At 35.7% G+C, this 288,358-nt stretch overlaps 7 protein-coding genes across 18 annotated transcripts; 3 read left to right on the top strand and 4 right to left on the bottom strand.

The window, feature by feature from the left end:
• Positions 1–3,883: 3,883 nt before the first annotated feature.
• LOC128547994 (uncharacterized) lies at positions 3,884–11,862 on the bottom strand. The gene is made up of 2 exons (XM_053522171.1): positions 11,283–11,862; positions 3,884–4,534 (listed from the first exon to the last, which is right to left on the bottom strand). The coding sequence occupies exons 1-2, from the start codon at positions 11,706–11,708 to the stop codon at positions 4,421–4,423; spliced, it is 540 nt and encodes a 179-aa protein (XP_053378146.1). The 5' UTR covers positions 11,709–11,862; the 3' UTR covers positions 3,884–4,420.
• Positions 11,797–25,772, bottom strand: LOC128547780 (proprotein convertase subtilisin/kexin type 5-like). The gene is made up of 3 exons (XM_053520960.1): positions 25,647–25,772; positions 11,909–13,826; positions 11,797–11,819 (listed from the first exon to the last, which is right to left on the bottom strand). Exons 1-3 carry the CDS (start codon positions 25,692–25,694, stop codon positions 11,797–11,799), a joined length of 1,989 nt encoding a protein of 662 aa, XP_053376935.1. The 5' UTR covers positions 25,695–25,772.
• A 1,664-nt stretch (positions 25,773–27,436) lies between these two features.
• On the top strand, positions 27,437–39,615 carry LOC128547993 (uncharacterized). Of its 2 annotated transcripts, XM_053522168.1 has the most exons (8): positions 27,439–28,065; positions 29,892–29,915; positions 31,037–31,167; positions 31,605–31,934; positions 32,618–32,707; positions 33,089–33,127; positions 33,245–33,316; positions 36,099–39,614. In XM_053522168.1, the coding sequence occupies exons 1-8, from the start codon at positions 27,537–27,539 to the stop codon at positions 36,258–36,260; spliced, it is 1,377 nt and encodes a 458-aa protein (XP_053378143.1). In that variant the 5' UTR covers positions 27,439–27,536; the 3' UTR covers positions 36,261–39,614. The 2 variants fall into 2 exon arrangements, with proteins under 2 accessions (XP_053378144.1, XP_053378143.1); XM_053522169.1 differs by lacking the exon at positions 29,892–29,915 and having other exon boundaries at positions 27,437–28,065; positions 36,099–39,615.
• Positions 39,616–49,659: 10,044 nt separating this feature from the next.
• Positions 49,660–90,542, bottom strand: LOC123528889 (serine-rich adhesin for platelets-like). Of its 2 annotated transcripts, XR_008366846.1 has the most exons (12): positions 90,422–90,542; positions 90,191–90,256; positions 89,707–89,811; positions 80,413–81,795; positions 80,068–80,150; positions 70,954–71,303; positions 69,020–69,155; positions 67,388–67,524; positions 64,358–65,354; positions 63,940–64,003; positions 58,209–63,349; positions 49,660–57,709 (listed from the first exon to the last, which is right to left on the bottom strand). XR_008366846.1 is itself a non-coding variant. In XM_045308956.2 (11 exons), exons 1-11 carry the CDS (start codon positions 90,507–90,509, stop codon positions 62,880–62,882), a joined length of 3,879 nt encoding a protein of 1,292 aa, XP_045164891.2. In that variant the 5' UTR covers positions 90,510–90,542; the 3' UTR covers positions 49,660–62,879. The 2 variants fall into 2 exon arrangements, 1 of the variants encoding a protein (XP_045164891.2); XM_045308956.2 differs by having other exon boundaries at positions 49,660–63,349.
• Positions 90,543–90,640: 98 nt separating this feature from the next.
• LOC123528721 (THO complex subunit 7 homolog) lies at positions 90,641–108,979 on the top strand. Its single transcript, XM_045308674.2, has 8 exons — positions 90,641–90,792; positions 97,321–97,447; positions 98,553–98,680; positions 99,512–99,598; positions 101,191–101,248; positions 104,635–104,701; positions 105,478–105,547; positions 107,713–108,979. Exons 1-8 carry the CDS (start codon positions 90,774–90,776, stop codon positions 107,766–107,768), a joined length of 612 nt encoding a protein of 203 aa, XP_045164609.1. The 5' UTR covers positions 90,641–90,773; the 3' UTR covers positions 107,769–108,979.
• Positions 108,980–111,194: 2,215 nt separating this feature from the next.
• LOC123529262 (uncharacterized) lies at positions 111,195–196,568 on the bottom strand. Of its 2 annotated transcripts, XM_053522172.1 has the most exons (25): positions 196,457–196,568; positions 193,009–193,231; positions 189,989–190,218; positions 181,333–181,353; positions 174,005–174,248; positions 172,935–173,080; positions 171,810–171,965; positions 171,003–171,135; positions 169,887–170,077; positions 166,647–166,799; positions 164,347–164,536; positions 146,843–146,955; positions 145,717–145,878; positions 135,710–135,925; positions 134,966–135,096; positions 133,954–134,114; positions 129,323–129,465; positions 128,591–128,772; positions 127,527–127,644; positions 124,423–124,607; positions 123,825–123,983; positions 123,175–123,390; positions 118,144–118,397; positions 117,135–117,485; positions 111,195–115,616 (listed from the first exon to the last, which is right to left on the bottom strand). In XM_053522172.1, exons 2-25 carry the CDS (start codon positions 193,194–193,196, stop codon positions 115,268–115,270), a joined length of 4,392 nt encoding a protein of 1,463 aa, XP_053378147.1. In that variant the 5' UTR covers positions 193,197–193,231; positions 196,457–196,568; the 3' UTR covers positions 111,195–115,267. The 2 variants fall into 2 exon arrangements, with proteins under 2 accessions (XP_053378147.1, XP_053378149.1); XM_053522174.1 differs by lacking the exon at positions 181,333–181,353.
• A 4,684-nt stretch (positions 196,569–201,252) lies between these two features.
• LOC123528561 (kinesin-like protein klp-3) lies at positions 201,253–275,781 on the top strand. 9 transcript variants are annotated; one of them, XM_053522178.1, is made up of 23 exons: positions 205,363–205,957; positions 207,337–207,662; positions 213,928–213,969; positions 225,339–225,440; positions 225,800–226,405; positions 231,198–231,305; positions 238,377–238,454; positions 241,807–241,971; positions 247,578–247,691; positions 248,985–249,093; positions 251,421–251,515; positions 251,844–251,894; positions 253,180–253,353; positions 254,760–254,909; positions 255,489–255,605; positions 255,868–256,038; positions 264,636–264,772; positions 265,543–265,606; positions 266,091–266,296; positions 267,213–267,399; positions 268,555–268,650; positions 269,227–269,388; positions 269,422–275,781. In XM_053522178.1, exons 2-22 carry the CDS (start codon positions 207,363–207,365, stop codon positions 269,359–269,361), a joined length of 3,207 nt encoding a protein of 1,068 aa, XP_053378153.1. In that variant the 5' UTR covers positions 205,363–205,957; positions 207,337–207,362; the 3' UTR covers positions 269,362–269,388; positions 269,422–275,781. The 9 variants fall into 9 exon arrangements, with proteins under 9 accessions (XP_053378152.1, XP_053378151.1, XP_053378153.1 ...); XM_053522177.1 differs by lacking the exon at positions 205,363–205,957 and adding an exon at positions 201,253–201,380 and having other exon boundaries at positions 269,227–275,781; XM_053522176.1 differs by lacking the exon at positions 205,363–205,957 and adding an exon at positions 205,191–205,308 and having other exon boundaries at positions 269,227–275,781.
• The last annotated feature ends 12,577 nt before the right edge of the window (positions 275,782–288,358 follow it).

The raw sequence follows: 288,358 nt of genomic DNA on the forward strand, positions 1-288,358 counted from the left end.
GTCAGCCCTCTGTTCACAACGAAACATACCGACTGCACAACAATGAGGATTTTAGAGCACGAACATCACAATACTATGACGCTTTTCTTCCTTCAACTACTAGAGTCTTTTTTTTTATATAATTTATTTTTTCTCTTTTATGACATACATCATACAAACACGTTACACTTGTTTTGTACAATTCTGCAGACCTACTAAATAATAATAAAACAGAAATAATATCTTTGAGATACATGAAACAATTGCAATTATTTCCCCTTCAGTTTTGTTTATAAAATCGTTTTGTATGTCAAAAAAGATAAATAAATGTATCCACTTTGCATGATAAGACGCTTAAATTGAGAAGAAAGTTAACACTGTATAAAATAAAAGTAGAGAAAAAAAAAATATAAAGTATACCCATGTGCGCTCTTGATTACCTTTGAAATAGATTATTTCAAATATTTTTTTTTCTTTTTTCATTTTTTTTCATGTGTCTCAGTGATGTACGTGGTAAGGATGCATATTAAAGATTCAAGAAAGACCATTTCTTTAAATGATAATCAATTTTGTTTTGCATTATTGCTATTTCTTTTTCTAGACAAATTCTGATATTTAAATAGGATAAAAACTGATTGAATACGGGAACCTTTTGTCTATTTTTCATTTGAAAAATAAAATATTTCATCAAAAAAATCATGAAATTTATGGTATTGCTTTTTAACCCCGTTTGCACAGTGCCAAAACTTATACATTCTAGATTGAACAGGCACGATATTCCCTTTTCTGCAAGAAAGTTACTTAGTCTATTCCACAAAAATTGAACATGATTACATTCCCAAAATAGATGTTCTATACTTTCCACTTGCATGTTACAAAAATCACATAAGTTTGTTCTAGACAATTTCATTTTGTACAAGTATTTATTTGTTGGAACTATTCGCATTAAAAATTTATACTGGAAGTTTCTAATTTTTGTGTCTATCGTTGCTTTAAAAATTTGTCCATAAATTTTATTCCATTTTATGTTATTGTTTTCAACAGTAGATCCCCATTTCTTTTCTGATTTTATTTCTGGTTTAAGTTTTACATTTAATTGTTTGGTGTATAGTAATTTGTTTAGTGCTTTTGCTGCTTGAATTTTATTAAGCAGGTTGTCTGTAGTATTGTAAATAATGTTTTCTTTTTTAAGTGATTCTTTTAGATCCGGCTTAATGCTGGTGATAATTTGATAAAATTTTAGGAATTCATTATCTTCTAGACTGTATAAATACTTGAATTGTTCAAAAGAGTAAAAATCTTTTTTCCTGTAATCAAATAAGTGTTCTAAATATTTTATTCCTTTTTCATACCATTCTTTGTAATACAATGTTTTATTCCCATTCCTTATGTCAGAGTTGTTCCAGATTATCTGTTTTCCACTTATGTCATTTAATTCAACCTTCTTAATGGTATGCCATGCAATAAGAACATCTTTGAGAAATGTGTTGTTTTTACATATGTTTTCAATGTCTTTATCATTTAAATTACATTCAAATACTAACTTCCCCCTGCTGGTTTTAGAATTGTATTATAGAAAGTACCCCAAATTATACTTTCACTGTTACACATAAATCGTTTTATCCAACAGGCTTTTATCAAGTTCAAAAAACACTTAATATTTATCATTTTTAGTCCTCCTTTCTCGTAATCAAGTTGTAGTACATCTCTTTTGATTTTTTCAGGTTTATTGTTCCATATAAAATTATACATTATCTTTATTATTTCCTTTAATTTTTCTTCAGACGGACTTGGTAAAACTGTAAAGGGATATATAAGCTTCGGTAACGCAAAGGTTTTTATCACTGTAATTTTTCCTAGTAATGTTAGTTTTCTGTGCTCCCATTGTTTCAAACAGTTTTTAAAGCTGTTTAATTTTGGGTCTAGATTAAGGTCTACATTTTTATTAATATTGTTCGAGAATGTCATACCAAGTGTTTTTGCCGATTCAGATGCCCAATTAAATTTTTTATCATTACACAGTTTCATATTTGTATTTACTAAAGATCCCGCTCTTAAAATTGTTGATTTGTTGAAGTTAAGTTTTAGTCCTGATATGTTTCCGAAATTAGTGATGACATCAATAAGTTTTTCGAATGAGTTTCTTTGTCCGTTGTTTAAGAAGGTTGCATCATCTGCAAAAAGTGTTTGTTTAATTTCTTTACCATTGATCGTCACTCCTTTAATAGAATTATCGGTGTTGATATAATTTGCTAAAAATTCAATGCATATTATGAAAAGCAGAGATGACAATGGACATCCTTGTCTTACACCCCTCTTTATTGGAAAGGATTCGGACAAGTTTCCGTTATTTATAACTACGCTACTTATATCGTTGTAAAATAATTTTACCCAATCAATAAAAGAGACACCAAAATTCAAGTGGTGTAAGCACTGAAACATGAAAGTATGATCGATGCTGTCAAAAGCTTTTTCAAAATCTGTAAACAGTAGTAGGCCGGGTTGTTCATTTTTAGTTTGTAAATATTCCATAGTTTCAAATAGTAACCTAATATTTTCACCGATGTATCTGTTTTTCAAAAATCCTGTTTGAGCTTTATCTATTATGGAATTTATAACTTTTTTAAGACGATTCGCTATTGATTTAGTTGCAATTTTATAATCAACATTTAAGAGACTTATAGGGCGCCAGTTTGATAAAGATAATGTATCTTTTCCCTCTTTTGGTAGTAATGTAATAATTCCTTGCTTTTGTAGGTCTGTTAGTTGTTTTGTTCTATAGGAATAGTTAATTGCTTTAACGTAGTGTGTTTTAATTGTTTCCCAAAAAACTTTATAAAATTCACTAGTAATCCCGTCTGAACCAGGACTCTTTTGGTTTTTCATTTCTTTTAAAGCTTCTAAACACTCATATTCAGTTAAATACCCTTCACATGTTTCCTTTTCATTTTCATTTAGTTTTTTTATATGCTGATTGAAGAAGTCATAATCTGTTTTTATTTTTGATCGTTTTGAATACAATTTTCATAAAATGATTTTTCAGCTTTAAGAATTTCGACTTGATCATTTATTTCAGCATCTCCAATTTTTATTTTGAATATGTTTTTCCTCTCAGCATTTTTCTTTTCTAAACTTGCGAAATATCTAGAATTTTTTCATTCCCTTCAATGCTTATTGCTTTGCTTCTAACTAAAAGTCCATTTATTCTTGAATCGTTCAGTTTTTCAAGTTCTTGTTTTTTTATTTCTAAACTGATTTTATTGTTTTCTGTGTCATCAGTCACATTAACTACTTTATCTTCTAGGTCTTCTATTTCTTTCGTAAGTTTTTCTTCTTTTTCCTTGTCTATTTTTTTCTACTAGAGTCTTTAATGATCTTACAATATCACTTCGTAACGCGCTAACTCTTTCCTCCTTTAAAAGACAACTCTTTATGCCAGTCAACAATGTGCCATCATATTTCTCTTTTCAGGTACAAATTGTAGCTCACTTGCTGATGACCTCTTCTCAAAAAATATGATTCCATCGCCTCTGCGCACTTGCGGAGAGCGGGAAACAACAACACATTTCTTTTTCCACTGCAGAAAATATGATACAATCAGAGTACCACTAATTAACTCCGTTAGCGTACAGTGTACTGCCTCTCTAAAGACTTTGCTGTTTGGAAATACATCTTTATCGGACAACTCTAATGAAAATATGTTCCACGCTGTCCGCACATACATAGAGAAATCAAAACGTTTTGACTGAAGTTTTGTAAATCTCAGTTATATCACCGACCTTCTAATATCGCTCCTCTAACAACCTCACTTACTTCTAGATGTTCTAATCTTTTCCTTAGACTGTTTCGTGTCAATACTTACGCTTCGTTTTTATTATAACAATCATAGTAATCAACGGACATATTCAACTTTGGTCGAGATTTATTATTATAATCAATTTTAACCGCCATAACCTTGTACCGATACTTATTATGTAGTAGAGAGAATTACTATAAGCTCTAGCAGCTTTCAATTCAGTTTACTTGTCTTGATATTTGTATTGTATGAATGTTATATGTATGTATGTTATAGGTAATATATATCTTGATAAATACATATGTTTAAACCAAGAAAAGATATTAGTCAGAGTAAGAAGAAAAACATTAGTTCAATAATAAAACATACAGACCAGTGTCTGTTTTATCTTGTCGTATTCTCCGCGCAAATATAAATTCTGGGACCATCTAAAGAATATATTCAATTTCTTGTAAACAGTAATAGCGCTTCATATCGTCCTGGACAGTTATCTTGATATAACTAAGTCAAAATGATCCTATCTGGGTTACGTCGATGGTGATCGAGGACAAAAGAAATGTCAAACACACAACGGCATTATATCCATTTAAATCCAAGTCAAACTTTGCAATCGAAAATCTATTCAGTTTATTAAATCTGTTAAAACTAAGTTTCTTCATTTTCATCCAACTCTATCAGCAAAGGTTGTTCGTCTTCATTTTGGTTCTCAAATCCCTCCTCATCGCTCTCAGCACTGTCAATCGTGCAACGCGCATCTGTCTGAAAAGGCGATAATTCAAGTTATGGTTAAATAACAGTTACTGTACGTATTCACTAATCAACTATGACATAAGATTCAATGTAAGTTAAAAGCATACAATAAGAATTTCTAGACAACATAAATCACATGTCCGATCATTTAACTTTTTTTATTTTTTTTAAAGGCTGACTGCACTTTGCAGTTCAAACAAATTATTGATAAAGATAAAAGTTTTAGTCTTATCTATATAAAATAGTTTATGCATTCATTATCTTTTGGAGTCCATGCTATAATTTTAAATCAACATACATATCCCGTTTGTTTTTTCACTTTTGAAAGAGGGTAATAATGTGTCGATCTCTGGGATATTATTCTGAATTTCTTATCTTGGCTTTAATGAGATCATTTCTTTAATTTCTTATGTGTACTGTCTAGTAAAACTCCTCTAATTGCGTCCATGATGCAACAGTAAACTACAAGTACGAAAGTTGCTGCAAGATGCAACAAAAGGAAACTCCGCGCCAAGGCAGGTCAAAAACTATGAAACGTTCGTTGTCCGATCTAGGAATTTCATACTTACAGAATTATGATAATATCAGTATTGTTCAAATAAATGCTGTAATACAAAGAATATTTTTTTCGTATTTTCTGATTTTCAAGGGCAGATAATTCAAGATCAAGCCTGGGTACATATGATATTCTCAGTCAGTGCACAAAGTTTAAAGAAATTCTGCTCGTAGGAAAATGTTTGCCTATATACAAATAGGCAACTGTCCCATTTCCCCTTAACAGGATTTTATGGAAAATGCTAAGAGTACCTGTAACGATTTACTATTTTATTTGTGTGTTACTATTTCAGTTTTAAATGTTAAACTTTAAAAGCATTAAACAGTTAAGGATAATAAGTGTTTATAAAATACATCTGGGATGCCGATAAATGTATTTATTGTAGGTTAAGAGTTATGAGTATCCGATTTATTGAAGTGTATCAGAACTTGCGCACGATATTTTCGTGCGCATTACCCGTCAAATGTTTAATTGATTGAAAGGCGTGTAGATTCGTCACTCGAGGGCTTCGCATTGTACCCGTGAGTTGTCTATAGTCTCAGATTTTTGTTCTGATTTAAGATGGTCACTCATTATCAGCTGTACATGTGTATATTACATGACTGTCAATTCAGTTTCTGTTGGATAAAAACAACCAAGTTTTGCCCTTGGTTTAAATTGATAATATTTCATTTCTTTATCTTTCAAGTAATAAATCAAAGCTAATGAGCCATGGCAGGTTTTTCTACCATTGGGCAGATCTTAAATTTGTTGTTATCAGTATAGATAGAGACTTAGTTGTGTATCTAATCGAAATGATAGTTTATTTCACAGGCTGAGAATTCTCGAGGTCATTTGTGGACAGAGGACTCCGCTTATTATGCACTGAGCAAGAATGTGATAATTTTGTATTTCGCTTAGTATATTTAGCAGAAATATTGATATATCTTAAAATGATAAGTAAGTTTAATAAATATAATAAAAAACCTGTTCAAATACCAACATAATATTATATAGCTGAATACGTCTGTGTATTACATGAATAAGGGTGTGATTAGCCGATCGATTTTAAAGTCTTCTAGGAAGAGAAGTGTTTTCCAGACCACTGCTGTAATTATTCGGCGTAAAAGAATCAAAACAAAATTGCACCCCTACGAAACCTTTGTGAAAAAATAAAAGAGAACCATTTAAATTGTTAATGTGTCGTGTTTAGTTTTGCTATTTGCTAGAATATCACAAATGATATGAAAATCGCATAAACTTCTTGTCTTATTTCAATTCGCCGACCATCTTTTTTAAAGATAGTTTTTGTTATCACTATACAATTTTATATGAAAGGCCCTCTTATGAAAGTTTGTCGGAAGATAAAATCGGTATGTCTTTAACGCAGACTGATTTACCAAACGCGCAACCTTGTGCGTTTAACGAATGTAAGGTTGCCCGATTTTACCAATCGTTGTGCTAATCGCAAATGGTTACTGTTTGCCCTTTGCGATTTACAAAACGCGCAAATTGGTTATTTGAGCGTAACATTTGCGCAGCAACTGCCAATATTATTACGCAAACGGTAATTATTGCAACACAACAAAATATAAGAATATGCTTACATTTAAAATAATATTGGTAAGCCATATGTGCTTGAGAAATGCACATTCACATGTTTTAGAGTTTATGGGAAAAAAAACACGCTCATTCAAACGTTTTCTTTCTGGAGCATTCATCAAACATCAAACTGAGACGAATATGAATTTTCCATGTGATGTCCGACAAAAATTGCTTTCTTTTCTGCTTTGATTTCTTTCCTGCTCTTATGAAACTTATTTTTCTCGTTTGTGGTTTTAAAGTTGATGCAATTATTATGGGCCAGACCAGAGATTAGAAATAAAAAATTTTGCAAATGGAAACTTCGGGACAAAATCGTCATTTACGACATACATTGCACCCATAAAAAGCCATCACAAATACTCCTCGTCTGCGAGCACGGGTATAATTCCAGATTGAACAGTATGATCATATATTAGTAAAATTCTTCATATTGTTGCATGAACAACATAATATCACACATCGTTTAAAACTACTTTGTTGGTTATGGTATGTTAAACATCATGATTCTGTACTTAATTTTCTTTTCCAATCAGCGATTCGCATTTGCAAAAAGTGACCGAACAATACATTGTATATTTCTGTATTAGATACAATATACATTCAAACTTTGACATGAATTCCTATCTCAACTAAACAATAAAAGTATCCGCATTGAATTTAAGTCGCACTGTTCTGCGTGTAGTCACGGTTCTATTATAAACGGCTTTTTCACCAAAAAATGAAGGTTGAATAAAAAGATTGTTCATCATTTTCAGTTCAGCACTGATATTATATTTTAAACTTGTACCTGGCGGAATAATCTATATATACCATTTAAATATTTCGAAAGTAAATTTTACCACCTACAGGTGTAATGTTACATATGGAAGTTTGATGTCAGGTTACTCTCCCTGATTAATTGGCAGTTTCATTGGATATTGGCTACACACGTGTGGCACCGTTAAATGTCGCAACCACCGCTAAATGTCGTAAATTCATCTGCCGCTATATGTCGCACATTAAACGCTAAGTGTCGCAAGAATTTGCCCACCGTTATATGTCGAAACACCAGCGCTATATGTCGCACATCCTATCAAAACTAAGACATATATTTACAATTCTTTGTGTATTTCATTTAAATTTGATTTTATGTAATAAACTTGAATTTTCAATAGTAAAATAATGTGATGTTAGCCTTAAGCCCGACAGAAGTCATTCTCATACATTCTTAAATACTCTTTTTAGGGCCTGCAGCACACTTAACATGTTAATGTTATACAAATAATTATTTTTATGCTAATTACTGGTACATATAGAATCAATATAATACATTTTGTAGCAGCTTTTACTGAAATGAGCCAGACTGGACGTTCAACCTTTGATCCTCGTTTTTTAATCCCCCGCCGTGGCGGAGGGATTATAGGAATGGTCTGCGTCCGTCCTTCCGTCCGTCCGTCCTTCCGTCTTTCCGTCCTTCCGTCCGTAACAAAATCGTGTCTGGTCCATATCTCCAAAACCCCTTGAAGGACTTTCATGAAACTTTGGTCAAATGATCACGTCATCAAGACGATGTGCAGAACCCATGAGTCAGCCTTGTCGGTTCAAGGTCAAGGTCACAACTCAAGGTCGAAGGTTTGAGCCTGCCATTTTGTGTCCGCTTTATATCTCCTAAACCCCTTGAAGGAATTTTATAAAACTTGGGTCAAATGATCACCTCATCAAGACGATGTGCAGAATCCATAAGTCAGCCATGCCGGCTCAAGGTCAAGGTCACAACTCAAGGTCAAAAGTTTGAGCCTTCCATTTTGTGTCCGCTCTATATCTCTTAAACCCCTTGAAGGAATTTTATAAAACTTGGGTCAAATGATCACCTCATCAAGACGAGGTGCAGAAGCCATGAGTCAGTCATGCCGGCTCAAGGTCAAGGTCACAACTTAGGGTCAAAGGTTTGAACCTTCCATTTTGTGTCCGCTCTATATCTCCTAAACACCTTGAAGGATTTTCATCAAACTTGGGTCAAACGATCACCTCATCAAGGCGATGTGCAGAACTTATGAGTCAGCCATGTCGGCTCAAGGTCAAGGTCACAACTGAAGGTCAAATGTTTGAGCCTTCCATTTCGTGTCCGCTCTATATCTCCTAAACCCCTTGAAGGAATTTTATAAAGCTTGGGTCAAATGATTACCTCATCAGAACGATGTGCAGTAATTATGAGTCAACCATGCCAGCTGAAGGTCAAGGTCACAACTAAGGGTCGAAGGTCTGAGCCTTCCATTTGGTGTTCATTCTGTATCTCCTTAACCCCTTGAAGGATTTTCATCAAACTTGGGTCAAATGATCACCTCATCAAGAACTCATGAGTCAGCCATGTCAACTCAAGATCAAGGTCACAACTGAAGGTCAAAGGTTTCAGCTCTGTATCTCCTAAACCCCTTGAAGGATTTTCATGAAACTTTGGTCAAATGATCACCTCATCAAGACGTTGTGCAGAATTCATGAGTCAGCCATGTCAGTTCAAGGTCAAGGTCACAGCTAAAATCAAAGGTTTTACCCTTTCACTATCCATAGCAGTGGCGGGGGATTTAGCTGTCTTTCAGACTGCCTTGTTATATTTGGTATCGTGTGGGAAAATTTTCTGAAAATGGCATGTTTAGGAAACACTATTACGTTCTGATTAGATTATCTCGACAGGCGAAATATAAGATGTCGTGCGATCAAAATAAGATGTAGTGAGCTCGAGATAAGATGTCGGGCGCTCGAGACAAGATGTCGTGCGATCGAGATAAGAAATCAGGCACTCTAGATAAGAAGCCGTACGCTTGAGGTAAAATGATGTCGTGCGCCCGAGATAGAAATCGTGCACTCGAGATAAGATGTCGTGTTCGAAATAAGATGTCATGCGCACGAGATGAGATGTCGCGCACTTGAGATAAGATATCGTGCTCTCCAGATAGGATGTCATGCGATCAAAATAAAATGTCGTGCACTCAAGATAAGATGTTCTGCTTTCAGTTGTGTGTTAACTGTCTATTCTTCTAGGCTGACGCACGACATGTGATACAACACGCGACAAAACGACGCGCGACACGACGCTCGACACATGATATGACGGGCGAAACGGCGCGCGACATATAAATGTCACATGAGCTAAACAGGACTCTGTAGGATTTCATAGTTTAGACTTGAAATAATTAAAGTACTGTGGCGAGTACCGCGTCGAAGATCAAAGTTTTAAATATCAAATCAATAACGTATGTATGACGCCATTGAAAAGCAAACATGCAGTTCAGAACAGTATGTCTTTTCTAAGCCTTTCTCGTAATCCACACATACTCACGCATGATCGCACGCAGTTATCTAATCCTAACTCGGGTGCAAAATCATTTCAAGTAATATCTAAGTTGTAAAGACTATTGAACTTACCTTAGTTATATATTTTCATTTGCTGTGCGACATTTAACGTTGCTGTTGCGACACATATCGGTTGAAAAATTCTAGCGACATTTTGCGTTAAAGGTACGACAACTAGCGGCTATGAATTTGAGACATTTAGCAGCGATTGCGATATTTAACGTCAACCTTGCGACGTTTAACAGTGGTTGCGATATTTAGCGGTGCCACATAAATATAAATGCATTAAGGATTTTTCTACAGTTAAGAATTTTTTCATACTCCGTGAGCTTGAAGAAAATTAGTTTCTGAGACAAATAAGAGCAGAAATAGCACAGATCACCGCACTCATTTTTATTTTATAGGGCATTTTCTTCACCAACCGTTTAAGCATTTCTGGAATTAAGTAAAATTGAAATATGGGGAGGAGGGGGGGGGGGGGTACTTTACGAAACATATAATATCTCACTTGCTGTAATATAGATTTCAGGTCTTACAGGTTACTATGAATACAAGATGATATCAGTATTATATAAGCATAAATGTCACTAACAAATCTCTTTTTTCAATGGAAAAAAAACATGTTTAAATTTACAAAAAATAATTTTCTGTAAAATTTTAATAATATTTTACTGTTAAAATGACACATAAAATGCTTTAAAATGGAAAGAAGAAATGTTGGGGTCACCGTACATCCTAGATATACATTTAGAGAAAAAAACTTTAAAAACTGGTGAGTTTTGACGAGTTTAGTTTTTTGTTTTTATTTTTTGCTTGATTCATACTTCCAAGCTAATAAAAAGTAGGTGTAGCTTATGATTATATATAACATTCAGAAAAAATATCAGAGCCAAATTTAGGTATTTGAAATTACCGACACCTGCCCCATTGTACATCTTACATCAATTTTAGGCAAATGACAGCTAAAAAATAAGGGTGAAAAAAATCCGCAACAATCAAAATCTGGTTGGTTAATTATTAGCCATATTTCAATTATTTAGCATTAATTTTGTAACAAAGAAATATTCGAGGAAACATAATTCAAAACGCTCGTACATCCTTAACACGATTTAGCAATGGTGACTTATGACATATTGTGCATCCAATTGACAACAATTTTATAAATTGTTTCCTAATAGTTTCTGTGAAGTCCTAGTTGTTGGTATAAATTATGTTATAGAATATTCCATAAAATATTGTCGCAAGCTCTTTCAAACAAGACAATAGAATATCGCAAGAAAATTTTACCTTAAAAAGTATCATTGAGAGTACAATGAAATGCTCTATCAACGCTGTTCGAGACCATACTACCAAAACAGTTAATATACTTGAAAGAACGATGGTAACTGTTTCGGGGTACTCACGCCATCTCTTGAAACATCCATTGAACCAGTAATAGCCTTCTGGGCATGACTTTATGCACGTTTTCTCAAAAGCAAAGTACGGTTCTTTACACTCTGTGTCAAAAATGCACCGCCCGGTTTTGAATAGTTCGTAGCTTTTGCAACTACTAATGCAGCGCCAGTTTCCGCTTGTTAGTCCGAAAGGCTGCGAGAATGGACATTCAAATACACATTTAGAATTATTAAAATTGTATGTATTTTTCGGACATACTGGAACACATGTTTTATTAAAACGAAATCTTTTAGACGGACAGTTTTCGATGCATTCCATTCCTTGCGCAATTTCATTTGATAGTTTTCCTTCAGGACAATCTGCGTTACAAACATTTAGATGTATGTATCTTGTTATGTTTGGGCATTTATCCACACATGAATAGTGTGTCTTGTCAAGAAGATAACGTGGATAAGTACATTGTTTAACACAAACATTGAAATATTGTACATCTGTCGTCAGCACTTGTTTATCTTTACCATCTACTTGTTGGTGAAACGGGTGCGACGGTGGACATATTGTTACACATGTCCAGTTGAAAACAAAATGTGATGTTGGGCATATATCTAAACACAGGTCTTTGTGTATATATAATGTTTCCGGACATCTTACTTTACATTCGTTGTAACTAATTATTTTCTGACAGTTCTTTTGTTCATAACCACATTGTACTTTGCGAGTTTGATTCGCTATGAAGGCATGACTTTTCGGACATGTTTGCACACATGTATCATTAACGACGTAGAAAGGGCACTGTTCAACACAAACATTGTTATTGCTTAATCCGTATTTTGTGCAGTCCTCTGTGCAAATCATCACAGTAGATGTATTGTACATGTACTTTGTTTCGCATGTATCTAAATGGCACGTTTTATTTGTTATGAAGACATTATCTGGACACACTTTCACGCACGTGTTATTGTAAATAAAGAATTCATCCTCACATGAGTCTGTACATATCATGTTTGAAGAGTCATTATACATATATTTCGTTGTACATGCGTTTATTCGACATGTTCCATTCTCGATATAACGGTAATTATACGGGCACTCATAGACACATGTAGAATTCAAAATCACCATGCCTTTACGACAATCAGAAACGCATTCCAGGATTTGGTCCGTTTGAATAGTTGTTTTCCAGTCCGAATAGCAATAGAAACATCGTGTCCATGTGTTATATGAAATAGTTCTATTTTGAATAAGAGGATTGCCTTTCGGACATTCGGGTACACATTCTTGTTCGGATACTAGATAGGATATCGGACATTTTGCTACACAGGAATTTTCAAAAATGAAAGTGTTCTTCGGACAGCTAGACATACATATTTTTTGTGATAATGCATTTGGACTAGGACCATCTCCGTTGCATTTCCCACCTTTTCCTATTAAGCAAATGTAAGGAAAATTTTCCGGGCATTTGTTTACGCATTTATTGTTAATCAAAAAAGTGTCTCCAGGACAATATTTGACACAGGTTCGGTTGTAAATAAACTCATCCTTAGAACAAGACGCAACACAGCTTCCTACAAAATAGTATTCGTACTTTTGAAAAAGGTAATTCGAGGGACATTCCTCTACACACGTTTGATTAAGGTAAAATAGATAGAAATCTCTTTTGCCATCATCCGCGCATGAATTTAAGCAAGTGTTTTTATACGTATATTCTCCAGTCTGACACTTTTGTTCACAGAAAACGATTCCGCTACGGATAGTGAGATAAAAATCCTGGGGACATGTCTTAGTGCAAGTTTTATTCGTATAAAAGGGTTTTTCATTTGTGCAATTTCTAAAGCACACGTTATTTTCTATGTACACTGTAGTAACTGGGCATGTACTAACACAAACTTTATCTGAAATCAGAGGATATTTTTCTGAACACTTGTCTACACAAGTGGAATTTAATACAAATTTGTCATCGCCGCATTTATCTGTGCAGTAAATGTCATCGACAAAATGTGGACATTGCCCAACACATTCATGGTATGTAATTGAATTGATTGAAAAATTTGATAGCAAATAGTTATCGTTTGTACAATGAGAGCTACATACGCGGTTGTTTATATAAATATTGCTCAAAGGACATGCCCGAACACAAGTATTTTCAAATAAATATTCTGTACTGTTACATGACGAAGTGCAGTATTTTTCCATATACACTAGTCCATCGACTAATTTAAGTGTTTCTCTCGCGTGCCATTTATCAGGACACTGCCGTAAGCAAAGCCGATCTTTTACAAACCAGTCGCCACATGTTGACACACAAATTGTCCCATTGACATAAAATGACTGCGGACATTCAAACACACACCCAGCCTCTGAACAAAATGGCTTATTTTGAGGACAAATGTCATACTCACTGCAATGCTCGTTACAAGAAATACGTCGAATAAAAACCTGAAAGTAAATATATATATATATGATATAGATGAAACCGGTCGGTAGACAAAAATATATAAAGAGGAAAACCCATTGGATGTTTTTCTTTTTTATTTATTATATACTTGTCCAGGAGTAACTTTTAATATTTTAATATATATATATTTATCCTGGTTATTCATTTACTAAATCATTTTCTTATATATATAAGATATAAGTAGTAAAGCATGATGATAACCATCCAGGGTACCAGATCACCATCCAGGTACCGGATCATCATGGCGCTTGTTGCTAGGTACCAGATCATCATTCAGGCCATGCGTTGCTAGGGGCCAGATCACCATTTAGGGTAATATAAAAAATTACCAGTAGACAATAAGAAAAGGTACTTTCTTTTCGTAAAAGAAATGGAGTTGCCCTGAAAAGGGCCGTTGTGTTTTTGAGTAGCATCTCTACTCAGTGATGCTATCAGCAGGGGCCCTTTGGACATAGGGGTGAACCCTAACAACCCTGACGTAGCGCCGACCCATGTATCTCTCCTCCATTTTCTGCCTTTCTGCCGGTCTCCACTGTTCTCTATCTCTTAAGGATCGGATGATCTTTAACGCCTCATTCGTTCTTCGTTGGGTGTCCCTCCACCTCTCTTCTTCCCTCCTTAGCGTATTGAATGTTGTTTTGAAGAACAGCAGCTCTAGCTTCGAGTTGTTGCAGCTCCTCAATTTGCTCGGCAATGGACTCCGTTGTGAACGAATGTTGGAATGTAGGCCAATGTACTTGCTTATATGGGGATCGCGCGGACCGGATAGAGAATCAATATATTAGCCAATGAGATTTGATCTACATGGCTAAGTTGAAAAAAGACCAGGACCTCTGGTCTTTTTGAGGGATGGGTTTATGGCACCTTTACTACAACCCCTAGATAGGGAAAACTAACAAAACAAGAATATTTTGTGTACACATTATTTTATTGAACAAGTAACTGTATTAACAAAGAACATCAAGGTACAAATAATCATAATCTATCACAATTTAAACAAGCTAAAGCAAGTTTATCAGATTGATCTGCTGTACAACACTGACTATGTTCAGGTTTAGCTAGTGATTTAGCTTTTGCATACAAGAGTCCATAGAATTGTTTAAACCAAGTTCCAACATCTTTGTCATTGAGATTCCAATATCTTGGCTCTAAACGAAATTTGGTAGTCAATATAGTCTCTAAATCATATCCTCTGGCTAAAGCGTCCAAAGCAAATCAGGTAGATGCTCCTTGGGGCACACTTCTCCCTTGAGTGTTCTCAATATAAACGATTTATCCAAGATGTATTGAAGTTCATGGGTATTCATGATTCCAGGCGTCTTTCACTCGTTCTGCCCATATACTCATCCAGCTTTCCCGTGGATCTGATTGATAACTTCTCCCTTATATCTACCCACATATGTAGAGCTTGTACTTTCTCACTGCCATGCATTGGATATCACTTTTCCATGACATTGTAGAGATTAGGTTGATTAAGAGCTTTTTCAATGTACAACTCCACCCACTCGTCCGTAGATGTGAACAAACACAGTTGGTGCTGTATTTGACTGGGATGATCCACTTGACATCCAAAACAGTTCTTATCCACTTCATCGGAGATGAGTGTTTGAAGTTCTGCCACAACACAATCGTTTAAGGTGCTTCGCATATTCTGCAGTTTTCTTTTAAATATCGGTTCGTGATATTTCACTTTCTCAGCATCTTCTCTGAGTTTTCTGGCATAGGTATGACCATCCATGTTTAATAATCTGTGACGACTTCTCTCAACCCGTTGATTTTAATTTGAGTATCAAATTCTGCGTACACTATCACGTTCACGACGCTAGGACGTTTTTGTGCAAACTGAAGATCTATCCTCAGGTTCTCCGTTTTTATAGGGTGAAGTTGACCTTCCTCGCAACCTTGATCTGCGGTGAGATAGAATCCCCAGAGAGTGTAACCACTTTTATATTCTGTCATAGTCAATCCAATCGACCGATTGAGTCCAAGAGCTCCTGTTGCCTGGTAGAGTGACTTGTAGATGTAGGATCGCAAACATTCTCCATTTTCAAAATCTGGTCGACACTGTCCCATCGATACTGACTTCTAGTTAGACAAATGGAAATGTCTGAAATCAAACGGATTGGTGCTGTGGTCTCCATTCATATCTGCATTTCTCACCATACCAATGATGAGTCGTTTTGGAAGTTGTCCAAGAAACAAGTGATCATCAAGTTTAGATTTCTGTCCATCGGGGATCGTAAATGTTTTCACTACAGCGCGTCGTATCGGGATCTTCATGTTATGCTGACTAATGGCCTGATTCAAATCGTTGACCACCACAGGAAGTAATTCAACCGTTCTCACGTTGAATCTTACTTGCTGGATATCAACATTTCCTTCGGCGGTACCCATGAGACAGAAGTTTGCGGAGGTTCTGTTCAACTTGAGGCGTATTTCAGTTCCATTGAGGGTATTTCTCTTGTAGGAATAAATCCAGATGTAATCTTCCAATGACTTCACAGGATTTGCTTTCGGCAATACGAGTTCTGCGTCGTTTCCATCCATCATTAGCTTCAGCTCGTGTATTATCCTGCATATGAGTAGCTGTATCTTTATCCCAGAGTCCAAAAGCTCGCAGTTGTATGTCTTTACATTCTTTACATTCTTTGTTGTAGGACAGGAGGTTTTCAATGTAGGCTCTGTACGGATAGGTGTGCGAGTTGCTCGAAATCAGTTTATTGTTCAGATATAGATCAATGCTACTGAACATACTGTGGAAAAAAATATTGACCACAGAAGTTTCAGTGGCAGCCTCCAGATCTGTTCCATCAGCCTTGAACACTTTGAATTTGATGTACAAATATGACTGATTCAGCCTGCCCGCTTAGCTCAATAGGTAAAAGTGTTGGTCTACGGATCTCGGGGTCGCTAGTTCGATCCTCGGGCGGGGCATATGTTCTCCGTGACTATTTGATAAACGACATTGTGTCTGATATCATTAGTCCTCCACCTCTGATTCATGTGGGGAAGTTGGCAGTTACTTGCGGAGAACAGGTTTGTACTGGTACAGAATCCAGGAACACTGGTTAGGTTAACTGCCCGCCGTTACATGACTGAAATACTGTTGAAAAACGGCGTTAAACCCAAATCAAACAAACAAATCAAATGACTGATTCAGATCAGTCCATTTTTCTGTTTGTGGAGGAATAATAAATTCGATGGGAGCTGAATTACTAGTATTCAAAGCCGAAATCGGGTAATGTTCCGTCCATTGTCCATCTTGCATGGCTGACGTGGTTGGAGGTACAGTTACACAGGTACCGTGTTGCATCATATTTTTAGTCGAAAATATCAAGAGGTCTAGAATGTCTGAACCTTCTGTGACTACGTCTTAACGTCCTTCTTCGACGAGGTTTAGATAAAGACTGACGACGAGACTTTAGTTTTGAACCTTTTATACTTTTGATCAAAGATTCTCCCAAGGATAAAGCTGTTGCTTTTCCAATAGACTTTAATGTCTTCTCTCCACGAGACGTTAACACTTGTTTTGGACTTCTCCCTAACATGATATCCTTGCCTGCACCCAGGCCTTCATGTTTGAGGGCATTAATTGCTGATTTAACCATGGGTTTTACAAAAGGAGAAGTTGTTTTGATAGCAGGTTTGAAGATAGACCCAAGTCCATGACCATATTGGCGTGGAACACCACGATACACGGGATACATCGTGATTTCTTTCGGAATTGCAACTTCACCATAGACTTGCCACCAACAAACTGAACGGTTTGTCCAGTGTCACCCCTTATACATGTATTTATACCTATTTCATCAAAACTGGATTTGGAGATTGGGACGTAATGCAAATTAGCAAAATCTTCGTGAACATGATTTGAATCTTTCTTGCTCGGTTCAAATGGAACCACACGAAGTATTGGTGCCTCAATACCTCCAAGAAAAGTAATATCTGCCAGATCAGAATAAATGAATAAATGATTAGTGCCAACATTCAAATCCACACCGTAAGGAAATGGAATTTCATCCCCTGGATAAACATCTCCCAGATGGTGACTTTCTCCCCCTAGCTTAAGTAATAATCTAGGATGGAAATGTACACCCATCGAATTGAATTGAATTTGATACATCTCTTTGGTTTGGAATAACCAATATGAAACACCATGGACAGTTTATGGAGAGTGTCATCAAGTTCTTTTTGAACGGCATTGTCGATTTCATTCATGAGATGCTCTGGGGAAGAATATGCAGCAATGAAAGGTGTACCGATCATTGATTTTCTTAGACATGTCCGAAGGAAGTTTATTAAATTCCTTGCCAAGTTTAACATGGGTTGTAACAATTTGAAATTGAGATTCCTCCTTTGTCACATTGACAATTTGTGAAGGAGTGAGGAGTTCGACCAAAGCCATTTGATAATCATCTTTATTGACATGAAAGGGTTTGGTAATTTTGTCCTGAATTCACTCTAGGTATTGTTAGAAAACATGCCCATAGAGCTGTTACTAAGCACCGTTATGTAAAACGAATTCATCGCTGCTGACCAATAGATAGATTTTGCAACGTAGGTTGTTTTATGAATTTTAAACCTGGGGTGGGTAAAATGTAACCAAGTGTGCTACTGAGCAGAATTAACCAAATCCTATCTTCAGATTTCAGACAGAGTTGAATGATGGAAAGCACCAACACAAAATAAATGGCAAAAATCTGTGACATGTAAGTTAGACGATTTTTTGGCTCACGAGTTTTAGAAAGCGTCGTAGTATTGTTTTTCACCTCCACGCTAGCCGAATCTGACTGAGACATCCTGTCAAAATGTAGAGTCTTTTATACCAAATGACCTTCTAGAATCCAACTGTCAAATTTCTTTGGATAACCTTCCCAATGAACTTTAATTTCTTTGATCTTTTTCCACCCACTTTCCTTGTGCGACGAGCAAGGACTGATTCAATTTCGTAAATGTCTTTGTCTTTTATAGTCTGAATTTCAGGCAAATAAAAGGATCCTTCAATTTTTTCCCCACCCAAATCTTCTAACTGAACAGTTGGTGGTAAGAACGGTGAATGTGAATGACCTTGAATAATTCTTTGGTCCAGTTTGGGAGATACCATTTGTCAAAAGTTCGCTTTGTTTTGTTGATGCGAACTAAATCACCCACTTTGACCGAGATAGGTTTTGATTTTGTTTTTGATCCATACAAGTATTGTGATACTTCAGGTTTTGTTTTTTCAGTGACCAATGCGGGTGTTGTTTGAATACTCTGATGAATACTATGATTGTAGGCATCAACCAAATCATCTAAAATATCAATGTAATGTCGCGTTTTTTCATGTGTGAAATACTTCCACACGCGACTTTTCAAACTTCTTTGAAATCTTTCAACAATACTCGCTTTAGTTTCAGGATTTTCTGTGGTGAAAACATGAATATGTTTGGACTTTAAAAACTTTTGAAAGTCTTTATTTTTAAAGTCTGACCCTTTGTCAGTTTGCAAGGACTTTGGGGATCGACATGAAGTTTTTAAAATAGACTCAAACACTTGAATCAAAGTTTGACCTGTTTTATTATAAATTGGAACAACCCAAGCATATTTTGAAAACACATCAATGACACACAACAAATAACGAAACTGATCATTGTCTTTTATTAATCTTTGTAAGTCTGCTAAATCCGCCTGCCACTGATGATCAATACCTCCCACCTTTGTTTGACGTCTTTTAAATTTTCGACGAATAGGTTTATGCAACGTGTAAGTTTTCTGTTCCTGCAACCATGATTTGACTTGATCTAAAGATCAAGATTTGATCTGTTTTCGAGCTGACCGATACAGTTTTGTACACCCGAAACTCCTGCAGGATGTTTAGGATCGTAGTAAATTTTATGAAGCACTACCTCTTTTTACTGTCCATGTTAATAAGCCTCCCAAGACTGGGACGTTGAAGCTCTGGATTCACGTTTTATAGACTTAGGTGGTGTAGGTAGTAAGTAGGAACTGGTCTCAAAAAATTCATCCCCATCATCTTCATCCTCGGACCCGTCTCTCTGCATCCATAACCAGCGCTGTCTGTTGCCAACATATTCCTGAGGGACATTAGATTCTCTCAGACCTCGAGAAAATTCTTGCCATCCTCTTTGGTTGGATCCTTTACGTAGTCGGAGGACATCGTTGACTAAATCAATCATATTAGATCCAGGAATAGGTTTTCCGTTGCCTTCTAAATTTCGCTGAGCATTCCAACTCATGCTCGGATGGTCTTCCAGCATTTGAAGAAGACGTTTGGCTTTACGACGCATGATTACTGGCACACTATCAATAATACGATCGTGCAAAGTCTCAGGCTTCGTCTCTGTTGGTACAGTTTGCTGTTGTTGTTGCTGAAATTTTGATGACGGTTGCACTGCCTTTTTATGAGCCAGTTGAAATTTCTGTAACGTTTGCGCGTATAATTGAGCTTTTTCACTTTCAGACAAATCCTCTCGATGAAGTACAGACTCCATGTCTTTCTGCAGCTCTGATGTTTGTGTGATGTTAGGATTTGGTGGTAATCTTGGACGTTGTTGTTGCTCTGTTTTCCAATGATTCATCTCTTCCAGCATTTTAAAAGGAACAATGGCCATCTTCGTCATATTTTTATCAATCTTGCAAGATTGTTGTTGACCACAGGTGCTAACGCTAAAGCTAACAGTGGTAAAAATCCTCCTTTCTGATTTAAAATTTGTTTTTTCTTCTGGATCGGAATCTTTTTGTTTGCCAAGTCCCGAAGTTGTTGACGCTTTGGATGCTACTGTCGCTTCTGAGCCTCTGATAGAGATACATTCCCTTTTAAAACATTTTGACAGCACTCTCCCACACAGTTGATTAGATCTTTAGGCGCTTCCTGGATTAGTTTTTTCCTAAACTGAGGTTGTGCCTTGCCTAAAGCTTACATCATTGCCCCATGTTTCTTGATCAATGGTGTTTTACGTTTTGCCATTCTTTTGCATGCCATCTTCATGACTGTCCCAACAACAAAGGATGTTGTTTCTGTGAAAACTTGGGCTTTTAAAGGCGACAGGGCATCAAAGGCTGTTTTTGCTGCATCATTGATCGAACCAGACCTAAGCGTAGATACTTGTCGATTCAGTGGTGAAAATCGGGCCAACATTCCTATCGGATACCCTGTAAATGAGGAAGAAGGCGAGCTTGCCCAAGATGGAGTTCCAGACGAAGTACTGGACAAAAATGATCTTGGGGTTGAGTTTCGGGACGGAGACGAGAACGAAGTTTTTCCCGGTGTTAATTTGCTTACAGTCCATTTACCGTTTGGAGTCAAATAGGTTAAACCATCATGTTGATGCACCACCGCGTTATCAAATCTTGACTTGGGAGTATTTAGAACAGAATGTGGGGTGGTACTCTTGGATCTCGATTTCATGGGACTTGGAGTTTGAAATCCAGACATGATACTGATAGGTGAGAGAGGAGATCTGACTGGTGCTGTCTGATCAATCACATCAGAGACTCGACTGAGTGGTCTCAAAGGCGAGTCTTGTCTTGGTGAAGATTTATGTCTTACAGTCACAAACCGATCATCGAGTTTCCTCATGGGTGCTGGAAGTGTACTCCCTGTGGTCTTGTCCGATTTCTTGATTTGTATTTTTACTTTCAACAGTGATTTGCGTTTCTTGGCTGGTGTTTTGACAGATCTCTTTTTGCGTTTCTTGGCTGATGGCGTTTTGACAGATCTCTTCTTGGCAGGCTTGTCAAATTTTCTCAAAGTCTTTTGGCCGTCCCAAGGAAGTAGACTTCGAATCATAACACCTCTAAGAAACACACTAGAAACTCGTACACGGTGTTGGTCTCTGCATTGTACCCATCAACAGAATAGGGACCTATACGGACTTCCCCACCGTTTAATGCATGACGAATGGGCTTTCCTGTGATAGTTGCCTCAGCCTGTAACCATCTTACACCTTTAATAGAATAACGGGTCTTGTTTGGATATCCTGCATCTGAAATGATACCCAAACTCTTTTCTGGCAATGTATTTTTGCGGTGGGCACAATAACAGACTTGAGCCAAGTGACATATTCGGTAAAAGGATGGCCATTAACTGATGTTGAAATTCACCGCAACCCCTCCTTAAAAGATCTACATCTGATCGACAATACTTTTCCATCTCCTTTGGAAAATCAAAGATGGAACCTCTTTTGACCTTTTCCTGATGCCATTCTAAAAAGGCTTCACGGGCTTCGGGTTTCATGCCGCCAGGATGATAGTACTCTGAGTCTAAGTAAAATCCCACATAGTTCTGGAATTCAGCTTTGTTTGCCCAGTGTGGAAAATATCCTTTAGCCATTTCGGTTAGACCAAACGTTTTGGGAAAGGCTGACAATGGCATACTGAGAAAGCTCAAGGAATCAATCATTCTGAGTCCATTACATTTGAGGGAAATAAGCTTGCTTCTATTCATGATGATATCGGGTTTGGTTGTGGTATGACTGACAATATACCGCAAGATAAACTGCCCGTCATACCCTTGAAAATTGTGAGCGAGCTATGCCCGTGAATCCTTCGTGGGTGGGTTTAAATAACCAAGTACAAAATTCAGCCACGGTATTATCGCCCCAAAACAACATTTCCCTGGGTTCAGTGGTCTCACGGTTCCGTTATGTCTTTACTGACACATTCATCGCAAAAACGTTGAGCACAACAAAAATTTGGTATGTGCTCACTTGTATCGAACCGGCTCTCAAAATCAAATAAGATGTAATCTGAAGGACCTTCAGATTCAGGCGAAACATATTTTGGTATGTGACAATCATGATTAGGTCCAACAATTTCCTCACAATACCTACATTTCTTAGACCCTAAACGAACATGACATACTATGACATGTTTGACATTGCCATACAGATTCACAAATACTCTTCTTTTTGCAACCTGTGATTTGTTTATGCTTTTGATAACATTCAACACTTTTAAAGGTAATCCTACAGTCACTACAACTCACCTGTCTGCCAGGTTCATACAGTTCCGTTGAATAACACTGACAAATGTTTTTACACTTGTGCTGTTCTAGATTGTTATAGCCAATGTCACAGTATTCACAATAATAACCATGTCCATAGAATTCCTTGATTGAAGTGATGGTGTCATAATGTCCTCCGTAGTGGTATACGTGTATCACTTTACTCCCTTTTCTCATGGTGCGTGTGTGTGTGTGTGTGTGTGTGTGTGTTCGGGTTTACGTCTTTTTCAACAATTTTTCAGTCATATAAACGACAATGTCTACTTGTAGCAGTGAGCACAATGCCCAACTTTATAGTGCTGCCTCACTGGAATATCACGCCGTAGGCACGTGACATGATACCCCACCCAGTCACATTATGCTGACACCGGGCTGACCAGTTCTAGCACTATCCTCTTAATGCTGAGCGCCAAGCGAGGAAGCTACTAGTACCATTTTTACGTCTTTGGTATGACGCGGCCGGTTATTTATCTCTTGGCTTGGTCTGGCAGTCCTCTTTCATCTTGTCTACCATAGCATTGAATAGTTCGTAGGTAAAATCATACGGCTGGTCATAGGGTTTGAATGTAACATCGTACGAACACTTTACTTGACGGTCTTGAATTTTCTTGATTTTCGCTCCATTCTGGGTGTAATGTTAAAGTAGTTGCTTGCCAGATCGTGTCGTTTCTCATCGTGTTGATATTGCCTTGCTTGTTTACGTTTTTCTTCTAAACCCTCACGCCGTTCTTTTCTAGTAGCTAATATTTGTTTCTTTTTAGTTAATGAAAAACGATGCTTCTTTAGTTCTTCTTCATCATCTTCACTGCTACTCGAATTATCTGAGTAAGGTACTAATTTACGTGGTGCTGCCGTAGTTTGCTTTGGCAGAAATAATACAAGACAAGACCCTTGATGACTGTCTTTTTCTAATGACAGAAACCAAGCTGGCATGGTGACCTTGAAAAAATCCTATAAATACGGCCACTGTCAGTACATCGACATCAGTTGATATTTAAAATCTGAAGAGACAAGATGAAAAGCAAAACACCGATATTTGTGTTTTGTTTTGTTTTCTTCAAAATACCAAGTAGATTTAAATTGTATTTAGAATTTGTAGTTTCGACCAAAGCTACGGTGCATTAAATTAATTTATTAAAGATTAAGAAAATTATCACTGATAAATGTCTTTTATTATTGGATATTTTTACACTACAGTACATACAAAATATGTACATGTGTGTACTCGATTTCACGTCAAACAAAATGAAAGTATAGGAAACTCCTGTTTGGTGCTGTATAAATTTATGAGTTTTTTTACTGTAAAAAATGAATATGGATTAAATACTGAAGGTATATATCATTTTATGTCGGTGAATGACATTTCTTTTCGTCTGGATAAGTGCATGTGTAGCAGAGAAAATACACCAATTTTAAATTTACACGCTTCAAAACATGACACAGCATTTCTCGACAAGTGCCGTCAGATCGTAAAACTTTCAGGCCTCGTATTGTGTTTATGCTAAGGCGAAAAAATACATCCTCACAAAACAAAGATAGCCTATCTCAATACGTAATAAATGCAAGTTTAAATTTTGTTTAACATGATTTTGTAAACCTTCTAATTTGAAACTGAAAATAAAGACAAAAATGGCTGAAAAATAGTTCAAAAATGAGCAACTTTCAGGGTTTAATAATTTATTCACTTGAAAGTAGAATTTTTTGTTCTATGTCTCATTCAATAGTATAGGTCATTCTTGTTTTGGGGCAGAATTTACAATCGTAGGAAAAGAGGTTTTATTTGGGTAAGACTTGGTTCAGTATCGTTTTTTCAATACAAGCCTCTATTCCACGGCTTATTGATGGTTTTATGACTGTTCTCAGTTGGTATATGTACAAGAGATATCAACAACTTATTGTAAAAAATCATTTAGCTTCCGAACGAGACTTTTCTCTTTCTTAGCTAAGTGTTGCTTTCTTTACGATACTAGAAAATCCAGCGCTATTTCAAGCTATCATTTTCCGAAAACCTCATGTCAAGAACTGGGACGTTAGATTTTCTGAAAATTTCCCTACACGAAGGTCATCACTCCATTTTCTCTTTTACGAACTTATTGTCTACTGGTAAAAAAAACATATGCCACCGTACTGGATGGTGATCTGGCACCCTGGATGGTGATCTGGCACCCTGGTCATTTGACTAAAAATTAGATTAGAGGGGCCTAAGGCGCCCGAATGGTAATCTAGCCCCAGGATGATGATCTAGAACCCTCCAGGATGGTGATCTTATACCCTGGATGGTAATATGGCCCCTAGCAACAAGCGGGATGATGATCTGGCACCTAGCAACGCATGGCCTGGATAATGATCTGGTACCTAGCAACAAGCGCCATGATGATCCGGTACCTGGATGGTGATCTGGTACCCTGGATGGTAATATGGCCCTTAGCAACAAGCGGGATAATGATCTGGCACCTAGCAACCAAAGCCATACTGATATAGTAAATGAACAACCAGGACTAACGTCAAAATGAATTGAAACTATTCCAGTTTTCCAATTACAAAAACATGGTCTAGAAAACCAAATATCTAATGTAAGAAAATTTATTATTATTCAAAACGACGATTATTCTACAATAACTAAAGGATTTTATGAACATCGTTTTAACTGTGTCCTTTCAGGCGTGTTTCGATTTTTTCCGAGCCAGGCTTAAAACGTCAGAAAAATTCAGGCATCTTGCAATAATAGAATTGTAAGTTTTCAATGTTGCAATGCGAAAAATGTTTTTTATCTAAAAAGAACAAAAAATTAACTCACCGTTAAGCACACGATTGATTTTATCTGCAGAAACAGTTTCCAATTCATACTTGAATAACGGATTAGAACGTTATCAGTGTCACTGTTAATTTAGTTTTTGCTCGTTTCTGTCTGCATTTTCACGACCTTGCAAAGGCACGCTTAGAGATGTGGGTCTCACGAAGATATGATTTTTGAGGAGAATCGGTAACAGATCTGAGGGCAAAATTACAGGGATATCAGGACGAAATGTTTCGTATTTGTGAAGAGTTTTTTCTTTATTTCTGTAAGATAACTCTTGCGATTATAATGATATTGTATTTTGAACATAATGATATGAAGTATTACTATTACAGCATTATGGTCTAACGACAAACAGTATGTATATATCCCAGAACGAAATAAATCATGTTTAGATCTACAACTTAACTTGAAAATACAGGTCTGAAGTGCATTATATTAGTAGAAATGGTATCATAAAACTAGTAGTAAATAGGTTTAACGATTTTACGTCATCAGCAAGCTATCCGTTTTCCTTAAACTGTATTGAGAGATATTTGCTCTTCTGTTCCCTATTGTAACATGTCTAGCTGCGCTCGGACATAGGTTCATTAGTTGTACTTAATACAAGAAACGCTTTTGCTCTGTTAATCGACCTGCATATATAAAAAGTATATCTATCTTTGAGAGGAACTACAAAACGATCAGTTCATCCCCTTCCTTTGTTTACATTTCTAGAATAGTTCCGCTTATTAGCGCCACCTCTAAAGCCAGCTGGATGGCTTCTTTACATGAAGAATTCAACGCCCGAGTGAAATAAATAAATATACTTTGCAGTCCAATCTTGAGTAATTTTTACTTTCGAAAACATGTATACAATGCTTTCATCGGCCTGTGAACACTCCCTCTCTTTATGGAGGTGAGTTGAAAAAAACCAATGATACTTTAGGAAGGTTGGTGGTTCTACCCAGGTTCCCGCTCGTGATGAAATAATGCACGAAGGGGCATCTGGGGTCTTCCTATAATTGTGTCGGTGTGACGTTAAACCCAACAAAAAATAATAACTTGTTTTTGGAAGGTTATTTTGATGTAGATCGAATGCATGTAATAAGCCATTTATTTTTGTACGTTGTAAAAGTCAGTCAAAGAGATAACGTTTACGTTAAGCGTTTTACTAGAGAAGAGGAAAAGTTTGGTATGTTTGGCTGTCACTTTTTCATACAAAGTCCATCCAATTCATGGACAGTTTAAAAGCTGCTAGTATGATGACAGATTAAGTACCTACGGATTTGAAACAAGAAAGAGAAGCATTCAACTTTGACTATCCATATGTAAAACGTTTTCGTTTTCGCGACGTAAAAATGCGCCATAACCAAAACACAATCATTTACTTATACATGTCTAGTATATCACAGGGAAGTGTCCAAATTACCCATATTTCTACTCCAAACAATGTTGTCATAAATCTATCCACCTTTAATCGAATTATGTGACATAGAAAAATGGCTCGTCTTGAAACCTGTGACACTTAAGAAAAGGTAGCATTACAGCTATTTTTCTATCTACCTAATCTGTTCAGTCATTTATTTAGGCAAAATAACTCTAGATTATAACAAATTAGTTAGATTTTGAACATTCATGTCAGTTCTGTGAAATGCCAACCTACTTCCGTTTTCGATGACGGCAAATAATACAGAATTCGTCCTGAAACCCGTAACATTGTTCACAAATTCGTAACCGAGGCTCATCGGAAAACATTTGTTCGTGTGACCGACATCCCTAGGCGTGACAAAGAAGTACACACTGATAACAAAGTTGTACAGTATATTGATTATACGGTTTATCATGTGTTTATCGAATGCTAACCACCATACTTCCCGAATTCATTTTGTCATTCCGCGATAAGGATAAATGGCGGACGGAAATGATTTAATTGAATTCACTTCTGTCAATGTTGACAGAGGCAGTGCTACTGAATTAACACATTTGAAACGTCGGACTGACAACTTCGAAGAGGTTAGGAATATTCCAAACTTGCCGCATGATAAGGATTACCACATGTTTATATGTTACACCCAAGACAATGCGGAGGATGTGAGAATTATTGTTAAAAATCTGGAAAGAGAAGGGATAAAGTGCTGCTATCATGAACGGGATTTTTTACCTGGGCAACAGGTAATCAGAAACATACACGACTCGATAAATAGGAGTATGAGCATATTAGTGGTACTCTCGGAGAAATTTGTTCAAAGTGGGTACGGTAAGCACGAAATAGAACAAGCATTACATGCCAGTATCGACCAAGAGTACACCATTATCCCAATTAAGATAGAACAATGTGATGTTCCCAAGCTTTTAAAACATTTCACATACATAGACGCTACAAGCGTTGAAGCAACTGAAAGGCATTTGAAAATTCTTGATGCTTTTATATGGAACGGTAAGTCTCTTATTATTTCACGCTTAAGGCGGAGAGATTTCAGTCAGATCTTAGGAACACTAGAGTTTTGATTCTTAATACTTAAATGATATTTAACATACCAAACCACAAGGAAACAAGGATAATGGCCACATTCCAAGACCGAAAGCAGCCCTCTCAAGTTGAAACCATATAGCAGTGTATGTATGGATGTGTACATGTTAACATATACACTAACATAGATAGACGGAATAAAATAGAAAGACAACGCTGACAAAACGAATACATATGGAATGGTCTGGGAAGTTTAAACCAGTTAGTGATGCACCAGTCTTGTATTATAATCCCCACCATGTTCAAAAGTTATAAAAATTATCCACACCAGGTCCTTACAAGCGCAACGATTACAGAAATCAGTTCAATTTCTGCTCAATATCTCAGTTAAAAATGTGATATTGCGACCAAACTTGATACTTATTTAACTGTCTGCGTTCTATTCCATGACTAGAATCTGGAGCAATGATCTTCCCAGCTAGATTCAAGGTCGATCTTTTAGTTACTAAAATGGACGAAATGGTTTCTCTTCGATACTTAAGTTAGAAAAAGGGAATTGGTATTAAGGTAGCTTGTGTAGAGACCAAGGTTTCGATGCATTTTAGGCAAAGAGTCACCGTTTTTGAAACTATACTCAGTAACTTTAGTTAAGAATAAGATAAATTGGTACATAGCTAGCTTACATGGAAAACAAGGTTGCATTTTGGTACTTTATGTCATTCAATGTTCCTAAATATAGAACAATGTCTTTTTCTCAATAACTAAGTTAAGAATCAGGTAATGTCTTCCAGTTAGGTATATAAACTTATTCCACATTGTGAAGACAAAGAATGGTTTTATACTAGTAAGTGCTAACCTTAAATCAATTTGGATACCAAATCGTTGAATCATGTCTTTGGTCCGGAGATGTTGTTCTATGATGCTTATTTTTATATCTCAAAACCATGCCATGGCATCTTCTAAACATTTTAATGATACTTCACGGCAATGAACTGTACGACGTATAATTCCGCATATTGTCAGCATATTCCGGTTCGATGATTTCTCCATTCACGATTTTATGAAAACTTGTCTGCGCATCTTCCGGTAAACCGCTGGTCAGATATTTTTGTTACTTCACAAGAATTTGATTTTTATGGAGTTGAGCTCTGTATAGCTTCGCAATGATTTCGACAGAGGTGTTGCCCTTTAAGATTTTTTAAATAAAAACATTGCAGGGCATAACCTCCTACACGGCTGGTCATTATTCAATATAACTCCACTGCAGTACTTGGTATGAAATGAAGTTGCGCATTTTCCGTCTGAGTTTTAATCATGAACATTCAAGCTCATCTTCTAAACTGCTAGTTTGATTGTGATGAAACTTAACGGTAAAATCATGTTTCATATGTCGCCGTCATGTTCCTGTCGGATGATTTTTCATTGGCCTGCGGGTTGGATTAGGATAAAACTTCACAACACAGTTTGAACAATAATTGTTAATATCAGCTACTAAGGTTTATAATCACACTTCCCCTGTCACGATTTCCCGTATACTTGTCTCTGTTACTTCTACATTCTGTTTTCTAAAAACGCTGTAATATCCAGAATATATGCGTGTGTGCTTGTGTGCGTACGTGCGTGTGTGCGTGTTGAAACATGCGTTTATTTGAAGCTACCCTTCTAGTTTAATTATGTCATGTCTTCATAAATTAACATTATTAGAATAACTGTTCAGACTAGTTAAGTGTCTTAATATATCTTTTTTGTAATAAATATAAAGGTTAAATGAACACCTTTCTCTACCATTTCAGTTTGGCACAGAGATCAAAATGTCGGTACGTTTTAATTTATTATGGCGATGTCCGTCTGATAAACATCAAACAGGATTACACACATAGGTTATCATTATGTAAATAGTACCGTAAATTTGTTATTTTTTCTTGTAAGTAGTTTTCTTATTTTGCCTTTTATAATATACAGTCGAGTCCACTTAATACGAACTCGCTTGATACGAATTTTCGGATTCAACGAACAATGTCCGAATTCCCCGGCCGAGTTCTTCTATTTTCTTTGTAAAATTATTTCGGTAATAGCGAACTCGCTTGATACGAATAATCGGTAGATACGAACACAATAAGCTTAAATATTATACTTTTCCATCTTTTGATACGAATTAATTTTAGAAGTCGGGGCCGTTATAAAATATGTTGAAAATAATAATAATGTCAAGCTTGTGCCGCTTGGTAATTGGACAATGGAGTAGTTCACACCTATTCACAAACAAACACTCTGTCCTTTGTGACTATCATGTCAACATAAAATAATTTAATCAATTAACAGGTCAAGATTTAAAGAGGTGTAAATAATTTTAAAAACATTATTGACGTTCTAGTGTCGATACAGGTAGGCTGTGTCTTCCAAAATATACAAACTTTCATACCTCTTAGAATGCTTGTTATATAGTACAAGCTTCAATGTTGGCGGTGGATATAATTTGGCGCTCTTGACCTCGACCGCACATTAATTTTTAAATTAAAACAGTTTTACCTGTTTTAGTATGACTTTTCTTGAGTAATTTCAATGTTATCTGAATGAATTAACTTAGTCAGTTTAAAACTATTAACTACTTTCATGTATCATAATATTGGAATCTATTCACCATTGATACCGGTGATACTGCCCAAATTGCTCGGACAAATTATCTGGTCATACATTCATTAATACGAATTTCGTTTGATACGAACATATTTCTTAGGTCCGGATGAGTTCGTATAAAGCGAGTTTGACTGTAATATGCTATTTGTTTATCTTTTTAGTTGAGCTAATTTTGCTGTTACAACAATGAAATGAATAGTTTTGATGGACCCCTATTATCATTTATTAATAGTACAATATTAAACATTTGTTTTACAGATACATTATTTCAATGACACTTTACCGATTTTATTTCTTTAAGAAAGCAATGGCTTTACCCTTGAATTTCCACTGAGCAGATGCGAGACTTGTTGTAGATGGTTTTCATTATCACGGATAAAATTTTTGTTTGATGAAGCGAGCCGTCGTAGAATAAGGAAACACGACTTTGAGGTGATCTTTTTATTAATTTTATAGCGTCAATCAACGGCAGTAAAACGATTATTAATTGCTTGGATTTTTATCTGTCGTTGTACAATTACATATTTTAGTAAGAGGAAGAAGGACCGTGACCGAAAGGTACAGGCATCTGACTACGGATCGTTCGGAGTTTGTACGCAGGTGTCTGTCTGTGCCTGAAATAATGAACACAGGGACACCGAGGGATTTTTCCATCATTTGGTTGCCATATGATCTGAACTCCAAACCCAGCAAAGAAACACACAAACTAAAGTAAATGATGCACTGAACCCCGTGCTCATACATTTTATAGCTTGCTAAATATGTTACAATTAAATTGAACAATTTTGACACACTATGTAAAGGTGGTGTATATATAGGACTGAAATTTAGCATCTAATTGAAACTGAAAATGTCTGTTTTTATTGTAGATTTCAGACGAACTTTTGGATGAAATTCAAACGATTGTAAGCGACTCCGTCTACATAAAGTATGCACACATAGTCAACAAATTTACCCGATTGACAACGTTCGTCTTCCTCTTGATGATTCTGCTATTCATCGTTGTGTTGATTACGATATTTCAGTATACATTAGAACCTACAATGAACAAAAAGAAAGTCGCAACTGTAGGCGAAGTTTTTGGTTACGGCTTCTTGTCTCTTTTCATTTTGTGGCTGTGTGTTATTATTGTACACAACTGTGGATCGATCGGAAACTTTAAAAGATGGAAAGGAATGACAAGGGGATTAAAAGAAAGAGTAATTGAATTACATCAGTTTTTCTCTTGTTTAAATTATCCATATGGCCTTGCATTAAGTCAGTTGATAACCTTATACACAAAATAAGATGTAAGAAATATAAGCAGTCAAACTAGATTGCCGTATCTACCTTATAAAAAGTAATAAAACTTACATGCACTGCAATTTACACTATATTCCTTTTTTACGGTGGCTGATTCAGGACATTTCGTTACGTCAAGTTGGTGTGATCGAGGTTTCTGTAGCACATATCGTTTTGTCGCGCTGACGCGTGCACCAAAGCCACAATCTAAACTTCTAAGATTTTGTTATGGCGCTTTAACACCCACGCCAAGGCGATACAACGAAAGCCGCGACATAATGAAATGTCTTAAATCGGCCAACATACTTCTACATATTCTTCCTACCATCAAAAGCAAAATGGAGGTCATGCTTGATGCAATATGAAGTAAAACATTTGAAATACATTACTATTATCAGTTTTATCTGCCTTGCACATCAGCAGTATTCGCGGTACATTATTTTTTTATGTATAATAGATGGATGATTAGGAAATTTATCCGCCAAGCGCGCAGAAATTCGATTATGTCCTTAAATTCGTACAAAGAAATTTTATTTTCGTTCAGGATCTTTACTCAGTTTATTTACACATTCAACTTCTTGATGTATTGTCTTTCATCCAGTCAAGAGCTAATCTAAAATGGACGTTATGGAAGAAAATCAACAGCAAATTTGCAGAGTCAAAAAGACTGGTCATAATTTTCAGAGATACGGTAAACTTCATTTTCATAGAAATTTTACGTCTTGAAACTTCCGAAAACGTTTGTCTGATTCTATTGAGATTAAAGTTATGATAATCATATTTAATTAAAGTTAATGATTCAGGATACTTCTACATTGAACCCCTGTAGGACCGCACGAAGTATTAAATAATACATAGGCTTGACCAAGGACATATTGAGGAATAGTGATAAGAAGAATTGGATGGAACTGAATCAAACTATGCGGCTAAAAGATCATGTCGTTGAGTCATCAAGAATCATTTCAATTCCTTTTGAAAATACGAACAAGAAATTTTTGTTTTGACTCCTATTATGTCAGAAGGAAGTTTGGACATGTTTTAAAGAACAATATTATATATATTTACTTTTCAGACAGTGCTCATAATGAGATATGACTTCAAACCGTGCCAGGTAAGAAATTTTCTTCTGTTTTTTTCATTTGTTTGTTTGTTTTCAAAGTATAGAAACTGTGAATTTATGTAAGTAATGGAAATCATAGACATCTATATTTTATTTATGCTTTTACAGGACTTATTCATGCATAGATGTAATATCAACGAAAGTCTTAAAAAGAAAATGCTACCAACAGAATCGTTGCGGGTATGCACATTATTATTTTATATTCCATGTCACATTTGTTTCCTACAAAATCACATCAAAATCACACTGCTGTGACCTGGTATTAATTACTACTCGTACTGAAAATGAGTTTTACTTCAATAAATACAGCCTTTGTTTCCTTTTTTTCTACCAAAATGTCAAAAATAGATCCACAGTAAATTTTACACAAAAGCTGACCTTAATATATACTTCAGTGGCCATCCCCAAGTAAAGAAAATAGTGTAGTCAGTAGGAAAACCAAACTGATGCAGAGTATCAATGAACAGATAAGTGTAGATATCGACCGGAAGCGGTCAAAATATCGATTTCTTTTCAACCGAATCGTCCAAACCCGATATTACAATTTGCTAAATGTATAAAATACATTAACAAACTATTTTAAGGGTCATTTTAAATTTTAAAGCGACGATACATTATCAACATCTTATTTAAACTTGTTCAGTAGATACATATACAGGCTTTAAATACTTTAATTACCACCCTTTTATCAACTTGATTCCGCAAATAAAGTACAATACCTTAGTAAAATTAGTGTATGCTCCAGGAATACATCCTGGACACAGGAGGTTTGATAAAATCAGAAAGATTGGACAGGAATGAATAAAAACAATGAAAGCGGAGATCGTTATGTTTTATTCTATCATGCATTTTCAGGGGGCATGTGTCATACAATTTTTGCATCAGTATTGTTAACATTGCTATTAATGAGCTTCCTCATCATTTAACATTTTGTCCTATATAAGCGAATCCAAGTCATAATCAGTATATAAAAATGTAAAATTCTTCATGTGGTCACGTGATATCTTCCTCTACCATCAAGAGCTGGACCAGTTGCCATGTGATCTAATTTGAATCGATGTAACTCTGAACACAACAAAACAAACAAAGCTTTAAAAGTGAGAGGAATATCCTTGTCTCCATAATGGCATTATATCACACACAATCTGGGACTAAGGTAGATGTGTGCCATATTGATCGCTTTCTGAAAAGAAAAAATATATTCCTTGTGGAGTTTCGAAACCGCGACGGTGAGGATCAGTGACCTTTACCAGCCGGCCACGGAGACTCCACTTTTATTAGACAGTGTCATATTTCTTGCAAAATGCATTTTGCTTGTTGTCAGTCATGTATCAATATGTATAATGTTATTGAATTAAGCTAAGTACATGTACTTACAAGGTCATGAGAATGTTTAAGTATAGAAATGGGAAATAAATCAATCATATGTATTTACTAAGATAAAGTTACCGTATGACCACATTGACTGCCATCAGTATTCCAAGTTTCATTCCTATTATTAATTATAACTCGAAGAACTAAAAATTCACAAACCTGTATAACCTAATAATAAGCTTCAGTTCACTGAACATAATAAATTCATTTCTTTGACTTAGGGCCAAATTCATTCGGGACTTTCAAAGGAATTATCCGGACAAGATTTTTAGTGTAATACTACTATATCAGATAATGCACGTGTATATCCTAATAATATGAGCAAGTCATTTCGAAATGAAAAATGCCAATAAGCTTCCGACAGTTTCTGAAAACTGTAAGACGATTTATCCCGATAAACATTAATGTGCAATATAAAGCATTCTATTAAGATTTTATTCATGTATATCTACTTAGCTGGGCATAGTAAATATAATTTTTATGGTCTGACTATATGTACAAGTTCATGCTGTAGTGATTTATGGCAGTCATGAAACCTGTAAGAAGTACTTTTAAGCAGCATTAGTAATACAATAACCAAAGTACTGATAGTACAGTACTGATGGAAGGTCATTTATGTTAGTACGTTTATGAAAAGAATCCATTCCAAAAATGGCACAAGCGCTAACAGCGCTTTGACAGTTAGAAACGCAATACATATAAGAATTGATTCGACTAACCATAACATATAATTATATCATCAATATGATAGTGCGCTTGGTGATATGTAAAAAACCCTGTAAATTAAAAAGATGTGAAGTAAAAGGTATGCAGCTGATAGTTATTCATAGTAAATTACTGCGCCATTAGTATATATTCAAAGTATGTTGAACTATATTTTATTTGGCATATGTACTTGTAAGTTCGTGATCAAGTCCATGCCTGCCTCAAAGGTGGGTATAGAGGAGGCCAAATTTTCCGGTCTGTTACTATAAAAAAAGTCAGAGGTGGTAAATAGTATTCCGCATCGAACTACATTGAACAGCGGATAGATACGAAATAGTTGTGATACAGTCTATTCCTGATTAAATTCTGCGCGGTTACATAAATCACCTTCCAAAACCTGCAGGTATAAAGTGCAATGAAGTGTTCCCAGTGTCAGTCGCAAACATTCCTATCTTATAATATAAAGAGAATTGATGGTGAAAGATGCTGATATTGTAACGAAACATGTTCTATGATTTCCACCTATGCTCAGCTCTTTTAAAATAATAAAAGATACTGGCTAATAGTTGGCAGAGGCGGAGACCCCAAGTGTCTATAGTATAGGTGTGCTCATTTGAAAACTATTGAAAGAGATTGTTATTCTTCTTCAAAATATACAGAATTAACTATAACTCCTAAACCGGTACATAGCATAATATCACTTTTTAATTAAACATATCTGATAATTTGGGTGGCTTAGAAATAAAAGCTTTATATAAATAGGAATACTATATTAAAAGTTATTTTGTACTTTAATCGGTTTGTTCTTGACTAGTTGAACAAAGAAAAGAAAGCAAAAAACATATTTTCCCATACCACTGTTGTTATTGTTTTTTTTTTTCAGGCATATGCGAATCGATTATTTAGAAACTACATGAAAGAGAATATAGAAATGTTGTCTGTGAAAAGTGAAACATTTGGGCGGCATACAATGGAAAACGGAGCAAAGTGCCTATGTGAGCTGGTAGAACACTCGATTTTGCTGCAGGAAAATATAGATCCATAACATCACTTGAAAATGACTGCAAGGTCGTAAAAATGTGCTTTACTCTCAAGTTTACATGTTTTGTCGTAAATAACTATCATGCTGTAATGGGAAACAGGAATAAATCATGCATATATTTACCATATATATCCTTAGGACGGCCAGCACATATTTATGCAATCTCGCCAGGCATATGTATGTTTTTGACAACACAGAAAATGACGTCACTCGACCTTCAGCTATTTCCGGAAGTAAATAAAATGAAAGTAGAAATGCTAAACTTGAAAACGAAAGCCACATTTTGATTCGTAGATAGTCAGGGGTCACGCGCAGGGGTCACCCCGTCTATATGTATGCGCGTGGACTTATTCTTTTTTTTTTTTGCTATTGGGGAGCCAATTTTCAGCACTTTATTACGAATTGAAATTACCTGGGCTTTAGTACAGCATGTCAACTTTTAATCTATGAACTGGATAAACACAAATCCCACAGGGGTCCGTAAAGGACCAAGGGTACATTGATAATTTTGGAACATCATCAAATCGCTCAAAATGTCATTTTTGATGTTGTCTGAGAGTGTCAGTATATGCCTCAGATGTAAGATATAACCGTATTTGAGAGCTGCAGACCTAGACATTTCAGAAATATTTTCAAAATAAGTTTCGTGTAGGCTAATAAATGTTGTTTCTACGGAAGCGTAAAAGGGCCATCAGACGCTAATACGTTTTAGTACGTTAAGGCTGCGGAAAGGATATAGGCTGTGTTTTCCTCTATTCTTCGAGTGTTTTTACAGCTTATTATTATATAAAAATACAAGAGTGGCAAACTGTCACAATATACGCTCGTCATTGCAAATTATTTCTAACTTTTAAAATACTACTAGTAGCTCTACTCTACTAACTAAGCAGACTAGTCGTCGGTTTTCTTAATATCGACTAATTAGAGGACTCTAACACCTGAGCAGAAAAGACTACTTGGCTGGTTATCGAACTTGACCAAGATAATACACCCATAAACATTCTGATTAGTTTAAGAAGTGCTCAAGTTATTAAGTGGACACAGTCAATGTTCGAAATTTAAGTGATTCTAGGGACCAAACTAAAGAGAAACTGAAAGTATCCGACCGTAGTTTTCAAACTCGTCCGACATATTACACCCATAAACATTGTGACCAAGTTTGGTGAACATTGGATAAGAACTTGTTGAGTTACAGAGCGGAGCTGCCGTAGGTGATAACATTGTATACATACATTGGCCGTAATACTGTAAACATATTCAATGCTGTTCTTAAAAGTACACGAACAAGCCATAATGGAAATATTGACCTTTACCATATTTGCGTCTCGCGTATCCCAAGACGTGTTTTACCCAGAGCCATGAAACATTATAGCATTGTTGTTCCATCATGTGAACTTGTAAACTTGAGCTTTTGTTTCGGATTTCACTCAGCAGGACCAGACTCATGGCCCTTGACTTAGTCAAAAGCGTGTATAAATGCTCTAAAAATGTGTGTCGTATGTATCTCAAACTGAAGTATTTTACCTAGAGTCATGAAACATTAGAGGATCATTATTCAGCATGTGGATAAAATATGTGAAAAGATCCTTTGGAAGCATAGAACGCAACAAATCGACATAATAGCAGACTCGGTTTGATTGAGTCAGTTCATGAGATGTAATGCATGAAGTTTGCGCCGGGGGTTTTGTTTGGGATTTTACTCCGCCAAACCAGAGTTATGGTCATTGTCTTGGTAAAAGATATGATAGAGGGCTTAAAAGCTTGCGTCGCATAAATGTCAAAACTTATTTGACCTACAGTCACGAAACCATGTAGGAATGATATGCAGTATGTGAAGTTGTGCACCACAGGTTTGGTTTTGTATTTCAGTCTGCATCACCAGTGTTATGATCATTGACTGAGTCAAAAATATGAATTAAATAGCTAAAAGAATGTGTTGCAAGTTTGTTTTACCTTTCACAATCTCTTATTTTTGTTTCTGGATGATGTCTTGTAGTATCTTTTGACATACACAAATGTTTAATGACATTATTAACATTTGTTTTTATCGCTTTAGTGCGCAATGCACCCTTACGAAATAATAGTAAAAAGATGGATTGATAAAACATGTAAGCATGTTCGCACAAGGCAGACATTTACATTAAAGAGTCTGTATTAGCAATAAAATATGATAAAACCAAAATTTATGTGTCACATTTGTCTTCGGGGTTATAAAACAAGGTGATAGCATCGAGTCCCATAACTCTGACCTGCATTTTGGCCAAATTATGCCCCCTTTTGGACTTAGAAAAGTCTGGTTAAAGTTTTGCGTGCAAGTACATACAGCTATTACTTAAAGGCATATAGATTTGAAACTTATTTTTTATTTTTCTAGATCAATTACCAACCTCACTGGGCCAAGTTCCATAACTCTTGACATGTATTTTGGGCAAATTATGCCCCCCTTTGGAATTCTGGTTAAAGTTTTGCGTGCAAGTTACTATCTGCAGAACAAATGCAGGTATTAAATTGAAACTTTACATGTGCCTGGGTTATAAAACTAGTTGATTGCATCAAGTCCCATAACTCTGACATGCATTTTGGTCAAATTATGTCCCCTTTTGAACTTAAACCTTCTGGTTAAAGTTACCAGTTACTCTCTCCAAAACTAATGCAGACTCTATAGATATTTTAACATTTATGTTAATATTTTCCTGCTTCTGGGACAATAATTCGAATAGTCGAGCATTGGCTGTCTTACGGACAGCTTTTGTTATGCAAATACTGAATAGCTTAAATCTATTCACATGTGTGTGTAATCAGTAGTTGTATAAAAATGATTAAAAACACAGATTTACTGGAAAAATATTTATCAAGGGCGTTTCTTCCCTACTTTTCATATTTTTCACAAATGGCGGCCATTTTGAATGATTTTGGCCATTTCGATTTTTTCACTGCCTTTCACTTTTGAATTTAAGATACCATATTCTCACTTTCTTCTAAGTTTTATGCTTTTTCCACAAATAGCACGATTTTTATCCATATGCATGCACTATATTGACAGACTTAATTAACATAGAAAGATATTTTAGAGGTGGTCAATCACATTAAAGCAACATTTAATGACATTTAGTACATTCTGTTGAGAGATTTCTTATATGAACAGAAAGACCCATTACAATTAGATTCCTAACAGAAATTTAAGTTTTATTTTCTTTTATGAAATTTTGTAATTATTTCCCCTTAAATTAATATGAAAGTAATCAAGAAGTGGGCTTTTTTTTCAATTTCAGTATAATTTCTAGTTTGATATTAGCATTTCAACATTTAGAACCAAAAGGCAATGTTTGTACTAGTGTGGAAGTTCTGAATTCAGTTATTTCAAATCTATCCTGGTTGCACAACCAAGATAGGTAGAGGGAGGTAATGATAATTCAACAAACTTGCAATTCTGATGAATTCTTGCAAACAATGTATTTGCCAATGTAAATCTTTGACAGATATAATTGTTTTTGTTGTTTTTTCGTATCATTCCTTACACAATTAATAAAGTAAATTTATTAACTTTATACATATGCTTTTACAAGTAACTCTACCTTGGTTAGGCAGTCAGGGTAGGAAAATAAAGTTTTAAAAACAGCTAGCTGTCTGTTGACAGCGCGCTCCACTATTCTAAGAATTGATCTAAGTATGGGGTCTGATGTAAGTATGGGGTCAAATGGTTACCACAGAATTTCAGACAAAAGAAGAAAAATAGATAAGACAAACAATGAACCTGTATTTATGGAACTCGATAAGCATTGCACTATATGGCAACGTGTGAGCATGATGGTAATCAAGTATTCAAAGTTTCAAAGCCACCATCCAACAGTTTAGACAAACTATGGCATGGTAAGCGAAACCTTAACTAATTTCTATGTCAAAAAAGGGTCATAACTGAAACAAAGTCCTCGTCCTAGTTATGTAGTCTTGCCTACATATGTAGACTTTGATGGTAAACAAATGGTCAAAGTTTCAAAGCCATATGACAAACAGGTGAGACAAAACATGGATTGGAACGAAAAATTTAACTGATTTTCAAGTCCAAAAAAAAGCCATAATTCAGCCAAAATAGTTGACAGAGTTATGTACTCTTGCCTACAGATGGGAATCATGACGATAAACAAGTGTTCAAAGTTTCAAAGCCACATGTCAAATAGTTTTGACAAAACATGGACTTGTATGAAAACTGAACCAATTTCCAAGTCCAAAGAGGGCCATAATTCAGCCAAAATAGTTGACAGAATTATGTCCTCTTGCCTAAAGATGGAGATCTTGAGGATAAGCAAGTGTTCAAAGTTTCAATAGTTTTGATAAAATTTGGATTTGCATGAAAACTGAACTGATACCGAAGTCCAACAAGAGCTCGTAGAACACAAAATGCCCCCTTGATGCATTCAGTAATTGCACAAGGAACAGAAATTATATTGTCACTGTGCACTGTATGTTTGACGTACTGACCTCTAATCAATAATTATGGGTCATTTACCAGTAATAAGTAAATTCCATATAAAATGTGATCTAAGACAAAAGCATTATCTAGTTATTTGGCAAAAAAAGTTCTACTGTTCTGGGTCAATATGACCTTGACCTTTGACCTACTGATTTAAAAATCAATAAGGTCATCTGCTGGTCATGATCCACATCCCTATTAAGTTTCATGATCTTAGGCCCAAGGATTCTCAAGTTATCATGCGGAAACGGGTTTTACTGTTTTGGGTCACTGTGACCTTGACCTTTGACCTACTGACCTCAAAATCAACAGAGGTCATCATCAACATCCCTATTAAGTTTCTTGAATCCAAGGCCCAAACGTTCTCAAGTTATCATATGGAAATGGTTTATTTGTTCAGGCTTACTGTGACCTTGACCTTTTACCTCAAAATCAAAAGGGGTCATCTGCTGGTCATGGCCAACCTCCCTATCGATATCATGATCCTAGGCCCAAGAGTTCTCAAGTTATCGTCCGGAAATGGTTTAACTGTTCAAGGTCACTGTGACCTTGACCTTTGACCTACTGACATCAAAATCAATAGAGATCATCTGCTAGTCACGATCAACCTCCCTCTTAAGTTTCGTGATCCTAGGCCCAAGCTTTCTCCAGTTATTGTCCAAAAATGGTTTAACTGTTCTGGATCACTGTGACCTTGACCTTTGACCTACTGACCTCAAAATCAATAGGGGTCATCTGCTGGTCATGACCAGCGTCCCTATCAAGTTTCATGATCCTAAGCTTAAGCGTTCTTGAGTTATCATCCAGAAACCAATTGGTCTACAGACCAACCAACATACCGACCAACATACCGACCGACCGACACCTGCAAAACAATATACTCCACCTTCTTCGAAGGGAGGCATAATACAAAGGACTATAATTTAGCCAAAACAGTTGACAGAATTATGTACTTCTGCCTACAGATAGAAACTGTTATAATGAACAAGGGATAAAAGTTTCAAAGCCATATGTAAACAGTTTACATAAAATATGAACTGGTACTAAAAACTTAACCAAGGTTTGTAAAAGGGGTCATAATTCAGACAAAATCCTTGATAGAGTTATGTACTCTTGCCTAAACCTGACAATAACCGCCTCGATGGCCTAGTGGTAGAGCATCCGCTTCGAGTGCGGGAGGTCGTTGGTTCGATCCTCGGCGCGCCATACCAAAGAAGTGAAAAATGGTACCAGTAGCACCCTTGCTTGGCGCTCTGCATTTAAAGGGAAACTGGCCTCTTCTCTCATACCCTCGTGGCGATGGATTCAATCAGGAATGAGGTGTCGAGAGTGATTAATATAAGTTGTAGAACTTCCTTCAAAATCGGCCTAAAATAAATTATGTATAAACTAAACCTGACAATGATGATGGTACACAAGTGTTGAAAGTTACAAAGCTTTATCTCCAAAGGTTTTCTCAAAATATGTACTGGTACGAAAAACTTAACGAAGGTTTGACGCCGACGCCGTGGTGAGTAGGATAGCTCTACTTATTCTTTGAAAAGTCGAGCTAAAACTACATCCTGTGAAAATCTAACATTAATTAACACTCAGTAGACACAATTAAGTGTAAATATTTACATTCACCCTATTCTTTTCCATTGAAAATCATGATGTTCATTTCCTATAAACAGCAGAAGGAAAGGCGCACAAGTTACATCAACACTGCTGGGTGATAACAGGCCACTGCTTTGACGAAGTCCGTGTATAGTCAGGGAGAACATTCCTTAGATGACGTCGCAGTTGTTCCGTCCAGTGAACAGAATGGTCAGGAAGCTGATTTTAAGGCGAAATGCAGTAAATATAAGAAATGAAACTTATTTTTTGGTGTTCATACCGAAAAAAAAATTCATTTCTTAAATGATTAACCTGCGAACAAATTGGTTACTTGATTAAAATCTGATTAACCACCTTTAATGATATTGTTCCGGTTATACAGCTCCATAAGGCAGGGGAGAAGAACCACTTGGTGAGAATGATTTTGACTAAGTTTGGAGAAGATTCATCCAATGGTTTAATTAGCACTTTTTAGCTCACCTGTCACAAAGTGACAAGGTGAGCTTTTGTGATTGCGTGGCGTCCGTGCGTCAGTGCGTGCGTGCGTAAACTTTTGCTTGTGACCACTCTAGAGGTCACATTTTTCATGGGATCTTTATGAAAATTGGTCAGAATGTTCATCTTGATGATATCTAGGTCAAGTTCGAAACTGGGTTACGTGCGGTCAAAAACTAGGTCAGTAGATTTAAAAATAGAAAAACCTTGTGACCTCTCTAGAGGCCATATTTTTCAGGAGATCTTCATGAAAATTAGTCAGAAGGTTCACCTTGATGATATCTAGGTCAAGTTTGAAACTGGGTCACGTGGGATACAAAACTAGGTCAGTAGGTCTAAAAATAGAAAAACCTTCTGACCTCTCTAGAGGCCATATTTCTCAATGGATCTTCATGAAAATTGGTCAGAATGTTTACCTTGATGATATCTGGGTCAAGTTTGAAACTGGGTCACGTGGGGTCAAAAACTAGGTCAGTAGGCTTGAAAATAGAAAAACTTTGTGACCTCTCTAGAGGCCATATTTTTCATGGGATCTTTTTGAAAATTAGTCAGAATGTTCACCTTCATGATATCTAGGTCAAGTTTGAAACTTGGTCACGTGCGGTCAATAACTAGGTCAGTAGGTCTAATAAGAGGACCATGATGGTCCTGAATCGCTCACCTCTTCCCACATGACCCAGTTTTGAGTATGACGTCGTTTTTTCTATTATTTGACATAGTGACCTAATTTTTCAGCTCATGTGACCCAGTTTCGAACTTGACCTTGATATTATCAAGATAAAAATTCTGACTAATTTTCATGAAGATCCATTGAAAAATATGGTCTATAGAGAGGTCACAAGGTTTTTCTATTACTTGACCTATTGACCTAGTTTTCGAAGGTACGTGACCCTGTTCTGATCTTTACCTAGAAATCATCAAGGTGAACATTCTCACTAATTTTCATGAAGATCTCATGAAAAATATGGCCTCTAGAGAGGTCACAAGGTTTTTCTATTTTTATACCTACTGGCCTAGTTTTTGACCGCACGTGACCCAGTATCGAAACTGACCTAGATATCATCAAGGTGAATATTCAGATCAATTTTCATGAAGATCCATTGAAAAATATGGCCTCTAGAGAGGTCAAAAGATTTTAATAATTTAAGACCTACTGACCTAGTTTTTGACCGCAGTTGACCCAGTTTCAAAATTGATCTAGATATGATCAAGATGAACATTCAGATCAACTTTCATACAGATCCCATGAAAAGTATGGCCTCTAGAGAGGTCACAAGGTTTTTTTATTATTTGACCTACTGACCTAGTTTTTTATGGCACGTGACCCAGTTTCAAACTTGACTTAGATATCATCAAGGTGAACATTCTGACCAATTTTTATGGAGATCCATTCACAAGTATGGCCTCTAGAGAGGTCACAAGGTTTTTCTATTTTTTGACCTACTGACCTAGTTTTTGACCGCACATGACCCTGTTTCGAACTTGACCTAGATATCATCAAGATGAACATTCAGACCAATTTTCATATAGATCCCATGAAAAATATGGCCTCTAGAGAGGTCACAAGGTTTTTCTATTATTTGACCTACTGACCTAGTTTTTGACGGCACGTGACCCACTTTTGAACTTTACCTAGATATCATCAAGATGAACATTCAGACCAGCTTTTATACAGATCCCATGAAAAATATGGCCTCTAGAGAGGTCACAAGGTTTTTCTATAATTTGACCTACTGTCCTAGTTTTTGACCGCACGTGACCCACTTTCAAATTTGACCTAGATATCATCAAGGTGAATGTTCTGACCAATTTTCATGAAGATCTCATGAAATATATGGCCTCTAGAGAGGTCACAAGGTTTTTCTATTTTTAGACCTACTGACCTAGTTTTTGACCGCACGGGAGCCAGTTTCGAACTTGATCTAGATATTATCAAGATGAACATTCAGACCAACTTTCATACAGATCCCATGAAAGATATGGCCTTTAGAGAGGTCACAAGGTTTTTTCTATTATTTGACCTACTGACCTAGTTTTTGACGGCACGTGACCCAGTTTCGAACTTGACCTAGATATCATCAAGGTGAATGTTCTGACCAATTTTCATGAAGATCTTGTGAAAAATATGGCCTCTAGAGAGGTCACAAGGTTTTTCTATTTTTAGACCTACTGACCTAGTTTTTGATGGCACGTGACCCAGTTTCGAACCTGACCTAGATATCATCAAGGTGAACATTCTTGCCAATTTTCATGAAGATCTTGTGAAATATATGGCCTCTACAGAGGTCACAAGGTTTTTCTATTTTTAGACTTACTGACCTAGTTTTTGAGGGCACATGACCCAGTTTCGAACTTGACCTAGATATTATCAAGATGAACATTTTGACCAACTTTCATAAAGATCCCATGAAAAATGTGACCTCTAGAGTGGTCACAAGCAAAAGTTTACGCACGCACGGACGAACGCACGCACGGACGACGGACACCGCACGATCACAAAAGCTCACCTTGTCACTTTGTTATCTAGATGATATCTAGATCAAGTTCGAAACTGGGTCATGTGCGGTCAAAAACTAGGTCAGTAGGTCAAACAAGAGGACCATGATGGTCCTGAATCGCTCACCTATCTCCTCAACTGAGTATGACATCGTTATTTCTATTATTTGACATAGTGACCTAGTTTTTGAGCACATGTGACCTAGATATCATCAAGATAAAAAATTCTGACCAATTTTCATGAAGATCCATTGAAAAATATGGCTTCTAGAGAGGTCACAAGGTTTTTCTATTATTTGACCTAATGACCTAGTTTTTGAAGGCACGTGACCCACTTTTAAACTTGACCTAGATGTCATCAAGGTGAACATTCTCACCAATTTTCATGAAGATCTCGTGAAAAATATGGCCTCTAGAGAGGTCACAAGGTTTTTCTATTTTTCGACCTACTGACCTAGTTTTTGACCGCACATGACCCAGTTTCAAACTTGACCTAGATATCATCAAGCTGAACATTCTCACCAATTTTCATGAAGATCCATTGAGAAATATGGCCTCTAGAGAGGTCACAAGGTTTTTCTGTTTTTAGACCTACTGACCTAGTTTTTGACCACACGTGACCCAGTTTCGAATCTGACTTAGATATTATCAAGATGAACATTCTGACCAATATTCATGAAGATCTCATGAAAAATATGGCCTCTAGAGAGGTCACAAGGTTTTTCTATTTTTAGATCTACTGACCTAGTTTTTAACCCCACATGACCCAGTTTCGAACTTGACCTAGATATCTTCAAGGTAAACATTCTGACCAATTTTCATGAAGATTCATTGAAAAATATCGCCTCTAGAGGGGTCACAAGGTTTTCCTATTTTTAGACCTACTGACCTAGTTTTTGACCGCACATGACCCAGTTTCGAACTTGACCTAGATATCATCAAGGTGAACATTCTGACCAATTTTCATGAAGATCCATTGAGAAATATGGCCACTAGAGAGGTCACAAGGTTTTTCTATTTTTAGGTCTACTGACCTAGTTTTTGACCCCACATGACCCAGTTTCGAACTTGACCTAGATATCATCAAGGTGAACATTCTGACCAATTTTCATGAAGATCTCATGAAAAATATGGCCTCTAGAGAGGTCACAAGGTTTTTCTATTTTTAGTTCTACTGACCTAGTTTTTAACCCCACGTGACCCAGTTTCGAACTTGACCTAGATATTATCAAGATGAACATTCTGACCAATTTTCATGAAGATGCATTGAGAAATATGGCCTCTAGAGAGGTCACAAGGTTTTTCTATTTTTAGACCTAGATATCATCAAGATAAACATTCTGACCAATATTCATGAAGATCTCATGAAAAATATGGCCTCTAGAGAGGTCACAAGGTTTTTCTATTTTTAGACCTACTGACCTAGTTTTTGACCCCACATGACCCAGTTTCGAACTTGACCTAGATATCATCAAGGTGAACATTCTGACCAATTTTCATGAAGATCTTGTGAAATATATGGCCTCTAGAGAGGTCACAAGGTTTTTCTATTTTTAGACCTACTGACCTAGTTTTTGATGGCACGTGACCCAGTTTCGAACTTGACCTAGATATCATCAAGATGAACATTCTGACCAACTTTCATAAAGATCCCATGAAAAATGTGACCTCTAGAGTGGTCACAAGCAAAAGTTTACGGACGCACGGACGCACAGACGGACGACGGACACCGGGCGATCACAAAAGCTCACCTTGTCACTTTGTGACAGGTGAGCTAAAAATAGAAAAACCTTGTGATGTCTCTAGAGGCCATATTTCTCAATGGATCTTCATGAAAATTGGTGAGAATGTTCAGCTTGATGATATCTAGGTCAAGTTTGTAACTGGGTCATGTGCAGTCAAAAACTAGGTCAGTAGGTTGAAAAATAGAAAAACCTTGTGACCTCTCTAGGGCATATTTTTCAAGAGATCTTCATGAAAATTGGTGAGAATGTTCACCTTGATGATATCTACGTCAGGTTTAAAAGTGGGTCACATGCCTTCAAAAACTAGGTCAGTAGGTCAAATAATATAAAAACCTTTTGACCTCTCTAGAGGTCATATTTTTCAATTGATCTTCATGAAATTGGTCAGAATTTTTTTATCTTGATGATATCTAGGTCACATGTGCTCAAAAACTAGGTCACTTTGTCAAATAATGGAAATAACGACGTCATACTCAGTTCAACACTGGGTCATGTGGGGTTAGGTGAGCGATTCAGGACCATCATGGTCCTCTTGTTTAATTTTCACTCTGAACTCTTTTGAAAAGTGAAGGGATACTGATGAAACAAACCTTGAGAACAGTTGGCATGAAAGTATTAGAGATGAGATTTAATACATGTTCACTCATTGGATTCCAAAAACTTAACTGTCAACAAGAGGACCATGATGGTCCTGAATCGCTCACCTCTTCCCACATGACCCAGTTTTGAGTATGAAGTCATTTTTTCTATTATCTGACATAGTGACCTAGTTTTTGAGCTCATGTGACCCAGTTTTGAACTTGACCTAGATATTATCAAGATAAAAATTCTGACCAATTTTCAAGAAGATCCATTGAAAAATATGGTCTCTAGAGAGGTCACAAGGTTTTTCTATTATTTGACCTATTGACCTAGTTTTCGAAGGTATGTGACCCTGTTTTGAATTTTACCTAGATATCATCAAGGTGAACATTCTCACTAATTTTCATGAAGATCTCATGAAAAATATGGCCTCTAGAGAGGTCACAAGGTTTTTCTATTTTTATACCTACTGGCCTAGTTTTTGACCGCACATGACCCAGTTTCGAAACTGACCTAGATATCATCAAGGTGAACATTCAGATCAATTTTCATGAAGATCCATTGAAAAATATGGCCTCTAGAGAGGTCAAAAGAGTTTTCTAATTTTAGACCTACTGACCTAGTTTTTGACCGCAGTTGACCCAGTTTCAAACTTGACCTAGATATCATCAAGATGAACATTCAGACCAACTTTCATACAGATCCCATGAAAAGTATGGCCTCTAGAGAGGTCACAAGGTTTTTTTATTATTTGACCTACTGACCTAGTTTTTTAAGGCACGTGACCCAGTTTCAAACTTGACCTAGATATCATCAAGGTGAACATTCTGACCAATTTTTATGGAGATCCATTCACAAGTATGGCCTCTAGAGAGGTCACAAGGTTTTTCTATTTTTAGACCTACTGACCTAGTTTTTGACCGCACATGACCCTGTTTTCGAACTTGACCTAGATATCATCAAGATGAACATTCAGACCAACTTTCATACAGATCCCATGAAAAATATGGCCTTTAGAGAGGTCACAAGGTTTTTCTATTATTTGACCTACTGACCTAGTTTTTGACGGCACGTGACCCACTTTCGAAAATGACCTAGATATCATAAAGATGAACATTCAGACCAACTTTCATACAGATCCCATGAAAAATATGGCCTCTAGAGAGGTCACAAAATTTTTCTATTATTTGACCTACTGACCTAGTTTTTGAGGGCACGTGACCCAGTTTCAAACTTGACCTAGATATCATCAAGGTAAACATTCTGACCAATTTTCATGAAGTTCTCATGAAATATATGGCCTCTAGAGAGGTCACAAGGTTTTTCTATTTTTAGACCTACTGACCTAGTTTTTGACTGCACGTGACCCAGTTTCGAACTAGCCCTAGATATCATCAAGATGAACATTCAGATCAACTTTCATACAGATCCCATGAAAAATGTGGCCTTTAGAGAGGTCACAAGGTTTTTCTTTTATTTGACCTACTGACCTAGTTTTTGAAGGCACGTGACCCAGTTTCGAACTTGACCTAGATATCATCAAGATGAACGTTCAGACCAATTTTCATGAAGATCTTGTGAAATATATGGCCTCTAGAGAGGTCACAAGGTTTTTCTATTTTTAGACCTACTGACCTAGTTTTTGACGGCACGTGACCGAGTTTCGAACTTGACCTAGACATCATCAAGGTGAACATTCTGACCAATTTTCATGAAGATCTTGTGAAATATATGGCCTCTAGAGAGGTCACAAGGTTTTTCTATTTTTAGACCTACTGACCTAGTTTTTGAAGGCACGTGACCCAGTTTCGAACTTGACCTAGATATCATCAAGATGAACATTCTGACCAACTTTCATAAAGATCCCATGAAAAATGTGACCTCTAGAGGGGTCACAAGCAAAAAGTTTACGGACGGACGGACGGACGCACGCACGCACGGACGACGGACACCGCGCGATCACAAAAGCTCACCTTGTCACTTTGTGACAGGTGAGCTAAAAACAATAAAAACAATATTTTGTTTAGGAAAATGTTTTCTTTATTTTTACATTTTTCATACTTTAGTATAAATTTAATTTAACAAGAGTATCTTTCTACAAAACAAAGGTCAAAGACATCCAACAATTCAAACTAATTTACATGTTTTAATAAATGCATAACAAAGTGCATGGGTGTATAGCCATTTAATGACCAGTATCATTATATTATGAAGAAACAATGTGCAACAATTTAAAGACAGAAGAATAATTATGACCAATCCATGCTGAAAAATTACCCATAAATAACTTCACTAGGTCAAAAATAAGATTTTTTGTTTCCCATTTCAAACAATGTGTGCTCAAATGTCTGCGGAAAAGTTCATCTGTCTGGTCAGTCAATGACCCCTCCCCCACACCACAGACTTTGTGTTGGTTGGTGATCATTTATTTTCTATTGCACACCATTTTTTTTTTATAAGTCACTTATATTGGCACAAAACATATAAGAAATGGGAGGCAAAAACTCCTATTTGCCAAGTACTATATAATCATTTAAAATATTACAGGTTTCTGTTGCCTTACTACCAAATTCATATCAGAATTGTCAAACAATATAATCTTTTCATTAAAGAATTCTCCTTTCTGTTGATGAGAAAATGTCCCTATAAATACAAAACAGAAAGGATCAAAGTACTTTGGGTTTACTACCAGGATGCCAAGGACCTGATTTGTTTCAAAGGACTTACAAAATAAATTGATGCTTTCCAATTCTGTTTGGTGCAATTGTTTTCCTATTTCAGAGCCACATATCACAGTAACTTTTCTAGTAGAAAAACAAAATCAGTTCCTTTTAAAAAAAAAAAGTTCTATGTGAATGTTTTTAATGAGTTGTCTTTCCTTAAAAAATATCACAGAATGACCCGACTGTCAATTATGCATGTATATTGGCAGTTTCCGAAGACAGGACTTTTCACATGTTCAACTAAAGTTGGCACTTCTTGCCAGAAAAAACAGTGACACCACAGATCACTTACTTAACTTCTGACATGCCTATTTGCAAAAAAATCAGTTTTCGACAATATTTACAGACAACATGATACAAGTGGGTGGGTCATCACTGCATTACAATGTAGAATGGTAATGAACAGCTTATGTTATTGAAAGTACATGTGTTCTAGGATATAAATAGCTCAATATGAATTAAACTGCCATTAAAAACAGCTGGTTTCTGTAAGTTCACATGTTTTTTATAATTATCTTTTGACATTACCTTGAAATCATTAATATTTATTCATGGCATGATGGGGGACTAATTTCCGTGGATTTTGTGGTAAAGTGTATCCAAGAAAATTAATCTTAAAGAAAAAACAAAATTCCTAATTACTGTATCTTTGAAACTAGAAATCAACAAACTTGTGTCCAAACAAAATAACCATTTTTGCTTAAACCATGAAAATTTATGCCCATGAAATAAAACGATTTCAAAATATTTCGCATTTCAAGGATAAGCTACTATAAACTTTGTTCATATAAAACATTAAATCTATCATCACTGTTATGTTTCTTTGTATACTACATGTATTTATATAATTTTTATGGTACTCTATCACCAAATGGCAACAAATTTTGATTGAAAATGTTTGCATGTCAACATTTATTAAATATGACTGAATTCTGTATAGATGCACACCTAAAAGATCTATTACAAAAGGATTAATATTGCTTTCATTAATACAAAATTCTTAAATAACTGCAAATAAAGAGGGCTATGTGCATGCAATAAAAAAATATAAAGGTTTTATCATATTATTTGATTTGCTAGACTGAAATATCACCTAAAATATAGCAGTAAATGCCTTGGATGTATTAAAAAGTCAGCATTTCTTCTTTAAATTTCATATATATCCAGTATATTTCAGATTGCTCACATGTAAGTTTTAAGAAACCATACATAAAAACTGGCACTGCATCCCAAACGGAGACAAAAATACTGTTTCTTTAAATGTAACAGCAAGTCTGCTCAGCTCTGCCAGTTTAGTTATTATACTGTTTAGTGTATTAATAGAAATCCATAAATACAAACTAGAAACATACTATAAAAAATACAAACATACATAAAAATATCACATTTTGCTAAGGTAAATGATATACCACAATTTATATGTCTTTGAAACATCATATTATAATCGCAATATGCATTTGCAATTACCACTGATATACTGTCACTCTGTATTTTCTATATAATTTTAAAATGTTGGATACCAGTCTGAGAACTCTAGCATCTGATTGGCTGATTCCGAACTCAGTCTTAAAATTGACCAATCACATAGCTTCATTCTGAGACTGGTCTCCAAACTCTATTTCAAAACCTCATGTAAATGTGCTTAATATCTGCAATGGAGTAAGTCTTAACCCTAATTAATGCCCCCCTCACCACCTCCCCCACCACTTTATTTACTAAAATTGTGTTTTTACTATGTATGAAGAAAACTTTAGCCTTATTTGGTAAAAACTGTTAAAATTCATTTATTAGTTGTTTTATTGTAGCTATATTCACTTTCAAATTACTTTTTTTAATTTGACCTCTAAATAAACACCCCACTTTTGCAAAATGCAACATCCTTGTGAGCATTTATTCCATTGTACATGGTAATTTGCTAAATGGTTAAAAAATTATTGAAAGACATATTTTCGTTATGACATACCACTGCTGAATGAAATATTCCGCTTAACTCTTATCTGAGAAACACATTTCTCTGTAAGAACTGTTAAAATTATGCATATATATATGACAAATTATGCCAAATAATGGCTGTTATATTCCAAGACATTTGATACTTCTTTCAAAACTTTTCATGGTAAGTCTTTTTCTTGAAGGGGAAAGGCATGTGATTTTTAAATGAAAAGTAGAAAACTTACAGAGAATTCACTCTTTACAGAGTAAAGCACATTACAAACAAGACCCGTCACTAATGGTGACAAATGCCCCCGCAGCTCCTTGACCTTAGACCTGTGACCCCAAAGTCAATAGGGGTCGTGTACTCAATAAGTACTATCAGCATGTGAAGTTTGAAGGTCCTGGGTGCAGTGGTTCGTGAGTAAAGTGCCTTCATGCAAAAAGTCAACATTGGCCCCTGTGACCTTGACCTTTGACCTGGTGACCCCAAAGTCAGTAGGGGTTTTGTACTCAATAAGTACTATCAGCATGTGAAGTTTGAAGGTCCTGGGTGCAGTGGTTCGTGAGTAAAGTGCCTTCATGCAAAAAGTTAACATTGGCCCGTGACCTTGACCTTTGACCTGGTGACCCCAAGGTCAGTAGGGGTCGTGTACTCAAGAAGTACTATCAGCATGTGAAGTTTGAAGGTCCTGGGTGCAGTGGTTCGCAAGTAAAGTGCCTTCATGCAAAAAGTTAATATTGGCCCCTGTGGCCTTGACCTTTGACCTGGTGACCCCAAAGTCATTAGGGGTCGTGTACTCAATAAGTACTATTAGCATGTGGAATTTGAAGGTCCTGGGTGCAATGGTTCGCGAGTAAAGAGCCTTCATGCAAAAAGTTAACGTTGTAACGAACGAAAGAACAGATGGACAGTTGAAAACTAATATGCCTCCCTTCGGGGCATAACAAAAGGTGTACAAGCACAGACATACAAAAATCTCAGACATAATTCTAAAATCTTTACCCTCCCAAACACTTTTCATCAATATGAGCATACTAAATGGTAAACAAGCCGATGTACAACTTAATTCATTGTTTTTTTTTCTTTCAAGAACAAATTCAAAAAAAAATTAACACCTTAAACCTGTGACAAACTTAAGAAATTTTATGTGGCTTTAAACCTATTGGATTTTTTTTTTGCTTCGTGGGGGCTGGGGGGATTTTACTCAAAAGTAATCAAAGAGTAAGTTTTTACATTCAAATGTCTTTTAAAGTATTCATTGCTTTCAAGGTTTGTTTACTATGAATGAGAAAATGCAGCCATTAGAAAGACCTGGTCAGTAATAAAGTTCATTAATTTATAGTCAACTCACTTTTAGAGTCAGTTATAAACATTGATGTAAACACCTGGCCATAATTAAACTGTTCTGGAACTAGAAGCTTATAATTTGTAAAATACATTTATTTATCTGTTAAATCCCCCCTCCCCAGATCTCTTTTTTGTCTAACTCCCTAAAAACTGTTACACAAGTTAACCAGATAGCAAAATATTGCATTTTGTAAAACTTCATATCTTTTCCCTTGAATAATGTAAGTGAAGTTATCTGGACAAACCTCATAAGTATTTGCATATTGCAAAATTTTCTAAGGGCCACAACTTTACCAAACATAGCAAAAGTATGTCCTGACAATATGCCCAAGTTTACTACACATTGCTATATTTTTGTAAGTGTTGGCCAAATTGCTTGTAAATTGTGGAAATACAAACAGACAAGATATCAACTGTATACACCCACCCCCTACCCTGGAAAAAATTTAGGAAGGCATAATAATACAGACTGTCTCCTGTTTTATTCATATCAAATTGTGACTTGAAAATAATTTTACAAAAACTGTTCAATACTGCAAGCAGACATGTAAATACTCGTCAAAAATGTCCCTGAAACTGAAACAGCATCACAGTGGTATATTCTGAAATAAATCTAACATTAAATAATTTCCATATTTCAACACTGTAATGTATACATTAAACTGGAATTTGCCATTAATTAAAGTCTGAAAATTTACTGACTGAATAGCAAACAGTGCAGACCATGATCAGTGCTGATCATGGTCTTCACTGGTCGCAGAGGCAGTATCACTAACCGCCAGCAGGCTAAAGGTTAAAAGCATTTTCCCAATTAAGCATCTTAAACAATTTCAGTCTGTTTTTATTTCTCTTTTTTTCTGATAATCAGGTGTGAGCATCTACAGTAACTGTTTATGGGTAAAAAAATATGTTAGCATAATTAGTTTTCAAAATTTGGATTTCAATTAGAATCTAGTTTATAATATCAGGCAATATGGTATCACTTCTACTTTAATAATATCAGTTGGAGTATGTACATTTACCATAATCATAGCATTGTTAACACATTATTATTTCTAACAATATCCCACAGCTAGCACAAGATTAAACAGGAGGGCCATAATGACCCTATATCACTGTACAAGTTAGTTATGAACGGTTTTACTATATGTACTCTAAAATGAAAACTACCGATGTTAAATAAATCAAGGGCCGTAACTCCTTGTGTTATTTAAATAACCTTGCCCATTTTTGAACTTATCTGTAATAATGTAGCCTTAAACATTCTGCTGAAGCCTAAAAGATTTGCTTAGAAATGAGGATTTTAATGAGTTAACAATGGGCAGAACTACAGTTTTGTTTTATTCAAGGGTGACAACTCTCTGAAATTGAAAGAAGGAATAATTTACATGGTTGATACATCAAGAGTACCAATAGTGGGACAAGGTCCGGGTGTTCAGTTTTGCACAGTGAAAACTTCCTGACTTATTGAGGCAACACATCAAGATGCGCTACACTCAGCCTAAGAATTTTTTTCCCATTCTTATGACAAATATAAAATCTGTTTCAATACAATTTGGTAATACTATAAAATATTGTTTCCATTGTGTGAATAAGAGCAAGCAGAAGCCTATGAACATTCTAGTATTCAAAATATTTTCAGTTTTACCAGATTTTATTTTTTATATATTTTCCATTCGATACACAGTTTTCCAGTACCTCATCAGAATTAAAGTCCTTGTAGGAAATGATAAGTTCATGCTCTCTGTTTCATATTACCTTCATAGAAATCTGTATATCTTTAACCTTTATCCTGCTAAATTTCTAAAATGGACTGTTCCATCATTCAATTTAGGCAGTACCACTTATTATTCAAAGGGGTGTTCACTGAAAATTTACTGACTGAACAGCGAACAGTGTAGACGAACAGTGTAGACGATGATTAGCCTGCATGGACGTGCAAACAAATCTTGGTCTGCACTGGTCGCAAAGGCAGAATCACTTGCCGCAAGCAGGCTTAAGGTTAATAAAATCTATTTATTAGATAAAGATAATTAATTTGGCAATTCATTTCACAATTTTTAAAAGCTAAATTACTGAGAGATGTCATCTCTCGAACCTCTAAACTTTACTTCTTTCAAAATTTTTATTTTATCATTCATTTCATTAATACAAGAATTGTATATCATTTCACATGCAAAAGTTTCATCTAAAACAGTAGTGAGTCTGATCATTTAGAAACAATAAGTAGTTCGAGAATATGCACACATATTTCTCTCTAAAAAGGTTAAATTGACCTCATAAAATTACTAATTAGTCCTTGGATTTTTGAGATTTATAAATATGACAGTTCTTAATATATCAGATAGGGACACCTTGACATAACAAGAGCTGTTAGAGAACAGCAACGCTCGACTATTCAACAGCCTTGTCAATTGAATGAATACAAAAGTTGAAAAGGGGGCATAATTTTGTAAAATGCAAAGTAGAGGTACTGAACCTCTGTACTGCATGTCATATCATGACAGTGAACAAGTGTGTGAAGTTTCAATCCTTTCCAATTTGTGGATACTGAGATACCAGCTTACATACAAAAACTAAACCAAAAACTGCTAAATCAAAAAAGGGGCATAATTTTGTAAAAATGCAAAGTAGAGTTATGGGACCTTCACAGTGCATGTTAGATCATGACAGTGAACAAGTGTATGAAGTTTCAATCCATTCCAATTAGTGGATATTGAGATATCAGATTACATACAAAAATTTAACTAAAAACTGCTAAGTCGAAAAAGGGGCATAATTTTGAAAAACAAGAGCTGTCCGTAAGACAGCCAAGCTCGACTATTCGAAATATTGTCCCAGAAGCAGGAAAATATTACCCAAAAAGGTTAAATATCAAAAGATTTTTAAGTTCAAAAGGGGGAATAATTTGACCAAAATGCATATCAGTTATGGGACTTGCTGCTATCAACTAGTTTTATAACCCCGAAGGCACATGTGAAGTTTCAATTCAATATCTGCATTAGTTTTGGAGATAGAAACTTGCATGTAAAACTTTACCAAGAATTTTCAAAGTCCAAAAGGGGGCATAATTTGCCCAAAATACATGCCAGAGTTAAGGGACTTGATCCAGTGAGGTTAGTAATTGATCTAGAAAAAGAAAAAATACGTTTCAAATCTATATGCCTTTTAGTAATAGCTGTATGTACTTGCACGCAAAACTTTAACCAGAATTTGCTAAGTCCAAAAGGGGAAATAATTTGGCCAAAATGAAAGTCAGAGTTATGGGACTTGCTGCTATCAACTAGTTTTATAACCCCGAAGACACATGTGAAGTTTCAAATCAATATCTGCATTAGTTTTGGAGATAATAACTTTAATGTAAAACTTTAACCAAAATTTTCTAAGTCTAAAAGAGGCCATAATTTGCTCAAAATACATGTCAGAGTTATGGGTCTTGACCCAGTGAGGTTGGTAATTGATCTAGAAAAAGAAAAAATAAGTTTCAAATCTATATGCCTTTTAGAAATAGCTGTATGTACTAGCACGCAAAACTTTAACCAGAATTTTCTAGGTCCAAAAGGGGGCATAATTTGGCCAAAATGAAAGTCAGAGTTATGGGACTTGCTGCTATCAACTAGTTTTATAACCCCGAAGACACATATGAAGTTTAAAAACAATATCTGCATTAGTTTTGGAGATAGTAACTTGCATGTAAAACTTTAACCAAACTTTTCTAAGTCCAAAAGGGGGCATAATTTGCTCAAAATACATGTCAGAGTTATGGGACTTGACCCAGAGAGGTTGGTAATTGACCTAGAAAAAGAAAAAATAAGTTTCAAAGCTATATGCCTTTAATTGTTGGCTGTATGTACTTGCATGCAAAAACTTAACCAAGGTGTGACGCCGACGCCGACGCCAGGGTGAGTAGAATAGCTAGACTATTCTTCGAATAGTCGAGCTAAAAAGAGTGGAGTTATGGGACTTGCTTAGTGCATGTCAGATCATGACAGTGAACAAGTATGTGAAGTTTCAAACCATTCCCATTAGTAAGTACTGAGATACCAGCTTACATACAAAACCTTAACCAAAAATTTCTAAGTCGAAAAAGGGGCAAAATTTTGAAAAAAAAAAAGAGTAGAATTATGGGACTTGCTTAGTGCATGTCAGATCATGACAGTGAACAAGTATGTGAAGTTTCAAACCATTCCCATAAGTAAGTACTGAAATACCAACTTATATACAAAACCTTAACCAAAAATTTCTAAGTCAAAAAAGGGGCATAATTTTGTAAAAAAGCAAAATAGAGTTATGGAACCTGTGCAATGTAGGTCAGTTTATCACAGTGAATAAGTGTGTGAAGTTTCAATCCATCCCCACAAGTGGTTACTGAGATACCAGCTTACATACAAAACCTTAACCAAAAATTTCTAAGTCGAAAAAGGGGCATAATTTTGTAAAAAAGCAAAATAGAGTTACGGAACCTGTGCAATGTAAGTCAGATTATCACAGTGAATAAGTGTGTGAAGTTTCAATCCATTCCCACAATTGGTTACTGAGATACCAGCTTACATACAAAACCTTAACCAAATCGGGACGCGGACGCCGACGCATGGGCGAGTCCAATAGCTCTACTATTCTATGAATAGTCGAGCTAAAAATGCTCTATGTCGACTGAAAACACTGTTTTTTTTTCCTCCTCTTAGAAATTTCTCAATTATTGAAGGGCAAGACTGGTGAAAGCCTCACATACCATTTAGCATTGAGATATTATTAGGATATTCAGTTACAGTTATAATTTATTTCCACCAGTTTACTCAAATGAAGGAAAAGAAAATCAGACCATCTAAATCTAATTATCTTGATACTTTACTGGAGGTGTAAAAAAATAAAATTTAGAAGTAAAATTGAAATATTATATTTCTGGTAATCAATATCTAATACTGCTAATTTTTTTTTTACACAATACAGGATGGTAAGTTACAAGACTTGGTATTGGTACATTTGCTAAAACAATGTAACTGTGACATGTTGTTTTTTACAAGCAGGAAAAAGAAAATCAATTTCTTTTGAAAAATCATGCTAATTCTATTTTCAGGAATTGTTTCTGGCCTACAAAAAGTGGCAATTTAAGAAGGCAATTTCAAAATATTGGAAGTGTAAATATGTCCACTGATGATTTCAAAAATTATTTTCTTAAACAAATAATCACAACAGTTGGAACTTGTAAATAATGTTGTTGTTTTTTTTCAGAACTGCTTAGTATGACAGCGTACTACTTTCATTTCAGTCCTAGAAACTTACGCATGTACAATTTAAATGTAGCAAAATCAGTCCTGCTTGTGGAGAGGTAGTAGATACTGTTTTATGGAATTGTGTTTCAAAAACGACATGCTGATATCAAATAAATCATACCATGCTATTTCAACTACAACTTCGAGCATTTTGCAAAATCAGACAAAAAACTTACATAAAAAACAAAGATAAAAGGTAACAGAAACTGAACTGATAATTCATGCCGATGTTGCAAAAAAACGGTTTAAGTAAACATCTTGATATATTTCTGTGTAACAGTGCTATATTAGAGAAACACTCAAAAAACTTACATAAAAAAACAAAGATAAAAGGTAACAGAAACTGAACTGATAATTCATGCCGATGTTGCAAAAAAACAGTTTAAGAAAACATCTTGATATATTTCTGTGTAACAGTGCTATATTAGAGACACACTCAGAAATAAGGATATAGTCACTTAGTTCACTGAAGTTAAAAATCAATAGTGCCGATCAAACTGCTATGTAAGTTACACTGTAGGAAAGCTCAAATTTCAGGGAAAGAATAATTTCTCTCACAAATACTGGACACTTCATGCTGCACTATGCTGAATGGCAAGCATATCTTAAGACCAATGCGTTGACTTTTTTGCAAATCAGATAGATTTTTAATTATGTATAAAATACATATTTACGGGCAACTTATATGCAAGGCGGCCAACTCAACATTAAGCCTTGACTTTCTCTGCCGGCAGTTTGGTAAGAAAAAATTAGGTTGAACAGTAAATAAGAGACTTATATCCCCCTGACCCCAATGCTTCAAAAAATGTACTGTTAACAAATAGATAAATACAGTAATTATAGTTATGTTCTTTTAGAGACAGGTATGATTCTGTAAAGAAACGTCTTATGTCACACTTAACAGATCTGTATTAAATAGTTATTTCATAACAAAAGGGTTTAATAAATAGTAGAAAATTCTTAGCATATCATATACAGTATACAATATCGGCATGGACATGCTGTAACAATATTATGTGCATATAAAAGGTCAACAATCACAAATCAAACTACAACCAAGATGGCTGCCATGTCAAAGGTCAAACTTAAGATATTTTACCCAAATAAGGTAACCTACAAAAAAAACATGTTTTTAACAGTGCTTCAGTTATGAAACAAAGGTAAATCAATAACTCCTATAGTTGCTTCTAGAATTCATACATTCAAGTCATTGTCGGGTTCCCCATGTAAGAGATGTGGGACAGCTAATTCTGTCCTGTATGTTGAAAGCAATTTTATGCAGAGTCTAGAAATTCAATATCTTAACTGAATAGAGTGGAAATTTGCAGCACAGTACATAAAGAGGTTTAGAAAACAAGAGGGCCATGATGGCCCTATATCGCTCACCTGAGTACCATTGCTTTAACCAAAAACAAGAAGAAAAAAATCTTACAAGGTACAGATATGTCAAAATACACCTAAAAATTGGAGGTACCATCCATGTTGTACCACAGAAAAGTGGTCTCAGTTTTTCCCTACGGCCAATAATAAAAAAGTTACTAAATAAGCTATTTATAGTAACATAAAAGGGAACTACAGTGAAACACCGCTCGCTCGAGCATCGTTGACTCGAGCACCCGGGCTCGCTCGAGCAATTCATGTGGTCCCGGCCGATTTCCTTCTATTTTCTATGTGAAATTACCATGGCTGGGTCGAGCATCGATAACTCGATCGCTCGAGCATGACACCTGGTCCCTGTGTATTAATTTACTCTTTGTTGCTTATGGCAAACTCGAGCAGAGGTGTCAAAATTTTTCACACCTTCGGCGGTCAGAATGTACCGGTTAATTAAAAAATTTCGCACGTCGTAAGAAGTGCATGGTCTATTCCCCGACTATCTTAAATGTTTGTTTGTCGGTATATTTGATCTGAAAGTGAGATTTATTATTGATGAAAGGTGGAAGAAAAATTTTATTGATCAAAATTGTTATTAATTATTAATTTTTTTTTCTGCGGGATCGACAAGATGATTATGAGATCTTAATATTTTAATCAACAGTTGTTTGCATGCAAATAAAGGAAATAAGATAGAACTCTAGCCTTTTCATAAAATTGAGACGATAATTACGAGATCTTAATTTGGTGAAGAAAATTGCGAATTCGATTACAGTATTTCAAAAAAAAAATGTCTTAGTTGTTTCTTCACATGTGCCATTTGCGATCTATCATAAATATTAACGTTTGTAAATACGTTTTTTGAAAAAGTAACGAGTGTGTTATTATTACGCATCACCGTTTCCTCTGCAAATGGTCTCGATGACAATTGGTAAAACAATCTGTTCTTTGTATGTTGGTCAATGTTTGGGTCGCTCGAAACCATGGATAACTCGAGCATTTTGCTCATCCCCTTGCGACCTCGAGCGAGCGGTGTTTCACTGTAATAAAAAAAATATTGTAAGCAAACAAAAGAAGGATCTGCCAAATAAAAACAAGAGCACTGCAATGCAATGCAAATGCAGAGCAATATTCACATAAAACAAAGTCATATGACCTTTGACCCCTAAGTGTGACCTTGACATTGAACTTAGCCATCCGAAACATGCCCTATGCACATCCTTTCAATGAGTGAACATTTGTGTCAGGTTTCTCTGAAATCCATCAAGGGGTTCAAGAGTTACAGAGCGGAAGGGAAATTGCTAACCAACACACAGACAGACAGACGGTCACCTAGGCGATAACATAATATGTCCCGGCAGGCGTATAAAAAAGAATAGAGATCTTATGGTGAACATGTTGTGTGCAAGTTTGGTTAAAATCAAATCATAAATGAAGCTGCTATTGTGCAGACAAGGTCAAAATAGCTATTTTAGACCCCTTCAGGGGCCATAACTCTGGAACCCATAATGGAATCTTGACAGTTCCATAAAGGAACCAAGATCTTATGTTGATACAAGTTGTGTACACGTTTGGTAAAAATCAAATCATAAATAAAGCTGCTATTGTGCAGACAAAGTCAAAATAGCTAATTTTGGCCCTTTCAGGGGCCATAACTCTGGAACCCATTATGGGATCTGGCCAGTTCAAGAAAGGAACCGAGATCTTATGGTGATACAAGTTTAGTGCAAGTTTGCTTAAAATAAAATCATAAATGAAACCACTATCGTGCAGACAAGAAATTGTTGACGGACGCACGCACGGACTGACGACGGACGAAGGGTGATCACAAAAGCTCACCTTGTCACTATGTGACAGGTGAGCTAAAAATACTTTTGGAATAGTTTCAAGACAAGTATAATAACTGCTATATTACAGCAATAGTCAGTTTGATTCGGATCATCTGATGTTTAATTTTCCTAACTTCAAGGAAACACTTTTATCACATACAAATATTTATGGGAAAATCTCCTCTTTCACTGGCACTGATGCTTGGAGATAGCATTTTACATGCTTAAAACTTTTAACTTGTTGATGTTAAACAAATGTGGTAGAAAGAATCAAATTGTATTTTCAATTTATTATAATGAGTTACTTTTAGTTTTATGGTAGTATTTTCTATAAATGGTAATATGATTTTTTGACTTATTTCAAAGTATGTATTGGAAGTATTTGTGCAACACTAAGGTAATTTTTGAGGTAGCTTCTACTGCTAACACAGGTGCTTTAAATAGTCAGGTGACCTTTATTATGCACTGTTGGAAAATTTAAAGTTGCAAAAAGATTAAAATTATATAAGTTCTCTGTCACTATCTCAAAATAAGTTCAACTCCTACAAGAAAAGTTATACTATGAATACCAATACAAAATTTTACTTGTTCAAATTTGACCCTTGACCCAACTGCCTCATCTTGGTAGTGAAATCACTGCAAGCTTTTGAATATCAACAATTAACCAATAAATTTTACAGCACAAGGAAGGATGATGTCATATGATCATGACATCATGTTCTGATAACATCATCATAACTTGTGCACATCCTGTGCTATGAAATGAGAGAACTGGGTGAGTTTTGAGTAGGTTGGTCCGTCTGCTGTAGGTGAATTCCCTGCTTTTGTGCATCTTCACTTGTAATGAATAATGTATGTCCATGCTGTTGACTTCCGACCCCCATTTCCACGCCACCAAGGTTATTTTGAGTAACAAATGGTATTGTAATAGATACAGGCTGCATATTTAGTTTATTGATGGTGCCTGCCTTCTGAAGACTGCTACTTTTAACCTGCAACTGAGTCAACTGGTTTGGCAAAACCTGACTAGCATTAGCACTTATCTGATTGGTCAGCGTTGATGAGCTAGGTGTCTGGAACGTGAAGTTTTGGTTATGGAGCTGGGCTCCAGTGAATATATGAGATGCCTGTTGGACGGTTCCCCTAGTCTGTTGAGGTAAGGCAGACTGGGATACACCTTTAGGCTGGAACACAGTGTGGCGTTGGGACATCAATATATCTTTGTCTGAAAAACAGAAACAGGCTTTGTCAAACATTCATGCTACTTTGACAAGAACATTGCTCATAGATGAGAAAAAGGCCTACCTAATTCCTGAACAGACTGGGTAGAAGCATACAGCAATCAAAGCATCACTTAACGTAATAGGTCCAGATAGCCCATTCATTTTACAGTGGGTATGTTCCTTTGTCTGCCCTCTAAGGTTGACAAATGCAACAGTTTGAATAATCATATCCATACCAGATTATTTACTGGCAAGTCATTTCAAATTTTAAGCCATCCTTGGAGAACTTCAGGAAAGGCTCCTATGAAGGGCATGGGGATGTGGTCCAAGCATTTGATCTACCTCGCAAAAGCTGGGACAACCATTTATCTACTTTCTAAACTGATCTACAACTGTTTTCTGCCTCAAAGTAAATGACCTTGAACTTTGACCTTCTGATATCAAATTTCATCTGGAGCATGATGCAAGTGGGAAGAATGTAACACCAGTTCTATGTTCTAACAAATGGCCCATGAATGTCTTTCAAGATCCAAGTTACTTCCCGAATCTTAATATACTTAATTACAGAAACATTAGATACGATAATACTTACCAGTAGCATTGGTAACTACACCATTAGGTAGGGGAGACGTGGACACTTGGTGGCCATCTGAGCTCTGAAAACAAAACCTTTTACTTTAATCACTTCATATATAAAATGTTTATTAGAATATATTGTAGTAAAGTATATTTGAAAGGGGAGGTAACAATAAAGATTTGACAATTCTTTTCAAGATTTTTTTCCAATTAAATGTCATAACTTCTTAAATTAATCTAAGCTATCTCCTGAAAAATTGAGTTTTTACCGAAACCATATGTATAACTTACTTTGTCAAATTGAGTCAAAACAAATTCATCACACAGAGGTTATTGTATTATCTAACCAACAAAAAATAACCTTTTATTCCATATAAACGCTGTGCATGAAAATTCTCATTCATTTATAAATACAAAGCTATTTATTTACTTACAGATCGTATGAACTGACTAGGTGCAGCACTGTGATTCTGATGCTGCTGATTCAGCACAGCACTGTTTACTGACATCACTGGATTACCAGAAGAAGTTGTCAGCGTCACAGGCTGCAGCACCGCACCTGGCTGCAAATTACTGTCCAGGAGTACTGCGTTTGGCGGCAGACCCGTTATCAGATTGCCTTTTCCTGTCTGTAGGGCCCGTATAGCGTCCATACTGCTATTTATAAACTTGGGCTGTACATGTTTACTGGTTATCACATTTATTTGCTGTATTGGCTTATTACCTTCTTCCTGAGAAACGGTCTGTATTTGGTTTGTAGTTAAATCATTAGTTATTTGCGAGTTTGTGATATTCACAATCTGTCCATTGAGTAAAGCCTCCTGTGGAATACCTGTTACAACAAATCCCATAGTATCTTTTATCACATTGTTTTTACTAGCGTGTTTTAAGTTTCCACTGGCCATTAAACTTGCGCCTATTTGACTTAACGCAGCACCACTTATATTGACACTAGGTATGGCGATAGCAAACTGCTGTTGCTGCGCGCCTCCTGTGGAGTTATTTAAGGCCCCTACACTAGCCAGTATGCTAGGGGCAGTGACTAGGGTGGCCCCTAAACTTGACTGATTGATAGCACTATGTGAACCAGCACTTCCGCTACTTCTACGTTTCTTTGATGAGGAACTTGTCAGAAGTCCCGGCGTCAAAGTCCCACTTATACTTGGAGCTTTGGACAACAAAAAGCTGTCTTTTAATTTTGGTTTACTGCCACAGATCGCTCCAAGACTTGTGTTCAAACTTGCAGCTTTTGGTTTCTGCTTTGGTACCACTTTATTGGGAACAGCAGATGTAATAAGTCCAGCTGGTCCCTGAATTATCTGCTGGCCGATATGATTTCGACTTGGGTCCAGGAAACCAAATTCATAAGGATCGGAGTTCGTCTGAACATTATCTTGTTCTCTGGGCAAGTTTGCTTCAACACATAATTTCCTGGGAGAAAAAAAACATATATAACATACTTTTTTTTAAAATAACATACTTTTAAAGCCACTTTTAATTTTTTCTTTAAGAATAAGCTTTTTTATAAAAATAAATGTAAAAAATAGTTAAAACTAGAGATGCCTTTTGAGAAAAGCGCATGTCTCCCAAAACTGCCCCTATGAAAAATGTTAGTTTCTCTAGATGTTTTAGACGAGTGGATCCAATTAGATGGTCTGGATGAGTGGATCCAATCAGTAATTCAAGGGCCATAAATCAAAAGTGCCTGAGCGGATTTGGCTAGTTATCGAACTTGGGTAAGGTCTTACAGCCAAACACATTTTGTTCAAGTTTGGTGAAGATCGGATGAGAAATGTTCGACTTAGAGAGCGGACATGAGTAAAAAGGCCATTTTTTTCGAAAATTCAAGGGCCGTAACTCTTAAATGCCTGGACCGATTTGGCTAGTTATCGAACTTGGCCGAGGTCTCATGGATGAGAAATGTTTGACTTAGAATGCGGACAAGAGTAAAAAGGCCGATTTTACGATAATTCAAGGGCCGTAACTCCAAAATGCCTAGACCAATTTGGCTAGTTATCGAACTTGGCCGAGGTCTTATGGTCAAACACATTTTGTTCAAGTTTAGTGAAGATCGGATGAGAAATGTTCGATTAAGAGTGCGGACATGAGTAAAAAGACCAATTTTTCGATAATTCAAGGGCCGTAACTCTAAAATGCCTGGACCGATTTGGCTAGTTATCGAACTTGGCCGAGGTCTCATGGTCAAACACATTTTGTTCAAGTTTGGTGAAGATCGGATGAGAAATGTTTGATTAAGAGTGCGGACATGAGTAAAAAGGCCAATTTTTTGATAATTCAAGAGCCGTAACTCCAAAATACCTGGACCGATTTGGCTAGTTATCGAACTTGGCCGAGGTCTCATGGTCAAACACATTTTGTTCAAGTTTGGTGAAGATCGGATGAGGAATGTTTGATTAAGAGTGCGGAGATGAGTAAAAAGGCCAATTTTTCGATAATTCAAGGGCCGTAACTCCAAAATGCCTGGACCGATTTGGCTAGTTATCGAACTTGGCCGAGGTCTCATGGTCAAACACATTTTGTTCAAGTTTGGTGAAGATTGGATGAGAAATATTCGAATTAGAGTGCGGACAAGAGTAAAAAGACCGATTTTTGGTAATTCAAGGGCCATAACTCCAAGATGCCTGGACCGATTTGGTTACTTATCGAACTTGGCCAAGGTCTTATGGTCAACACATTTTGTGTAAGTTTGGTGAAAATCGGATAAGAAATGTTCGACTTAGAGTGCGGACAAGCTTTGTGACAGACACACACACACACAGACAGACTGGAGTAAATCAATATGTCTCCCACACCACTGTGTGGTGGGAGACATAATAATTAAGATATTAGAAGTGATTTACTCCATGTACACATTTGTAAGTGCATCCTCTATTACATCTTAACAGTTCTAAGATTCCCGCCAGATACTTATATTGTGGTGCTTACTTAGCCAATCAGTTCAAACAAATTAAGAAGAAATGCATTGTATGAAAACCTGAACAGCATTCACAATTAATTTTACACGATCTCCCTGTGACTGCAATAAATTCATTCATTCCTATTCTGAATCAGTAATTTTCCTACTCTTAAAAAATTTCTATTTTCAATCTTTATTTTTTTTTTCACTACAGGGTAACTATAGAATGTATTATTACACAACCTCTTATACAAATCATCGGTCTAAAGTTTGTGCTATATGACCAGTCTATATTCAGCATATGTTTATGGGCTAACAAGTCAAAAAATTTCAAAACAAAACAGTTAAAATTTATTTCTGATGTTATGTAACAATACACTAATGACTTGCCAGTCAAAAGTCAAAGCTATTGGCTCTCAGTTTTTCAGACCTCTAGCAATAGTTTTGACAACTGACAAATTATATAATACTATTTACCTTCTAGTATGAGACTTAAGTTGCAATAATACTGCAATACAATACAATCTGTCACAAACAATATACATACTTTGGTGGGGGAGGATTTGAATGTTTTTCCAGCAGATCTAGGAATGCTGCCCGTAAATGGTCCGTCCTGCGACCAAATGTATAACAACCAAACCCGCTGCCGTAATTGTTATGGTATCTAGCACCAAATGAGCAAGCCTGAAAAACAGATTGTATATTTCACAAGCTACAAAAATACCCCAAATACAGGCAAATATAATCTCTGGAAATTACAGAAATTTGAGTTAAGACGAGAGCCCATATTTATCAACATTTAGTCTGAAACTTAAAACTTAACCTTTAAAATGCTAAAATTTCATTTTGCTCTGGAATTGTAAAATATGCATCAATTGAAAGGAAACTTGGCAAGAATCTTTTTCTGCAACTAATAACTTCTCAGCAAAAAGTCAGCATCATTAATATGCTACAGACAAAGTTAATCTATTTTGTTTGGTTCAATTTTCCCACTTTTTATGGTGCTGGAAGACCCCAGGTACACCTCCGGACAGGCACCTGGGTAGAACCACCGACATTCCATAACCCTGCTGGATGGTTTTCTCACATCAAGAATTCTATGCCCTAAGCCAGGCTTGAACCCACAACGGTGCAGGGCAAGTGATTTAAAGTCATTGATCTTGACCACTCGGCCACAGAGGCCCGATAGATAAAGTTAAGGCAACTGAATATTTGCTGTTCTTAAATTTATGTTTCAGATTTGAAATGATGAATATGGGCCGAGATTCTTACATTACCTGTCTCCTTTTTACGAACATTGTGGGTGAAATGAACTCAGTTTAACTTAGCATATGTCATGGCCAGTGTATGATTTATATCCCAAAGTGCCAAAGTACATGTATTTGTAACCTTAAATGAAATTTGTCGCACATGTAAAAGTCATCACTTGTTAATTTCAAAATGCCAACATTTATCAGCATACATGTATTGTGGTCGGACATTGTTCAAAAGTATACAAGAGATGCATCAATGTGTTAATATTAACAAGTTTCATACCAAGTCTTTACTGAACAGTTTTGACTTGTGAAGCCATCTTAAATTACAGCTGAAACTTGCTATCTCGAATTACAAGGGAGCAGGTGTTTTATTCCAAGATAACCAAAATTCGACTTAAAATGATAGCTTGTGCACCTATTTTCCAGACAGGACTTGAAAATGTCTTCCAGACAGCCAGAATTTTGAGATAAGCAAGTTCAAGATATATCAATTTTCAACTGTACATACCTGTGACTTACTGATTATAATTAATGAATTTACCTGTACCAATCTAAGCTTCAACATTAGATACCATACATGTAGAATATTGCTATCAGTACAGTAAGCTCACATGTAGATTTGTGTAAAAGTTTTCCAAACTTACCTGTAGGTCAAGGTTTCCAGCTCCCAGAACCTACCTGTAGATATGGGCTGCCAGCTCTTTGAGCTTACCTGTAGATTTGTGCTGCCTTTGCTGTCAACCAAACTTAAACTGCATATATATTTGTGCTGCCAGCTGCCTAAGTTCATCTGAGTTCATCTGCTGATGGGTTAAGCAAGCTCCCAGATGACCAGTAAGGAGTTGACCTACACTATAAGGATATTTGTCTCATTTTCGTATCAAATTATGACATTTATATCTCCAGTAATTTAAACTACTCACCGCTATAGGCCTGGGATGGTATGAGGTAAATGAGTTGTCATCAGTTTCTTCACCAGGAAGTTTGTCCCCTGATTTTCCAGTAGGTGACTGGAGTTCATCATTTGAAGACGGGGAACCAATACTGCTCAAACTGAGCCTGAAAATGGACAAAACAAATTTAAACTCAATATAATGCTGTCGTATCGTACAAGCTCAGTGTAATAAAATTTTAGAATTTGAATCTGAACTTCAAATTCCATGCCTCCAAATTAAACAAAAACAACAGAAGTATGTGAATATTCCACACAATTTCTAATAAAGGTATTGGACCCGTAATGGCTTTTTGTTGGGTTTAATGTCACATCAACATAATAATAGATCCTATGGAAACTTTCCAGCTATTGATAGTGGAGGAAGACCCTAGGTGCCCCTCCAGCACCTAGGTAGAACCATCAACATTCCTCAAGCCATATGGATGCATGTTACAAGTCCTCAACCATTTAATTTACAATGTAAATTTGATTTAACCTGGAGGAAGATATCATGTGCCCCTTCATGCATTATTTCATCACAGGCGGGCACCTTGATAGAACCACCAACCTTCTGTAAGGCAGCTGGAAGGCTTCATCGTATGAAGAAAACAATGCATCGAGTGAGGCTTGAACCAACATAGGTGAGGTGCAAGTGATTCCAAGTCAGAAACCTTAACCATTTTGCGCCAGAGGCCCCTCAATTTAGAATTATGTTTCTGCATGCCAATGTTCAAGTGTAACAAGATCAAAGTTAAACATAGAAAAATATTGAATATAAAAAAAACAAGAGCTGTCGGAGGACAGCAACGCTCAACTATTCAACAGTCTTATCAATTGAATGAATATTAAATTCGAAAAAGGGGCATAATTTTGTAAAAGTGCAAGTGGAACCTGCACAATGCATATCAGCTCATAATTGTGGACAATTGTGTGAAGTTTCAATCCATTCCCATTAGTAGGTACTGAGATACCAGCTTACATACAAAAACTTAACAAAAAACAGCTAAGTCGAAAAAGGGGCATAAGTTTGTAAAAATGCAAAACAGAGTTATGCAACCTGTGCACTGCATGTCAGATCATCACAGTGAACAAGTGTGTGAAGTTTCAATCCATTCCCATTAGTGGGCACTGAGATATCAGCTTACATATAAAACCTTAACCAAAAAATTTTAAATCGAAAAAGGGGCATAATTTTGTGAAAAAGAAAATGGGATTATGGAACCTTTGCAATGTAAGTCAGTTTATCACAGTGAATAAGTATGTGAAGTTTCAATCCATTCCCACAAGTGGTTACTGAGACACAAGCTTACAAAAACTTAACCAAATTGGGACGCGGATGCTGACGCCGATGCATGGGTGAGTCAAATAGCTCTACCTATTCTTTGATTAGTCAAGCTAAAAAACCTTCAATACTGAAACATCGTATTCCAAGATGCCATAATGTCTCTACATCAAACATTTATTTATAACCAGTCAGACACTTAACATGGTGGCAAGAAAGCAAAAGAAATTTTTTATTCCCCACTGTTCTGTTTGTAAGGTTCATACTTTGCTGCACAAACTAACATAGTTACACGAGACTGAAACTTAAGATTCGAAAATATTCAATATGCCATAACTTTGTCTATAACATATTAATACCGCTGAAATTTTTCTGAGCCATCACTGGCTGCAGATTGAGATTCCTGCAAAGTTTTCTAGCAACTGTTGCATATCGTGCTAGATCACAATGAAAATAAAGCATTTAAAGTCTAGGTTTCAATCTACATTTCAGACTTTAAATGCTGATGAACAAGGGCCCTAGAGCAGTAATACAGCACAGAGGATATTGTGCATTTTGTGTTTTTAACTATAGAATTTCTAACAAAAAGCGTTAAGGGTGCAGACGAAATCTGAAATCTACATCAAAACCATTATTTTTACCTGTGAGATGATACAGAAGCTGCCCTCGATAGTGTCGGTGGCTTTGACAAGGGAAATACTGGGTTAGACAGTGACTTATTCTCTTTGTTCAAACTCTGGCCCTGTTGACCCACTGTCTTGATAACAGGGGAAGGAACTGTACTAAGGTTATGAAGCTTGCCATGAGGTGTGAGTATATGAGTTCCATGCCCCTTGTTGGCTGCCTGAGCCGCTTTCAATTTTGCAGTTGCTTCTTTACTCTCCACTTTAGCTTTCTGATATGCTTCCTTCGCCTCCCTGTGCTCCTTCAGTAAATCATCAAATGAGAGACGTCTTCCATTGACTGCTCTACGCAATGATAACGCATGGGACTGAAATAAAAACAATTTTGTTTTTTATGGGCTTAACCCTTAGCCTGCTAAACTTCTAAAATGGTCTGGTCCATCGTTCACTTTGGGCCATACCACATATTATTCAAAGGGGTGTTCACAGAAAATTTACTGACTGAATAGAGAACAGTGCAGACCATGATCAGCATGCACGGATGTGCAGGCTGATCTTGGTCTGCACTGGTCGCAAAGGCAAAATCACTTGCCGCCAGCCGGCAAAAGGTTAAGGCCATTTTCTAAAAGAATTTCTGTTACCTATATAACTTTTTGTTGAGTTTTGAGTCACACCAACACAAAGTATGGCAACTTTTTGTCAACTTATGATGATCAAAGAAGATCGCAGATGCCCCTTGGTGCACTGTTGCAGGGAGAGACAGGAACCTAGGTAGAACCACCAATCTTCCATAAGATACCTATGTGACTTTTTCACATGCAGAATTTTACCCCGAGCAAGGTTTCGAACCCACAATGGCAATGGGCAAGTGATTCAAAATTAGCAACTTGACCACTTGACCATGGGACACCATGCAGCTTCAAAGACAGCACTCTTAATTCATTACTTTAAACTTGGTTACGTTTTGGACACAATATTATCATCCTAATATTCACTCCCATTTCAAGTTTCACTGTCAGTATGTTCACAAAAATTTATGAAAATAAAACAAGAATTAGACTTCACTATTCAAAAGCCTTGTTACTAAGAGAAGTTAAAATAATGAAAACATGGATATAAACAACAACAAAAGAAGCAACAATTCTGAGTCATAAAATTTTCCCTCTTATGATGCTTACTGAGATAATAGATTACACCAAAACTGCTCAGTTGATGAAGGGGCATAAATTTGTAAAAATGTAAAATACAAGTATGCAGCCTACCTATTATATGCCAGATCACAGTGAACAAGAGTGAGAAGTTTTAATTCATTCCCATAAGTGGTTACTGAGATACCACCTAACCAAAAACTGCCAAGTCCAAAAAGGGGCATTACTTTGTAAAAATGAAAAATAGATACATGTATGGAACCTTAGCACTGCATGTCAGAACACCACAGTGAACAAGTGTGTGAAGTTCCAATCCACTTCCATTTGTAGATACTGACATACCAACTTACAAAACTTATCCAAAAAGTGCTGTTAAAAAAGGGGCATAACTTTTTTGCAAGCATGCAAAATAGAGTTATGAAACCTGTGCATTGCATGTCAGTGGGCAAGTTTCAATCCATACTTGTTATTGGATACTGAAATACCAAATTACATAACAAATCGGAAAGCGACACCAACAAATGAGCACTTTTGCCCAATTATTACGATTACAAATACAAACAGAAATCAGAATACAGCTAGTAATTTTCCCGCATTTCAGATTAAATTGAAGAAATCTAAAGGTTGAATTCTTTCCAAAACAAGAAACATTTTTTTCTTTGTGTACCAAGTCACCTAACTTGCTTTTGCCACTGATAAGCCTGTATCAGCAATTGCTGATTCCATGAAATAAAATACCAAGACAAAAAAGCAATAGAAGCTCTGATAAAATATCTTTTATCTGCAAAGTTTCCATCTCAGTAAGGTACCAATTATTTCAAATAAAGCCTATTAAACTGACTGTGACGGTGAAGCATAATGCAACAGATCAAGTTTTACATAAAATATTTTATAGGAAACCTAGACACATCTTTTATAATTTATTTGTCTGGGGGATCTGGTTATACCATCTTTCAGACAAAATATATTTGCGAACAATTTATGAGAATGCTAGTATCAAATTCATGAGTGCAGACAGTAATAAGAAACCAGACTTAAAATAACGGGTCTCAAGTTTCTCCAGCTAAATGACTGGTATTGTTTAGAATGTGACCAAGTTGAATTAGGGTTGCCATTGGAAATGGAAAATAAAATTCCCAAACTTTTCCCTTTACCAAAATCATTTTCTTTGACCAAGACCACCTTATTGTGGCGGCCTTTTCCCCTACAGTCATTCAACTTCTGGAGACAAGATTTGCAAAGCCTTTAAACCTTGAACGTTTCTTTTCTAATTTCATTCCATACAGAATTTTAGCAATTGATTAAAGCACAATAATCATTATTCTCTAATGCTTCTACAAAAATACACACAGTAAACATTTATTTTATTGATATGAATGAAGACAGCCAAAACCCCTAGATTTTATATATCTGGTTCATAAAAAATATTGTTCCATCACTTTTCTATGACTTTTCTTAACTGACCAATTTTCAAAATTCCCTGACACTTTCAACGACCTGAAAAAAAAATATCAAATTTCCCGGACTTTTTGGAGAAGGTGATAACTCTTTGAGATTTTCAATACAGTTACAGGATGCATTTTATGCATAAAGCTTCTGCAACTGAAGCATCTTTTACATGCTGCACTACTCTCCTATAACCTAAAATGACTATGTTCTTCTGGAATAGCAGACAATATGGGCAACCTGTACAGACCAGAAATAAACTCACATTCAGTACAAATTTCATAAGCAGTGGTCTGCCCCTTAAGTAAAGAGACCACTGCCTGACTCGCACCACAAACATTTTTATCAAAATTTTGACCAATCTTTTTTTTCATCATCTGATATGAGATTTTAGTTACTGAAATTGTTTTGAGTATTTTTCAGACAAATAAAGCGAAAATACAGAATGATGCCAATGTGTATGACAATATGCCCCTTGAAAATGCTTGATAAATGATAGATAAAGTCCAAAAAGAGCCATTACTCCAAACAAGAGGGTCATGATGACCCTTGATCGCTCACCTGAGTAATATGAGCCACATATTTCAAATGGCAAACAGATGCTAAAATATAAAGAAAGTAGGTCAGTAGGTCAAATTCATGGTCACTGAAAGGTCAGTTTTAAGATCCATGTGCAAAACTGTACAATGTCAACCAAATTTCAAGTCAACCAAATTTCAAGGCTGCATCTTAAAAAACAAAAAAAGTTGGTCAGTAGGTCAAGGTCACAGTCAGGTGACCCCTAATCACTTGAGGTCATCGGGTAATTATAATTAAACAGTCTATGAACTATGATCTAATAATTTTTAAGTACTTTTCCTATATAACTTATATAACAAGTGACCCCAGGCCAGGGCCTCTTTTCACCCTAGGGGTATAATTTGAACAATTTGGTTGAGGAACACTAGGCAAGGCAACATACAAAATATCAAAAGCCTATGCCTTGCAATTTCAGACAAGATTTTTGAAGTTTTGTCCTATATCAGGGCTCTCGCGAGTGGGCGACTTGAGCGAATTAGGCCCTCTAGAACTTCAAACTTCGCTCAAATCAAACCTCAAAGCGAAATGCAAGTCGCCCGATTTTCTTTGATTTCTGCACTCACTAATTAGTGCTATCCGGACTGTTGACAATTTGCACGGTGTCATAACGAGTGTCGAATACACAAACACACGCCGGTAGCATAATTTAAGCTCCGCCTACTTCAGGTAGTTGCGAGGTTTTCCCCGAGAAGTGTGAAAGCAAATCAAATTATCTGATACACCAGAGTCGATTGTGTTCAGCCAATTAGGGCCGCGGTTACATCTTTGACACTTCACGTTTAATTGTCATCATGTTCGCATGAAAAAAACAAGAGGACCATGATGGTCCTGAATCGGTCACCTCTTCCCACATGACCCAGTTTTGAGTATGACGTCGTTTTTTCTATTATTTGACATAGTGACCTAGTTTTTGAGCTCATGTAACCCAGTTTTGAACTTGACCTAGATATTATCAAGATAAAAATTCTGACCAATTTTCATGAAAATCCATTGAAAAATATGGTCTCTACAGAGGTCACAAGGTTTTTCTATTATTTGACCTATTGGCCTAGTTTTCGAAGGTACATGACCCTGTTTTGAACTTTACCTAGATATCATCAAGGTGAACATTCTCACTAATTTTCATGAAGAGGTCATGAAAAATATGGCCTCTAGAGAGGTCACAAGGTTTTTCTATTTTTATACCTACTGGCCTAGTTTTTGATCGCACCTGACCCAGTTTCGAAACTGACCTAGATATCATCAAGGTGAACATTCAGATCAATTTTCATGAAGATCCATTGAAAAATATGGCCTCTAGAGAGGACACAAAGTTTTTTTATTATTTGACCTACTGACCTAGTTTTTTAAGGCACGTGACCCAGTTTCGAACTTGACCTAGATATCATCAAGATGAACATTCTGACCAATTTTCATGAAGATCTCATGAAATATATGGCCTCTAGAGAGGTCACAAGGTTTTTCTACTTTTAGACCTACTGACCTAGTTTTTGATCGCACATGACCCAGTTTCGAACTTGACCTAGATATCATCAAGATGAACATTCTGACCAATTTTCATGAAGATCCATTCAAGGGTATGGCCTCTAGAGAGGTCACAAGGTTTTTCTATTTCAAGACCTACTGACCTAGTTTTTGAACGCAGATGACCCAGTTTCAAACTTGACCTTTATATCATCAAGATAAACATTCAGACCAACTTTCATACAGATTCCATGAAAAATATGGCCTCTAGAGAGGTCACAACGTTCTTTCATTATTTGACCTACTGACCTACTTTTTGAAGGCATGTGACCCTCTTTCAAACTTGACCTAGATATTATCAAGATGAACAGTCTGACCAATTTTTATGGAGATCCATTCACAAGTATGGCCTCTAGAGAGGTCACAAGGTTTTTCTATTTTTAGACCTACTGACCTAGTTTTTGACCACACACGACCCTGTTTCGAAGCTGACCTAGAAATCATCAAGATGAACATTCAGACCAACTTTCATACAGATCCCATGAAAAATATGGCCTTTAGAGAGGTCACAAGGTTTTTCTATTATTTGACCTACTGACCTACTTTTTGAAGGCACGTGCCCCACTTTCGAACTTGACCTAGATATCATCAAGATGAACATTCAGACCAATTTTCATACAGATCCCATGAAAAATATGGCCTCTAGAGAGGACACAAGGTTTTTCTATTATTTGACCTACTGACCTAGTTTTTGATGGCATGTGACCCAGTTTCGAAATTGACCTAGATATCATCAAGGTGAACATTCTGACCAATTTTCATGAAGATCTCATGAAATATATGGCCTCTAGAGAGGTCACAATGATTTTCTACTTTTAGACCTACTGACCTAATATTTGACCGCATGTGACCCAGTTTCGAACTTGACCTAGATATCATCAAGATGAACATTCAGACCAACTTTCATACAGATCCCATGATAAATATGGCCTTTAGAGAGGACACAAGGTTTTTCTATTATTTGACCTACTGACCTAGTTTTTGAAGGCACGTGACCCAGTTTCGAACTTGACCTAGATATCATCAAGGTGAACGTTCTGACCAACTTTCATTAAGATCTTGTGAAATATATGGCCTCTAGAGGTCATGAGGTTTTTCTATTTTTAGACCTACTGACCTAGTTTTTGATGGCATGTGACCCAGTTTCGAACTTGAACTAGATATCATCAAGATGAACATTCTGACCAATTTTCATGAAGATCCATTGAAAATTATGGCCTCTAAGAGTGGTCACAAGGTTTTTCTATTTTAAGACCTACTGACCTACTTTTTAGCCGCACGTGACCCAGTTTCGAACTTGACCTAGAATTTACCAAGATGAACATTCTGACCCATTTTCATAAAGTTCCCATGAAAACTGTGACCTCTAGAGATGTCACAAGGAAAAGTCGATGGATGCTGCGTGATCACAAAAGCTCACCTTGTCACTTCGTGACAGGTGAGCTAACAACAATGTTTTATAAAGAAACTGCTGATTAACCATGCGATTAATTGGAATATGGTACACAATTATTTGTTATCTATGATAAAAGAACGACATGTAATGTATTAACTATGTTTCAATTGACTTCCATCGATGGATTTATTTGAATATGTATTTCTAGTTTACACAGTTTACTTTCAGTTTTATTCGAGTGAGATACTGACATTCCTCGGTGAATGACTCGGTGTTAATAATAAACACTTCATACAAGATATAACCAAAATTTGGCGAGTTACATTTACAGAATCGGCTTGAATTTTGAAAACGACTTTTTTCAGAATTTTGTAACGGAACAATAACCACTGTATGGGAAATGATCTAACTAGGAAAATGAATGGTCACTGATTGAGAGTCATTGATATGCTTTTTATCAAGAAACAAGAAAATTACAGCCACCTTTCAAATCACTCAACATCATTGCGGTAGGAAGTCTTCCCACTTCTCCCTAAATCAGCTTGATGGAGAAGTGACTTCTCCCACAAAATTGGACCTAGCTAGACCCCTGTATATACATGTAATATAAGTCTATGTAAAACTTGAGTCCCCCCGGGGCACGGCCTTTTTTCACACCAGGGTAATAATTTGAACCATTTTGGTAGAGGACCACAAGGCAATGCTACATACCAAATATCAAAGGCTTAGGTCTTGTGGTTTTAGACAAGAAGATTTTTAAAGATTTTTCCTATGTAAGTATATGCAGCATACCAAATATCAAAAGCCTAGGCCTTGCAGTTTCAGACAAGAAGATTTTTTTTAAAAAGGTCCTATATAAGTCTATGCAAAACTTGAGACCCCCTGCGGCAGGGCCTCTTTTCAACCCAGGGTAATAATTTGAACCATTTTTAGAGGACCACAAGGCAATGCTACATACCAAATATCAAAGGCTTAGGTCTTGTGGTTTTAGACAAGATTTTTAAAGATTTTTCCTATTTAAGTGTATGCAAGACTTGGTACCCCCGGGGCGGGGCCTCTTTTCACCCCAGGGGCATAATTTGAACCATTAGATGTCATATGACAAATATCAAGGCTCTAGGCCTTGCGGTTTTGGACAAGAGGTTTTTAAAGTTCTGCATTGAATTCAATTCTTTGAAAAATTTTGAAAGGTAACCACCCAAGGATCATTCCTATGAAGTTTGGTGTAATTCTGCCCAGTGGTTTTCAAGAAGAAGATTTTTTTTAGAAAATATTGACGGAAGCACGACGGACAACACTCGACGAACACTGAGTGGTCACAAAAGCTCACCATGAGCCTTTGGCTCAGGCGAGCTAAAAACTAATCTGATAAGAAAGTCCCAAAATATGCACATGTCCACTTAATGCTAATGATGTATACTAAGTTTCATTTCAGTTGGATGGAAACTGCAGGAGGAGTTATGTGCACAATGTTCTGATGTAGTTGTAATATTGTGTACAAGGGCAGAAAGGACCATAATTCCAGAAAGAGTGACCAGACATAAAAGTCCCGGAAATATGCACATGTCCAATTCATGATGAGAAAGAACACTACACTTCAATTGAATTGGATGGAAACTGAAACAAGAGCACCGCCTTGCGGGTGCTGACGCTCATCTGATTTTTTTTGTGTAATAGAAATATTGTCCTACCCATGATTTTCTAAGTCCAAAAAGGGCCATCATTCTTGCAAAAAGCAGGATAGAGTTATGTTTCTTGATGTACAGTGTCCACTTATGATGATGAAAAACTGATGCAAGTTTTAAAGCAATAGCTTTGATAGTTTATGAGAAAAGTTGACTTAAACATAATACTCAACCAAGAAAATGATTTTCTAAGTCCAAAATGGGCAATAATTATTGCAAAAAGCAGGATGGAGTTATGTTGCTTGCTGTACAGGGTCAGCTTATGATGGTGAACAAGTGTTGCAAGTTTCAAAGCAATAGCTTTGATAGTTTAAGAGAAAAAGTTGACCTAAACATAAAACTTAACCAAGAAATCTGATATTTTCTAAGTCCAAAAGGGGCCATAAATCTTGCAAAAAGCAGGACGGAGTTATGTTTCTTACTGTACAGGGTCAACTTATGATGGTGAACAAGTATTGCAAGTTTTAAAGCAATAGCTTTGATAGTTTAGGATAAAAGCTGACCTAAACATAAAACTTAACCAAGAAAACTGATTTTCTAAGTCCAAAAGGGGCAATAAATCTTGCAAAAAGCAAGATGGAGTTATGTTTCTTGATGTACAGGGTCTGCTTATGATGGTGAACAAGTATTCCAAGTTTCAAAGCAATAGCTTTGATAGTTTAGGAGAAAAGTTGACCTAAACATAAAACTTAACCAAGAAATCTGATATTTTCTAAGTACAAAAGGGGCCATAAATCTTGCAAAAAGCAAAATGGAGTTATGTTTCTTGCTATACAGGGTCAGCTTATGATGGTGAACAAGTATTCCAAGTTTCAAAGCAATAGCTTTGATAGTTTAGGAGAAAAGCTGACCTAAACATAAAACTTAACCAGGCAACGCCGACGCAGACGCCGACGCCGACGCCGACGCCGACAACCGCTCAAGTGATGACAATAACTCATCATTTTTTTTCAAAAAATCAGATGAGCTAAAAACGAGTTGAGAACAAAATTAACAGATTATTGTAATATGCTGGATAGAAGTGGTAAGATATACATTTGAAATACTACACGCCTCAGAGTCTCTGACACTGGGGCTGCATTAAAATATTTGAATTTCTTTTCAACAGTCACATGGTATTCGTGACAGCAGTGATGAACGTGGCACTAGCGCAAATAATCACTGCTGGGAGTTGGATACAGTGCAACCTCACTAGAGCAAACACTGTTGAGGAAGATGAAAGAATGCTTTTTCTACAGAGGTTGTCACACTTGAGAGATTTACTTTGTGCCTGGTAGGGAAAAAAACCTGCCTTTCTATAGAGGTAATTGCTATCAGAGGCCCCATCAACACAGTTAATACTGTAATGTCTTACCTTACAAGTTAGTGACCTTGTACAAGGTTTACCAGTATCTGCTACAACCACTCCACAATGCTTGTTGGGATCATACTCTCGATCTAAAAATTTAAAGCAATTATTCATTTCAAAGTTTTGCTTTCTACTGCTTGTTCAAATCTAGTAGAAGCTTGAAAATTATAGTAAAAATTTAAAGATGAATGTCATGTTACAAACTGATGCACACCACATGTCAATATGTTTTTTAATTAATTTTAAACAGGCTTCTGTATGTCGAGAGGAAATAAAATTTACAAGAAACTATAGGAATTCATCGCTTATATAAACATGCATAAATACTGAAGTAATTGCAGATAAAGTTACCTTTTAGCGGTATAATTTTTTCTGGTTTGTTGAGTAGCTGGAACTTTCTAATTGCTTCAGCATTTGCTGCTGTCGAGCTGTTAGAACTTGAACCAGACTCCGACCCGCTGGTAACATTCCCTAGACTTGCAGACTTGAACACGTTCGTGGGGCCTGGACTAAGTTTGGATCCAGTCTTTGAGATATTTGAGCTGCTGAATGATTTCCCCACACTGCCCAGCTTCTGAGGAGACTTGAAAGAGCTATTAATACTACCAAGTCCATTCGACTTGTTTGGACTAGCTATTAATGGAGTAAGACTTTTAAATCCACCGGTATTCCCTGAATTAACAGCCGACTTCACAATATCACTTATAGTGCTTTCCATACTTCCATTGCTACAAATAGTAGTTCGTGTAGAATCACTTGTTGTCGTTATTGATTTAGTCACGTTACTATTATTATTCCCATCACCGGTTATAGTACTAAGAACACCACTACTAGAGAAATTTACACGAATACTTCCCATCGGAAATGATGGACGTCCCATACTTCCAAAAGTAAAACTAGAGTTTGTATTTATCACATTAGTAACGGTTGTCGTTGAAGTTGTAATTGACGCCATTGTGACAGTATTTGTCGTTATTGTGCTCGACGATGTTGCCAAGGCAATAAATCTGTCTGTGTCCGGTTCTGAAGCAGGTGACACAGGCTCTAAAATAGAACTGACAGCACTGTTAATTTCAGACACCGGAACAGTTTCCATTTCTTCGAGAAATAAATTGTCTGAGTCTTGAGATGCATTTAACACTGGCATAGATGTAAGGGACGGCTTTATATCTTCATCAGTATCTGTTATTACAGGCATCGACAAGGGTGGAGATTTTGAACCGCGTATTGCTCCATTTGTCAATGGAGAAGTTCTCGCACTACCTGATGAGTCCAGTTGTTTCTTCATAGCCACCGTTTCAGGAATACGTTCAACTTTCACAACAGGCATATTATTAGTATTTTTAAGTTTACTGTCATTTACTAAATCAGTGTCTACATCAGCCCCCACCTTCACAACAGTTTCTAATGACAGTGAGGGCTCTTTGACACTGGCTTTTGTTGGTGTAACAAACTTACTGTCTTCAAGTCTAGACTTAGCATTGGCCACATCTGGGAGAATTTCTGGCCCTGAGTTCGCTATATCTACATCATGAGGTTTTAATCGCGAATGCGTGTGAGAGCGATGTGAACTTTTGCTGGGTGAACTGTGTGATTTGGAATGGGACGACCGGTGAGATTTTGAGGTTGAATGAGATTTTGAATGAGATTTTGATGAGACTGAATGTCGACTTGAGGATTGATGAGTCTTTGAAGATGTTGTGGAATAGCTACCTTTACCGCCATGACGGGCCTCTGCAAGAGAAAGAAATATTTATTAAATACAATTGTAACGGCACTGATATTTACTGTAAAGTTATCAATTAATCTTCATAAATTGTTAAAGGTAGTAGATCTTTCATGACACTCAGCAATTTCCATGTGATTCCATATTCTAATGTCATTAAGCAATTCGGCATTCTACGGGCGTAAACACAGCTCAACATGCACACAGCGTTTAAAAAAAAAAACACAGAGAATGCCCAAATTGCTGATTATCATATCGGTTCACTACCTTAAATACTGAACTTATTGATGCACAGATCAATTCGGACACTAATAACCCTTGAAAGTATCATCTCAACGACACATCTCATCCATTCCTCTTCAACCTACACATCTCTGCTGATCATCTTTGGGAATTGGAAGCAATTCCAACAATTAATATATGAGAAATAAATTTTGGCAGATAGCTTTTGAGAAGGGATAGTTTTCATAACCACCCACTCCCCCCCCCCCCCCCCCCCCCCCCCAAAAAAAAACAAGGATTTCAAAATATTCAAATTTCAAAGACAGATCTACAAAAGACTGTGTCATTTTTAATGACTGTAGAATTTCTATGAAGAAAATCACAGAAATGCATGACTCTAACTGAAAAGTGCTGAATGTATGTTCACAAATATTCCGCGCCTCCGTTAATATCAACTTTACAACATCCTTATAATTATATTCAGCAATCAGTAAATTAACTTCTTGATTGATGTTTTTATGACTGACAATTAATTGATGTGATGCAATGAATATAATGCACATAGATATTATCTTTAGAAGCTGAATGTAACTTTAAACGAAACAACTGTTCATGTCACTGCACATAATAATTTAAAGCTGACATGTCAGTTTCTGATATGTTATAATTTAACATGACTGAACAAACTGCACAATGTCAGTTTGCATATTGTTATATTAACATGATCAACATGACGAACTGCATTTTGTTATATTAACATGACTGAACCAACACTGCACAATGTCAGTTTCTGCATATTGTTATAAATTAACATGACTCAACAAAACATTGCACAATGTCAGTTTCTGCATATTGTTATAATTTAACATGACTGAACCAAACATCGTACAGTGTAAGTTTCTGCATATTGTTATAATTTAACATGACTGAACCAATCACTGCACAATGTCAGTTTCTGCATATTGTTATACATTAACATGACTCAACAAAACATTGCACAATGTCAGTTTCTGCATATTGTTATAATTTAACATGACTGAACCAAACATGGTACAGTGTCAGTTTCTGCATACTGTTATAACTTAACATGACTCAACAAAACAACTGCATACTGTTATAATATAACATGACTGAACCAAACCTGGTACAGTGTCAGTTTCTGCACATTGTTACAATTTAACATGACTGAACCAAACATCGTACAGTGCAAGTTTCTGCATATTGTTATAATTTAACATGACTGAACCAATCACTGCACAATGTCAGTTTCTGCATATTGTTATAAATTAACATGACTCGACAAAACATTGCACAATGTCAGTTTCTGCATATTGTTATAATTTAATATGACTGAACCAAACATGGTACAGTGTCAGTTTCTGCATACTGTTATTATTTAACATGACTCAACAAAACACTGTACAATGTCAGTTTCTGCATAGTGTTATATATATATAATCTAACATGACTCAACGAAACATTGCACAATGTCAGTTTCTGCATATTGTTATAATTTAACATGACTGAACCAAACACTGCACAATGTCAGTTTCTGCATAGTGTTATAATTTAACATGACTCAACAAAACATTGCACAATGCCAGTTTCTGCATATTGTTATAATTTAACATGACTGAACCAAACACTGTACAATGTCAGTTTCTGCATATTGTTATAATTTAACATGACTGAACGAAACATGGCACAATGTCAGTTTCTGCATATTGTTATAATTTAACATAACTGAACGAAACATGGCACAATGTCAGTTTCTGCATATTGTTATTATTTAACATGACTAAACCAAACTTGGCACAATGTCAGTTTCTGCATGTAATAATTAAACATGACTGAACCAAACATGGCACAATGTCTGATTGTCAGTTTCGGCATGTAATAATTTAACATGACTGAAAAAAAAACATGGTATAATGACAAAATCTGCATATACATTATAATTTGCTGAGACCTCTAGAGCTCAGTTCCAGATTGTAGAGCTCAGTTCAGACTGTAGTGTTAAGTTCCAAGACAGTACATATCAGTTCTAGTACTGAGCTCTATAGTCCCAGAACTGAACTATAAGTCCAAGAACAACTCTGTACAGTCAAGGAAATGATCTGTACTGCCTTGGAAATGAGCTTTACAGTCCATGAACTGATCTCTACAGAACCGGAATTGAGCTCCAGAGCTGCAAAGATCAGTTTCAGGCATGTAGGGATCAGTTCCTGGGCTGTAGAGATCAATTCCAAGACAGTAAAGGTCAGTCCCAGGCTTGTTGAGATCAGTTCATGGACCGCAGAACTCAGAACCAGGAATGTAGAGATCACTTCAAGGACTTTAAGAGCTCAGTCCTTGGATTGTAGAAGTAATTTCCAAGGCAGTACAGATCAGTTCCTAAACTGTATACTTCAGTCCTTGGACTACAGAGCTCAGATCTAGAACTGTAGAGCTCAGTTCCAGACTATACTGATCTACTCCTGGACTATGAAGATCAGTTCTGGGACTGTAGAGCAATGTTCTAGGTCTAAAGAGCTCAGTTCCAGCACTGTAGAGCTCAGTTCCTGGACTTAAAGCTCAGTTTCATCCTGGACTGTAGAGTTCAGTTCTGTGTCTGTAGAGCTCAGTTCTAGGACTGAGGAGCTAATTCCAGGACTGTAGAGCTCAGTTCAGGGACTGTAGAGATTAGTTCCAAGTACAGTAGAGCTCAATTCTGGAACTAATGGGCTCAGTTCCAAGACTATATAGATCAATTCTAGGACTACAGAGCTCAGTTCTAGGCATGAAGAGTCAGTTCCGGGACTGTAGAATTCAGTTCAAGGACTGTAAAGATTGACTCCATGACTGTAGAGCTCAGTACCAGGATGTTAGAGATCAGATTCAGGACTGAAGAGATCAGTTCCAAGACTGTTAAGATCAGTTCCTCGACAGTAGCTCAGTATATCAGTTCTTTCCATGGACAGCAGAGCTCAGTTCTTGAACTGTAGTACTCAGTACCAGGAGCACGTTTCATCAAAGTTCCTAGGATAGAATTTGATCATAAGTCCTAACTTTTGCCAAAAATGTGTCTCATCAAAATTCCTAAAGTTTTTCCTAAGTGCAAAAATGGTCCTAACTTAGGAGTGCTCATGTAGAGATCTGTTCTGGGACTGCAGAGCTCAGTTCTAGGTCTGAAGACCTCAGTTCCAACACGGTACAGATCAGTTCCAGGACTGAAGACATCATAAGTTCAAGGACTGTAAGGATAGGTTGAAGGACTGCAGAAATCAGTTCTAGGACTGAACAGATCAGTTCCATGTCTAGTGATCATTTCAATGACTGTAGAGCTCAATTCTGGGACTGAAGAGATCAGTTCCAAGACAGCAGAAATCCATTTCAAGACTGCCAGGACTGAAGAGATAAGTTCAAGGACTGTAAGGATAGGTTCCAGGACTGAAGAGGTCAGTTCAAGGCCTGTAAGGATAGGTTCTAGGACTGCAGATATAAGTTAATGCCTGCAAGGACAGGTTCCAGGACTGCAGAGATCAGTACTAGGACTGAAGAGGTAAGTTCAAGGACTGTAAGGATAGGTCCCAGGACTGCAGATATCAGTTCTAAGACTGAAGAGGTAAGTTCAAGGACTGTAAGGATAGGTTCCAGGACTGCAGAGATCAGTTCCGTGACTTAAGAGCTCAGTTCCAGCACTGTAGAGCTCTATTCCGGGACTGAAGAGATCAGCTCCAAGACAGCAGAAATCCATTTCAAGACTGCAGAGATCAGTTCCAGGATAAAAGAGATCCACAGAACTCAATTTTCAGGACTTCATAGCTCAGTTCGAAAACTGTATAGCTCAGTTCCTGTCCTGCAGAACTCAGTTCCAGGACTGTAGAACTCAGTTCCAGGGCTGTAGGACTCGACTACAGAACTGTTGAGCTCAGTTGGAGGACTTAAGATATCAGTTCCAGAACTGTAGAGCTCAGTTCCAGTCATGTAGAACTCAGTTCCACTCCTGTAGAACTCAGTTCTAGGACTGTAGAACTCAGTTCTAGGACTGTAAATATCAGTTCCAGGACTGTAGAACTCTGTTCCAGAACTGTATAGCTCAGTTCCAGGACTGCAGAGCTCAGTTCAAAGACTGTAGAGCTCAATTTCAAGGACTGTAAAGCTCAGTTTCAGGCCTGTAGAGATTATTCCAGCTCATTTTAACTTCTCCCCCAACAGTATTATAAGATGACATTGATACTTTTGACCCAAAGTGTGCATTGACTTTTACTTATAGCATTATATATTAATACTGCAGTGGAATCGTTAACTATAGTCTACAAAGCATAAAGCAAGCTTTGCATAAGGCATCAAAATGATGTTCTAAAATGGCCTATATTCATAAATTAAAATTAATATGACATTTGCATCTTTATGCCTAAACACAAATCATCAATATATGTTTATGCCACGCTTGACTTTGCTCATACATCACCAATTTACACTTGTGATTGACTAGCTGGTAGCACATTACAACAAGAGGGTCAAGGTGACCCTATATTGCTCACCTGTTAAACTTGGCCCTGGACTCATCAAGATAAACATTCTGACCAAGTTTCACGAAGATGGGTTCATAAATGTAGCCTCAAGAGTGTTAACAAGCTTCTCCTTTCATTTGACTGGGTGACCTAGTTTTTGACCCCATATGATCCAGTTTTGAACTTGGCATTGGAATCATCAAGATAAACATTCTGACCAAGTTTCAGGAAGATATGGTCATAAATGTGGCCTCTTAGGTGTTAACAGGCTTTTCCTTTGATAAGACCTGGTGACCCTAGTTTTTGACCCACATGACCCAGTTTCGAACTTGGCCTAGAGATCATCAAGATAAACATTCTTGCAAGTTTGTATCAAATCAAAGCATAAATGAAACCTCTATATGGCTGACAGGGCCAAGACAGGAAATTTTGTCCCTTTCAGAGACAGTAACTCTAGAACTTATGATGGAATCTAGCCGGTTTTCGAAAGGAACCAAGATTTTATTGTGACTTAACTCGTGTGTAAATGTGGTTAAAATCGAATTTAAAATGTCACTTCTATCGTGTTCACAAGGTAAAAATTAACAAATTTTGGCTCTTTCAGTAGTCAATCAGGGGCCGTAACTCCAGAACTTATTATTGGATCTGATGGATTTATCATAGAATCCAAGATCTATTGTTGTTAAAGATATTTTGCAAGTTTGTATCAAATCAAACCATAAAGTAAGTCTCTATACGGCTGCAAAAGCCAAAATAGCAAATGTTGGCCCTTTAAGGGGCCAAAACTCTGGAACCCATGACGATATCTGGCTAGTTTTCGAGATATTATGCCAATACAAGTTGTGTGCAAGTTTGATAATCAATTGCAAAATTTTGTCTCTATCGTGTTCACAAACCAAAATAGAAAATTTTGGTCCCTTCAGGGGCCATAATTCTGGAACCCATGATAGGATCTGGCCAGTTTTTGAAAGGAACTGAGATATTATGCCAATACAAGTTGTGTGCAAGTTTGATTAAAATTGATTGCAAAATGTGGCATCTATCGTGTTGACGTGTTCACAAGAAATTGTGGACAGACGACGACGGATGAAGGGCAATCACAAAAGCTCACCTTGTCAATACGTGACAGGTGAGCTTTAAATAGGTGTGAAGCAAATACTGGTTCTGTGGAATAAATTCTGTTAATGCTGCCAAATTTTCTGCCATTTTAGCTATCTGCATGCACTTTTTTTACGTAAAATGGTGAATTTTCATGTCAGGTGATATTTGTTCATAATACTTTTATTTTATTTTTTATTTTTGGATTTAATGTCGCACCGACACATGATAGGTCATATGGCGACTTTCCAGCTTTGATGGTGGAGGAAGACCCAGGTGCCCCTCCATGCATTATTTCATCACAAGCGGGCACCTGGGTAGAACCACGGACCTTCCGTAAGCCAGCTGGATGGCTTCCTCACATGAAGAATTCAACGCTCCGCATGAGGCTCGAACCCACATCAATGTGGGGCAAGTGATTTGAAGTCAGCGACCTTAACCACTCGGCCACGGAGGAAGTATATAATTTGTCAAGTAAAGCAGGTAAGTATCTGCATATTTCCAGCAATTTTTTCTGGCAAATTGCTTTAATGTCTCCAGATAAAAATGCATTTCTTGACTTAGTTTCCGAGATGCGAAATCAATGTGAAAATTTGACCAGGTCTGTTACATGGTCCAAAGCAAAACCCTCCAGATTGTCAGTCCAAAGCCCAGTGTGTCTACAGGGCGTAACAAATTCTTGGAAAGTAAGTTATGCTGCAGGATGAACTGCCAGGAATTTTCTCTTGTCCTGCTGCAATTTGTTCACTTCCTACAATTCACTACAGAAAATTACAGTGTCTGTTTTAAAGGTTGGTAGAAAATTCTGCATAATGAATCTTGTCATGTACTAAGGAGCATCTAGCTAATGTGATCACAATGCAGTACTGTAAAGAGAACAGGACTGAATTTTAACAGCTGCGTACATTAAACTGCGTACATTAAATCTACTATATATCCGACTTCAGCACTGCTTTGTTTACATTGGATTTGTTATATTTTTGGTCAAATATCACACTGATGGTACTAAAGAATGTTCTGCTCATCTGGAGTTGATTCTGTATCTTATTTAAATTTGGACAAGTGGATTTGACTAGCTCTTGTCTTGTGTGAGCCCCTTATAATCAAAAACAAAAATACTTCCCAGAATTTTTAATATATCAAGTTACTTTTATGTTTACTTAGATAATAGGAAATCCTCGTAATAACATAATTTCTATTTCACTAACTTTCACGTAACACTTTAGAGGTATTACACTAACAGAAAATATGCTATGTCCATTGACATTTACCATGTTTTGATAGCTGTGTGGTCAGTAATGACAGTTCACAAGTTGGAGACTTTGCAACTAGATTCTAGCAATATCTCTGACCTACTTTCAAATATCATTGCATGAACAAAACTATTAATTGTTTCATCTTTTGTTTAAATACCTTACCTTTGTACATGGTCAGTTCAGTTTACAATGCTTTTAAAAGAACCAAACAATTGATTTACTAAAATAGTACTCCTTTTTTTTTACAAGCCTGGCTACAATTTTTAAGTACAAAAAGATCAGAGTTTTTCATATTATTGGCATCACAATCCTAAAATATTTGCAGTCCAAAATAAGTTTTCTTCTACAAAACTACATAAGTAATCACATTAAAATTCCCACAAAATATACTGACCATTAAAGTGGAATATTTCAAAAGTCACAACACTCAAGTGGCAAGGTTTGTTTACATATATCAAGTGAGATGTGTGCATTTTATTCAAAATTACCAATGTTGTTTGCAGTCAGACAAGATGTTAGAATGACTGGAAAGTCCAATAAAAAACAATGTAAACAAAAGGGAAAAAAATTAATTATTCACAAGTCACTTCAACATAATTAATTTCTATCTGGAAACGAAAAGCAAAACTGTTTTAAGTATGCACTGAGTCTTTTAACCACTACCCAAATGGGATTGCTAATCCATTGGGCTCTTCCCGTGCGGGTTTGAATACCATCCTCATTGGAATGTTGCTTTTTTATACTGATACATTCAATGAACAAGATCACTCTGCAATGGCTCTAAATATTTGCAAGCAAAAAAGAAAAATGTCCAATAAATAACTTTGAAAGAAAAGCATGTTTTTACCAATATGTGCTTGGAAAGCTTGTGGTTTCAGAACCTGATGGCATTTGTCACACACAACCAAATAAAATTCATCTCTAGAAGGGCAGAGTCCAAACAGTGGCATATCTGGAACAAAAGTATTCATTTTTACAACATAATGAAACAGTTGACAATACTCTTACATACAATATATATAAACAAAAATAAGTGTATATAAAGTTTACATCTGATATTCGATTTATGCAATACAACGTTCAGAACCGTCACGGTGTCATAAGATGATTCAATCTCACTTTTAATTTTTTCGACACAGGAACAACATTATTTCTATGCATATATAAATATAGCTTGAAATCTATTCAAATACCAGGAGATATTATGCGACAAAAAGACCTTGGTCACCTGTCAAAGTAATAAAACTGTTCTCTAATTAGGCTTTCTTCACCAAAAAATAAATGTTTTGCAATCATATTTATAAGCAGTTTACATGATTGACAGACTGTACCTTCAATTTTTAACTTCATGCTATCTGTGTCTGTGCAATCTTCAGCAGTATCACACTTTGCAGACTCTGAAAAACACGACAAAACAAATGTGACCCAGGGTACCTCTGAAAAATCACTCATGAACTGGTTTCCCAGTGATACAAACACGGTCTAATCAACGGCAGAGAAGAACATAGGCGTATATTATGGACATAAGGATAAAGAATAAAGACTCTTCTTTGACTCATTACCAAATTCATTGTCTTGCAAAACAGATTCAGCCCAATCTGTCCATTGTTGACCCGAAAATAGCGACGGACTATCGTCCAGGGTCGCCATTTTCCTTTTCTATTTCTGATTCGGGAATAACCGAACGTGACGTCACACTCGTGAAATTCCGCCTAAGAATATCGTTTACACCATCAAACAATTTCATGTAAAATTTCTCATATGTTCAACTTTTTTTTGCAGGAAAATTCGTTAGAAAGTATTTTAACGAATGAACAATATGTATCTCAAACCTACAAGTTGTAGTACAAGTGAACTGAGATACAAATATGAATATTAGAAGTGTTTCGTTGTTGTTGAAGCAGCATATTGAAAATGGCATCGGTTACGGACGGTAAAACACCGGCTTATTTCTTTTTGTCGCAAAATAAACCAATTAGAATTTAAAAACTATATTATGTGCATTGCAGTAATTTTATCATACTATATATGATATTTCTACCGTGTTCAAAACTTTAGAAGAAAATAAATCAGTAAATATGATATGTTTTCGCGACACAAATAATTTTGGTTTCCGTTTTATAATTCAGTGCTTTCCTGGGTGAGAGTGGGGGGGGGGGGGGGGGGGCTTTTCGTTAATTTTTGACCAGAAGAAGATTCGTCTAGTATTTCAATGTTGCTGAAAAATAACGGACCTAGCAAAAAGGTACAAGTTATCCCCAAATTTGACTTTGTCAGGTTACTGGGCACTGCATTGCATTGCAATAGGAAAGATCATGTTTGTATAAAAATCCATAGCATTTTCTATTTTTAGAACTGATAAGACATTGATTGGGTGGGCAGACGCCGAACGTCCATGTTTTTTGTAAAAAGTGATGTTTTTCTAACGGCCTAAACTTTCTTAAAACATAAATTATATAAATAATTTTTTGATCAGTGGAAAGCTTATGAAACAAGCAATTTATTAATTAATTTTAATTAGATAACTATTTCAAAATAAAACTGATTAGTTATAAACGCTTAACTTACAGTGTTTTTCTAAAGGTTTTGAACATCACTATGCCGCTATCAGGTTGGGGAAGGTATTAAATTTAGCAAATTTAGCTATTTATAGCTAATATAGCTACATATGGCTAAAAAGTGAACAAAAGAAATGCATATTTTTCTCACCCTTGCTCATATTTTTAATACGAGCATCCTGTCACTGTGTCTATCTATTTCACACAATTTTCTACACAGAACTGATCAATCAAGTACAACATTTACCGATGCAGTTATTGTTAATTGCTTTGTTTAATTGGAGAATTCAGCCCAGTTATGCCAGTAACCACAATAGCCTGTATTAAACACCTAGAGTGACTTTAAGGCCAATGTAAATTGAATCAAAGTTTAACATCCCCTGAATTGTAGTTGTGTGCCCATTACTGGATCTATTTCCAGGGCTCTCGCGACTGGGCGACTTGAGCGAAACAGGCGCTCTAGAACTTCAAACTTCGCTCACATCTAACCTCAAAGCGAAATGCAAGTCGCCCGATTTTCTTTGATTTCCGCACTCGCTAATTACTGCTACCCAGACTGTTGACAATTTGCACCGTGTCATAATGAGTGTCGAATACACAAACACACGCCGGCAGCATAATTTAAGCTCCGCCTACCTCAGGTACTTGCGAGATTATGCCGAGAAGTGTGAAAGCGAATCAAATTATCCGATACACCAGAGTCTATTGTGTTAAGCCAATCAGCGCCGCGTTTACGTCTTTGACACTTCGCGTTAATTGTCAACATGTTCGAGTGCAAAAAAAACAATGTTTTATTAGAGAAACTGCTGATTAACTATGCGATTAATTGGAATATGGTTCACAATTATTTGTTATCTATGATAAAAGAACGACATGTAATGTATTAACTACGTTAAATTGACTCCCATCGATGAATTTATTTGAATATGTATTTCTAGATTACTGTACACATTTTACTTTCAGTTTGATATTTCGAGTGAAATACTGACATTCTTCGGTGAATGACTCGGTGCAAAGAGCTATAAAAAATAAATACACTTCTACTTCTTTGCTCGGTGTTAATAATAAACACTTCATACAGTTACAAGATATAACCAAAATTCGGCGTGTTACATTTATAGCATCGGCTTGAATTTTGAAAACGACTTTTTTCAGAATTTTGTAAGAAAACGATAACCACTGTATGGGAAATGATCTAACTAAGAAAATGAACGGTCACATCAATGTTTTTTATCAAGAAACAAGAAAATTACAGCCACCTTTCGAATCACTCAACATCATTGCGGTAGAAAGTCTTCCCACTTCTCCCTAAAGTCTCCCCACTTCTCCCTAAAACAGCTTGAGGGAGAAGTGACTTCTCCCAAAAATTTGGACCTAGCTAGACCCCTGATTTCAAAGTATTTTGATATTACAAAAAGGTACAAGTTATCCCCAAATTTGACTTCGTCACGTTACTTGGCACTGCATTGCATTGCAATAGGAAAGATCATGTTTGTATAAAAATCCATAGCATTTTCTATTTTTAGAACTGATAAGACATTGATTGGGTGGGCAGACGCCGAACGTCCATGTTTTTTGTAAAAAGTGATGTTTTTCCAACGGCCTAAACTTTCTTAAAACATAAATTATATAAATAATTTTTTGATCAGTGGAAAGCTTATGAAACAAGCAATTTATTAATTAATTTTAATTAAATAACTATTTCAAAATAAAATTGATTAGTTATGAACGCTTAACTTACAGTGTTTTTCTAAAGGTTTTGAACATCACTATGCCGCTATCAGGTTGGGGAAGGTATTAAATTTAGCAAATTTAGCTATTTATAGCTAATATAGCTACATATGGCTAAAAAGTGAACAAAAGAAATGCATATTTTTCTCACCCTTGCTCATATTTTTAATACGAGCATCCTGTCACTGTGTCTATCTATTTCACACAATTTTCTACACAGAACTGATCAATCAAGTACAACATTTACCGATGCAGTTATTGTTAATTGCTTTGTTTAATTGGAGAATTCAGCCCAGTTATGCCAGTAACCACAATAGCCTGTATTAAACACCTAGAGTGACTTTAGGCCAATGTAAATTGAATCAAAGTTTAACATCCCCTGAATGGTAGTTGTGTGCCCATTACTAGATCTATTTCAAAGTATTTTGATATTACATAAAATTTTGATCATTTAGCTTATGCTACAAGTATGCACAATCTTCTTTAATTGCAATTAATGTCAGTTAGTTATTGTTGACACAAACACTGAACACAAAAACAACTTGTCTTAGCCTAACAGCAATGTGATGACCATGCAGTGTTTATATATGATATTAAGCTGGTAGGAGAAATCATGTGTAACTGTGTTATTGCATGGAATTTCCATGAAAAATGTGCAAGTTTAAATCATCATTCAATTCTTTTCACCTCCCTTGGATTGGTTACACATTATACATACCAACTATAAAACATGTTGTGGGATATCACAGATCTTTCACAAATCACAACTTTCTGAACATATTTTCATAGATGTGTTAAGAGTGCTTAGGAAAGAAGAGCTGAAAATTAGCAAAATTGTGAAAAATAATGTTTGTTTTGTGTACTTTTCTGATAATTTACTTTGTGTGATGCAAGGATAAATTGAAATTATTTCTGAAAAAACGCATCGGTAAATATTTTATTTCATTTCTCTAAAATGTTACAAATGCCAACTTCAGTTAATATGCAAGTAACTAATATGCACCTATTTACAGTTTAAGAGTAATTAATGGAAACATGCAGTTCTTTTGTTCAATTTTTAGCCATATATAGCTATATTAGCTATAAATAGCTAAATTAGCTAAATTTGATACCTTCCCCAACCTGGCTATTAAAATTAAATGTCATTTAAAACGGTTATTCATTTAAAAAAGATATTTGAAATTGAATACGAATATATGAAAGTTATAAGTATTTCTTGAAAATCCATAAATGAGCGAAAAAGTTATTTAAGTTAAAAAATTAAAGTAAAAAACATTGTCACCAGATAAACAGATGTTTAATGCGTGACATCACCAGCGATTTTTTTACCCCTAAAAGGACCTTTTCCCAATTGAAAAATGCAGTCTTTTTTTTCCCAATTATCATCCAAAAATTCCCCAAATGACCAAATTAAGTTTGCATTTTGATGACTGCAGAGGGAAAACTTAGTTATATTAACATTCCCATGATTTAACCATTTAAACAGTTTGTTTGATGCTATTTACATGGAATTAAAGGAAGAAGCATTCTAAATGATGTTATAAATTAACTATAAAAATTCCCAATCTGAGTAAAAACCCCGCTATTTTTCCCAATTTATCCAGTACCGGATCTTTTCCCAAAAGAGCAAAAAAATCCCAGGTCACGGCAATCTCTCCTATAAGCAGAGAAGAAAGCAATCACCAGTTTGTAAACTGATAGCATTGCATATTTTACTTGTGTATTTTGTTATTGTTTGCTTGAACTACATGGTTAGGCATTAATATCAAATTAACCGCTGCCTTTTCAATGGGAAGTCGATCCATATCATGTAACATGCAGCAATTTTGCAATTCCTGCATAATTGGTTCTTTCCAACAACTTTGTTAAGTGTGATGTCTTCTGCTCTTGGCTTCCAACGCATTCATGAAATTAAGGAATAAACGAAAATCTTTAAAAATACATGTGTCTTATTTAAATACTTTAATTTTTTCAGTTTAGTCAAATTACTTTGATGTTTAGATTGTTTTATATTTGTGATGGGGCAATCTAAACATCAAAACTTGGAAGGAGCAAAATTATGGAGGATAAATCACAGTACATAGTCATGTTAAGTTATTGCTTTTATTGCTTGCGTATAATGCTGTGTAGACGAGGTAAACATTAATCGTGTACAGTACATACATCGGTTTAAATCACCAGAAAATTCATTAATTTTGGAATTATTTGATAATTTTTACATAAAATCAATGATGAATTGAATGCCCTTTGATACATGTAAGTTTTATTTGAATTTATGACTAATTCGTGATTAATCGACATTTAAACATAGCATGTAAAGCGTCGGCAGCGATGAAAATTTCATCAGAAATTTCCTCCACTATTTTGGTCTTTCGATTGTTTGACACAAGTGGAGATACTGTCCATATGAAAAAATTATCTCAATATTTCCTAGGATGGCATCAAATTAGTTTGACTATTTTTCAGTTGTGCCATTGTAGCTCCAGAATAAAACTCCCATTCTTCTTTTTCTTTGTCATCTATTTTTCCATCTTAATCAACATCAAAGCTCTCAAGGTACTTAATTACAGTTTGAAATTCTATATCATTTCACAAATACATTATACATGTACATCTAGTTATTAATGTATTTGTTACAATGTAATTTACATAATACTGTACAAATTTATTTGTGTTCATGTATTCATGAAATAAACAGACCTAAAATACGATTTCGATAAGAGAAAAAATACATTGATTAAAGGTAAGCTTAATTTAACATTGCATATAATCAACATACAACTCAAGCTACAAAGCTGTTATGCAACAAGCTAGGTATTCAGTAACAGATTCTTATGAGTGCTTATTTTACCACCTGGTAGAACCCTTTAAATGCTGAGTGCCAAGCAAGGGAGCTGCCAGTACCATTTTTCAAATCTTTGGTATGATGCGCCCAGTAAAGTGTTGAGTTGTCCCAGACTTCATAGAGTTGTAATTGTCTTGAATTATGAACATAGACATGGGCTTTTAAGCTATATGTTATTTTTCTAACAGTTTGGTCGAAGTGACTGTATGGAGGTCCTATATCCTGGGATCGACACTAACAGTCATCCACTGACCAGCAGACAGTAGATTTTCATGGGACCAGTAACTCCTGAAAGTATCAGGTTCCCTGGACCTCCAAAAATTCAGAAGTTGTCAATCTTAATTTAAGTAGCCAGCATAAAAAGACATCATAGCTGTATTGATGAATTTTTCGGTGAAGCATTTCTAAGTTGCAATACAAGAAATGTGTTGTAGCATTATGAAAGATACATCTTTATTTTATGCTAACTAATGAAATACTGTATTCTATCAGTTAAATATTTTCATATCTCATCGCTCACACTGTGAAAATATGAAATCTATATTTTCACACTGTGAGAGACTTGAGCTCCACCCCCTCATACATTGTGTATGAATTTTAAATTATTTGCTTAAAACAGGATGAAAATTATAGTCGCACTTTGTTCTTTATAATATATTTCTCGATTCAAATTATTTTACTTTTAAAAGAGAATTTCATACCATTATGCAGCAAAATATAAAACAAAATGGAACTTTATGTTGCATGCGTCTTTATAACGTCACAGCACGTCTGACGTCATGTCTGTTTACGCGCGTCTGTTTCCTGCGCTGAGATTAAAACAGTTGCAAAATGCATTTCTCAACGTAATTGAGCATAAAATAAGAGAAAATTTGTTTGTTTTTCGTGAATATGGAATATATCTCACTGATATATATCTCCAGCGCTCGTGAAAATATTTGAAATTTTCTCACTCATATATTCCATATTCACGAAAAACAAACAAATATCCTCTATGTATTGCTTGTAAAAGAAAACAAAATCATTTTAAAAAAGTAAACAAATTCTTTATGCTTTTGTCAATAGAATTTAATTGATAGAAATGTAAATTGTTGGGACGACCTGAATTTATGGGGACTACTAGATTATTAAAAGATGGTGGTTCTTTGGGTCGCTTGGAGAAAATAGTCTACACCTGAATCATACGTTATATGTTTATAGAACAAAGCCCTTGGTGTAATCTATTCTCATGTCTAAAGCAGGACTTGTGTGACATATGTTACATATTTTCTCTCACTCAAAAGTGTAGCTTTAAAACTGGCATTAAAGCAAAACTCCCTGCTTTCAGATGAGGTCATCAAGAAACGTCTTTTGATAGATGGAGATGCCGGAAATGATGAAAAACGACTTACAAGCCTCCTGAAGACATTTATCCGCTGGTGTAATAGTACAGATGATCCTTCTAGTGAAGAAAGGTAAGACACAGCAGGATTATATGCCTGTCTCTGAAAGAGCAGGGCATATTATGTGAACACCCGCAGCGGGCGGTCGGCATCCAAAGCATGTCCGCTCTCTAAGTGGAACAGTTTTCATCCGATCTTAACCAAACTTGCTGACAATGTTTTAGGGCATAATATCTCGCCCAAGTTCAATAACCAGCCAAATCGCCCCAGGCAATCATGTATTATGGCCCTTGAATTACTCGAAAAACTGCAAATTTAGCCTTGTCCGCTCTAAATCGAACAGTTTTCATACGATCTTCACCAAACTTGCTGACAATGTTTGTGGGCATAATATCTCAGCCAAGTTCGATAACCACCCAAATTGCCCAGGCACTCTTGGATTATTGCCCTTGAATTAGGCCAAGTTCAATGACGGGCGTATTTCATGACTGTCTGGCACTCTAGTTTTCAGCTATAAAAATAGTCTAATAATGCAATGTTTGATATAAGTTCAAGTAAAAAAATATTCAATGACATTATCAAAATCCAAGTTTTTTGTGAGGTTTATTCAATGTTCATATGATTTTTTAGATAAAAAAAAAAAAAATTTATTAAAAATGCAGAATTCTTAAAAAAAAATTCCCTTGAGTTTACAGTCTTTTTTAATTAATTTTTATCATTAGGCTATATATTAATAGTATATATTATATGGCTTAAATGAGGGCTTAATAGAAAACAAAATGCTTTAAGATTTGCCCTCTATTTGTTATCATTTTAAGAGTAGCATTTTTTTTTGCATGTGGAAATGTTTGGTGATAATTTTATGAATAAAATATTTGCTGTTGATGATAAGTGAAAAGTTATTATCTGTTAAGATTGCACTTTAATGCTATCTTTGTTGTACTAACTTAATATTATTAGTTCTAACTGATAGATAATTTTATCTGTTTTATTCAACCCTTATCATGCGGGACACAATTGATTCTGCCTTTGCAATCAGGGCAGATCATGATCAGCCTGCAAATCCATGCAGTCTGATCATGACCTGCATTGTTTGCCATTCAGTCAGAATCTTTTTGGTATGTTCAGCACAAAATTATCCACTTTAATTAAAGGTAACCAGTAATTTGTATTTCAGTCATTTGACAGTTCAGCGTATGTTAGCGACCTTGGCTCAGAGTGACCATGCTATACAGAAATCATCACAAGTATACAGAATGAACCTGCTAGAACAAGAAAATTATGAAAGACTTAATAAACAAATAGGTCAGTAAATCAAGAGCTTGTAGAAATCAATTATTTGATTTTTTTTTTTCACAAAATCAGGCTAATTTTGTTTGGTTTGCTAAAGACCTAGAACAGTTACACTGGGTTTTAAAACGATACGTTTTTAGAGAAAAGATAACAGATCCAAATATAGTCTATTTGAAATTTTATCAAAAAAACAGAAACAAAAAAAAACAACACCAGGTATTGATTATTGCATTTATTCATGTAACTCCATAAATAACAACAGAGATCCATCACATGCTATGATAGTTTAGAGAAACAAATATTTAAAAAAATTGATTTCAATAAGTTGGTTGAGGAAGATATCTGTGGTATGCATTTTGACAAGTCTAATTTGACACGATTCTAGGAAATATTGAATTATTTTTCTTATAGGCAGTATCTCCACTCACTTCTAACACACGAAAGACCAAAATAGTGGAGGAAATTTCCGATGAAATTTTCATCGCTGCCAATTTGGGTTTAAATTTTGATTTTGTTGCAAATACAAGATAAAGTCAAATAAAACCTACATGTATCAAAAGGGGATTCAATTCCTCATTAATTTATGTAAAAATTGTCAAATAATCTCCAAAAATACGAATTTCCTGGTGATTTAAACCTATGTATGTACAGTACATGATTAACATTTACCACGCCTACATCCTATATGCGCAAGCGATAAAACCAATAACTTTACGTGAGGTTGTACTCTGATTTATCCTCCATTATTTTGGACGAAGTTTTGACATTTAGATTGCCCGTCATAAATATAAAACAATCTAAACGTCGAATTATTTTGACTATATACAGATATTGATTTTATAGAATCCAGAATAGAAGAAGCTGAGCAAAAAATAAAAGAGTCAAAAGAAGAACTTAAAATGGCCAAGCAAATCAGGAAGCATAGGCAAGGTTAGATTTGAGCCGTGCCATGGGAAAACCAACATAGTGGCTTTGCGACCAGCATGGATCCAGACCAGCCTGCGCATCCGCGCAGTCTGGTCAGGATCCATGCTGTTCGCTAACAGTTTCTGTAATAGCAATAGGCTTTGAAAGCGAACAGCATGGATCCTGACCAGACTGCGCGGATGCGCAGGCTGGTCTGGATCCATGCTGGTCGCAAAGCCACTATGTTGGTTTTCCCATGGCACGGCTCATTTTATGATTTATAAAGAGAAACGTTCTGATGCTGTAGATGGCAAGGAGAACAGGTAAATGAGAGTACTAACTGGATTGAAATAGACATACAATGCAACCCATCTCAGATGGGAAGACAGATGTGTTTGTTGTACCGATGGTGTTACAAGCAGAAGCTGTGGTCTAGTGGTAACACTGGCTAGGAAACAAGGGGTTGTGAGTTTGGCCCCTGTTGCTCCAACTAGGTCAGGGTAAGAGTGCAGTGTATGGGTGCTTTCCACCTGGCCTGCTAAAGAACCAGAGAAGATTCTGGAAATGGAGCATCTTCTGTTTCTTGCAATAACCTCCCATTAACATTACAAACAGTCTTCTGGAGGTGTCACCCATACAGGTTACTAGTGACAACTATAAATAAGCTTATACATACATATACACATTGATGTTGTTGCTCTCCCGAGATTACCAGTACTGCAAAATCATTGAAATTCGTTGGCATTAGATTTTGTGGTTTGAGTGAGAACAGCTGTTTGTGGGGACCAGAATTTGTGGATTTCATGTTTGAAGGATAGAAAGAAAAGGTTGATTTATTTGTTCGTGAGAAATGACTTTAGTGTACTGAAGGCAGCATGAAATCCACAAAAATTAGTCCCCCATGATTATTAATTAGTTCCCAGTATCTGCCTAGACCCTTATAGAGAGATGTTTGCTCGTTTTAAGTGTTGTTAACAGATGTTATATTTTTATTTAGGATTAAAACTTCTTTCCGTAAATGTCTCTTCAGTACTTGTTTTGTTATATGAGCCGTGCCATGGGAAAACCAACATAGTGGCTTTGCGACCAGCATGGATCCAGACCAGCCTGCGCATCCGCGCAGTCTTGTCAGGATCCATGCTGTTCGCTAACAGGTTCTCTAATTACTATAGGCTTTGAAAGCGAACAGCATGGAGCCTGACCAGACTGCGCAGATGCGCAGGCTGGTCTGGATCCATGCTGGTCGCACACCCACTATGTTGGTTTTCTCATGGCACGGCTCAAATAGCTCTTTCAGCTGATATAAGTTGCAGGTAAATAATCATTTAGTGGTCACTAGCCACTAGTTAAAATGTGTGTAAGAGATTGAGCTAGTCTTACTAAGGTAGTGGACCCCAATTGGCAATCAGCAGTTTCGTGAAATTTTGTATTTTTGTTTACTATTTTTGCATTCTTTGGCCATAAGTGTAGCTGGTATGAGTAATGGTTTCTGTAACAAGCAGAGAAAACTGAAATCACATATGAAGAACACAATCAAATGGAAATTACCAATTCTTATTATGGGTTCACTACCTTTAATAAAAATTTGCTATGCACATGTACACTGTGTATTTCAGAATACGATGCTCTTGCAAAGGTTATCCAACAGCAGCCAGACAGACAGGAAACTACGAGGTACAAAATAGATTCTTGCCTTGGCTCTAAGGCTATTAAAAATTTTAGAGCAGGATACTTGTAATTTTGGCAGATTTGAGAAGCATTCTTACTTTTGCATCTTTGCAAACAAATACATGTATATGTCAGACAGGTTTAACTGGATTCTGCTCTTACAAAAATGTAAATTTAAAGAATATCGAGACATAGTTGTTTAAAGTGGCATCTTACTACACATAGTGTGTTTTTGGTGAATGTTTTATAAATGCAATTTTTGGTTGCTGTGCATTTAAATTTGTTAAATTAACGATAATGCAACATAAGTAGTTGAAGTTGATGCTTTAGAAATAAAGAAATCGGACTAATAAACTAATAGTTCTTTTCTTCAATCTTCTATGCAGTGATCTCCCTTACCTATGGGTAGAGATTTCTGAAGTTGAAGGGAAGCAACTCCTGCATGCAGTTTGACATTTCTTAAAAAGACTGCCTCAGTCAAAATAAGAAAAGTCATATTTGGAAACTTATTATTTCGTTCTGGTAACAGGAAGAGTTTGGTATATTGGGTTAAAAGCTATAATTTCACCAACCCTTTTTACACACACATCTATTTCAGCTGGATTTTTACTTAAAAAATGCGCGTGATTCCACTTTAAGAATCTTATGTCATTTGTAACAGTAAATGTTGATGAGGCTGTGTGGGTAGCATGTTTTCGTATGTAACAAGGGTCAGTAAATACCTGGTAAGGAGATTAAAATTAGGGCTTATTTCAAGATATATTCTATCATTATTTATGTCTATCACAGGAATTATTCAGTAAAATGTCTTGAATATGTCACCGACCTATTTGATGTGGGTGGTTTTCAAAATAATGAAGCTTTTTCTTTTCTCTCATCTTACTTTAATTCAGTTTAGTTTTAGAATGCATTTTGGGGGAAATTATATCCAAATCAATGTAGTCAATAAATGTGTGCGATATCAGCTTAATGAATCAAACAGTTTTAAAGTTATATTAAATTATATAGCTAATTTTGTCCCCTGTGCACCCAAAAAAGTGTGACATTTTACATGAAGTATAGTTTTCAACTGTGGCTTACTTTTTAAAACCATGCTTTATTGTTACAGCTTTGGCTTTTTTGTGTAACTTAAACTCTGCACATTTAAATAAAATACTTCTTTTCATTACCTACATCTTATTGTTACCAATATTTCACATCTTGTGATGGAACCCCCTTCACAAAAAATAGTGAAAAAAATACTAAATTTAAATGTTGAACACTACAATTTCATAACCCTATTACTTTTCTAAAGTCTTAATGTTTTCCTAAGATCCTTATCCCTTCAGCTGTGAAGACACATTATGATTTTTTTTCTTTATTAAATCAACTTTCTCAGAAACTTGATGGATGTCTATACACCTAAAAATGTCCCCTGTGCACCTTTTTAGTTGTTAAGTGTCAGATTTCTTATATTCTTTAAATAAAATGGGATTTTACTTTATTTTCCTTGAAAGGGAGTTACAACAGATACAAAAGCAGCATTCAACTTCACATATTACTGACTGTTAAACATTCACAGAGCCAAAAGTGATGTCCCCTGTGCACCCTTTTTTGACATATATCAATTTCCATAGCATTACTGTAATTTGTGGTGGCAGTTCTATATTCTTAGCAGTGTGAAAGCAAAATTTAGGCATTACTTGATAATTTAGCATTATATAAGAAACCTGGACAATTTAAAATTCATTGTTTGCATTTATTTCTGAAGTTGCCAATTTTCAAGTTTAAAAGTGGAAACATCAATTTTATTGCTTCTTAAGCTCTTTAGGTTTACCTAAATATGTAATGTTCACTAGTAAATATTGTGTAGTTAAAAGAATTTTACTTACCATGAACATATTCTATGAATAAATATTTTGATACAATTTGTCCCCTGTGCACCCTTTTTAGTAACATTATAAAGTATGAATTTTACTATTCCATTTTATCATGCATGGCATTTTGTCATTTTTCTACTATGAATAAGCATTGCATGTAAACTAAATGATTTCAGTGTATTAGTTATGTATAAAGTCACTTATTTTTTCATTTAAAGCATTACATTCAGTTGAATTTTCATGTTTTTGTAGTGAAAATTTTCAATTTTGTAGTTATTTTGTGGAATAAAGTAATTTTTTAATGGTATTTGTCTAAAGTTGATCACCATTAGTCTTTTTATGAATAGAAAACTAATAATGGATGAATATTACACTGATCTTCAGTATGTGTCCCTGTGCATCTGTACAATAACTCAATTTTGAGTTGACAATTCTAGAAATTAGAATTACTGGACATTCTTGAAATTTGGCATGTGGTTTATAAACATGCAAAGTGAGAGAAAAAAATAGGTTTTATAATTATATGTTAGTTAGTTTGCATTTAGCAACAACTTTTCTAGGTAAAGTTTTATTTTCATGTCAGATTTGTGCAGAAATTGTGATTTTAAAAACCAATGTCCACAAACATATGAGTAAATAAGTTTCAAACCATACACATACACCCATTACTTATCATTTATGTTTAAAAAATTAATGTTATACATATTTCCTTGTCATAAAACACTGCAACATTTATCACCCATCTTACGGGAAATTCACTGAACTTTCGAATTAAAGGCTGAAATATTTTCTTATTGGCATTTCTCAACACTTTCCGAGAGTTATTTCCTTCAAATTTGAAGTATTTGCTATCATAAAAAATAGGTGACCACCCTAAAAAATAAGTTTGAATTTTCAACCCCTATGTCACACTTTTGCTTCATTATTTTGAAAACCACCCATGTGGAGAAGTTGTTTCTTGTTCTAGTCAAATCTATAGGGAAATGAATAGGTTTACAAGAGAACTAATGAGCAACTTGTATGTTTCGTCAAATACTGTTGAAAAATGGTGTTAAACCCAAAACAAACAAACAAAAAATATTTGCACAGCTTTAACTACGATGTGGCTTGAAATTTAGTTTGGTGTCATATAATTTTGTAGGCAGGAAAGTTTGTGGTTTTGGTCAAAACTGATATTTCTTGAGTATGTGAATTGGCAGATTTCAACATTTTAACATAAATAGAACAGGAATTGTACTTGTTTATTTAAATTTAATTCCATGGATTAATTATGTGAGTGTTCTGATTCTGTAGTATACTCTTTTAATAGTACAGTCTAACTGCGTTCACTCAATCTCGGATAATTTGAACATTACCCTTCTCTTGAACTCTTCATTGTTTCCCAGCAAAATCCCTATTTTATAATGTGTTTTGTTCAGTGCCTCAAACTACAGATAACTTGAACAAATTTTGCCTGTCTGGTCAAGTTAGAGCAAACAAAGTTCGACTGAATAGTAACAGAAAAATAATTTTCATCTTTTTTTTTGTAAACAGGAAGTTACAAAATGTAGATGAAGAATTAAAACATTCAGAGGAAACAAAAAAGAAGCTAGAACAGAAGGTAAGATGATTGGCCTTTATCTAAAAAAGGATTTCTCTCTATCTGTTCTAGGGGCTTTATCTCACTCTGTCCCTCTAGTCAGATCGCTCTGAGTCTGTACTAGTAGAGTATGAATTTCGCACCATGTGTGGCTGGGTTTGCTGTATGTAAAGCGCCTTTGAACGTGTTTATCATGAAAAGGGCGCTATATAAATCGAGTATATTAATTATAAGATGTGCTTTTCTTTGTCTTCATAGTTAAATTTTTTATCATTTTAAGTTACTAAAAAGACATCTTCTTTGTGGAACGGCACCATCATATCAATTCTTCTGATGATGTTATTTTTTGTTCTTTGCCAACCCTTTCTGTAAGTTGTTTGGGGTAACTACAGTAAAATTTCTTGAAAGGAATATATATATATTCATTTTTCACCACTGACAAGAAAAAATAACTTTTTGATGGTCAAATTCTTGATGACCTGTTACATGTTTATAGAGTTCACATGTAGCGGTATAGCAACTATTGTAGCAAGGTTTAATTTGATAGAGCAACCGCTTTATGTTTCCTTTAAAGACAAAGTCTAGACTAGTATTAATAATGGATCTTTTTTTTTTCTTGAAAAAGAAATGCAGAAATATCTGTTTGAAAGTGTTATGCATTATAGATATATATAGTGTGGAATAAATATCCTGCAAATTTTCAGCATGGAGCAGCTTTAGAACTGCATTGGATGTGGATCACATATGAAGCTGTTAATAAAAATCTGGGAAAATAACAAAGATTGTTTATTTTTCAGCTTGATCTGAGAAGGAAACAGTTCCATGTGTTGATTTCAGCCATACATGAACTGCAGAGCATGCTTGAAGGTATTTGCCCATGTTTTTTTTTTTTAAAAAAAGAACTTTTTGTATTTACACATTTGATCTACAGAAGTCTTTGAGGATGAAATGTATATTTCCTCTGAAATGCTGCTATAAGCGATTGTATTTGGTATCAAAATAATGGGAAGGTTTTAGAATACTTTCATAGGTCTAGCATTCCAATAAAAAACAGTTTATGCCCTATTAATTTGCCAAGTTTTAAAAAAAAATCTTTCTCTACAGTTTTACCGCATATGACAATCTGACTTGTGGTAAGTATTTCTTGGAATCAAATACAAATTGTACTGTAAAATAATTAGTTTTTATGTGAGTCGTATTTTTGCGGATTTTAGTGGTTGCGTCAATCCGCGAAATTTATTCCTGAGAAATAAGTAAAATTCCTACTCATTTTATCTAATCCACAAAAATTAATTCATAACCCAAGGAAAAAAACTGTTTTGGCAGAAACCAGAAAATTTCACGCCCATCAAATTTTATGATTTCATAGTAGTATGTTTTTCAGACCATGCATTACAGTATGTTTACAGTTGTTTGTCACAGCTGTTAGTGGCAGTATGGTAAAAATCATTATGAATCGTTTGCCCTTCCCCACTGTGTGTTCAAACCAACTTACTGAGTTTAATTCTTTCATGTGATCACCTCAGTGGATAAAAATATATGCAGCTTAGATACTAAGTGGGTTGGATATATTAAGTACATATATTGAGTGACAGAGCTCCATTTGCCAGTGATGTGATGAAATAATCCATCTAAGCTTGAAGAATGATCATAGTGATTCTGCCAATTATGCTGGCCTTGTCTAAATAATTCCTGAAAAGTCACCATATGACCTAAATTGTGTTGGAGCATTTTATAAGCCAACTAAAATATGCAGTGTCTATTACGTTTTGCCATTTGATAATGTATTGACTGGCCTATTAAACATTTTCATGAATACATCGGCAGTCCGCTTGCATAAAAGGGAGAATGCATTATGTAATAGAAAGAGCACTGAAACTCGAGGGTAAACGATTTGTACTAGGGGGCATAGCCCTCGAGTATAAATCGTTTACCAGAGAGTTTTAATGTTCTTACTATTTTAAACTCGAGGGTAAACGATTTGTACTAGGGGGCATAGCCCCCGAGTATAAATCGTTTACCTGAGAGTTTTAATGTTCTTTCTATTTTGTGTCATAGCCATCCATATATGGTAGTTGTAGGCGTTCCACATTGCTATATACAGCAGTTCAGTGAGTAGTTAAAATCCTTGCTTTACTAATGTGTAAAGCCCAGGTAAAATAAACCAATGCTAGAGCAGAAAATCAATAAAATACACCGCTGTCTACTGTTCCTGACACGTTTGCATACTTCCCTATCCAACAGTGCGGTAACTAGCGTGCGGGTATTTAATACCTGCACACTTTTAGTTACTGCACCCTGTACTCAGTGTATACGAATTACCTGCACCAAATTTGTTAAGAAAAAACACCGAGCTATGATACAACTAATTATACTTACCATGGGTCGTGAGTTATCCAGGCAACACATATGCTCTCCATGATCATTTAATAGAAGATACTGTGTCTTAAATCCTACGTCCTCCATCTTTGATTCATGTGAAAAAAGTTGGCACTTACTTGCAGAGAACAAAATCAATACTGGTACAAAGGTTTGAGTAATTTTCATTGAGATAAGGTTATCTCGATATTTCGATATGTCGACTTTTTTCCGTTGGTCCCGACAAACTCTAGATATCGAGATTTGACTGGGGCTCATGTTTAATTGCTTGTGCTAGGTGTGCATTGTCATGAACCTGACAGTAATAAACATAAATGAGCCGTGCCATGGGAAAACCAACATAGTGGCTTTGCGACCAGCATGGATCCAGACCAGCCTGCGCATCCGCACAGTCTGGTCAGGATCCATGCTGTTCACTAATAGTTTCTCCAATTCCAATAGGCTTTAAAAACGAACAGCATGGAGCCTGACCAGACTGCGCGGATGTGCAGGCTGGTCTGGATCCATGCTGGTCGCAAACCCACTATGTTGGTTTTCTCATGGCGCGGCTCAAATGTTGTTGTTTAAACATATCCATTATATTTCATAACAGAGAGAAAACTTCATTCCTTTAAAATCCGAAACGTTGTGTTATGTATCTATTTACTTTGCAGAAGATGAAGGGTCAGAGGTCACAGACGGCAAACAAGATGAGATGGATACAACCTGAAACTAAGAGGACACGATTTAAAGGGTCATTGATTTAGGGGCCATGCTGCACTATGATTTTATCAGATGTTAGGCAGAAAACACAATTCAAATTTCTTACCTTGGTGATTTGTAAAAAAATAAAAATTTAAACACTTTATTGTGACGAAAAGGACATACTGCCGGTATATAAATATGTCTCCCACCACACAGTGGTGTGGGAGACATATTGATTTACTCCAGTCTCTGTGTTTGTGTCTGTCTGTCTGTTACAAAGCTTGTCCGCACTCTAAATCGAACATTTCTCATCCGATCTTCACCAGACTTCAACAAAATGTGTCTGCCAATAAGTGCTCGGCCAGGTTCGATAACTAGCCAAATCGGCCTAGGCACTTCGGAATTATGGCCCTTGATTTACCAAAGTCACTCAGATTTCTTGCGCAGTTTTACCCCTAACCGGCGCCTAGTAGTATAGACGTCATTTTGGTGTCAAAAAAGCGCATGCACATGTGGATTAAGTAAACAGTATATAAAGACTGACACTATTTAGATGATTAGGCAGTTGTGGGAGACATGCGCTTTTCTCAAAAGCATCTCTAGTTATGTTAAAGTTGATAGAAATAGACGATTCACTGTTGAGAGAAAAATGAAGAAATAATTTGCTTGTAGAACGAATCTGGGAATTACAAAATGCTATAATTTTAGAACAAACCTTGTCAAGAAAAAAAAACCTGTCAACTTGTTAAGCAAATTTTGACTGTTATGATGATGTATGTATATAAGAAAGTGCATTTTGCTTTAAAATGATGGAGTCAGATTTTGGCCAGTCTGTAAGTAGAGTCAAAGATTCATTTGTATGAAAATGTATTGTAATATGGATTAAATAGGTTTACAGATAAAAAATTTTAAAGTTGTCTGCATGAAATTTGAAGCAGTTTGGCCTTTGTGATTTATTTGAAGGTGTCTTCATAGTTGGTTTGAATCTGTTGACATGAAAAATGTGCTCCTCAAGGTAATTGAGAGTAGTTAAATACATATTCTTGCGCCCCAAAGGGGTACTTTGTTCCCCATTAGAAGTTGTGGAGTGGGAGTCCAACAACTGGTAGATAAAGAAATGAAAGGCATCGTTTGTTCTAATTTTGATGTGATAGCCATTGTATCTATCCATTGTATTTTTTATTGTGATGTTGCCATAATAATATGTTTAACTTGCAGTAAAAGTTATAAAAAATGCAGTTTCATTATGTGTATGCACACTGGTAGTAAATGTAGTTACATGTACTCCTGATTAATGAATTTATGCTGCCATTATCTTGTTCCAAAGAGTGTTCAGAGGAAAAAACACAAACTGGTATCTGACTTTATAATAACTTACTTTTTTTGCAAATGCAAATCTCACATTATACACACAATAGATTTTGCAAGAATTATTTTATGGAAAAAACTGGTCTAAACAAGGAATGGACATGGTAACATGTACAGCTTCAGGCACATTGGCACATCCAAAGATTCCTATAAATGTTCATCAGTGAAACATGTTGCTTGCTGTTGTACACACAGCAGCCTCCTTGTCACTGTGCCTGTTCTAATCTCTGCCTTCAATCTATAAACAGCTACCAGTGTACAAAGTTTTAATAACGTAAAATTTGGCAAGTTTAATTGTTAAGGCACATGTACAAACTTGATATATGTAGAAACACCATAAAATTTTATTCAGTGCCTACACAATGTCATAATCTTCAAAGTTATGAAGGAGTGTACTAATTAAAAGAAGAAGCTGGAATGAAAACAAAATTGACTTGTGACATAGTAAGTTCGTATTAGATGTGTGTTGAGTGGGTGGAGGGGTGAAAAATACCACATAACATCATAAAGAGGCTGATAGAGTACACAATTTTCTTTTGTTGATGGGGATAATTGGAAGATCTCAAATTATACAACTGGTGCACAATTTTAAATGCTGAACAACATTCCTTTGAGATTTCATGACTCCAGGTCAAACACTTTTAGAGAAATGTGCAACACAAACTTTTAAGCCCTGACTAAGTCAGAGGCCATAACTGTGGTATTGCAGACTGAAATTCCAAACAAATCCACAGGTGCACAACTTCACATGCCGAGTATTATTCCTATATGATTTCATGACTTGGGCCATACTTTTTGAGATATACACAAGACACAAACTAATATAAGCCCATTATGCATATCTTTACAAAGTCAAGGATCATAACTCTGGCATTAAGGAGAAAAATCCAAAGCTCAATATTACTCCTTTACAGTTTCATGACTGGGGGTTAAACACTTCTCAAGTTGTATGCCACAAGATTTTAAGCTTTTCATGTATATTTTTTGACTGTCAAGAGCCATAACTCTGGTCTGGCTGAGTTAAATCCCAAACAAAACATCAGGTGCACATTTTCTCATGCTGGATAACAATCCTATTTTTGGTTCTAGTCGAATACAAAATGTATAATTTTATCTTTTTAATTTCAGAAGTTACACTGTAAACGCTCCCACCATATGGATTTAGAATTTTCAAAGCTAGACCACTGCCAAGAGACTTTCTTGAGCATCATTTCAATTTAAAATCAAGCAGAAAACTTCTGCTTTGTTCAAACCAATTTATTTTAGCGCGATTGTGATCATAAAAGCTTTAAGCTCATTAGAACCACACTCTAGTTTGTGTCCTGGAAAAACCATACTGGTGTCGTATGAGGACTGTAAGGGACTCCAGTGGGGTTCGAACACCTCCCCACCACCCCAGGATAAATCCTTATAAGCAAAAACAAAAAAAAGATGACACTGATGCCAACGGTCAGACACAGAGCAGAAAAAGACTGGTTTAGTCAACTGTTGTAATACTACCAACTTCACTTTGACTATAGGGAGACCTTACCTTTCATGAGTTAACTTGAAAAGCCAGTGAATTAAAACTGCATGAATACAAGGTAATTTTTGTTGTGAAACATTTGATTTGTAAGTTCTTTTGTTGTAGTGTTAGCAGAGTCTGGTAAATATCCACAGAATCCAGAGAGATAGCATGCCTCCTCAAAAATTAGATAATCTTTGTTAAAAATAAGATCAGACTGCTTATGGGAAAAACAAGAATCTTTCACTGGTTGAAGGTGCGGATTGAATTACCTGGCGCAAGGGTAACTGTTAGGCAGTAACGAGCCTTTGCCAAGTTACTGCAAAGCCAGGTATTTCCATCCACACCTTCAAACTAGTGATGATTCTTTTTTCTTGCATACCATATATTTCAATTTATATAAAAAAGTAAAACAAAGGCACTATTTTATTATAGTAGCATATGAATTTATGCATTCATTCATGAATTACAGCACGAGTCATCCTACACTCCAGGGTGTAGGACAAGTTTTTCCAGCACTGGTATAAACACGGGGAAAGTCCTGTCTGGCAAGTAAGAAAAGGAACTGAAAACACCATACACCTTTTCTTTTCTATTTTATTTTGTGCTGTTCGGATAACAAGTACATATTGTATATAATATGATTTAAAGAAGTGAATTTCATCCAACAAACTCAATACTGATTTCCTGGGACAATTTGCTGCAAAGGACAAATTGTGATGCAGCAGTTTTACAAAACAAAGTAATTAAATAATCATTTTAAGAGGCAGAAATACTTAACAATTCCGCTATAACATATTTAATTCCTTGGATAGTAGTACAAATACTACTTTTTTATAAATCATTGGACTTAGCATTTTTTCTCCATTTTAAAACTGTATTAGGACTCTAAAATTAGTAAATCATGTTATTTCTTTAAGTATAAATATATAACAATAAATTTTGTCTCATTTTAAGTTGATCATACATTGCTTACAATAACATAAATTTAAAAAAAAAACAATACATTCACAATAAATAATGTTGTAAGCAAGAATTAAACTTTTTTTTTTTTATTAAAATCAACTTAATATCACAGATAAGCACACAAACAAACTGGACGGATAACCACTGCATAATAAAGTAAACAATAACAAATAAATCACAAACATGCTAAAATCAATACACTAACTAGAGATGCTTTTGAGAAAAGCGCATGTCTCCCACAACTGCCCTATGAATAAGAGCTGTTCGTAAGACAGCCAAGCTCGACTATTCGAAATATTGCCACAGAAGCAGGAAATTATTGCCCAAAATGTTAAATATCAAAAGAATTTTAAGTTCAAAAGGGGACATAATTTAACAAGAGGGCCATGATGGCCCTATATCGCTCACCTGTTATCATTGCACTTGAGGACAAGAAGGTCCTCAGAAATATCTAAGTCGAAAGGACAGGAATAACAAAGGGAAGAAATTTCACCAAAAAGAAAAAAAAATTCTTACAAGGTATAAATATATCAAAATACACCTAAAAATTGGAGGTACCATCCATGTTGTACTACAGGAAAGTGGTCTCGGGTTTTCCCTACGGCCAATAATAAAAAAGTTACTAAAAATAAGCTATTTATAGTAACATAAAAGGGAAGTAATTAAAAAAAAAAAAATATTGTAAGTGAACAAAAGAAGGATCTGCCAAATAAATCTGTTGACATAAATGAAATTTCAGATCAGTATCTTCATTAGTTATGGAGATATACCCATTTTAATTCGAAATAAAGGGAGGTAATCTGACATAAAATCAGTCCATAGTTATCTACCCTGATTGTCTCAGTCCAACTAATAACAATAATGAAATTTCAAATAAGTTGTATAAGTACTTACTGATATAAATCCATTTTGATTACAATCAGGGGAGGTAATCAGATATAAAATAACACTGGAACCTGCGATTGGATCTGATTTGTCATGGAATCCAAGTTTTATTGTTGTTGAAGATATTTTGGAAGTTTGTATCTAATTAAAACCATAAATGAAGTCTCTATATGGCTGCAAAAGCCAAAATAGCCAATTTTGGACCTTTAAGGGGCCATAACTCTGGAACCCATGAAGGAATCTGGCCTGTTCAAGGAAAAAACCAAGATCTTGTGGTGATTAAAGTTGTGTGTAAGTTTGGTTAAAATCAAATCATAAATGAAGTTGCTATTGTGCAGACAAGGTCAAAATAGCTAATTTTGGCCCTTTACGGGGCCATAACTCTGGAACCCATTATGGGATCTGGCCGGTTCAACAAAGGAACTGATGTCTTATGGCAACACAAGTTTTGTGCAAGTTTGATTAAAATCAAATCATAAATGAAGCTGCTATTGTGCAGACAAGGTCAAAATAGCTAATTCTGGCCATATCAGGGGCCATAACTCTGGAACACATAAAGGAATCTCAGCAGTTCAAGAAAGGAACCAAGATCTTATGGTGATACAAGTTGTGTGCAAGTTTGGTTAAAATAAAATCATAAATGAAGTTGCTATAGTGCACACAAGGTCAAAATAGCTAATTCTGGCCCTTTCAGGGGCCATAACTCTGGAACCCATAATGGAATCTGGCCAGTTCAAGAAAGGAACCGAGATCTTATGGTGATACAAGTTGTGTGCAAGTTTGGTTAAAATAAAATCATAAATGAAACCACTATCGCGCAGACAAGAAATTGTTGACGCACAGACGACGGATGAAGGGTGATCACAAAAGCTCACCTTGTCACTATGTGACAGGTGAGCTAAAAAGGCGGATTTTTCGGTAATTCAAGGGCTTAACTCCAAAATGCCTGGACCGATTTGGCTAGTTATCGAACTTGGCCGAGGTCTCATGGTCAAACACATTTTGTTCAAGTTTTGTGAAGATCGGATGAGAAATGTTCGACTTAAGTGTGGACAAGAGTAAAAAGGCCGATTTTTGGTAATTCAAGGGCCATAATTCAAATACGCCTGGACCCATTTGGCTAGTTATCGAACTTGGCCGAGGTCTCATGGTCAAACACATTTTGTTTAAGTTTTGTGAAGATCGGATGAGAAATGTTCGACTTTGAGTACGGACAAGAGTAAAAAGGTCGATTTTTGGTAATTCAAGGGCCGTAACTCTAATACGCCTGGATCAATTTGGCTAGTTATCAAACTTGGCCAAGGTCTTATGGTCAAACACATTTTATTCAAATTTGGTGAAGTTCGGATGAGAAATGTTCGACTTAGAGTGCGAACAAGCTTTGTGACAGACAGACACACGGACAGACACACACACAGACCGGAGTAAATCAATATGTCTCCCACACCACTGTGTAGTGGGAGACATAATAATTCTTGTATGAATTACATAATACACTCCCTCCTCACTAGTCTCACATTATGCATATACAGGACACTGTATTACTATTATTTAAGGAAACAAGAACTTAAATTTTTTCTATTGAAAGTGACATAATCTGACTATTAACGAAATCCATCTTATTTTATATTTTAAACCTTAAGATTTTTTCATACTGTTATGTTTAGGCCACAATACAAAATAGATATAGATCTAAAATGGTATGTATTTGAAATGGCAGTATGAGGTACAGCAGAATATATCATTGTCTTTAAAATAAAAAGTAAACATTAAACATATAAAAATACAGCAGTTAATAGGGGAGAAAAAAAACACCTCTATTAAAATGTATAGCAATTTCAGTAACAAATAAGTAAGCAGTGTATTATCAGCACAAAAACATTGAAATACTGTCGACTATAAACTACACATACAGCAGTATTCTGTACAGTTCAGCAGTGATTTACCACAAGATTTGGTGTGACCCCCATAAAACTAGGGCCAGTTTATTTACACTATTTACAGTATGAATTATAATAAACTTTAAACAAGACTTATTTCCTTGAATTCTGAGTTTTTTAAAATAAGTTCAGTGGCTTAAAAGAAAAGGTTAAAAAGTGAAAAGGAAAGGTAGAAATAGACAGATCAAAGATGGAAATATATATTACAGAGTGACTTGACTACTGTAATACCTCAGACATCATGGATCTAAGCAATTTCAACAAGAAGGTTTCCATGGAGATGAAGATCCTATAAATATGTCACATTCATCAAAATGCAAATAAAACTAGAGTTTGGAAACTCAGTCTCGGAAAGCTGTCATGCCATTGGTCTATTTGAAAATTGTGCTCAGAGACAGCCAATAAAATGCTTGCATTTTGATTCTCTCCAGAGTCAGTTTTATAACTTTAAACATGGAAAGTAAATATAAAGCAAAACAAAATAATCGTCCTTAAATATTACAGACAAATTGGTGCAAGAAATATACTATATATTTGGGATTTAAATTCCACACTTTTTGAAACGCTGTTCATAAATCTTCACACAAGACATAAAGAAGTTCAGATAAAATATCAAACATTTGACTTTTAACACTGATCTATGTGTTGAATTTATAGCTACTGATTTTCCCTCGTAGTACAATGTATGTAAAAAAAATAAGACTGAAGAAATTTTTAATTGCATTTTTTCTTTTTCCTTACAATGTACAACTGTAATTCTGCCCTTTCAGCTGATAATTTCTTAAAAATGCAAGTCAGATCAAAATTAAGATATGCTCTTTCTATCACATTAGTTTGTTTTAAATCCTAAATCTGAAATTTCTAGTTGACCAGTTGTAGTACTGGCTGTTTTGTCACTGGCTGACTGAGAGCAGACTGCTCCATGGTTATAGTCCTTGATGGTTCTGTTGATGTCTTCAATGATGGGTCATTAAATGATGTAGGGGCAGTAAGCTGGGAAAACGGTGGATCTGTTTTAGATGCATTTACACTTACTGTGGAAATCTGGGGTTGAGTTAATGACCGATCTCCGAGGCTATGTGATAGTTCTGGTAAAACTCGGAACCTTTTTGGATCATCTGGTATTCTAAATAAATGGTTATCTCTTTCATCTTCAGTTAGAGGAACTATAGGCCTTCTCCACATTCTTGTCCTCTCTTTATGGTATACACTGAGGATAAATAAAACGTTATTTAAATATAAGGACCTGTAAACTATCAGAGCATAAATAAAATACAAGCATACTTTAAATGGGACCTTAAGAAATATAATCCGGTTATGAGAAAAACTGGGTAAGAATCCGATGAAGTTGAAACTCGATATCTCAAACTAACTTATCTTAAAATTCTGACTTTCTCGACATTTTCAAGTCACGTCCCAAAAACGCACACAAAATATCATTTTAAATCAAGTTTCGGTTATCTTGAAGTAAAATGCTTTATCCCTTGGAATTACAGATACAGTGAAACTTCCGAAAACCGAACGACCTCCGGACCAGCCTAAAAGTTTGGTTTTTGGAAGTTTCCGGAATTCAGAAGTTTGGAAATCTGTAGGCAAAGTGGACATGGTGCACAAAGAGTTATGTTTTCCTACTTGTAGGATGAAGGAGATTATTATCTTTTTTTTTAATTTTACAATTTCACATAAAGAAATTAATTAATTAATTAATAATCAATTACAAACATTAAGCATAATAAATACATAAATAACAAGTATAAAAAGAAACAACATAACTTTAGTAATAGCATTTATGCAAACATTTTCCACTTACATTTTACCATCTTTGGAGTCCTGAGATGTCAACATAAAATTTTAATTAATGTTGATAATGCATAGTTTAATCGATGTAACTAAATCATTTAAAACACCTATCTTTCTTTCATTCAAACATTAAGAAAGGTTTTAACACGTAAGATATTTAATTCTTCATGTTTTCATAAACTGAATACAAATGAAAATAATCGCTAATTACTTCCTTACTTTTGCATCAGATGATCATTGTGATTATATAGCGTGTCAAAATAAACACGTGCCGCTAATAGATAAACAAAAGAAGATGTTGACACATTTTTTTTGGATTATCAGGTGACACTTTTAATCCAGCAAAAATTTTGCTGTTCGGTTTTCAGAAGTCAATCTTAGTGTTAATATATAAACGGTGCTTCAAAAATCGTCCGGTTTTCAGAATTCGGGAGTTCCGGTTTTCAGAAGTTAAAAATATATAGAAATAAGAACAGAGAAAAATGGGACTTTGAGTTTCGTGCGGTTTTCAAAGGTTTCCGGTTTTCAGAAGGTCCAGTTTTCGAAAGTTACACTGTGCAGTAATTCAACTGTACTAGATGAAGCACTGTGAAATCACTGAATTTTATCAGCATAAAATTTTGTGGTTTTGGCCAAGAAAGATATTTCATGCTGATACAAATTTGTAGAGTTCAACTTTACAAAAAAAATGAATGAGCATTTCCTTTACTTTTTAAGATTTAATTTTGTGAAAAACTACAAAATCCATGAAGATTTGTCCTCCAAGAAAAATGATTGATTCAACAGTAGACTGAAAACCTTACTTAGATCTTGCATATTTTCTTCACTGAATCACTGCCTTCATAAAATTGTATTATACTGACTACAAACAAGGCTTCTGTATTAAGTTCATATAGCAATTGTTCTCATACAAGATTCTACGACTTACTTGAAATCACGCCCTTTCAATTGGTTGAATTTATCATGTTCATAATCAATAGCTGGCACTTTGTTCCTTTCCAACACCCAGCTATGTTCTAAGTAAGGGCCAGGTTTGAATCCTTTATTGGTCTCATCTCCTTCATTCTCCACCGCTGGTCTCGGAGTGATACCAGCCAAACGTGAGTCTGTGTCTACGCTGGGGTTCAGCACCACATTAAGTGGAGGAATGTTTCTAAGATTCATTCCAGGTCGACGTAGACTCAGTTTGTTTGGCCTGTCCTTGAGAAGACCCTGTAACCTTGCCACTTGGTTGCTGGCTTTCCTACCCTGTGTACGTAACTCTGTTTCTGTTAAACACCTGTAAAATATACAACATCTTTGGTAAATTTATTTTTTTATTTATTTTGTTGGGTTTAATGTCGCACAGACACAATAATAGGTCATATGGCGACTTTCCAGCTTTGATGGGGGAAGAAGACCCCAGGTGCCCCTCCATGCATTATATCATCACAAGCGGACACCTGGGTAGAACCACTGACCTTACGTAAGCCGAGTGAGGCTCGAATCCACATAGGTGAGCGGCACATCTTTGGTAAAAGATAACATTTTAAGTCTTAGTGGAATATAAGAAAGTAAGCAGATTTACTGTAACTTCAATCATTTCTTCTAAGTTGTTTTAATTTATCTGCCATTATGACAGAAAGTTTAAAATTGACAAAACAAATGTGATTTTATGTAGCAATACTGAAGGACTTGATCATTAACATTCTGAAGTCAAGTACTGTCTCGACTAAAAATTCTAAAAAAAAAATTTTGACAAAATTTTAAAAATCTTAGCTATGGAACATATCAAATACGTAAATTCATATCTTCCAATAGTGTCAAGGAATTTTTATAAATAATTTTATTTTGAAACATGAGAACTATAGAGAATGCTAGACCAGAAGTCAAATTTGAAATGATATCATAGTAACAAATATGGATGTGCAACACTTCAATGATGTCCCACAGCATACCTATGAAAATACTGTCGAGTATCGTCAACAACAATTTTGGATTTCCACTCTGTTAGATCTTCATGTTTTGCTGCCAGTTTCTCTTGTCTGAGTTTTTCCCCTGCCAGATGAATAGTTCCATGCTCAGGCACTCCAAAATTGATTTCCGGTACCTTGTAAAGTTCCAAGTCCTTATCTCTCAAATCCCATGGGTAACGATCTCTGTCCAGTGGGGCTTGTAGTAAACCAACATGGAGGATATTTTCTCTCCATTTCTGAAATTGGCATGAAAGTGGAATATTTTAGGAAAGATACAGTCTTTTTTCTTCAAAGAAAGCTACTTCTCAGTTCCAAAATGATTTAAGATGATCAGTGTGTGCTGTATAAAAAGAGGAAAACATGAAATTATTTTGTAAGCTTAAATACAGTTTCTTCTTAAAATTTATCTAAATCAAGACCACAGTTTAATCATTTTAACACAACACGAAACAACAGGGCCATGATGGCCCTATATCGCTCACCTGTTATCATTGCACTTGAGGACAAGAAGGTCCTCAGAAAAAATATCTAAGTCCAAAGGACAGGAACAACAAAGGAAAGAAATTTCACCAAAAAGAAAAAAAAAATTCTCACAAGGTACAGATATGTCAAAATACACCTAAAAATTGGAGGTACCATCAATGTTGTACCACAGAAAAGTGGTCTCGGTTTTTCCCTACGGCCAATAATAAAAAAGTTACTAAAAATAAGCTATTTATATCAACGTAAAAGGGAAATAATTAAAAAGAAAATTATTGTAAGTGAACAAAAGAAGGATCTGCCAAATAAATCTGTTGACATAAATGAAATTTCAGATCAGTATCGTCATTAGTTACGGAGATATACCCATTTTAATTTGAAATCAAAGGCCTGAAGGGCCTGAGTCGGCTAATGATTGATGTACTGACAGTATAGTCTACCAGTTTCAGTTTGTTTTTAGTTTTTTTTCTTAAAATTTCATAACACAGCTCGATATTTACCCAAAATATTATATCCGGATACGATTACACTTTTCTCCAGTTTTCGACAATATATTTTACAAATTGTGATGATACGAAGACATTTAGCAGCAATTGGCAGTATCTGACATTGAAGTTTACGGTTAAATTACCTCTTATTTAAATCTTTTCATAAAAAAGTTGTTTCGTTTCGTGAAAGCAGCCAAACATAGACGATCTACTTTCGATTTCAAAAACTACAAGAAAATACAATTTAATGTTTCGCCGATTTGTTTATTTCTCGAAAAATAAGAATTAAAATCATTTTTAATATCAGTAGTAACTAAACAAACCAGTAAGAGCTTCTTCCTCCGATAATTTATCCGTTTACTGACTGCAAAATTCAACCCACGCAAAGTTTACAGAAATCATACGATGCGTGTTTACGTTCAACGTGGGAGAATTAAGGCTGATCGGCTATGTTACCTAACGCATCCAGATGATTCAGATTTTGTTTTTAAAAAAGCATTGTGTGCGTTTCTGTAATTTTATATACGTTTTTATACACTTAGAAATTATTAGACATGCGTATTTGCATTATTTCTATACGTAATTTACGCTAATACGCATCTTATCTGGAGCCCTGTGGAACTATTTTTTGTCTTTCGCTGGATGTTACCCAAGCTTTGTAAGTCTGCGCAATTCTTAAAATGCACATTTATGCTTAATGAGTTACATTCGAGTATTGCACAATTACAAGTCATAAATATGACAGATAACATCATATATTGGTCATAGCAAAGGGAATTGACACAACTTAACTTCATTCATGCAGGGAACTGTTTGAAGTTTGAGAAATCTAATGGAACTACATCCCTTCACGTGTTATTCGGTCCATTTAGAGAATCGCTGAACAGCAAGGACTCGTCAAAAGGCTTTCAGCCTTTAGCCGACTCAACAAGAGCCATGTTAGACATGGCCAATCCCCCCGCCGGGCATATTATAATTGAAGGCTAAAGTTCCTGGCAAGTTAGTGTCTGAAAGTATTAATTTTGGGGAAAGCTTTGAAGAACCGTTTAGTTGTGGTCCACATCAGGGGTTTTAAAGATGTGGAAGAAAGAATAAGTCAGTGGTGAGGTAGTTTACTGCTAAATTTTATTAATTTTCATGAACAGTTTTTCTATATGGCTACTGTAAAAAGAAGGAATGGAAAGCTAACAGGGAACAAGAGTGCCAGAATGTCACAATATATGCCCGTCACTGCAAATTTCTTTACTCTAGCAGCTGTATTTGCAAATGGAATTTTAATTTTGTGGTTGTTTAGTAATCATTGTAAGTCTTTTGTTTTTTATAAGCCCACAAAAAAACTCCTTACCAGGTAGAGATATCTTAAAATACACCTAAAATTGGAAAGTAACATCCATGTTGTACCACAGAAAAGTGGTCTTGTTTTTTCCCTATGGTCAATTATAAAAATGTTACAATATAAGTTATTTATAGTAACAACTAAGGGAAGTTAATCTTAAAAAAAAAAAAAAAAAAAAAAAAAAAATGAAAGTCCACACAGAAATCTTTACCAGGTAGAGATTGGTCAAAATACACCTCAAAATTGGATGTAGCATGCATGTTGTACTACAGAAAAGTGGTCTTGATTTTTCCCTATGACTAGTAATGAAAAAGTTACAATAAAAGCTATTTAAAGTAACAACAAAGGGAAGTAATTCTAAAGAAGGGAACTGCGCATGACACTTCGTCTCATGATGGTGTATAATTGTGCCAAGTTACATCAAAATCCCTCCATGCATGAAGAAGAAATGCTTCAGACAAAGTCATTCTTGTATCTGACCTTTGGCCTCTAAGTGTGACCTTGACCTTAGACCTAGGGACCTGGATCTTGCGCATGACACTCTGTCTCGTGGTGGTGAACATTTGTGCCAAGTTATATCAAAATCCCTCTATGCATGAAGAAGAAATGCTCCGGAAAAGGTTTTCATTCTTGTATCCTTTGACCTCTAAGTGTGACCATGACCTTAGATCTAGGGACCTGGTTCTTATGCATGACACTCCGCCTGTGACGGTGAACATTTGTGCCAAGATATATCAAAATCCCTCCATGCATGAAAAAGATAAGCTCCGGACAAATTTTTTTAAGAAAATATGATAAAGAGGAATAACTCAAAAAATAGGCAAGGTAGAGTTATTGTTCTTGCACACTGCACTTCCTCCCAATATGTTCTATCAGTGTATGAAGTTTGAAGAAAATCCCTTCAGTACTTTTGGAGTTATGCTCCGGACAAATTTTTTTAAGAAAATAAGATAAAGGGGAATAACTCAAAAAATAGGCAAGGCAGAGTTATTGTTCTTGCACAATGCACTTCCTCCCAATGTGTTCTATCAGTGTATGAAGTTTGAAGAAAATCCCTTCAGTACTTTTGGAGTTATGCTCCGGACAAATTTTTTTAAGAAAATAAGATAAAGGGGAATAACTCAAAAAATAGGCAAGGAAGAGTTATTGTTCTTGCACACTGCACTTCCTCCCAATGTGTTCTATCAGTGTATGAAGTTTGAAGAAAATCCCTCCAGTACTTTTGGAGTTATGCTCCGGACAAAGATCGTTGCGGACGCACGCACGCACGCACACACGGACGGAGAGCATTTCTAATATCCCCTTCGCCTTTGGCGGGGGGGGGGGGGATAATAAAGGGAGGTAATTAAACATAAAATCAGTCCATAGTTATCTACCCTGATTGACTCAGTCCAACTAATGACAGTAATGAAATGTCAAATAAGTCCTACAAGTACTTACTGATATAAATCCATTTTGACTACAATCAGGGGATGTAATCAGATATGAAATAACTCTGGAACCTACGATTTGTCATGGAATCCAAGATTTATTGTTGTTGAAGATATTTTGGAAGTTTGTATCAAATAAAACCATAAATGAAGTCTCTATGTGGCTGCAAAAGCCAAAATAGCCAATTTTGGACCTTCAAGGGGCCATAACTCTGGAACCCATGAAGGAATCTGGCCAGTTCAAGGAAAGAACCAAGATCTTGTGGTGATAAAAGTTGTGTGTAAGTTTGGTTAAAATCAAATCATAAATGAATGGCTATTGTGCAGACAAGGTCAAAATAGCTAATTTTGGCCCTTTCCGGGGCCATAACTCTGGAACCCATTATGGGATCTGGCCGGTTCAACAAAGGAACTGATCTCTTATGGCAACACAAGTTTTGTGCAAGTTTGATTAAATTCAAATCATAAATGAATCTGCTATTGTGAAGACAAGGTCAAAATAGCTAATTCTGGCCCTTTCAGGGGCCATAACTCTGGAACCCAAAATGAAATCTAGCCAAGTTCAAGAAAGGAACCAAGATCTTATAGTGATACAAGTTGTGTGCCAGTTTGGTAAAAATCAAATCATAAATAAAGCTGCTATTGTGCAGACAAGGTCAAAATAGCTGATTTTGGCCCTTTCAGGGGCCATAACTCTGGAACCCATAATGGGATCTGGCCAGTTCAAGAAAGGAACCGAGATCTTATGGTGATACAAGTTGTGTGCAAGTTTAGTTAAAATAAAATCATAAATGAAACCACTATTGTGCAGACAAGAAATTGTTGACACACGGACGGACGCACAGACACGCAACGGACGAAGGGTGATCACAAAAGCTCACCTTGTCACTATGTGACAGGTGAGCTAAAAAACGGATATATGTAAACCATAACAATATCTGTTGGTGTATGATGCGAATAGAATATAAAACGAAAGTTCCGCACTATTAACCTTAAGCTGATACATTTTCTATTTTACTCTGAACTTCCAAAGACCTACTAGTCCTTAACTGATAAAGACTATTTTTTTCTGACCGGTACACAAGATTTTTGCCATCCCCTTTAAAATTTCATAAATTAAAAGAACTGATCCCAGTCTATAAACCCAATTTTGAAGACCAGTTTAAAATCTCCCCCTTTGATTGACTGTTTCAAGTCTCCATTTCAAAACTGACCAATAGACTGTATTCATAGACTGGTCCTCAAACTCAAGTTTCAGAACCTTGGAGGCTGGTCTTACCTCATGCAGCTCATCAACCCTGGCTGTATGTGGATGTCTTGGATGCTCATTGGCTTCAAGCGTGCTTTTCATGCCAGGATAAATCCAACCTTCTTCGGTCTTCCATCTAGCTTCGGATTCCAGCTTTTCTTGCTTTTTCAAGGCTTCAACATTCACTGGTACAACTGTCATAGAGTGAAGGTAGTCCTGACAATATGTGTATCTTGTGTCAGGATCCTAAAAAAATATATTAAGATATTTTACAAAGTAAATTCAAAAATTGTTTCAAAATTACAAATTGATGTTTTGTGTATAAATTATCAAACTGATTAAAACAGAAATTTAACAACTTAACATAGATGAGAGTTAAACCTTCAGAAGTATAACAATTATCTTATAAAAATGCCCAAGCATAATAATTAGGTTTGAGGGATGATATTCAGTAACACAACAGTGACACGGTAATTTTTAGGACAGAATAACATGCATCTACAATACAATCTTTGTACTGATTAGTATGCCCCTGACTAATTAAAATTTTGAAAGAAATAAAAAATGTACTAGGTCGTATACATGTATTAATACTTTGATAATTTTCTTTTGTTTTATTTACAGTACACTTTTTCTACTTTACAAATGTTACCAAATACGACAACCAGTTTTGAGAATACCTTTGCCAGCATCTGCTTAAGTTTTTCCTTAGCAAGTTCAGTAGAGTTAAGCGACTGTGTACTGTAGTTGTGAGCTACTGTGACATCAGCTTTCACAGTAAGTGGTTTGTTCATCTCTTTCTCTCTCTTGTTTATTTCACTGGCTTTCTTCACCTCTTCCTGAAATAAACACAACATCCATAAATAGACTCATTCTAACATGGCTTAATGTTTGTCAGTTATACGCAGACTGAAAACAACAGTGACAAGTTCTACAATAAACAAAAGTTAACACAAACACCAGAGAGAGAACATTATAAATTTCCCTTTAAAAAACTCCCTGTAAACAGATTTACTTGCCTCTCCGCTCTCCCAATGTGTTTTTTATTTCAGTTGGTCAAATATACAGTTGGAATTCGGTATCTCAAATTATGAGGGATCCAGCTTTTTACCTCAAAATAACTGAAATTCGAAGTAAAATGATACTTTTTGCACATGTTTACGGGACGAGACCTGAAAATGTCTTCCAGATAACCGGAATTTAAAGATAGGCGAGTTTCAACTGTATGCCCATAATGTACAGAACAATGTTAATAACCAAAAAGAAATAATTTCTAACCCGATGCTCCTGCATGAAGTCTCTAGACTGACCCTGTTTTTCTCTATCCACAAGTTTCTCCATGTAAGAAATGTTCAAGTTGTCAATAGGTTCCCAGTATTTACTTGGCTCACGTACAAACGATTGCTCATGTGTGGCAGTTGTTGCCTCCGCTACAAACGACTTCTCATCTTTCACTTGTAATTCTGAAATGATGAATAGTGAACAAACAAATCAATGGACAGTGTTGAGTTTGACACAATTTTTGAAGAACCTATTAGCTCTATGTATGTCTTATATAGGCCTTTGACAAACAGTCAATGACACTGACTGCCAATAAAAAAAAAACATTTTCTTTGATATTTCTTTATGTTTAACGCAACTTTTTAACAGTTAAATAATCATGCAACAGCCTTCAGTATAGTTGTAACTTAAAGTAACATTAAGGTTTTCTCAATTTCTAACCGGTACCAACCTACAACCTGCTGATAAATGACAACTCTGATATATAAATTAGACAAGAGGGCCATGATGGCCCTATATCGCTCACCTGAGTACCATTGCTTTAACCAAAAGCATAAAGAAAAAATTCTTACAAGGTACAGATATATCAAAATACACCTAAAAATTGAAGGTACCATCCATGTTGTACCATAGAAAAGTGGTCTCAGTTTTTCCCTACGGCCAATGATAAAAAAGTTACTAAATAAGCTATTTATAGTAACATAAAAGGGAAGTAATAAAAAAAATATTGTAAGCGAACAAAGAAGGATCTGCCAAATAAAAACAAGAGCACTGCAATACAATGCAAATGCAGAGCAATATTTACATAAAACAAAGTTATATGACCTTTGACCCCTAAGTGTGACCTTGACATTGAATTTAGCCATCTGAATTACGCGCCCTGCACATCCTTTCAATGAGTGAACATTTGTGTCAGGTTTCTCTGAAATCCATCAAGGGGTTCAAGAGTTACAGAGCGGAAGGGAAATTGCTAACCAACACAGACAGACAGACGGACACCGAGGCGATAACATAATACGTCCCTGTGGGCGTATAAAAAAGAATCAAGATCTTATGGTAATACAAGTTGTGTGCAAGTTTGGTTAAAATCAAATCATAAATGAAGCTGCTACTGTGCAGACAAGGTCAAAATTGCTAATTTTGGCCCTTTCAGGGACTCTGGAACCCATTATGGGATCTGGCCAGTTCAGGAATGGAACCAAGATCTTTTGGTGACACAGGTTTTGTGCAAGTTTGATTAAATTCAAATGATAAATGAAGCTGCTATTGTGCAGGCAAGGTCAAAATAGCTAATTCCGGCCCTATCAGGGGCCATAACTCTGGAACCCATTATGGGATCTGGCCAGTTCAAGAAAGGAACCAAGATCATATGGTGACACAAGTTTTGTGCAAGTTTTGTTAAAATCAAATCATAAATGAAACCACTATCGTGCAGACAAGGTCAAAATAGCTAATTCTGAACCTTTCAGGGGCCGTAACTCTGAAACCCATAATGGAATCTTGCCAGTTCCAGAAAGGATCCAAGATCTTATGGTGATACAAGTTGTGTGCAAGTTTGGTAAAAATCAGATCATAAATAAAGCTGCTATTGTGCAGACAAGGTCAAAATAGCTAATTTTGGGCCTTTCAGGGGCCATAACTCTGGAACCCATAATGGAATCTGGCCAGTTGCAGAAAGGAACCAAGATCTTATAGTGATACAAGTTGTGTGTAAGTTTGGTAAAAATCAAATCATAAATAAAGCTGCCATTGTGCAGACAAGCTCAAAATAGCTAATTTTGGCCCTTTCATTGGGCATAACTCTGGAACCCATAATGGGCTCTGGCCAGTTCAAGAAAGGAACCGAGATCTTATGGTGATACAAGTTGTGTGCAAGTTTGGTTAAAATAAAATCATAAATGAAACCACTATCGTGCAGACAAGGAATTGTTGACGGACGCACGCACTGACGGACGCACGTACTGACGACGGACGAAGGGTGATCACAAAAGCTCACCTTGTCACTATGTGACAGGTGAGCTAAACAAGAGCTGTCGGATGACAGCGCGCTCGACTATTCGAAGAATTGATTGAAGAATGGGGTCAAAATATTTCCATAGATTTTCAGACAAAAGAAAAAAATGGATTAAACAAAAAATGTTCCTGTATTTGTGGATTTCGAAAAGTCATATGTCAAATAGTCTTGACAAAACATGGACATATACGAAAACAGAACCAATTTCCAAGTTCAAAAAGGGCCATAATTCAGCCAAAAAGATGACAGTGTTATGTACTCTTGCCTATTGATAGAGACTATAATGCTGAACAAGATATAATAGTTTCAAAGCCATATGTCAAACACTTTACACAAAATATAAACTGGTACGAAAAAACTTAACCAAGATTTCTAAGTCAGAAGGGGCCATAATTCAGCCAAAATGCTTGATGGAGTTATGTACTCTTGCCTACAACTGGATATGGTGATGGTAAACAAGTGTTGAAAGTTTCAAAGCTTTATCTCAAAAGACTTTGTCAAAATGTAGACTGGTACGAAAAACTTAACCAAGATTTGAAAGTCAAAAGTAGCCATAATTCAGTCAAAATGCTTGACAGAGTTATGTACTCTTGCCTATAACTGAACATGGTGATGGTAAACAAGTGTTGAAAGTTTCAAAGCTTTACCTCAAAAGACTTTGTCAAAATGTGGACTGGTACAAAAAACTTAACCAGGGTGTGACGCCGACACCGACGCCGTGGTGAGTAGGATAGCTCTACTTATTCTTCGAATAGTCGAGCTAAAAAAGGATCCATAACTTTAGAAAGACAGCATTCCCCATCACCGCTCAACCCGAGGGTCATGGGTTCAAGCCCTACTAAAGTCATGATCACGCCTTCTCGTAAGACACCAGTACTGTTTTTTCCTGGAAGCCAACTCCAGTGTGGTTCAAATCTGTTTGAAGCTTTCATCTCAATCAAGCTTAAGTAAATTAGTATAAACTAAATCACATCTAGAAATTAGTCTTAGATCCAGAATACAAACGTTTTATATTGGCTATATGGCAGACTGGACACTAATTGTACATTCCATACTTTATAAATGATGCAATAAAATACAAGCCTACCTTCAAAATCTTCAGTTGTAAAAGGAACACCAAACTCTTTACTCATGGATACAACCATATCAGCTGTAGGGAATAACTGATTTCTCACTGCATCTTTCACACTCTTTGTCTTCAGTAACTGAAGAAATAAATAACCTGTACATGGGAAATATGTATCTAAGGTAATAAATTAGTGTTGGGGTTTACTAAAAAAATTTAAGCAAATTTCACTTCCTCTGATTCTTTTTGAGGCACCAACACAATTATGGATGGTGGAGGAAGACCCCAGATGCCCCTTAGCACATTATCTCAGGTACAGACAGGCACATGGGTAGAACCATAAACTTTCTCTAAACCAGCTGGACAGCTTCTTCACATGAAAAACTTCTACAAAGGAAAATCTTGGATATTTTTACTGACTCCTGCTTATGTACTGGTTTACAAGATAATGTCAGCATAGATCAAGCTGGCACTCAGATAACTAAATCATCTTCTTTATTAAAATCAAGTTCACCATTGGCTAGAAACCTTTAAAATCAGTAAGCATTTAATGTGTTTACAATGAATACACAAATCACTGTCAAATTCTTAACAGGATTCTGCTTCTGGTGCACATGTACAATTGGCTGTCTTGTCAGAGGTCCCCATGGGTGTCTAGAATAAATGCAAATCAAATCTGGCAAGAAGCCATCCAATACACTGTGGTAAAAAAAGGCACAATCATTATTTAAGTGATACCAATTAAAAGCATTGAATATAATTTGAAACCAATGTAAATAACATTTACCAGTAATATTGTCTACTGTTTTCGACTTTTATGATAAAATAGAATGAGGTGCTGATCTTATCTATGCAAAAAGACAAGTTTCACATTCCCCTTCCTGGGACCCCTTAATAGAACATGTCTCCTTCCTAAATAATAATTTTAGTTGTGTCAATGGAAAAGCAAACAAGCTGAAGTTTGTTATGATGTGCAGAACTGTGAAATATTTACACAGATGAGTAAGACATTACCTAAAATCTGCTATTTATTATCAAGTTTATCACACCCTGAAGTAGACAATTTTCCTGAAACCACCACTCACCTCGTGTAACTTTACGAGCGCTTCAAAGCATGGTTTTGGTACCATATCTCTTACATAGAGGAGTGGCTGTTGTACAATCTGCCGTAGAGGCTCGTGCAACTTCACTCGGCAAAGGTCAACATCTAGAGGCCCATACAGTCTCTCACTGAAGCTTAGGTTACTATGATACAGGATAGTGACATCTGTAATAAAAAATATACATAATAATAGCCGCACCATGAGAAAACCAACATAGTGCATTTGCGACCAGCATGGATCCAAACCAGCCTGCTGTTCGCTAACGGCTTTTCTAATTGCAATAGTCTTCTACAACTGTTTTGACTGCTTACTCTACAGATACTGTTATATATTACTACTTTTTGCTTCTCATACCTTGTGACAAAGTTTTCCATTAATTTTATGTAACTGCATCCTTTAAGCAGTGTGCACTTACCTTTTAAACTCTGAGTGTATTTTCATTTCACAGCCAAAATATGATTTCAAAAGTAAGATCCCTGTGTTTATCTTTTGAAACGTGAAATTTTGGGGAGTATGGGAGATGAAATCTTCCAAGTGTTACTTTTTTTCAAAACTCTGTGACAAAAACTGACTGAATCTAGAGCTTAAAACATAATATATGATACATATCTATATTTCATGGCAATCATGTGTACTAAGTTTCATTGCAACAATACCGTAACATAATACATCCAACTTTTCCAAATCAGGCATATAGCAAACAAAATATAATACCTGAATTTTCTGGTTGTGGCAATGACTCCCAAACTTCCTTTATTGCCTGGTCCCTTAATCCTTCTAGGACAAACAGATGCAGGGAACCATCCAGCACCTGGAAACCAGTGATGATATCTAACGTCCTACTCTGTTGTTGCATGCTGGAATATGTATTAATCTGGATTACCAATTTGGCTATAAATCATTTCTTAACAAACTTAAGCTTTTCCAAAAACCTTGTCTGCTACAGCATTTAATTAAAATAATTTGCATTTATTAAGAAGATTGTGACCAGTTATGTGCAAGGTACAGTATACAGTCTCTTGTTTAATTTCTTGCAAGAAACTAAGAGTTTTAAATGGGTTTTTTTTCGGTAACACAGAATAAAATGCCTTTTAAAACGGAGAACTGACAATAATATTGACAAATATCTTAAACCTTTTTTTTGTTATGCCTCCATACTAGAAGTAATAAACAGCATTTCAACATATTCCATCAAAATATAATTTCGAACTCTATATTCTCATTGAATAATGGTACAACAATCTCATTTCAAAATCTAATGTACTTTTATAAGATCTTAACAAGCAATTCTTCCATTATTATTTGCAGACACTATAATAACAACTGTCACCTAAGAACTTGTTTGAGTCTCTATTCCTTATCATTAAATATATCAGTTACCAATTTCTGTCAACAGATAGTCTTCCAATCACATCCTTACATCTTATATCCTGTAATTACTGACATTCCTAATTAGGCTTGCAAACCAATTCTCAGAATAATCCATTTTAGCCTAACAAGGTCTGAAATTGAGTTTGACTGAGAAACATGCTTTCTAATTTAAGACAAAAATGTGTCAATACCACTGTCTATTCTTATTAACAAATAATTATGAATACTGGAGTACAGAAGAAACAATTTTTTTTTGTCACATATATTTTTTTAATGATGTCATAAAAAAGGTACCATTGAAATTGTGACAAGATGTTAATTATTGATTTGTAAGTAATTCCTGATGTCACAACTAACCCTCCAGCAACACTGGTAATATCCAGAGAGCTGACTGACTCCTGTTTGATCCAGCTTATTCCGTAGCAAGGCTTTCCTTAATTTCTCATTAAATACAACACAATGCCATTGATACGAAAACCCCAGGTGCACAACTGCACATGCTGACCAACATTCCTGTAAACTTTGGTGACTCTAGGTCAAATAATTTTGGAGCTATGTGCGACACAACATTAAAATGACCAATTTTTAACTAAGTCAGGGGCCATAACTCCTACATGACTGAATGAATCCAGACGCGAAACCCCAGGTGCACAAGTGCATATGCTGACCAACATTCCTGTAAACTTTGGTGACTCTAGGTCAAATACTTTTGCAGCTACATGCGACACAACATTAAAATGACCAATTTTTTACTAAGTCAGGGGCCATAACTCCCACACGACTGGATGAATCAAGACGCGAAACCCCAGGTGCACAACTACAAATGTTGACCAACATTCCTGTGAAGTTTTGTGACTCTAGGTCAAATATTTTTGCAGCTAGGTGCGACACAACACTAAAATGTCGAATTTTTACAAAATCATGGCCCATAACTCATACATGACTGAATGAATCCGGACGCGAAACCCCAGGTGCACAACTACACATGCTGACCAACATTCCTGTAAAGTCTTGTGACTCTATGTCAAATACTTTTGGAGCTAGGCGCGACACAACATTCTTGGAAGGACGAACGGATGGACTGAGGACGGACGGAAGGACGGACAAGGGCAAATCTATATGCCCCCACCTCCCACCCCCAAAGTGGGGGCATAAAAAAACCCTTTATATATAGTATTTTTCCATTGTAAATTTCACACATTTTGGACTTTACATTAAAATTTTGACTCCATTTGTCTCTGGATCAATACGACACAGATTATCTTAGTTAGCATAAACACATCATAAACATGTAAAATCTTTATGAAATTTTGATCATTTAAAACTTTTCAATATTTTCAAAAACTTTACACATGGATATTTCTATGAAAGTTTTATTTTTGCTCATAAAGTCATACAGTATGAGAAATGTTCGAGTTAGAGCGCAGACAAGAGTAAAAAGGCCAATTTTCGGTAATTCAAGGGCCATAACTCCGAAGTGCCTGGACCAATTTGGCTCATTATCGAACTTGCCCTACTAGAGCGCATGCACATTCATCAAATCAAAAGGACTCCTATACTACTCAAACTGCATGCGCATTCCTGGAGCAAAAAGGACCCCTATACTACTCATGCCAAAAGGACCCCTATACTACTCATGACTAGTCATGAGTAGTATAGGGGTCCTTTTGGCTCCAGGAATGCGCCTAAAATCTGAGCATTTTTCGGTAATTCAAGGGCCATAATTCCAAAGTGCCTAGGCCGATTTGGCTAGTTATCGAACTTGGCCGAGCACTTATTGGCAGACACATTTTGTTGAAGTTTGGTGAAGATCGGATGAGAAATGTTCGACTTAGAGTGCAGACAAGCTTTGTGACAGACACACACACACACACACGCACACAGACTGGAGTAAATCAATATGTCTCCCACACCACTGTGTGGTTGGAGACATAATTAATAGAAAAATCTGTGATGGATTTGGTGGATCAACCCAGTAGCTTCAAGTTTACTACAGGGATATAGCAAGTTTCTTTATCTTATAATATCTGCAGAATACTGAGGAATTGGTTGCCCAAGCCTGGTAGGGTAAGGGAACCAATGTATTTTGAGGGCTCCTGCAGATGTTGTAAAACAAAATGAACATGCGCTAACATTATTCCAGCATAAAACCTGTAAAAAGCTAAAAAATAAATATATTGTCCATCAACGTCATTAAATATCCATGAAATGCATGGGAATGTCAGTGCTGAATTTCCTTTTGAATAATCATTTATGAGCCTGTAATACATTTAGGCTTTGCCAAGCAAGGCAAATATGTATTATACTAAAAAAAATGTGTTAACAGCACATGAGGGCAAGAAATTCCCTGTTAGCACACATTTACGCCCTCTAAAATGAGAAATAAAACAGCAGTTTCATGCTAGAATCCAGCCTGACAAAACTCATGAGAGCTAAATGCACCATTGCAGGACAAGGTACAGTTTTAATCACCCCTTTATTATATACATATACCAATTTCTAGTGTTGTATCAGACAAAAGTGGCTATTACTTTAGGAAAATAAGGCTGAAAAACTAATTTGAAATAGTCAACTTTTTGATGCATGGAACATCAAGGCACCATTATTACACCACTTTCAACTGAATACTGTATAAGTGGATATATCCAAGGGTTGAAAAGTTAGCGAATTTGGAATTCCAGACATTTAGTATGTGAAAATATTAGCAAATTCCTGATTTCCAAGTTGCGTTAAAATAGCACATCGTAAGAATCACTAATATGTCTGGCATAGTAACTGCATGTCATTACCTGCTGTTGTAATAGGTAATTAACTATGCTGATTTTGCTGAGTAATCTAACAAGAGCTGTCACAGGAGACAGCACCCTCAACTATTTCGATGCTGGATAGCGAAAATGGGCACATCTCAGGAAGCTAGAGCTGTCACTGGAGTGTTTAATGACTCCAATGTGGATGAAGGTATTGTACAATAGCTTATGTTTGTGTCAAAAGAATTAAGTAATAAGAGAGATAAAGATAAAATTATCAAAACATTAAATAAGTATAATTCTCAGAAAAAAGGGGGCATAATTCATGAAATATTGGTGCAAGAGTGATGCACCTTGTGTCATATGATGTGGGTGATGATGTGTAACAACTACTTTTAATTTGAATCAAATCCATTTAATATTCTAACATGACTAGCGAATACCCTACATACATGTAGAGCAAAATCTATCTTGGGTTATTCTGCAATAAACCACTCGCGTGCAATGACGTCAAACGGGGGGATAATTCATGAAATATTGGTGCAAGAGTTATGGCCCTTGTGCCATTTGATGCGGGTGATGATGAGGAATAACTATTTTAAGTTTGAAACAAATCCATCAAGTAATTACAGAAATAAAGAGAAAGTATATCAGAACTTTACCAAAGTGCGGAAGCAGAAGGACGCCAACGCCGACGCAGACGCCGGGTGGAGTAGGACAACTCTCCATGCTTCGTATAGTCGGGCTAAAAATGACTGTCAAAAATGCAAATCATATCATCGTATTATATAAATAGTACTTATTTTGTACAAATTATATATTCCCATGGTCTTTTTTATGACAATAATAGTGGTATAATATTGTTCAACTGTGGGTGAATTATGTTGTCATGAATGAGAAACAAGATTATACAATCCAGTTTATGTTTTGTTGTTATTTGTTCAAAATTTCATTATACAGTCATTCCTTGAAATAAGAAAGGAAACGCAAGCACTTTCAATCCAAGTACTACCAGTGTTATGGTGCATTTGTTATTCTGGGTTAGCCGATACTTACACTGAAACATTAGCGAACTTTGTCCATTCTCGAAATTCAGTAAATTAATATTTGTATGCTGCTAACAGTATTTTTCTGTAAGGGAGCTGAATACAAAGTTTTGTATTGGTTAGTGAAACACATGCTATATTTCAGACAGAACAATTATATGTATATAATAAATCTACTTACCCTGACAGTTTGTATGTTGATAGAGCAGCATCTACTACATGTTGTGGCATGTCGTCCAGCTCAAGAGCTCGTGCATTGATCTTGGTGACTACCATTTGTAGCTGGTTCAACAAATGAGTGTTCTTGTAATCAAACTTGAATACTATCCGACCAAATGGACACTAAAAAAAATATATATGAGATATCTTAACTTGTCATCTATGAATACTGTTATTGATATATTTCCTACTAGCATTTGCAAGTGCTTATTTTCTTGTAGCATGCTGAAGGATACAATACTTTGTTAGTTTATACCATTTCAAAGTCATTTATATTCATTGAGGACATATTTTCATGAATTTCATATTTGAGTTAATCCATGAAATACGATTCAAACAAACAAGTAAATTTCCCATTTACTTTATATTCAAAGTTTGGAAATCCATATAAAATTCATATCCTTAACCCTTACCATGCTGGAGACGATTGATTCTGCCATTGCGACCAGGGTAGACCAAGATCAGCCTGCACATCCATGCAGTCTGATCATGGTCTGCACTGTTCGCTTTTCAGTCAGTAAATTTTCAGTAAACACCCCTTCAAATGATAAATGGTACTGTCCAAATTGGAAGATGGACCAGTCCATTATAGAAATTTAGCATGGGAAGGGTTAAGAAATAGCTGTTTTAGTCCAAACTATGAAATTTCATGCCTATGAAATGAAAGGATGTACAGTAATTCATTTCTTCTCAATTGTGATGAAAGTTTGAAGCTCAGTTGATCACTCGTAAGTCCACTACCATATAATAAAACAGTACTTCTGTCACATGAGAAAGTGCAGCTGTGATTCCTGCTGGAGTCAAGCCCTCCATCTGCAGGCTTAACAATTGACATCATAATTACATTTTGTTTATTCATGCATTAACGTATTAAGAAAATAATGGTAAGGAGGTACAGCCATTGCTTGCAAAGCATAATGTAGATAGAAATTTCCATAATTATCAAAAAGGATACATCCGAGAAGTTAACATACCTCATCTGTGGTCTCAATGTGGTCCTTTGCGGCAACATCATATGGAGTTACGAGAGGTTGGGAAAGTTCCACTTTAATTTTCAGCATTGTGTTGTTGGACATGTAGTGTCCAGCAGGCATTGGGCTGTCCACTGAATAAGCAAAACAAAATAATAATATATAACAATGAACAAAAGAAACAAATCTGACCTAGAAAAGACAAACAAATTTTATCATTAGTCTAAGAAAATTTTATTGTCTTTTAATGCACTAAATATCATATTTAATCAGAAATTATAGGCAAAACATGTTTTGTAATTTACACAGAATCAAATGAATACTCAGGAAGACACAGCAGTGTTAAGGGTATAATTCCTGACAATGAACCCAAAGGTCATGGGTTCAGATACCAATGGCTGGAATATCAATTTTAAAATATGGTGACGAAAATCCCTAACTTCTGTACAAGAACTACTTTGAATTCTAGAAAGTACTAGAAGAAGTTAACCTTTAGCCTGCTGTCGGCAAATGATTCTGGTTTTGCGACAAGTGCAGACTGATCATGGTCCACACTGTTCGCTATTCAGTCAGTAAAATTTTCATTGAACACCCCTTCAAATTATAAATGGTATTGCCCAAACTGAATGATCGACCAGTCCGTTTTAGAAATTCAGCAGGCTAAAGATTACCTCTCTCTGTACAAATATAAAACCAAAAAAGCCTAAAATAAAATTTGGAGAAAATATCCAAAGGAAATCTACATACCTGGGCCATCTACAGCTCCTGCAAGGCCCATAACTTTCCCTGACATTCTGTTATCACCCAAGCCAAGCAGGTCAGGAGGTGGACAACTATGCACGGGAACTTTGATATATAAATATCTATTGCCAAGTAGAAGGTCGGAGAGATCTACACGTGCTACACCATATGGATCCCAAATCTTTGACTTGTCTTTAAATGGATTGTGCAGTGTTCTTCTACCTGTAGTTAAAGATATCCAATGTACATATTTCGCTAGAATAATTCATCCTTAGATATTTACTTCAATGTTGAAAATCCTCATCAAAGTATTTAACTTTACTAAATCTGTACATTTAGTGTGTATATAGAGCTACTTTCATAATTTAAGGTCATGCAGTGACAGTTGTTTGTTAAAAAAGTTTTTTTAGTAGTGGTACACATTTATACTGAGATTATGCTGTGTTTACACTTAGCCACGTTGTCCACGATTTTAAAAAAGCGCATAGCTCCACGATTTATTGCATCAATTTTTTATTACTACGCTTTCCTACGCTTTCTTATGCTCTCAGTATGTTTTGTTACTACCTGCAGCATTTTGTTATGAAACCAACACGAACTGGTCAAGATCTGCCATGACTTTCATCACTTTCTCTCAAGTTCATTTATGATTACCACAAAATGCTATCACGTTTTGTCATGTTCTATTTTAGATCCCTCATGTTATCAAGTTCTGTAAAGCTCTCCTACGATTTATGGCCATGATTTGATCAAGACTGTCACGTTTTGAGCATGATTGGAGTATAAACAGAAGGCATGGGTCATCCTCTCATTCTCTCCAGAGATTCCAAAGAGGAACGAGCTATGCATCCAAGAGATGAAGAAGATGCCGAATTGGCAATTTTTATGTATGCCTATACAGTTACTCGTCGGCAGCAGCAACAAGGGACGGAACAGGACAGGATAGAAGAGAGAGGAAGGTGACGAAGAAATAGAAGGCCTAGGACCTGCAGGGTGAGACCATGATTAAGTGTAAACTGAAGGCACCAGTTGGGATAATACTCTCAACTGCTCAACAGACAACTCAGGCATGAAGATGTTGGTTCCTACGTCAACTATGTAAGGATGCCTCAAGATCTATTTGAACTTAAGGAATCATGTTTCCAAGTTCACCAAGATCCCCTATGATGGAGTATCAAGGTCTGATGGGCTATGTCACGATCCTTACAATCATCACGATTCCATCAAATTCCCTCAAGATCACCACAATTCGATACCATGACCCCCCACGCTTCACTCAAATCATGGACATCGTGGCTAAGTGTAAACGCAGCACTAGCTGTATACATATTAAGTGTATACTATTTAAACCTCATGCATAGTACTGTTAATACATAATAAACATATTAATTTTATGTTTAGATTAACTATATGAAGTAATTGCTTATAATTTGACTGCCAGTGAAACAAAGAAGGAAGTCAAGCTCTGTATATTCTGCGATAAACAATGGTTGACGCGCGGACCAGTAAGACAGCATTTCATCAACTGCATTCCCTTAATGGGGCCCCATAGAGTATAGGTGCAGCAAGTGGTCTAGGTTTATCAGAATGAAGCTGTGGCTTGGGTGAATCAGTCAAAAATAGAGATAAAGATAATATAATAAGTTTTATACATTTAATTCCATAGTGCATAAGGAATATATATTTTAGATTGGATTATAAGGATATTTCATGCAATATTAAATAATGGCAGACTTGTAAGGTAAGTTTTGAGATTTACACAACAAGAGGACCATGATGGTCCTGAATCGCTCACCTCTTCCCACATGACCTAGTTTTGAGTATGACGTCATTTTTTCTATTATTTGACATAGTGACCTAGCTTTTGAGCTCATGTGACCCAGTTTTGAACTTGACCTAGATATTATCAAGATAAAAATTCTGACCAATTTTCATGAAGATCCATTGAAAAATATGGTCTCTAGAGAGGTCACAAGGTTTTTCTATTATTTGACCTATTGACCTAGTTTTCGAAGGTACGTGACCCTGTTTTGAACTTTACCTAGATATCATCAAGGTGAACATTCTCACTAATTTTCATGAAGATCTCATGAAAAATATGGCCTCTATAGAGGTCACAAGGTTTTTCTATTTTTATACCTACTGGCCTAGTTTTTGACCGCACGTGACCCAGTTTCAAAACTGACCTAGATATCATCAAGGTGAAAATTCAGACCAACTTTCATACAGATCCCATGAAAAGTATGGCCTCTAGAGAGGTCACAAGGTTTTTTTATTATTTGACCTACTGACCTAGTTTTTTAAGGCACGTGACCCAGTTTCAAATTTGACCTAGATATCATCATGGTGAACATTCTGACCAATTTTTATGGAGATCCATTCACAAGTATGGCCTCTAGAGAGGTCACAAGGTTTTTCTATTTTTAGACCTACTGACCTAGTTTTTGACCGCACATGACCCTGTTTCGAACTTGACCTAGATATCATCAAGATGAACATTCAGACCAATTTTCATACAGATCCCATGAAAAATATGGCCTTTAGAGAGGTCACAAGGTTTTTCTATTATTTGACCTACTGACCTAGTTTTTGAAGGCACGTGACCCACTTTCGAACTTGACCTAGATATCATCAAGATGAATATTCAGACCAACTTTCATACAGATCCCATAAAAAATATGGCCTCTAGAGAGGTCACAAGGTTTTTCTATTATTTGACCTACTGACCTAGTTTTTGATGGCACGTGACCCACTTTCGAACTTGACCTAGATATCATCAAGGTGAACATTCTGACCAATTTTCATGAAGGTCTCATGAAATATATGGCCTCTAGAGAGGTCACAAGGTTTTTCTATTTTTAGACCTACTGACCTAGTTTTTGACCGCACGTGACCCAGTTTCGAACTTGACCTAGATATCATCAAGACAAACATTCAGACCAACTTTCATACAGATCCCATGAAAAATATGGCCTTTAGAGAGGTCACAAGGTTTTTCTATTATTTGACCTACTGACCTAGTTTTTGATGGCACGTGACCCAGTTTCGAACTTGACCTAGATACCATCAAGATGAACATTCTGACCAACTTTCATAAAGATCCCATGAAAAATGTGACCTCTAGAGTGGTCACAAGCAAAAGTTTACGGACGCACGCACGGACGCACTGACGCACGGACGGACGACGGACGACGGACACCGCGCGATCACAAAAGCTCACCTTGTCACTTTGTGACAGGTGAGCTAATAAAAACCTATATTACCAGCAAAGGTATTTTTTTGATTGCTTTGTTTCAAAAATTTTATGGCTATGATTTGCTCATAATTATGCTACTGTTAAACATATCAAGGACAGGTGAACTTTAAATGCAGTTACAGTTATTTTCGACTGCAAAACATACCCATGGCAGCTAACATTCAGCCGAGGTGTTCTTTATTTCATGAAATGATCCCAGCTAACTGGCAGCTGAGGAGAGATCAAAAATGATCCCAGCTAACTTTCAGCTGAGGTAATAATTATGTAATCCTAAATGATTTCAGCTAATTTTTAGCTGTAATTTTCCACGGAAAAACACCCATGACAACGAATTTTCAGTTGAGGTGTTATTTAATTCATAAATGATCCCAGCTAACTTTCAGCTGAGGAGTTATCATAAATGATCCAAGCTTATTTCAGCTGAGGAGATATCATAAATGATCCCAGCTAACTTTCAGCTGAGGAGTTATCATAAATGATCCAAGCTTATTTTCAGCTGAGGAGATATCATAAATGATCCCAGCTAACTTTCAGCTGAGGAGTTATCATAAATGATCCCAGCTAACTTTCAGCTGAGGAGTTGTCATAAATGATCCCAGCTTTTTTTCAGCTGAGGAGATATCATAAATGATCCCAACTAACTTTCATAAATGATTCAAGCTTATTTTCAGCTGAGGAGATATCATAAATGATCCCAGCTAACTTTCAGCTGAGGAGTTATCATAAATGATCCAAGCTAGATTTCAGCTGAGGAGTTATCATAAATGATCCCAGCTAACTTTCAGCTGAGGAGTTATCATAAATGATCCCAGCTAATTTTCAGCTGAGAAGTTATCATAAATGAAACTGGCTAGCTTTCAGCTGTATTTTTTGACTGCAAAACACCACATGAGAGCTAATTTTCAGCCGATGTGTTATTTAATTTGTAAATGATCCCAGCTAACAGTTTCAGCTGAGGAGTTATCATAAATGATTCTAGCTAACTTTCAGCTGAGGAGTTATCATAAATGATCCAAGCTGATTTTCGGCTGAGGCAGTATGTAATTTGTAAATGACGCCAAGCTTACTTTCAGCTGAGGTGTTTTCTCTGAAAACTGAAAATTTTTGTTTGAAACAGTTAAGATTATCTTGGAACTTGTTTCATTTTTATTAAGCAGTCAAGAAAATGTTAGTGTTTCCCATGATGCACAAACCAAGCAATTTCAGCATGAAATGTATACCTATTAAATCTTGGACAGTGCTGGAGTGTTTATTTATCAGACATAAACATTAAACATGATAAGCACTTGGGTAAACATTTCATTTGCCCTGTTTATCTTGAGCCAATTAGGCACTGTATGTGGTAAACATCTCCACTTGTATATCCCATTCAATTTTACAAATAAGTAATGTCAAGTGTTATAGAGATTGCAACTCCCAGGACCAAAATGGATCAGATGTCCAGATGCGAAAAGGCACCAATGGGAAGCATAATATGGATAAGATAATGGAAACTATGAACTGGCTTGAACAATTGAACAAAAATATTAAAACTTTAGCTGAAGCAGTGTCATTTATGAGAAAGGACATTTGTGAGTTGAAGAAAAGAAAAACTGAAGATGAGCCGCCCTTACAATTGAAAAGGTCACAAACGAAGGAGAAAGACAATTGGTCAGAAAATGAGTTAAGTATTAAGTCAGGGTGACAATTCTGATGATGAAGTAGATCTTGAACGCTATTTGACAGAACAGATGCAACAGGAGGGAGATGACACATCATTTATACCAGAACTTGAGGAGTTTTTTGCAAAACAAACTGACACTGGGGAAGGAGTGGATGAGCAGCTAGCTGACTTAGCCGATAAGGGCCTTAGAGGAAAAGGAAAGAAGGATGCTGAAAAACTGAAAGAATTTAAAGATAAACATAAGCCGCCACAAAATGTTGAAAATCTTCAAATCCCTGCCATTGAGGAGGCGATTTGGAGGCAGTTAAAAACCCCACATAAAGGCAACAGACTTTCTCCTATAGAAAGTTCGAAGCAGATAATACATGCTGACCCTGACCCCACTATAATGAGAGACAATTGGCTTGATATCGCTAATGACAAATGGATAATGAAGACAACTAGTGGATATAAAATTGGACTTACTTGTGAACCTAAATAACAGTTTACACCTAATTTATTTTCAAGGTCGGAGCAAGAAAAGATTCATTTAGAGATACAGAGATTTCTATCGTGTAACATTATAGAACCTGTTAACAGGTTAATTGATGCCAATGAGTATGTTTCAAACATCTTTATTAGGCCTAAAAAAGATGGCAGAGTTAGAATTATTCTTAACTTGAAATCCTTCAATAATAAGTACATGCCATTTGATCTTAAGATGGAAACTTTACAAAATGCTATCAATAACATGAGAAAAAACTGTTTCATTGGCTCAGTTGACATATCTGAGGCATTTTACTCTATTCCAATAGATAAAGCAGATAGGAACTAGAGCTATCACTAAAGGTGATGAATGTACCCCCCGCATACACTGACACAGTACATTGCAATTTGACACACACAAGACTGCATAATTATGGGGACTGTATGTATATAGACTGTATGTATACAGTATAGTAACAAAAAACAAAGTCCCATAACTATGCAGAATATTTATCTAAAAGAATGTAACATGCCCCATGCACAACTAGGGTTGGTACTGATCACTTGTGTGAAGTTTCATTAAATTGTGTGCAAGGGTTTGGTAGATTAGGCACGCACAAGATTGCATATGAAGACTGTATGTACATAGTATGTTAACAAGAAACAAAGTCCCATAACTCTGCAATTTTTGTCGCTGAAAGAACCTAACATGCCCCATGCACAACTACTGTTGTAACTGATCAGTTGTGTGAAGTTTCATTAAATTGTGTCAAGGGGATGAGGAGAGATGGTGCGCACAAGATTGTGTCTATGTCTATAGTATAGTAACAAAAAAACAAAGTCCCATAACTCTGGAATTTTTTTTTCTGAAAGAACCTAACATGCCCCATGCACAACTACTGTTGTTACTGATAACTTGTGTGAAGTTTCATTAAATTGTGTCAAGGGGATGAGGAGAGATGGTGCGCACAAGATTGTGTCTATGTATATATTATAGTAACAAAAAAACAAAGTGCCATAACTCTGCAAATTTTTTTTCCAAAAGAACCTAACATGCCCCATGCACAACTACTGTTGGTACTGATCACTTGTGTGAAGTTTCATTAAACTGTGTCCAGGGAATGAGGAGAGATGGTGCGCACAAGATTGTGTCTATGTATACAGTATAGTAACAAAAAAACAAAGTCCCATAACTCTGCAAACTTTTTTTCTAAAAGAACCTAACATGCCCCATGCACAACTATTGTTGGTACTGATCACTTGTGTGAAGTTTCATTATATTCTGTCAAGGGGATAAGGAGAGATGGTGCGCACAAGATTGCGTCTACGGACAGACGACCAGACGGACAGACAGACAGACAGACAGACAGACAGACAAGCTGAAACCAGTATACCCCCCCTTACAACTTTGTTGTCGGGGGGTACAAATACTTCCGCTTCTGGCACAATGACACAAAATACCAGTTTAAGTCTTGGTTATGGGTTTTTATGGTACTAAAGTCTTGAAACCAGTCTTTGTGAAACTAAGATCCCTTGGGCACGAAATCAGTGCCTATATAGATGTCTCTTGCCTTCAAGGTCAAACATTTGAATCATGTTTATGCAATATAAGAGACACAGTTCATCAAATGGATTCACTAGGTCTCACTGTTAATACCAAAAAATCTGTTCTGATCCCATGTTGAATAATAGTATTCTAAGGTTTATATTGTGTTCAGTAACTATGACAGTTAGGCTAACTTCAGAAAGAGCCCATGAGATCATTTGATTATGTAAAACTATTTTAAGTAAAAAAAAAAAAGAACAGAAATTAGAAAATTTGCTAGGTTAATAGGTAAATTGTAGCTGCAGAGCCTGGAGTAGAGTATGCTCCACTTTATTACAAACCACTGGAAAAGATCAAAGAGTCTGAGCTTAATTAGGAAGCACAAGGGCAATAACAATAGTTTTTTGTACATCCATTTTACAATACGTCCAGCGTTGCAGTGGTGGATCCAAAATCTAGAGGGTGCCTACAAAGCGATATTCCATGGGCCTCCAGCTATAAGCATATATTCAGACACATCTAACACAGACTTGGTGTCATACAATAAGACAAATGGAGCACGAACAGAAGGGGTCTCACGCGGTCCACAAAAGAGCAAAGTTTTCATATAAATGTATTAGATTTAAAAGCCTGCCAATTAGCCCTAATGTCCTTTTGCAAGGATGCAAGAAACTTACATGTCACAACTAGTTGTGTGTATATTAAGTTTGGGGGCAGAAAAACCAGATCTAGATGAGCTGGCTCCGAAACTTTGGTTCTGGTGTATAAATTGAAACTTATATTTGTCTGCGGCACATATATTCCTGGCTCAGATAACACAGAAGCCAATGATGAATCACGGTCATTTAATGAAGATAATGTGCGGTCATTATGCCCTAAATTATTTCAAACTATCAGACAGTTGTATGAGGGCATGTCAACAAATCTGTTTGCTTCAAAGCTTAATTACAATTTAAAAAAATTTGTCTCTTGCAGACCTGAACCTGAGGCTTTTGCTGTAGATGCCTTTTAATTAACTTGATCAAGGGATTTGTACTACATTTTTCCACCTTTCAGCCTTCTAGCAAGAGTACTACAGGAAATCGAGGAGGATCACACAAAGGCTGTGTTAATTGCGCCACTTTTGCCATCGCAAAGCTGGTGGCCAAGCCTACTTCAGCTGATTTGCAAAAATTGTTATCTCCTTCAAGACCCCCAGAAAATTCTGTATCTTCTTCATCATCCAGAAAGAAGGCATCCACTAAAAAAGATGTATCTAGGGCTTTTTGGTATATCCAGACAGCCCTTGAGCAAAAAGGTGTCCCTGAGGGAGCTCAAGACCTTATACTCCACTCATGGCTAGACGGGACTAAAAAACAATACAATGTTTACATTGAAAAGTGGCTCAGATTCTGTGGGAGTCAAATTTAACCCATTCAACCCTTCTTTGAATCTAATTCTTGCATTTCTGTGGAAATTATTCAATGATGGCCTCCAGTATAGATCTCTGGGTGTTGCCAGATCAGGTCTGAATTCCTTTTTATCAATCTGTGGCGGCACAGAAATTTCACAGTCAGCTGAAGTTAATCGCCCAATGAAAGGGGCATTTAATAAATAGCCACCTTGTCCAAGATACACACATGTGTGGGATGTAATATGTGAAGACACTGTCAAACTTGAAGACAATGCTGTTACTTTTGCAGCCAAATTATGCATGCTATTTTTGCTATTATCTGCACAGATGTGCCAAACAATACATTTATTAGATATTGATAAAATTCAGTTTTGTAATGGAAATGTAAAAATTTTACCAAAAAAACTGTTGAAACAATCATGTCCTGGCTATCAACCACAATCAATAACATGAAAAGAATATTCTCAAGATTGCAATGTTTCTATTGTAAAAACACTGCGGACATATTAAGATAGAACTGAACCTCTTCAGACAAGTCAGAGGCTCCTGGTAAGTATTATCAGCCCCCATAATCCTGTTTCAAAAAGCACAGTCTCAAGATGGGTCAACTTTGTGCTTGTTAAGGCCGGGATGGGAGGCAATTTGGTGCTCATGCACAGTAATAGAGCAGCTTCAACTTCAAATCAGTTTCAAAAGCTAAGATGACTGGTATTCCGTAAGATGTCATTATCGAAACTGCGCTGGTTGGTCTAACGCTAAAACAATTAACAGTTTTACAATAAGCCAATCAAAACAGATACTCCAGGCATACAGGATGCAGTCCTTGGATACTTATGCAGGAAAGATAGAAAATAATGCACTAGAATGTCATTGCATTTAGCGCTGATAAAATTTTTTATATGTACTGTAAATAATTATATCTTACTTTAATAATAATAATAATAATGAGACATAAAATTTATTCTGGAATAAATGCTGTTTTTCATTTTAGTTTAAAACTAATGAATTCCCATTATGAAGATATCAGAAAATCTCTAAAATCTCTATGGGGCCCCATTAAGGGAATGCAGTTGATGAAATGAAAAAATTGAACGAGACTTACCTTAGTAAGGTGAAGTTTAGTTGTTATTTCATCAACTGCATTCTCCTTAAGGGGTCACATACCCTCCCTCCCATCCCAAAATTTCTGATTCTTCATAACAAGGTCACCATGCACATCCTGTATAATTGGATGACAGCATGGTGACCTCATCTCTAAAGACTGATAAACCTAGACCACTTGCTGCACCTATACTCTATGTGATCCCTTAAGGAGAATGCAGTTGATGAAATAACAACTAAACTTCACCTTACCAAGGTAAGTCTCGTTCAATTTTTTCATTATCACATCAACTGTCACACAGTGACATTACTACACAAATAAATGAACCCCAACAATTTTATCAAAATATTTCAATGAACGTGTAAGAATTGAAACAATCAAGGCCTTCTTGTGGTTTGTCATCTAATTTACCACAGTTAATCATTCAGATGCTTAGATATTTAACCACTCAGGCTAATGCCCTTATGGTTCAATTCCTGCGCATACAAACTCTGAATTGTGATAAATCAGGCAACAAACCACTCAAAGGCCTTGATTATTTGTTAAATAAATGTACAATGCCAATGTAAGTTAACTGAATTTACTTACTAGCCACAGTGCCAACATTACTGATCTTCTCATCTTCCAGGTCATCTCCAAACAGTGTAGCTTTCAACTTCATTTCCTCAAGTTTCCGGTCCCGGTCATGGACCTCAATCTCCAGGGGAGGACCATTTAGGTACTGCCGAAATTCTGATGGCTCAAATGTCCCTACAAAAATTGTGTTAATCATATTATTTGAAACAGAGTGATTACAATATATCTGTATATTGTGAGATTCAATTATCCCATCCAGTTCAGGTTACATACTATGAAACTATTTAATATCATGGGGCTGAATAATTGTGGTTTTGGACATTTGGCTATTTCATGTGCACATGCTTTCACGGAATTAAACTTTTGTTGATGAAGTCAATATGAATTTCATTTTTACACTGCGATTTAATTTCATGAATCGGCACAACCATGACATCCACAACTATTAATCCCCACAAACAATGATGTCACAGTAATACCTAAGCGTAAATCGTAGTTAAGGCTGAAGTTAGTAATTCAAATCCTTCTTTGTTTCATATAAAAAACAACAACTTCAGGTCGTCTATACATACCTTTATAGAACATTACTTTCACCTACACCTGTTTTTCATGAAAGTTCCATCATGAATTAACAAAAAAATGAAAAGAAAATAGGGGGTTGAATATTTCCTAGTTGAATGCCCGTAATTTGCGATCTGTTACCCTGAAAATGGTGCAGTTTGGCTCTTGTCCACATACTAAACCCCTACTTTTGGTTTCGATCTGCGAAACTTGCCATGTGGGGTGTATGAATATGAAAACCATCTCATTTCATGCTGAATGTATTCTAGCGGTGAAAAGGTGTGATTCAAGCACTCGTTTTACATGTATTTGCACAAAAAAATGGGAAAATTAGGATCTATTTATGTTTGACTTCTTTCAACTACACCACTGAAGCACTTTTTCAACCAAATTACTGACCTTATTCCTATAAATGCATTGACATAAAGAGGCAGGTTCTAACTTTTTTGAGCTGAGAAGATGACTTTACATTTCTTTTAATTACCATACTCGTTTCATATCAGAAAACTGGGAAACATCTGAGAAGACTTGTATACTAAATCGTAGATTCATCATAACAGAATAAATTTGTTCTTACCAGCAAGGATGACATTGATGTCATCATAGTACACACTGGAAGCATGAGGTCGCTTCAAGGTCACATGAGGAGACAGATTGAAGAAGGAGTATCTACAGTATGCTGGCATACATCTGAAATATACATAACATTAAAGTATGACTGTGTGAAATAAACACCTTAACCCTTACCCTGCTAAATTTCTATAATGAACTTGTCCATCTTTTAATTAAGACAGTACCGTTAACTGTTAAAACGGTGCTACCAAAGAGATACTGACTGAATGGCAAACAGTGTAGATCTTGATCAGACTGCAAGGATGTGCAGGCTGATCATGATCTACACTGGTTGCAAAGGCAGAATCAATCCTGTCCAGCATGATAATGGTTAACATTATGTATTATTCTCTGAAATGCAGGAAAAATATATTGTGAAAATGCATATTTTCTTATCTTTTGCAGTAGGCATGCATACAGCTGAAATATTCAAAATTATAACATCCAAGACAGCAAAAGTGTTTTTTACTATTTAATTATATAATATGTATGCATAAATATTCCATGACTCCTTATATAAATTTCTTGTCAATAGTCTGTGCTATTCACCAGTGTATAGTTCAACACACTGTTGTAAAAACAGGAGAAAAACACTTACATTTTTTTTTTGATGTCAGTAATAAAACTTTTTCTGAATTGCTTGCCTTTCAATAGTCAAAACTATCCATCATACCTTGGGCAAATAGTTTAAAAATTGTTTTAATTATATCTTATATTTCAACTAAATTTTGTATATAATAATATACAATTAAGGAATTTACCTGTACAACATGATACACTGCCAGTCAATAGTCAAAATTATTACCCAAATTCTGAAAGCCAATAGTTTTGACTCTTGACTGGCAAGCCATTCAAGTGTTTGTTTTATTACATGACATCAAAAGTAAATTTTCACATTTTAATTTTTCAACTTTTGACTTTAGTCCAGCAAAATTTAGTAATGAGCTATAGACTCAGGTTCATAGCACAAACTATGGGTAACTAATTTATATAAGAAGCCATAAGGATTTAAAATGACCAAGACAACACATTCTTGACTAGTTTCGACCTTTATGTCTTCGTCAGAAATAACAACGTACAATACAAACGACGTCACGTCCGTTTGGACGCGAACGTCAACGTGACACAAAAAGCGCAAATATAGAATATGTTTGTATTAATGTACATATAGATACGGATCATAATGATACGGCGGGTATTTATCGAAAACATATTTCTTCAATATGAAGTAGAGAAAAAAAATAAAACCCAACATATCTACATGACAAATTTTGAAGTATACATGTGAAGCATAAGCGAGAATTAACGATAGATCTACTTATAATTATATAAATAGTAAATTAACATTAATTTAAAAGCTAACCACACATATTATAATTACAGAAACAATCAAAAAATTAAAAACTTTCATTAAAATACGATTAAAGACAAAATGCAGTCAAACAGCGGAAAAGGGAACCTTGAAGCAGTAATAAGGGGAGGTAATAAAACGGCAATAAAATATCAAAGTGCTGGAAAATAGAGCCGATATATTCTTAACTTCTACAAAAATTATTAATATTATTTTAAAGTTAGAAAATACATTAAAATCAATACTATACAGTGAAAATATTTAAGCTGTAGGGATACTATGAAAAAGTTGGTATATAAGACAGTATTAAATGTTACTCGTTAACTGTATTCACACAGTAAACAATACGCTGGTATTCATGCCAGATGGGTGCACGGTATTTAACCGGGTGAATCCAGGACGTTTCATGTAATAATCTATCTAAATCATTATCGACAATGTCAATTGGTAAAAAACTGAAATAATCTAAATTGTGATGAGTACTGTTGAAATGGGCAGCCACACTGCTAGCATATGCTGGATCGCTGAAATTGTTAATGTCAAATTTATGACTGTTCATACGTTTAGAAACCTGTTGTCGTGTTTGACCCACACATTGCATGTTGCACTTTTTACAAGTTATGACATAAATGACATTTGATGATGTGCAGTCTGTATTAAATCTAAGTTTATACATAGAAGAATTAGAAGAACTAACGAATTCATCAGTTTCTACTATCTTGCTACAATGTGTACATCTAGGTCGGTAGCATTTGCTGGAACGGGCGCTGATGGGGGTAGGGGGCATTGCAGAATATCTAGACTTTACAAGGAAGTCTTTAAGATTTTTACCACGTTTGTATGCTAACACGGGTCTTGAGGAATGCAACTGTTGGACTGAGACATTTGGCGATAGTTTAAATAAATCCCAGTATTTATGTATGATACTAGCAATGTTAGGGAGGGAGGGATTATATTCAGTAACAAAAGGCACAATATCAACCTGATCAGAATTGTTATTGTATTTCAGAGCTTCGTCTTGTGTAACATTATGCATCTTGTTAAATGCAGCATCTATTACACTGTCTGGGTAATATGTATTATTCTCTGAAATGCAGGAAAAATATATTGTGAAAATGCATATTTTCTTATCTTTTGCAGTAGGCATGCATATAGCTGAAATATTCAAAATTATAACATCCAAGACAGCAAAAGTATTTTAATGAAAGTTTTTAATTTTTTGATTGTTTCTGTAATTATAATATGTGTGGTTAGCTTTTAAATTAATGTTAATTTACTATTTATATAATTATAAGTAGATCTATCGTTAATTCTCGCTTATGCTTCACATATAAGAAGCCATGTAATAAGATGTGATATACACCAGAAAAAATGATATTGTCCAAGACATATGCATCTTTTGTATTCTCAATATCAAATGAAATAATAATACAAAGTCCAGATATTTGTGAAACATAAATGGTGGACAGAATTAACATGAAACTTAACAAAAAAACCTACACCCTTTGAAATTATTTACTATGTGTGCAAGTGATTTTACTACATTAAAAATCAGAAGCATTCACATTATAAAACAAACGTAGAAACTTAAAGACCCACCACAGAATAACTGTACCCTGGTGTGTTTCCACAATGGTAATTACGGTACACAAGATTTACATTGAAATATTGAGCAAAAGAAGTAACTGCTTCGTTTTCACAGTCACAAATTGATTGTGACATTTGGAAGGTCAAGATCTGGTTGTTTAATATCTAAACATTTCATTATTTAAAGTATCAATATGCATTATAAATTTTATTGAAAGGCTTGCCAGTCTGCAGTCAAAACTATTGCCCAATGTCCAAAGGACAGACGGCCAATAGTTCTGACAATTGGCCAGCAAGCCATTCAACAAGTGTTCTATTTAATGACATCAAAAATTAATTTTCTGCATTGTAAGTTATTTACTTAGCTGTGTTTTTAAACTTTAAAATATAAATTTACTGCAGGTGTTCAATCAAAATGCTAATAAGGAATTAGCAAAAAAAAGTTGTGAAAATACTATAACTCAGGAAGGGTCATAAACTGTCAACCTGTCATTATGTGGTATAGCTGTATTAAAACTATATCCTCACAATAATTTTCATAAGTATATGTAGTGGGGAAAAATCACTGGGTTGTGGTGGGTCTTTAAATAAGAGCTGTCCGTAAGACAGCGCGCTCCACTATTCGGCGATTTGACAGTAAAATGAATTTATGTCTCAATATGAGACCTCTACTTTAAAAGGAAGATATACCAAGATATATAAAGATATATTTTGAGTTTCAAGTCATTATCTTATATAGTACCAAAGTTATGACCAGAAAATGAAGTTTGTCAAAAGATTTAAGTATGAAAGGGGCATAATTTAATCAAAAATACAAATCAGAGTTATGGGGATTGTTACCATACATGCAGATGATGATGATAAAGATACATTTTAAGTTTCAAGCGAAGATTGCCAAAAAACCTTTAAAGTATGAAAGTGGCATAATTCTGTCAAAATTACAATTAGAGTTATTGGGATCATAACCACACATGCAGATATCGGTTATAAAGAAATATTTTTGATTTCAAGTCTACCAAAGATATGTCTATAAATGCCGCTTTCAAAAAAAATTTAACATGAAAATAATTCCAAGTATAACAACTTAGTGACCTTGACCTTGGGTATAATGGGCCCAGCCTCTGCACATACTTTGTCTGCATGCTGAACAATGTTAATGTGAAGTTACAGTTAGATATAAGCAATAGTAAAAAAAAACAAACAAAGGTTTGCCGAAAAACTTTAACAAAGAAAGCTCACGCCGATGCCAAGGCCGGGGCGAGTAGAATAGCACACCTATTCTCCAAATAGTGGAGCTAAAAATCTATGTTCAATATCTGTAAAATCAATGCACAGAATGTTTTAGTATCATATTAAAGGAATGAATATTGAATCACATAATGGCTGCAAAAAGATATTTTATCAAAGTTCCACAATATATCATTGCGATATGACAGATCTTAATGAAGCCTAAATTGACAGCTACTTGTATTCCACAACATTACTAAAACAAAATGTTGATGGCAAAGTTTCTTGTTTTATATTAAAATGGTACCAAACAAGCTTCTATAATACCTTTTCCTAATTCATTTAAACATTTGCATTCACACAATTTCATGTACAGTATACATTATTAACCTTTAGCCTGCTGGTGGCAAGTGATTCTGCCTTTGCGACCATTGCAGACCAAGATCAGCCTGCAGACTGATCATGGTCTGCACTGTTCGCTATTCATTCAGTAAAGTTTCAGTGAACACCTCTTTGAATGATATTAGTGGCGCTGCCCATATTGAATGATGGACCAGTCCATTTTAGAAATTTAGCAGGCTAAAAGGTTTAGGCAGAGTCCAGAATTCATGGTCATAAAACTCAGTCTGGAGACCAGTCTCAAAATTCCAGCAGCTGATTGGCTGATTCTAAGCAGAAGTTTGAAACTGACCAATGACAAAGTTGCATTTTGAGACTGGTCTCCTAACTCAGTTTCATAACCTTGATACCTGGATTTTGACCGGCCCTGAAGCATACAAGTATGATGATAAGAAAAGACCTCATATATATTGCATCAGCAATGCTCACATCAATTTCATTTCACAGTGGACTAAATGCACAATTCTACAACCAAATTCAATTTCATTTATCTAAGATATAACAAAAGACCCAAGAAAAGAAAATTCCATATATCACATGAAGCGATCAAGCCTGCGACAGAAAGGCGCCTCATTGGCGTGTTTCTAAAATATCACTGACATGTTCACTAATAGGACCCATTTATCAATAACTGTGATATGATTATAGCCCCCACTAACGCAAAACAAAATAATGAGATACATGCTTCTCTATAATCGTTTTTATTCCTTAGAGATACAAGAATAATATTGTATTATTTGGATTCACAGATGGGCCAGTCAAAAATAGTAAGAAAATCCTCTCTTTGGGAAAGAACTTTGCAGCAAAACAACTACAATTATGGGTGAATTTTGTCAGTTTGGCACCAAATTTCTCTTAAAACTTTCTTTCAAAATTCCCAAGTTGTTTCACTGTTTGTAAATGAGACAGGCTGTCTAGTACGTTGGATAGATCTTAAGGCTTGTATCTGAGAGGATGATAATTAATTTTGTACACCTAAATATTTCTTAGAAAATCCATTGCAACTTCTGAAACAGCTCAAACTGTCGAAAACTAAACCAAATTGCTTATTACAATTTTTTCTAACTGTTAAGGGCTGATTCAACGATTTGGAGAGTATAAGAGAGGCAGAACCATTCTCAAGTTTTTGTTCCTGTGGTCAAAAAAAACAGGCCAGCACTGGTTTTCCTGCAATGTTATGCTGGGTGGACAGTTTTTAAATCTGACAGGGAACAGCTGATAGTGGAATATGCAAGAAAATAGACGGACAAACTATAACCTATGTGCAACTTTTACAGTGAAAGCAGCACCAAAGTATGCCATCCGGCCACTGCCCAGAAGTATTCATTCTGCATTGCAAAAATTACAATGCCAGTACCGGTAGCCCATTTCATTTAAGACTTAAGCATAAACTGTATGAAATTTGCAATGTACTGAATTTGAACAACTAGTTCGGGTATATAACTGGGTTTAAACCACCTGGAGGCAGTCAGGGAATAAATTTTGAACATCAGGAATCACACAGTCAGATTGCTACCTAGTACCTACCCCTTGGTCAGTTAATGGTCATAAATGGCAAGTATATAAATCTAGTGCATTATTTATTCATGACAATTCTCAATATATATCAAATATTCTGGCCCAAAGAAGCATTATTAATATCTTATAAATGATAATGATTTAATTATATGGCTAATTCAGCCACTATTTTTATGAAAATAGCTGAAATCAGTATCCCTTCATATTGTTGTCTGACCTTAGCAACAAAATGAAGTTCCAAAAAAAGTACCTTCAAGGGTAACTGAGATTGAACCCTTCAGTATGAAACTTCTGCTAAAATTTCTACCAACAATAATTTTAAGGGCCTTAAGGCCCAAAGGTCAGTACGGAAGTATTCTCAAGTTATCATTCGGAAACCGTTTAACTGTTCCAGGTCATTGTGACCTTGACCTTTGACCTACTGACCTCAAAGTCAAACTTGACCTGTATTTTATAATGTTGCACCGGTGTACCAACGATTGTTTAAATTTGTCATGCCTTTCATGAGTAATGCCCGGAAACCATGAAAACCAACGGACCGACAGACTGATCGACTGACTCGACAAGCTCACTCCTAATATTATACCCCCCAATCTTTGTTTGTGGGGGTATAATGATAATTGACCTAGTGACCTAGTTTTTGAGCCAAGATGACCTACATTCGAACTTTACCTAGATTTGATCAAGGCAATCATTCTGACCAAATTTCATGAACCTCAATTGAAAAATACAGCCTCTATCGCATACAAAACATTTTTCTTTGATTTGTCCTAGCGACCTAGTTTTTAACCCCAGATGACCCATATTCAAACTTGACCTTAATTTAATCAAGGCTACCATTCTGACCAAATTTCATCAAGATCAATTGAAAAATATAGTCTCTCTCGCATACACAAGGTTTTTCTTTAATTTGACCTAGTGACCTAGTTTTTGACCACAGATGACCCATATTCTAATTTGACCTAGATTTCATCAAGGCAATCATTCTGACTAAATTTTATGAATATCCAGTGTAAAATGCAGCACTCATTGCATACATAAGATTTTTCTTTAATTTGACTGGGTGACCTAGTTTTTGACCCTAGATGACCCATTTTCAAACTTTGTCTAGATTTCATTAAGGTCATCATTCTGACTAAAATTCATGATGGTCAATTGAAAAATACAGCCTTTATCGCATACACAAGGTTTCTCTTTAAATTTGACCTAGTGACCTAGTTTTTGAACCTAGATAACCCATTTTCGAACTTGGCCTAGATTTCATCAAGGTAATCATTGTGATGAAATTTCATGAAGATCAATTGAAAAATACAGCCTCTATCACATACACAAGGTTTTTCTTTGATTTGACCTAGTGACCTAGTTTTTGACCCTAGATGACCCATTTTCGAACTTGGCCTAGATTTTATCAAGGTTATCATTCTGACCAAAATTCATGAAGATTAATTAAAAATACAGCCTCTATCGCATACACAATGTTTTTCTTTGATTTGACCTAATGACCTAGTTTTTGATCCAAGATGACCTATTTTTGAACATGGCCTAGATTTCATCAAGGTTATCATTCTGATGAAATTTCATGAAGATCAGTTGAAAAAAACAGCCTCTATTGCTTACACAAGTCTTTTTTTTATTTGACCTTGTTTTTGATCACATATGACCCAATTTCGAACTTGGCCTAGATTTTATCAAGGTAATCATTCTGACAAAATTTCATGAAGATCAGTTGAAAAATACAGCCTCTATCGCATACACAAGGTTTTTCTTTGATTTGAACAAGTGACCTAGTTTTTGACCCCAGATTACTCCTTTTTGAACTTGGCATAGATTTCATCAAGGTTATCATTCTGACCAAAATTCAAGAAGGTCATTGAAAAATAAAGCCTCTATCGCATACACAAGGTTTTTCTTTGATTTGACCTAGTGACCTTGTTTTTGAACCCAGATGACCCATTTTCAAACTTGGCCTAAATTTCATCAAGGTTATCATTCTGACAAAATTTCATGAAGATCAGTTGAAAAATACAGCCTCTATCGCATACACAAGCTAAATGTTGACAGACAGACAGACGACGGACCACCGACATCGAGCGATCACAATAACTCACCTGAGCTAAAAAAAGAGAATATAAATTGTAGAATAAACTTCCTGCAATTATTAGTAAGCAAACAATATTTTTACCAACAATTTACATTTACAATACATGTTTTATCAAACTGTCCCATACTGTTTCGTACTACTGGATACTTAAATTGTTCTCAAAAGCTGTCCCCTTCAGTTTGTTAAGAAATAAAAGTAAACTATTTTCAGCACCAGGACATTATTACAAATGCATTAAAATGGACATACTTGACAGTTTTTTGAAAATGGTGAGTTTCTAAACATGTTGCACTATCCAAAAATGTCGCCCCTTCATGCAATTTACAAAATTTAGGGCATTAAAATTTTATCAGTAAACTGACAATCGTTTTGTAGAAAAAAATACATGTTTTATTTGCAGTTCAATTCTCATGTATAACAATAAGTTTTTGTATAATAACAAATTTAGTGATGTTCGTTTTTTTTTAAAAAGACCTAATTATTAATATAAGTTAAAAATAAATCTAGGATTGACTTAACGGCCTGCCCCTCTGACCTGTAATGATTATAGTAAAAACAGAAGTACAGAAATCTGCTTGTGTATACAAATTTAACAAACTGTCAGATTCCATATCAAGATTTTTTCTTGATGTCCTTTTAAGTTTGACTGAATTAATTCCTAGTTTCATATGAAACTTCCAGAATATCTTAATTCGCATAATTTAACACATAACTGATTGCATTTTACAAAAATTTGATAGAGATTTTTTTTTTTAAATGTTCTACTAAAATTACAGTTTGCACAGTTACTTAGAATTATTTTTGAGATATCTTCAAAACTCTAAAAGATGATTTTACCTCCCCTGAAGACCAGTAGTAAAATATTTAACATACCATCTTGCAAAAAAGAAGAAATTCTACAAAACCCTGTAACATTCTGTGGAACAAATTTATAGTAACCATAACAATATACTTCTTTCAAAGCAATAATCATACTGTTTCTAAGTAAATACAAATTACTACATACTTTCAACTGCAATATTCCAGCTATTTCTTATCACATCCTGCATAACATGCTTTGAGAGGGAGAGAGAGAAAAAAAAAAGAACAAAAAAAAACAACTTTATTCTCGAGAATGTTGCGACGGAATTCTGATAAAATATTCAAATTTTCTCTCCCAATTCAATCAAGATCTCCAAACAGTTCTGGCGGAGAGAAATGGATTTGCATATTGACGACTTCATGACATTTACGTCCTCCGTCCTTTCGATAGTAATGCCGATCAAGATTGGTTTTCTCCTTATCACCAGAAATGATGGAATTGTTCATTAAAAACTACAAGTGTTTGGCTTCTGATAATATGGGCATCTAGAGGAAATTTACTGGGAAAAATAACAAAATTTACTGGAAAATGAAGTGCTCACTTATATAGCTTGAATTCTTTAAGATAAAGGTTAGAGGAATGTAGACATTGTATTAACTTCGATGTAATGAATGCAATACTAGAGATTGCTTTTAGTAAAAGCACAGATCTCCCCATACCACTTCAATATCCTGCCTTATCACAAAGACATAACTTTTGTACAAGCTTGTTTTTTTGAAAGGACATTAAGATAAACAAAACTTAAACAATACAAGGAAAGTCCCACCAAAGCGGGGGACCTCGCAAAGAAATAAATTTTCTTTCAAAACAGAAAAAGTAAGTTCCATTTGAATAAATAACTACAAACCTATTTAGACTCTCCAAAGTATTTATACTAGATCACTTATACAAAAATCTAATATGCTTGTCTCTGTTAAAACAATCTTACGCTAGAATGACGTCACTTTAATGTGCGGTGACGTCAAAGTTTTTGTTGCTACCAAGAAAGAACGCTTCTAATTATTTTATATACTGTTCTAGATTAAGGGCATATTAGAATCGAAATAATTTATAGCAAAGCCATGTTTTAACACTATTTATACACTCGGGCGGTAATACGTCGTACAAATAATTTCACTCGGGCTGCGCCCATGTGAAATTATTACGCCCGACATATAACTGCCCATCGTGCATAAATAGTGTTAAAACACTCATTTGCTATAAATTATTTCTTAAATATAAGCTTCATGCCTTCATCTTATCTTAATTTCTTCTTCATATATTCATGAATTGACAATCTGATTCACAACTCACTTATCTGGATAAGGTTAATCAATAGTAATTCTAATATTTTGTAGTTACATTACCTCCCTTTATTAAATTTTTGACAGTTTAAATATATCATATTACTAACCTAAAATAGAAATGAGCCGTGCCATGAGAAAACCATCATAGTGCATTTGCGACCAGCATGGATCCAGACCAGCCTGCGCATCCACACAGTCTGGTCAGGATCCATGCTGTCCGCTAACAGTTTCTCTATTTGCAATAGGCTTTGAAAGCTAACAGCATGGATTCTGACCAGACTGCGCAGATGCTGGTCGCAAATGCACTATGATGGTTTTCTCATAGCACGGCTCATTTCTATTTTAGGTTAGAAATGACTACTAATCTTAGGATAAATCAACTGTACCTCTCATAGGCAATAACTTCACTAAAATGCATTTTAACCTGAAAATGCCAAAGATGTACAAAACAAGCCATGCTACAAAATTTGGTTGAAATCTCAGCAGCAGTTTCAAAGGAGTCATCAGGACAAACTTTTGTGACAAGCAGACAGACTGAGAGACAAGACAATACCAATATATCTATTTACAAGAACAATGACCTCACATCATCCAAGAAGTAGTGCTTCTATACTTATCTACTATTTTACATAAAAAACATAACTGTTATAATTAAAATCAAATAAGAGTGGATGCAGTGGTTCAGTGGTAACACTGTCTGACTCGTGAGTTTGAGCCCCCGCTCCACCAACTAAAAATTACTAACATTTGGATGTCCTGTGTATGGGTGCTTTACACCTGGCACGCTAAAGAACCAGGGAAGCTTCTGGAATTGGAGCATCTTCTTTATCTTGCACTATCCAACTACATGTACTAACATAATACTTAGAGTCTTCTGGAGGAGTCATCCATATGGCTTAATTAAGTTTATAATTATACAAACAAACTAAAATCAAATACATAGTAGAGGCATTTTTTAGTTAATCAATACACTTTAAATCAGTTAAGAATAATTTTTCCATGCCATGTATAATCTCAAAATGTCAAAATCAAATAAAACACTCTTCTGTTATATATAATTTCTTAAATAATTAATAGCTGAGGTCAAAAGTAATTCATTTCCATCCTTCTTAAAAAAGAACTTTTATCTCAAAAAGGAATCAAAATTGGAACATAATTATATTTTCAAAATAAGTTTTAGGCCTGTCATTATGAATAGCAGTACAATACATAATTTTGGGAGTTTTCTATACAGAACATGAAAAAATAGTCAAAATTATAGTCTAAAATTATGTTTCGCATATAGAACAATAGAACAGACTTTATCTTCATGAATTCTGTGTTTTTTTGCACACTTATAGTGTCATAGTCGTACATGTTTAGTCTGTTCCGCTGAACACATGTATCGACATTTGCTGCCATTTGACTTTTAATGCAAAATGGAAGTAATAAAATGACGTAACACAGTTCAGGACCTCTATCACAGCAGCACCTATCACCTCTGTTTACATCTAATGGCTTACATCCAACAACTGTGGGTTTATTCCTCAGCACAGTCAAGTTTTTTCTGGGTCAGCTGGTTCATAAGTTATCGAATGGAAACTGTTTTCAAGGTTCTAGCCCCTGTGACCGTGACCTTTGACCTATTGACCCAAAAAACAACAGGGGTCATTTACTAAATATAAGCCCAATCATGTTACTGAGTTTGAAGTTTCTGGGTCAAGTGGTTCTCAAGTTACTGGGTGGAAACCGTTCTCTCTACCAACATATGGACTGACAGACCGACCAACACTATCGACAGGTGCAAAGCAATATACCTGTGCTTCTTCTATAATAATTATAGGTCATATACCCTCTTTCCAGCTTTTGCTGGTGGAGGAAGATTCTAGGTACCCCTCTGGGCATTACTTCATCACAAGTGGGCACCTGGGTAGAACCATCGATCTCCTGTTTGCCAACTGGATGGTATATATTACCAACAACCAAATAAAACACAAAAAAAACATCTTTATCATTTGTTTAATGAAAAATAAAATCAATTTTACAGACCACATCTAAAGAGCATTTAATGAAATTGCTTCGAGCAATCTAAATGAAGTAACAAAGTTGCCAATAAAGGAAAATTCTTCAGATCAATTGCTTTTAAAAGTTTATCGGCAAAACAGAACATTTTCCCAAAACAAAAATCAATCTTGTATTGATAAAACTGAGAGAAAGTTTACCATAAATGTTCCACTGATATTGAATGTCCTAAACTAGCAATAACTTGATGGAAGCAATTACTTAGAGGACATTTATTCCCGTCCCATTAATAAGATCAATTCGGTCTTCCTGTTGAGTACGGATATTGATATTTCGGTGGGGGGCGATTCTCCGCTATGGGCTTCCAATGAGCCATGGTGTAAGCCAACACTTTGGGGATATGATATCAATAAGTTTATTACGTACAATATACAAATGTCCATGTGTTTTGGGTGATTATTCACTGATATGCGCTAACAAAAAGTAATCTCAAAAAGGCATCTCTCCCTGATAAAGCATTACAGGAAGCCAATGCTGAGAGAAATTATTTCATGGACAAAAATGTCAATTAATCAGGAGACAATTTCTTCCACACTAATCCTTAACATAAATTCCAAGTCAGTTATTTATTTATTTATTTGGGTTTTACGGTGCACCAACACAGTAGAGGTTATATGGCGCCAAACAGGACTACAAAAATTCCAAGTCAGTACCAAAATAAATACACAGTAACAGAAAACATTTTATAAGAAAATACCATATTACTTCAAGCATATATACCAGGACCAACCTAATTATAATGTTCTTCAGTTTACAATGCTCTAAATTCAAACTGTCAGAAAATGATATTTCATCAATAATAGAAGACAAAATCTTCAAATCATTCAAATAAGTCTGACAGTTTGAACTATAGTTTGTTGGAAGAACCAGCACTTGAGAATTTCAATGACAGCCGTCAACAGAACTTACTGCTTGATCCCCCAATGCTCAAGAGGATTTTTTTTTTCAAAAAGGTCTCTTAAATGTTGTAATAACCAAAAAATAATCACACCAATCTATATTTAATTATTAATTAAGTTTTTTAGGGAGGTAGTAAATACTTTTTGAATTTTCAAGATAAAATTTAATTTTCACAGTAAAAAAAAATATTGTCACAATAACTTTTTTTATAAAATTATGGCACTGCATTATTTCAAAGTCTTCTTATTACCACCCTTGAGTTTTGAGAATGATGAATAATATCAGTAGAAAGTAAATGAAAAAAAGAATAAAGATTTAACATGCTAAATTTCTATAATGAACTTGTCCATCTTTTAATTTGGACATCACCATTAACTGTTAAAAGGGGTGCTTACCAAAAAGATACTGACTGAATGGCGAACAGTGCAGATCATGGTTAAACTGCATGGATGTGCAGGCTGATCATGATCTGCACTGGTTGCAAAGGCTAAATCAATCGTGTCCAGCATTATAAGAGTTCATTCTGTGAACTGACACTACCACAAAATCCACTTAAATTTGTTCTCCACAAGTATTAATGCTTTCAAAGAATGACTGTGTCAGCAGAATTCTATCAGCATTCCAATACATTTATTTGAGAACAAATCACAAAATACAGATTTTTTTTTCTTATGGGTTTTCACCTTGGTTTTAAAGACAAGATATGGGAGCATTAATATGGCCTTGAATGACAATATTTTGCTTTAAGCCTACAATAAGCCATGATTTATGAGGTTTAAACATGGGATATGAACCAATTACAATTTAATCGGCTTAATGTGACAAATGGGCCTAAATTGCAAAAAGGAATAAAGGAAAAGAAGCGGAAACCAGGAAGTCAATTTGAAAACAAGGAAGATAATCCTGTATAAATAGTATAATCAATGTTGAAGTATGAAATTTAACCACAGACTTTCAGCCCTACTTAGAATACATAGGTTTGAGTTAGCTTAACAAATATTTACAGTCAAATTACATAAACCATGTTACACTATAAACACAGTTCATAAATAATATAGACATTTTTAAACAAGGCATAGCATTTTCTTACTTTTGGGCATCCAGTTCGCATTTCCATAAACATTCTTCAATTTGAGTATAAACTTATCAAAACATAAATATAAACTAAAGCATTGCAGGTCGCCAAAAAATAAAGGCTTATGTTTTATAGATTTTCATCTGAAGAATTACTAGTGATATTCATTATCAATCTATTCTTTATTCCAGACATTACATGTAGAAATGTTTTTCATCGTGGTCGGCTTTCGAAGAATAATTCACCAAATTAGGATTTCAGCTCAAAAACTTGTCGCCGTCTACTGAAGAAAATTGAGAAGCGTTAACAAGTATTACCTCAGTAACAGATATCTCAAATCAATATTTTATCCCCTAATTTACACTGTTCTAAGCCTTGTGTTTTTGCATGCTTCTTTAACAAGAAATACCACCAAAAAAAATCTTTTTCTTCAATTCGCAATAAGAAAACTTTAAATAAATGTACACCAGGGCATAGTTTTTTAATTCAAGTTACTGAAGCTTTTTAATTTGTGAGTACTGTTTATAAAATCAGGTTTGTTTTCACTGTTTCATGCAATATTGAAAAGACATCTATTGACAGCAAGCATGCAAATCAGTTGTGTCCAGAGACATAAACACGATGTCAAGTTAAATGGATTTGAAATACATGCAAATATTCATATGAATAAGTATTTCTCAAACAGAAATCTAAGTAAGACAGTTTTGACAAAGCCAAGAAGTTATTAACTAGCAAATGATATTTTGGTATGACAGTAAAAAGGGGATGCAACTCTGCTGAGACCTCGTGAACACAAAATATCAAAGGGACATAATATACTGTATGTCTCATATTTAGGTACATTACATTTGGCATTCATAAGGGCTTCAGATTCTAAATATTGGCATCATGCTGCTAAAAATAGAACATTGTTACAGTCCCCTATCATATACAAATAATTATGTGACCTGGAATGATTTCGTGACAAGAACATGAAGGTATATCTCCCAGTTCAAGGCCTTATAAACTTGGTTAAGAAATATTTTCAACTATTAAATATCAGCAACACTAAAAATCAAAAACAAACTTTCTGAGATAAATTTATGTATTATACAATGCGTACTACAGATTGTTACATACTCATTTAGTAACTCCATTAAATTTCAATGGAACCTAAATGTCAATATTTTTCCATATTACTGATGTTCAAATTTCATACCGGGTGTGTGACATCATTTGTGACATCAGATTTATGTATGTCTTCCCGTTTAAAAGTTCTTTAACAACGACACTTTCAATTTCACTCAGGCTTAATCACAAATTTGTATCATTTATACGATGATTTTAAGTGTAGATGCATATGTAATAAAAAATAATTAGATTAGTATCAATAAATATGCACTTGTTCTTTTGCAGAATAATATTGTGCTCGAAGTCGTGCAATATTTCCACTGCAGCACTCATGCATATTTCTCGATACAAATCTAATAACCTGTAAGGAGAACATGTTTAGTCAATGCTCTTTCCCATCAGACAGAATGGAAATAAGAAAAATGGCCGGCACTATATGAATTGCTTAAGTGACTCTGGGTGCTTGAGCTGCCGATCCTGAAGCAACATAACAAGTTTATTGTATATGTTACTAACTTTTTATATAGTAACAAAATTGCATTTAATTTAAATGTTTATGAGCAGTATGAGGCCGATATCAGTGGTCATGTGAGCTGATGTGCTAGATAACATATCTGGCACAACTTCCGGTGATATCAGGCACACTTCCTTGTGTGCAAAACATCCAAATTTTATACTTCAACTGACAAGTATCTTAAAATTCACATTTATTTTGCAAAAGAAAACATGGTAAATTAACAAATTTTAGTAGCTTCCTCTTCTGGTTGAATAAAGCTGATGCAAGAAACTACGGCCCTAGAATGTATGATTTCATAAATGTTTGGAAGGAACACATTACATGAACATTTAGAGACACTTTACAACATAAATCATTTTAATCTTGTTTTCAATTAAACAGTGGAGTGGAATGTAGTAGGGTAGAGTATAAGGGTGCACTTATACTTCCTTGCTATTGAGCTAGCTTTTATAGCAATGTGGTAAAGTGACCACCTTAGGTGTGAGAGATCCCGGGTTTGATTCCCAGTCAGGCCTGAAATATTTTCAGCCTGTTACAGGAACATCTGCAAACAGAATGCTATTAAACATGGTTGATGTGCCTTAAGGCAATATACTGGCATACTAGAATGGGCCAATACCTCTGTCAGTATGTCAATATCGTCTTTAGGCACATCAGCCCTGTATTATAACCTCTAGCTAATCAATCACTGGTCAATGCTCTTTATCATCAGATAGACTGTAGCCAAGTCCGCTTCCATTTTTATGCCAACACAAAATCAGTTCATGCCGTACAGTGGAAAATACTTCAATATTCTACAACATACAATTTTACTACATTTTTGTAATAGCTTAAGAAACGTCAAAGAAATATGAGCCGTGCCATGAGAAAACCAACATAGCGGGTTTGCGACCAGCATGGATCCAGACCAGCCTGCGCATCCGCGCAGTCTGGTCAGGATCCATGCTGTTCGCTAACAGTTTCTCTAATTGCAGTAGGCTTTAAAAGCGAACAGCATGGATCCTGACCAGACTGCGCAGATGCGCAGGCTGGTCTGGATCCATGCTGGTCGCAAACCCACTATGTTGGTTTTCTCATGGCACGGCTCATATAGACAAGCACTGATCATGCACATTCTGTGACCATTACGAAACATTTGGAGTACTTTACTCCATTCTCACATGTGATTTCACAATGAATTTGCTTACCATATTGATGAAGCTAACTACAATATACATATATAGCGTTCCTTTACTCAAAAGATTTATTTCCCCTTGACGTGTGCTTGAAAAAAAGAGTCTCTTACAAACAAACACTTTTCCTTGCATTTACATTGAATAAGTGAAGTATGTTCTTGGCTCGAGTTTGTTTCTTTCATTTTTTAATTTCAACACAAGATAATTTTCCAAGAAAGAAACGCAAGTTTGAAATTTTTCAGCCAGATTTTAATATTTGTACCAATATTGGACCTACAGGCCATTATGAAGCATACTCACCTATCTTTAAGCTGTTCATGAGTCATTGGAGAGGACGGCATATTTGTGATCGAGTGTATCTTGATAATCATCGGGTTCAATTCCTGTTTCTGTTTTTGATTCAGCAGTGGTTTGTTTAGCTGCAGGGTAACAAACATATCCTCCAGGCCAAGCACAGGGGTATCCAATCTGTTTGTGATTGTCTGTACACCTGTCAAATACATACTCCATTATAGATGGCATCTTCTTTTACAGCGGAATTCCTCAAAACCCCGAAATACCAAAAACCCCTACAAACTGAGCAAATTTTAGGGGTCATTTACTCTGCATGTCCAACGTTTCAACATTCTGGGTCAAGTGGTTCTTAAGTTATTGATGAGAAAGTGTTTTCCATGTTCAGGCTCCTGTGATCTTAACCTTTGCTCAAGTGACCCCAAAGACAATAAGGGTCATCTACTCTGTAAGCCCTATCATCCTATGAAGTTTGAAGGTTCTGGGTTAAATGGTTCTCAGGTTATTGATCAGAAACCGTTTTCCATTTCTAGTCCGTGACTTTGACCATTGATCAAGTGACCCAAAAATCAAAAGGGGTTATCTATTTTACATAAATCCAATCATCCTATGAAGTTTCAACTTTCTTGGTCAAGTGGTTCTCAAGTTGATCAGAAATGGTTTTCCATGTTCAGGCCCCTGTGGCCTCAACCTTTGATCTAGTAACCCCAAAAATAATAGCGGTCATCTACTCTGTAATCCCTATAAGCCTATAAAGTTTGAAGGTTCTAGGTCAAATGGTTCTGCAGTTATTGTTCAAAAATGAAGTGTGATGGATGGTTGGCCCCTGTGACCTTGACCTTTGATGGAGTGACACCCCCCCCCCACACACACACACAAAAGGAGTCATTTACTCTGTAAGTCCTATCACCCAATGAAGTTTGAAGGTTTTAGGTCTAATGGTTCTCAAGTTACTGATAGGAAATAATGGATTTTCATGTTCCATGACCTGAAATAGAGTAACCCAAAAATTCATAGGGGTCATCTGCATGTCCAATCATCCTATGAAGTTACAACATTCTAGGTCAAGTGGTTCTAAAGTTATTGATCGGTCTCTGTAACCTTGACCTTTAACAGAGTGACCCCCAAAATCAATAGGGATCATCTACTCTGCATGTCCAATCACCCTATGAAGTTTCAACATTCTGGGTCAAGTGGTTCTCAAATTATTGATCGGAAATGGTTTTCCACATTCTGGCCCCTGCGGCCTTGATCTTTGATGTAGTGACCAAAAAACAATAGGGGTCATCTACTCCATAAGCCCTGCCACCCTATGAAGTTTGAAGGTTTTAGGTCAAATGGTTCTCCGGTTATTGATCGGAAATGAAGTGTGCCTGGGAGGGGGGGGGATGGGGGAGGGGGGAGGGGGAGAGAACATAAATTCCCCTTGTAAGTACACCAAACAATTCATTCAGAGCAAACCTTTAAATTTATTAACACAAAATACCTCTGAAAACCAAACAATTTTAAAGGCAGTCAGAATTTTGGTACTTGCCTTTTATCATGATTACTAGAATTTACTCTATTTGGTAGCATATGTCCATAAAAAAATTATTAATGTTGTTTCATACAACTAAACAAGATCAGGATGTAAAATGAACCAGGTTCCTTGGTAACTGTATTGACTATTTATGTAATGTAGCATGCATTCCACTGACAAAATCCCTCTGAACCCAAAACCCCTTTAAACAAAACAAAGTCTTTTGCTCTGGTCCGAATGCCATTTGGTCTGGAGGGGTTTCACTAAACTAGGATATGCACGTTTTTAGCAAATCATCATGGAGAACATACCCCTCCAACAAGGATCAAACTTATGACCACACACTCCTTAGATCTGTGCTCTTCTTACTGGGCTAAACCAGTGGACTCTAACGGAAGTATATTCTAACATGGCCCCACTTGACTGCCAGTTAAACAAAGAAGAATGTCAAGCTATGTATATTCTGCACTAAACGATGGTTGACACAAGGACCAGTAAGACAGTATTATGACGTCAACTATGATGTCAAATTACCGCTTGACGTCCAGTTCATTACTACTGCAATAACTGAAACGCAACATAATTTGTATTAAAAGATTTCAATGAACATGTATGAATGAAAACAATCAATGCCTTCTTGTGGTTTACTGTCTAATTTACCAGGAATTTTACTTGGGCAAACGCTCTTGTGATTCAATTCCTGCACACCTGAACTCTGAACTATGATCAATCAGATGACAAACCACTCGAAGGCCTTGGATTATTTGTTTAACAAGCCACGTAGACTTACCAGAGAAGAGTACTGCCATTCTGATAGGCACCATACATACACCATTCCTCTTGATATTCTCGGCAGCTGTCTGGGCAGCCAGCTCAGCTTTACGATTCCTCCTGCGTGGCTGGTACGAACCCTGGTTAGAGGCTTGGATAGCTTTGCTTGATCCTAAAAACATGTCCACATAGAAATTTTTAAGTTAATGAATTTCACAGCTTACCAGGGAAAATAAATGAAAGAAAGGAAGTTGTGACTAAAAATGTTTGTGACAATGATGTATAAAGTGCATAGTATGATAAATCACTGAGCATTTCAACTAAATACTGTAAAATCACTTAACTTCATGGGCAAGAAATTTTGTGGTTTGAGCAAAAAACAGTTGTTTTGTAGAGATCTCAACTTCAAATAATAATTTCAACTTTTTAAACAAGAGGGCCATGATGGCCCTGTATCACTCACCTGATTACCATTGCTCAAAATGATATGATCAAGTTCTGACATAGAGCAAATAGGCATACACATTAAATATCATCAGGATAAACATTTTCTTTTAACTGTTTACAGTCCCTTTTGACCTAGTCTGGGCCAATTTCCATACCAAGTTTGAGGGTCCTATACTCAAATGCTGCATTTTTGCAGTAACATGACTATTCCTTACCCTTGAAGACTTAAATAACATTTAAAACCAATCTCATTAGATGCTGCTGAGATATATTCGTTTACATAAAATAAAGGGAGGTAATTTTGTCATAACTTCTGTCAAGAGTTATCTTCCCTGATTGTCCGAGTCCATCTGATGGCACAAATGACATTTCAAATCAGTATCTTCATTGGTGACTGAGATACACCAATTTTAATTTGAAACAAAGGGAGGTAATTTGAAATAAAATCAGTCCATAGCTGTCTACCCCGATTGCCTCAGTCCAACTAAAGACAATAATGAAATTTCAAATGAGTTCTTTAAATATTTACCAAGATAAATCCATTTTTATTAAAATCTGGGGAGGTAATCATGCATTGGTATATGCATGTAGAAGGTACAGAGTACAAGCCTATACAACAATATATTAGTAAAGTATTCATATCGATAAATGTTCAATCAAGAGCTATCTAATATGATTATTTCTTACCATGGAAGACATAAATGACATTTCAAACCAACCTCATTAGTAGCTGTTACAGTGTATTCATTTAGATAAAAAATAAAGGGAGGTAATTTGTCAAAAATCCAGTCAATATGTACCTTCACTGATTGTCCAAGTCCATCTGTTGACATAAATGAAATTTCACATCAGTATCTTCATTAGTTATGGAGATATACCCATTTTGATTTGAAATAAAGGGAGGTAATTTGACATAAAATCAGTCCATAGTTATCTACCCTGATTGTCTCAGTCCAACTAATGACAGTAATGAAATGTCAAATAAGTCCTATAAGTACTTACTGATATAAATCAATTTTGATTACAATCAGGGGAGGTAATCAGATATAAAATAACTCTGGAACCTACAAATGGATCTGAGAGATTCGCCATGGAATCCAAGATTTATTGTTGTTGAAGATATTTTGGAAGTTTGTATCAAATCAAACCATAAATGAAGTCTCTGTATAGCTGCAAAAGCCAAAACAGCAAATTTTGGACCTTTAAGGAGCCATAACTCTAGAACCCATGATGGAATCTGGCCAGTTCAAGAAAGGAACCAAGATCTTCAGGTGATACAAGTTGTAATGTGATGCAAGTTTGGTTAAAATCAAATCATAAATGAAGCTCCTATTGCGCAGACAAGGTCAAAATAGCTTATTTTGGCCCTTTCAGGGGCCATAACTCTGGAACCAATTACAGGATCTGGCCAGTTCAAGAAAGGAACCGAGATCTTATGGTGACACAAGTTTTGTGTAAGTTTGGTTAAATTCAAATCATAAATGAAGCTGCTATTGTGCAGACAAGGTCAAAATAGCTAATTCTGGCCCTTTCAGGGGCCATAACTCTAGAACCCATAATGGAATCTGGCCAGTTCAAGAAAGGAACCGAGATCTTATGGTGATACAAGTTGTGTGCAAGTTTGGTAAAAATCAAATCATAAATTAAGCTGCCATTGTGCAGACAAGGTCAAAATAGCTAATTTTGGCCCTTTCAGGGGCCATAACTCTGGAACCCATAATGGGATCTGGCCAGTTCAAGAAATAAACTGAGATCTTATGGTGATACAAGTTGTGTGCAAGTTTTGTTAAAATAAAATCATAAATGAAACCACTATCGTGCAGACAAGAACTTGTTGACGCACGGACGCAAGGACTGACGACGGACGAAGGGTGATCACAAAAGCTCACCTTGTCACTATGTGACAGGTGAACTAATAAAAAGGGAGTTTACTTATTTGCTGGGATTAATTTCACGGACTGATTCAACCAAGAAATCCATGAAAAATAGTCTCCCTTGAGTATTCATGATTTCATAGTTCATCATTATTCTAAGCAAGAATTACAAGCCTACAATTCTCACTGTAAGTGATGGAAAAAGTAACTAGAAGATGCTTTTGTAGAAAAGTGCATATCTCCCCCAAAGCATAGTAGTAACAGGAGACAGAATCGAAAGTCAAACAGACACTGATGGCTGGCTGCAACAGGGATCATCTACTTAGCATGTCCAATTTCAACATTCTGGGTCTAGTGGTTCTCAAGTTATGGATTGGAAATGGTTTTCCATGTTCTGGCCCCTGTGACCTTGATCTTTGATCCAGTGACCCCAAAATCAATAGGGGTCATATACTTTGCATGTCCAATCATCCACTGAAGTTTCAACATTCTGGTTCAAGTGGTTGATTTTCCATGTTCTGGCCTTTGTGACCTTGACCTTTAATAGAATGCCCCATAATCAATAGGGTCATCTACTCTGCATGTCCAATCACCCTATAAAGTTTCAACATTCTGTGTCAAGTGGTTCTCAAGCTATTTCTTGGAAATGGTTTTCAATTTTCAGGCCCCTCTGACCTTGACCTTTGATGGAGTGACCCCAAAGACAACAGGGGCTGTCTACTCCATAAGCCCTACCATCCTATTAAGTTCAAATGTTCTAGGTCAAATGTTTCTACAGTTATTGATTGGAAATGAAGTGTGATAAACGGACGTACAGACAGGGTAAAAACAATATGTCTCCCCAGTGGGAGAAAAAAAATCTTATATTCTCAAATTCAATATGCAAGTATCTATTCTGTTACTTCTAAAAAGACAAGGACATTATAAGAACAACATACCAGAGGAGCCAGCAGACTTGGTTCCATGTCTGGCCTTAGAGGCAGGTGTGCTGGCATGTTCAGTGCGAGACTTCGAGGCCTGGGAGACTGTGCGCGATTTCTTAGAGCTGACCTTACTGGCACGGGAGTCATGTCTTTCTGTGGGAACATCATCATGATCTGCTAGGCGACCTAGTCTACTGAAGGATGACCTAAAACATATCAACAAAACATTTTCAAAGTACAACTTAGCACACTTCATTTTAGATTCAAAGAGATAAACTCTTTTCTGAAAGGATAAAGATATCCTTTCCAAATGATTTTAAACTTGTTTTTCTTGTTACACTCACTGACATACTTACATGTAAATTTTTTGTCAAGCATAACTAGAACTGTGTCCATAGGACACGGATGCCCCCCACATATTGTGCCATCCTCTATATGGCAAAAACTATCAAAGGGCCAGAACTGCAGTAAAAATATTCACAGAAAAAAATCTTTCCTTAATGGTCATCTGCACATCAAGCTTGTTCATCTGTGAAAGTTTGAAGCAAATGAGACTAATAGTGTGGGAGGAGTTAGACACACAAGATTTTCTCTATATTCCATATAGCAAAAACTACCAAAGGGCCATATCTGATGTAAAAATCGTCACAGAAAAAATTTCTTCCTTTCTGGTCATCTGCACATCACGCTTGTTCATCTGTGAAAAATTGAAACAAATCAGACTAATAGTGTGGGAGAAGTTGGACAAAAGATTTTGGGACGTACAGACAGCAGCAACGCTATATGCCCCCCACATAAATGTGTGCAGGCATAAAAACAATGATTCAAGATAAGTAAACCTCTGATACGATTTTGAAATGTACCATGCAATTTTTCAAGTTAAAGGCCAAAAAAATGGCTCAAATTTAGGGAAGAATATCCCATAAAATGAATGTCTGATGATAAAATCTGAAGTATTTTAAATATCCTCAAAATTAAAAAGCTGCTCTAACCACATCCCAAGTCCTTAGAAATGATGTATAATGTATAATTTTAAGGTAACAAACTGATAACTCAAAGGATATTGTATGGGATGCGTGAATCAAACAATAATTAACACAGTGTAATTAAAGTGTATTTATCAATGCAAACCTGCCATCAAGTTCATCATCTCGCTTTACAACACCTACAAGAGTATGAGGGGTGGGGGAAGAAGCTCCCTGTCCACCAGACAGTTTGTCCCCACTGGCTCTTGACCCAGGTTTATCGGCTGCAGGGGTAGGATCTGCAAATAAAGTTCCGTCAAAAGTCAGCTGAAAATGCTAAATAATAATTTCTGCTTTGAAATAGTAGAATCATTTACAAGGACATCTCTACAGAATTCCGTAAAGACTGTGTTAAGTCAATATAATAAAGTTAACCCTTAGCCTGCTAAATTTCTAGAATGGACTGTTCCCTCATTCAATTTGGGGAATACCATTTATTAATCGAAGGGGTGTTCACTGAAAATTTACTGACTTAATAGCAAACAGTGCAGACCATGATCTTGGTCTGCACTGGTCACAGGCGAAAGGTCAATCAAAACATTATAGAAGAGACGTTGATCAAAAATTATTATTCAGAACATGATAAAAGAGGGGTTTTCAATCAAAAGATGGAAAAGAGGTAGTGATTTCATATATGTACAATCACAAGCAGAATTTATTCTTTATTTAAAGAAGCTTCTATGATGTCAAAATGCAAAACATTGCACATTATGGATACAATACAGCCATAAACAATCAAACTGTTCATGACTGTAATTCAAACTCTGAAGATTTAAACATGAAGATTTCTGTGCAGCAAGCAACCTAATAACAAGCCGATGATTATTTAATATGTTAAGGGATTTACTTCAGGTACAAGTATTAAAAATCTTTTTTCAAAGACACTGACAAAAGAAACAAATCTACACAGTACCTCTTTTCTTGTGTCCTGGTGGATCTGGTTTTTGAAATGTTATTTCTTTCGGCAGTGGTCTGATTTCACGGGATTTCTTTGGCTGCATGTCTGTGAAGCTACGACACTGTTGCATCACCATTCCTTTAACCCCACCAAGGTCGTCAACATCTTCACCTGGAAAGTTAACATCAGTCAGTGCACAAAAAAAGATGCATGATTTAAAGTTGTAGACCAGTAATGACAACTGACAACTAGAACTGCTTTTGAGAAAAGCGCATGTCTCCCACAACTGCCTAATCATCTGAATAGTAGTATATGAGTCAACCATGCACCAAGATCTCAACTGCCTTATCAGACTATCAGTGCTTTGATTTTGAAAAAAACAAGTTTCAAGGGCTATAATTCCGAAGTGCCTGGGCCAATTTGGCTAGTTATCGAACTTGGCCTAGGACTTTGCAAACACATTTTGTTCAAGTTTGGTGAAGATCGGATGAGAAATGTTCGACTTAGAGTGCGGACAAGATTTGTGACAGACACACACACACACACACGCACACACACACAGACAGGAGTAAATCAATATGTCTCCCACTGTGTGGTGGAAGACATAATTTTCGTGCAAGTTAATATTTTCGTCTGTTATGTTGGCATTCTTTGGTCGTATATGTAGCTCATACAAGTCATGGTTCTGCAACAAACATAGACAACCAAAATAAACAAACAGAGATAACGTATGATCAAATGGAAATTACTGTCTTTATAGGTGCACGATCTTTGTACGTATGATCAAATGGAAATTACTGTCTTTATAGGTGCACGATCTTTGTTTTAACTCAGTTTAATGCCCTTTTCAATAATAGTTGTGAAACGAGTGTTCCTGTGTTCTTTTAAAGACCATACGCATTTCCTGCAAGTAATGGCTATTTTGTAAGGCGTAAATGTTCATATTTATAAGTCAGTTATGGTTGTTCTTCCAAATGCTCTCAACAAATTGAATTTACAAAGAGTCTTGTTTTATATATATATATTAAGTTTTCTATTTATTTTTACAAATAGAGGCAACTATGGTGGTTTCATATAAAGCTCCTGACAGCACTGGATTTAACTCACGTGCTCTCTCTCAGTTCAATTAATGTCTCTTACCATGTTTTAAGCTTGGTAGTTTGAACAGCTTGGGTCGGTCAAATCTTGCCCTAGTTCCAACTTTATCTTTCGTATCCCAAATCCTCAGTTCAAGCGTGTGGTCATACAACTTGAGTAATACGTCTTTTGTTACATACAGCTTGTGTCTATAAACATGAGAAAACATTGAACCAGTTATTTCAAAAAATGTGAAGTGTACTGAATAGTGTATGATTTTTCAATTGTTTTTGGTAATTCATTATTTTGTGTTTATCCTACTTATTTAATTAATCACATGCCATAACATATTTCTTCCTGTAGAGTGTACAATGAAGAGTTCATCATGAGGCTGGTCTATTTACAGCTGTATAGAAAAAGGTAGGATAACAATGTCGGAATGAGGCTACGGAGTGAAATCTTCAACAATTAAAGAAGCCAGTCAGTTGATTAGCTCCCTCCTTTTGGGTCTCCTAATGCTGAAGACTTCACTTCATAGCCTATATATTAATAGGACTTCCATCTGATTTAACCATCATATCAATGATTCAAAATTTTAAAGATTACACTGCCGCTTTGCGAGGGACGATCGGAATTGCTAGAACTGTGATACTTGACTCAACAATGCTTGCGTCAGTGATTGTCTAAAGCATTTCAACTTAAACTCAATCACTTTTCAAGGCAAAAGCCAGTAACAATGACTTTTGGAAGGAGTGACCTTTAAGGTCTGAACACCTTGTCCAGGAGAAACAGCCAGTAATATGGTTTCCTATAGAAATCATTCCCCTTTCTAGTGATTTATCACTCTCTTTTACCTCAGTCTCATTAAAGTCCCATGAATGGGATCAAACATGGATTTTCAGTATACAGTATCATACCTGTCTTAATGACACCTATATGGAGCATATCCCTTCCTACTTAGTCAGATACCAGTTCTTTCCTTCCCAACAGACACATTTTCTTTTGTAAACTACCCTCTGATGAGCAACTAAGTCTCAGTACAGAAAAATGCACATAAATTTCAGTTTTCCAAATGGTGTTTGTTCTAGATAAATTGGACTGTATTTTTGAACTCAACAGTGAAAAAGACATACTTTTGAGTCCACGCTATCCATGTGACTTCACCATCATGCCAGGTTTTCTTCACTACAGGATCATGTCTTTCCATGTAAATCTTAGCCCCCATGCCGTATGTTACAACGTCAGTTTTCATAAGCTCGTCTTTCTCAGGCACAAGGTAATACTCAAGATGGTAGTAATTCTGGGCCCTCGGTGCCTCAAACACACGCTTCTTCTTCTTAAGCAGATCGTTAATATCTGGCTGATCATCATCATCAACTGTGTTTAAATTACAAAAAATAATAATTTAAATGAGACCGGGGTCACAGCATTTATGATAGTCTGACTATTTAAGCAGACCTTTAAACAAGAGGACCATGATGGTCCTGAATCGCTCACCTCTTCCCACATGACCCAGTTTTGAGTATGACGTCGTTTTTTCTATTATTTGACACAGTGACCTAGTTTTTGAGCTCATGTGACCTAGTTTTGAAATTGACCTAGATATTATCAAGATAAAAATTCTGACCAATTTTCATGAAGACCCATTGAAAAATATGGTCTCTGGAGAGGTCACAAGGTTTTTCTATTATTTGACCTATTGACCTAGTTTTCGAAGGTACATGACCCTGTTTTGAACTTTACCTAGATATCATCAAGGTGAACATTCTCACTAATTTTCATGAAGATCTCATGAAAAATATGGCCTCTAGAGAGGTCACAAGGTTTTTCTATTTTTATACCTGCTGGCCTAGTTTTTGACCGCAGGTGACCCAGTTTCGTAAAACTGACCTAGATATCATCAAGGTGAACATTCAGATCAATTTTCATGAAGATCCATTGAAAAATATGGCCTCTAGAGAGGTCAAAAGATTTTAATAATTTTAGACCTACTGACCTAGTTTTTGATCGCAGTTGACCCAGTTTCAAACTTGACCTAGATATCATCAAGATGAACATTCAGACCAACTTTCATACAGATCCCATGAAAAGTATGGCCTCTAGAGAGGTTGCAAAGTTTTTTTTATTATTTGACCTACTGACCTAGTTTTTTAGGGCAAGTGACCCAGTTTCAAACTTGACCTAGATATCATCAAGGTGAACATTCTGACCAATTTTTATGGAGATCCATTCACAAGTATGGCCTCTAGAAAGGTCACAAGGTTTTTCTATTTTTAGACCTACTGACCTAGTTTTTGACCGCACATGACCCTGTTTCGAACTTGATCTAGATATCATCAAGATGAGCATTCAGACCAATTTTCATACAGATCCCATGAAAAATATGGCCTTTAGAGAGGTCTCAAGGTTTTTCTATTATTTGACCTACTGACCTAGTTTTTGAAGGCACGTGACCCGCTTTTGAACTTGACCTAGATATCATCAAGGTGAACATTCTGACCAATTTTTATGGAGATCCATTCACAAGTATGGCCTCTAGAAAGGTCACAAGGTTTTTCTATTTTTAGAGCTACTGACCTAGTTTTTGACCGCACATGACCCAGTTTCGATCTTGGCCTAGACATCATCAAGATGAACATTCAGACCAACTTTCATACAGATCCCATGAAAAATACGGCCTTTAGAGAGGTCACAAGGTTTTTCTATTATTTGACCTACTGACCTAGTTTTAGATGGCACGTGACCCAGTTTCGAACTTGACCTAGATATCATCAAGGTGAACGTTCTGACCAATTTTCATGAAAATCTTTTGAAATATATGGCCTCTAGAGAGGTCACAAGGTTTTTCTATTTTTAGACCTACTGACCTAGTTTTTGAAGGCACATGACTTAGTTTCGAACTTGACCTAGATATCATCAAGGTGAACATTCTGACCAATTTTCATGAAGATCTTGTGAAATATATGGCCTCTAGAGAGGTCACAAGGTTTTTCTATTTTTAGACCTACTGACCTAGTTTTTGAAGGCACGTGACCCAGTTTCGAACTCGCCCTAGATATCATCAAGATGAACATTCTGACCAATTTTCATGAAGATCTTGTGAAATATATGGCCTCTAGAGAGGTCACAAGGTTTTTCTATTTTTAGACCTACTGACCTAGTTTTTGAAGGCAAATGACCCAGTTTCAAACTTGACCTAGATATCATCAAGGTGAACATTCTGACCAATTTTCATGAAGATCTTGTGAAATATATGGCCTCTAGAGAGGTCACAAGGTTTTTCTATTTTTAGATCTACTGACCTATTTTTGATGGCACGTGACCCAGTTTCGAACTTGACCTAGATATCATCAAGATGAACATTCTGACCAAATTTCATAAAGATCCCATGAAAAATGTGACCTCCAGTGTGGTCACAAGCAAAAGTTTACGGACGCACGCACGCACGCACGGACTGACGGACGGACGACGGACACCGCGAGATCACAAAAGCTCACCTTGTCACTTTGTGACAGGTGAGCTAATAAACTATTAAAAATATAACTAATTCAAATAAGAACATGTTGGCACAAGATATGAAAATGCAACAAATTAAAGGCATCACTTCATGCAAATACAGTCTAACAAGATTTTAGTTTTTACTAATAAACAAAGAGAAATCGAACACTTTCCATAAGTAGTCTGGATGAAAACATAATATTATGTCTTTATATATAGATATATCATAGGCTGCATACCCAGGTGCACAGCTTAGATATTTAGTGGCTAAAATAATCAAAGAGAATTAAAAACTAATATCTTATAGTTCCAAAGACTGAGAAACACATTTCCTAAGTTTTAACATGTGTTTAGTATCATAGTTCCAAAGACTGAGAAACACATTTCCTAAGTTTTAACATATGTTTAGTATGATAGTTCCAAAGACTGAGAAACACCTTTCCTAAGTTTTGACATATGTTCATTAATTTTTCATAAAAGATGATAACCTTAACAACAACTCAAGATTAAAATGCCTTAATAAATAATGATTAGTAAATATTATCCAGTAATACTTCAGGTATCTGGATTATAATGCAAAGAGGTTGTCTGGTAAAAAAAAACAGTACACAAGTCATAATGTGCCCTTTATATCAGACACTCGGAATACTTTACAAATTCTATATGAGGGAAGTGGTGGACAAGTGGTTTAGGTGTCCCTCGCTCAAGCCAAACCCAACTGGGGTAATAATCAAACCTTCTCATATGATATCAGTACTGCTTTTTCCAGAAAACAGACTCAAGTGGTTAAAATAAGCTTCAGGCTTTTATCAAAATTGAGCTAAAATGAATTAGTATAAACTAAAACCTCTGTACAATGTAGTGTTTTAGAAAATGCTATTTTGCATATACAGTTTTCACTATCATGTAACTTGTTACTCTGTTTATTACAGTCCTGGTTAATAGCTTCTGTCACAAGCAAAGAATGGAAATAAATTCTTTGAGTAAAGGGAGAGTTTCTATCAGAAAAAAAAGACAACTGTTAGTCCTGCATTCACTGAAATTAATATCACATTTTCACTGCTCTCCATTCATAGTTGCTTGTCTCTACTTAAAATGTACAAAATTCAAAGGTCTAAAAGGCAAACCTTTCAAACCAAAATATCATCAGATCTATCCTATGAAATCCATTAACTCATTTCTACATGAAAAAGATGTGCGAAACAAGTGTCAGTATACTGATATAAACATTGAATTCCAGAAAAGGACTGCCTAAAGGAGCTCCACTTCCGGACAGTTAAACGCCTTTAAAAACTCACCATTTTCAAAGAACAGTTACACATGTTCGTTTGATGCATTTGCAGTAGGGTGCGAGTGGTGAAATTTCCCATAATTAGGTGGAACACAGTTTTCAGCAATTGTTTATCTTTATTTCTTTACAAAATTAATGGTATTCATTTTCAAAGGGAGACAACTTTTTCCGATTATTTTAAGTACAAATGGTATTCATTTTCAAAGGGAGACAACTTTTTCCGATTATTTTAAGTACAAATGGTATTCATTTTCAAAGGGAGACAACTTTTTCATATTATTTTAAGTAATTGTCGAGAAAAAGTTGTCTCCTTTTGAAAATGAATGCCATTTGTAATGAAATAAAGATAAACAATTGCTGAAAACTATGTTCCACCTTGTTATGTGAAATTTCACCACTCGCACGCTATTGCAAATGCATCAAAACGAACATGTGTAACAGTTCTTTGAAAATGGTGAGTTTTTAAAGGCATTTGACTGTCCGGAAGTAGGGCCCCTATAGGCAGTCATTTTCTGGAATTCAAAGTTTATATCAGTATACTGACACTTGTTTCGTAAAGTAATATACATGTTTTGGTGTTGTTTGATTTTTGTTTCTCAAGGCCTACTTCGAAACCTTAAACTTCTAAGTAACTGACAAAGTCCCTACAATTAAAGCTCCAAAGTACAAAATTTGAAACTTATAAGTGATCAAAATAAAGATGTGAATATAGCCTTGAGGTGAAAGCATATTGTGCAATGTGTTCTATTCAAAACTGAAAAGGAAAAATGACCATCTCAAGATTAAGCATGATAATTGTGACTCTGGTTCGAAGAGTATTCGCATAACACATACAGAACTAATGTGTTATAAAATTGTGAGTAAAATAATATATCACAAGGCAGTCTGAAAGACAGCTAAATTCCCCGCCACTGCTATGGATAGTAAAAGGGTAAACCTTTGATTTTAGCTGTGACCTTGACCTTGAACTGACATGGCTGACTCATGAAGTCTGCACAACCTCTTGATGAGGTGATCATTTGACCCAAGTTTCATGAAAATCCTTCAAGGGGTTTAGGAGATACAGAGCTGAAACCTTTGACCTTCAGTTGTGACCTTGACCTTGAGTTGACATGGCTGACTCATGAGTTCTTGATGAGGTGATCATTTGACCCAAGTTTGATGAAAATCCTTCAAGGGGTTTAGGAGATACAGAGTGGACACCAAATGGAAGGCTCAAACCTTCGACCCTTAGCTGTGACCTTGAGCTGACATGGTTGACTCATAATTTCTGCACATCGTTCTGATGAGGTAATCATTTGACCCAAGTTTTATAAAATTCCTTCAAGGGGTTTAGGAGATATAGAGCGAACACGAAATGGAAGGCTCAAACCTTTGACCTTCAGTTGTGACCTTGACCTTGAGCCGACATGGCTGACTCATAAGTTCTGCACATCACCTTGATGAGGTGATCGTTTGACCCAAGTTTTATAAAATTCCTTCAAGGGGTTTAAGAGATATAGAGCGGACACAAAATGGAAGGCTCAAACCTTTGACCTTGAGTTGTGACCTTGAACTTGAGCTGGCATGGCTGACTCATGGGTTCTGCACATCGTCTTGATGAGGTGATCATTTGACCCAAGTTTTATAAAATTCCTTCAAGGGGTTTAAGAGATATAGAGCGGACACAAAATGGAAGGCTCAAACCTTTGACCCTGAGTTGTGACCTTGACCTTGAGCTGGCATGGCTGACTCATGGGTTCTGCACATCATCTTGATGAGGTGATCATTTGACCCAAGTTTTATAAAATTCCTTCAAGGGGTTTAGGAGATATAGAGCGGACACAAAATGGCAGGCTCAAACCTTTGACCTTGAGTTGTGACCTTGACCTTGAACTGACAAGGCTGACTCATGGGTTCTGCACATCGTCTTGATGAGGTGATCATTTGACCCAAGTTTGATGAAAATCCTTCAAGGGGTTTACGAGATATGGAGAGGACACTAAAGTGTTACGGACGGAAAGACGGACGGAAGGACGGACGGACGGACGGACGGACGGAAGGACGGACGCAGACCATTCCTTTAATCCCTCCGCCACGGCGGGGGATTAAAAAGTGTAAGCACTAAAAGTAGCAAGTTTAAACCATTTCTTTAAACATATTTTCACCATGTTATTACAGACTAAACTATTAAATATGATTAAATTTAAATATACAAGCCATGGTTTATTGTCCTACAATTTCCAAACCTATCTTAATATCACCTTGGTCGGGTCAACATTACCTTGGTCAGGTCAATATCACCTTTGTCGGGTCAATATCACATTGTCAGGTCAATATCACCTTGTGAGCAATATTACCTTGATCAGGTCAAAATCACCTTTGTCAGGTCAATATAACCTTGGTCAGGTCCATATCACATTAGTCAGGTCAATATAACCTTGGTCAGGTCCATATTACCTTGGTCAGGTCCATATCACCTTGTCAGGTCCATATCACCTTGGTCAGGTCAATATCACCTTGGTTAGGTCCATGTCACCTTGGTCAGGTTCATATCACCTTGTCAGGTCCATATCACCTTGGTCAGGTCCATATCACCTGGTCAGGTCAATATCACCTTGGTCAGGTCCATATCACCTTAGTCAGGTCAATATCAACTTGGTCAGGTCTATATAACCTTGGTCAGGTCAATATCACCTTGGTCTGATCCATATCACCTTGGTCAGGTACATATCACCTTGGTCAGGTCCATATCACCTTGGTCAGGTCCATATCATCTTGTCAGGTCAATATCACCCTGGTCAGGTCCATATCACCTCAGTTATGTCAATATCACCATGGCCATGTCCATATCACCCTGGTCACGTCCATATCACCTTGTTCATGTCTATAGACTTGGATATTCACCAATATGATCACACAGTAAGTGTCTTATTTTATGACTACACTTAAAAAGAGCAGTGGGGTATAAAAGTATCTCAGTTAGATTGTTCTTACCAACAGCCAATCCACAATTTTATCAAAATGTAACAAGGCTGCTGATTGGATTATGTGTTTATGGAAACCAAATATTATTGGGCAGTGTCTGACACATCTATATTTAAGATAGGATGTGGGTTTGTTTTAAGGAACAGAACATCACTTTTTGCGGTAAATATTACTTTCTATGGACCTCCATTCGACCAATTATCAACCACTGAGATTAGTGAAATTTACAAGTCATAAAATAAAACAATAAAGTGAATGAAATGGCGAAAAACATACAAGTAGCTGTTTTGATGTTAGAGTATAAGAATCTTGACAGAGGCTGAAATTAGTGTCAGATCTTGACCAAGCTTTGTGTTAAGAACGTTTTCTTAGCAAATTAATAGAACTTTTTTAGCATTCTAATTATTATTTAAAGCTAACCTTTTTTAACCTTTGTTGTTATTTTCTGTTTATATATACATTTATTGCTCTACACGACTTGCAAAATGTGTTTTCAATACTGGATATTACAACTTAACGATGATTAGGAAATGAAAATGAATGAAAAAAAATTCCTGTAATCAATAAAATAAATCGCAAATCCAAATCAACTTAAAAGCGGCCACACAAAATGGATTTGGAATGACAATAAAAAAGCAAAACAAGGAAAATGCAGACAAGAAAACAGCTATTTTGCAAGCCACGTATTCAGAAAGCTATACTAACTAATGGGCTGCTCCTCTTCAACTGTGAATGGTGAAAAAAGTAATGTATGTTTAGTTCAAAACAATGTTTACAGCAAACTGAACAGCTAACATGGAAACTAAATCACATAATACTAAATCTGTTATAATCTCTACAGCCGTGTGTGAAACCACAGGCACTTGGCATGTGACCTGGACCCAACCTCCTCCACCCCAACAAGGCCTTTTCTACAACACTGGTAAAAAAACTCTGTAAATTCTGTTTTTAAACAATATAGTTACAAGAAATAATGAAGTTCTGTGAGAAAAAATCATATTCTGTATACCCAAATACTAAAAAATTATTTTGTACCATGGTATTAGAGGAAGGGCCTTGGGGTATGGAGTGGAGGTTGGGTCCAGGTCACAGGCCGAGTGCCTGTGTGAGAAACATGTGCTTACCATACCTTAGTAACATTCTAAATCTTTGATTTCTTAAAATTCAAGCTCATTTTCTATGATAGATTAAGTATTCACGTATCTGCATTTGAAATAATGTACTATATATCACAGCTTTCTGGTCAGTCATATGAGCCGTGCCATGGGAAAACCAACATAGTGGCTTTGCGACCAGCATGGATCCAGACCAGCCTGCGCATCCGCAGTCTGGTCAGGATACATGCTGTTCGCTAACAGTTTCTCCAATCCCAATAGGCTTTAAAAGCGGACAGTATGGATCCTGACCAGACTGCGTGGAAGCGCAGGCTGGTCTGGATCCATGCTGGTCGCAAAGCCACTATGTTGGTTTTCTCATGGCACGGCTCATATTGTTTTACTTTGTATGATTACTATGGCACTTCACATGTCAATATTGGCTGTAATTTGAAATTCAAAGAGCAGTTAACCTATTCCTTTATCTTTAATGTTTGAGGTAACTTCAATAAATTTAAGTGAACAAGATATAGCCTACTGAACATCTATTTTTTTTTTCAACTATTCAAAAGGTTGCTAACACACTGCATGTCCATCATTCTGTTATTTTCTACCACCCTGATAAAATATGCTTTGCTAACTTCCATCAAAATTTAAACAACGAAGGTTACTCATACTATGAAGATTGTCACCAAAATGGATTGCCCTTAACTATAGGTTAGAAACAGTATCCCTGTCTGTGACCTTGACCTAGGACGTACAGGCATGTGACACACCTTTTCATCTTGCTTAACAATAAATTTTGTGTAAAGTTTCATTGAAATCCTTTGGACTGTTTAAATTCTATCACAGGTACAAAGTATTTCTGACAAACAGACAGACAAACAGACAGAGGGTCAGAAAACCTAACTTAAACAGACAGTGCAACTGGTACAAAAATTATTATGACTATTTAGGAGCATAAAAAAATGAAGGATTCTGGCTGGCTGAAATATTATGAATTTTCAACATGTAAAGAAACAACAACAGATCTTAACCACCGAGTCTCAACGTAAGCGTTGACCGATGGTAATTACGTGCGAGCAGGTCGCTTTTTGCAGTTGTTTTCACCAGTCAAGGTAATATTTTCCTTTGTAGTTTTTTCATTTGTAAAGCTTTGTTATTAAGAATTGGCCGAGGATGACCTACAATGAACGCGCTTTGATAGTGATGTATTGAATTTTTCATGTCATTTGTATTTTTTCTAACATTCAGGAAATATTACTGTTAAAATGCCCTGTGATTTAGTTATACATGTACGATATACTCACTTTAACAGATCGGTCACCGTTATATACAGTTTAAAAATCACATAGCCCGGCAAAACCCGGCCGTCGGCGAAGGTGCTGTCTTACGTCCGAGTCGGCGGTACACCAAAATAAAAATGCATACGTACGAGCTGGTGGAATTTATGAAAAACGATATTTTCAAGACTTTTCAGGATCCAACACTGGACAAAATGCATTTTTACCGATATATAGACTACCATTTCATGTTTCTTTGTTATGCACAGTCATTTTAACCAGGAAGGTCTAATACGTATCAGTTGTTCCAGTTTTAACATATGTCGGTTTCATACTCGAAGCCTGTACTAAATAATAATGAATTAAAGGGTGGCGGGGGACACAGGCCCCATCTAACGGATCCTTATGGTATAGTATTTATATAGTTACTATATAATGCTATACCATAAGGATACCGTTAGATGGGGCCTATGGCGGGGGACAGTAGCTGTGTGCACCATTAATAAATCGTATGCTTTTAGGTATAAATGATGACATTGTCACACTATGATGCATCATCAATGACGCGATCATTTTAAAGCCAGATAGAGATATTTTAAATTCTGAATTAAATTGACAGATACATTTGATAATTTTATTTCATTGAAACTGTATCCAATTTCACCAAAATCAAGCGTTTGGTTAATAAGAAATTTGAGATTTGTTCGTGCCACTGAATCGCAAAACATCTAAAAGTATACTTTTATATATATTATATAAAACAGGCGAGTATAACTGGGAACAAAAGCTGCCACTCGACTAATGTCAGTGCTTGATAGTTAACTATTCACTATCTTCATTGAAAGGTTTTGGTCCAAACAAAGTCTTTTAAATCAAGTGATTTCTTTAAATCGATAAAGTACCATAACTCTATTAGCACCGCATGAAACATTACTTGAAATTTAAATTGCACAATCAGATATTAGTCAGGATGGTTCACAGAGTCTGTAAATTAGACTGCATATGTGCATAATTAAACTGCACACATTTCTCCATTTAGGAATTCAGTGTATTCATTTAATTTTGGGTTGTATATAGTATAGCAGTCGCAACTTGACCTCGATGGTTGAACTTAGGCTGATTATTCATATCGATTATTAAGGGGTGCTTTGGGTAGCCGTGTATATTTATATGGAATTAGTTTGTATACAGTGCTGTATCAAAGTATATACTTACATTTGATCGTTAAAACTTTCCAATACATTAATTTATATTTCCATTTCTCGTGCAGCTCGTGTTTTACGTACACTCCTTTTCAATAATAGGTTCTGTCTTATTATGTATTATAATACAAAGGTCAACCACCGGGGTCAAGTTGCTTCCACTATACTTCAATTACTTTTCTCCCAAACGTTACTAGCAATAGTTACACCTATTTATATACTAAGCACATCTAGAAACGCAACATTTTTCAACATATATATACATGTAAAAGGAAAGTGTGAAAGAACAAGAGGACCATGATGGTCCTGAATAGCTCACCTCTTCCCACATGACCCAGTTTTGAGTATGACGTCGTTTTTTCTATTATTTGACATAGTGACCTAGTTTTTGAGCTCATGTGACCCAGTTTTGAACTTGACCTAGATATTATCAAGATAAAAATTCTGACCAATTTTCATGAAGATCCATTGAAAAATATGGTCTCTAGAGAGGTCACAAGGTTTTTCTATTATCTGACCTATTGACCTAGTTTTCAAAGGTACGTGACCCTGTTTTGAACCTTACCTAGATATCATCAAGGTGAACATTCTCACTAATTTTCATGAAGATCTCATGAAAAATATGGCCTCTAGAGAGGTCACAGGGTTTTTCTATTTTTATACCTACTGGCCTAGTTTTGACCGCACGTGACCCAGTTTCGAAACTGAACTACATATCATCAAGGTGAACATTCAAATCAATTTTCATGAAGATCCATTGAAAAATATGGCCTCTAGAGAGGTCAAAAGATTTTAATAATTTTAGACCTACTGACCTAGTTTTTGACCGCACATGACCCTGTTTCGAATTTGACCTAGATATCATCAAGATGAACATTCAGACCAGTTTTCATACAGATCCCCTGAAAAATATGGCCTTTAGAGAGGTCACAAGGTTTTTCTATTATTTGACCTACTGACCTAGTTTTTGACGCCACGTGACCCACTTTCAAACTTGACCTAGATATCATCAAGATGAACATTCAGACCAACTTTCATACAGATCCCATGAAAAATATGGCCTCTAGAGAGGTCACAAGGTTTTTCTATTATTTGACATAGTGACCTAGTTTTTGAAGGCACGTGACCCACTTTTGAATTTGACCTAGATATCATCAAGATGAACATTCAGACCAACTTTCATACTGATCCCATAAAAAATATGGCCTCTAGAGAGGTCACAAGGTTTTTCTATTATTTGACCTACTGACCTAGTTTTTGACGGCACATGACCCACTTTCAAACTTGACCTAGATATCATCAAGGTGAACATTCTGATCAATTTTCATGAAGATCTTGTGAAATATATGGCCTCTAGAGAGGTCACAAGGTTTTTCTATTTTTAGACCTACTGACCTAGTTTTTGACTGCACGTGACCCAGTTTCAAATTTGACCTAGATATCATCAAGATGAACATTCAGACCAACTTTCATACAGATCCCATGAAAAATATGGCCTTTAGAGAGGTCACAAGGTTTTTCTATTACTTGACCTACTGACCTAGTTTTTGAAGGCACATGACCCAGTTTTGAACTTGACCTAGATATCATCAAGGTGAACATTCTGACCAATTTTCATGAAGATTTTGTGAAATATATGGCCTCTAGAGAGGTCACAAGGTTTTTCTATTTTTAGACCTACTGACCTAGTTTTTGATGGCACGTGACCCAGTTTCAAACTTGACCTAGATATCATCAAGGTGAACATTCTGATCAATTTTCATGAAGATCTTGTGAAATATATGGCCTCTAGAGAGGTCACAAGGTTTTTCTATTTTTAGACCTACTGACCTAGTTTTTGATGGCACGTGACCCAGTTTCTAACTTGACCTAGATATCATCAAGATGAACATTCTGACCAACTTTCATAAAGATCCTATGAAAAATGTGACCTCTAGAGTGGTCACAAGCAAAAGTTTACGGACGGACGGACGACGGACATTGCGCGATCACAAAAGCTCACCTTGTCACTTTGTGACAGGTGAGCTAAAAACGAGGGGAAAAACATTGCGTATATAGATGTAGAATCTAGTTAGCTTTTAATAGGTCCAACTGTGGTTTAACTGTACTGTAAGCGTAGACACAGGCAAATACTAGTCTGGCGATCGCGAAGGCTACATTACTATTCAGGCACAAAATCCTGCTAAATGCGCTAAGACTGTGCACAATGATGCGTTAAATGACTGTGCACAATGAAGAAACATGAAATGGTAGTCTATATATCGATAAAAATGCATTTTGTCTACTGTCAGATCCTAAAAAGTCTTGAAAATATCAATTTTCATAAATTCCACCAGCTCGTGCGTATGCATTTTTATTTTGGTGTACCACCGACTCGGACGTAAGACAGCACCTTCGCCGATAGCCGGGTTTTGCCGGGCTATGTGATTTTTGAAACTGAATATAACGGTGACCGATCTGTTAAAGTGGGTATATCGTACACGTATAACTAAATCATAGGACGTTTTAATAGCAATTTATTCATTTAAAGCGAGAAAACTACGATATTGTATCAAAATAAGTGTTTTTTAGAGAATATTTCCTGAATGTTAGAAAAAAATACAAATGACATGAAAAATTCAATACATCATCATTAAACTGCGTCCATTGTAGGTCATCCTCGGCCAATTCTTAATAACAAAGCTTTAAAAATGAAAAAACTACGAAGGAAAATATTACCTTGACTGGTGAAAATAACCGCAAAAAGCGACCTGCTCGCACGTAATTATACCACCAGTCAACGCTTACGTTGAGACTCGGTGTTAACTACATGTACAATTTACATCAAATCACAGTCATGCATTCTGTTCAAAACTGCTTTCATAAAACTTAGCAATTTCACAGTATTTTAGATAGCATGAATTTAAGACTCTAGACTCATTAATCAGCAATCCAACTTAGACTAAAAGTCTGAAATTATCAATAATCCTGAAACTGTGCATGACTTTTTGATCTACATGCATCACCACCATGCTAAATTTCAACAAAATCTATCCCAAAGTTACGAAAGTACAGCAAATGTATATTTAGTTCAAATTTAAGATAAAAGAAAAATGGACTTTGACAATTTCAACAAGATATATTCTGTATGAGAAGTTTTATGAAAGCAGGTCCTTGACAACACAGCAAAGTAACATTTTCAAATTCTCATTGTGAAACATGCAAGCATCTGAAGCATTCTGAAAATCTAAAACATATTTTTTTACTACAACATAAATTGGGAGAAATACTGTATAATTTCACTCATATGTCTATCATTTTACCATTGTCTCATGGTCTTATTTAAAAAAAATCAAACATTGAGTTACCCATGCCCCCTGTCTCCTATCTATGGATATTTTGCAGATAACTTAAACTTCATATTTAAAGATTTTGAACTTTGGGCTGCATCATACATGTAGCACTTTGGCTTGCTATGGGGATCGTTTCCTGCATGGGTAAAGGAGTGGATAGCATGATTGTAACCTTCCAGCTATTGGTCTATGCTTTGTGCAAGATATACTATCATTTGTGTTGAGTAATATTCATATCTCTTACTGGATTATAGGATATGAACATGACACAAAACAGATCCTGAAAATCTTTGACCTTCAAGTATATGACTTATTCTTTGAGTTACAGATCTGTGTCTTGCCCATGACATATTTTGTTGACATTTATGCCAGATTAAATAAAAAAATCTTGAATATGGACAGATGATTAACCACACCCTGTAAACCTTGAATATCCCAATGTAACCTTCACCTTGAGAGTAAGCCTGGGTCTTGTATGTGACACAACTTGTTACTGGAATTTTCTTCAAAAATTGTGTGAACAATTATGGAAACTGTTACTGGAAACAACTGTGCCAAGTAATACTGGAAAGAAACACTCCATTTCTATGTCCACATTTTTCTTCAAAAATTTTTGACAGCACCTGACTTCTTGTCGAGATAGACTTACGAGTGAACAAATACAGAAAATACATGCAAACTCTACGGTGTACGGTGGTGTGTGTAAACGACCTTCAATATATTGGATAGGCTTCAGATCTGCTAACTCATTCCTTGGAATAAGGGGCTCCTGAATAAAATCTGTATAAAATAAAAACCTATATAATTTCATACCGCAAATATAAATAATTTTACAATAAACTGAAAACTTACAAGCAAACACAGGTGAAGAATTAGGTTTTAACATAATTTCTCTTGTTTTACCAGAAAGCATATTTCTTAGCTACATTTTTTTGTACATCATGTAACATGTAACATAACATTCTACAAATGTAAAAAATAAAGGTTATATATACAATGTAATAAGCATGTACAACCATTTTAGACAAATAGCATTCATTATGATCATACTTAAAGGAAATCATTATATTAAAGGAAACAGAAAATGTTATAACATTAAAGAAATACTGGTCACATATCAACAGAAAAAAATGTAATAGATAAATATTTTACATGAACATGAAAGATAAAAAAATCCATGCGGAAATAAACTGGGACTTTATATTATGTGAAGTTGGTATGTATTTTTTCAAGAGACAATAAGTCCACTGAAGAAGATGATCGTGATATATATATGGAATCAATATATAGCAATTTTCTGATAAACTGCAAGAGAGCAAAATGAAATTTCTGATAAAAGAACAGTAATTGTTGTACTTAATAATAAAAAAAAACATCAGAAACTCTCAGCAAATGAAAAGTGGAAAAGCTATTTACTTTCTTAACAAAAATAATGCAAATTATCAAAACTTATTTACTTACAGTCTTCTACAAAGTAAAACAGGTTTAACATTTTTTTTTAAATGTTAAACATTGTGTCTATTCATAAGAAAGAATACTTTTCAAAGTGTATATTATTAAATATCATAAGACTTGGCATAACAAGGCAACAGTAATACAAAATACATTATTATAATATTTCCCCTATATTTGCATATATGATTTTAGTTACACATGTTACCCTGACAAAGCAATAAAACAATGTTGCCGTCGAAACAACAGAGTGAAACATTTTATTATTTGCAACTAGTGATATTACTTTATTTGACTTTAATAAATGCAGCAAACTTAAATCTTTTTTTTCTACAGCTTACCAAGATAGACATGCATGTATAAATGTTCTCATATGTAGGAAGAATAAATAAACCATAAATTTCCGCAATATTGACAAGCTGTTTGCGTCAAATTTAATCAATGTTGGCAATTCTATTTCAAGAAGCATTACAGGCCTATAGCAAGGTCCCAGAAACAGTAGAAATCAATCGTAAAATAATTTTGCGCATGGAAATTGAAAGGACATGCAGTGAACACTAGATCCATTTTATAAATAATAAATTGCTTTTAATGGCTTCAGCATAATTTACAACACTGTGACTAGAAAACATTTTCAAGCTGTCAAATTATTCAAATACACAGAAACTTACTGTAAATGGCAGCCTCACTTTAAAACTTCAAAATGTCTCAAATTAGTCTCTCTGTTAAGTTTTATGCTAATTTCACTGATCATAGATTAAATGTTATGGAAAAACTTTCTATGACTTTTATTAGGAAAAAAGACAAAGACAATTTTGCCCAAAATGTATATTTTTAACAAATGTGTTGGTGTTTTCTACAGTTTAAAGTTAACATACTTCTGTTCCTTATGACATAAATCATCAAACTGATCCTACCACAATTGTAAGGTACAAAGTAAATTCATACAATTTAACATCAAGGTATCTGTGAACTTAAAGGAATTATAAAATGGCTACCTGTTGGTACTGCAATAGAAATTGTCAAAGTAAATGACACTTCGTGTCCATCAGGGTCAATATCAAACTTCTTTGTTTTCTTCTTAGTTTTCGTCCCAACAACTTTCTCCTCTATTTCTCCGCTACTCTTTGCCCGACTCTCCGAGCTTTCTGGGCGACTAGACGGCGATTTTTCAAGAGATGAAGACCCTGACCTCTCGGGTGACATAGATTTTCTGCCATCTCCAGATCTGTTAAGAACAAATTACTTTCTGTCAAACAATTTAAACAAGAGCTGTCGGATGACAGCCCACTCGACTATTCAAACAAGAGCACCGCCTTGCGGGTGCTGACGCTCATCTGATTTTTTTTGTATAAAGGGCCATCATTCTTGCAAAAAGCAGGATAGAGTTATGTTTCTTGATGTACAGTGACCACTTATGATGGTGAAAAACTGTTGCAAGTTTTAAAGCAATAGCTTTGATAGTTTATGAGAAAAGTTGACTTAAACATAATATTCAACCAAGAAAATGATTTTTCTAAGTCCAAAAGGGGCAATAATTATTGCAAAAAGCAGGATGGAGTTATGTTGCTTGCTGTACAGAGTCAGCTTATGATGGTGAACAACAGTTGCAAGTTTTAAAGCAATAGCTTTGATGGTTTAAGAGAAAAAGTTGACCTAAACATAAAACTTAACCAAGAAATCTGATATTTTCTAAGTCCAGAAGGGGCCATCATTCTTGCAAAAAGCAGGATGGAGTTATGTTTCTTGCTGTACAGGGTCAGCTTATGATGGTGAACAAGTATTCCAAGTTTCAAAGCAATAGCTTTGATAGTTTAGGAGGAAAGTTGACCTAAACATAAAACTTAACCAAGAAATCTGATATTTTCTAAGTACAAAAGGGGCCATAAATCTTGCAAAATGCAAGATGGAGTTATGTTTCTTGCTATACAGGGTCAGCTTATGATGGTGAACAAGTATTCCAAGTTTCAAAGCAATAGCTTTAATAGTTTAGGAGAAAAGCTGACCTAAACATAAAACTTAACCAAGCAACGCCGACGCAGACGCCGACGCCGACGCCGACGCCGACAACCGCTCAAGTGATGACAATAACTCATCATTTTTTTTCAAAAAATCAGATGAGCTAAAAACTGATTGAAGAATGGGGTCAAAATATTTCCATAGATTTTCAGACAAAAGAAAAAAATGGATTAAACAAAAAATGTTCCTGTATTTGTGGATTTCAATTAGTCTTGCAGTAAATGGCAATGTGTGACCATGATGGCAAATATGTTAAGTTATATGTTAGGCAAAATATGGACTTGTATAAAAAATTGAACTAAAACCAAGTCCAAAAAGGCTCATAATTCAGTCAAAATAGTTGACAGAGTTATGTACACTTGCCTACAGATCTATGGAAATCATAATGATAAACAAGTGTTTAAAGTTTAAAAGCCATATGTCAAATAGTCTTGACAAAACATGGACAAATACGAAAACAGAACCAATTTCCAAGTTCAAAAAGGGCCATAATTCAGCCAAAAAAGATGACAGAGTTATGTACTCTTGCCTATTGATAGAGACTATAATACTGAACAAGATATAAAAGTTTCAAAGTCATATGTCAAACACTTTACACAAAATATAAACTGGTACGAAAAACTTAACTAAGATTTCTAAGTCAGAAGGGGCCATAATTCAGCCAAAGTGCTTGATGGAGTTATGTACTCTTGCCTACAACTGGACATGGTGATGGTAAACAAGTGTTGAAAGTTTCAAAGCTTTATCTCAAAAGACTTTGTCAAAATGTAGACTGGTACGAAAAAACTTAACCAAGATTTCTAAGTCAAAAAGGGGCAATAATTCAACCAAAATACTTGATGGAGTTATGTACTCTTGCCTACAACTGGACATGGTGATGGTAAACAAGTGTTGAAAGTTTCAAAGCTTTATCTCAAAAGACTTTGTCAAAATGTAGACTGGTACGAAAAAACTTAACCAAGATTTCTAAGTCAAAAAGGGGCAATAATTCAACCAAAATACTTGATGGAGTTATGTACTCTTGCCTACAACTGGACATGGTGATGGTAAACAAGTGTTGAAAGTTTCAAAGCTTTATCTCAAAAAAGTGTGAAAATATGAACTGGTACGAAAAACGTAACCAAGATTTCTAAGTCAAAAGGGGCCATAATTCAGTCAAAATGCTTGACAGAGTTATGAACTCTTGCCTATAACTGGACATGGTGATGGTAAACAAGTGTTGAAAGTTTCAAAGCTTTATCTCAAAAGACTTTGTTAAAATGTGGACTGGTACGAGAAACTTAACCAGGGTGTGACGCCGACGCCGTGTTGAGTAGGATAGCTCTACTTATTCTTCGAATAGTCGAGCTAAAAAAGTGACGATTTCTCAACCTCAGACTGTGACCTGTATTTTGTCCTTGGAATGGACAGTTAACCAGGGCCCGTATTCATAAAGCTCCTAAGGAAAAAACTTAGGAAAATCCTTAACTTTGTAAAATTTCCTGAACAACATAGCACGAAAGAAAAGTGTAGACTTTATAACATTTATTGATAATCTTCATTACTATGCCAGACTGTATGTGACAATATTGTTAGACATTCAAACTATCACAATGATTGTCCACAAAATGCTTTGGAACTTTTCCCTTAGTTAGTCCCTTAAGGAAAATTTTCCCTTAGGAGCTTTATGAATACCAGACCAGAAATACAGCTTTTTATTTATGAAATAATATTTATTACAGTATGAAAAGCTTGCTTAAGGCTGCAGAATAACACATTTAGAACTTAAAATATTTCTAAGTTTCATCATCATTAATATTAAAATTGTACTATTCAAAGATATAGCTAGTGCAACAGAGTATATATATTCTGCACAACTGACATCAATGAAACATGATGTCTTCAGATTTTTGCTCCAGAGCTCAACTACTTACATGTACACAGTTTATTAATGTCCCATCATAATATATTAATATAATTACTAGTACATACCAGGTTGTTATGTAACTGTATTACTTACTTTAATGAACGAGGAGTACTATTCTTTTCATGTTCCTCTGTATCAGCCTTGATCTTTGTTTCACCATCCGAATCAGCTGAAACATTCTCTTGTTTCTGGTTACTTCTGTCGGTGGAATCTCCGTCAAGTGGATCAGAATTGGGGGTCAGGGCATCATCATTACTGCCCTTTACACTCTCTGTGGACATGGTTACCTCCTCTTTCTTCAATCACATCTAAATTCCTACAAAAATAAACATCCATAATTATCATAAAATTAGTTTGCAGGAGTTGCAAAATAAACTGTACGACTTGCACAACTTGTCCAAGAGCCCGTACATACATTACTTAGTGTAATTTATTTTACTATATAACCATATTAATTTGAGGGGTTACTTTTTGTATTAACCCCTCAAAATTTATAATGGATAGAAAGGAAATTGCTCTTGACAAAATCAGAAAATTTAGTCAAAATCAGATTTCGTCATGACAGTTCTTCATCTTAAAATAACATACCAACATTAAAACAATTACAATGTTGTTCAACTGTAAGAAATCATATTTAATTTATTAGCAGCAAAGAAGTTCTGTAACAAGAAAGACTACAACATGAAATGTTTGTAATATTTTTCACACTCTAAACTGGAAAACTTTCTAATAGTTCCATCTTCATTCTTCCCTCATTATTTTCTACCAAAAAAAAAAAAATCCCTTCAAGTCCTCCAAGTCTATGTACACCACCATCACCTTGCCCATATCAGCAACATAAATTTCTAATTTCCATACTCTCTTACCAAACACCAGTATAATTAAACACGGAGTTGAAACTCAAGAATTTATTTGATTAACTTGATTTCCTCCACACAATGGCATATAACATTTCATGGGTATTTTTTTTTGCTAAAATCTTCAAAGGTTTGCTACTTGTTTATAATATTTAGAAAGTGTATTAATCTATAGAGCTTTTTATCTTCTATGTAGGGCTGCTTAAAGGCCTCTTCCCCTCAGAAAATTTCTTTCAAATCATGCATTTTTCCCTAAAACAGACTTCATATCCCCTTCACCCAAATACTGAGCTATTTTACCCTAAATAACAGAGGAGCATGCCCCTTGCCTGTTCAGTAGAAAAACTCTGTTGCACTTTTTGGAAAAGTCTTTTAAATCATAACAATGCTAGTTGTCTCATTTTTTGGTAACCGTCTTCAAATTAAACTTATGAACCTTGATGTATTACCCTGACAGTGCACATATAAAAGTATAAAATTAATTTGAAGAAAAATATCAAAAACCTGTGACACGGTTCCCTCAAGAAGGGAAGACTGAATAGTGAATAAAATGCAGTAATCTTTTTATGTGGAGCAGGTCCCCACTGACTGTAAGCCTTACTAAAAATGATGTTTGTTAAGATGTTTTATCCCCTTTAGTGACTTATATATCTTTTTGTCGTCACAAGTCTCATGCATTACCATCAGTCTGTGATTCAAAATACCTTTCCAGAGAGTAAAGGCTTAAATATAGGTGGCATCTGTTTGCTTCAGTGTAAGACCAAAAAATCTTCCACCGAGGGAACATCAAATTTACAATACTGCCACAAGCAGGGCAGCAAGAAGTAAAAATTTAAAATCTGATGCTTATTGTCAATCTTACATGTGAAACAAACCAATTTTATTTTTATTTTATGTTTTTTTATTGTTTTTACTTTGTATTACCACTTTTTCACATTTCATGCATTTATCTTATCTTGTATTTTGCAATTTTTCTCTCTGTGTATGATACAATACCTTTTATATTCTCACTGTTTGACATTAGAAATAAAGACAGTGCATGTGTTTATTTTCTTTTTGTATTTGTCAATTTAAAACCCTATATATAAATTGCCTTCATTTTAATCATAATTTCTGTTTTAGCACTGAAAATGATGTCAATAACTGTATCCTTGTTTGCAAAAATAATTCAGTTTAATACTATTAAAAAATTATAATACTTTAGAATATAATTTCATTTATAGTTTTTTTTACTAAAAAAGTAAAAGATATTCCTCTTATTTAGACAAAAAAAGAGATAAACAACACAGAGTCATCTGCTTAACGTGTTACCTAATTCAATGTGAAAATAGTAATACAGGTAAATGTTATAGTTGCAACAGGGTAAAATCGATAAATGATATAGATATCTAGTGTGTTGCGACACTTGTTACCTTAATTCATTACGTTACCAGCACAATCTAGCTACCAGATAGTCCAAATAATAGAACATTTACGGACCGCGTGATAACTTTTGACTGTCACTGTCCAATCACGTCCAAATTTATTCAGCACCTTTCTTTTGAAAATCCCTAATAAAATCCGTTGGGAACATTTTCTGGTACATGTGATGTATTTGCTATGATTACATGGCTAAGAATGAATTTATGATTTGCCAAAATTAAAGCATGAACTTGTCCGACTACGCTTTTTTAAATGTAAACTTTGTGTTTTGTTTCTGCAATATTAATGTCATCCACTTGTCAGTTGTGTATTGAAACTGGTGTCAGTGCAGATATTGCTATGTCATTTTATCAAGTGCACCTAGCTGTTCACAACATATTTCCGAAGATTTAAAGTTTAAAATTCATGTGTTATTTCAACTCATTTAAAGTTTATACATGAAATTATTAATTTTTAATTCACTGGAGCAAGTAAGTCTGACCAAGATACAAGAAGCTTTATTCAACGTCTGATATTACATAAGAAAAAACATTAGTTAAATCTATTTCCCGACAAACCGTGGTAAAATAATAACAACTAAAAAGACCAGTATCCTGATATGACATTTTTTTTATTCCAAACAGTAAAATGCAGATGCAGGAAGGCTTTGAGGGAACTAAAAAAATCAGACCATAAAATAACCCATCCTAATCAGCCGTACCAGTGAGGCTAGCTACCAGCATGACATACTGTAAAGGTAAAGGTAAGTTTTATTTACCGTCGCTTGGTGAAACAATTAACATATGCTCTTTAGAGCTTTTCTGCGACCCTATATTAAGAACAGTTAAAACCAATTATACCTCACCCCCAGCAATTTGCTGGTACCCATTTACAGCTGGGTCGACTGAGGCAATCGTGATAAAGTGCCTTGCCCAAGGACACACCACAATGGGAGTAGCCAGGATTCAAACCAGGAGCCTTCACCTCCGTAGGAAAGCGTCTTAGCCCTCTCGACCAATGCGTCCAGAATAACAACAAAAACGTAAGTCATGAAAAGACAAGAAATTTATTCCAGCAAATTTATCCTCATGGCCACAGGTACCTTAATGGGAAGCAAAAACTGGGACTGACAAAATGGTATCTCTATACTCTGGAACTATACGTATTAGACCTTAATTCCTGCTTGACTAAACAACTCTCAAACAACTTCTCTTAAAACATGATATGACAAGAAACTAAAACATATAACGAGATATTAAATATAAGAAAACAATATAGCTTACTACTAAACACTGTTTTGGGCGTTTTATCTGTAAAAATTTATTTAAATCCAAAATAATAAATTTAACGATACAGGCCAAATTTTGACCCAAGGACATCCACACCGGAAGTAAGTACACCATTGTGGTTAGTAAATAGTTCCAACTCATATTCAAAACGAATGATGTTACAGTGCTCACTGATAAATGTTTTCCTCTTATTTAAATAGAATTTTTATATAAGAAATTAATATTTATACAAATAGATAAAATTCATTTCGTACGTTAAAAGCACAGATTTGGAACTTTTTTCACTGTTGCGTAGTTAGATTATTCGGCTCGTTGCTACAACAATTTCAGGGCGACACGTGGTTAGCTCCCTTACATAAAGACACGGATGACTGCGTCGCTCTTTCCCGAACTATTAAAATCATTATAATTATATTGTTTTGAATAAGAGCTAGAAAAACTGCATTCAAAAGACTTGACCAATTAATAAACAAATATACGAGACAGTGCAGTTAGACTAACAGTTTGATGTAATGATTAAATTTTTACGAATAATTCAAGCCTGCACTTCAACATACACTGTCAAGCATTATACTGATATGTGAATTCAGTGATATTGCAAAGAAGTTACCGGAAAATGCTCTACATTTTATATCACCAAAATCAAAAGTTCAGTCCTACACTGTGCGACATACATTTTACTCAAAGCATTTGGCTGTTTAGTGTCTGTACACGGTCTAAAGGTTGAAAAGTAATGGGACATCTTTAATCACTTCAACAATATTTCTAAACGTCCAAAATAAAACAAATCGCAAGCAATGTAGCTATAGTTGTCTTCCAATTAGATTTAGTACTTTTACTATTTAGATATACACTTTGAGCAGTTTTGGTATAACCAAATCATCCGATGTTGTAAGAATTGTGGCCCGGCCCATTTGCTTATCTATTTGTGTTTGAAAAATTGTTATATATTCTTGTAAATATTGAATGAGCAATAAAATAAACTAAAAATCAAGTTTACCCCTGTCTTAAATAAAAAAGGTGACATTTATCTAGAACCTCCCTAAAAGGTAACATACTGTCACCAGTACACTATTTTGTCTTCAACTTTTATCATCATCAAAACGATTAATCAAAATGCAATGCTTCAATACATGCAACTCGAAGTTATTCGCTGTAAAAATTCCTAGTTCAAACTGTCCCACAAGACAAGTGTTTTATTTATTACTTTGCTGAAAAAAAAAATGTCGCAAATTTCCGTGACATATAAAATCCGTAAAATACCATAAAGCTGACTGTTTGTATTTTATATTCTTTACTTATATGTCTAAATAGGCACTGCAATTATGAAAAAGTCATTTGATAATATTTATCAGTTTTTCTAAGAAAACACAAAATGATACGAATGTGTCAGGAATTTCAGTTTTTGTTTGCTTGCTTGTTTGTTTGTTTTGGGTTTAACGCCGTTTTTCAACAGTATTTCAGATATGTAACGGCGAGCAGTTAACCTAACCAGTGTTCCTGGAATCTGTACCAGTACAAACCATTTACTAACTTCCCCACATAAATCAGAGGTGAAGACACAATGTCTTTTATCAAATCGTTACGGAGAACATACACCCCATCCGGGGATCGAACTCACGACCCCGCAATCCCTATTCAGAGCTAATCGGGCGCGCTGTTAAATTTTGTAATCACAAGTAACGAAATAATTATTTGCACCCGTACCTTTATTAAACCTTGAAGCCTCACTGAAGCAAAATCATCGAGGCAGTACATAAGCAGCGAAAAAAACAATGTTTATCTTACCTCTAACAAATGTTAAAAGCAAAAAGATGGTATCCACATTACCGGTAATTATTGTACAAATATTGAATCAAGATTACTCTTTGAATACTACAGTGGCATGATAATAATATAGGAGGTTTTTGTTCAAAATGTATCCGTTTTCTTTATACTTTTTTATGAAAACTAATGCGTCAGAATCGTTGCTTATCTGTTATAAAAGTAAGTCTGTTTCTTTGATATTTTTATAACACCTGAGTTTACATAACATTTTTACCTTTCTACGTATAGCTTGATAAGAATAATACAAATGCATGGTGGCTGATTTATAATATTCCGTTATGTCGCGCTGGCGTGAGTGCTTTTGTAGCACACTCGTTGTGTCGTCTTGGCGCGTGTGTCAATGCACCAGGATGAAACACAGGTGCTTGAAGCTCTATCAATAAAATTAATATATATGCATTATCATATCCCACCCACCTAATATACTCTTCAAGAGCTGGCCCGCCCGATTAGCTCAATATAGGGAGAGAGCCGATCTACGGATCGAGGGGTCGTAAGTTTGATCCCAGGGCGTATGTTCTCCGTGACGATTTGATAAAAGACATTGTGTCTGATATCATTCTTCCTCCTCCTCTAAGTCAAGTGGGGAAATTGGCAGTTACTTGCGGAGAACAGATTAACTGCCCGCCATTGCATAACTGAAATACTGTTGAAAAATGGCGTTAAACCCAAAACAAACAAACCAACTCTTCAAGAGATCTGACCTGCATATATGTTTGTTTGATTGAGCTTCAAACACCTGCGGATTAAATAAGATGATTGGCGTGTGCACTCTCAAGATGACGAAACATTTTATTCCTTCTGTGCGCACGCGCCAAAACACCAAAATGAAACTTTTGTTAATTGCGCATAAGCCAACGCGAACCACCAAAAATCCCATTTGGTCTAGACGTTCACGCCAACTCGCCAACTCGCCAACACAATTTTTTTATTGATAGCACGTGCACCAACACGAAATGAAATGTTTCGTTCTATATCACGTTATGTCGTGTTGTTCCGTTATGTCACGTTGGCGCGTGTGTCTGGACGACACAATGAAATATGCTACATAAACAGCGAGCATGTCAATGGGGCATAACAAAATGTCCTAAATCAGACACCATATGAAGGTCCAATTTACACTCCATACAAGAGGTTCATGGTGGTTTTCTGTCGCTCAACAGAGCTTCACAGCTCAAACAAGTATAAGTTATACCAAATTACTTTGAAAAGTGATCTGCAGATTCAGTAGAGAAGACTGTCAAAATTTTCCATATATTTCCATAGCACACCATTTTGCGATGGTTTAATAAACTTTGTGCAGAGTCTCAACATTTGTGTGAAAATATTTTAAAACCTGGACAACTGTTTTTGATGGTAAGAGCTTTTTTTTAATTTCTCACCAAAAAGAACAATTACAAAACCCCATAGCGTCCATGATTTTTTTTTTTTTTTTTTTTTTTTTTGAGCTAGAATAATTTTAACAATCTTGGGAGTCACTCAAAGCATTTTTTCTATGAAATTACTATACAGTTGAGCCAGCAATATTTTTCCACTGCACTTGTCAAAAATTCTACGTACACACTTTCAGATACTAGTATAACAATCTAGATTCAAACAATTTTACAATACTGTTTTTTTTAATACGTCACATGATACTACGGTGTTTACGAAGCAAAAAAGGTTAAGTTGGTGTATCAAATATCAATTGAGCCGTGCCATGTGAAAACCAACATAGTGGGTTTGCGACCAGCATGGATCCAGACCAGCCTGCGCATCCGCGCAGTCTGGTCAGGATCCATGCTGTTCGCTATTAAAGCCTATTGGACTTGGAGAAACTGTTAGCGAACAGCATGGATCCTGGCCAGACTGCGCGGATGCGCAGGCTGGTCTGGATCCATGCTGGTGGCAAATTCACTATGTTGGTTTTCTCATGGCACGGCTCAATTGTGTATAGTATCAGACGCCCCCTTAGTTTGGTGGTAACCCGCACTTCCCGTCACAATAGATTCGAATCTGATATTTGTCATTTCATTTTTCATATTCAAAATTCAATTTTGCATTTCTTGTAAATATGATTTTAATATCGCACAATTTTGAATTTGGAAACTGACTAAACATTCCAGAAAAACTGCTGTGGTTTCTGAATCTACTCCAATCGTTTACAAAAGAAATAGCCAAGGAACAAATTGTTTACAAAAGAAGTTTCCAAGGAACATATCTTTTACAAAAGAAATGCCCAAAGAGCGTGATCGTTTACAAAAGAAATACCTAAAGAGCACATCTTTTACAAAACAGATGGTCAAAGAATATATCGTTTACAAAACAAAGGGCCAAAAACACATCGTTTACAGAACAAATGGCCAAAAATAAATCGTTTACAAAACAAATGGCCAAAGAACACATCGTTTACAAAACAAATAGCTTTAGGAACACATCGTTTACAAAACAAATAGCTTTAGGAACACATCGTTTACAAAACACGTAGCTAAGGAACACATCGTTTACAAAACAAATAGCCACGGAACGCATCGTTTGCAAAACAAATAGCCAAGGAACACATCGTTTACAAAACAAATAGCCAAGGAACACATCGTTTACAAAAGAAATGGCTCAAGAACAAGAGGAAACATAAATGCGTTAAGGTTGTCCTGGATGACTTTGACAGAAACAAGAAGATGCAAAGAGATTTGAAATAAAAATAAAAACTGTGATTGGAATCACAGATATCTGCATTTACGTTGAAACACCTAACGTCTCTACCAGTTGCGCCACGTTTCCGACAAAGAGAAAGTCGCTACATTATATTCAAATAAGTAACTATTCTGAACGTATTATTGAAAATGATCAGATGATGCATATTCAAGCCATCATGTAAGCAAAGCACCATATTTTCAAGTTTACATTTACCACAGAAGTGTCCGTGTCAAAATCATGGATGTGTGAAGAAAAGGACGATTAACCCGATTTCCTCGTGCACTTACCTCGTGCGTAAACAACTTGTTCAAATTTATGAAACTTAAAAAAGTATTGGAAAAGCATGGCATGAATTTCGTTGGTGAAGGTTGAGCGTGCAAGAGGAATGCTCCAAGCCGGCATGCCAACAACACAGGTACGTTTTATTGATAATTTGTCGGTTAATAGTTACAAAACTAGCATAGGAAATATTTTAAAAACGATGAGCATGCAATTTGAGAATTAAATGCGTGTTTTCGTTGTCAGATTGATACCTCTTTCTGACTATTTTGTCACTTGCATATTTATATGGTGATGAATTCACAGAAGAGATGTTGTAGGTAACATGAGAAATGGATGAATTACTTATCAAGTACCGGTTTGATGTCGATCGATGCCCTGGTTGTATCTTTTGTAACGATTGGAATCAAGTTCCACGTGTTGCGGTTTTCCTGAGCACCGAAAATGATTTTGTATAAGCTTTGTTTGATTTTCTTTATTTTTCAGGCATCTTGTAAACTGGTAAAAGGTTGCAAAATTCAACTTTATTTGTGTAGAAATGTTGTTGTTTTTTTCCCTGTGATATTAAACTGTCAGTCAAGATAGTCAGGTCCAGTATATCAGTGTATACAGCCCGATTCAAGCGATTGGTGGACAATGCACCATTTTTACATATGAGATGTACCAATTGGTGTATTCGGTTATGCATTGATTGATGTATCAATCGCTTTAGTAAAATTTTGGAGAACTGATGACAGGTGTAGTCTGGCATTTGCACCTTTTATTGTTCTGTTGTTTACAAGTCGGAGACTTCATCTTGATTGAGAGACATTCTCTTGATCTAAAAATTGTCTCTCATCCGAAAGACAATATGTCTTTTGATCGAAAGACTCAAATTAGCTTAAGCAATGAAAATCAATGAAAGAATAATTGAAACACTCATTTTAGATTGCACAAATTAATTTCAAAGATAGAAAAATATCTTTCTTGTATCAATTTTTCAAAAATCTGAAGACATTCTATCTTTCGAACGAGAGACAGTGTTTAGATCGAGAGAATGTCTCTCAATCCAGGTGAAGTTTCCGACCTGGTTAAACTGCAGAAATATTTGTAAAACCCTGCTTCTTGTTTTTCTTTTTGCAGCAAGTTTCGGTTTTCTAACCTTAGCTATTGATATTTTTGGGGACTATAAGAATAGAACTATGACGCACTGGTAAAATTTCAAGTGTTCAGTCTATCTCATTTCATGGTACACATCGTAACCATTAACATCTGCAAGTGCAAAAACGTGATTATTATGTTTCTGAATCAAAAGATATTTACCAGAAACATTCTCCTTCTGATACTGATAGACCAGTTGGTGCACGATTGAATATTCGAACTGGTGCACGATTGAATTTCATACTCTAATTGGTGCACAATTGAATACGCCAAATGGTGCATCATATACCAGTCAGTATCCCATAAACCAATCGGGCTATATACTAGACCTGATAATGGCATCTGTAACTAATTACACGAATTTCAGAGTCTTTTATTTTAAAACTTATTTTGAATACTTAAAGCATTATTTGACGATATTTTGTCTTATATGAGCATATTATAATACTGAGATATCACGTTTGGGTGACGAGTATGTAACAGTTCTTGATGTCGGTGTCAGTTTGAAGACGTGGTTTACCTTCAATACGTTTCGGTTCTAGGTCACCTGGTGGAACTTGTGAAAAGGAAAATCAGATTTTCAGTCTTCAAATTTATGCTATTCATCACATGAATATCTGTTGAGCAACTGTGTATCAACTAAACGGCCCATACTTTAAAAAAACAAATTCACAGAACCTGTGGCACAAATAACGACTAATGATGGTCTTCACACATAGCTACAGGATATGTAAGGCCTAATAATAATTCTTTGTTTTCGGTAACATGCTAAAAAAATTGGGTAGGTAGGTAGATCGGGAATTTTTTTTTTTGGGAGGGGGGGGGGGCGGGATTTTTTTATAAAGAGACTTTTCGGAAATTATTTTTGTGTCAAAATGAATACAAATAAGGGGGTTATGCCTTTAGAGCACCAGTAAGCTGGTTTCTAACATTACTGACCATGTTAAAAGCATAGAATGTACAGTTTTGCAACTTTTTGTTAAAAAGGTGAAACAAATATTCTCCAAGGCCAAAAAAACATTTCGGGTCAAGCCAAAAATTTTTGGTAGGTCGGGATACCGGAAACAAACAATTTTTTTACATCTAATCCTGCTTCACACATAGCTACAGGATGCAATCCTGCTTTACACTACACTAACGCTACAGGATGAAGTATGGCAAACAAGTAACTTGTTCTCCATGTTTACTAGGGACTGTCTGCGGGACACAGTTTCACATGAATACAATAGCATTTTAACGAAACGTTTTAGGAAGATAGAAGGCAGCTTATTTATGTACGACATTTGTTTGAAGTCCTCGCGGGATTGTGTTGGTACATACAACTTTACAACGTATACTGACGCAAAAAAAAGACAGAGAATTAATGTACTTTGGTTTTATTTTTACAGGTAACCCTTGTAAAAGCATACACAGATTTAGTAACAAAATTTATGATATGTATCTAACTACACGATGATGTGTGTTCCGTCACAACCAAAGACAAAAGACATCGGTTCATTCAACGCTGAGTGACATAGAGGTCAAAACAACATTTCAGTTGTAGAATTATCAGTTGTCTGTGTTATTTTCTTGATTTGTTTACTGTAAATTTGTTTGAATTTCTGTAGTTTGTTCAATACGAATTGTGTCCACCTCTCCTACGAATCAATGCTTGACTGCATCGATTGTACGTAACGTTCGTCAAATTACGTAATTTTGAATGACATTCAATTCTTGGACAATGGCTACTATAAGGTTACGAACATGTCTAGCTCTCCGTCCAAGAATGTCCCAAATGTGTTCAATTGAATTCATGTCCAGTGAGCGAGTCGGCCACTGGATCACATTGACGTTATGCCTGGCGAGGAAACCTTGCTTTATCGGACATCAACTCACCGGACTGCTACTGCAGAAACGGAACCACCATTTGACGAAGAATGTCGTCAATGTAACGCTGAATATTCGGAGTATAGGGAATGACAGCATCTGTTTTTCAACTCCCGTTATCACGCCCCAAACCATAAAACTGTCTCTCACCAAATTGATCCAGCTCTAACAAACAGTTCACATCGACGTCAAAAACGCGTATAGCATCAGCAATACTCAGATTGAAACGGGACTCGTCATTAAATAATACCCATGCCCACTGAGCACGAATACAGCGTAAATGACGTTGAGCCCAGTGCCGCCAAAGATTACAATTGTCACAGTAAAGGAGTGTAGCCGGGTAGCTCAGTCGGTAGAGCATCGGAACAGTATTACGAGGCCCCGGGTTCGGGTCCCGGTTTGGCTGCACAGGTTTCTCACTCTTTGACAAGATTATTAATATTCTGACCTACGTGTAGAGCTTTTCGGCCTTTTATATATTCGGTTTCCATTCACGCGCGCTCAAAACAGTTAAGAACGGTTTGTCAAGATTTAAACCTATTGCGTATATGCGTTAACGTCACGTGTCGGTCTTGACATGCAGTCATTCGCTTTGGCCTGCGTAATATCAGACTGAAATGAAATAAGAGTGATAATTATGTTACGGGTTGGACTGCCCAAGAGCTAGCCTGCCCATGCCAGAAACAATGCCCAAATGGGCACCGCAAGTCTCAGTCCACCACCAAAAGAGGGACAGGTCACCGTATGCCCTAAAGTTTGTTAACACAATAAGAAAACGCCGTTGATGAAGGTAAATAATTCTGGCATTTTATAATGAACTCGTTCTTTTTTATTCATTATCTTTCCTCTTTATTATACGGATTGGGTTAATAATTAATCGCATCTTTATCACCAGACAGCTTTGTCGTCGATTTGAAACGTAAATACAAGCGTTCAATAACCCACTGCCAAGGTGAAGGACAGTTTTGATCATTGTTTACATATTTGCTAGGCAGCCAGGTAGTTCGATCAATGGTCGTGCTACGATGAACCTCTTTGGTTTACACAGCCCTAAAAAGGTGTATTGAAAAATATCCGCTTTATCTGAACCTGAAATAACTCTGACATTTCATTGATCCATAATCTTCCTTCATAATTCGGCCCAGTTTTTGGCAGACCGCGCTAAAATTTTAGTCAAACTTGGCAAAAGTGAAATAAAACCCGTCCTTATACTAATATGTTTAAATAGTTGGGAATAAATGTGCTCACTTTCACAGATCATTAATTAGATATTCACTGGTATACTTGGTCTTCAAAGACCATGTCATGTGAAGTGTGGCACATTTATTAATTAATTCCTGTGCTTGTTATACATGCAGTCTGTGTATGGATTAAGGATTAACTGATTTAGTTACTTTATATTGTCATACAGGGTGTCAGTCTTTTCAGTTATGGATTAAAGCCAAATAAAGTATTGATTTAACTTAATGAAAAGTGAACAGTTGAAGTTATAATAAAAAAAAAACTCAAAAGGATTTTACAAATTGTGGATTTATTAATTAAATTTGTTATTACAAAAAAGTTGGATTTATTTTTTTTAAAAAGAATATAATTACAAAAAAAAAGTTGGATTTATTTTTAAAATAAAGAAGAAAGAGAAGATAGGGCGAAACAATTAGAAATTATTCAGTTTAATTCTTGACTATATGTTGGATTTCAAATATAAAGGTATATCAAAATGTTTAGATTTAATTTTTTCAGTAAAATTGAAATTTTAAGGTGATAATATATTTATGATTTAAAAAAAGACACTATTTTTTTTTTATGAAATAACTGAGCTTTTGTTCCTTTAATTAACTCTTCCTGCCATATTGTATTGTTTTGCATTAAGTCTAAGCCAACTGTAACTAATCTCTTGATGGTGTTGATGAAATAACCTTTATGTTATTACTTAGTATAACAGTTTGACTTTCAATCATTTGCTAAAATTTAAGGGTCTGCCCTCAAATATAATGTTTATTAATACAATATCAGTATGTTAAAAACAAATAGGAAAGATGTGTAAATAGAATTTCAGTAACCATAAATTAAGTTGAAAGTTACGAGTGTGATACAGAGTAGATGAGAACATCAGTGTTTATATTTATAAATACTGTCTGCAGTTCACTGTATCACTTACTTCCATATACATGTATTCATTTATTAACAGCCCTGGGACATTACATTTTGCAAAAACTGGGCAGGGTTGCCACTTACCTTGAAAAGTCAGGGAAAAATGACTTTTTTAAAGGTCAGTGAATTGTCAGGGAAATATTGATAATGGTCAGTGAAAAATGAAATTTTAGGTAAGTCAGGGAAAAGTCAGGGGAAAATGAAATTCTGGGTAGATGTTTAAAATGTTCATTGGCTGTGTCAGTCTTCAAGCAGTATTTATAAGTATTTTCAAACACATTTTGGTGTAATTGTGAGGGGTGTGTTTATAGCCAAGTGAAGTCAATTATTGTCACTTACTAATATCATCATTATAATGTTACACTCTTATATTTTTAGTATTTGTTAATGAAAGTTTGTTATATCTGAAACAAAATAAATATAAAAGGGTGGATTGGACGGCTGTAGTTGAGGAGGCAAAAAAAATATGGTGGTATTGGTCAGTGAAAAGTATGGTTTGATCAGTGAAAAGTCAGGGAAAAGTCAGGGAATTTCATTTTCTGAACTAAGTGGCAACCCAGTGGGGAGGGGTTTAGTTAGGCCATGAAGTTTTGCTTTAACATATTTATGCCCTCTCCCCCACACCCCCTCCCCACATAAAGCTAAAATTATAAATACAGTCTATTAATAATTGCACTGGATTTTTTCTAGGCTCAGTTTCAACATTTTAGTATATAACAGGCAACGAAAGTGTTGTTTTGAGCAAAATGCTTAAAATCACTGAATCACACTGTTTCAGTGTTTTATTTACAATAAGTACCAGTATTTTGTTAGAACTTTTTCAGCTTAAACATTGACAAAGGCATATCTTAGACAACTAACATAATTAAGTGCTAAATTTCATTCAGTTTTGTGTATTACAAAAATGACTTTTTGCTTCTGTTTTTCATGTTTAGAAATGTAGACAGTCTATCAAGTGACAATGGGAAGTGGTAGTTCAAGCGAAGCACCTAAAGAAACCCAGTCGGCTCCAGTCACTGCCCGTACAACACCAAAACAGCCAAAAAGAAATCGCCAATTTGAAGAGGTACAGATTGCTGGCCAAGGGGGAAGCAGGTCACGCCCGCCTGCCCGTTCAACAGGTGCGAGTCCAAACCCTCATCAGTCTTCATCAACATCAAAAAATCCACGAGGTACAGATCCAGGTGCCTCTGGTAGTACCTCTGATAGAACAAAACAGCAGAACACACCGAGACAGGGTGCTGCAGCAAATGGTAGAAAGGTAATGCTGTTTTTACAATCAGGATTAATGCTAATTTCTGCTTTCCTCAAAGATGTGCTTTTTTCACATTTAGGTCATGTAGCCAAATAGTGCAAATTATGCAAATATAGCTTAGATTATTCATTTAGTCTATTATTATAATATCTTAGTGAATGATTTTCATAGATTTTAGAGCATTTTAATTTGAAGTTAAAGTAATATACTTATATAGTAAAAGTCACTATTTCAAAATAAGGAGTCATAAAGTGTTACTTATAATAATAATAAAGACTTTATTTAACGAGGCTACATATTCGCCAAAACGATCTTCCATATGTGCCTCAACATTTTTACAACATTTACATCAAATAACAGTAGCAATAATATTAAATACAGAGTTAAATGATTACAAAATGAAATAAACACAAAATGTTAATCAGTAGTAAGAAAAATCACAGAAACAAAACTACAGACATATATATATAAGCATGGAATAATAATTTTGATTGAAGGAAAGTTAGCTTACTTGAGATACTTTCTACTGTGGCATATGAAAATTAAAGATTGTTATGTGATAAAAGTCAGCTAATTTAGGCATTGTTCAATTATTAAGTAAAAGATTAAAAGAAATTTTAAAGCTTAAAGCTAAAACAGGCAACTATTTGTCATGTTACTACAATAATCAAGTAGCGATTAACCCTATTATTGCAGGCTTTGATTAACCTATTGTCTGATTGTTAAAGGTTTTATAATGGAACATGTTCTGACGTCTGTCTGCAATGTATATTCACACTTAACCATTAAAGTACATAAAGATCAAAGAAGAACTGTTTAATGTTGGAAAGAAAAAGTTTCTCGTTTTAAGACTTAATTAACAGAAACTTCAGATACATTAGTTGTCTGTTTACATATTTATTGATTTTGCTATTTGATTTGCTATTTATTTTGCCATTATTTTACTATTTATTTATTTAAGTTTAAATTAGACCAAGAAAAAGTACATAATTATGATTAACATTTTATACAAAAGAAATAGCAGGACCTTGTTGACAAAAGGGTAAAGCTCATATACCCCTGGAGTCTTGCGTTTGCTCTAACCTTTTAAAGGGCATGTGACCAGATTTATATATATATTTTTTAAAGTTTTTTTCTGCAACAGGAGAAACAATCCCCATCACTTTTTTAAATTTTGACAGAGTTATGCCCCTTTTTAACTTAGAATTTTTTGGTTAAAGTTTTATAAAGTTTTTACTGGCAAAGCTCTAATTCAGAGTCAAGCACTGAGAAAAGTCAAGCATGCTGTTATTAGCCTAGTGGTAGTGACATATATTCTCTCCCTTCTTGCATTATAATTGAAAACTTGAAACTTGAAGCCTCTGTTCTCGAATGAAGACCATCAGGAATGAAGTGTTGAGAGTGATTGATATAAGTTGCAGAACGTGTTATAAAAGTTAGTGTAAACTAAATTCACTAAAAAAGTGAACAAATTGCAGGAAGATGGAACAAAGTCAGAAGAAGATATCACTAAAAAGCAAGTACGAATATAAAACATATCTCAGTCCTTGTTGTGGAAAAAAGTTACATGTATCCTCCACTCCTGTATAAAAATGTAGTAAATGTGTTTTTTCTGTTTTATTTGTTGTTTATACAAAATAATGAAGACAAGGTATCACATAAATTAGACTTATCTGTCTTTGTTGTTTAAACAAGTTATCTATTAATGTCTTTCATTTGTTTGTATATTGTAACTTGTAGTCTCCTATATATGATGGCACAATTTACTTTGATGTTCTGTTTCAGTTGTTTCTGTATTTTTAGCCCACCATCATCAGATGGTGGGCTATTAAAATCACTCTGCGTCCGTGGTCCGTCCGTCCGTCATTCCGTCCGTCCGTCCGTCAGTCCGTCCGTCCGTCCGTTAACAATTTCTCGTTATCGCATCTCCTCAGAAACTACTGGGGGGATTTTGACCAAACTTTGTCAGAATGATGTATTGGTACCCTAGTTGTGTCCCCCTGAAAATCAGACTGGTTCAACAATTTATGAGTGAGTTATGGCCCTTTGTTTATTTCTATTTTTTTTTACATAGATTTATATAGGGAAAAGCTTTGAAAACCTTCTTGTCCAAAACCACAGAGCCTAGGGCTTTGATATTTGGTTTGAAGCATCATCTAGTGGTCCTCTACCAAGATGATTCAAATTATTTCTCTAGGGTCAAATATGGCCCCGCCCTGGGGGTCACATGGTTTATATAGACTTATATAGGGAAAAACTTTGAATAACCTCTTGTCCAAAACCACAGGGCCTAGGGCTTTGATATTTTGTATGTGACATCATCTAGTGGTCTTCAACTAAGATTTTTTAAATTATACCCCTAGGGTCAAATATGGCCCCGCCCTGGGGGTCATATGTGGTTTACAGAGACATATAAGGAAAAACTTTGAAAATCTTCTTGTCCAAACCACAAAGCCTAGGGCTTTGATACTTGTAATGTAGCATCATCTAATGGTTCTCTACCAAGTTAGTTCAAATTATTCCCCTAGGGTCAAAAATGGCCCCGCCCTGGTGGTCACATGGTTCATATAGACTTATATAGGGAAAAGCTTTTAAAATGTTCTTGTCAATAACTACAACATTCAAATTTGGACCACATATATATTTTTGAGTGGCAAGATGAACCTTGACATGAGTTGACCTTGATTTTGACCTAGTGACCTACTTTCACATTTCTGTAGCTACAGCCTTCAAATTTGGACCACATGTATATTTTTGAGTGGCAAGATGAACCTTGACATGAGTTGACCTTGATTTTGACCTAGTGACCTACTTTCACATTTCTGTAGCTACAGCCTTCAAATTTGGACCACATGCATTGTTTTGTGCACTGGAAAAAACTTTGACCTTGATTTTGACCTAGTGACCTACTTTCACATTTTTGAAGGTACAGGCGTCAAATTTGGACCATATGCATAGTTTCGTGTTTCAAAATGAAATTTGACATTGATTTTGACCTAGTGACCTACTTTCACATTTCTCAAGCTACAGCCTTCAAATTTGGACCACATGCATAGTTTTATGTACCGAAAAAAACTTTGACCTTCACATTGACCTAGTGACGTACTTTCACATTTTTGAAGGTACAGGCTTCAAATTTGGACCACATGCATAGTTTTGTATTCCAAAATAAAATTTGACCTTGATTTTGACCTAGTGACCTACTTTTACATTTCTCAAGCTACAGCCTTCAAATTTGGACCACATGCATAGTTTTGTGTACCGAAATGAACTTTGACCTTTACATTGACCTAGTGACCTATTTTCACATTTTTGAAGGTACAGGCTTCAAATTTGGACCACATGCATAGTTTTGTATTCCGAAATAGAATTTGATCTTGATTTTGACCTAGTGACCTACTTTTACATTTCTCAAGCTACAGCCTTCAGATTTGGACCACTTGCATAGTTTTGTGTACCGAAATGAACTTTGACCTTAAGATTGACCTAGTGACCTACTTTCACATTTCTGTAGCTACAGGCTTCAAATTTAGACCACATGCATAGGATTGTGTACCGAAACAAACTTTGACCTTGACATTGACCTAGTGACCTACTTTCACATTTCTCAAGCTACAGCTTTTGAATTTGGACCACATGCACAGTTGTGTATGGAAATGAAATTTGACCTTGAGCTAGTTAGTAAGTCTTGAAATTTGGAACACTCAAAAATGGCACATTGGTGGGCGCCAAGATCACTCTGTGATCTCTTGTTATTTTTTTTGTTACTTATGTTTAATAATCATCTTATTTAGATTTTGTCATAACTCCTTTTCAAGAATCTTTATTTTGAAGACATGGTACATGAAAGGCAATTAATTTTGTATGTGCAGAATATGTGTTTATGTGTATATGATGACATGTATGTTTCTGGAGAAAATTTGTATTTGTCTATTTTCATACACACAAATTTTTTGACTGGCATCAAAACTCTAAAAAATGACGTATTTCTGAAAAGTTTTCACATTTGAGCCGTGCCATAGGAAAACCAACATAGTGGGTATGCGACCAGCATGGATCCAGACCAGCCTGCACATCCGCGCAGTCTGGTCAGGCTCCATGCTGTTCGCTAACAGTTTCTCCAATTCAAATAGGCTTTAAAAGCGAACAGCATGGAGCCTGACCAGACTGCGCGGATGCGCAGGCTGGTCTGGATCCATGCTGGTCGCATACCCACTATGTTGGTTTTCCCATGGCATGGCTCATTTAATACAGATTAAGTAATAATAACTTGATGGTTGGTTTTGTTTTGGTATATTTGCCAACACAATATATGAATGACAGAAATGCAGAGTATATAAAGCTAATGACATTGCACGAAAACATCTCCATTCAGTTCTTTTGTTCTTAAATCAAAGATTTTAATCAATAGACTGATCGGCATAAAGCTTCTGGTTTATTGTGTTATAATTATCAGCATGCGTGTAACGTAAAACCAGTCAATTTTACATGTCGTCTTTGTTTCGTTATTCCAAATATGTCATTATTAACTTCATGTAAGTTGTTATTTCATTGATGGATCTTAACACCTGCACATAGTTTTTATATATTCTGGCCATAGGAAAAATTTAACACTCATTTTATTAAAAGTAATAGACATATTGTGATTTCATACTTGTGTGTTCTAGTGTAGGTGTAGTAAAATTCTTTCTCACAAAATAACATGATAACTAAATTTCTTTCAATTAAAAAAATAAGTTTGAAATTTCTAAACGACATATTGGTCTCAGATTGCACAAATACATTTTGGACATGTATGGCTAATTTGTATGAAAATATTAATGCTCTGAATTTTGACACATCAGACCCTTATTTGAATTTAAAAAAAGTGTTGTCCTAAACATATGCATGGAAGTATGAAATCACAAACCCTCTAATTATGCAAAATTTTAGCTTAGTATTTGTTTAGAAACTTGTATAATTTTTATGATGATGTATAATGTTATATGCTTGGCACATAATTTCAGAGATACATTTTTAGCTCGACTATTCGAAGAATAGGGGAGCTATCCTACTCGCCCCGGTGTCGGTGTGAGCGTTAGCGTTAGCGTGAGCTTCACACAAATGTTAAAGTTTGCATACCACCCCAAATATTTTCAAACTCAATTGAGATATTGCTTTCATATTTTGCATACTTGTTTACCATCATGACCCCAATCTGTAAACAGGAGGAAGCAACTCTATCGAGCATTTTGACTGAATTATGGCCCCTTTTCGACTTAGAATAAATGTTAAAGTTTGCGTACCACCCCAAATATTTTCAAAGTCCATTGAGATATTGCTTTCATATTTTGCATACTTGTTTACCATCATGACCCCAGTCTGTAAAAAGGAGGAGGCAACTCTTTCAAGCATTTTGACTGAATTATGGCCCGTTTTCAGCTTAGAATAAATGTTAAAGTTTGCATACCACCCCAAATATTTTCAAAGTCCATTGAGATATTGCTTTCATATTTTGCATACTTGTTTACCATCATGACCCCAGTCTGTAAAAAGGAGGAGGCAACTCTATCAAGTATTTTGACTGAATTATGGCCCCTTTTTGACTTAGAATATGCTTATTGTAATGTTAAAATTTTACTCATAGCTTATACTATACTATCAAGCACTGAGAATAGTCGAGTCCGCTGTCAACTGACAGCTCTTGTTTTTTATTGATATACTGTAAAAGCATTTAATTCCGTGGGCATGAAATTTCATGGTTTTGGTCAAAACGGCAATTTCGTGGGAAAATGAATTTGTGGATTTCAACTTTTGAACATAAAATGAATGGGAATTTTACTTGTTCATTGGGATTAAATTTCATGGATTGACTCAACCATGAATTCCATGAAAATTAGTCCCCCACGAATATTAATGATTTCACAGTAGTTGATTTTTTCTGAAGAATGTCAATCTTCCTGATTAGATAGAAATTGCATAAAAATTGCAGTTTTGCAACTTTTTGTTAAAAAGTTGAGAAAAAAATCTCCAAGACCATAAAAACATTTAGAGTCGGGCCAAAAATTTAGGGTAGGTCGTGATACGGGAAACAAACATTTTTTTTTACGCCTAACAGATGGTAAACACACAAGTCTTTGATATTTAAGGCACCCATTGTAAATCTATCAGAAAAAGTTTAAGGCTTTGACATTGTTACTGCAACTTCCCTGTTCAGCTGTTGGTATTCACGTAGCGTTACTAAAAAAATCAAATATTAAAGTTCACAAGTGCTCCATTTATATGTTTTCAGCCACCAACCCAAGCTAGGAGTTCCAACATGCCATCACAACAGGTACATTAATTGATGTCAGTGTTGTTGTTGTGTGCATGCATTTTGCTTACACCCTGAAATTAAGTTCTGCTTTTATCAAAGATAAATGGTGAATCTGTTGATACTCAGTATGAATTGTAAAAAATTATTTTGATAAAAAGTTTTAAGATTGACTTTTAATGTTGTTGGGTATTTCATGAATAAATTATAATTTATGTCTTAGAAAAATGTATTTATAAATATGTCTAAGAGGACACTGACCTTACACTAGAGAAAATTTGCATAAATATTTAACATCAAATGCATATTTATTTTACATTTGGTTTTATTTATCATTTCTTTGTGCATTTTTATATGATTTTTTTTTATGATTTCCGATTGGTATTTAGGACTTGTGTTCACTTATCCTACGAGTATTTTGTAGCAAGGGTGGAGTGTAAAAAACTGTATATGAAATTATTTAAAGCACGAAAAACAACCGTTGCACACTTAGATGTTTAGTTACACTAACAAACATGATAAATATTAAAGCAGTCATGTTTGTACACAAGTGCTTTTCATTACTTAACAAAAAATACTATAGGATCTATATATATTTATTAACATCTGAATATACAGTTGAAACTCGATATCTCGAACTTGCTTCTTTTGAAATTCTGGCTCTCGTAGACATTTTCATATCCTGTCACAAAATAGAATTTTAAGTTGAATTTTGGTTATCTCAAAGTAAATAGCTCGATTCCTTGGAATTTGACATACTGTGTTCCAACTGTAATTGAGCCGCGCCATGGGAAAACCAACATAGTGGCTTTGCGACCAGCATGGATCCAGACCAGCCTGCGCATCCGCGCAGTCTGGTCAGGATCCATGCTGTTCGCTAACAGTTTCTCTAATTGCAATAGACTTTGAAAGCGAACAGCATGGATCCTGACCAGACTGCGTGGATGCGCAGGCTGGTCTGGATCCATGCTGGTCGCAAAGCCACTATGTTGGTTTTCTCATGGTACAGCTCAATTATTCTGTTTTTTCCAAAAATCATTGAAAATATAAAGAGGATGTAATCTTGTTTCATTGTCAAGACTCAGATCAAAATATCTGTCACCAAGGGAACTTTTAAGAGTGGCGCAGTCACAAGTGAAATTCTCACAAATAATCTTACATGGACAAGAAAATGTCTTAGCAGTGCATGTCTTTTAAAATGGTTTTAATAATTAACCCATGCAACATTTCAGTTCTAAGTTCTGTTTAGAAATTATGTATGGTATGTTTATGTTTACTGAAGTATAGTTTGGTACATGTAGGAGTTTTCTGATTACCGCATTGGAGTTGGAGGCATTTCTTGAGGTTCTGAACTATTTTTAGTGAACATACAGTATTTGTCACTTTCAAAATAAGTTCCTTACTATCCTGATATTTGATATCCACAATTAAAAAAGCAACACAGTTTAATGGTGGATCAAATCTCTTGCTACCTTAGTAACTACTTGAACCAGCACAAACTGTGTGTAGTACTAGAAACTTGCATTGTTTTACAGGATGTATCCGAATCATTTTGAAGTTACTGAAAAACATATTAACTAACCTAACTTTAGGTTACATGACTAAATAAAATTTAAATTTTCTTATTGTACAGTTTAGTTTAACTGTCACAGGTGCATAATTACACAGTGGTCTCTGTAATTAAGAATCCACCAAAGATAAATGTATGTTGGGCACTAAGCATGTAGTTATGCACTAGCGACTGTTTAAATAAGCTGAAGAAAACTTTTCTAAAATAACAATGTAAATATGGGAGGAATAATTTTCATTTACTTACACTTTGTATTACTTTTCTTAAAACACAATGTAAACAGATTAAGTATATTCAATGTTAAATTTAGTAGTTTTGATATTTTAGGAGAATGCGATATGGTGCCTATTTTTTTTTTAATATATTGAGTCATCAACTGCTGTTTTATGCTACAGAAAACATTGTGTGTTAAATGGCTGTTATAAGAATGGTTCTACATGAAACAGTTTAATTTTTCAGAGGAAACAAAATTAAATTTTCATGCTAATTGCTCTCTTAGCACAATAAGAACGGTGATAAAAGTCTCGTTTCCTGATCAACAATTTATAAGTTTTACAGTTCTCTTTGTTTGCTGCTCTGTAACAGAACTGGTTGCATCGCATGACTAAAAGCAACTTAAAAATGTATTTTTATCATTTCCAAAATGTAGATAACACTTTAGAGTTGCTGGGATGGGTAGTAGTGCATGACTAGAGCATCAGACTCCTAATTTGGAGGTTGCATGTTTAAATTTTGAGCAAAAGTTGACCCCAGTCTCCAGTATTCATGTCTTAGTCAGTTCGTCATTTAGTCCATCAGTCCTACAAAGTGGGGTCCTGCAATATCAAAATAGTTTTTCACGAAACTTGTTTGTTTAATTGAAAGATCGCAATATGGAGAGGGGAGTATGCACATTCTTTTATTTTTGTTGTGTGGCAGAAAAGGCAGTTAATATTATAGCAATGGATAGTATATGACAACTAAGTCAGATTGGTATCCTGTCAGAACTTAAAATACAAGACATTCTTCTCATGAAACTTGGTATATGGATAGATGGCAGTTGGTAGAATATGCACATTCTGTTTTATTTTGTTGCTTTGGAAAAAAATGTGGTTGCTATGGCAGCAAACAATAGTCCAAAAATATGACTGCCTTATCTTAAAAAGTACAAGAGATTCTTTCATAAAATTTGGTGAATATGTAGAAGATAATGTGAGAAACAGGCACATTATTTTATTTTCTCTTTTCATCAATCTGTGTGTTAATAAGCCTTCCATGTACTAAATAACTGTTGGTAGATTCTGTCAACTTTAGAAGTACACACAATTTTTTTCATGAAACTATGGTCAAAGATTGGAAGCAGTCTGTAGATTTTACAGATCATTTCATTATGTCCTTTTATCTGTCTGTCTGTCTGTCTGTCTGTATGTATGTCCATTTATCAGCCTCAAAAGATATGGTATATCCTTTGTTAACTTTCAAAGTACAAGAAATGTTTTTATGAAATCTGACTTATAGGTAGTAGGTTATTCAGAGAATATGCAAGTTGTCAAATTAAGTTACAATATAACAAATGTGGTTCTTATAACAGCAAATATGTACTTGGCCTCAAGTTTTGACTTTATCCCAGCAAAATTTAATGTTGAAATATAGACCAGTCAGTAGTACTAACTATGGACTGGCGATTTATATAAGGGATCATGTAATAAAATTGGTAAAAAGTTAAAAAAAATTGTAATCAAGTGTAGTTAATATATCAGTTAAAGTTGTGAAAATTTTCTATGGGTTTGAATTAAGTGCAGCTGAAAAAATGTTATATTCAATTCGGTGGCAATTTTTATGCCTGGCTGTGCTACAGATATGAGCCGTGCCATGTGAAAACCAACATAATGGCTTTGCGACCAGCATGGATCCAGACCAGCCTGCGCAGTCTGGTCAGTCTTGTCAGGATCCATACTGTTGGCTTTCAAAGCCTATTGCAATTAGAGAAACGGTTAGCGAACAGCATGGATCCCAGACTGCGCGGATGCAGTCTGGTCTGGACTCATGCTGGTCGCAAAGCCACTATGTTGGTTTTCTCATGGCACGGCTCATATATTTTCACTTGTGTAATACAGATTTAACAAAGTTATTGGCTTTTGCAACTAATGATTGAAGATTAACATATTTGATGTACTACAGTTCATTACACCCGAGCTTATTGGTCAATTAATTAAGTACGGAACTGTTGATTGGCTTTGTTTGATTCATTGCTTTTCTAATAAAAACCAGAATGACAATCGAAGCTTTCAATGAATTGTCTTTATAGGTCTATGTTTCTCTTGGCATACTTGATTAAAAATATTGATTCAAATTATCTCTTGTAGATTTTATGAGAATGTTTAAGGAAGGACTTAGATAGGTTCTATTTAAGGAAGTACGCTTTTTATCAATATTTAATAGAAAAGTATGTACATCTTGAACTGTTTTGCATATATAAGTGTATTTATAAGATTTATGAATCCGAAATGACCTTCCAGTCAATCTTTTCATTAATCTTGGTTTGCATTGGCTGATAACATAAGCTCCACCAATACAAAAAGTTTTAAGACATGGCCTTTGAATCTATGTCCAGCTGATTTTATATAATTTACTAAAAGTTGTGTGTAACAAAATTACATTTTAATAATTACTTTATCATTGTTTATAATTTGAATATGTTATTAGAAATGGCATCTGGTGGTAGAAAACTAAACAAAGAAACAAGAATAAACTTTAGCTCAATAGGTAAGAGCGTTGGTCTACGATTCTCGGGTCGCGAGTTCGATCCTCGGCGGGGCGTATGTTCTCCGTACTATTTGATAAACGCATTGTCTGATATCATTATGTCCTCCACCTCTGTTCATGTGGGGAAGTTGGCATTACTGCGGAAACAGGTTTGTACTGGTACAGAATCCAGGAACACTGGTTAGGTTAACTGCCCGCCGTTACATGACTGAAATACTGTTGAAAAACGGCGTTAAACCCAAAACAAACAAAGAAACAAGAATAAACTGCTTTGGTATGGTAGTGTTTTTATGCCCCCGAAGGGAGGCATATTAGTTTTCAGCTATTCGTTCGTTCGTTAGTCTTTTTAACTTTTTGCATGAAGGCACTTTACTCGCAAACCACTGCACCCATGACCTTCAAACTTCACGTGCTGATAGTACTTATTGAGCACACCACCCCTACTGACTTTGGGGTCACCAGGTCAAAGGTCAAGGTCACAGGGGCCAACGTTAACTTTTTGCATGAAGGCACTTTACTCGCGAACCACTGCACCCAGGACCTTCAATCTTCACATGCTGATTGTACTTATTGAGTACACCACCCCTACTGACTTTGGGGTCACCAGGTCAAAGGTCAAGGTCACAGGGGCCAAGTTAACTTTTGCATGAAGGCACTTTACTCGCGAACCACTGCACCCAGGACCTTCAAACTTCACATGCTGATAGTACTTATTGAGTACACCACCCTACTGACTTTGGGGTCACCAGGTCAAAGGTCAAGGTCACAGGGGCCAACGTTAACTTTTTGCATGAAGGCACTTTACTACGCGAACCACTGCACCCAGGACCTTCAAACTTCACATGCTGATAGTACTTATTGAGTACACACCCTACTGACTTTGGGATCACCAGGTCAAAGGTCAAGGTCACAGGGGCCAACGTTAACTTTTTGCATGAAGGCACTTTACTCGCGAACCACTGCACCCAGGACCTTCAAACTTCACATGCTGATAGTACTTATTGAGTACACACCCCTACTGACTTTGGGTCACCAGGTCAAAGGTCAAGGTCACAGGGGCCAACGTTAACTTTTGCATGAAGCACTTTACCCACGAACCACTGCACCCAGGACCTTCAAACTTTACATGCTGATAGTACTTTATGAGTGCACCAACCCTACTGACTTTGGCATCACCAGGTCAAAGGTCAAGGTCACAGGGGCCAATGTTAACTTTTTGCATGAAGGCACTTTACTTGCGAACCACTTCACCCAGGACCTTCAAACTTCACATGCTGATAGTACTTATTGAGTACACCACCCCTACTGACTTTGGGGTCACAAGGTCAAAGGTCAAGGTGCTGCGGGGGCATTTGTCACCATTAGTGACAGCTCTTGTTCTCCCCATACATTGCTGTCACTTTGTCATAAAAAAAACCCAGCTAAATACTGTAGGTTTGGTAAAACTGGTTCTAATTTTGTTAAAGGCGTATGCTAGAATTCCTTGTATATGAGATGGGCGAAAATTTTCCCAATAACAGAATTTCTTTTTCGGATTCGAAAAAGAGTTATCTGCCCTTGAAAATGTTTGGGGGAAATGCCATTTTCAAGGGCAGATAACTCTTTTTCGATACCTGTGACCTATGATTTTTATTGCATTTTTTTGTTTCTTAGATGATTGTCCTTCAATATCCAAAGTTTGAAGAAATTCTGTTATTGGGAAAATTTGTGCACCAAATTCTAGCATCTGTCCTTAATATTTATGGACAGCATGAGCCTCATTTTCAAAATTTTACATTATTTGTAATAAGACACCGATGTGTAATGTAACGACACAGCCAACGCAGGTTTAGTTTAACAATTTTAATTCAAGACCAACGTTTTGGCTTCTACAGAGCATTCTTCAGGGTACCTTTTACATTATTTATACATTTGGAATGGAATGAAAAAAGCAGTTATTTTCGTATAAACGTCACTGTTGTAACAATATCAAGGACTGCCCTCTCGATGAGACTGCATGGGTAATCTAACGTCATTCACAAAAAACATGAACAAAATGACATCATTTGAAAAATTCTTCCAAAATTGGATACCAAATTTCAAAATTAAAATCTAATTATAGCTTTATCTAATTTTTCTGACTGTAAAGATCAAAATTGAATCAACACAAAGTTATTTTAGATAAAACCAGGAACTGTATTTTTATCAGTAGGCAAATTACAGTTAAACATGGGTTCGTCTAGCTCTTTGGCTATTCTATTTACATGTTGAAAAGATTAATATCCTGACATTTATTTTGATTTAAAGACCCACCACAACCTACTGACCTACTTTTTCCTCCCACATGAACTTTGTGAAAATCATTCTATAATACTGGTATATTACAGCTGGACAATTTAGGCCCTCCCTGAATTAATTGGTTTTCACAACTTCATCTGTAAACTTATTCAGTCAATCTCCTTTCAGTATAGCTTTAAAAACAGATAAATAACTATCTTACCCTATAGAAATGAAGTGTTGTCTAAACTCAGCTTAATGCATAAAATGCTTTGCATACTGCTACATTCATTCAGTATAATGTTAAGACATTAAACATATTGTCTTGGCCTAATATATTTCACTGTCAATTTGTAGCTCTAAATTTCTTTGTGCAAATCCTGTATAATTACCATCATGGAAATACAAAAGAATACAGTTTCTTGTGGCGCGTCTTTAATAATAAAGCATGAATTATTTACATTGCGAATACAGCTTATCTTCTGTAGTGGATCCATAATGACAATTTCTCAATATATAATTTTGGCCTTTTCCATTTTTTTTAAAGAAAGTTGTGTGCAATCAGCTACATAAAAATTGCTGAAAGTCATTATGGGGTCCAGTACTTAATGTCAAATCCATGAATCAGAGTGATACAAAAACAAAGTTCTGGAGTATAATTATCTGCATTGTTTATTTTACTTATTTTGCATGCAGTTGGGCTCTTAATACCAGTGACGCATACTTTTGTCAGCAAACTCAAATTCAAGATTTTTGATTTTTATGTATAAAGTAAGCATTGGATGCCATTAATTTAAAATTTATGATTTTAAACAATAAACCAGATACACTAGCTTTGGTTTTAGTTGGCAAGCATTTTTTTTTTACATACAATTTAGTTTGACTTTGAACTTCTAGCAGACTGCCTTTATAGATTATTGTGGAATGACTTTTTTGATAATTTGCAAAGTTTAAGTTAATACGATCATTTTGTATTTCTTTGAGATGTTCTTGAGTTCTTTGATCAGTGTTATGGGGAAAAACATATTCAAATGCATTTCAAGACCTATTAAAAAAAAGTAAAACTTGATGTCTCATATAGAATGGTGTCCATGAGCTATGGTTTTTGTAGCTTATATATTATGTGCTTTTGTTGAAGTACTTTTTTTTCAATGACAAATCATATCTATTTTTTAGAAGGATCTTACCTATAGAGCCCAAAAAGTAGCTAAGGTGGTACCATCTGATCTACTGTAACAGTTTTACATATAAGACATGTAGAAATTGAAATAATATATAGAAGAAACATATTAATTTTAATTAATTTATACACTAAATGAATTTTATATGGCACAAAACAATTCACTTTGGCTAAGCCCTGGTGAAATTATTTAGCCTTGCTTGGGGCGTTGAGGCGTAGAATTCTTTATGTGAGGAAGCCGGAAGCCATCCAGCCTGTTTATAGTAGTGCTTACTTACAGTCATCTCATCAAACAGTACAAGTCACACTAAATTATACTTCTTTTAACATTTTTATCTTATTTACAGGATATTAAGGCAGCAACATTTCAGGAATTATTGGACAAGAAGAAAGTAAGGATTTTCATTTCGACAGTGTCGTAGAAACACTTTTGATTATTTCTTTTGTACTTGCATGAATATTTGAGTAGATTGTAAAAGCAATAGTATAATGTTGAACACGCTTTTTTTTAAATCTAGATTTCAGAAACTTGTGGTAGAATTTTATGGTTTTTAATATCATTTTGGCTGCACTTATTTTAGCATGCATGCATGCCTTCATAAATAGATTAATTTTGTTATTAAGTTCAAGTCTGTACATAGTAGTTTGTCACTGACTTCGAATCACTTACCCCTCACTGATGTTGGTTGGACCCTGGCTTGAGGCTTTGAAATCATCATGTGAGGCAGCCATCCAGCTGGCTAATGGATGGTTGGCAGTTCTACCCAGGTGCCCAACTGTGATGAAATAATGTATGGATGGGCATCTGGGGTCTTCCTCCACCATCTAAAACTGGAAAATCGAAACATGACTTATAATTGTGTAGGTTTGACGTTAATCCCAACAAAAAAACTACACAGTAGTTTAACTGTAATCTTGTTGCAAAAACAGGCAAACACATTTGTGGGAAAATTGTCTGGTTCTTTCATGAATTGACTTGCATTTGTTATGAAAGTACCTTGAAATTCAAATTTTCTTTTTCTAATTGCATTTGATATGATATACATTTATTGAAATCATCAAGATAGTTGCAGGGTTCAGGTGTCTGAAATTCTGTTTTAAAGGGTCACTTAGGTTGGCACTCTAACTTCTGAGGCTAGAATGGCCTGTACCTCTTGACTATTTGTTTGGGACATATAAAACCTAATAAAAAGTCCTTTAGATTTTAACGTCAGCACATTCTGCCAACATACATTTTAGGTAATACGAGGTAATCCACTTTTTAAGTTCTGTTTCTGTTAAAGCCATTTCATTTTAAGAAATTTATCACAAAAAGGATTACAGTATAAGTGTTAAGGTAAACAAAACATTAATATTTTAGGCAGTTTTCCATAACCAGGTCATTAGCTATGACAAAGTGTATTACAATATTGGAGTCCAGCCCTATTACAAAAGAAGACAAAATTTATAATGTTATGTGGAATTCCTGAATTGGCTTGTACAGGGAAGTCAGTGACAAAATATTTGTATGATTTTTGTAAAGAAATAGTTTTAAATAGAGCCATTTATTAATCCCCCGCCACAGGTGGTGGGGGGTTATAGGAATGGTCTCCGTCCGTCCTTCCATCCTTCCGTCCTTCCGTAACATTTTGTGTCCGCTCTGTATCTCCTAAACCCCTTGAAGGATTTTCATGAAACTTGGGTCAAATGATCACCTCATCAAGACAATGTGCAGAACCTATGAGTCAGTCATGTCGGTTCAAGGTCAAGGTCACAACTCGAGATCAAAGGTTTGAGCCTTCCATTTTATGTCTGCTCTGTATCTCCTAAACCCCTTGAAGGATAATCATGAAACTTGAATCAAATGATCACCTCAAGAAGATGTGCAGAACCCATGAGTCAGCCATGTTGGCTCAAGGTCAGGGTCACAACTCAAGGTCAAATGTTTGAGCCTACCATTTCGTGTCCGCTCTGTATCTCTTAAACCTCTTAAAGGATAATTATGAAACTTGGATTAAATGATCACCTCATCAAGACGATGTGCAGGACTCATGAGTCAGCCATGTCGGCTCAAGGTCAAGGTCACAACTTAAGGTCAAAGGTTTGAGCCTTCCATTTCGTGTCCGCTCTATATCTCCTAAACCCCTTGAAGGATTTTCATCAAACTTGGGTCAAATGATCACCTCATCAAGAGGATTGCAGAACCCATGAGTCAGCCATGCTGGCTCAAGGTCACAACTGAGGGTCAAAGGTTTCAGCCTTCCATTTTGTGTCCAACCTGTATCTCCTAAACCCCTTGAAAGATTTTCATCAAACTTTGGTCAAATGATTACCTCATCAAGAGCTCTTGAGTCAGCTATGTCAACTCAAGGTCAAGGTCTCAACTCAAGGTTAAAGGTTTTAGCTCTGTATCTCCTAAACCCCTTGATGGATTTTCATGAAACTTGAGTCAAATGATCACCTCATCAAGATGTTTTGCAGAATTCATGAGTCAGCCATATCAGTTCAAGATCAAGGTCACAGCTTAAGGTCAAAAGTTTACCCTTTCACTATCCATAACAGTGGCGGGGGATTTAGCTGTCTTCCAGACTGCCTTGTTCAGTATTAAAATGTTAGAATTTTCAGGCCAAAAACTTTAGACATATTTCAAATTTTTGCTTTGTACAAGGTGAAATAATAGATTCTCTCATTGTAATGAAATCCTTTATATTTATTAAGTTCCCAAACATCTTTACAGTGATATCAAATTGATAGAAATTTTCAAAGGTGATTAATTAATGATATACACAAAGAGAGAAGTTTTAAGCTTGCCTGTTCTACTCATGTCAGCATCAGCATGATCAGAAACACTTTGGTTAAAGTTTTACACGCAAGTTACTCTCAAAAACTAATACAAGTATTAAATTGAAACTACACGTTTCTTCAGGTTTATAAAACTTGGTCCTAGTGTCAGGTTGCATAACTCAGACATGTATTTTACAAAGTTATGTCCTCTTTTGAACCTAAAAATTTCTGGTTAAAGTTTTGCATGCAAATTACTATCTCCAAAATTAATGCAGATACTGGATTGAAGCTCCATAGATATTTGAAGATTTAGGGTTATATTCCAGCTTCTGGGACAACAAGAGTTTGAATAGTTGAGCATTGACTGTCTTATAGACAGCTATTGTTTTAAAACTCCAGTTATTCCCAGGAATTACTGGCCTTTATTAGTTTGTGAAAAAAAAAACAACTGACTGGGGGAAGTGGGGTGAGGTGGGGGATGGTAAACAAAGCAAATAAGTGACAGCTGATTGATTTTGTATGCCAAAGTTTTGACTTCTTTAATCCCAAATTTTCAAAAAGAAAATAGAAAAAGTATGTCCGTTTTTACAAGTGAAAAAAAAATGAGACTGCCAGTAAGCAACATCAGTTTGTTATTCAAGATTCTGTTCCAACATTTTGAAATACAGGGAAACCTGTGCTGATAAACAATTGAAGAGGACAAGTAAAATTGGCCTCTTACTAGAGATAGTTGCTGATAATGGAGGGGGCGGGGATGGGGTTTATTAGGTGAGCGGTTTATTTAGAATATCCGAGACAAGAAGTTGCTTTACACAGTTGTCAGCTTTTAAAGGTTTAACTGTGTGTTAGTTTACCATTTACTTGTTGTTGTCGTAGAGATCTGAAGTAAACAAAAGAATACAAAGCATCAAAGAGGAGGAAGGTGTTTTAGATCATAATGGCAATAGAGCCTCTGGGCAAGCTGAGGCCCATTCAGGGGTATTGTTTGATTTTGATGTTTGCATGATCTGCTTGTTACATTTAATTAATTTTTGCTTTATGCTGTTCACGTCAGTATGATATCATATAGATATAACAATGCTTAAACAACTGTAATGGTATATGTGATTTATTCCAATACTTGCTTGTTGGTCAGTTGTAGTTGCATAAATATTTCTGAGTTCAAGTGATATAATTAGTTAACTTTGTATAACGTTTTAGCAATTTCTCTTGTACTTATGTAATTTATATTCAAAGTAATACCTTTTTTGAGCATTTAATGTTTTCTTTTAATATGATCTGTTAAGTAAGGTTATAGTATTAAGTAGCCATTAAGACCATTGAATATTTTACATAAGGTCAAGGAGATAGATGTTCCATCTGGGTCATCACAGCCTAGCAACCGTAACCAGGTAACAGTAAGCCATGGGAGTAGGTTTCAGACAAACCAGGCCAAGGCAAGAGAAGCAGCTCAGGCTAAGTTCCAGACTGAAAAATCAAACCAGGCTAAAGTCACAACTAATGTTGCTGATTCTGTAAATGTTGCAAACAGGGGAGTTACTGATGCCAGAAGAGATGTCAACAAAGCTGGGCCAGAAAACACAGAGAAGAAAGAAAGTATTGAAGCTTCAAGAGTAAATAGAAATTTAGGCAAAGGTGTTCAAAACCAGTCAGTTCCAGGTAAAAAAGAACAAAATCCTGCCACAGTGAACACAGCTGTCGTGAATGGTGACTTGGACTTGGACAATGAAGACTTAGGGGACCTTGATAATTTAAGTTATGATCACGGAGAAGAATCAGATATCAGTGATGAACAGGATCAAGGTCATGAGGAGCACAGTGACCTTGACAGTGAAGGTCATGATGAATTTGAAGCTGCGAATGTTACAGCTGCTAGTGGAGAGAGAAATGTGACTCAACAGCAAGCTAGGAGTAAAAATAGAAGAGAAACTGTTGTTTCCATGGTATTTGAAATCTGTAATGAAAATCATATAACATTAATTTCTATCCAGAAATGAAAAAAACAACTGTATTCATTTTCCTTGAAGCTTTTTTTTTCAGTATTTCTAACATTTCATTAAGCCAGTCTAGCAGAGAAAGCAAACAGCCCTCAGACTGGTTAATTTTGATCTCAAATTTGAAACTGACCAATGACAAGGTTCCTATCTTAGCCACCTGGTCTCCAAACTAAGTTTTATAACAATTAATCTACAGGTTGTAATATTCTCAGGTTCTTTAATCCTTGGCAAGGATTTTGTTCTATATGACCATGTAACCAAAGATGATATTCTGAAGTTATTCATATTTTACTTTCGATTTTTAGCTTGACTATTCATAGAATAGTGAGCTATTGCACTCGCCCATGCGTCGGCGTCCGCATCCGCGTCCGCGTCCCGATTTTGGTTAAGGTTTTGTATGTAAGCTGGTATCTCAGTAACCACTTGTGGGAATGGATTGAAACTTCACACACTTATTCACTGTGACAAACTGACTTACATTGCACAGGTTCCATAACTCTATTTTGCTTTTTTACAAAATTATGCCCCTTTTTCGACTTAGAAATTTTTGGTTAAGGTTTTGTATGTAAGCTGGTATCTCAGTACTTACTAATGGGAATGGATTGAAACTTCACATACTTGTTCACTATCATGATCTGACATGCACTAAGCAAGTCCCATAACTCTACTCTCTTTTTTTTCAAAATTATGCCCCTTTTTCGACTTAGCAGTTTTTGGTTAAATTTTTGTATGTAATCTGATATCTCAGTATCCACTAATTGGAATGGATTGAAACTTCACACACTTGTTCACTGTCATGATCTAACATGCACTGTGAAGGTCCCATAACTCTACTTGGCATTTTTACAAAATTATGCCCCTTTGACTTAGCAGTTTTTTGTTAAGTTTTTGTATGTAAGCTGGTATCTCAGTATCCACAAATTGGAAAGGATTGAAACTTCACACACTTGTTCACTGTCATGATATGACGTGCAGTACAGAGGTTCAATACCTCTACTTTGCATTTTACAAAATTATGCCCCTTTTTCAACTTTTGTATTCATTCAATTGACAAGGCTGTTGAATAGTCGAGCTTTGCTGTCCTCCGACAGCTCTTGTTTGTGGAGAAGTAGTCTTGTAGAGAAGTTGTCTATTACTCCAGAAGAAGAAGATAGTGATGGTAGAGAATTCAAGAATGCTGGGTGGACTAGTAGACAGCCACAACATAGCTAAATGACCTTGAACCAAAATCAGACAAAAGTTGTTTTTTCTACCGATGTATCAGTTGTTTTAGAATAATTTTCTGTTTTTCATTTCTGGATGTTACTAATAAGTGTACTAATTTTGCATTGTTTTTTTTTTCAGAATTGTGCCAATAATTTCTAATTTGCAACAGAAATTTAGCTAATTACAAACTAATAATGGAACATTGTGGTTTTGTGTTTCAGTGCTCTAGAAATTGTTTCTTGTTTTTGGTGTATGAGCTAATTCTAAAATATGCATGTAGTAATACAAATTTATATGTTAATGATGTTAATGCTGCTGGGATACGGTATTTGTTTGTTATATTATCATTATTATTTATGGCTGAATAATGATTGAGTTATATAATGCAATATTCATTTGTACACAAGATTCATTTAATTATTTGAGGAAGAGTTCATTTTAGATAATTGTTGGTGATTGTATAGTGATGATACTATTCTCTTATTCAATTTGAACGGAACTTCTAACACCCTCCCCCCCCGCCCCCCACCTACACCCACCTAGATATTTTCTTCTAATAATAGTATATTTTTCATATTTCAGATTGTATATTTATGAATTTTCTTACAGAAAGACATGCTTTAAATTTCATATTCAAATTTCAATGAGATTTTCTTATTTGTTTTACAACCTCAACCCAATTATAAAAAGTCACAAAAATACATATAAATATCTATAATTAACCAAAAAAAGAAAAAAAAAGATTTTCATTACGAGGCGAGAAAACCATGACAAAAACGAGATTTTAATATATCATTTATTGTTCTAAGCATGTGAAAAATTTCATAAATATACCACTTGTAGTATGATAGATATTTCAAGAAGTATCAAGTGGGTGTTAGCAGTTTCTGTTAGAACATAAACTGTTTTTTTGTCTGAAACAATTATACGAATATTTTGATAACATATATTTAAAAAAATACTGATATCGGAAAAAATAAAAGCCAGGTCAAAATGTGTTATTTGGAAATTGAAAAAAGGGAATGTTAAGATGTCAAGTACCTACTACTTTATAAGTAATTTCAAAGGGTGGATCCAAGTTGTGGGTAGTGCAGCTGGCATGTGCCTTCCCTAAAATCTGGCAAGCATACATTTTAGATAGCCTAAAATTGAGACATCAGTTACTTAGTCAAAATTTTCAACTCACTTAGCTTACAAAACTTTATTTGTGTAGTAGTTAAAATTCCTGACATTGTGGGAATGGATCAAAGACTATCAAATTGGTCAATTTCCATTTTTTGAAAATTTACAAATTCAAAAGGTTGACATGATGTATAATTCATGCTTAGACTTTGTCAAATATACATCAGATTGCACCAGTTGAAAGATACTTTCCAAACATTTTATGAAGGTGCATGAACCCAAATCCCCCTAGAAACTCGGACCCCCCACCTCCAACACACACCGAAATCCTGCATCCGATGCCTAGTTAAGAAGGAATTTACATTCGATTTTTATACCTTTTTTCATTGACTTTTATGTAATGGTTCAAAGTTTATACAAAAACATTCCTGATAAAAAAATCGGAGTCCACTTAAACTAGTTTGATCACATTTTCCTATATGGTCTTCCTGCTTAGATATGACAAAATTGGACCAGAGTTTCTGACAGAGCACTTGAGATGTAAATTATAGCATTCTTAAAGAGTGTACATTTAGGTTTTTATTTAAGGAGTATAATAAATATTTACATTTGCACTGAAACGTCAGTATTGAGCTAACTGTATGTAGTGCATTTAGCTGCAAGGGCACAGCGGCTGTTTGACAGGAAATGACATCTGGATTTTCTGTGTTTTGATTAATGTTTGATTAAGGTTAATTTATTTTGGTTATAAATAGTGGCATTTCTGTCTACATTGAAAATCGGCCTTTAATGTAATTATGTTTTTTTGTCGAGCCCGCTAGCGAATGCGAAGACATAGTTGTCCAAATGGCTGTTCGGTGTCTGTGCATGTGTGCTTCAGTGCGTGCGTCAGTGCGTCCGTCCATCCATGCGTCTGTCTGGATTTGTTTGTAGGGACCGTAACTTTGACATGCATGGAGCAATTTTGTTTATATTTGGCATGAATGTTAACCTCAGTGAGACAGAGTGTCATGCATAAACCTTATGTTCCTATCTCAAAGGTCAAGGTCACAGTTGGAGTGAAAGGTCATGTCAGATCTTATCCGGCCCATAACTTTGACATGAATTGAGGAATCTTGTTTATGTTTTGCATGAATGTTTAACTCAGTGAGACTGACTGTATCTCAAAGGTCAAGGTCACAGTTATGGGTCAAAGGCGGGCTCGACATGTTGCGCATGGACATCTAGTCTTATTTTGATGTTAAATTTATATATTCGATTCAAATGGAGGAAATATGATAAAAAATAAATCAAGATTCTTTGACTTTAAGTGACAATATCTGCCCTGTAATAGGTATGATGAAGAAGAAAAAGACTGCAATTTGCCATGTGACATGTCCAAGGTCTAACTGACCACTTTTAAGCACTGTATTTTTAAGAGTTACTCAGTTTAGTGACTCAAATTTACAAATATTTACATAAAAACCAAGGTCCCAATCTTTAAATAAATTCCTGTTTGATAGATATGATTATTAAGTTTACGATTTTGGAGTTAATTTTTGTAAATAAATAGAAACATGTAAATTTAGACCAAAGTAAAACGATTAAGACAAAGTATTGAATTTTGTCAATAATCCCCTTGGTCAAGTGTTCTTTTCAATAGTCGACAAAGATTAAAATTGCTGATTTAATGTCATGTAAACTGATTTAAGAATTACAACCCAGGTTTTAGATTTTTTGACCTGTAACAAACGCTTACAAAATAAGTAATGAATAAGACCAGATTTGTCCCTGCTTTATGTAAAAGCAACTTTTTCATTTTTTTTCATTACATGTATTAGAATTAATGAGCATAATATATTTTATTTATTTACTTTTTCCTAATAGCAAACTAATTTTGTGATACTTAAGGACATACCTGGACATATCAGTCTGACCTATAAGAAAGTAATATAATAGTATGTATACATACTCCAATCATTAAATCAAATAAAACCTGAATAGTAAATTCTTATGTAAGTATGGGGATCATAAGATGGGGGTTAAAATGTGACTGATGTCTTTCTTATTCAAATATAGAAAGAATGAGGATATATAAGAAGCTGATGTTTCAAGTATATAATAGTATGTGGCTTCTTGTAGTTAACAAAGTGTCTGATGAAAAAAGGAGCAAAACATCTTGTAAATTTACATATTTAAAACTTCAAGTTCATGGTTTTCACATGTATTTTGAATGGTTCACCAAAAATGTGTAAACATTTCAGTGTCAATTTTAAGACCTCAGACACTTTTTGAAACAAAGAATGAAATTCTACCCTTACCCATATCAGTATGAAATCTCAACCAATGTGTTCTTTGCCATTCCCTTTTCGATTAATAGTAACAGGACCATTGGTGCATGTATGGTAACATTTTAATTTCTGTATTTCAGAAAGATGATGATATTGTATTTGAAACGTTTTATCATCGAAGCGGGAAGGAGTTTCAGTGTATATACCAGAGTGGAATGCGGTTCTACCTTGATGACTGGGGATCAAAGGTATGTTGTACTTCATTCACAATATGCAGATTACATGCATTTCATTTTAATCACCAATTATTTGACAAGAAACGTGTGGATAATTTTCTAGTAGGAGGTACAACAGCCATAATTATGTGTATTAAATCATAATGATGGTTGTATATGTATGTTTATCTAGCCTGGCAGACTGAGCACTGGGCCTGCAGGTGACTTTGCTTAAGCTTATAGCTTCAAGTAGTTGAGCATTCTGTCATTAGACAGCTCTTTATTTTGCAGTTTTTACTCTTTCTGATATCATATAATAATGTCTTGGTAAACATTTTCAATATTTGAGAGTGTTTTTTCTTTCGTATAAGAGGCCAATGTTATACTATCAAACATGAATTAAGCAGCCAACCAAAGGTGTGACAAAGATGAACTGCTTAAAGCAGCTGGCTGCTTTAAATTCAGGCAGAAATTAGAACAAAATGTCAGTTCAGGAAGTTATCTGTCTACTAAAGGCATCTGGCTGCAGTTATCTGACTGTCTACTAAAGACATGTGGCTGCAGTTATCTGTCTACTAAAGGCATGTGGTTGCAGTTATCTGACTGTCTACTAAAGGCATGTGGCTGCAGTTATCTGACTGTCTACTAAAGGCATGTGGCTGCATTATCTGACTCACATTCTACTAAAGGCATGTGGCTGCAGTTATCTGACTGTCTACTAAAGGCATGTGGCTGCATTATCTGACTCACATTCTACTAAAGGCATGTGGTTGCAGTTATCTGACTGTCTACTAAAGGCATGTGGTTGCAGTTATCTGACTGTCTACTAAAGGCATGTGGCTGCAGTTATCTGACTGTCTACTAAAGGCATGTGGTTGCAGTTATCTGACTGTCTACTAAAGGCATGTGGTTGCAGTTGTCTGACTGTCTACTAAAGGCATGTGGTTGCTTATTACAGGTGACTGCCAGGACATGTTTAAGTGTAGGTCACATCCTGTTGAAAAAAGAATCACTTTAATCCTGAACAATATTTCTAGTTAAATGTGTCTCCTTAGATGAAACGACCTTAGTACAGTTGTATGCAATTTGTATGAATTGTGTTCACTGCAGAGAGATACTTAATTGCATTTTACCATAAATTGCCTATTGTGAGACACAAGGCTGTAGTTTTTGCTATTGGTGGATGATTTTGTCATATCAGATATTTATAACTTCAGAAGTACACAACACTAGATCAATTAAAATAATGTAACATTAATGAGATAGTAGAACTTTGGTCTCCAACACTTTAAACAGGCCTATGGATTTTATTTCCAAGTGAAAACTGCTAGCGCAATTCATATTTGATGTGACCAAATAACAGAACATTTCTAGTACGAATTTAGTATCACTTTTTGTGTCCTATCTACATTACAACAGAAATGAGGAAAGTGTAGACAATAAGTACAGGGCCCCTGTGCCTGAGAGGTTAAGGTTGTTGGTTTCAGTCACTTGCCCTCCCCAATTTGGGTTCAGAGCTTCACTATGGATGTAGAATTCTTCATGTGAAGAAGCCATCAGGCTGGCTTATCAAAAGTTGGTGGTTCTACCCTGGTGCCCACACATGCCTGAAACAATGCCCAGAGTGGCAACGTGCTTCTTCCTCACCCATCTAGAAATGGAAAATGGAAATGTTGCTGAATAACCTAAAAATATGTTAATGTGACACAACACCCAGTAAAACAGGGGGAAGTTGTTATTTTGGATTTTATTCCATGAACATTAATAATAATTAATATCTGAAATGCAGTTTGGGTAATTGATTATTTTAGATTCATGTTTGATAACATATTGATTATTTATTGTTTTGTCTATATCAGTTATATATCAGTGCTCTCATGTAATTAGACTGGGTTTATTATAGAATAAGTGAGATTTAAGGGGGTGTCACATGCTGAGAATGAGTTGATTAAGGAAGGGGTGATATTTTAGAAGCTGTCACATATTGAAGATGATTTGGTTAAAGAGGAAGTGAGGTTTAAGGGGCTGTCACATATTGAGGATTAGTTGGGTATAGAGGAAGTCAGGCTTAAGGGGTTGTCACATATTGGGGATAAGTTGGTTATAGAGGGAGTGAGGTTTATGGGGCTGTCACATATTGAGAATTAGTTGGACATAGAGGGAGGTTTAAGAAGCTGTCACATGTTAAGGATAAGTTGGTTAAAGAGGGAGTGAGGTTTAAGGGGCTGTCACATATTGAGGATAAGTTGGTTATAGAGGGAGTGAGGTTTAAGGGGCTGTCACATATTGAGAATTAGTTGGACATAGAGGGAGGTTTAAGAAGCTGTCACATATTGAGGATAAGTTGGTTAAAGAGGGAGTGAGGTTTAAGGGGCTGTCACATATTGAGGATAAGTTGGACATAGAGGGAGGTTTAAGAAGCTGTCACATGTTAAGGATAAGTTGGTTAAAAAGGGAGTGAGGTTTAAAGGGCTGTCACATATTGAGGATAAGTTGGTTATAGAGGGAGTGAGGTTTAAGGGGCTGTCACATATTGAGGATAAGTTGGTTATAGAGGGAGTGAGGTTTAAGGGGTTGTCACATGTTGAAGATAAGTTGGTTATAGAGGGAGTGAGGTTTAAGGGGCTGTCATATATTGAGGATAAGTTGGACATAGAGGGAGGTTTAAGAAGCTGTCACATATTGAGGATAAGTTGGTTAAAAAGGGAGTGAGGTTTAAGGGGCAGTCACATATTGAGGATAAGTTGGACATAGAGGGAGGTTTAAGAAGCTGTCACATATTGAGTATAAGTTGGTTATAGAGGGAGTGAGGTTTAAGGGGCTGTCACATATTGAGGATAAGTTGGACATAGAGGGAGGTTTAAGAAGCTGTCACATGTTAAGGATAAGTTGGTTAAAAAGGGAGTGAGGTTAAAGGGGCTGTCACATATTGAGGATAAGTTGGTTATAGAGGGAGTGAGGTTTAAGGGGCTGTCACATATTGAGAATTAGCTGGACATAGAGGGAGGTTTAAGAAGCTGTCACATATTGAGGATAAGTTGGTTAAAGAGGGAGTGAGGTTTAAGGGGGTGTCACATATTGAGGATATGTTGGTTATAGAGGGAGTGAGGTTTAAGTGATGTCACATATTGAGGAAAGGGCTGTCACATATTGAGGATAAGTTGGTTAAACAGGGAGTGATGTTTAAGCGGCTGTCACGTATTGAGGATACGTTGGTTAAAGAGGGAATGAGGTTTAAGAAGCTGTCACATATTGAGGATAAGTTGGTTGAACAGGGAGTGATGTTTAAGCGGCTGTCACATATTGAGGATAAGTTGGTTAAAGAGGGAGTGAGGTTTAAGGGGCTGTCACATATTGAGGATAAGTTGGTTATAGAGGGAGTGAGGTTTAAGGGGCTGTCACATATTGAGGATAAGTTGGTTATAGAGGGAGTGAGGTTTAAGGGATTGTAACATGTTAAGGATAAGTTGGTTAAAGAGGGAGTAAGGTGTAAGTGGCTGTCACATATTGAGGATAAGTTGGTTATAGAGGGAGTGAGGTTTAAGGGACTGTCACATATTGAGAATTAGTTGGACATAGAGGGAGATTTAAGAAGCTGTCACATATTGAGGATAAGTTGGTTAAAGAGGGAGCGAGGTTTAAGGGGCTGTCACATATTGAGGATAAGTTGGTTAAAAAGAGAGTGAGATTTAAGGGGCTGTCACATATTGAGAATTAGTTGGACATAGAGGGAGGTTTAAGAAGCTGTCACATATTGAGGATAAGTTGGTTATAGATGGAGTGAGGTTTAAGAGGCTGTCGCATATTGAAGATAAGTTGGTTATAGAGGGAGTGAGGTTTAAGGGGCTGTCACATATTGAGGATAAGTTGGTTATAGAGGGAGTGAGGTTTAAGGGGCTGTCACATATTGAGGATAAGTTGGTTAAAGAGGGAGTGAGGTTTAAGGGGGCTATCACATATTGAGGATAAGTTGGACATAGAGGGAAGTTTAAGAAGCTGTCACATGTTAAGGATAAGTTGGTTATAGAGGGAGTGAGGTTTAAGGGGCTGTCACATATTGAGGATAAGTTGGTTATAGAGGGAGTGAGGATTAAGGGGCTGTCACATATTGAAGATAAGTTTGTTAAAGAGGGAGTGAGGTTTAAGGGGCTGTCACATATTGAGGATAAGTTGGTTAAAAAGGGAGTGAGGTTAAAGGTGATGAATAGACACATAAAATAGATGGTAATTAGAAAGAAAACCTTAGAAACACTTGGCCTGTTTTAACTTTGGAACTTCCTCAACTGTATCAGTACTAAAATAAAGTGTTTTTGGCCATAGAACTGGAGAAGAAATCTGCTTTCTATTTTGTCATCTCAGTACAGTTTGTTTTCAAGAGGGCTGTTCAATTTTTATGAGAAGAATATTCAACCATAAGTGTTGATATGTATCAGTTTCAAGTCATTTTGAAAATTAGCATCTATGTGGTTTTAAACTGTATACAGCAACTCATATTTCAAGCTGAAAGGGTTTTAAATGTCACATGTATACCTTGCCTATATTTGCTTTATGTATTACAATATATGAAATTGTATTAATTACTGAACTTACATACCAAGACCTACTTTTTGTGGGGCAGCTTCATAAATTTGCGATTGTTAAATTAATTGAAAATGGGCTAATATTGACCTTTTTACAAATAAATTTCTGTATTATAAATAGTCTGGTATTTTCATCTGATCGCTTTAGTGGGTTATGAAACGAGATCTCAAGGTGGATTTAATCCAAATAGTTAGAAATTATTATATTGGCTGATTCTGTGACCACAAAGTGCAATTGTCACAGTTTTTCACAGATATTTTTCATATTTGTATATGTGTAAAAGCTAAATGTCAAACTGTCACAAGTCAGTTACTTTTGAACTTTGCTTTCATTCAAGTAAATATGATTGAATTTTTTTTAAAACATTGAATTTAAGACATTTTCTTGTTGATGTTTTATTCTTTTTCATATTACATTGTTATTAGCTGAATTTTTAAGTTATTATTAACTGAAGTCTGAATGTTTCAGCTACATTTTTTTTTAACCCACCTGAGCCAAAGGTTCATGGTGAGCTTTTGTGACTGCTCTATGTCCGGTGTCCGTCGTGCGTCATGTGTCGTCTGTCCGTCAACATTCCATAAAAAAGTCTTCTTGAAAACCACTTGGCAGAATTACACCAAACTTCACAGGAATGATCCTGGGGTGGCCCCCTTTCAAAATTATTCAAATAATTGAATTCCATGCAGAACTCTAGTTGCCATGGCAACTGAAAGGAAAAACTTTAAAAATCTTCTTGTCCAAAACCACAGGGCCTAGGACTTTGATATCTGGTGTGTAGCATCATCTAGTGGTTCTCTACCAAAATTGTTCAAATTATCCCCCTAGGGTCAAATATGGCCCCGCCCCGGGGGTCACATAGTTTATATAGACTTGTATAGGGAAAACTTTGAAAATCTTCTTGTACAAAACCACATGTCCTAGGGCTTTGATATTTGGTATGTAGCATCATCTAGTGGTCTTCTACCAAGGTTGTTCAAATTATCCCCCTAGGGTCAAATGTGGCCCCACCCCGGGGGTCATATGGTTTATATACACTTATATAGGGAAAACTTTGAAAATCTTCTTGTACAAAACCACATGGCCTAGGGCTTTGATATTTGGTATGTAGCATCATCTAGTGGTCCTCTACCAAGTTTGTTCAAATTATCCCCCTAGGGTCAAGTATGGCCCCGCCCCGGGGGTCACAAGTTTTACATAGACTTATATATAATTTTTTTTTTTAAATCTTCTTGTCTGAAACCACAGCACTTAGACCTTTGATATTTGGTTTGTAGCATTGTCTTATGGTCCTTAACCAAAATTGTTCAAATTGTACCCCTGGGGTGAAAAGAGGCCATGCTCTGGGGGTCCCAAGTTTTATATAATCTTATATAGGAAATCTTCTTATCAGAAACCATACGACCTAGGCTTTTGATATTTGGTATAATGCATTGTCAAGTAGTCCTCTACCAAAATTGTTCAAATTATGCCCCTGGGGTTAAAAGAGGCCCCGCCCTGGGGTCACTTAGTTATTATTTGAGTTATTTAGGAAAAATACTTAAAAAATCATCTGATCCTATTTCCCAGACTATTTAATTATAATTACCTGATGACTCCAAGTAATATGATGTCACTTGACTGTGACCTAGACCTACTGACCAACTTTCTTGTTTTATAAGATACAGCCTTGAAATTTTGATGGCATACACAGTTTTGCACACAAATCGTAAAACTGAATTTCATTGACCATGAATATGACCTACTGACTTTCTTAATATTTTATCATCAGTTTGACATTTGAAACATGTAGCTCATATTACTCAGGTGAGGGATCCAGGGTCATCATGACCCTCGTGTTGTTGTTTTTTTTGGTATAATTGAATGGAGCCTGGTCAAAATGGGCCCAGAGATACACATGTGAGTTTGAGAAACAGAGCATCTGTTGATCCTGAGCTTAATGGCTTGAATTTTCCAACAGAAGTATTCCATTCAAACACTATTAAAAATCTGGGTTTTATAACTTTAGAACCTGTTTATACTTATGTATGTCTTATAATGTGGGACAGTGGTGAAGAGATCAGAAGTATAGATTACAGTTTTTAACCAGAAGGTTTTAAGTTCAAATACCTGAGAGGATATAATTTGACTTCGGTATTCTTACAATTTTACCAAGCTTTAGGACCTAGTCTGAGTTAGCACCATAGGAAAAATTGAGACTATATAGTGGTCAATTTACAACCAGGAGATTTTGAACCTGTCACCTCCAGATTCCAGGTCATGTGTGTTTACTGTATGTTGTCTGATTATTGTATATTTATTGTATACAGGATTCACAACAAACTTACCAGTGAATGATACAGGATAGTCATTACAGGGCAATATTATAAGAAAATGTATGCAATGAAGGATTAGTGGCTATTGTTACATTGCACATTGTTCAAACAACCCCTGAATTATGTAGACCTTATTGTCAGATGTTAACCTTTATTGGGAGTTTCACTATAAAATGCTATCATAACTGATGTAAATGTTTTGTAATTTCAGGAATGGCAGCCATTTCCAAAACGTTGGTACAATGAAGGACTGCTGGTGACAAACACTATACTCAAAGATGAGAATGCTGTAAGTTTATGCATGTATATTGTTTTAAAAAGAAAAATTCTTGAAATCAAGTACAGAGCACTTTGTTTCAACTAGAACTTCATCCTTTTCTTGGACTTAAGGTAGTTCTGAAAATGATAATTTTTACAGATTTCCTCTCCAGTTGTCCTACCTTGGCCAAGAAATGATAGTCTGTACACATTTCCTCTCCAGTTGTCCTAACTTGGCAATGAAATGAAAGTCTGTACACATTTCCTTGCCAGTTGTCCTAACTTGGCCATGAAATGATAGTATGTACAGATTTCCTCTCCAGTTGTCCTAACTTGCCATGAAATGATAGTCTGTACAGATTTCCTCTCCAGTTGTCCTAACTTGGCCATGAAATGATAGTCTATACAGATTTTCTTGTCCGGTTGTTCTTAATTCAGATATGAATTGTCCAATTATTGCAGCTGTAATAAAATAAATGAATCTTGAATTATTTATGAGAATTTTATATTTTAGATGAGAGGATACTGCTGTATTTATTGTCACAAATTTGTAGCTGCATATTAAATGGCTTTCAATTAATTACATAAATACATAGAATGAAAACAAATCTCATGAATTATTTAGTATTCCTGAATATTATGAATTAGGTAAATTGACCAAAGCCTGTTTAATACAGAAAGTTAACTGTGCCTGCATTGATTTTGAATGAGCAACTTTTGATCCATTCTGTAGCCTTAATATGCCAATACACTTTACAGAAAATATTAACATTTCATGACCTGAAAATCCGCTTCAAATAAATTTTCCTTCAATGTTTTGCTTCTTGAAAAGGGCAAGAAGATTTACTTTTGATCATCTTTTTATCTTGAATTTCCATAAAGCTTGTATGTCAAAATACTTTCTATTTGTTTTGTGGAATAGGTTCAAATTGTCTACAAATGATCGCCTCCCTGTTGAGAAATTCATGAACAGTTCATGAATAATCCTTGAACTATTCCAGAACTTTGTTCATGAACAGTTCGCGAATAGTTCATGAAAGTTAGTGAACTACAAATGGGACTTTTTATGGCATCAAAAATTTATTAACTGGGCGTGGTTCATCAAGTTCATGAACTGGACTGGTTCGTCAAATTCATGAACTGGATGTGCTCATCGAAGTTCATGAATTGATAGGTTCATGAATTTGATGAACCAGAAATTCGCGAACTTGATGAACAGTTCATGAATAATTCTTGAACTATTCGTGAACTATTCATGAACAGTTCATCAACCACAAATGGGACTTTTTGCGGCATCAACTATTCATCAAGTTGATGAACCATAGTTCATGAAACAGGGGTTCATGAACTGAAAGTAACAAGATAAATGGAAAGTTGATGAACCCAGCTGAATTAGAAAAAGTGATTTTGACAATAGTGACGTTACTATAGCAACTGCCTGATAAAGCCTGTCTGAGAAAAGCAGGCTTTCTCAGGTCAGTGACTTGAGAACATTTTGCACTGTTTAAACCTGTAATTTAATCCAAGGACATCCGATTGTGTCCATTTTGCATTTAAAAATTATTACGCCCTCATACGACACTGAAAAAGGTCTTTAAATTCCAAAATATAAAAAAGCGGAAAAAACAACAAATGCTAACCTTGTGTTTTGTAACCACATCTCTGTTTTCCTGAACAGAAAGAGTATCCGAAATTCAGTTGCTAGACGGTCTAATTTACTTTAATCTCAAGATTGACATTCAGATTAGATACTAGCTTTGTTTCAGGGTTGTGAAAACATGTGACATTTTAAAAGGATTTTATATTTTTTAAAATGAACAATTTATGACAACACCATGATTATTTATTTGATATTCAGTATACTCATGTTCCTTTTAAACCATTTCTTACTGTAGTATGATAAATATTTCCTTCTCATTTGCTGCACAAACTTCTAAAAAATTGCTGAATCACATGTGCAAAAAATTTCCCAGCATGCAACAAAATAATGGAAACTGATCATGTGACATAAATTTAATGTTCATGAACATTCATGAACAGTTCATGAACTTGTTCATTTATTGTAAAAGGAAAACCTAAGTTTTATGTTTAATGAGTGAACAGTTCAGAAACTCCTAATTGGTTTCAAGAACTGGTACTGAACTAGAAAAAGGTTTTGAATTTTTAGTACTTTTATTGAATCTTAGATGACTTTTCTTAAGAACACATCAAGAATATTCTTAAACTGCTCATAAAATGTTCATCATTTTTTTTCAAGAACTTTTCTTGAATTCTATAGGTATATTGACATTCGTGAAAAAATCCTGATTCATTCTTAAACAAGTTCATGAATATTTCAAGGATTTCTGGTATGAAATGAAAGACATCAATAAATTCACCAACCAAGTATCAGTGTACACCATTATTCTTTTCCAGTGACATTTTCTAAATTGCCAAATAATGATGAAACTTCTGTTAGCTATCCCCAATGTTTAATCAAAATTTTGTACAAATCGCAGACAACATAAAATACAAAATACATGTAGTAACATTCCTAGTCATATGTATGTTATCAGTAACTCTGGTATTAGCCTTCAGCTGTAAATACTAGAAGCTTTTACAAGTAAATGGATCTTGTTTTATGGATTTTATGAATTTCAGACTTGATTGATCAATTCATTAATTTGAAGTTCATGAACAGTGTATGAACTTCAGGTTCATGAACCATCAGCTTAATTGAAATAAAATCAAATACTGCACTGGAGTTCTGAATGAAGTCACTTGTTTGATTACTGAACTATTCGTGAACTTAAAATCATGGACCAAAGGTGAAATTTTTGAAGAACCAGTTCATGAATAATTCTTGAACTTTAGGTTCACAGACAGTTGGTGAACTTTTTCAGGAATAGTTTCATGAACAATTCATGAACTTTTGGTTCGTGAACATTTCACAAACTTTTTGAGGGACATTCATCGCATTGTTCACGAATGGTTCAGGAATGTTCATGAACAGTTTGTGAACAGTTCATGAACACTCATCAGTTCATGAAGTACAGCCCAACAGGGCTGTAATGTATAGATATACATAAAGGGGGTCATTATTTAACCTTTAGCCTGCTGGCGGCAAGTGATTCTGCCTTTGCAACCAGTGTAGACCAAAATTAGCCTGCACATCATTCTGTGCAGTCTGATCATGGTCTGCACTGTTCACTATTCAGTCAGTAAATTTTCAGTAAACACCCCTTTGAATAATAAATGGTACTGCCCAGATTTAATGATGGACCAATCTGTTTTAAAATTTAGCAGGCTAAAGGTCAAGGTTTCCCTAATTTCCAAATTTAATGCCTTTCTCTTGTTTGTTTCAAGTTTACAGTTCAATATTTGTAGTTCATTTTTTTTTTCAGGAACAAAATAATAGAAATGAGCAGGCAGCTGGAGCATCGGGTCAAGGTCAGTCATCAAGGTCACAAGGTCGTAGTCAAGGTCAGGGAGGTGGAGGTGGTGGTGATGACAGAGAAGGTTTTCTTATGCATCCAACCAAAGGCAGAATACCAACATATATATTTTATGTAAGTACATGCATTAAATAAGACTAAGTGTATTTTGGGGGAAAATGTTCTGATCAGTGGTGAAAACAATGGAAAAGTAAAAATATTGAACAGGTGCTTGTGCCTCTGATCTAGAAACTTCAATTTTACTGAAATTTTCATATTTAGTATAAATCAAATGTAATAGCTAATATGGAAAATCAAATAACTGATAATCTTTCATCAAAGATTGGTTTCTTGACTTATTTTTCAGAAAAAGTTTGCAATGAAGGTTTATATTACACCTTAAAAAGCGCAAGCATTTCCCTAAACAGTATCGTAGCAGAAAGCTTTCAGAATCTCAAACAAGGTGTTTGTTTACATTAATATTTCTTTCTTTTTATGGCAAAGGGGCCTCTGTGGCTGAGTGGTTAAGGTCGCTGACTTCAAATCACTTGCCCCACATCAATGTGGGTTCAAGTCTCACTTGGGGCATGAGGAAGCCATCCAGCTGGCTTACGGAAGGTTGGTGGTTCTACCCAGGAGCCTGCTTGTGATGAAATAATGCACAGAGGGGCACCTTCGGTCTTCCTCCACCATCAAAACTGTTAAGTTGCCATATGACCTATGCTTGTGTTGGTGCAATGTTAAACCCGACAAAATAAAGCCATCTTGTATTTTTCTTGAGGAAATTTTTACATCTTTTGAAATAAATTACTGATAGTGTGTAACATATTAATGCAATATTTGATAAAGCTTCCATAGAGGTTTATTTGGAATCAGTCAATAACTTACAGCTATTTACTGACGTAAATTTCATAAAAGGTATAAATTAATAACAGTCTTTTATGTAGCTTTATTGTCACAGAATTGATTGAAATTGATTTACTTGCCTTCTGTATGAAAGCTTTAAACAGGTTTCAGTTTTGGATCGAAATGTTGAATTATTGATGCAGTCACTGACATTTGTGACGTATGTTTGGGTTAAATGTATTGTAGGCGCTACGTTTGATGTTAAAATTGATATGGTTGTATTTTTATAAGCTTTTAAATGGCAGAGAATTTCATGCATTAAGAATTTTCGAGGTGTAGCAAAGGATTGCAAAAAGTTTTACGTCAGCTTTGAGTTTGTTTTTATATATGTGCTTAAAAGGAAACATAAAGTAATAAAACTAGAAGTATGTTTGTTACTATGTCTGTCAGTCCATCCAAAGTAGTGTGTGTCTTAGACAGAACTATTAAACGGGGGCCTTTGTGGCCGAATGGTTAAGGACTTTGAATCACTTGCCCCTCACGTTTGTGGGTTCGAGCCTCATTCAGGGCATTGAATTCTTCGTGAAGAGGATATCCAGCTGGCTCACGGAAGGTTGGTTGTGTCGGTGCGATGTTAAACCCAACAAAACCAAAAAACTATTAAACAGTCTAGTGGATTCCATTCCAATGAAATTTTGTACTAATATTAAGCATGATAAGAAGATATGTTGCACACAAAGGTAAAGTCTGTATCTTCAAGGTTGCGGGCAAGTAGCTGTATCCTAGCCCTAAACTCTTAATCATGGTGATTTCTCACCTACTAGTGACATTTCCTGTTAATTGATGTTATAGATAAAGCAGTTGAATATAACTAGGATACATGGTAAAAATCAGCTGTATTACAAGCAAGCCGGACCATAGCATGGTAACATAATTTATAGCAACTAAACAAGTATTCCCGGCTAGTTTGGTACAGATATCACAACAGTACCACTGTATCAGGTCATAAATTCAATCGAATGAAGCAATAAATGTTCTAACTTCATGATGGTTTGATAGAAGACAATATTTCTGACTTTCTTCCTATCTCTAACTGGTGAATGGAAGTACTCGGTTACTTGCAGAAAAGTTCCATAAATTCTCGGTATGTTAAAATGACTGTAATAATGTTGAAAAGTAGTGTTTAACCTGTTTGGAACAAACTTATCAACAGATGTGAAGCATTCAAGTGGAATCATCATTGATAATTTACGAATATATGATGACGCAAACGGTGCCTGTTGACTTTCATAATATTTATACACCTACACAGGCATTAAACGCAAGTATGACTCTTCGATCATCAGAACTTAGGTCTTCTTTAACCTCATTAAAGGTTTAACTTAAAGGCAAATTATTAAACTGTTAAGGGAATTCAGCCTTATTTTTTATACTATATTAATTTTGTTCTTCAATGAAATTTATAATGTATACTTCAAATGCACACATTTGCAGACATTTAAGACATTCAGGCATCGGTACAGAGACTTTTTTTAATTTCATGCATTAGGGACTATTTTCTGCCAGAGGGAATTTAACTTTATTTGCTATAATAATAATATGAATGTACATTCAATGGAAGCTGAGAGACTGTTGGTACCAATAGTGTAACTTTTTTCTATAGTGGCTATTAACCAGTCAATGCACTAATGGGAATGTCATTTTAACTAATCAATGAACTAATGAAAGGATCTATTACATATCCTTACGATACATGTTGAAATATTTAAACACCATTAACGGTCAGAAAGTAGTTCCATTATTTGCAACCATTAATAAATGTTAAATGTATACTCATCTATTAGACAAAATATTATGAACTGTATCTATGGTACGTCCCATTTCATGACGTTTAGTATAGGTGTAACTAACAGTACGGTTAAGAAGTTCAACATATAGGTGTCTTCAAATGTAGTTCTTTGTATTGTTAATCAATGAACACGGGTGGTAAACGCGCAATCCAATTCCCGCTGGGAATACGCTTAAAATGGGTTGCGCAACTTCCGGTGCTGGTGTTGCGCGTATAAAAAGACGAAATTGAGGTATGTGAAGTTATGATTTTGCTTAGTATGAGACAAGAATGAATTTTCTCGGAAAAAGCAAAACGCTATTCGACACAAATATGATAATACATCATATGTGTAAAATATCTGGTTTGTAAGTTATGATTCGGCTCTGTTATCACGAAAACTCAGGCGACAAGAAGCGTGAAAAAAGTATGAAATCAACAAAAATGGACTTTTCTGACCTCATATGCCTAATCTGAGAACATTTGATGCTTTTTATGATAACTCAACTGTTATAAAGTAACGAATATCTAAATTATTTGCTTCAAATCCTGCTTACGGGGACATAATTGACAAAAAATTAATCGGGAATGGGGTTGCGCACCGGGAATGGAGTTGCTCGTATACATCATAATGTATATAATGTATACGCGCAACTCCATTCCCGGGGCGCAACCCCATTCCCGATTATTTTTTTGCCAATCTTTACCCCAAAAGCAACATTTCATTCAGTGTATGTAATATTCATGACTGTTTTACACGTTTTTGATCATTAGAAGCGTCACATTTCCGGAAAGAAGGCACAAGAGTTAGAAAATTGGCATTTTTCATGATTTCATGCTTTTTTGACAGTTCGAGCCAGCAGAGTTTTCGTGATAAAAGAGCTGATTCTTAAATTTATAAGTTGGTATTTCACACATATGATCTTTATTCATTTTTGTGTCGAATAGCATTTTGCTTTTTTCGAAAACATTTGTAAATGTGTCATCATTTACAATAAACAAAAACCCACCTACCTTGATTTTGTATATATTGATGCGCAACACCAGCACCGGAAGCCGCGCAACCCATTTTTAGCGTATTCCCAGTGGGAATTGGATTGCGCGTTTACCACCCGTGATGAAAAATGACTGGTCCTAGTAGACCTTTAAACCTTTATCTATTCAGAGAATTATGATATAGAAATAGACATATTGATTAATTGTGTACGAAGAAGAGCATTATATGTAAATAATGAACCAATGTATTAAACTTTATATGGAGGCATTTGTAAAGAATCTGTCACCTAATATCAACTAGAAGGTCAAATTAACTCTTCATTATTTGACTTAGTACACTACAGTAACGAATATTCAGTGTCAGTTTTTGAAGTTTATGGCGTAACACTAAAGATATGTTACTTGCTGAATTTTTGTGATTCTTAATAAAATTTGTTAGTCAAAATATGTAAAAAAAAAAATAAAAGAATTAATCCTTGAGTGATATGTACATTTGAATTCTTTAAATCTTTTAACCATTATATTTATGATGTATTGTCCCTAATTTATAGAGTCCACTTATTTTGCTAATATAGATTGTGGCAATATCCTTTTAATTTAGGTTATATAAAGTTATTTTAGTTAGAACTTTTATTTAAATCACACTCTTTCTGTTTGATTGGCATCATCCATAAATAATTTTTTTGTGAATAGCATCTATTTTTAGCTCACCTGAGCACGAAGTGCCCAAGGTGAGCTTTTGTGATCTCCCTGTGTCTGTCGTCAGTTGTCCGTCGTCAACAGTTTGACAGTTAACACTCTAGAGGTCACAATTTTAACCCAATCTTAATGAAACTTGGTCAGAATGTTACCTTCAATAAAATCTCGGACGAGAACAATATTGGGTCATCTTGGTTCAAAAACTAGGTCATCAGGTCAAATCAAAGGAAAAGCTTGTTAACACTCTAGAGGTCACAATTTTGGCCCAATCTTAATGAAACTTGGTCAGAATGTTACCCTCAATAAAATCTTGGACGAGTTCGATATTGGGTCAACTGGGGTCAAAAAATAGGTCACCAGGTCAAATTTAAAAAAGGCTTGTTAACACTTTAGAGGCCGCATTTATGACCATATCTTAATGAAACTTGGTCAGAATGTTAGTCTTGATGATCTGATCTTTAGGTCCATAGATCAGGTGAGTGATAGAGGGCCTTCAGGGCCCTCTTGTTTAATATCCAGATATAAACTACACATTATTCTAAAGGTCTCCGATGTTGGCAGAAGGATCTTTTATTATTTCAGGCCCGCCCGCTTAGCTCAGTAGGTAAGAGCGTTGGTCTACGGATCGCAGGGTCGCGAGTTCGATCCTCGGGCAGGGCTTATGTTCTCCGTGACTATTTGATAAACGACATTGTGTCTGAAATCATTAGTCCTCCACCTCTGATCATTCATGTGGGGAAGTTGGCAGTTACTTGCGGAGAACAAGTTTGTACTGGTACAGAATCCAGGAACGCTGATTAGTTTAACTGCCAGTCGTTACAGAACTGAAATACTGTTAAAAGTGTTAAACCCAAAACAAACAAACAAACAAAACTTTTATTATTTCTGAATTATCACTAAGAATGTCAGTTTTATGGCTAAAACCTTTTTTTTCCATTGTAAAAAATAAAGGCAAAGTCACAACTTTGGGGGGAAAAATTGAACCAAAACCCCTACATTTACACAATCATATTTCTGAAAGAAAGGTTTGATCAGTACTTGGACAGTTCACACCTAATAATTATATCACCTCCAAAAAATTAAAGGATTCAAAAATTCTTTGCAAGTGGAGACCTCTACAGAAAGAAATTTGAACATTGTCAAAAAAATATAGCTATATATTTCATATCTTGGACATCAGTGGGAATGTTTGATAGTTTTGCAGAGAATGAACAACAGGATTCAATACCGAAGATATTAAACATGCATTGAATCAAACATATGCAGAATTTTATAAAAGATAAATTCTATTTAGTTCAACATAGGCACATAAGGAATTGATGAATATTAGTGTTGTTACATTAAAATTGAAATTACAACATTTTTATTTCAGAAAAAACACAATGTACACATGTACTTTGACAGAGATACCGGTTCCTGGGTCCGTATGCCAATTGGTTGGGAGTTGCATCATAACATGGTCAAAAGTCTTGTTGACCAAGTAGAAGTATGTATGATATTGTTTTGTGTTGTATATGGCAAGTAATGATAACAGCATGAAAAAACCAAAAAAAACCAGAAAAAACTGTTTTTGAAACTCAGTTATTGTTCACTTACAAATATGATTACACAGAATGGAAAAGCAGGATGTAACTCAGTAGGGGTTGAACACAAAATGTAAATATTAAGTATCTGACTTCTTGTCAACTTACCTCCCTTACCTTTATTTTAATAAGAAAACTTTTTATGTGCTTGGAGGGAGGCATAATGTAATTGCTTTGTTTGTCTTTGTCTTAGTTTGTTAATGTGTCATGGTATGGGACTTGATTATTTAAAAAGGGAAGAGTGTGTGTAAGCTAGCTTATTCAGTAGGGCATTGGAATGGAATGGTTTTCCAATGCCCTGCATATTTTTCTCACCCTTTTACAGATACGTCTGAAATTCTCAGCTAATACACTTTATTTGTCCCCATACCCATGGAACACCAGAGGGGACAATAGGAATGCCCTCCATCCATCCGTTTGTCTGTCCATCTGCAAATCTGGATTCTGCGATAACTCAAGAAGTATTCAAGTTAGGGTTCATAAAACTTGGTGTGTGTATAGAGGGCAATTTGTAGATTATGCACATACATGACTTATGCTTGTAGGTCAAAGATCAAGGTCACTATTGAAGGTCAAGTAAAAATTCTTTCTGCTCCATAACTTTTATATGCATTGATGGATTATCTTAGTGCTACACATAAATGTTTCCCATGATGAGACCATGTCTCCATGCATGATCTATGCTTGTCGGTTAAAGGTCAAGGCCACTGTTCAAGGTCAAGTAAAAATTTGTTTCTGCTTCATTACTTTTAATTGCATTTAAGGATTTTTTTAGCACTACACAGAAATGTTTCCCATGATTAGACTATATGCCACGCACATGACCCATGGTTGTCGGTCAAAGGTCAATGTCACTATTGAAGGTCAAGTAAAATTGTTTTTTCACCGGTAGGGGACTTCTGTATTGCCACTGGAATACTCGGGTCACTTGTTCAATTTAAAATACAAAAGCGTTAAGTATAATGTGAAGGTGTCTCATGCACAAAAAAAGAGATCTATACCCTGTAGGTTAAGGTAGCAGGCAAGGATCTAAACTGTAAAACCTTACCCAACCTCGATACTCCATTTCAGGAGCATTTGTCTCGTACTAGTGCCATCTCTTGTTAGTTCCACTGAAATGAAAAGGTGCATGTAATTTAGATATACAGTATATGCTTTAATGAAAATGATTTTCTAATTCAAGACTTTAATTATAGGAAGCAGTGCCAACATGGGGAGATCGTCACGATATTCTAGCTTTACTACGAGCGTGTAATTATGATCCAGACGAGTGTATATCTATATATCTACATTTAGAAAGAGATGGTAAGTCCCCATTGAAGTAAACCATATTCACAATTTGTGAACAATTTGGCTTGTTTGCACTCTACAATTTTGTTAAAATTGAACCTAAAAGGTTTACCTGGTACTTTGGTATATCAGTTATTTTTGTGCAATGTTATTATTTTAATATGCTTTATTCTTCAATGTAAGTGTAATTTTATTTTGACGAAGATATCAAAGTATAGATTTTTTTCCCTGCTACTAGACCCTTATCTCGATTAATTAATGCCTTGCAACAAGTTCACAAACTTTGGGAAGTACAGTAAAGTGTTATTGACAGTATTCGAACCCGTGACTTAAGTTTATTGTAAACTCATGTTAAATTTCACTGGCATAAAACTTCATGATTTTGGCAAAAATGTCTGAGGACATGAATTTATAGGTTTAAAAGTTTTAGGGTTGAATTGAATTGATTTAATTATGTCTCCCCCAGGAGACATATTGTTTTTGCCCTGTCTGTCCGTCTGTCCGTCCGTACGTCACACTTCATTTCCGAGCAATAACTTGAGAACCATTTGACCTAGAACCTTCAAACTTCATAGGGTAGTAGGGCTGCTGAAGTAGACGACCCCTATTGTTTTTGGGGTCACTCCATCAAAGGTCAAGGTCACAGGGGCCTGAACATTGAAAACCATTTCCGATCAATAACTAGAGAACCACTTGACCCAGAATGTTGAAACTTCATAGGATGATTGGTCATGAAGAGTAGATGACCCCTATTGATTTTGGGGTCACTCCGTTAAAGGTCAAGGTCACAGGGGCCTGAACAGTGAAAACCATTTCCAATCAGTAACTAGAGAACCACATGACCCAGAATGTTGAAACTTGATAGAATGATTGGTTATGAAGAGTAGACGACCCCTATTGTTTTTGGGGTCACTCCGTCAAAGGTCAAGGTCACAGGGGCCTGAACATTGAAAACCATTTCTGATCAATAACTAGAGAACCACTTGACCCAGAATGTTGAAACTTCATAGGATGATTGTACATGCAAAGTAGATGACCCCTATCGATTTTGGGGTCACGCCATTAAAGGTCAAGGTCACAGGGGCCTGAACATTGAAAACCATTTCCGGTCAGTAACTTGAGAACCACTTGACCCAGAATGTTGAAACTTAATAGGATGATTGGTCATAAAGAGTAGATGACCCCTAACGATTTTGGGGTCACTCTGTGAAAGGTCAAGGTCACAGGGGCCCAAACATTGAAAACCATTTCCGGTCAGTAACTTGAGAACCACTTGACCCAGAATGATGAAACTTCGTAGGATGATTGGTCATGCAGAGTAGATGAACCCTAACAATTTTAGGATCACTCTGTTAAAGGTCAAGGCCACAGGGGCCTGAACATGGAAAACCATTTCCAGTCAATAACTTGAGAACCTCTCGACCCAGAATGTTGAAACTTCATAGGATGATTGTTCATGCAGAGTAAATGACCCTTATTGTTTTTGGGGTCACTCCGTTAAAGGTCAAGGTCACAGGGGCCTGAACATTGATAACCAGTTCCGATCAATAACTTGAGAACCACTTGACCCAGAATGTTGAAACTTCATAGGATGATTGAACATGCAGAGTAGATGACCCCTATTGATTTTGGGTTCAGTCTTATAAAGGTCAAGGTCACAGTGGCCTGTTCATGTAAAATAATTTTTTTGAAATAACTTGAGAACCACTTGACTTACAATGTTGAAACTTAATAGGATGATTGGACATGCAGAGTAGATGCCCCCTATTTATTTTGAGGTCACTTGATCAAAGGTCAAGGTCACAGGAGCCTGAACAGTGACTTGAGAACCACTAGGCCACTAGTGTTGAAATTTAGCGGGATGACTGGACATGCCAAGTAGATGATCCCTATTGCAGCCAACCATCAGTGTCTCTTTGACTTTCGATCCTGACCCCTATTGACTTCGTGCCTATAGGACTTTGCATTGGGGGAGACACGCGCTTTTTTACAAAAGCATTTTCTAGTTTGAGTTAATTTTGCAGATTGAGGCAGTTAGGAATATCCACGTAAATCAGTCTCTCACAGATACTAATGATATGCTAGGTTTAAGCCAAAACTTGAAGAAAAATGTATTAAAATTAATTTCTAACCTCATGCTTTAAAACACTTATTGAATGGTTTTCTGGTCAGTAGTCAGAACTATTGACCATCGGTCCTACTGATCTAGGGCAGTAGTTTTGACTTTTCACCAATAAGCCATTCTGTAAGTGTATTATGTAAAATTTATGTTATTTAGTAGAATAACATTTTGATTAACTGCTGTATTTCAAATGAAAAAAAAATCCATATTTTTTTGACAGAATGGATGAAAGGACCAAAAACTTCTAAAGAAAATAAAGTTTTAATGGAAAAGGAGGCAAGAGTTCTAGAGTTGGAAAAGAGGGTTAAACACTTAGTAAGTACAGAGGACATGCTTTCTATTGTTCTATTATGACTATGGGGAATAACGGACTATGGAATAAAAATCAGAAAAATTTAGTACTTTTAACATTTGGGGTTTTTTTTATCCCCTTCAGGTCACAGTGTGGGCATATATATTTGCTCTTGTTCAATAGTATTTTTGAATAAAATTTGATAAGATTTTAAGAGATGGTCATTCTTGCTGAGAATATTTGCCGCAGCCATAAGTAAAGTGGCTGCTATTTAAGTTTCTTACAAGAAAAAAAGATGTTTGATTTAATTTTAAATTAAAAAATATATATCTGAATTTGTTTTGATTGCAGGAAACTCAGTTACAGAAAGAGATAAGTTGTAGAGAAGATGCTGAAAGAAATGTAAGTAGCGGTAATAGAATTCAAGTACATTTGCACTTGGCTGTTTAATTTTATGCTGCAGAGAGATAGACCTATTATCCAAACTTAATTATTAAATAGTAAAACAAGCAAGTTTGAAGTTCTGAATTTTATTCACTTAGTAAGTGGAAATAAACAGAAATAGTAAATTTGACAAAACTATATACAGTCAAACTTTGTTCGCTTGTACTAGGATAATTCGAACAAAACCCTTCGCTCAAACTCAGCTGTCAGGCTCTGGCAAAATCCTTGTATAATGTATATTGTTCGATCGCTCAAGCTACCCATAACTTGAACAAATATTTCCGGTCTTGTCGTGTTCAAGCAAACAAAGTTCGACAGTATTGTGAGTCATTATACTTAACTTATTTGATGTAGCTGAAGACTTGTGTGTCTGTAAAATGTCAAATTATTAAAGGGTAAGATGTAGGCTTGGAAATTATTTGGTTCAAGACTTGAAGGAGAAATAATACACCAGTTTATGCAGTAGGAATATTGCTTGACTTATTATGGATAGGTACATTTTTCTGCTAAAGGAGTGCATATATTTTCGTGCAAGGCTAGTAAATGTTTTATTACATACTTATTTTCACTGGTAAATGATATGGATTTAAAAATTTCTGTTTTCATATCCTTGAGTGAACTTTGAAAAGATCATGAATATTTTTATGCAGTGCTACTCTTCAAGTAAAAGACAGAGTATGAGGGTGCAAGAATAATTTAGTTATTTCGAGGAGGTGGAGCAAATTGACATTAGACGCCCAGTATTAAATTATCTATCAGTATGAAAATATTAACATTAACTTTGAAGTCTACATTATAACTTTATGGTGTTTATCAATTAGTATCAAACCTGCCCACTTAGCTAAGTGGAGAGAGTTCAGCACTACAGAATACGGGGTCATGAATTCCTCCCCCGGGTTAGGTCCGAGATGATTTGATAAAAGACATTGTGTCAAAAGTCATATATCCTCCACCTCTTGATGCATGTGGAGAAGTTTGCAGTTACTTACAGAGAACAGGTTAGTACTGCTACAGAATCCAGGAACACTGGTTAGGTTAACTGTACTCTGCTACATAGCTGAAATGCTGTTGAAAAATGTGTTGAATCTCACATCCCTCCCACCCCTCCCACCCCCTCCCCACCCCATAAAAAAAAGAAAAAAGAAAAAAAAATCCCAACAAATGAGTATCAGATGATTCTTTATATGCAATGTTGTTATGTTAGTAAGGTTTATGGTGCAAAGATTACTAAATCTCATTACAGCTTGAATTACAAGAGACCAAATTCAGTGAATTGGAGGCGGAGTCAAAAGACACTGAAGCACAGTTGTCTGCAGTGACTGGTGGCCGGCCACCAACTGCACGACCTTTCTCAAGAATGGTGAAACCGGGACAAAAAGGTGCCAAAGGTGCTGTTGTTGGTGCAGCAATGAAAGGGGTAAGGACTTTGTTTGTATATTTCACATAGATATTCAAAGCTGTTTGTTTAGACCACCTTTGGTAGACATTAATCTTGAATGTGTATCAGTAGGCTGTAATTCTTAAGGTAGTTCTGCACGTTTGATAAACCGGAAGTGATGGCGTAATGTCATTTATCCCGAAAACGTAGAATAAAGCCTGGATTCGGCGTACGGAAATAAAAATCAGTTTATGAATTAAAGGCAACCTGTGAATAAATTTATTAAATTGTAACAGTCTCTATCTTTCTAAAGTTAAAATATGATATTAAAACATCTGACACATTAAATAATTCAAAATAATATCTTAAAATCAGCTTCAAATAGGTGGTTCACTTTAATTATGGCCAAATATCTTGGAAATAAGCACACGGACCTATACATTTTATTTCACTATATTATAGGCCATATGTTTATTTACGACTGTGAGAAGTTTCATTAAAATCTACATTGTGGAAAATTTTCTATTCACGAAAATGTTATGAAAGTTGCTATTTTCCCATAGACTCCCATTATGAAAACTTGCGCGAGGTCCGAAATTTTCAAATCAGTCTAGCAAAAAATCAAGCACACGACCCTGTCCTTTTTATTTGCTGAATTTTCTAGGTATATTCTGAAGTTTTGAAAAATCGGAGTTTAATCAAATTCTACATTGTAGAAAAAATTTCGATCCAAACGTGCAGAACTACCTTAAAGCTGGATTATTTAATGTCGTGGTCCAAAAAGTTAAATCTTTTATTAAAATTACAAAGTTTTGAATGATTTTAAAAGTCAGTGATTCATTAAAGGGAGGTAATCAAAGTATGAAATTTGACAAATATATTTATATTTGAATATTTATGAAATTTAAGATTTGTTTATAGAAATATTATGAATGACGGTAAGGAAATTGATAGATTTTTTTCATAGCCCTATTCTCATCAATATTATTCAGATTGTTGCAAGCCATTGAAAAATTTCAATGGCAGAATTTAATAAAATGTTGCTACTTTTTTTTCTGAAGAACTTACTTCACATGTGGTCCTCACTACAAGTTTGACCTTGTATTAAAGCATAATTGAGGCTTGGTTCTAGGTGCTGTTTTTTTGTGACAGAAGAGTGACGTCATTTCACACCAAAATGTGTGCAATATTTGTCTGAATCCCAAAATTTGTTGAAATGTAGAGCAGAAAATTCAAGCCAAAATACTTTTATGTTGTATACTTGTACTTTACGTTGAAATTACATTGACAAGATAATTTTGAGTAAAAGCAGGTCCCAGAAAAAGCTGTTCTATACTCTAAAGAGGTAATTTCTTTACAATTATTGGAACTTTCAGTTAAATAGTGTAAGATAAGTTCCTATCATTAAAAATAGCTATATCTATACATGACATTTACATAAACAGGGTTTGAGCACGGTGCAGTCAGAAGAGACTGTCAATCCAGATGATGTCATTGACTTGAATGCTAATGCCAAGGAGTTACGTAAAGCGCATACACGGGTAAAGATGGACGTGGAACGATTTATGGGAGACATGAAACACATGTTGGAAAAGGTATTTTTTCTGTTCTCTTTGACAAAATGAAATACTGCATTGCTCTACTGTAATGATATGGCCACTCTAAAGGCTATATTATTCTATTAGGAAATGCGTTTCATGTGCACGGTCTTCAGCCTTGTGTCATTTATTCTGAATTTTAGATTGTTACTTTCGTATGTTTTAGTTTTGTATCAGAAACAAACTGGTCTTACAATTACTACCCCTAAACACTTGATGCTCAAGTCTTACCAGGACATAATTCAGATGGAGAAGTCATACATCCATCTAGCTTGTAAAAGGATTGTTCTACCAGATTCTCCAAATACACAAGTACTGCAGAGAGGGGAACCTGGATACTCCAAGCAGTTGCAGGGTGCCTAGCTTTGATATAATTTTTATCTACATTTGTGAAGGATAATGGTACTATGCTGTATACTAAAATAAAGAAGAAAACAAAAAACATCCGAAAAATGCCAGTTTACTACTTGTGTCCTGAAGCTGTAAACTGGAATACAATTTAATTGGTCAGTGGGACTTTTAAACCAACAAAACAAACAATTCAGATATTAATGAAATTATTTTGTGTTATTTCAGATTGGTCCAGCATTCAAACAGATGAAACAGTCTGAAAAGGGTACGCTCAATGAGATAGAGGAGGTTCGAGCCCTCTACAGAAAAGAGGCATTACAGAGGAAACTATTGTATAATCAGGTATATTATTATTGGAATTGATTTATTAGCATAGAAATTTTCTTATCAGGTGAGCAACTTTGGCCCATTTGGGCCTCTTATTTAATGTATTTTCTGGTAAATATGGGCAAAATTTTCTATTTTGAATAGATTTCAAATTGATCTGCAGTGGGTTGGGACTTTGTTTTAACAGTTTATGAAGGTTTTTGAAACAAATATAAAGAAATTAAATTAAAATACAGTAAGATAGATTGTATTAAGCTGATATATTTTTGTTTTAAAGCTTCAAGAGTTACGAGGCAACATTCGAGTGTTCTGTCGTGTACGTAAAGATGACAGGGCTGAGAATTGTCTCAAATATCCCAGTGACCAAGATCTTATTGCAACATCACAGGGACAGAAAAAGATGTTTAACTTCGACAAAGTCTTTGAGCCATCTAGCACACAAGAAGCAGTATGTACCATTTATATAATCATGTCAAATTTTGTTCTGACAGGATGGTTATCTGTTCAGCTATTGCCCATTAGTGTAATAAATTTTTTGATTTCCACACTTTTTTCCCATGATTCCATTTACTAAGTTTCTGGTCAGGTCACTTTAAGTAGAGTTAGGGCTCTCGGACTTAAATATGTTTTTCACTTTCCAGAAAAAGCAGTCTCTTGCATATTTGGGGGGCATATAGTGTTGCTGCTGTTCGTACAATTGTGCATACTTACATCCAAATCTTGTGTGTCCAGCTCCTCCCACACTATTAGCTTGATTTGCTTCACAGATGAACAAGCTTGATGTGCAGATGACCATAAAGGAAGGAACTTTCGTACTGACTGTTTTTACCGCACTTATGAGCCTTTGGTAGTTTTGCTATATAGAATATAGAAAAAAAATCTTGTGTGTCCAACTCCTCAAACACTATTGAAAGGATATGCTTGAAAGTTTTACAGATGAAGGACCTTGATGTGAAAATGACCATAAATAATGGACTTTTTTTCTGTGGCTTTTTTAGCTTACCTGAGCACAAAGTGCTCAGGGTGAGCTATTGTGATTGCTCACCATCTGGCATCCGTCCATCCGTCTGTCTGTCCGAGCTCACATTTACATACTTAGGTGGCTATAGGAACAATAGGTAACTGTACTTTTTCTTTGATGTCATTCATTCCGTAAGGCTTTTATGTGGCTATTTTTCTCTTACGTGGCTAAAAGAACAATAGAAAGAACAAAAGAGTAGCCACATAAGTATCCATATGTAGGAACGTCCGCCCGTCCACACTTTCCTTTAAACAACATCTCCTCCTAAACCACCAGGCCAATTTTGATGAAACTTCACAGGGATGTTCCATGGATGGTCCTCTTTAAAAATTGTTCAAAGAATTGAATTCCATGCAGAACTCTGGTTGCCATGGCAACCGAAAGGAAAAACTTTAAAAATCTTCTTCTCAAAAACCAGAAGCCCAAAAGCTTAGATATTTGGTGTGAAGCATTGCCTAGTGGACCTCTACCAAGTTTGTTCAAATCACTTGATTTTACTGAGGAAAATCTTCAAAAATTTTCTAAAAATGAACCAGAAGGCCTAGAGCTTAGATATTTCACATGTAACATTGCCTAGTGGACCTCTACAAAATTTGTTCAAATCATGACCCCCGGGGTCAAAATTGACCCCGCCCCAGGGGTCACTTGATTTTACATAGGAAAATGTTCAAAAATTTTCTAAAAATAAACCAGAAGGCCTAGATCTTAGATATTTGATGTGTAGCATTGCCTAGTAGACTTCTACAAAATTTGTTCAAATCATGACCCCCAGGGTCAAATTGACCCCGCCTAATGGGGTTACTTGATTGTACATAGAAAAATCTTCAAAATTTTCTAGAAATAAACCAGAAGGCCTAGAGCTTAGATATTAGACATGTAGCATTGCCTAGTGGACCTCTACAAAATTTGTTCAAATGTTGACCGCCAGTTCAAATTGACACCGCCCCAGGAGTTACTTGATTGTACAAAGGGAAATCTTCATAAATTTGCTAAAAATAAACCAGAAGGCCTAAATCTTAGATATTTGATATGTATGTTACATTGCCTAGTAGACTTCTACAAACTTTGTTCAAATCATGACCCCCGAGGCAAAATTGGCCCCGCCCCAGGGGTTACTTGATTGTACATCGGAAAATCTTCAAAAAATTTTCAAAAAATCATCAATTTGACATTTGAAACATGTAGCTCATATTACTCAGGTGAGCGATCCAGGGTCATCATGACCCTCTTGTTTTCTAGAATGATGGCCCTTTCTTAATTTAACAAAATAGGCCATAGTGAAGAAATTTGTTGGTTCAACTGCTCTTACACTTTGTAAAGGAATTGATTCAAAGTTGCTCAGATTGACAACTTTATCTGATTACAATTTGCTTCCAAATTTTATTCAAATATCCTTCATGTGAAGATTGTCTGTACTGAAAACTATGCTATTTAGAGGATGGCTAAGTATATGGGGGCATCCATGTGCTATGGACACAATTCTAGTTTAAAAATTAAATTGTATTTTGAGAATGAAATTTATATTTTTAACATTATTTAGAGGCCTTCATGGCCGAGTGGTTAAGTTTGTGTACTTTGAATAGCTTGCCTGTCATCAATGTGGATTGAAATCTTGTTTAGGGTATCGAATTTTTCATGTGAGGAAGCCATCCAGCTGACTTTAATACAGAATGTTGATGGTACTACCCAGATGCCTGCCCATGCCTGAAATAATGCCTGGCTTCCTCTTTGATCAAAAGCTGAAAGTCTCCATATGACCTCAAGTGTGTAGATGTGACTTTAAATCTAACAGTATAAATGAAAAAATAGCATTATCTAACATTTTTGGTACTTGTATAAGCATTTTAACATTGTGGTGGTAAATGATTACAACTTAACACCTCTCATACTGAGGGATCAATGACTGGAATCTTAGATATATGATACCATCATATAGGTTTGAAATCTTTAACAAGACTTGTTTTGCAACCATAATTACTTATTGAGTTTGTTAGCAGAAATATATATAGTCATTATAATAAATGGGGTTGGAGATGGTGATGGTGGGGGAGGGGATGGGGCAAAGTTCAAGGTCATTGCCAAGTCTCACTTTCCACTATACTTACCCCATACTGTGAAGTGATTTATTTTTGTTGGGGACTTTCATTGCCAGGAATTAATGGTTCCATCTTTTTTTGAAGTTATATTCCAGCTATCATATAAATTTCCTATTTATTTGATTATCTGTGCTGATCCTCCACAGAAATATTAGAGATTACCATATGACCACCTTTTGACCAATAAAAATGCTAGAATATTGTTTGGAAAAAAAATCATCAGACTGAGTTTTAATTTAATTATTGCTGTGAATGGCAGAATTTGATTTGATTATTTTATGACTGGACCGAGATAAATACTTGGAAACAAATTAAAGGTATTTTTTACTTATTGCCAAACAATGTGCAATGGCTTATTGGGTATTGAGAATTAAGTCATCATATTATTATGCTACGAACATTTAAAGTATGGAGGGAAAAGTTTATTCACTTCGATTTCAGACTTATTTAATATGGTTATAATGGAGGGTAAAATTCCGCTCATGTGTAAGAAAGGAATGATAATACCGGTATATAAAGACAACGGTAAACCCCGAACAGATCCGAACAATTACCGCCCGATAACCCTCCTCCCAGTTATATATAAATTATTCGAAAGTATAGTTCATGATCGGTTATCTTCCTGGATATCAGAGAGCAATATCCCCTTTCCAAACCATCAACAGAACGCGTACCAAAAACATTCTGGCGCAATAACAGCTTCCTTTAACCTTCAAGAGTCTATATACCATAATATCGAACTAAACTCAAAAGTGTATGTAGCTTTCCTTGACACTAAAAAGGCTTTTGACACTGTCTGGTTAAATGGAGTCTTTTACAAGTTGTCCAAGCTTGGTGTACAGGGAAAAATTTGGACCCTACTCGTTGATGCCCATACAAATATGTTCAGCTGTGTGGCGGCAAACGGTTTACAGTCAAATTTCTTCCAAGTTCGACAAGGAATTCGACAGGGAGGAGTAATTTCCACCTGGATATATAACTTGTATATTGATGGCCTTATCGAAGAACTAGAGAAAAGTGGTCTCGGCACATTTATTCTAGATACTATAGTAGGAAACACCACATTAGCAGACGATATTGCCCTGTCAGCAATAAACCCTGTAAACTTGCAAGGTATGCTTGACATTACATACAAATATACATGTATGTATAGATACATAATTAACCCATCAAAAAGTTATGTGGTTACCTTTGGAGACCGTTCAAGAAGTAGAACTCCAGTGACCTTCAAGTTTGGTTCTGATAAAATTGAGATTGCTCAGAATGTCAAACATGTCGGTATTTACCTGAATAGCAAAATGACCGACAGAGATAAGGTTAACAATGCTTTTCAAAAAGCCAAATCGTCACTTTTCTCCTTATTGTCCCTTAAAATTGACCAGTCGTATTTAAATCCAATCATATTGGCCGAGCTTATCCAAAAGATTTGTATACCACGCTTATTGTTTGGTTGTGAGTTGTAGAACAGCCTTAAAAACTGTGATTATGAACTCCTAGACAAATTTCTGAAATTAACAGCAAAAAAGATTCAGAGATTTAACATGAGAACACGTACTGATATCTGCCTAAGCATACTAGGCTGGAAAAACGCTCTTTCTCAGATAGAAGTTAGAAAGCTGGGATTTTTGGCTAGATTATGTAACATGCCGACTACTATGTTATCTAGGCGAATTTTTAACGCTCGCCTTTCTTTGTATATATGTAGAAACTATGAGCAACAAAAAGGTTTTGTTCCTGACATAATCGGTATTCTTGTTAAATACGAATTATTCGAATACTTAATAAATTATATACAATTAGGTACTTTCCCTTCTAAAGAAAGGTGGAAATTAATATGTAAATATGTTATCCATAATTCGGAAGTTAATAAATGGAAAGAAAGAATGAATACCGACAATGACTTTGTTAGATTTTGTCTCTTGCATATGAACATTGAAAGAGCCATTTTATGGGACTGTGCACTGGATTCTGAGTCATTATCAAACGCATTTCAAATAAGTAAATTATGGTGTGACACAAGCCACGATGAAATATTTCTCTGTGATTCTTGTGGAATTTTATGTAATAACAAGCTAGTGCATATAGCAATTGATTGTGATAAAATGAAACCTAAACGAGATGAATTCTTTTGCAATATAGACTTTAGTTTTGGCGATAATGTATTGCATGAATTATTGAACGACGACAACGACACAAAATTTCAGAAGCTTATTGGTAGACGTTTGATATCAATTACTTGTAAAAACGTTCATAAGCATTTTCTAAGAATTGCCATTCGATATGTTGTTTCATGTATGCATTTTACTTGCAAAGATGATTAATTTATAAGATAATTTAATTAGTAAAATTTCCAAATGCAATTATTGCACCATGCATATGTTGTAATGAATCGTGACCATGTTTGATAGAAGTTTTACACCTTTTTCTCTCTTCATATATATATATATATATATAACAAGATAATTTTGATTAATCTTAATACTCCTATTACAATTCATATTGTTTGTGTACATTTGTTTGCTACATTGTTATATTCCTTCTCATCTGTATTTATGTTGTATTTGAAATGTATATCACTGAAAAGTGGAAATAAAGAGTATATATAAGACAGTGATGGAATTTGATTGGATTGTTCAATTTCTGATTTAAACTTGGAATGATTAGTACACTCACAGTGAAGTTTGCCCATGAGACAAAAATGATTTTAAGATGGAGTGTGATGGTAAATGATTACAACTTAACACCTCTCATATACTGAGGGATCAATGACTGGAATCTCAAATTAGGATACCATTGCACTGATTTGAAGTCTGGAATAAAAAGTTTGTTTTGTGAACATAATTATTTTACCTGAGACTCCTGTGACTCAGAATGATGGAATTTGATTGGATTAGTTAATTTCAAGAACAATAAACAAAAAAGTGCTTTGCACATATTAATGATACTAATGGCATTTGCTGAGTTAAGTTCAATACTTCTGGGTATTCAAGATTTCATTATTAGTCAAAGATAGATTAGTAGCATATCCATTGGTTTAGGCTTTTGGAATTGTTAACACACAGTTTGCTAACAAGAAAAAATGATTTTAAGATGAGTGTGATGGTATAGATCATTGACATGTGTGTATTTATAGAATTGAGTTATCCGTGAAAGGTTGATTAGTACTTTTGGATAAATCTTTTTAGGTTCTTGAAATTGTTAATACACTGGCAATGTAGTGGACCAATTAGAAAAAATGATTTTAAGATGAGTGTGAAGGTAAATGATTACAACTTAACACCTCTAATATACTGAGGGATCAATGACTGGAATCTCAAATGTATGATACCATGGTTGGAACATGATACTCACTGTATTAGTGAACATAATCATTTCAATTGACTGCTGAAATGTTATTTGTTTGGATAATTCAGTTGCTGGAAATAGTAACAATATTATTATTTCTCCCCCAGGAGACATATTGTTTTTGCCCTGTCCATCCATCCGTCCGTACGTCACACTTCATTTCCGAGCAATAACTGGAGAACCATTTGACCTAGAACCTTCAAACTTCATAGGGTTGTAGGGCTGCTAGAGTAGACGACCCCTATTGTTTTTGGGGTCACTCCATCAAAGGTCAAGGTCACAGGGGCCTGAACATTGAAAACCATTTCCGATCAGTAACTAGAGAACCACTTGACCCAGAATGTTGAAACTTCATAGGCTGATTGGTCATGAAGAGTAGATGACCCCTACTGATTTTGGGGTCACTCTGTCAAAGGTCAAGGTCACAGGGGCCTGAACATTGAAAACCATTTTCAATCAATAACTAGAGAACCACTTGTCCCAGAATGTTGAAACTTCATAGGATGATTGGTCATGAAGATTAGATGACCCCTATTGATTTTGGGGTCACTCTGTCAAAGGTCAAGGTCACAGGGGCCTGAACATTGAAAACCATTTCTGATCAATAACTAGAGAACCACTTGACCCAGAATGTTGAAACTTCATAGGATGATTGTACATGCAAAGTAGATGACCCCTATCGATTTTGGGGTCACTCCATTAAAGGTCAAGGTCACAGGGGCCTGAACATTGAAAACCATTTCCGGTCAGTTACTTGAGAACCACTTGACCCAGAATGTTGAAACTTATAGGATATTGTCATAAAGAGATGACCTATGATTTGGGGTCACTCTGTAAGGTCAAGGTCAAGGGGCTGAACATTGAACCATTGTCATAACTGAGAACCCTGACCAGAATGTTGAAACTTCTAGGTGATTGTCATGCAAGTAGATGACCTATCGATTTGGGTCACTCTTAAAGGTCAAGGTCACAGGGGCTCGAACATTGAAAACCATTTCCGGTCAGTAACTTGAGAACCACTTGACCCAGAAAGATGAAACTTCGTAGGATGATTGGTCATGCAGAGTAGATGAACCCTAACGATTTTGGGTCACTCTGTTAAAGGTCAAGGCCACAGGGGCCTGAACATGGAAAACCATTTCCAATCAATAACTTGAGAACCTCTCGACCCAGAATGTTGAAACTTCATAGGATGATTGTTCATGCAGAGTATATGACCCTTATTGTTTTTGGGGTCACTCAGTTAAAGGTCAAGGTCACAGGGGCCTGAACATTGATAACCAGTTCCGATCAATAACTTGAGAACCACTTGACCCAGAATGTTGAAACTTCATAGGATGATTGAACATGCAGAGTAGATGACCCCTATTGATTTTGGGGTCAGTCTATTAAAGGTCAAGGTCACAGTGGCCTGTTCATGTAAAATCATTTTTTGGAAATAACTTGAGAACCACTTGACCTACAATGTTGAAACTTAATAGGATGATTGGACATGCAGAGTAGATGACCCCTTTTTATTTTGAGGTCACTTGATCAAATGTCAAGGTCACAGGAGCCTGAACAGTGACTTGAGAACCACTAGGCCACAAGTGTTGAAATTCAGCGGGATGACTGGACATGCCAAGTAGATGATCCCTATTGCAGCCAACCATCAGTGTCTCTTTGACTTTCCCTCCTGACCCCTATTGACTTCTTGCCTATAGGACTTTGCATTGGGGGAGACATGTGCTTTTTTACAAAAGCATTTTCTAGTTGGTTTTGTTTGGGTTTTTTTTGGGGTTGTTTTTTTTGCAAAATAATGGCTTATAGAAAATTTCATTTTCAGTAAAAGGCAGATCAATAAGATGGATGCAGTACATGTTTTACGTCCTTTGAATTGTTAATACACTCCTTCTCCAAATGAAGTTTTGCACACTTATATCCTTTTGTATGTGGATACAGTCTATTCAAGGTCCTTGGAAATGTTAATACTCTGGCAATGAACTTGGTCAACAAGAAAGAAAAAATTCAATTGTGGGTGATAGTAAATGATTATATTTAAACCTCTTATGTACTGAGGGATTGAAAAATGGAATCCCAAATGTATGTTACCATCAGTAAGAAAACCTAGGAACATAATTGGTTGAACTGATTGTAGGTTCTGTTTAAGGTTGTGATGGATCACTACTCTAATATACTGGTTCAGTCAGTATTTAATCCTGTATTGCATATCGATTCCTGTGTCTACGACGTGATATTCCAGTGAGGCAGCACTATAAAGTTTGGCCTTGTTCTCACTGCTACAAGTAGACACCGTCGTTTATATGACTGCAAAATTGTTGAAAAAGAGTTAAACCCAAACACTCACACACAAACACACACATATAGATTCTCTTACAAGGATTGCTATGATGCAATAGCAAACTTGACTTCTTACCAGTGTATATGATAACCAGTTGTACCAGTACATTTTATGCCACACAAAATAATTCATCTGCACTAAGCTCCATGAAATTATTTCAGTGGACATGTCACACCAAATTACCTTTTCATTAATCAAAAGACTGTTTTCCTGTACATTATTAAGTATATTATATTTTGTAGGTATTTGAGGACACAAAGCCAATTATCACATCATGTGCTGATGGCTACAATGTTTGCTTACTTGCATACGGACAAACGGGTAGCGGTAAGACGTTCACTATGATGGGTCCAGAATCTAATCCGGGTATTAATATCAGGTATGGGATCAGGACTTATAAAGTTTCACATTTTTAGCTCGACTATTCGAAGAATAGGGGAGCTATCCTACTTGCTCTGGCGTCGGTGTTAGCGTGAGCGTCACACAAAGTTTGGGTACCACCCCAAATATTTTCAAAGTCCATTGAGATATTGCTTTCATATTTTGCATACTTGTTTACCATCATGACCCCAGTCTGTAAAAAGGAGGAGGCAACTCTATCTAGCATTTTGACTGAATTATGGCCTCTTTTCGACTTAGAATAAATGTTAAAGTTTGTGTACCACCCCAAATATTTTCAAAGTCCATTGAGATATTGCGTTCATATTTTGCATACTTGTTTACCATCATGACTCCAGTCTGTAAAAAGGAGGAGGCAACTCTATCAAGCTTTTTGACTCAATTATGGCCCCTTTTTGACTTAGAATATGCTTATTGTAATGTTAAAGTTTTACTCATTGCTTATATTATACTATCAAGCACTGAGAATAGTCGAGCACGCTGTCCACTGACAGCTCTTGTTTTCTCATAGCTAGTTATAATCCTCCTATATATATTGGCCTTTGTCAGTCTGTGTTTTTGATGATACTGTCAGAAGATGTATATGTCGAGTTCACAATTAAGTTAAAATCCTAACATTACTTGCAATGACAAACTAGACAAGTATTTTTTTTAAGTAACAACTCTGTCTAGTATTTTTAATAAAATTTTTTTAATTCATAATGAATTATCCATGCAGTTACCTGTACAACGTTCTTTGGTTTTTTACAGAGCAATGAAGGAACTGTTCCAAGTTTGTAGTGAACGTAAAGAGACCATGACTTATAAACTCACAGTAAGTTTATCTGTTTATTTCATTTTATTTTCATAGTTGACACTAACTTCAGGCTATGAAATTTTCATTTAGTTTAAACATGGTTATTTAAAGGCACTGACCTCCAGATTACGGCTAAAAATGATCTTTCTTTAAGATTGAAGTTTGCTCATAATATGAAATTCAAAACATGAGTTTTTGTTTCTAAACAGTCTTAAAAATGCCAAATCATGAAGAAAACCATTCCCGAGTAGGGAATCGAACCCGGGTCCCCACGGCAATAAACACTGCGGTCTTGACCAATACACTTTGTAGCAGTGGTCTGACACACTTGTTACAAATATAAGAAATCTCGACAGTATTCTGTTTTCTTCAATATTTTTTACTTTTATAGGTGTATTTGTCATTTATAAACAAAATTAATGGCAGCCGAGTCAAGTTCTATGTGAAAAAAATCTAATATGATTTTGACAGCATCGTAAACATTGTGTTTATTCTGTAACAGGTATCATTAGTTGAGATCTACAATGAAACTATACAAGATTTATTGACAAGCGATGCCAAGACATTAGAGTTGAGGACAGCCGGAAACAAGGTTCAGATACCTGGCCTCATAGAAACTGAGATTAAGAACCTCGATGATGTAAGGAAGGTCATGGCCATGGGTGATAAAAATAGATCTGTAGCCTCGACAAAAATGAACTCAACAAGGTGAGTCGAGTTGTTAAGTTTATATTTATTTATTGTTGCTTGAATATGAATACAGAAATAAGCTTTTATATAACTAACAAGTCGTTATTGAGTTCCCTTCTTAGGAAAAATTAATACTGGGTCAAAGGATTTAAAACTTTGTTTGAAGACCAGTCTAAAAACTCTAGCATATGACTGGTTGATTTTGAGCCTCATTTTGAAATTGACCAATGGAAAGATCTTAGACTGGTCTCCAACTGTAGTTTTGTAACTTCAGACTTAGTTGTCTTATTGCAACAAGGTTTGAACTACTGAACACTGGGTAAAGCTGTTGATGGTTATTGCATCAACTACTATAATCAAAATCTATACTCTATATTCACTTATTAAAGCCCCTTTTGACATTACATTTTGCAAAAAGGGGGCATTTGTAAAGGACCCCAAAAGTATTTTTTTTTTACATTTCTATAGTAAACAGTAAATTAAACTTCTAATAAACAAATTTTAACAATTATAGCACTACCATAGTAGGTATTCACTTATGACCTATTTTACTTCTTTTCGTAAATACTGGTTTTGGGTGGTGTTTATTATGGTAGGGTGTTAATTACTGAATATAAGGTGTATGTAATTTAATTAACATTTAGCCTGCTGGTGGCAAGTGGTTTTACCTTTGTGACCAGTGCAGACTGAGATCAGCCTGCACATCCATGCATGCCATATATATCGAATTATAAATGGTACTGCCCAAATTATATGATGGACCAGTCCATTTTAGAAATTTAGCAGGGTAAAGGTTAGTCACACACATTCAAGAGTGTGAAACATAAATTTAAGTCATGGCAAATTTTAAAGTAGAAAATCTGAAGTAAATAAGTAAAATGTTTGTAATGAAATAGTCTGAATATTTCTTAATTATTTTAACAATTGTTTTCAGTTCCCGATCACACTTGGTTTTGATGTTAGCAGTAGAAGGGCATGACAAAGTAACTAGTGCAATAACGCGTGGTACGCTTGTACTGTGTGATCTGGCAGGGTCAGAGAGGATATCTAAAACTGAGGCAGAGGGCCAGAGGCTGGTCGAAGCTGCTGCTATCAATAAATCTCTATCAGCTCTTGGACAGGTAAACTCACTTTGTTTGTATTCATGATTATATGTATAGTGCCGCAGGTGTCCTATATGAGCGTCTCCTCCAGAAGACTGTTTTGAGGGGCCGCCATGGCTGAGTGGTTAGGATCCCTGACTTCAAATCATTTACCACTCACCTATGTTGGTTTGAGCCTCACTATGGGTGTAGAGTTCATCAAGTGAGGCTTACGGAAGATCGTAGGCTCTACCCAGGTGCCCACCCATGGTGAAATATTGCATGGAATGACACTTGGGTCTCCTTCCACCATGAAAAGCTGGAAAGTTGCTATATGACCTGTAATAAAGAAGATGTTCCAATTCCAGAAGCTTCCCTGATTCTTAAACATGCTAAATGTAAAGCACCCATACATTACACTCTTATCTGAATATTAGAAGTATTTACCTGAAAGAGCTAGGGGCTCAAATCCTGATTTTTAAGTCAAACATTGTTATCACTGCATCTGCTCACAGCATATCAGTAAATCTTATCGTTTACTTGGTACTTTTTAACTCTGCCATTTGTTATTGTCAGCAATCAGCCAGATTCTTGAAAGTGAGGCGAAATTTTGATTTTGGTGACTCAAACTTTACTCAGACTGACCATTGGAAGCAAGTCTAACATTTAAAAAAGTAAACTAGTCATTGTTTTTGTCAGCATTATTTTTTTCAAACTTTAAAAGTGAAAACTTGAAAAAAAATGCCAACTGTCAAGAAAAGTTTTGAGAATCAAACAGAACAATATAGCTCTTATACCTTTTGTTTAATAATTTTCCATATCTTAGTACATGTACATATTCCTGGTGTTTGAATAGAAAGGTGAATACTGTGAAATCATTAATATTCATGTGGGATTAATTTTCGTAGATTTCGTGGTTGGATTAATCCACAAAATTTAATCTCAGCGAACATACAAAATTTCCATTCAATTTATCTTCTAAAATTGAAATCCATGAATTCATATCCCCATGAAATAGCCGTATTGGACAAAACCACGAAATTTAATGTCCACGAAATTAAAGGATTTCACAGTATTAGCTCTGAGTAAAAAATATTCCACCTTCCTACTTTCATAAATCCTGGGTTGCACTCCAATATCCTTAACTTAAGGCCTTTAAAAGTTGAAACTTTGACTGTTTTCTTTTATTTACAGGTATTTTCAGCGTTACGAAGCAGTCAGCTTCATGTTCCATACAGAAACTCGAAGCTCACACAGATACTGCAGCCTTCACTGGGAGGTGATGCTAAGGTACTGTATTTGGAACTTTCATCTATAAAATGGTCCTAATTATACAAAAAACCTTGGTCTTACACTTTATATAATGTTCATGTCTGGGGCCTCTGGCTGAATGGTGTTGGTCACCGACTTCGAATCACTTGCCCTTTATCAATGTGGGTTCGAGCCTTACTTAGGGCAATGAATTCTTCACATGAAGAAGCCATCAAGCTGGCTTATGGAAGGATGGTGGTTCTACCAAGGTGTCCACTTATGATGAAATAATACACGGAGGGACACCTAGGGGTCTTTCCCTACCATGAAAAGCTGAAATGTTCCATATGACCTATAATTGTGTCAGTTTGACATTAAATCCAATAAAAGAAACTTACCTACTTTCAGTTCTAGATAATAAAAACGTTAAAATATTTCACCATAGTTGTGAAGGCATAGGGTTAGATTCAAAAGTGTATACATGTGTATGATAGCAAAAGGGCCCTTTATTTTAAGAAGAGTTAAATTTAAACAATTTTTGATAGAATAAAACTGTAAATATATAATGTAGTCATTTATAAATTTGATATTTTGAATTTACATTATCTGTTTCAGGCATGCTTGTTTGTAAATGTGAGTCCAGATGCATACAACTTCTCGGAGACTGTGAGCACTCTAACATTCGGCAGCAACGCGAGACAAGTGGCCCTCGGCCAGGCTAAACAAAACATCTCCAAAGGCAAAGGATAATCCCTAGATTTAAACATCCTTTGTCAGGTATAATCCCTAGATTTAAACATCCTTTGTCAGGTATAATCCCTAGATTTAAACATCCTTTGTCAGGTATAATCCCTAGATTTAAACATCCTTTGTCAGGTTAACAGTACTTGGAGAAAAGTATCTAAGTAAAACAATCCTATAACTATTCTATGCCAACCTTGATTTATGAGTATGTCAAGGTCAAAAGGTCACCATCAAAAAAGACACATTGTAGGTCAAAAACTTCACTTGCTCTCTTTTCTAATGTTAAAGTCATTGATTTATACATTTGGTTTCATAAAATGTTAGGTAGGATCTTAATTTTTTATTGCATGGGTGTCAAAATATGTCATAAAAAGTGCTGGATTTTTCATTTGAGCCGCACCATGAGAAAACCATCATAGTGGCTTTGTGACCAGCATGGATCCAGACCAGCCTGCGCATCCGCGCAGTCTGGTCAGGCTCAGTGCTGTTCGCCAACAGTTTCTCTAATTGCAATAGGTTTTGAAAGCGAACACTAGACTTCAGGCATCTCCTAAGATAATGTTAACTTATAGAACTTGACTGCTTAAGTAGATCATAACTAAATGAGAAAAAACATATAATTGGAAAAGTTTGTTTGTCTCATATTTCGGAAACATTAATTGTCACCTCAATGCAAAAACTGCATGAGTGCTTCTGTATTTCATTACACTTACTTAAGTAAAAGAATTGAACAAGCTTTTTAGATTTTAAAAGTTTGGAAAAAAATCAAGTTTGTATAAAAAGTGTTAATGGCTGGTACAGTGTTAATGGCTGGTACATTAACTTTGAATGCTGGCATGCATATCTTTTTATGTAATAGACCTGATTTATTTCACAAATTTTAGCAAATGTGTGTGTCCTTTACATTGTAAAGATCCATCCTTCAGATTTTTGCTGTGTGTAGAAAATATAGTTCAAGCTGAATAACTGTCATTTTTACTTTTTTGTAGGGGTGGGGGGGGGGGGGGAACGGTATATATTTATTATGCCCCCCTTTGAAAAAGGAGGGGTATATTGTTTTGCAGATGTCGGTCGTCGGTCGGTCGGAATGTAGACCAATCCGTTTCCGGATGATAACTCAAGAACGCTTGGGCCTAGGATCATGAAAGTTGATAGGGAGGTTGGTCATCACCAGCAGATGACCCCTATTGATTTTGAGGTCTGTATGTCAAAGGTCAAGGTCACAGTGACCCTGAATAGTAAAACGGTTTCCGGATGATAACTCAAGAACACTTGGGCCTAGGATCATGAAAGTTGATAGGGAGGTTGGTAATGACCAGCAGATGACCCCTATTGATTTTGAGGTCAGTATGTTATAGGTCAAGGTCACAGTGACCCTGAACAGTAAAACGGTTTCCGGATGATAACTCAACAACACTTGGGCCTAGGATCATGAAAGTTGATATAGAGGTTGGTAATGACCAGCAGATGACCCCTATTGAATTAAAGGTCAGTATGTTAAAGGTCAAGGTCACAATGACCCTGAACAGTAAAACGGTTTCCGGATGATAACTCAAGAACGCTTAGGCCTAGGGTCACGAAAGTTGATAGGGAGGTTGGTAATGACCAGCAGATGACCCCTATTGATTTTGAGGTCAGTATGTCAAAGGTCAAGGTCACAGTGACCAGGAACAGTAAAATGGTTTCCAGGCAATAACTCAAGAACGCTTGGGCCTAGTGTCAGGAAAATTGATAGTTAGGTTGGCCATGATCAGCAGATGACCCCTATTGATTTTGAGGTCATTAGGTCAAAGGTCAAGGTTACATTGGCCAGGAACAGTTAAATGGTTTCTGATCTTCTTGTCCAAAACCATAGGGCCTAGGGCTTTGATATTTGGTATGTAGCAAAATCTAGTGGTCCTCTACCAAGATTGTTCAGATTATTTCCCTGGGGTCAAATATGGCCCCACCCCTAGGGTCACATGGTTTATATAGACTTACATAGGAAAAAACTTTGAAAAACCTCTTGTCCAAAACCACAGGGCCTAGGGCTTTGATGTTTTGTATATGACATCATCTAGTGGTCCTCTAGTAAGATTATTCAAATTTTTCCCCTAGGGTCAAATATGGCTCCGCCGTGGAGGTCACATGGTTTACATATACTTATATAGGGAAAAACTTTGAAAATCTTCTTGTCCAAACCACAAAGACTATGGCTTTGGTAATTTGTAATGTAGCATCATTTAGTGGTTCTCTACCAAGTTTGTTCAAGTTATCCCTCTTGGGTCAAATATGGCCCCGCCCCAGAGGTCATATGGATCATATAGACTTATACAGGGAAAAACTTAGAATCTTCATGTCCATAACTTACATCATTTAAATTTGGACCACATGTATAGTTTTGAGTGGCAAGATGAACCTTGACATGAGTTGACCTTGATCTTGACCTAGTGACCTACTTTCACATTTCTGTACCTACAGCCTTCAAATTTGGATCACATGCATAGGTTTGTGTACTGAAAAATACTTTGACCTTGTTATTGACCTAGTGACCTACTTTCACATTTTTGAAGATACAGGCTTTAAATTTGGACCACATGCATAGTTTTTTGTTCCAAAATAAAATTTGACCTTGATTTTGACCTAGTGACCTACTTTCACATTTCTCAAGCTACAGCCTTCAAATTTGAACCACAAGCATAGTTTTGTGTACTGAAATGAACTTTGATCTTGAGATTGACCTAGTGACCTACTTTCACATTTCTGAAGGTACAGGCTTCAAATATGGACCACTTGCATAGTTTTGTGTTCGGAAATGGAATTTGTGTTTACAGTGAGCATATAATTTCTGTTCCTTGTGCAATTACTGAATGCATCAAGGGGGGCATTTCGTGTTCGACGAGCTCTTGTTAAAAAAGGATCTGCTGTATTTTTTTGTGACAGATCTGTAAATAGATTGTTGCTTGCTGCAATTATACCTCATCTTTTTTCAACTATTTATTATTATCATTTAAATTGACAATGCTTAAAATGCCAATGATCTTTCCTTTATTAACTTATGAGTTGTGCATATATTTATTTATTATGTAATAGTTGCATTAAATAGATTCTTTACTGTGCTGAAAGATGTAACCCATACTTAAATTACTGGAGTCCAGTTCCTAGAAAATTAAATGCTGATGTTATATAGGGGGATTTTATTTTTGTTTCTGGTGCGGTTTGAACTCTGTTCTCTGGATTAATTGATGCAGAGGCTGATAAATTACCTATTATATTACAATACCATTCTCCAACCTTTTGATGTGTTTACATGAGCAAGAAATTCAATTACTTTGAAATGATTTGATTTTGTAGCTATGAAATTTAGTGGTTTTAGCTCAGACAACTATTTCTTGGGGATGTAAACCCAAGGAAACAATCTGTGATAATCATTTCTGTGTTTTTTTATGTGTTTAAATAATGTAATTTTATCAGTTTTAATATGTCATATGTAGATATTTCAAACAGTTTATTTATAGATCTTAAATATATATTGTTACTTATTATCATAATCATGAAATATTTTATGGACAAGGTTTACATTTTGTTATAACATAAAAAGTTATATTAAATGACTACGGAGCAAATTGGTATGTATGGTCCTAATAGTCGAAGAAATTGCTGTTTTCTTGGTCCACAGTTGTAAAACTGAGTTTGGAAACCAGTCTGAAATCTCCTGCATATGACTGGTAAATTATGAGCACAGACATGAAATTGACCAATGGCAGCGTAGCAGTCTGAGACTGGTCTCAAAACTGTTGTATAACCTTGAATCCAGGAATTTCAGTCATAACTGTATCAGACATTTTATAAAATTCATTGTTAAGAATATTTCATATGTACAGTCATAGACAAAAAGATTTTCATAGCATTAAGGGTTATGAATAACTGACATTCAGGTGATGGGCATTTACATGAATTTTTAAGAATGTTAGGTGGATGAATGTAAAAACAGGAACATTTGAAGAGGCCTTTATTTGTCAGGTTAATTTTTTAACACCTTGTTGTTGTGCCCCCACCCCATGAGTGGTGGGGGGCATATAGATTTGGTCTTGTCCGTGCATCCGTCCGTCTGTCCGAAGTTCGTGACGTGCCTAGCTCAAAAAGTATTTGATATAAATTGATGAAATCTTGCACAAGTCTTTATCATGATATGAACTCGTGCACCTATTTTTCATCTGGCTCCACCCCCTATTTTCAGAGTTATGGCCCATGAAATAGTCAAAAATGCACATTTTTAACTTGTGACATGCCTAACTCAAAAAGTATTTGATATAGATTCATGAAACCTTGCATGAGTCTTTATCATTATATGAACTTGGGCATCTCCTATTTTTCATCTGGCTCCGCCCCCTATTTTCAGAGTTATGGCCCCCGAAATAGTCAAAAATGCAGGTTTTCACCTCGTGACACGCCTAGCTCAAAAAGTATTTGATATAGATTCATGAAACCTTGCATGAGTCTTAATCATGATATGAACTTGGTCACCTCCTATTTTTTATTTGGGTCCGCCCCCTATTTTTAGAATAATGGCCCCTGAAATAGTCAAAAATGCACATTTTCACCTTGTGATGCACCTAGCTCAGAAAGTATTTAATATAAATGGTTGAAAACTTGCATAAGTCTTTATCATGATATAAACTTGCACACCTCTAATACATTGGCTGGCTCCACCCCCTATTTTTAAAGTTATGGCCCCTGAAATAGTAAAAAAATGCACTTTTTCACCTAATTATGTGACTTAAACTCAAAAAATATTAGATGTAAATTCAGGAAACCTTGCTGGAGTCTTTATCGTGATGTGACCTTGCACACTTGACATTCTTCTTGAGAATCTTAGCTCTTATTACAGAGTTATGGCCCTTGAAATTGCCAAAATAGTGGATTTTTTATTTGTGATGCTCAAAAAGTATAGGGCCTAGAATAATGAATCCTTTTCATAAAATGTTTGTTTAGGCAAACCCCATTAAGACTGCAAACATTTGAATTATTGCCCCTTATTTGTGACAAATGTACCAGTGGGGGGCACACCCTGTGTCCTACAGACACATTCTAGTTTTAAGATACGCCCAAGTCAGGTTGACACATTTCTAGCTTACATCTACTTTTTATAATAATTTCATACCATAGTTTGTTTCATTCGTGCACCATGACCTCAAAAAGGAGATGGGGGCCTCCGTGGCCGAGTGGTTAAGGTCGCTGTCTTCGAATTACTTGGCCCTCACCGATGGGTTTGAGCCTCACTCGGGGCATTGAATTCTTCATGTGAGGAAGCTATCCAGCTGGTTTATGGAAGGTTGATGGTTCTACCCAGGTGCCCGCTTGTGATGAAATAATGCACAGAGGGGCACCTGGCGTCTTCCTCCACCATCAAAGCTGGAAAGTCGCCATATGACCTAAATTGTATCAGTGCAACGTTAAACCCAACAAAAAGGAGAACAGGTAAAAAGTACAGAAGTAGGCATTCAGTTGGCTGTACTAGAAAACAATGGTTGGGTGGGGGAGCGAAGGATATCGAGCATTGAATATTCTGCTATAAACAACTGCAAATTGGTGAGAGACCATTTAAGGATCAAACTTTGATGCTTGATATCAGGTTCATAACCTCATGGTAAATGTAGATCTGTTTTTATTATACAGTTTTATAAGCTTTTTAATCGGACCTTCTTGTGACCTTTATAGTTAAATTTCTGTGCTTTTGAACTCTGTATCATGGTACATAAGAAAATAAACCACTAAGTATCAACTGTTGTTATTTACTGAAATTTTACATACTTTCAATTTTGTAGTGAACATAATATAGATTATGTATATATTACTGTGCCAGGAAGTAACACTATAGACTGTGATATTAGTATTTTTTTATTATTATTTTTATTTCATTGTATCATTCCCACCAAGGATGATTTATATAAGTAATTCTGGAGAAAAACTGAATTGTTTTAAAATTAAGTTACTACTAAGAACAGGAAGATATAATTAGATATGACTGAAAAGATAATTGTGCTAAAAAAGAAAATTGATATGTCTTACATCGTATGAAGAAAACTTAAAAAATGATCAGGGCCTTTAAAATCTGCTTCAGCATATGTTAAGAATTCTATTGAATTTTGTGATACTGTGTTAAATTTAATTGCTTTAATTAAATGTTTTAAGATCTTACTTCCTATTATTTATTGAATATATTGAATACAAATAACCATGTCTATGTTAAACAACACTCTCACCATTGATTTTGTCGGTCAGTCTTTAAGCATCCCTAAGTGCCAGAAATGTTAGAGTTAATGATGTTTGTGTCTTATTTCATGTTTCCTCAAGTGTTCTTGGAGATTTTTTTTTGTTCATGCTTTATCTGTCTATTGTTAGATTGAGAGTTATAGAAATATGAAAATAAATTATTTATGGGAACATGTGTGTTTTTTGTTATGTCTCCCAACATTCTGGGGAGAGTCACGTTTTTGGTCTGTTTGTCCATCCATCAATCTGACTGTATGTCTGTCTGTCCTGCCATCACAAAATTTTGTCCATATGTTGCTTTGTCCACTCTTTTTACCCGCTTCAAGAATTTTCAAATAAATTTGTACAAATGTTTATCATAATTAGATGACGCGCATAAGCAACCTTAATTCATGTCGATTCAATGTCCAGGTCATAATTTAAGGTGTGATCAAAGGTCTAATTGGCAATATATCTGTTTGCTCTATATGTTTTAACCCTTTGAAGGATTTTCAAACAACTTAGCATAAGTATTTGTCATAATGAAATTAGGTGTAGGATAAAACATTCAAGGTCATTGATGTCATTGCGAACTTTTGTTAACATTGACCTAAGGGAAAATCAATACATTTGCCTACATAGAGAAAGATAAAATTACTTCAGTAGAAAAGGGCCTATTTGGAAATTCAAAAAATGGAACACCACAATTTTTTTTTTTTCCAAACCTTATGAATATTTTTAGCTCACCTGAGCCAAAGGCTCTAGGTGAGCTTTTGTGACCGCTCGATGTCTGTCATGCATCGTGTGTCAACAATTTCTAAAAAAATCCTCTTCTTCAAAACCACTGCGCAGATTTACACCAAACTTCACAGGAATGATCATTGGGTGGCCCCCTTTCAAAATTGCCCATTAAAGAATTGAAATCCATGCTGAACTCGGGTTGCCATAGCAACCGAAAGGAAAATCTTCTTGTCCAAAACCACAGGTCCTAGGGCTTTCGTATTTGGTTTGTAGCATCATTTAATGGTCCTCTACTAAGATTTTTCAAATTATCCATCTAGGGTCAAATATGGCCATGCCCTGGGGGTCACATGGTTTATATACACTTATATAGGGAAAACTTTGAAAATCTTCTTGTCCAAAACCACAGAGCCTAGGGCTTTGATATTTGGTTTGTAGCATTATCTAGAGGTCCTCTACCAAGATTGTTCAAATTATCCTCCTAGGGTCAAATATGGCCCCACCCTGGCAGTCTCATGGTTTACATTGACTTATATAGGGAAAACTTTCAAAATCTTCTTGTCCAAAACCACAGGTCCTAGGGTTCTGATATTTGGTATGTAGCAGGTCCTCTACCAGTATCATCTAATGGTCCTCTACTTAGGTTGTTCAAATTGTCCCCCTAGGGTCAAATATGGTCCCGCCCAGGGGTCACATGGTTTATATAGACTTGTATAAGAAAAAAACTTTAAAAATCTTCTTGTCTGAAACCACAAGACCTAGGCCTTTGATATTTGGTATGTAGCATTGCCTGGTGGTCCTCTACCAAGATTGTTCAAATTATCCCCCTAGGGTTAAATATGGCCCAGCCCTGGGGGTCACATTGTTTCTATAGACTTACATAGGGAAAAACTTTGAAAGTCTTCTTGTCAAAAATAAAAGGGCCTAGGGCTTTGATATTTGGTGTGTAGCATCATATAGTGGGCCTCTACCAAGATTGTTCAAATTGTTCCCCTAGGATGAAAATATGGCCCTGCCCAGTGGGGTCACAATGGTTTATATAGACTTATATTGGGAAAAACTTTGAAAATCTTCTTGTCTTAAATCACAGGGCCTAGGGCTTTGATATTTGGTATGTAGTATCATCTAATGGTCCTCTACTAAGATTGTTCAAATTGTTCCCTAGGGTCAAATATGGCTCTGCCCATGGGGTCACCTGGTTTATATAGACTTGTATAAGAAAAAAAAAACTTTAAAACTCTTGTCTGAAACCACAAGACCTAGGCCTTTGATATTTGGTATGTAGCATTGCCTGGTGGTCCTCTACCAAGATTGCTCAAATTATTACCCTTGGGTGAAAAGAGGCCCTGCCCCGGAGGTCCCTAGTTTTACATAGACTCATATAGGAAAAAACTTTAAAATCTTCTTGCCTGAAACTGCAAGGCCTAGGCATTTGATATTTGGTATGTTGCATCGCCTATTGGTCTACTACTAAAATTATTCAAATTATGGCCCTGGGCTGAAAAGAGGCCCTGCCCTGTGAGTCCCAGATTTTACATAGACTTATATAGGAAAAAAAATCTTCTTGTCTGAAAGTTAAAGGCCTAGACCTTTGATATTTTGTATGTATTATTGCCTAGTTGATCTCTAACAAGATTGTTCGAATTATGCCCCTGGGGTGAAAAGATATTTCCTAGACTGTTTAATTATAATTACCTGATGACCCCAAGTAGATGGGGTCACCCGACTGTGACCGTGACCTACTGACCTGCTTTCTTGTTTTTAAAGATACAGCCTTGAAATTTGGATGACATGTACATCTTAAAACTGACTTTCAGTGACCATGAATGTGACCTTCTGACCTACTTTCTTCTTTTTTTTAAGGTACAGCCTTGAAATTTGGATGACATTTACAGTTTAGCACACCGATCTTAAAACTGACTTTCAGTGACCATCAATGTGACCTACTGGCCTACTTTCTTGTTTTTTAAGATACAGCCTTGAAATCTGGATGACATGTACAGTTTTGCACACCAATCTTAAAACTGACTTTCAGTGACCATGAATGTGACCTACCGACCTACTCTCTTGTTTTTTAAGATTCAGCCTTGAAATTTGGATGACAAGTACAGTTTTGCACACCGATCTTAAAACTGACTTTAAGTGACAATGAATGTGACCTACTGACCTACTTTTTTTGTTTTTTAAGATACAGCCTTGAAATTTGGATGACATGTACAGTTTTGCACACCGATCTTAAAACTGACTTTCAGTGACCATGAGTGTGACCTACTGACCTACTTTTTTGTTTTTAAGATACAGCCTTGAAATTTGGATGACATGTACAGTTTTGCAAACCGATCTTAAAACTGACTTTCAGTGAACATGAATGTGACCTACTTCCCTACTTTCTTAATATTTTAGCATCAGTTTGACATTTGAAACATGTAGCTCATATAACCCAGGTGAGCGATCCGGGGTCATCAAGACCCTCTTGTTTTTTTTAAATGTTTTAATGTTTGGATGGTCCTTTTTCCCTTTAAAGGTGGTCAGTCACATTTGAGCAACATTTTATGACATTTTTCAGTTTTTTAAATATAATGTTAAGAGATTTATTTCAAGAACAAAAAGCATCACACAGAGTTATAGATGCCTGTTGGAAATAGGTATTTAATTACTCTTTATGAAATTTTGCAGTTACCTGCCTTCAATACAAAAGTATTTAAAAAGTTGACCATTTCTTTCGATTTCAATATAACTTCTAGTATTACATATGCATTTGATACATATTAGGATATTTCAACTACCTGAAGCAAAAAGCTAGTTTTAAAACAGCATATTGCTTCTATTTTCAGTCTGTATGCAAAGGGAGGTAATAATAATTCTATAAACTTGTATTTTTAATGAATGTTAACAAATATATACTTGTCAATGCAAATCTCTTGAACAATTAATTCAATAGTGCTTATATTTATATATTCTTCTTGGCATTCACCGCCTACACCGTCACCCCTGATCCAGCAATGAAGGATGCCGTCTTCTCCAGGTTCTCTATCTTGCCATGCACTTTGATTCTCATTGGGATACTGTTTGGCCACACACTTTTCCTTTGGTTCTCCAGACGTGGACATCTCTTCAGAATGTGCTCAGCAGTTTGCTGTTTCAGGCCACAGGGGCACATCGGAAAAGGAGACAATTTAAGCTTTGTGCACATGTGGGCATTTAATCTGTTATGTACTGTGCGAAGCCTTAAGATGGTGACTTGTTCCCATCTGTCTATTACATGGTAGTCATCCTTGGTAGGCCTTGGCTTTGTCAGTGTTTTGATCATTGTCACCTTCTCCTCGTGAGTAATGGCATTTTGTGGCTGGTTATCTGTAGCTCCAGGCTTGGCTAATCTGTACACCATAATGTGCAGGTATCCATTGTAAGGACACAACTCCTGTTTTGCATAGACTGAAAAGTGCCCTGGAGATGGATGTATGTTTGGAATTTTCCAGTCCTCGGAGAACTGACAGAGCATCCGTGAAGATAACCACGTTAGGGAGGCTCTCTGGAGACTCCTCAATGAGTTTAATAGCTTGTTTGATGGCCTCAACCTCTGCTCTATAGTTGGTACAGTACCTTCCGGTTAGAATACCATTTGTCTCTGATCTTCTCGAGGTCTCTGATCTTCTCGAGGTATGCAGTATGAAGATGCAAGTTCCTCCGTCTTCTATTGCAGCTGTGGCTGAGCCGTCTGTGTACACCTGTGTCCATGTCTCTGACGGGTATGTGTCTTGGATCAGTGGGTTGTTCAAGATGCTCTGCAAAGGTTTTGTTGAGCTTCCTGGCTTCGCGTACAAAGCTGCCTCTTTTTAAACGATTTTTGTAAGCCCATCGAGTTTGGCTTTCATGGGATGATCTGGCAGGTACTGGTATTTGCTGGTTTGTACCAGGGTTTTGTACTCTCTTCTCTTGGCAAGTGGATGGATGGCAGTAACGTCTTCCATGGCCTTAATGGGTGTTGCTTTCAGTGCTCCAGTGATGATTCTGAGAGCCTGATTTTGCACCTTGTCTAACCTCTGCTGATTTGTCTTGGTCGCTGTTATCCAAGCTGAGGAGCCATAGTCTAGGATTGGTCTGATGGACCCAAGGTATACTGTCTTGAGTATGTTTTCATGTGCTCCCCAGTTTGTACCAGCAAGTTTCCGTAGATGGGAAGCTTTTTTCGTGCCTCGCTTTTTGCATTGGTCAGATGTAACTTCCATGTTAGGCGCCTGTCAAACGTTACTCCTAGAAATGTTGCCTCCTCCACTTCTGCAAGTGGGGTGTCACAAATCCTAATATTGCCAGCAGCTGTCTACTTTGGTGACAGCGAAAACAGGGTTGTGCAGGACTTCTCAGAGTTGACCTGAACACAACATTCTTCTGCCCAGGCTGTAAGCCTGTCTGTGGCTACCTGCATCCTGTACTTGACAGTTGTTGCATATTCTTCTGAGCACCAAAGCACCAAATCATCCGCGTAGAGAGCAGCTTTGACTCCTCTTCTCTTGGAAGTTCAGCCACCAGGTTGTAGATGAAGAGATGAAAGAGGGTAGGAAAGAGTACTCCTCCGTGGGAAACTCCATGTCTCTGCAGAAACTTCTGACTAGAGGTTCCATCAAGGTTCACTCTAGCCCTTCGGTTGAAGAGAGAGGACTTTATCCATCTGTACATGGCACCTCCAACACCATTCCTCTGTAGTTTCACCAGAAGGACATCCATCCATACCTTGTCAAATGCTCTCTGAAGGTCTACCCACGTTACTAGAGTAACCTGTTTTGCCTGAAAGGCATTTTCGATTTCTTGTGCAAGGTATGTTGTTTGATCCTCTGTTGACCGGAATGACCTGAAGCCTGCCTGTTGGTGGGCCAAGATATTGTTAGCTTCCAAGTACCACTTCATGCGTTGCTGGTGAGACTTATAGGGCGACAGCTGGCTACTTTCTTCTTGTCCTTTCCATATTCATATGCTAAAACTGTGCGATCTTGGCTGGGCAACAACAACAATTTGTACGGACATTGACGAATCCGTCCGGTAGAAGCTAGTGATATTGGATTATTGGTTCTTCTACAGTAATGGCAAACGTTCAATAATGTTATATTATGGCCATGCGTGGGGGTTAGAGAAAGTAAAAGACTGTCAGGTTTCCTAGGCTTTTCAGTCGCAGTTGCGGTGGTTCCAATGCAATGACGGTGGAGGATTCGTCGCAGAAGCGGTGGATAATTATGGCCGGGTGAATCTAATCGGTAAGTTTTCCAATGAGTTTTTCTTATTTTATTTTTTTCAAGTTTAGCTTGAAACAACAAGTGAGACAGGAGCCCACACATGTACACTTCCTGTCACAAACACTTGTTTGGTGCAATTCCTTGCCATTAATGACTGCTGATTTTATAGAATTTCAATTAAAGTTGTAGATTTTTGTATCAAACTACCCCAAATTACGTTTGCATAATAGTGTATGTCTGACAGTATCAAACAGCAACCATTTCCTCGTTTTCGGTGAATTCTCATTGCAGGCATATGAAATAATCGACCGAAAATGATTCCAACGCAGGGACAGCGGATACCCTGAACTGCACTTTTCTCTGGGGTACGACCATTACATCACTTTGACACAAGACAGAAAATAGAAAATGGATGTTTAGTAATAATGTGCTCCGTTTTCTGACTGTTGAAAGTAACATATATATTTTGAACCATATGTTACATAATCTACTGCTAAAAACTAACACCATCTTCTTATCGTAATAGTGCTGCATTTTGTATGTCTATAATTGGAAAGCATAAAAGAATTTAGCACCGTCATATATCTCTGAAATTTTAACCTTTTCCAGCAATGAAACATACAATCTAAGATTTGCTGCTCATAATGATATAGTTATACCTAAATATCGTACAAATTATGGCAAAAAAATAAACAAACTTTTGTTACAATACATGTAGTGCAAATGTTTGGAATTCAATACCAAATGAAATTCGCTCCACATGTTCTCTAACATCTTTTAAAAAGAAATATAAAAAGTATATCTTGCAGTTGACTGCCTAAAGAATCTCTTTGTTTATATCAGCTGAATTATAACTATGCCATTATAATATAATTGATTATTATAACTAATTGATTGCCTAAATGAAAATTGTATAAATGGATACTTAAAGGCAATATCTTTTTTAAGGGGTATTTGTCTAAGAATGAATGTGATATAAGTTAGGTTATGTGATAGTGTAAATTGTATTTGGTTGTTGCTGTTGTTTTTCAGAAAGCCACATTTAAAATTAAAATGTATCATATGTACTTTGTACTGATCTATATCTTCATGTGCTACCTTCTATAAATAAAGATGTTATTTTTTATTATTATTATTATTATTATTTTTACTTTAACATTCATTCCACCCAAAATATAAACACAATTTCAATGGACTATATTTGATTACCGTCTGACCCGATTCAATTTTTGCATAATATACAAAAAAAAATACGTAGACTAATATCCTTAGAATATCATAACAATGTGGTATAATTACCTGCTGCGTTACATCAGTTTAGGATTTTTATAATTCGGTTAACTTATTTTTACTTCCGCAAGTTGCTTTTCTTTCCAGAAGTACCACAGGATTCCAAAATGACAAGAAAAATGTCAAGATTTCTTGTTTGAATATTGTAAACTAAATAAAGAAACAGATTACCAACTTCTAACAAAAGACAATGATCAGAAAACCATGATACTTCTAAAAGGCTAGAACTTCAGTTACCTCTCAGCTAACCAAACAGAAACCTCATTGCTTTGATTTATTTTTGAGATGGTACATCATTTCTTCCCTTTTTCTTTCGAAATATTTTTAACACTCTCATTAATATCACTTTCAGTAAGTATGTAATAAATTAGATAAAGATTCACAAAAAGCCAGGAAAGGAGACAGAAACAGGGAAGCAATCGACAATAGTTTTGACTACTGACTGGCAAGCCATTCAAAAAGTGTTTTATTACATGACATCAAATATTAATTTTATCAGTAATCCAGAACAACAACAGGTAAGCTGCGTATTTGCGTAAATACCCAATTAAAGTAAACTGGTCGTATCAAAACTTATATGTAGAACCAACATTCCAATGCATACTATCACAGTTCATGTCCCCTCAGGATTTAACAGTTGCCGCTCGCAGTGCAGGACCACGACGCAATCCGAATAAGCTTCTCCATGCTCTGTGTAGGCATAGGAAATAGAGATCAATATAATTGCACCTTTACTAATCCTACCAGGTGTTCTGTATTACAAAAGTGGTCCTATTGTGACATTTTGATACAAGCAAAACTGTTTTATCTGCACTATTATTTACCTACTGGTAGTTCATTTTATTACTGGCTTGTTAAAAGTTAATTTTTTACCATATGTAAGTGACAGAATCAGAGGAACCATGTCTTGAGGGGTAAATCAAAAACAAATGAATAAATCCTAAATGATTTTGTTGTGCAAAAATGAATGATATTGTGTCTAAAACAGTTTTCATTTTCCACTCAACTGTGTAATTGCAAGGGAAGTAAACTAATAGATCTCTACTTATAAGTAATAGCCCAAGGCAAGAGTTGTCATTCTTTGTGGATTACAACTTTAAATTAAAAATTAAAACTTCTGTTATTGATATTAACAAAACTATCATAAACTTCACATTTGTGCAATCACTTTTGGTTATTTCAAGGACTTGGAAATCAATTTCTAGACTTTATTTATTGTAATACTATCACTGAAAATTTTAGGGTCTATCTCTACTCTGTGGCAGAAAGAATTTTCAGAAAGATTTAAAGCAAAAAAAAAATAACACCAAAACTTTTTTCTATCTATTTTCATAGTAGTAAGTCGGCGTCGGTTTGGGAATAGGATGTGAAAAAAAGTCTGACAATATATCGAGTTGTTCTATCATCTGCAGTGAGTACGCATATTGAGAAGAAATTTTAGCTTTCCGGCAATCCTTTTGATAAAAAAAAACAACATTTTAGCGAATGGACAAGTAAGTACCCGTGGCTGCTCAGAAACTATTGCAAATCCACGTGAATACACATAGTTATCGAACGTTCTTTATTCTGTTTATTTATGTGTCCTTCAGATTCATCAGTGAGATGAAATCATAAAACAAGAGGGCCATGAAGGCCCTGTATCGCTCACCTGACCTATTGACCTAAAGATAATCAAGATAGTTTTATTAAGATATGTTCATAAATGTGGACTCTAAAGTGTTAACTAACCTTTCCTTTGATTTGACCCGGTGACCTAGTTTTTGACCCCACATAATTATTATTATTATTATTATTATTTACCAGATTTTTATAGCGCTCTTTTCATCTATAAAATAAACGTTCAAAAGCTCTGTACAAACTACATATCACAGAATGATATGATATGGACATACAATACAACACAAAAAATATATCAACAATAAAAGGTATTTAGCCTGAATCAGGTTTTACTCTACATTTTAATTGTACTAGATATTTTAAAGAACAATTAACATTAGGAAATAATTTCCATTGCAAAGCTTGTTTTCCAGTGCAAAGTGAGTTTCAATAGACCTTGAAGAAAAAGTGTGTTTTCAATGATCGTTTGAAAGCATCCAAGCTTTTAGCGTCTCTAATGGTAGCCGGAAGAGCATTCCATAACTTCGGTGCAGCTGATGAAAAACTACGATCACCGTACCTCACAGTTTTGCTTTTTGGAACAACTAGTTGTTTTGAGTTGTTCTTGGATCTCAAATTTCTTGCTGGCTGATAGAGTTCCAGCAAGTCTTTAACATAGATCGGTGACTGGTCATGCAATGCTTTGTATGTGTGAACTAGAATCTTAAAGTCCACTCTCTGAGTAACTGGTATCCAATGCAGTTCTTTTAATACCGGCGTAATGTGATCATAACGCGATATTCTCGTCATAATTCGAGCTGCAGTGTTCTGAAGACTTTGAAGTCTATTCAGCAAGACCTTCGGAACACCATACAAGAGCGCATTGCAATAATCAAGGCGTGAAGTGACGAGTGAATGTACTAGAGATTTTGTAGCATTTGTATTTAGATATTTCCTGATGTGGCCTATTTGACGTAGCTGTCCATAACCTGATCTACAAAATGAGTTAATATGTTTTTCCATGCTCATTTTGGAGTCTAGAAAGGCACCAAGATTCCTTACACATTTAGATGGTTTAATGTTCTCTTCTCCAATTTTCACAGTAACCGATTCAATATGTTTTTCGTTTCTTTGAGAGGTAAATACAATGACTTCAGTTTTATCGGCATTGATTCTCAACATGTTGTTGTTCATCCAAGATACGATTTCTACGAGACAGTTTTCAACACAGCGTAAAGCATCCTTTTGAGAGACCGGATTTGTTGGTTTGAAAGATAAATAAAGCTGCCCGTCGTCGGCGTAAAAATGATGATTTAGTCCATGTGTCTTGCATATTGTACCAACTGGTTTAGTGTACATTGTGAAAAATTTTGGTCCGAGAACGGACCTCTATGGGACACTGTATGTCATTTGCACTGGTTTTGACAATTCACTATCTATGGTCACTGTTTGGTAGCGGTCGCTCAGATATGAAGTTATCCATTCAAGTGGTTTCCCTGCGATACCAAAGTGGTCGTGGAGGCGGTGCAATAGCGTCTTGTGGTCGATGGTATCGAAAGCAGCCGAAAGGTCAAGCATCACTAACATTGTTACATCATTTTGGTCAAGGGAGTTAAGAATAATCCAGATTCGAACTTGACCTAAAGATCATCGAGATTAAAATTTCGACTAAGTTTCATGAAGATAAAGTCATAAATGTGGCCTCTAGAGTGTTAACAAGCTTTTCCTTTTATTTGACCCGGTCACCTAGTTTTTAACTCCACCTGACCCAGATTTGAACTTGACCTATAAATCATCAAGATTAACATTCTGACCAAGTTTCATTAAGATATGTTCATAAATGTGGCCTCTAGAGTGTTAACTAGCTTTTCCTTTGATTAGACCTGGTGACCTAGTTTTTGATCCTACATAACCCATATTCAAATTAAATTTTGAAATCATCACGATTAATATTCTGACCAAGTTTCATGAAGATATAGTCATAAATGTGGCCTCTACAGTGTTGACAAGCTTTTCCTTTGATTTGACCTGGTGACCTAGTTTTTGATTCCAGATAATCCAATATCAAACTCGTCCAAGATTTTATTGAGGGTAAGATTCTGACCAAGTTTCATTAAGATTGGGTCAAAATTGTGACTTCTAGAGTGTTAACAAGCTTTTCCTTTGACTTGACCCAGTGACCTAGTTTTTGATCCCAGATAATCCAATATCTAACTCTTCCAAGATTTTATTGAGGGTAACATTCTGACTAAGTTTCATTAAGATTGGGCCAAAATTGTGACCTCTAGAGTGTTAACAAGCTTTTCCTTTGATTTGACCTGGTGACCTAGTTTTTGACTCCAGGTGACCCAATATCAAACTCGTCAAAGATTTTATTGAGGGTAACATTCTGACCAAGTTTCATTAAGATTAGGCCAAAATTGTGACCTCTAGAGTGTTAAAAGTCAAATTGTTGACGACGACGGACGGACGACGGACGACTGACGACGACGGACACGGGGCGATTACTAAAGCTCACCTTGAGCACTTCGTGCTCAGGTGAGTTAAAAAGGCAATGGCTAACGTGTTTTAGAATACCAAAATCCGTTGTTTTAAAACTGAAATGATTGGGAAATATTATGGGATCGGTGATTTATATAAGAAGTATTGAGTTACACTGATTAATAACGAGTGTACGGCTGTATTCTAAGCTCTTTTCTACCAGTGTGACCGTTTCTAACCCTTTCGATGGTACTGTAGTAGTCTTTCAGTGCTTTGATTGTATTATTTATGGGTAGATTTTCACCTAGGCGGCTTGATCTGGCCCAGTATTTGAGCATATTAACCTCTCTTGTAAGATCTAATGGTAGCTGGGCCGTTTCTACTAGTACTGCCAATCTGACTAAAGTACATCTCCTATTACGCTACGCAGTTTAGAAGAACAAGTACTTAAGTCAGATTGCTAGTACTGCCATTTTATTGGTTGTTCTATATGCACCAATAACTACTCTTAGGGCCTTACTTTGTATTATATCTAGCCTTTTCAATTGTATTTTGCAGGCTGATGCATATGCTGTGCTACCATAATTAATTTTGCTCATATATAAAAGGAGTTTAGTTTTCTTATTAGCTCCCAAGTTTGTTCCTGAAATTAGTCTCAAGAGGTTAATATCTTTTTCACACCTATTAACTAGCTCATTTATGTGATGGTGCCACGTTAAATGTTGATCAAAATACATTCCTAAGAATTTGGCGGTCGGTGCTATTTCAAGGGTTTTACCACATAATTTAAGTTCTGGCGTTACTTTATTCGATTTTGCTAGAACTTTAAGATATGGTTGCGGCACACCATTAGCACTTTGGTTTTATTAGGATTGATGGTACATCCCCATTCATTGCTCCATTTTTCTATAACCTCGAGGACCTTTTGACCTTTTAGTAATGTACTATGAGGGTTTGGTGATGTTACCCATGTGGCTCCATCATCTACAAATTGGGCGAGTTCTGCCCGGTCACCGGGAGGAGACTGCTTGTTGCGTGTATCTATAGCCGTGTTTAGAGTGTTCATGATGAGATTAAAGATCAGGGGCCAATCACACTTCCTGGGGTGTGCCATTGTCAGGTTCCACTGTATCCGACAATTGACCATTGACCTTTACTTTAATTTTTCTGCCTTCCAGGAAATTAGCGATCCATGTAAGCATTCTCCCCTTAATGCCTAGAGATATAAGATTTAGAAGAGACCCTTTATTCCAATGCCTATCAAATGCGTTACTTAGATGTAAAAATATGCTTAGTAGGTAATAACCTTTGCGATGGGCCTCTTTACAGTCTGATTCGAAGCAAAGGGAGTGATCTTCACACGAATGGGCTTTCCTACATCCTGACTGATATGGGGAGAACAAGTTATTATTTTCAATATAAGTTTCCAGTCT

This window comes from Mercenaria mercenaria, chromosome 13 (assembly GCF_021730395.1).
Source record: "Mercenaria mercenaria strain notata chromosome 13, MADL_Memer_1, whole genome shotgun sequence".
NCBI classification, from domain to species: domain Eukaryota; kingdom Metazoa; phylum Mollusca; class Bivalvia; order Venerida; family Veneridae; genus Mercenaria; species Mercenaria mercenaria.

Bases quoted from the DNA above. Each gene is read 5' to 3' on its own strand.
- LOC128547994 (XM_053522171.1), bottom strand. From the start codon at position 11,708: ATGGAATGCATCGAAAACTGTCCGTCTAAAAGATTTCGTTTTAATAAA. The intron at 4,535-11,282 runs GTAAAATTTTCT...TCGCCTTTTCAG, and splicing joins TCTCAATGATACTTTTTAAG to ACAGATGCGCGTTGCACGAT.
- LOC128547780 (XM_053520960.1), bottom strand. From the start codon at position 25,694: ATGAATTGGAAACTGTTTCTGCAGATAAAATCAATCGTGTGCTTAACG. The intron at 13,827-25,646 runs GTGAGTTAATTT...ATTTACTTTCAG, and splicing joins AATCAATCGTGTGCTTAACG to GTTTTTATTCGACGTATTTC. The intron at 11,820-11,908 runs GTAAAGATAAAC...CTTCTTGACAAG, and splicing joins GTTTCACCAACAAGTAGATG to ACACACTATTCATGTGTGGA.
- LOC128547993 (XM_053522168.1), top strand. From the start codon at position 27,537: ATGGCGGACGGAAATGATTTAATTGAATTCACTTCTGTCAATGTTGAC. The intron at 29,916-31,036 runs GTACGTTTTAAT...TATTTCTTTAAG, and splicing joins GCACAGAGATCAAAATGTCG to AAAGCAATGGCTTTACCCTT. The intron at 33,128-33,244 runs GTAAGAAATTTT...ATGCTTTTACAG, and splicing joins ATGACTTCAAACCGTGCCAG to GACTTATTCATGCATAGATG.
- LOC123528889 (XM_045308956.2), bottom strand. From the start codon at position 90,509: ATGGCGACCCTGGACGATAGTCCGTCGCTATTTTCGGGTCAACAATGG. The intron at 67,525-69,019 runs GTGAGTAGTTTA...TCTGTTTTTCAG, and splicing joins ACCATCCCAGGCCTATAGCG to GCTTGCTCATTTGGTGCTAG. The intron at 63,350-63,939 runs GTAAGTATTATC...TCTGTTTTTCAG, and splicing joins TGTAGTTACCAATGCTACTG to ACAAAGATATATTGATGTCC.
- LOC123528721 (XM_045308674.2), top strand. The intron at 99,599-101,190 runs GTTAGATTTGAG...TGTGTATTTCAG, and splicing joins AATCAGGAAGCATAGGCAAG to AATACGATGCTCTTGCAAAG. The intron at 101,249-104,634 runs GTACAAAATAGA...TTTTGTAAACAG, and splicing joins GACAGACAGGAAACTACGAG to GAAGTTACAAAATGTAGATG.
- LOC123529262 (XM_053522172.1), bottom strand. From the start codon at position 193,196: ATGTCCACAGAGAGTGTAAAGGGCAGTAATGATGATGCCCTGACCCCC. The intron at 129,466-133,953 runs GTAAGTAGATTT...TACATATTCCAG, and splicing joins TCAACATACAAACTGTCAGG to CATGCAACAACAGAGTAGGA. The intron at 118,398-123,174 runs GTAAGACCAGCC...TGCCAATTTCAG, and splicing joins GGGTTGATGAGCTGCATGAG to AAATGGAGAGAAAATATCCT.
- LOC123528561 (XM_053522177.1), top strand. From the start codon at position 207,363: ATGGGAAGTGGTAGTTCAAGCGAAGCACCTAAAGAAACCCAGTCGGCT. The intron at 238,455-241,806 runs GTAAGTTTATGC...TTTTTTTTTCAG, and splicing joins TACTCAAAGATGAGAATGCT to GAACAAAATAATAGAAATGA. The intron at 254,910-255,488 runs GTATTTTTTCTG...GTGTTATTTCAG, and splicing joins TGAAACACATGTTGGAAAAG to ATTGGTCCAGCATTCAAACA.